Consider the following 210,784-nt stretch of genomic DNA (forward strand, 5'->3'; position numbering starts at 1 on the left):
TCAACGGCTTATTGAGCAGACTGAAAGATACGCATTTTATTAGTGGCATTGATCTGAAGGACGCGTTCTTCCAGATCAAATTGACAGAGTCCTCTAGGGAAAAAACAGCATTCGCAGTTCCGGGGAGGCCTCTGTACCACTTCAAGGTGATGCCATTTGGTCTGTGCAATGGACCGCAGACTATGAGTAGGCTGATGGACAAGGCAATCCCTTCGCGTCTGCGAGATAATGTCTTCGTCTACCTAGATGATCTAATGGTGTGTAGTTCAAATTTTGAAGACCACCTGGAATTGCTGGCGGAAGTGGCTAACTGTTTGAGGGACGCAGGTCTGACAATAAACGTCGAGAAAAGTAAATTTTGCCAGAAAGAAATACGCTATTTAGGGTACCTGATAGGCAGCGGGTGTTTGAAGGTGGATCCGGGAAAAATAGAAGCAATGCAAAACTTACCGATCCCTAAATCCCCTCGGCAAGTGCGTAGGTTTGTGGGCATGGCGAATTGGTACCGAGCGTTTATTACCAATTTTGCTGACTTGGCAGGTCCCTTGACCGATTGTCTCCGCAAGTCAGCAGGCCCGTTTAAGCTTACCCCTGAAGCTATAGAGGCATTCGAAAAACTAAAAGTAGCCTTGAGTTGGCCCAACCAGACTTTTTCAAAGAATTCGTAATACAATGCGACGCTTCTAAAATAGGTGTTGGCGGAGTGTTGTTCCATGTCGATGATGAGGGCGCTGAGCATCCAATCGCGTTCGTGTCGAAAAAGCTGAATAATGCTCAACGCAATTATACAGTAACCAAGCTGGAATGTCTTGCAGCCATAATCAGCGTGAAGCGTTTCCGACCCTATGTCGAAGGATTACCTTTTCGGATTATTACGGACCACTCCAGTCTCAAGTGGTTGATGACACAAAAAGACTTGAGCGGGAGGTTGGCGAGATGGTCACTCTTACTGCAAAGATACGACTTTAGAATGGAACATCGTAAGGGCACCCTAAATGTAGTACCAGACGCGCTGTCGCGTTTTGATGCTGACGAGTTAACTTTCACTACCACACCCGGAGAAATAGATTTAGTCTCTTCCGAATTTAGCAGCAACGAGTATTTAGACTTGATTCGGACCGTCGCCGAAAACGAGGAATCACTGCCGGATTTACGAGTTGTGGACGGGGTAATTTTCAAGCGAGTTAAATTTCGTAAGGGAATGGAAGGGGAAGAAGACTCGCTGTGGCGTTTGTGGTTGCCAAAAGGGTTGACTGAGGAAGCAGTGAGATTAGCACATGACGCTAACCGGAGTTACCATGGCGGATGGCAGAAAACCTTAGAACGTGTTAGGCAGAAGTACTTCTGGCCGCAGCAGGCTAAGGACGTCAGGGACTACGTCCAGCGTTGTGACACCTGCAAAACGGTAAAACCCACCAATCAGCAGTCGAGACCACCTATAGGGAGTACCTTTGAATCCGAAAGGCCATTTCAGCGGTTGTATTGCGACTTTCTAGGGCCGTATCCAAGATCTAAGCGGCGTAATCAATTTCTTTTTATAGTATTAGACCATCTTTCAAAATACGTTTGGCTAAAGCCTATGCAAAGAGCCACCACTGTTAACGTTATAAATTACTTCGCCTCCAAAATTTTTCCGACTGTAGGGGTTCCTGAATTTATCCATAGTGACAATGGTAAACAGTTTATCTCGAAGGAAATGAACCAATTTTTAGTAAATTACGGGGTGACGCACGTGAGGACGGGGCTATATTCTCCCCAAGCGAACGCATCCGAACGCGTCAATAGAGAAATTGTTTCTAAGATTAGGATTTTCCTGAAGGATAAGCCTGACCACACCGATTAGGATAAGCATATACCCGAAATTTTATCAGTTTTGAGAAGTGATTTTCATACGGCGATTCAGTGTTATCAATACTTTGCATCATATGGCCAAAATATGGTCCAACATGCCGCAACGTACAAAATTTTAGCGAAGCTCGGCAGCCTTCGGGAAGACCAAGTTACAATAGTAAGCAGAACTGACAAGTTGACTAATATTCGTGAGCAAATCCGTAAAAATTTAGATCAGGCTAAGGATAGGGGAGTAACCACCTATAACAAGCGCTCTAGGCAAGTCAACTACAAGGAAGGTCAGGAAGTTTTCCGAAGAAACTTTGCCTTAAGTAACTTTAAACAGGGTATTAACGCCAAATTCCTACCGAAATACCTTAAGTGTCGTGTGCTCCGAAAAATAGGCAATGCATTGTATGATCTCGAGGACCTAAACGGGAAATTGATAGGTCGCTTTCTCGCTTCGGACATTCGTCCGCAATGAACCAGAAAACGTTTCCTTGCCAAATTACAATTTGACTTTTTTTTATATACCTACCAATTGGACTTTTTTTGTCTGGGCGTTTTGGCGGTCGGGGACATCGCGCCCAGTATTCTCCCCGAGCACTGAGCTAATAGGATGTTCACGCGCGTACTCACCGAGTACCGTGAACTCCCTGGCAGTCCACACTTAGGTCGGACTAGCCTTTCGGAGTTTTGACGAGTTCTCCAGATCAAAATGTCTACACCTTTTTTTTGGTTTTGCATTCCTGTGGGAGCGATACCCACCATAAATCATCTTTCGGAGTTTTGACGAGTTCTCCATAACAAATGTCTAATTGCCGCAAAGCCCTTTTAACTAGGAAACAGAAATTATTCCCAACTTGACTTAATTTTTTTTTGATAGACCTATGTTGCCCGGCTAGCTTCGTAGTAGGACTTTGAGACTCTTATCTCGGGGGTGGGTCGTGCCCCACGTTGGGCGCCATCTGTTATGGAAATGCATTTACTATGGAAGCAGTAAGGAAGGCGGTCGGCATGATGTGTTGGTGCACATTGGCTAGTCATTGTCGGCTCGGGCGGATCCTTGCCAACCTTACTGTTCCTGCGCCATAAACAGAAAAAAGTTCCTATCATGCCTATCAAATTAGCAGCTGTCAAATTTAAAATAAACTGACAGAAGCGCAGAGACGACTCAAAACGCTTATAATTCAAAATAAAACAACATCCGGCCGAACCGGATGTCACGGACGGACCGTTAACATTCAAAAAAATTTTAACTTCAAAGAAAACTCAAAAAAAATCTACCGAACCGGACATGGCCGTTTACTAAAGCTGATACTCAAAAAAAACCTTGCAGTAAGAAAAGAAAAGCTATGTTAGTAATAATGAATATTGAATAAATCTGTTAACAATATGGGAATGCTGGCGTCACCATTCATTTAGAAGGCACGTAGGGTGAACAGGTAAGGGGCCACCGAAATTTAGGTGCGTCGGTGGCCATGGTTTTTTGAGGGTGTGTATAAGCACCGGGCTTCGCAACACCACCCGCGGCGCCCCCTATATATATTCGACCTTTTTCATGTTTCCTTTTAATTTTTCAGCGTTTTTTTTTTTATTTTAAATTTTAACCGTTAGTAACCGGTCATTTCCGGTTCGGTTAGCTTTGTCCTCTTTTGCGTTAGATTTTTTTTTTTGAGTTTCTTTTTTTGAATTTTGAATTTTAAATTTTGAAGGTTTAACGGTCTGTCCGTGACATCCGGTTCGGCCGGATGTTGTTTGATTTTGAATTATAAGCGTTTTGAGTCGGTCTCTGCGCTTTTTGACAGCTAGTTTTGATAGGCATGATAGGAACTTTTTTCTGTTTATGGCGCAGGAACAGTAAGGTTGGCAATGACCCGCCCCAGCCGACAATGACTAGCCAATGTGCACCAACACATCATGCCGACCGCCTTCCTTACTGCTTCCATAGTAAATTCGATTCCATAACATTTCATTGTAAATTGACTTGCCCCATTAAGTTAGGCCTTAGGAACCATTTATCCAATAGTATATTTGGTGCAGGTGTAAAGCAGTTATATCAATTTTTTTCACTAGTGTGGTTCAAATGCCGCTCGTTATTTTATTTTTTATCATATTAATCTATCTCATCATCCCATGAATCAGGAAAGGTGCCCATTTTTTCCCAAAACAGCCGATTTTACAAGGCCATCAGAAAAAAATGAACAACATATTTGCTGGAATAATATTACTTCACAAATTCTCCATTCTCAACTAACTTTCGAATATCGAATCTCCATATTGACAATTTCCTCATCTGCAGACAATTTATGTTTCCGTCTTCCTCATCTGCATACAATTTTACGTTTCCCTCTTCCTCCTAACGCATTCGTTCCTTAAGCAACCTTCGGTCAGAAGCATGTATGGTGCTGGTGTTAAGTCTGCGCGCACAACGTTTACAAATTCTCTGGTTCCCTTGTTGCCGGAACGTACCGGATATGCATCCGGTAAAGGTCCATCAACATCGATAACACTCCCCAAGGCCTTCGGGGAGAGTCCTTATCACTACAACAAAAAAAACAAAAATATTTCAGTTAATCGATGGAAATTTTCTTTTGACTTGACATTCTTCTGTTCGGCAAATTGGTTGAGTTCGCTTTGCCATCACCTGATGTAGATTTGCCTTGGCCTATTTGATCAACATTGCCGGTCATGGCCACACCACTCAGTGCTGTTACCGCTAAGTGTGAATTGCTCCATAAGAACACATTCAAAGAATGTATTGCCGCGCAGTGTCCTTAGCTTTAAGGAGCGAATTATGTATAACGCAACAAGTAATTTTTTCTCGTGTGAACCGAAATTCGTATGATATAAGAGGATTTATTCACTTCAACGGCCGTCAGCGTGCTCCGCCTACCACACCGACGATCCTGGGTTCACGCCCTGGGCAAAGCAAATTAAAAATTTTAGAAACAAGTTATTTCAATTAACACAAAATTTTTCTAAGCGGGGTCGCCCCTCGCCAGTGTTTGGCAAGCACTCCGAGTGTATTTCTGCCATGAAAAGCTCATCAGTGAAAACTCATCTGTCTCGTAGATGCCGTTCGGAGTCGGCATAAAACAAGTAGGTCCCGTCCGGTCAATTTGTAGGAAAAATTAAGAACACGACGCAAATTGGAGAGAAGCTCGGCCTAAAATCTCTTCGGAGGTTATCGCGCCTTACATTTATTTTTATTTATTCATTAACTTCAGTGAGTGACAGTTAACCTAAGTATTGTAGGGTTCTTATATTTAATTCGTTTATTCTTTATACTAAGTTATATTTATTCTACTTTAATATTCACCCCTATTCTGCATTTCGATTACGTTCCCTTTCTACGCTCCGCTTTAATCGAAGTTTGGTATTCTGCATTACGACGGAATCGTAAAGAGAAGAGGAAGAGCAAATGATTTTTCGAAATCAGCTGTTGGTACGGAATGTGTGAACATTGGAACAAAATAAATTAAAGAAAATTTGTAAAAAACACTGAAAAACGTTTATAATTTATTATCCACACCATTTTGTACAAAAAAGCAATAGAATATATTGCCGCAGTGTTATATTTTTGTGAGTGAAGTGCTTTCATAATTGTAAGTGTGTTTTTGTCGTTCTTTTGGCCAATTCCCTGCCGTGGCAAACGAGTTTTGTTAAAACGGATTCCTGCGCGAATATAGTTGACATTTTCTGCATTTTAAGGATGCTAATTTCATTGCACTGGCCTAAAGTACTTTATAAAGGTTTATTTATTCTTTCCGCAAGGATTGTTTACGTTTTCGCTTCACCTTCCTCTACGCCGGCAGCTTGCTTTGGCATATAACTGGACCCAACGAACAGACACAAATTATAGCTGTCTATTATAATGGAATCAATAGCCGCGGCATTATTTATGGAGTTGGAAAGCAACGCATACGAAAATTGCCAGGCGAGAATGGAAAGGCAAATATTGCGAGATTTGTGTAAGCCATTTGAGATGAGTGACGAATTGTAAGACATTGAACTTAAAAGTGGTAAAGTTTAATGACTTATTTTCTTATTTAGGTTCAAAAAAAACTTTCGACTTAATAAGGATGCTTTCAAGTATGTGTTAGATACTTTTGCGGGGCAAATACTTCCAAGGACTTCGACATCGACATGTTGTTTTTGACCTGGAAATATAGAAAAAACAATCACCATCAAGCCTTCTACGTTTCTTAACAAGTTTTACTTACATTTTTGTTAAAATTCTGTTATAAATTAATAAATAAATAAAAAGAATATATTTTTCCGCCAACTAATTTGCAACTTAGAAAAACGGAACTACGATCGAAATGCAGAATAAAAAAAATCGAACGATTCGAAGTTGGATCGAAAGAGATTGGAACACAGAATACCAAAATTGCCAAATCGAAAAAATTCTAATCCAAGTCGAAATGCAGAATAGGGCTGAATGTATTGGCGCAGTGTTATATTTTTTTGAGTGGAGTGCTTTCATAATTGTGTGTGTGTTTTTGTCGTTCTTTTGGCCAATTCCCTGCCGTGGCCGCCAAGTTTTGTTAAAATGGATTCCTGCACGAATATACTTGACATTTTCTGAATTTTGTGGATGCTAATTTCATTGCGCTGGCCTAAAATATTTTATGAAGATTTATTTATTCTTTCCACAGGATTGTTTACGTTTTCGTTTCACCTTCCTCTACTCCGGCAGCTCGCTTTGGCATATAACTGGACCCAACGAACAAACACAAATTATAGCTGTCTATTATACTGGAATCAATAGCCGCAGCATTATTTATGGAGTTGGAAAGCAACGCACACGAAAATGGCCAGGCGAGAATGGAAAGGCAAATATTGCGAGATTGTGTAATCCATTTGAGATGAGTCGTCACTCATTGTAAGAAATTGAACTTAAAAGTGGTAAAGTTTAATGACTTATTTTGTTATTTAGGTTCAAAAAAACTGTCGACTTAATAAGGATGCTTTCAAGTATGTTGTTATATTTTTGCGGGGCAAATAAATCCAAGGACTTCGACATCGACATGTTGTTTTTGACCTGGAGACATATAAAAACAATCATCATCAAGCCTTTTACGTTTCTTAACCAGTTTTACTTACATTTTTGTTAAAATTCTGTTATAAATTAATAAAAAAATAAAAAGAATATATTTTTCCGTCAACAAATTTGCAACTTAGAAAAACGGAACTACGATCGAAATGCAGAATACACAAAATCGAACGATTTGAAGTTGAATCGAAAGAGATTGGAACACAGAATACCAAAATTGCCAAATCGAAAAAATTCCAATCCAAGTCGAAATGCAGAATAGGGCTGATTATATATGCCCAATGTGAGTCGTGGTTTTTTCTTTCGATTTTGTTTATTAAATTGAACTTCGAATAGTTAAACCAATAAATGATTTAGTTTTGATAGTTTTCCGAAAAATTGGATGGAATGAAGCACTAATATTCCTCACTTTCCAATGGACAGTGATCCTGATCCCGTTAAAATTTAACGTGCAAATGTAACAACAAATTGATGCATATGGATCATATAGTTGTTGCATTTGCATGTTAAATTTCTATCGAGATCTGGATCACTGTCCATGGGACGCGAAGATTCTCTTCTTTGGGTGCGCGTTGGGAGACGTTTATTCATATCAGCTGTGAGCCGCGAAATCGTGTACAGGAACAGCAGTTGGGTATCACTTCCGAAAAAGTCTGGATTTCTATCCGGCCAAGTATTACCCTTTCGAAAGCATTCCCCGAACTTTAACAATTATACGAATTTATATTTGATATGTTGGGTGGTTGCGAACTATTTAAATGTCAGAAACGCGATTATGTATGTTACTAATCAAAGCGTCTGATAGGTATCTATCAAACGATTTTTAAATAATAATCCACGAAAAGGCGACAGTCCTTAAATGTATTTATCATAACAGAATGTAGTGTATTAAGGTAACTAGGGGGACTCATGTAACCGTATAAATGCCTTATAGTGTGTAAACGTATAAATTTATCTAGTGCGTAAACGAACTGTCAAATTTTGTATGAAAAATCATTTACATAATTTGTATAAATTTACGCGCCCATTTCATTGTGTAAACGCGGTAAACTCAAAGGAATGCAACCTTGCAGACATTACAGCAGGCAATTTCATCAGAAATCTCCAACATTAGCAAGTCATTTACAAGAATATCTTAGTACAGACGTTTTAGTTTTGATTTTTCACTTAATCTTGGCATTTTTTAATTTGTATAACAATCTAAAAATTTTTCTATGGCAATAATACATCTGATAAACAATCAAGTTTATCAAAAGTATTACTAGGTGCATTCATATAACAGCGTGTGTAAATGGATATAATTTTACACCTTATAAGTTTATATGCTTTCATGAGTCCCCTTACTGATACTAAATCGATGTTGTTTCTATCACTAATATTACAGAAACGGAAAACTTGATTCATTCCTGAACTCACTACCTTATCGACATAACCCGACCGCCGTGGGCAAACATTTTACTAATTTTAAGATAAACATTCTAACATTTTTAGATTTAAACACAGAAAATATTTATTAAATAAAGGCTTTTTTATTTTTTTATTTTTAACACGGTAATTCTAAAGGACAGCATGACACCCATAATACATGTGCAAAATATCGGGAGGAGTATCAAAGGACGCGTTTTGGACCCAGGAGCGCGAATCCGAAAACGGAAAACGGTGAAAACTAGAACAGTGGGCGACTGCTAATACGCGTCCACAACAACCAGATGAAAATTTTAAATTTCCTTTGCAAATATCTCTTCGCGGATAAAATTTTTAACTTCCGTTTTCGGATTTGCGTTCCGGAAACGCTTCCCGATATATTGGCACGTTTATTAAAATTGTCATGCTGTCGTATAGAATTACCTTAGAAAATTGTCCATGGCTGTACTTACCCGCATTCACAGCCGTTATCGCAATCCATCTTTAATAACTCCGAAAATGTTTATTGATCCAGATTTATGATAAGAGAATTCCAAATGTATTTGAATGAAATTAAAATGCTAATTGTAAGTTTTTTGTAATCAACTTGGGAACAAATGAGAATGCCACCTTTTTGGGCTTTCTTACAAAAAATTTCCCTTAAAACTGGGATGGCTACCTTATCCATTAATTGGCCCTCATTCGAATGAGTGATTTTGTCTGTTGTGTCAAAGACGATAAATATATAAGAGACCTCAATTTGGAGCGAAATGCTCGGTGCAAACCGACGAGATATGAAACGGTAATGTTTTTCGCCGGCGTATCGTTGATTCCTTTTTTCCCAAATTCTGACATTTTTCTACACATTTTTATGGTGGTCTTTAACCAATCCCGCCCAATTTTACTAGAAATATTTACTATAGGGAAAATTTGTGTACCAAGTTTTATTACGATCCGTTAATTGTTCTTCGAGTTATGGCTTCCGAAACATAGATAATTGCTTAATCATAAAACGGGCGGTGCCACACCCATTTTCAAAAATTTTAGTGTTTTCTAATTTAATGTTATAATTCAATTTAAAAGGTAGAATTCTATTTACACAAAGCTCTTTTCGCTAAGATATAGCTTATGATTTTCGTCTACGACCCTTTTAAAAATCTTGTATATAAAAGTGGGCGTGGTCTTTAACCGATCTCGTCCATTTTTTTCTAGAAATATTTCCTGCTATAGAGAAAATCTCTTTACCCAATTTTATTACGATCCGTTAATTTTTCTTCGAGTTATGGCTTCCGAAACATAGAAAATTGCTTAGTCATAAAAGGGGCGGTGTCACGCCCATTTTTTAAAATTTGAAGTTTTTCCTAATTATTGTTATAAATCTACTTTGGGAAATGAAATACCATTGATATAAAGCTCTTTTTTGTAAAGATATAGCTTATTTTATTCGTTCACGACCCTTTTAAAAATCTTTTATATAAAAATGGGCGTGGTCCGTAACCGATTTCGTCAATATTTCTTCAAAGCATTCCTTATAGTAAGGGCAACCTCTCTGACGAATTTTGTTACGATAGGTTTAAGGATTTTTGATTTATGATTAATAATATTTGTAAAATTGATTTTATGTTGTTGTTGTTGTAGCGATAAGGTTGCTTCCCGAAGGCTGTGGGGAGTGTCATGGATGTGATGGTCCTTTGCCGGATACAAATCCGGTACGCTCCGGTACCATAGCACCATTAAGGTGCTAGCCCGACCATCTCGGGAACGATTGATTTTATCACAAGTGGGAGGTGCCACGCCCATTTTAAAATTTTTTTTAAAATTTTTATCAAGAGTCTTAGTATCAGTCCACACGTCAAAGTTCAACATTCTAGGTGTATTATTTATTAAATAATCAGGTTTTTTGTGTTTTCCAAAATGTTATATATTGTTACGAATATTGACAAAACAAAGGGGTGCTGCTATCTCTAAGCGATGTTAAGCAGTGACGTGAATTCACATCAATAATTCAATCATTATGTATCTACATAAACGAATAAATAATTGCGTCTACACATATGTACGTATACGAGCAGCGGAGCGGCAATGCACAAACACATGCATATATCTTATCTCAGTTGTCACAAGAGAGGGCAATAATTTTTGCACGTAGTTGTGGCTGGCTATTTTGTAGCCGAAATAACTAGTAAGTTCTGGAAATCGAAGAAGAAGCTGCATACTTCTAGGCAGCGTAAACTATAAAAGCGAGGCAGGCGAGTAAGAAGTAATTCAGTTTGAGTTGAGCTATCAATCAGTTTGATTAAGTACGCGATCTGGCGGCCAATAGTAGAGTTTCATTTGAGTTATCAATCAGTTTGGTTATTAAGCCAGCGAGTAGCAAAGTATAAGTGTTATTGTGAGGTACTTTAATAAAGGCCATTTTTCCATTATTCAATATTGGAGTTATTTATTCAACAGTTTAGTGATTCGAACTTAGCAGAGGATTGCAAATAAGAGGATTTGCAAATAAATTCGTTACAATATATAAAAAGTGGGAGTGGTTATCATCCGATTTCGCTCATTTTCAATACCAATCTATTCTGGGTCCAGATAAGTTCGTTTACAAAATTTGGTGAAGGTATCTCAAAATTTACTCAAGTTATCGTGTTAACGGACAGAAGGACGGACATGGCTTAATCAAATTTTTTTTCGACACTGATTTTGATATATGGAAGTCTATATCTATCTCGATTCCCCTATACCTGTACAACCAACCGTTATTCAATCAAAGTTAGTATACTTTGTGTGCAAAGTACGCTGCGTATAAAAATGTTTCTATAATGGGCATATATTTATTTCCTTTTTTCAATCTGGCAGCGTAAAAAAAATCCTATTACTAAATGTCAAGTGACGTTTACAAAATTCCAATTAGAAATACACCCTCTTTCATCCGTTTGTGCAAAAATAAATATAAAAATTTGTTCAAAGAATCGCAAAGTTTCTGGGATCTGTAGAAAATTAACAAAAAAACATAAAAATACGCCAGAACGTACTAATTAAAAAATGCTAAATGTGAAATGTGCAATGAATGTGTTGAGCGGCGTTGGGAAATTGCAGTGAGAACTGCCAGAAAATAAAAATAATTGTGGACATAAGAACCAGTCGATCACCAGCAGTTTTTCCTTATAGAGTAGAGAAAGATATAAAAAATCCAAAGTAGCAGTAAAATTTAAAAAGAAATAAAGAAAAAAGAGTAATTGTGTATACTGCTGATTAAGTAAAAGTGCCACTAAAAAGCACAAAAAAAAAAAAAAAATGCAGTGATAATTATTGGGGGTCGTTGTCATCATTTCATCGCCATTTGAAAGAGGCTTAAACGTGTAGGACAGCACAATAATGGTGTCGCTGATAAAGAACCAACTTTTAAAGCATCTCTCAATGTGAGTACCTGATGTGCATGGTTTGAGTTACAAATTCGTTATAATTTTAGTATGGAAATTGCGAAAATGTGTATTTTCCAACAAGTATGCTTCAACATGCGTATGCACATTAATGAATTCACTGCTCCTACAACAACAACAACATAAATGAATTGATTTTTCTATACCCAAGGTCACCCACTATCAGCAGGCTTGAATGGGTTTAATGAGTTTTCAACACTTTCGGTCGTCGGTTTACCTTTGTTCGCGTTATGGCTTATCTGCTTGTCAACACTAATTTTACAATGAATATGTACCTTTGTTGTTGGCCTTCAGTGGCATCTATGTTGTTGTAGTTGTTCTTGTAGCCAAAAGGTTGCTCCCCGAAGGCTTTGGGGAGTGTTATCGATGTGATGGTCCTTTGCCGGATACAAATCCGATACGCTCCGGTAACACAGCACCATTAAGGTGCTAGCCCGACCATCTCGGGAACGATTTATGTGGCCACATTAAACCTTCAGGCAATCCCCTTCCTCCCCACCCCAAGGTCCTCATGTAACTTGGGGTCGCCAGAGCCTCGTCTGTTAGTGAAACAGGATTCGCCGCGGATAGGTGAGGTTGACAATTGGGTTTGCAGAAGCTATATATTGCGCTGGCAACCTGAAGGGTTACGCTACACACCCCTTAAATCTGGTATTTTAGTCGCCTCTTACGACAGGCATACCTACCGCGGGTATATTCTGACCCCCTAACCCGATGGGGGATCTATGATCTCCTTGTGTTTGTATGGCTGGCAGTTCTGCTGCTTTGCTGACCTTGTAATACAGCGCTCGGGAACATTCCTTTATCATTTAAACTCTAACATTAAGTTGTATTTCGTCAAGAAATACTAAAGCAGTGATATTCGACTTTTCTAAAATACTAATTAGTTTATATCAGGCTTTGATTGTCTTCTAAAAACCAAAGCTCATGAGCTTTTTTTGATTTATGTGGATGTAGAAAATGGGTGTTGCACTAAATACTGTTATTCTTTGGAGAAGAAAAGAAAATGCCCTAAGTTTTGAAGCCCCACCAAGTAAGATTAGCAAAGATGACATACGAAAGCACTATTCTTTTGGGGAGTGTTATCGCTATTGATGGTCCTTTGCTGGATGCCTATCCGGTACGTTCCGATAACAAGCACAATTAAGGTACTAGCCCAACCATCTCGGGAATGATTTGGTATGAACACATGAAACCATTCTAGGCCATACCATTACCTTAATTCATTTGCATTAAGCAGCGACTAGATCGGCTTAGCCTATGGAAAAAATTAAACAATAAATACATATATATGCAGGTATATATTTAAACGATCCGATCGTATTACAAAACACAAATATTACCTTAATTCAAATTTCAATCAGTTTCTTAAACCCTTCTGTAATTTCAGACTTGTATTGCCACAATCAGCGGATGCGGCCAACCTTTTCAACTGGGTGGTGCCACACCGCGGGTTAGTGGGTTAGATTATACCCGCGGTAGGTATGCGTAAGAGGCGACTAAGATACCAAATAGATTCAAGGGGTAATGTAGTGCAACCCTTTCAAGGTTGCCAGCGCAATATATATCTTCTCCGAACCCAATTGTCAACCTCACCTACCCGTGGCGAATCCTGTTTCATTAACAGCCGAGGCTCTGGAGGACCCGAACTCCTCATGAATGTAGGGGGTGGGAGGGCGACATGATCTAGAAGGTCGCATGTGGTCATAACAAATCGTTTCCGAGATGGTCTGACTTGGGACCGGATCTGCATCCGGCATAGGATCATCAACATCGATAATACTCCCCAAGACCTTCGGGGAGTGTCCTTATCGCTACAACAACAACAACAACATTGCCTTAATTCCTTTGTATATGATACATTCATATTTGTAACAGGATTTCCCTCGCGAAGGTGAGGTCGACAATTGGGTTGTGAAAACTTTGAAGCTGCAAAGCTTTGTATTGCGCTTATCAACCCTTTGAATCCCTGAGCTTCTTCGTCTATGTGAGAAATCTAAGTTTTAACGTTATGCTAGAATTATCCGCGCTGGATATCTGGGAGCCATTATTTCAATGAAACATTCCTTCTTCTGTTTTCGGCAGACTAAGCGCAGCATTTGGTGATTAATGAACCTTCGCGAGTGGAAAATTAAACTGAAATGAGCATAGCAGAGGCTTTGTGGTTTCGTATACGAGTAACTTTTGTTGTATTAAAAATAATTTGCTCTGTTCATTCATGTCCCACCAATTAGAATGCTTGAATAACCTTACCAATCATCACTTAGATAATCTCTGCGGAGGTGGTTAAAAAATAATAGTAATTTAATCGTATTAAATACACAATGTATGCGCCAAAAAGTATGCTTCATAATTAAATTTAAGTTCACATAACCCCATTAACCTTCTTACGTTATTTCAAAAAATACTATTATCATATTGTAACGAATTTACTTGCAAATCCTCCTATTTGCCCTTTTGCTATGTTCGGATCGCTAAACTGTTGAATAAATAACTCCAATATTGAATAATGGAAAAATGGCCCTTATTAAAATACTTCACAATAACACTCAAACTGTGCAACGAATAGCTTGCTTAATAACCACACTGATTGATAGCTCAATGAAACTCTACTATTCAAAATAATACTGCTATTGCTCGCTAGATATCGTCTTAATCGCAACTGCTTGACAACTCAAATCAAACTGAATTACTTGTTACTCGCCTGCCCCACTTTTATAGTTTACGCTGCATACATCTAGGCTCTTCGATTTCCAGAACTTACTAGTTAGTTTCGGCTACAAAATCGCCAGTCACATCTACGTGCACAAATTATTGCTCTCTTTTGTGACAACTCAGATAAGATGTATGCATGTGTTTGTGCATTGCCGCTCCGCTGCTCGTATACGTACATATGTGTAGACGCAATTATTTATTCGTTTACGTAGATACATGATTGAATTATTGATGTGAATGTTTGTAGTTTACTGTCTCTCGCGCATACATAGGCGTATAAGTAAATGCATCTGTGTGTGACATCTTTCGGCTGCCTTATATATGTGTATACATGATTTGATTATTGACGTAAATACTGCTTATCGTGGCCTTAGCATCGCCTTAGTAATGGTATAACTTAGTGATGTTAATATCCGTGACACTGCCCTCCACCTAAGTCTGATCGTCCCGGTCAGACAAATCTCTCGATCTAAACGCTGCTAATCTCTCCAACTTTCATTTTGGTTCGTGGTTTGGTAGTGGTTTGTATGCGGTACACTACATCGTTGATCCGTTTTACAACTTTGTATGGGCCTTCCCAGTTACACTGCAATTTCGGGTACAAACCTTTTTTTCGTTGTGGGTTGTATAGCAGCACCAAATCTCCTTCCTGAAACCCTTCCGAATTAATTGCTTTATCGTACCTCGCTTTCATCGTATCACTCATAATCTTTGCTCGTTGCCTTACCAGATCGTGTATCTCTCTCAGCTCTTCTTCCAAGACACCAGTGGATTTCTTGACATTCCTCTCCGCATCGGCATCTATCCCATACTTCAAATCAGCTGGCAGTCGAAGGTCATTGCCAAAAATTACCTTTGCGGGAGTTTGGCCCGTTGTGTCATGTACTGCCGATCGGTAGGCCATCAAGAATAATGATATGTGTGTATCCCAGTCCTTATGGTACTTGTCTGCTACTTTCCTTAAATGCTCCTTCAATGTTCTATTGAAACGTTCCACCATACCATCGGACTGAGGATGCAATGCAGTTGTCCGTGTCTTTCGAATGCCCAACTTCTTGCACATTTCTTGGAATACAGCTGATTCAAAATTCCTGCCTTGGTCAGAATGTAACTCCATTGGTAAACCATACCTTGCAACCCATTCGTTTTTAACCACTTCTGCTACCGTTTCTGCTTCTTGGTTTGGGATTGGGTATACCTCTGGCCATTTACTGAAATAATCCATAACCACCAGTACATATTTGTTTTCGCGGTTGCTAGTAGGAAATGGACCTGCGACATCCATGGCGATCCTTTCAAATGGTGCACTTGAAATATACTGCTTCATCTGGCCATGACTGCGGGTTTTGGGCCCTTTCGCTCTGTTGCATACCTCGCAGTTGGCAATCCACTCGGTGACCGACTGACGGCAACCAATCCAATAGAATCTCTGCTTAATTTTCTCGAGTGTCTTCGTGATTCCAAGATGACCTCCACTTGGACCATTGTGCAGCTCGCTGAGCACGTCAGGAATCCTCTTTCTGGGAACAACTATCAGTTTCTTCTTGCATTGACCATCCTCACTCTCCCATACTCGATGCAAGCAACCGGATATCAATTCTAAACTATTCCACTGTGCCCAATATGACTTCGCAATGGGACTCTCTGCTGACATCTCCTCTCTGCTTGGTCTTTCGTTTCGTTCGAGCCCTTGCATAACATGTGACAGATCTGTATCTTCTAGCTGACACTTTCTTAGTTGTTCCTTGTCCCATTCATCCGTACACGTTATAGTCATTAGCCGGACATCTATAATGTCTTCTTTAGCCTCGGCCTTTGAACAGTGCTTGCATTCCAAACTACATGGCCTCCGTGACATTGCATCGGTATTTCCATGGGTACTACCTTTTCGATGTTCAATGGAAAAGTCATAGCTTTGTAGTCGCTCGATCCACCGTGCCAATTGTCCTTCCGGATTACGGAACTGCAGAAGCCATTTCAACGCTGCGTGATCTGTCCTGACACGGAATCGCTGGCCGTAGAGGTATTTGTGAAAATGTTTAATGCACTCTACCAATGCCAACAGCTCTCTCCGCGTAACACAGTAGTTCCTCTCTGGTTTTCCAATCGAACGGCTGTAATATGCAACTACCTTCTCCTGTCCATCGACCAGTTGTGATAAAACGCCTCCTATAGCATATCCACTCGCATCTGTATCTAGAATAAATGTTGCTCCTGGAATCGGATATGCTAACATTGGGGCAGTGCACAAACGCTCCTTCAATGTTTGGAAAGCCACTTCTTGCTCCTTCTTCCATTCAAAAGCTTTGTTTTTTCTTGTAAGCTCATGGAGGCTATGGGCTACGCTGGAAAAATTTGGTACAAATCGGCGGTAATATGTGCACAGCCCAAGGAAACTTCTCAATTCATGTAGGTTTTGTGGTCTTGGCCAATCTTCTACAGCCTCTATTTTTTCGTTCGCAGTGCAGATGCCCTCTGTCGTTACCTTGTGACATAAATAATTGACTTCCTTTTTAAACAGCGCACACTTTTTGGGACTTAACTTCAGACCGGCGCCAGCTATTCTCTGGAAAACTTCCTCCAAGTTTTTAAGATGTTCATCAAAGTTCTTGCCCAATACGATGATGTCGTCCAGGTACACCAAGCATGTTTTCCAATGTAGTCCTTTCAGTACCTGGTCCATGAGTATCTCAAAAGTAGCTGGTGCATTACAAAGTCCAAAAGGCATCACTGTAAATTGCCACAGACCATCACCGACACTGAAGGCTGTTTTCTCTATATCTTCCTCCTTCACCTCAACTTGTCAATAGCCGCTTTTCAAGTCCAGTGTGGAAAACCATTTCGTACCAGATAGCGAGTCCAGAGTGTCGTCAATTCTTGGCAATGGGTAGCTATCCTTTTTCGTAACGTCATTCAACTTCCGGTAGTCCACGCAAAACCTCATTTTTCCATCCTTGTTGTTGTTGTTGTTGTAGCGATAAGGTGGCTCCCCGAAGGCTTTGGGGAGTGTTATCGATGTGATGGTCCTTTTCCGGATACAGATCCGGTACGCTCCGGTACCATAGCACCATTAAGGTGCTAGCCCGACCATCTCGGGAACGATTTATGTGGCCACATTAAACCTTCATGCCATTCCCTCCCTCCCCACCCCCAAGTTCCATGAGGAGCTTGGGGTCGCCAGAGCCTCGTCTGTTAGTGAAACAGGATTCGCTGCGGATAGGTGAGGTTGACAATTGGGTTTGGAGAAGCTATATATTGCGCTGGCAACCTGAAGGGTTGCGCTACACAGCCCCTTCAATCTGGTATTTTAGTCGCCTCTTACGACAGGCATACCTACCGCGGGTATATTCTGATCCCCTAACCCGCTGGGGGGTTTCCATCCTTCTTCTTTACAAGTACTACCGGTGAGCTCCATGGACTAGCTGATGGTTCGATGACGCCGCTGTCGCTCATTTCTTGTATGATTTGACTCACCACTTCCCGCTTCACCAGTGGAACACTACGTGGAGCTTGACGTATCGGCCTCGCGTCTCCAGTGTCAATTTGATGTTTCACAACATTGGTGCGGCCTGGTTTGGAACAATCCTGGTCAAATATGTTTCCGTACTTTAGGAGCAGTTGCTTTGCCTTACTCTGATAATCTTCCTCTAGCCCCTCCGTCCATTACGTGATGTCATTTGAAAGATCAGTGTTACTAGATGAAACGTGTTCCTGGAGCTGTTCACAGTTAATAATTACTTCAGCCTCTTGGCATCTTCCCAAAATAGTTCCTTTGGTCAGTTTGAGTGGTGACTTGAACTCATTGAGTACTCTTACCGGAATACGTCCATCTTGTTTTGTCATAGCCAGGGTTTTTCCTACAAGTACGTTCGTTGCTGATTTGTTTGCTGCTTCGACAGCCCACAATTTGTTTGTCCCACAATCTCCATCAACCTTTGCCCAGATGACTGCTTCGGATTTTGGTGGTATTTGCGGACTCTCCACCAGTACTCGTTTACTGATATAGGCTCTCTCGTAGCCGAAATTAAGTGGTACATCCATGTACTTATATCGCATCGTCTTGCTTTGCATATCGATCTTGATGCCTTGGTTGATTAAGAAGTACACTCCAATTATGATTTCACCAACAATTTCTGCCACTATAAAATTGTGTACTACCGTGACGTTCCCAATTGCGACTTCACATTGTACTTCTCCAATTACCTGGGTGTCCTCTCCCGTGGCTGTACGTAATCTTGCTCCAAGCAATGGTCTAATCTTTTTGTTGACTAAATCCGCTCTAATGATGGAATGAGATGCACTCGTATCTACAGTCAGTAAACGTTCCTTTCCGTCCACATGTCCTCCAACAGTAAGATTGCTCGATCTTCTTCCAATCTGCGAGATAGAGATTATGGGGCATTCAATTGCGGGAGCCAGCTGTCGCCCCTTGCGGCTGACTCGATTTAGTTTAACGATTGAGTGGTCTTGGAGATTTGCTCATCACCTTCTGCTCTGCGGTTACGACCACCCACATTGTTGGAGCTATTGGGACCGCTGCTGCAATGTCGTGCAATATGACCTGGGTTGCCGCACTTGAAACATTTAATAACTCCGGCATTTTTCTGTTGTGATCCCTTCAGTGCTTCCAAAATTGTGTCTACCCAATCTGGTCTTTCCACTTCCACGATGAGCTTTGTATGCTGGTTTACTCAATAGTGAGGCCGTTTCCTGAGTCAATGCATGTGATACCGTTTCAGCAAATGTCAGCTTTGGGTTTGCATATGTAGCTCGCTTCGTTTCCACGTCCCGTATGCCATTTATGAAACTCTGGATTTTTACCCTTTCAGTGTATTCCACGGGTGCGTCCGCATTTGCAAGATGAGCCAATCTTTCAATATCTGAAGCAAACTCCTGCAATGTCTCATTTGCTTTTTGGTAGCGGTTTTGCAACTCAATTTGGAATATCTGTTTTCTATGCTCGCTTCCATAACGTCGTTCTACAGCAGCCATCAATGCTTCATAATTGTTCCGCTCTCCTTCGGGAATCGTCTGTAGGATTTCCGCTGCTGGCTCCTTCAATGCCACGAACAGTGCAGCAACTTTATCTTCCGCATTCCAGTTGTTCACTGCTGCGGTCTTCTCAAACTGTAGCTTGAAGACCTGGAAAGGAACAGAACCGTCAAATGATGGTGTTTTTATCTTTGGATTGCTTGCTGAAACAGCTGGGCGGTTTAGTTGTAACTGCTCCATACGGCCTTTTAACGCTTCTATTTCGGCATCAATTTTGTCCTCGAGTTGTAAAATTTTTGCATCCTGCTCTTCCAGTTTCACAAAGAGCTGCGATGATACCTGTTCCGAAATTTGTGGCGACATTTCAGATATACGTGCCTCTTGCGCTTCCAGTTGAGATGCCAAATATGTCTTCTGTTCTTCCAATTGTGATGTTATACGGGTTTCCTGCGATTCCAGTTGGGATACCATATACGTCTTCTGTTCTTCAAGTTGTGAAGAAATTTATGTTTCCTGTGCTTCAATCTTCGATGTTATTCGTGTCTCTTGGGATTCCATCTGTGATGACATACACGTTTTCTGTTCTTCTAGTTGAGATGACATATACGTTTTATGTTCTTCTAGTTGAGATGCCAGTTGAGATGTTATATCTGCCTTTTGCGATTCCAGTTGAGAAGCCACTGTCGATGTTTGAGCAGATATTGCAGCCAAAATCATGTTCAAGTCTGTGTTCGCCATTGTCTGCGGTGTTTCTTCCATTTTTGTTATTTCCTCGCCATCAAGATGGAAGTCATACTCTTCCACATCAATTCCTTCTGCTTCCATTGCCTCTCGTAGCCGTGCCTGAAGTTCAAGTTTAACGCCGCTTGTATTCAATCCACGGCTCCCCAACTCCTTCTTTAGTTGCTGGATCTTCAATTCACTGAACTTTGCCATGTCCTTGTTGTCCTCTGGAATTTATTCAACAATTCCTCTTCTGACACCAATTGTAACGAATTTACTTGCAAATCCTCCTATTTGCCCTTTTGCTAGGTTCGGATCGCTAAACTGTTGAATAAATAACTCCAATATTGAATAATGGAAAAATGGCATTTATTAAAATACTTCACAATAACACTGAAACTGTGCAACGAATACCTTGCTTAATAACCACACTGATTGATAGCTCAATGAAACTCTACTATTCAAAATAATACTGCTATTGCTCGCTAGATATCGTCTTAATCGCAACTGCTTGAACTCAAATCAAACTGAATTACTTCTTATTCGCCTGCCCCGCTTTTATAGTTTACGCTGCATACTTCTAGGCTCTTCGATTTCCAGAACTTACTAGTTAGTTTCGGCTACAAAATCGCCAGCCACAACTACGTGTACAAATTATTGCTCTCTTTTGTGACAACTCAGATAAGATATATGCATGTGTTTGTGCATTGCCGCTCCGCTGCTCGTATACGTACATATGTGTAGACGCAATTATTTATTCGTTTATGTAGATACATAATGATTGAATTATTGATGTGAATGTTTGTAGTTTACAGTCTCTCGCGCATACATAGGCGTATAAGTAAATGCATCTGTGTGTGACATCTTTCGGCTACCTTATATATGTGTATACATGATTTGATTATTGACGTAAATACTGCTTATCGTGGCCTTAGCATCGCCTTAGTAATGGTATAACTTAGTGATGTTAATATCCGTGACAATATTACATATTACTCAAAAAGCACTTTTTTGAACCAACTGCTGAAGTGGAAGCTGCTAATTCATACAGGAGTGGATAAAATTATTTAAAAAATCTAGGTTTGAACAACTAATAATTAAATTGTCTTTATTAAAGAAAATAGAGTAGATATAAGTGAATAAAACACAACAAGAAAGAAAAGAAAATCGTTTTAAATAAATAAAGCTTTGCCAAAAAAATTTCTTTATAACACAAGGCGGTAAGTTACAATTAAAGCTTAGTGCGTTCAAAAATAGAAACAAAATGGCGGACGCTTCGGCGTCTACACACGCCGATAGTGAAGATGTAGGGACACATAGCGGTTCTAAGAAAAAGAAAAAAAATAATGCTGCGGCCCATGAAATGCATCCATATAAAGAGAACAATCCGAAAAATCAAAAAAATGTACAAAAAGATACCCCAAACATGGCTGCGCTGCAGATTCCCATGCAGGGTATGCTTGTACCTAGAGGTACGTATAAAAATTTTTTAGAAAACATTGAAATAAAAGACATGCGCCCCTCTAAAAGTGATGTGCAAAAAGAGACACAACACAATCAGTTATCTGACAAAAATAAACCTGATCAAACTGTACCTGAAAGGATGAGTACTGGTATCAGCAACAAAACGTTAATGATACAGCCTGCAAAGGACATTACCAATGAATCTTCAGAAATACTACCCAAATGTGACGAAAAAACTAACAACTTAACTGACATTGAAGTAATAAAATATGACAAAAACCACAACGGCGAATTTTGTGTATTTTTTGATACGAGTCAAAGTGAAAATTTCAACAACACGTCCATAAAGAATGGCCTTTTCCTAATAGACAAAATAAGAAAATTTAACATACCAGGAATTAAGACAGTAAGGGCAATTGGACGTTCCTTATACAAAGTCTTCTTTAATACACGTATAGATGCCAATAACAAAATTGACAATAAACACCTAAAAGACAATAATATCAGAGTTTTCATACCAAAAAGCATGGTGGAAACCTATGGTGTTATAAAACAAGTTTTTCAAGACTTCTCCGACAAAGAAATTATGGAAAACATAATTTCAGAAATAAAAGTTACGTCTGTAACACGAATTCTTAGAAGAGACATAGACAACAAAGACAATTTCATACCAACATTCACAGTTAAAATAAGTTTTGCAGGAGTAAAAATACCTGAGTCAGTAAATATTTTCTTTGTAGACATGAAAGTCCACCACTTCATACCCAAAGTAAGACAATGCTACAACTGTGGAAGACTTGGACACACCAAAAAAACATGCAAATCAAAAAACAGATGTATACTTTGTGGAAATGAAACAGGTTGTGAATCAAAATATGTAACAGGGAACAACAAATGTATTCTGTGTGGTCAAAATGGACATGTTTCACCGAATCAAGACAAATGCCAAAAGTGGACTCAGGAAAAAAACATTACAGAAATTATGGCTATAAAAAACTCTCCAGAAGGGAGGCCTATGACACGTACAAGCAACTGAATAACTATACAAATCGTTTCGAACCTATTGTAAAATTGTTAAATAATCTGTACAAAAAAAAAATGCAAATGAGAGACTAGCGTCAATCAGCACAGAAAATTACATACTAAATGATGATGCGTATTCTGCAATATAACTGTCAAAGCTTGAAATCCAATAAAAATTACATTGACTTTTTCATCCAAAAATATAACATTGATATAGTAGCACTACAAGAAATATTTTCACATGACATTAACACTAATAATCACAAACTAATTGATTTTAATCTTATTAAAAAAACTCGGCCTGATGGTTACGGAGGGGTAGCCATAGGCTGCAGGAAAAATATTCTTTTTAAAAAAATTAAATATTCTACATTGTATGACATCCTTATGATGAAAACCACCAGTCTACAAAGCAATTTAACTGTATGCACAGCATATTTCCCACCAAATTTAAACTGTAACATTTTTCAACAGGAAGTAACCAAGCTTTTTGACAAATTATCCACACACTCTAATGTAGTTATCCTGGGTGATTTTAATGCTAGATGTCTGACATGGGGTGATACAATAACAACGATGAAAGGAAAAATGTTGGAAAGCACGGTTCAATTATACAATTTTATGTGTCATAATGATGGCACTATAACACACAATATTGACTCAAACACTGGCTCAGTCTTGGACTTGAGTTTCTCTAATCTCAGACAAAATGTTCTTTGGACTTGCAGCCAATCCTTCATAGGAGGAAGTCGCCATCACCCTATTATAGTTGAAGTTCAAGACATAAGAAAACAGCCTATTCACTTTATTGCCAAAAACAAACTTAGTGCTGAAATAACAAAAATATCTAACGCCAACTGTTCTTCAAATATAGAAAACTATTAAAAACGCAATCAAAAAGGCTACAATCCATCTGAACAATTTCAAACACACACCAAAGGCATGGTGGGATGAACAGATGGAAAAAAATTATCGAGTTCTTATTGCAAAAACCAAAAAAGCAAGACTAACAGGAAGAATTGAAGATATAAATGATGCAGTAGAGGAAAAAGTAAAATGGAAAAAGGCTGTAAAAAAGGCAAAAAGCCAAAGATATTGTAACGAATTTGCTTGCAAATCCTCTTATTTGCAATCCTCTGCTAAGTTCGAATCACTAAACTGTTGAATAAATAACTCCAATTTGTAATAATGCAAAATGGCCTTTATTAAAGTACTTCACAATAACAAACTGTGCAACGAATAGCTTGCTTAATAACCACACTGATTGATAGCTCAATGAAACTCTACTATTCAAAATAACACTGCTATTGCTCGCTAGATATCGTCTTAATCAAACTACTTGACAACTCAAATCAAACTGAATTTCTTCTTGCTCGCCTGCCCGCTTTTATAGTTTACGCTGCATACTTCTAGGCTCTTCCATTTCCAGAACTTACCAACTATATTCGTGTGTGTATAGTTCTCATATAGTTCCTACTTGTTTACAATTGTCTACTTTTTAGCGCTTCTCACATGTACATATGTGAGTTTGTAGTTTACAGTCTCCCGCACACACATAAGCGTATAAGTAAATTCATCTGTGTGTGACATCTCATCTCTCGCTGCCTTGTATGTAAATGTTGCTCGTCGGAATGTGTACATATGTGTAGACACAATTATTGATTCGTTTATGTAGATACATAATGATCGAATTATTGATGTGAATTCACGTCACTGCTTAGCATCGGCCTGGAGATGGCAGCACTCCTTAGTTTGCTAATATTCGTAACAATATAAACACAGAATTTAAGAACTCAATCGAGATCCTCATAGTAAAAATGCATGAAAATTTGTACGCAATGTGAAAGGAAATGCCAGCTTTGCAAAATGTAGCTGGCCGGAAGAAAACAATACTCCCTACCTAAATTTCCTAAAAGAACAAGTCACGGATCTTACAGACAACAACTTAGCCATTAGACAAATTGAAATTGATGACTATATTAATTTCACACAAGAAAAATTCGATGATATACTTATCAACAAAAGATCGACGGCTGGAGGACTCGACCGGATAACATATGAGATGCTGAAAAAATTGCCAGTGGAAGCTAAAAAAGCACTAGCTCAAATGCTAGAGAATCATCTAAACAGTAATAATGTCAAAGACAGTTGGAGGAGAATAAAAATAGTACCTATTCTAAAACCAAACAAAAATCCCGACGATATTACAAGCTATAGACCAATAGCCCTAATCTCTGTCATTGCAAAAACTGTGAACATGTTAGTGAAAGAAATCCTGGTACAACATTTGGACACAAATAAAGTGATACCAACCAAAAGCTATGCATACAGAAAAAATAGATCTTCAGTCATGTGCATAAATGAAATAACACACTATATTGCTGATCAGAAAAGAAAGAAAAGGCATGTATTTGTATGCGTATTAGATCTTAATAATGCGTACAACTTTGTAGACCTAACAGCTCTAAAATCTATGTTAATTGAAATACACACCAATCCTACTATAACAACGTGGATTCATAACTTCTTTTCAAGAAGGTACTATATCTTAGGAAAAGAGTCGATAGAAATAAATAATGGACTGCCTCAAGGCAGCTGTCTGTCACCAATTTTATTTAACTTATACACTAGATATCTACATACTATCAGTGATGAGTCTACGCAACTATATCAATATGCAGATGATTTTGTAATAATATGTCATGACAATATCAAAGAAAGAGCACTTAATACACTACAAAACAAAATCATTAATTTTCAGGACATATGTAATTCACTTAAACTATCATTTAATTTCTCAAAAACAAAATTCATGTACATGACATCTGGTAAAAAACAATCTTTCAATCTTAATATACAGAATACTCCAATTGTACAGGCAGATGAAATAAAAATATTAGGTAGAGTTATGAATTTTAGATCCACAAAAAAGATCATGTTAACAAAATCAAAAAAGAAGTGCAGAAAGCAGTAAACCTAATATCAAAGCTAACTACAATTAAGGCAGGACTAAGTCCAAAATATAGTTTAAACTTCTACAAACCCTTTGTAAGAACAAAGACTGAGTATGGTTGTACTACCTTCGCAAATGCGCCTAAAGGTTACAATTCAAAACTTCAAACAATCTCTAATGAAACTATAAGGAGATGCTTAGGAGTACCTCCCAGTACTCCAATTCATAGTAGATATGCATTGGCAGGAGAACTACCGCCATTAACAAGAGCTAAATGGTTGACAGCGAAGGAGCTAACCAAACAATGGTTTATTAATGACTCACTTATATCTCAACTCCAAAACAACCCGGAAATAAACTCTAGTTACAGCTACATATACAATAAGTTTGAAGATATCTTTGACAAAATAGACACAAACATCACATTCCGTAGACACTGTAACCTACACCTATTAGGCACGAACCTTGACAGCTAAAAAAATCAGTATTCTAAAGAACAACTTAAAGCTATGTACAATGAAATAAAGGCAGACTTACATAACAAAGGCTTTTTTATTCTAGCAACGGATGCTTCGGTAACAGAAAGCAGCACAGGCTGCAGCACACATGATATATACAAAAATTTATCATACTTATACAGGATTGATGATAAATACTCATCTACCTTTGGGGAACTGACAGCTATCAAACAAGCGATAAAAATTGCAGCAATGGAAAAATTTAAGAAATTGGCCATCTTCACAGACAGCCTATCCTCAATAAATGCTCTAAAAAAGAAAACAACAAATAATTTCATAGTTGCAGAGATTCATAATAAATTGAATAGCTCCAACCTGGATGAAATCCAAATTATTTGGACGCCCAGCCATGTTGGAATTTTGTTTAATGAAAAGGCGGATATTGCTGCCAAAGAAGCTGCTACAAGAGGGGCAGCAATAGATACTGCTCTCACATCTCAAGAAGCTCTAATAAAAATAAAACAGATTTTAACAAATGAATGGAACAACGAATTTCAAACAATAAGTATCTCCAGAGGTACTTATTTTGCAACAATATGTTCAGACACGTATCAGAAGCCCTGGTACATTAATAAGCAAATTCATATGGATCCATATGAAATTAAGCTCATTAACAGACTCATTACAGGACACACGTACTCCAAACAATATTTAAGCAGCTTCAGGCATGATGTGTCTGAAGTATGTTCATTTTGCACCTCCATAGAAACGCCAGAGCATCTTATATTTGAATGTACTAAGTTTCACACGCTGCGAAACAACTACAATATTTTTAAAAATTCCACATCCTTATTAGAACTACTTAAATCAAAAAGTATAAAAATATATGAAGAACTTGTTAAATTTATATGTGAGGCACAGCTTTCTAAAAAGTTATAAGGTGTGTTTAATAACCAACACATAAAAATTTTGAATTATTAGATTTAGAATAAAATCACAGATTTTCTTTTCTCGCTTTACATACATAAAAATATAAAATACAAATACACAATGTAAATTTATATAAACAAACATCTAAATGTATGTAATCATAGAATATAAGTTATAATTAATAACGAAATGAAGAAATTAGAGTAGATATAAAAATACTATTAAAAAGAAAATTTCTATGTAAATCCACTCCAGGTTAAAGGTTACAATTCAAAACTTCAAACAATCTCTAATGAAACTATAAGGAGATGCTTAGGAGTACCTCCCAGTACTCCAATTCATAGTAGATATGCATTGGCAGGAGAACTACCGCCATTAACAAGAGCTAAATGGTTGACAGCGAAGGAGCTAACCAAACAATGGTTTATTAATGACTCACTTATATCTCAACTCCAAAACAACCCGGAAATAAACTCTAGTTACAGCTACATATACAATAAGTTTGAAGATATCTTTGACAAAATAGACACAAACATCACATTCCGTAGACACTGTAACCTACACCTATTAGGCACGAACCTTGACAGCTAAAAAAATCAGTATTCTAAAGAACAACTTAAAGCTATGTACAATGAAATAAAGGCAGACTTACATAACAAAGGCTTTTTTATTCTAGCAACGGATGCTTCGGTAACAGAAAGCAGCACAGGCTGCAGCACACATGATATATACAAAAATTTATCATACTTATACAGGATTGATGATAAATACTCATCTACCTTTGGGGAACTGACAGCTATCAAACAAGCGATAAAAATTGCAGCAATGGAAAAATTTAAGAAATTGGCCATCTTCACAGACAGCCTATCCTCAATAAATGCTCTAAAAAAGAAAACAACAAATAATTTCATAGTTGCAGAGATTCATAATAAATTGAATAGCTCCAACCTGGATGAAATCCAAATTATTTGGACGCCCAGCCATGTTGGAATTTTGTTTAATGAAAAGGCGGATATTGCTGCCAAAGAAGCTGCTACAAGAGGGGCAGCAATAGATACTGCTCTCACATCTCAAGAAGCTCTAATAAAAATAAAACAGATTTTAACAAATGAATGGAACAACGAATTTCAAACAATAAGTATCTCCAGAGGTACTTATTTTGCAACAATATGTTCAGACACGTATCAGAAGCCCTGGTACATTAATAAGCAAATTCATATGGATCCATATGAAATTAAGCTCATTAACAGACTCATTACAGGACACACGTACTCCAAACAATATTTAAGCAGCTTCAGGCATGATGTGTCTGAAGTATGTTCATTTTGCACCTCCATAGAAACGCCAGAGCATCTTATATTTGAATGTACTAAGTTTCACACGCTGCGAAACAACTACAATATTTTTAAAAATTCCACATCCTTATTAGAACTACTTAAATCAAAAAGTATAAAAATATATGAAGAACTTGTTAAATTTATATGTGAGGCACAGCTTTCTAAAAAGTTATAAGGTGTGTTTAATAACCAACACATAAAAATTTTGAATTATTAGATTTAGAATAAAATCACAGATTTTCTTTTCTCGCTTTACATACATAAAAATATAAAATACAAATACACAATGTAAATTTATATAAACAAACATCTAAATGTATGTAATCATAGAATATAAGTTATAATTAATAACGAAATGAAGAAATTAGAGTAGATATAAAAATACTATTAAAAAGAAAATTTCTATGTAAATCCACTCCAAAACATCCACTGTTGGTTTTTTTTGGCAACATAAACAACCCAGCCAGCATTTTTTGAAAATTTTGATCAAAAAATATTTAAATATCATACCCCAAGATGATTAAAAACGTTCAAATTTAAAAGAATTTTCTGTTCGAAAATTAACGTATCGTCGGGAGAAAAATGTACCATAAATTTGATTATTCTTGAATAATCATTTATGATTCCTATTTCGAAACTCCTTTTATTCATATTTGATATTATTGTAGAATTGAGCTTTAATAGTTTTCGAGTAATATTTGACTGCTTTTCACAGTCATTTTTTGGTCATATTCGTGAATATATTTCAATCGTTTTGGTTGAGTTTTTTGAATCATTTTTGAATGCCATTATAATGCATTTATTCATTCAAAATAGGATACTACATAATAATCTTATTTCATCAGGGGAATAAAGCAATCGAAAGTGAGCTATTCGAACCACAACTAACTCGCAAACAAACTTGACCGATATACATACCGATATACCGATATACACCTGCGACTACAACATCCAATATCAGCATTGTCGTCTGCATCTTAAAATACGGATACGATACGGGATGTTGAAGCCGTATCCAGGTATGTCAAGATAGTTTCACTTACCTGGGGTTCAACTAGCTCACAACCTATGTATTGTCCAATCATTATGTATTTTCTGGGAAGCTGAAGGGGTGAAATGGTTGGGGAAATCTTCGTTCACGAGCAGCATTACATTACTTTTGTCTTGAAGAATATACATATTTTGCATAAATAATAAAATTTTTATATATTTTTTCTTAGCTTCATGATTGAATAAATATGTGTATGTAAAAAAAAAAAAGATTTTTAATGAAAATTAAAAAATATAAACAAGTGAAAGTTCATTATTCAGTAAACAAATATATTCACAAAAGATTCAGAAAGCTGACTGAAAAATTATTATAAATTTTTGATCACCTAAAGTAAACACATTTGATTCAAATATGATTCCAAAATGTGATTGAAAAAATATATTCAGTTTTTGATCATCAAAGGTAAGCATATTTTATTATTATTTTTGTTGGTTTTTATGAAATATTAAAATTTAGTCATTAAAAGACTTCAAAAATGATTCCAAAAAGTGATCGAAAAATGCTTTTTAGTTTTTCATCATCAAAAGTACTCATATTTGATTATTTCTTTTGTTCAATTGTATGATAACTCATTATTTAGTCAGAAAGAGGAATCAAATTGTATTAATATGTAGGGAAATTCAAAATTGAATCACCTAAATGCTGAGTGGGAACTCTACAAAAATCTTGTTACATGGTGTATAAGGTGATATCACAAACATCTTAACCAACCAGCTGTATTCAGATGAATACAGACAAATCCAAAAAAAAAAAAAAAATATTACTCAAAAAGTTATTTGCCAACAATTTCTAATCAAAATTCAATTAGGTCACAAAGTTAGAATGTAATAAAATAAATGCTATGAAATAACCAGATAAGTAAAAGTAATTGCAAACAACACAAAAGCGAAAGAGACGCTAAGAGATACTAAATTTGTTTTATTTTTATTTATTTATGCGGCACGATGTCTAGATTCAACTAGTTGCATCTAGCAAGGAGATACAGACACCGGGAAAAAAATTACAACACGCGTTGTACCACCGAGAAGGTTTAGGCCGAGCTTCTTTTCTGATTTGCCTCGTTCTTTTAATTTTTCCCACAAATAGGCAAGACGGGACCTACATGTTTTACGCCGACATCGAACGGTATCTGCAAGCAGATGAATTATCGGTGAAAAATGAATAAACATATGTACATATATGTTGTATTTTATGTTGCTTCAAAGGGATCTTCGTTGTGGTAGGCGAGCACCGTTGTTGTTGTTGTAGCCGTGCTTCGCCCCATCCAATAGGCGCGACCGATCACAAATTGTCATCAATATCCTCTAACGGGAGTCCAAGGCAAATTGCTTTTTCAACCGGGGTCGACCATATTGAGAGGGGTGTAAGAAGCGCTGGTTCCACATTGCGATTGAAGAGAGGGCTGGTGTCATGTGCGGACGCATTGCAAGCAGGGCATACATTTTGTATGTCGGGTTTGATTCTGGATAGGTAAAAGTTTAACCTGTTACAGTACCAAATCGAAGTTGAGCTAGAGTGATAATCGTTTCCCTAGGAGGAGTGCGTTCCTCTTCTGCGAGTTCTGAGTATTTCTCTTTAAGAACTTGATCCGCCGGGCAATTCGTGGCATAGAGGTCCAACGCCTGTTTATGGATATCACCGAAGACCTGCTTGTGCTTTCTTGCTTCATACGGCTGTGTTCTATTTCCTCATAATGCTAACGGAGTTGACCTCTTAATATGGTGGTGAGGTATGGCCTCTTCAATCAGATGAATGGTGGGATGCCAACAGGGTAGTCAACAGAAACTTTTTGTTCAGCATTTAGATTATCTCCCAAATGGGGAATACTCTCACAGCATTGTGTAGGTGGTGTTCTGGGGACATAAAAAGGTAGCCCGTAGCGGTTTTGACGGCAGTGTTTTGGCAGGCCTGTATTTTCTTCCAGGCAGTAACCTTAAGGCTTGGCGACCATATCGAGGACGCGTAGCATTCAATCTGCCGGCCAATTGCTTTGTAAGTGGTAATAAGCGCTTCTTTGTCTTTAGCCCAAGTTGTTGTTGTTGTAGCGATAAGGACACTCTCCGAAGGCCTTGTGGAGTGTTATCGAGTTAATGGTCCTTTGCCGGATGCAGATCCAGTACGTTCCGGTACCAAGCCCGACCATCTCCGGAACGACGCTTCCCAAGGTAGTCGGTTCTATGTACCGGAGCGATTCGGGATTTTTCCCGACCAAGGACTGTCATTTCAGGGTAACCCCATTTAATTTGTTGCGTCCCTCCCATAAATTGCCATCCTCCTAGCAGCCCCTTAATGCGGGACTGCTCCATATTCTCTTGCTCCGGGAAGGTATCGAAACCAATCCGGGTCCGTCTCCTGACCCCGGTTGTGAGAAATGGTTTTGCTGCATCTGCCGGAAAAGAATCTTTTTAGGACGGTCATACTCTTGTCAGTGTGTCTCGTGTAAAGGATGCATCGGACAGGTTATTCTGGGCTAGATCCCAAAACCAGACGTCCACGTAACTTCTATAAATCTGTTATGAACCCCTTGACGTTAACACCTTCCTCATTCGGGAGTGCCCTTCTACTACCCACAACTATGGCGTGTGCACTGGCTTAATCCCGGAGCTTCAGCAGCGTGAGCTACCAAACACAGACATTTCCTAAGGAATCAGACTATCATTTTCAAATTTAAACTTCCATAGTTAATTTTATTCAATACAATTCACATTTGTACTTATTGTGTTAGTTGCTTACACTTAGGTATTTAAGAATACGTTAAAACGTGTTTATCTTTCGATATCTATGATTAAATATTCACTTATAACCTCCATTAACTTATATAGTAAGCGTTAAATTTATGTGAAGTATTAGAAACTATTTTTTGGGGGTAAGCGAAATGGAACTACTGACCTATCTCAATATATGTACATACATACATAGTTATTACATGGTTTCTTCATTCAGTTGCATTTGCCCAAATAAGAAAACCTAGGCATTAATGTATAGTGAAACGCATGTATATTCTTACAATGATGTAGAACTAAAAGAAGATGTATTTAATTTCTAATTCTGCCACAAAATATATGGCAGGATGATCTTCTCAAAAGACGGAACAATAGAAACCGATGTGCAACAAATGAAAGCTGAGTAGTGGGTTGTATACTCGTAAATATGCATATATATATGTAAATACCCAACAGGCATTTCTGTAAATGCTTTTGGAAATAACTTTAACTAAGTTTATAAAAGAGAAGTCTAAGCGCTTTCGATATTAAATACATTTTGATTTTCTTCAATCATCTTTTTGTAAACGTTGAAACCGAATGTTAGTTAATGGTTTAGTTTTATAAACAGGAATCACACGCCTTGCTTTCTTTTGACATTTTATGTAAGCTTACACTTAAGCTTCTAACCAACGTTCCATTACTCGATCGATTATGTTACGTTTTCTGTCAAACGTTTTGTAAACAAAAAAATCAGCGTTTTGTTAGCTTAATATCTATTTTTGTAAATCTTTTAAAAACTTACCTTTACTTTACTTTGCCTGTTAGGTATGTACATACATATATATTGTTCATGCATATATTTTAAAAGAAAAAGACCAAACCTAAGCCTTAGTAAATCTTTCAACAACACTTAAATATGTAAAAAAAAAAACAGAAAGTAAAGTATTATTCAAATGGAACTTACATTTTATGTTTTTAAAGTATTTTGGAAATCGTTCAATAACTTCATACGGTCCTGAGTATTTAAAATCTAAAGATGATCGACCAGCATCAACACGAATCCAAACATGTGTACATGTATATAAATCTTTGCTAATAAAATTGGTTCTCTGGAATGTGCCGAAGTTGAAATAGGTTGTAAATTTTTCATAATTCTTTTTAAAGTTAAAACGAAATCTGGCGGATCTCCAATTATTTAGTTGTGGTTGAAAGAAATGTTCTGGAAGTTGAATTTGTTCTCCATATATAAGTTCAGCAGAAGTAGTTTTCAAATTATCTTTAAAAGAAGTACGAATTCCTAAAAGCACGGAATTTAGCGTTGATGTCCATTGTAAATTTTCATTACATCTTAATCCTGCCTTTAAAGTACGGTGAAAACGCTCAACTAAACCATTCGATTGTGGATGATAAGCTGACATGTTGTTGTTGTAGCGATAAGGTTGCTCCCTGAAGGCTTTCGGGAGTGTTATCGATGTGATGGTTCTTTGCCGGATACAGATCCGGTACGCTCCGGTACCACAGCACCATTAAGGTGCTAACCCGACCATCTCGGGAACGATTTTTGTAGCCACATTAAACCTTCAGGCCATTCCCTCCCTCCCAAGCTCCTCATGGAACTTGGGGTTGCCAGAGCCTCGTCTGTTAGTGAAACAGGATTCGCCGGGATAGGAGAGGTTGACAATTGGGTTTGGAGAAGCTATATATTGCGCTGGCAACCTGAAGGGTTGCGCTACACAGCCCCTTGAATCTGGTATTTTAGTCGCACCTTACGACAGGCATACCTACCGCGGCGACATGATGTGTTGCTCCAAGAAACTTTGCAAGATCACGAACAAGTGATGGTACAAATTGACGACCTCTATCAGAAATAATAATATTTGGACATCCAAACCGGCATACCCAAAAATGGTAAAACGTTCTGCAAACTGTTTCAGCTTTAATATTTACAATAGGGAAAGCTTCCGGCCATTATGTGGTAACCCACTTGCTATGTAATATTCCACTTGTTTTGATGACTTGCATGGGAAAACAGAAAGTTCAACCCCTAAATCTATTAAAAACATTACTTTTGCCTTACGCTCAGTGATGAATAGTCGACCAGATACATTACCATCATCATGAGCGGTCGCAACTTCTGACGACGGCGGAATTAGTTTTTTGGATTTTTAAATACACATGGCTGTATACACTTGATTGCTCTCTCAGCAAAACGCCAATGATACCAGCATAACCCTGAATCTTTGCGGTTTCGTGACTTTTCACCAGATTGAGATAAGCTACGTCTAGATGAACTACCACGATTTGAATTGCGAGATCGGTTCTCGATAGCTTCTATTCTCGATATGATCGATTCCAATTTTAATGAAAAAGTAGAAAATTCGGAATGTAACGATATGTCATTACGAGGCATAGCAGTTCGAAATTTTTTTTATTCTCATTCAGCAAAGGATAATGCCGAAGTAGAAGAAAATCGCTCAAAAATTTTATCAGCTAATATTGCCAGCTTATCTAATTGATTGCATTCTGTTACCCCAAGGATGCACTTGACTTTTTTCGGAAGTCTTTCAAAAAATAACATTTTTAACACATTATCACTGACCTTAAATCCAGCTAAGGCTTTCATGCGGTGCATGAGATGTGAAGGCTTTTGATCACCTAACTACATTGTTCAGCAGCTGCTTCAGTTAACTCTCTTCGTATTCAGTAAATAGTTTAATAATTCGGGTCTTCATAGCTTCATAACGTCCTTGTGCTGGAGGATTCTTGATGATGTCTTTCACCACGTAAAGAATCGATGGGTCCAGATGGCTTAGAAGATAGTCAAATTTTGTTGAGTTTTGACTTACGCCAGCAATGTTGAAACTTGATTCAATTTGCAGAAACCAGATTTCAGGTTCTTCACGCCAGAAAGTTGGTAGTTTAGGGATACGTGCCGAAAAACTCTCACCAGCCGATACGGTGCCCGGCACTGAAGTTGCAGAAAATGAAGACGGTCTCACGCCGGATGTTGTTGATGCTGATGCTGACGGATTGTTGCCAGAATTTTCCTCTCTCATAACCAACGGCATGTTCAAATCACGTCGGGGTCACCAAATGTTGAAATAAACAATTACTTTCTAAAAAATGTCTTTTATTACAGAAGAAAAAATTATGAAGTGAAAAAGTTTTGTTTTAATGAGAATTTCTACTTTTCACTTATGATGATATATTCTTTGTTCATTGTATATTCAGGATAGACGACTCATATTTTCAGAATCCTCCTGAGACTTCTACTTTATACTTATAATGGCCGATCTTTACGAATTACATACGATTATTTGGATTCGGCGCCTCGTATTTTACAATATAATGGTTTATAAATTTTGTATTGGATGTTTATGGAATGTAATACATACTTTTTTTCTTGTTTTACTTTCAAGTGTAATACATTAGATTCATTCGCATTAGCTACTACTAGGGTTTATGGAATCTTAGTAGTAATACCCAAAAGCAGTGCTCGGGCAAGAATTTCCGTTACAATTTAATACATTTTTTTGTTGCAGCAGCTTTAGAATTCGTTAATACATACCAACTTGCGCAATGCGATTGTATATGGATGATTAAATGATGATTCGATTTATATACTTTCTCGGGTAAGTTCAACTTACAGCACCAGAAGAAAAGGAAATAGTTGAGTGAAAATTGTTTCCGCCCCCCAGCCCGCCAACCCCGCTATCTTCTATCAGATACCAAAAACATCTATCGTTATCTGTCTATCGCTAATCAGCTGGTTGACTGTCATGGTGAGTTTGTGATGGTGAGTCTCCTAAATGTGTGCAAAAAACATTGAACCAAACAGGGGTAGGGAAGTAAGCAAAAAAAAATATTTATTTTCCTTGTGAGTATGTAAGGAGATTGGACAGTGTGTAAAACGCACAAAAAGTCTGAAATAGGTGCACTAGTAAATTTCTTGATAGGGTTTAGTAGTACAAATTTTGTCAAATGGTCCAGCACTATTAAGATTCCAATGTGCCCTTTCTTCGATCGTGGATAGGGTCCTAACAAATCGATTTATAGTTTTTGAAATGGCCGCTCAGTACTGATCTGCGTAGTCATGGGCGGACGAAGTGTTATGTTTGGAGCCTTACTTTGTTTACATATGTCGCATTTCTATACAAAGTTGTTAACGTCGGTAGTGATATTTGGCCAATAAAAATTAATACGCAAACGTTGTAAGGTTTTTGCAACCCCACCATGGCATTTGTTGGGAGGGCAATGAGCATTTTCAATAATTTGCCTAACTAAGCTCTTTGGAACCCATAGCTTCAAATTATAAGTTTCCAACTCTGGATTGCCATCTGGGAAGTCAATACGCTTATAAACATGTCTGTCGACAACTTTCAAGTCGGGTAGGCGAAACTCATTACTTCTAATATATTGCTTCAACTTCTTGTAATCATTGGATTCAAATTCGGAGGACTCCAAATCAATCAGAGGACCGACCTCGAGCTCATTCAGTTCATTCTTTTCTAATATATCTCAAAGTTTTGACGAGAGAGGCAGTCTGGAACGACATTTTGAGCTCCTTTCCTATGTTCAATTCTGAATCGGAAGCCTTGGAGCTTTAAGGACCACCGAGCCAATCGGCCAGACAAATCCGATTGTCGCATCAGCCATTGAAGACTAGCGTGATCCGTTACAATTGTGAATTCTTGTTCTTCGACATAGGCTCTAAATTTTTTTAAACTTAGTATGGCTGCTAAACATTCAAGCTCTGTAACGCTGTAGTTTGTTTGTGCTTTGTTCAATTTTTGGGGAAGTATGCTATTGGTACCTCGATTCCATCTTCGTTTTTCTGGGACAGAACCGCACCAACACCAAGTCTACTAGCATCACACTGTGTGATAAAGGGGTTTTGTAATTTGGGTTAGCTAAGCTAAAACGGGAGCTGAACAGAGCTTCTCTTTCAAGGGCAATTTTTGCACTTTCGTTCCATTCGAATCTTCTACTCTTCTTCAGCAAGTTCGTGAGTGGTGTAGTTAATGCCGCGAAATTGCCAACGAATCTTCTATACCACCCAGCCATACCTAGAAATATCCTCAGTTGCTTTACGTTCGAGGGTGCTGGGAAATTTATGACGGACGTGATTTTGTCGGGGTCGGTACGTAAGATTCCTTCACCTACGATGTAGCCTAGATACCTAACTTCGCATATACAGAATTTGCTCTTCTGCACATTTATTGTTAGACCAGCTTTTCGTGGGTGGTGTGCAATATCGGACAAAACTTTAAGATGGGCTTCAAAATCTTCGGAAATAATCAACAAATCGTCCAGGTATACAAATACTTGGTCATTGAGGTAAGGTGGTACGACTCGATCCATTAATCTACACAGCGCTTGCGGCGCGTTACATAACCCGAAAGGCACAACACAGTATCTATACAGTGGGCGATTTGAAACGATGAAACACGTAAAATGCCTACGGTTTTTGGCTAGCGGGATTTGCCAGAAAGCTCTACGTAAATCTAGCGAGCTAATAAACTTAGCTTTAGGCAATCTGCTGAGAATGCCATCGATATGTGGGAGCGGGTAGGCGTCCTTAATAGTCAACGCGTTAACTTTCCTTGAATCAAGGCAAAGTCGAACTTTGTTGGGCTTCTTGACTAGTACTACGGGACTAGACCAGGCGCTATTTGGCGATTCTTCAATTACTCCTAACCGAAGCATTTCATCGACCTCCTCGTGAACTAGTTTCTCTATGGCTGGTGATATGGGAAAATACCGTTGTTTGATTGGGCGTGCGTTAGCATCGAGCTCAATAATATGTTCCATTAGATGGGTTTTTCCTAATCCCTCTTTCTCAAAACTAGGAAAACGATTAACGACAGACCAAAGTAGCCGCTTTTGCTCCTCAGACAGGGGAATAGTATTTTCTTCGGTGCAGTTGACATCGAAGGCGCTTTTAATTTCCGAGACTATATGTGGCGCAACTTGGAATTTTACCCAAAAATCGACACCTAGTATTACTTTTTGAGAAATGCTCGGAATAACAAAAAAATTAATTTCACATTTAGTTTAATGTGAAAATGTGCTAAGTCACTTTTTACGAATTTTACAGGAGATGAAAAATACTGAATAATTTTTGAAATAACCTTTTTTTTTCAAAACTGTGAATGTGGATACCTTAGTTGCAATGCTTTTGAGTGTAGAAGCTTTGAAAAGGATAAATAAAAATCATGTATGCTAACCCAGCAGCTATTTGATGACTTAGCACAATTTCCTCACTCAAAACAAATTTTTTCTCCTGACTTAGCACTTTTTACTCAATGTGTTTCCCCATCACTCCTCCCCCTCTAATGATTGGAATATGACACTAAAACTATATATGTATTTCACAAAAAATACTATTTATTTGTCAAACTATTTCTAACTATTGGCGGCCACCATGGTGTGATGGTAGCGTGCTCCGCCTACCACACCAAATGCCCTGGGTTCACACCCCGGGCAAAGCAACATCAAAATTTTAGAAATACGGTTTTTGAATTAGAAGAAAATTTTTCTAAGCGGGGTCGCCCCTCTGCAGTGTTTGGCAAGCACTCTGAGTTTATTTCTGCCAAGAAAAGCACTCAGTGAAAACTCATCTGCCTCGCAGATGCCGTTCGGAGTCGGCATAGAACAAGTAGGTCCGGTCCCGCAAATTTGTAGGAAAAATTGGAAGAGAAGCTCGGCCTAAAATCTCTTCGGGGGATATCGCGCCTTACATTTATTTATTTATTTTATTTCTAACGGTTCTGATCTGGACTCTTTTGCCGGATGGTGCGCGGACAATAACTTATTTTTAAATTCAAACAAATGCTGTGATGTGTCTTATTCCATAAAGACAACTGCCACATACTTTATCTACAAACTAAATGCTAAATCTCTTAATCGTTGTCAAGAGGGTAAAGACTTGGGTGTAAATTTTGACTCCAAACTCTATTTTTCTAGTCACATTGATTTCGTTGATTCAAAATTTGTTGCAATGGTTGGGTTCAGTAGACGTAACACCAGTGACTTTAAGGACCCTATGAAGTTGAAGGCACTTTAGATATTGTTCAAGCAACCTTGAACATTTTTTCTTATTTACAGGATAATAGTAGTTAACCGATTTGTAAATACAGTCCACTCTTAGAAACTATATTTTAGCGATTGAGCGACCTATTTAAACAAAGATAAGACAATCACGCACAAACACATGTATATAGATATGTAGCAAATGAACCTCTGTAAATATGAACTATTTACACAAACAAAGATAAGATAATGCATACGAGGTCGCTCATATCAACAAAACAAATATATGTAAATAAATATAGTTAAAGATAAGACATTCACACACACACACATGTAAATGAACCTTTGTAAATATTTATGTATACAACAACAAATTATAAGAAAGCTAGGATAAGACAAGTGTATATAAAGTAAGATAATTTTGTAAATAAATCAGAATTCTTTGAACTCTCAAACCAAGCACTTCTTATTTTAATACAAACTGCTTCCCCCCACCAGAGGTAAGGGGCATTTGTTTAAGATTTGAGAACGCATTAGCTTCTCATTAAAAACATTGTTTTGCTTCTTTAAAGTATTCTTTGGTTCCCCCCACCAGCGGTAAGGGCCAAAAAATTACTTTTGGTATATGGCAATTTACGACTGCCTTATATTTGATACCTTTACAAAATCTCAAGGAAGCTGCTCAATATTCATACATATATGCTTGGTCAGAAGTGGTATTGAATATTGCTCAATAATATGGAATCCTTTCTATGAATCTAACTCCTATAAAATTGAGAAAGTTCCAAAAAATTTTACAAAATTGCTTTACGTGTGCTTCACTGTCCAGACGGCCTCCAATCATATACCAGCAGTCACAAATTGCTTGGTCTTCAGGCTTTGCATGGCAGAAGAAATTTTATCTCACTCATGCTTGCCTATAATGTAATAAACTTTAGCACGAATTGCTCTGATTTATCTACTTTGTTCATTCCATATTTTCCACTGCGTGATCTTCGGCATAAAAGACTATTTATCGAAATAACTCATAACACGAATTATGCTATGAATGAACCTATAATTAGGGCTATACATCTAGCAAATCGATTCAGTAGTGTTATTAATTTTAATAACAGCTTATATAAGTTTAAGCTTGAATTGTTTTCTATTTTTAACTAGTCTGTAAGAAAGCATTTAGTTATCGACATGTAGGAATTGGAGTAGATTATAGTCAGCGCAAAGCATTTATCATAGACCAAAGGCATGTCTCAATTGGGTAAATCCAATTTCAAGGGGTTGTGTTCGCAACTCTCTAAAGGGGTTGTGTTCGCAACTCTCTAAAGGGGTTGTCAGCACAATATATAGCTTCTCCAACCCAATTTTCAACTCACCTAACTGTGGCGAATTCTGTTTCATTGACAGCCGATGCTCTGGCAACCCCAAGTTCCTCATGGAACTAGGGGGTGGGGAGGGCGGTATGGCCTAGAAGGTTTAATGTGGTCATATAAATCGTTCCCGAGATGGTCGAGCTAGTAGTACCTTAATAGTGCTTTCTACCGGATCTAAATCCGGCAAAGGGCCATCAACATCGGTAACACTCCCCAAAGCCTTCGGGGAGTGTCTTTACCGTTAATACAACAACAACAACAACAACAAAGCATCTACTTTTAGACTTACTTACTTACTTATTTGGCGCTTAACCGTCTAAACGGTTATGGCCGTCCAAGAAGGCGTGCCAGTCGCTCCTTCGCTCCGCCAACCGGCGCCAATTGGTCACACCAAGGGAGTTTAAATCGTTTTCCACCTGGTCCTTCCAACGGAGTGGGGCGGTCCCCTCTTCCATAGCCGGGTTCCGATAGAAACACTTTCTTGGCCGGAGCATCATCTTTCATTCTCATAACATGGCCTAGCCAGCGCAGCCGCTGCGTTTTAATTCGCTAGTAATTCAGATTGATATTATTGACTGGTTGACTTAGCACATTTTTTTTAACAGCTGACGACTTAGCACATTTACACATCATTGCCCACAGCACGTAAAAATTAAAAATTTAAATATTTTTTTTTGTGATCGATGTATTTTGAATTCAGTTTTAAAACTGCATTAAAATACAATTTTTCAAAAAAAGTGACTTAGCACATTTTCACATTAAGCTAACGATATTGATTCTTGAATTTTACATCGACTTCTATATTTACAACCACAATTTGGTTGCGCCCATCCGCCGTACATACCGTAACTTTGTGTTGACCTAGATTCCTAGTTCTATATAATTCTTTAGCTAACGAACTACTTGGGCTCCGCTGTCGAGTAAGCCCATGTATTTTTCGTTGAAAATTTCGATTTCAGCGTATGGCCTTATATCGTTAGACTGTTGTTGAACTGAACAAATAATATTACTTAGTATTTTCCTCTGACTTTTTACGTTTTTTCAAAAATTCTTTAGGCGAGTGGACGATCGTCTATGACGTTTATCCGTATTACTCTTGTCGTCATTAAAAATTTGCGCACGTTTGGCATTATAGCTTTTTAATCGCACCTCATAGGGAATTATTTTAGTTAAATTCGTGTTGTTTTCTATAAGCTCGTTATAGCGTACAAGCAATTTCTTTACATCTTCCTCTTTTGGTCGTGGCGAGGATTCGGGACTGAAGCTAGTTTCCCGGTTTACATTTTACACAATTCGGTTTATATATTTCCGGCAAACCGCAACCGTAACAGAATATCGTCCTATCGGCCAGACAGACGAAATAGCGATGACCTTCCTTACGGCAGTTCCAGCACTCAAGCTTAGTGGTGTTAAGGTGTTTAACACATTAATTTTTGACATTTCGTTTGCTAGATTTTCTCCACAATCTCCGCAATTCTGTGAGTGATGTAACTGGTACATATAGCAGTTGTTGACGAATGCGCGGGCGTAAGTTCCTTTGTAAAATCTCAACAAGTTCCGATTCTGGGAACGGAGTTTGTAAAGGTTCAGCCATCTTTAGAATACAGTTCCTAAAATCATCGGAACTTCCGCTAAGGCCCTGTTTTCTAGCACGAATCAGTTCTTTTATTTCCGTGTCGCTTTTATGCTCTTGAAAGTTTGTCCGCAGTGCTTGACACAGTGTTGGCCATGTCATCCGTTCAACAGAACGTCTGTATCGCCAATACCAATCTTTGGAGTCTTTGCTGAACAGACTTTGTACATGCTCGCACAGCAAATTGAAGTTTCCACCTAGCGTGTCTACTACTTGTGACTCAATTCTATACAGAAGGTTGTCTACCGATAATTTAGAAGTTCCGTCAAATTTTATGTCCCAGCTTGCTATGAGCTGTCCTATTTTGCTTGAGTTCGGTACACTCGACATGTCACTAAATCTAAACTGTTCTAGCTGTCGATTAAAATTGTCTCTGGACCTGTTAGGATCTTGGACCCAGATTGGCGTCGAGTTCGTTGTATGCCGATTCGGTTGTGGCGTGTGACCCCGATGAGTTAAACTTTGATCATCTGGTGCTTGTGGTTCCGTGGGGATTTGAGCATCGTTGACTGGGGTGATTATATTCAGTCTGCTTAGAGCATTTGTTAATGCCGCTTCTAGTTTTTGTTCTATAACTTGGGATATGCGAGTGGATACTTTCAAACATAGTGGCCTGTCTTGCAGAAATAACGCCACCTACAATATTTCGCCTTCGAATATCTTCCCTTTCCTGACTATTATCAGCACTTGTAGCTGAATTAGTGTTTCCACCCTGAGACATACTTATGGCTGCTGCAGCCTCGAGATTTCTTCCCGCTCCTGCAGATTCAGGCGTGGCCTTCGGTGAGTTGTTGGTATTTCGGGAGTTGTCTTTGTTTGGCTGTGACATGTTTTACAATTCTCGACCAGATCGAGACAAATCTCGACTGTTACACCTAGCTCTACACTGTGGACAAGAGGGGTATTGCTTCAACCAATCATTAAGTTATATTTGTTCGCAAACTAATAATGTGATCTATTGTATACCGCCATAAAACCTGATTAAATACGGAAAAGCACACACACCCCACTTATTAAGTTATATTTGTTTGCAAACTAATTATGTGATCTATTGTATACTCCCATAAGACCAGATTAAATACGGAAAAGCACACATACCCCACTTATTAAGTAATATTTGTTCGCAAACTAATTATGTGATATATTGTATACCGCCATAAAACCTGATTAAATACGGAAAAGCACACATACCCCACTCATTAAGTTATATTTGTTCGCAAACTAATAATGTGATCTATTGTATACCGCCATAAAACCTGATTAAATACGGAAAAGCACACACACCCCACTTATTAAGTTATATTTGTTTGCAAAATAATTATGTGATCTATTGTATACTCCCATAAGACCAGATTAAATACGGAAAAGCACACATACCCCACTTATTAGGTGATATTTGTTCGCAAACTAATTATGCGATCGATTGTATACTGCCATAAAACCAGATTAAATACGGAAAAGCACACATACCCAACTAATTAAGTTATATTTGTTCGCAAACTAATTATGCGATCTAATGTATACTGCCATAAAACCAGATTAAATACGGAAGAGCACACATACCCCACTTATTAAGTTATATTTGTTGGCAAATTAATCATGTGATCTATTGTATACTGCCATTAAACCAGATTAAATACGGAAAAGCACACATACCCAACTTATTAAGTTATATTTGTTGCCAAATTAATCATGTGATCTATTGTATACTGCCATTAAACCAGATTAAATACGGAAAAGCGCACATACCCAACTTATTAAGTTATATTTGTTCGCAAACTAATTATGCGATCTATTGTATACTGCCATAAAACCAGATTAAATACGGAAGAGCGCACAAACCCAACTTATTAAGTTATATTTGTTCGCAAATTAATCATGTGATCTATTGCATACTGCCATAAAACCAGATTAAATACACAAAAGCACACATACCCAACTTATTAAGTTATATTTGTTCGCAAACTAATTATGCGATCTATTGTGTACTGCCATAAAACCAGATTAAATACGAAAGAGCACACAAACCCAATTTATTAAGTTATATTTGTTCGCAAAGTAATCATGTGATCTATTGTATACTGCCATAAAACCAGATTAAATACGGAAAAGCACACATACCCAACTTATTAAGTTATATTTGTTCGCAAACTAATTATGCGATCTATTGTATACTGCCATAAAACCAGATTTAATATGGAAGAGCACACATACCCCACTTATTAAGTTATATTTGTTCGCAAATTAATCATGTGGTCTATTATGTACTGCCATAAAACCAGATTAAATACGGAAAAGCACACATACCCAACTTATTAAGTTATATTTGTTCGCAAACTAATTATGCGATCTATTGTATGCTGCCATAGAACCAGATTAAATACGGAAAAGCACACATACCCCACTAATTCAGTTATCTTTGTTCGCAAACTAATTATGCGATCTATTGTATACTGCCATAAAACCAGATTAAATACGGAAAAGCACACATACCCCACTTATTAAGTTATATTTGTTCGCAAACTAATTATGCGATCTATTGTATACTGTCATAAAATCAGATTAAATACGGAAAAGCACACATACCCCACTCATTCAGTTATATTTGTTCGCAAACTAATTATGCGATCTATTGTATACTGCCATAAAACCAGATTAAATACGGAAAAGCACACATACCCCACTTATTAAGTTATATTTGTTCGCAAACTAATTATGTGATCTATTGTATACTGCCATAAAACCAGATTAAATACGGAAACGCACACATACCCCACTCATTAAGTTATATTTGTTCACAAACTAATTATGTGATCTATTGTATATTGCCATAAAACCAGATTAAATACGGAAAAGCACACATACCCCACTCATTAAGTTATATTTGTTGGCAAACTAATTATGTGATCTATTGTATACTGCCATAGAACCATATTAAATACGGAAAAGTACACATATTCCACTTAATAAGTTATATTTGTTTCAAAACTAATTATGTGATATATTGTATACTGTCATAGAACCAGATTAAATACGGAAAAGCACACATCTTCCACTTAAAAAAAAAATAAATGTAAGGCGCGATAACCTCCGAAGAGATCAAAGGCCGAGCTTCTCTTCCAATTTGCGTCGTGCTCCTCTTGATTTTCCCTACAAATTGGCCTGACGGGACCTACATGTTTTATGCCGACTCCGGACGGCAAGGCAGATGAGTTTTCACAGGGAGCTTTTCATGGCAGAAATACACCCGCAGCGCTAGCCAAACACTGCCGAGGGGCGACCACGCTTAGAAAAATTGTCTTCTAATTGAAAAACCTTATTTATAAAATTTTGATGTTGCTTTGTCCGGGGTGAGAACCCAGGGCATACGGTGTGGTAGTCGGAGCATGCTACCATCACACCACGGTGGCCAAAAGTTTAATTATTTTATTTTAAAGTTTTTAGTCTTTATTTAATTGCGTATTATTTCTCATTCTATTTAGTCCATTTAGTGACTCATTGTTACTAGGACTCTTTCCTGACAATTTGCTACAATCAAGGTCACATAATCCTTCCAAAGACTTTACTCGACTCTGCGCCACGTATGCTTGTCCCTCCTCCAAACTCCAAAATATTTTGATGTCACTTCTACCGGACTATAATTAATATTTATTGGTTCCAAATATGAGCCAAATCGGACCACAAACACGATTTTTTTTAATATCTTGATCCTTGCGCCACCTAGTGGCGATTTTTGTCATAGGTCGCTTTCTATTCATGTATGTATTATGTGTCCCAAATATGAGCCAAATTAGACCACAAATACGATTTTTTTGAATATCTCGATCCTTGCGCCACCTAGCGGCGATTTTTTATAGGTCGCTTTCTATTCATGTATGTATTATGTGTTCCAAATATGAGCCAAATTAGACCACATATACAATTTTTTTAATATCCCGATCCTGGCGCCACCTAGCGGCGATTTTTTCATAGGTACATCTCTTTCTACTCTTGTATGTATTATGTATTCCAAATATGAGCCATATCGGACCACAAATACGATTTGTTTGAATATCTACATCGTTGCGCCACTAGCGGCGATTTTCTTCGTAGATCTCTTTCTATTCTTGTATGTATGTATTACGTATTCCTAATGTGAGCTATATCGGACCACAAATACGATTTTCTCGAATATGTCGTTCGTTGCGCCACCTAGCGTCGATATTTTTTCACGGGTCGCTTTCTATTCATGTATGTATTATGTGTCCCAAATATGAATCAAATCTGACCACAAACACGATGTTTTGAAATATTGCGATCCATGCGCCACCTATGGGAGTTTTTTCTTATTATTGCATTGTCATCGGGTTCTGAACTATATTCCAAGTTTCAAGCTTGTAGCTTATCGGGAAGTTACTTAAATTTCAATTACAAAATTCTGCCAGCCAACCAGCCAGCCTGTAAAGTCAAGCTAAATAAAACCGTTTAAAAATACGATCACGGTGTTTATACCACAGTTCAACTGTTCAAATTTACTTACTTAATTGGTGCATTGCCGCTAAATAGTTCAAACATTTATTAACTATTTTGTTTTGTTGGAATATACATATTTATATTGGATTTGTTAATTTGGTAGAACAAAAGCTGTTTGTTTACTTGATTTTGAAATTTTAGCCCGTGCTTCCGGGACAAAAAATTTCCACAAGCTCTAATAGTTATATCTGAATTTATTTCGTTTAGGTATAAATATCACCCACAACAGCGTTCTTGCTATTAGTTCTTTATATTTCACAAGCAGCGTAAAGAGACACAATCTCCAATGAATTTCGGCAATCATTCCGAGCTCGTGCTTATAGTGCTCAGCTATCTTTTATCCTATGCGAGTGCGCAATTTCGCATATTTAAGGGCGAACCTTCGAAGATAGAGAATAGTCCATATGTAGTATCAATACGTCATAAAGGCAAACATAATTGCGTTGGGTCATTAGTTACTTTACAATTAGTTGTAACAGCGGCAAGTTGCCTGAGAAACAAAAGGATGCATTTATTAAAGGTTGTAGCGGGTATAACCGATGTACACGAAGCTGGAGAAAGTCGTGATGTGTTCCGTACAAATGTGGCATCTGAGTTTAATGAACTAACCAAAGATATGGATATAGGTAGTATTCTATTAAAAAAAGCCTTTACTAAGGGGCCTACAATTGACACAATAAATATTTGCTCTACTGATTTAAAACCGAAAACACCAATGCAAATTTATGGATGGGGTGTATCAAGTGCTAAAACTAAAATAGGTGAGAATATAATCCAAAAAGCTGTCGTGCCTATAGTATCAACGGAAATTTGTTCGGATCGTTATAAGGAGCGACATCAAATTATAACAGAATCTATGATTTGTGCTGCTGGACTTGATGGAAGTAATGCGTGTGCGGGAGATGGAGGAGCACCGGGCGTTGTCGAAGAAAAACTTTGTGCTGTCGTATCTGCCGGCGTAGATGGCGAGAGCTCTACATATCCGACTATATATACAAATTTAAATAATGCAGCTGTTCGAGATTGGATAGTTAAATGGATGAAATGCAAATACTGAAAATATTCTCTACAGTTTTTAGTATTTGCATTTCATCCATTTGTCTATCCAATCTCGAACAGCTGCATTATTTAAATTTGTATATATAGTCGGATATGTAGAGCTCTCGCCATCTACGCCGGCAGATACGCCAACGACGGACAGCAATAGAAATTGTCAAAATGGCGGTAGGCAATTCACTACATTACCTACTTGAAGATTAGCAATAAACGCGGTGTTTTTGTTAAAGTTTCACATTAAAGTGATTGAAAAAAATAGTTAAATTATGGTTATTATATCAAAATCATTTTTTTCTAGCGTTGGAATTGGCGAATTTCATGCCACATTTCCCAAATGGTGAATTACCTACCCGCGATTTGATAATTTACTGTTTCCGACTATTTGTTCTGTTGGCGGTTCTCTATTGTTATACGATCTCTTCTGAACTGTTAATTGGATGGTGTGATTGTAACTGTCGACTGCTGAGTGGAATATCACCGTATCTTGGCTCAACATCCCATTTCAAAATTTTTTTCCTTAAACAAATTCTCAAATAGGGCATTTATGAAACAAATTCCGAGAAAGGGCGTTTTCGGAATCACAGCTGAGATAGAGTGATATTTTACTCAGCAGTCGAAATTTTTTTTTGGATTATCTATAAATAAATGTTTATGATTACATTTTAATTTTTGGTTTATTTCAATTAAAGTATGACGCATGCAAATGCCTTAGGTTGAGAGGAGAAACTATAATCATAGCTTTAAAGGCTCCACCTGGCGTTTTATTTTCTTAAATTAATGTAACCTCGTTCGTTCTTCTCTGCTGTCTCGTAAGTTTGTATATTCATTTTACAAAATATATTTCTTTGAATGAGAAAATGGCTACAATTACCTACAAATTCATCCATTTTGCAGAACACAAGCTGATCTAGTTCAAAAACCCCCAGCGGGTCAGGTGGTTGGAATATACCCGCGGTAGGTATGCCTGTCGTAAGAGGCGTCTAAAATACCAGATTCAAGTGGTTGTGTAGCGCAACCTTTTCAGGTTGCCAGCGCAATATATAGCTTCTCCAAACCCTTGTCAACCTCACCCATCCGTGGCGAATCCTGTTTCATTAACAGCCGAGGCTCTGGCGACCCCAAGCTCCTCATGGAACTTGGGGGTGGGGAGGGAGGGATGACCTGAAGGTTTAATGTGGCCATCTAAATTGTTCCGAGATGGTCGGGCTAGTACCTTAATGATGATGTGTTGCCGGAGCGTACCGGATCTGTATCCGGCAAAGGACCATCGTATGGATAACACTCCCCAAAGCCTTCGGGGAGCAACCTTATCGCTACAACAACAACAACATCTAGTTTAAAAGATAGAATTTTTGACTGCAACATTAGGGTAACATTCACATATTCAGAAAAGAAAATGCCATTAAAAATAACCATACGGCGCTACGAGCAGGGGAGGGGAAAGCGGACCCCCAGAGCCTGAAATCAGCGGCAAACATCTAGTGCGTGTGCGCAGTGTCGGAGATTTTGGAGAGAGACGAATAGCTCAATAGCGCTGCGAGTCTTAAGGGCCCATTACTGATACTTAGCATAGACTTGATTTGGCTTGGCGTAAACTTGGCAACTTAGCCACGATTATACTCCACTTAGCGCATACAATGTGGCCTCATAATCAGCTGTTTTCCACCTGTCATATATTGTGAAATATTTGCTACAAAAAGTGGTGGTTTTTAAACAAAGTTAATTTTGAGTACTACAATTAATTTGTGAGTGTAAAAATTAATAAATAAAATTAAAATAAATGTCAATTTGTATGACAAAATGTCAAAATGAAATGGCAACAAATAAATGGCATCTCAAAATGTAAACGTCACCTAGAACTTACATAGAAAATCAAAATTCAACAGACTTATAAGTTAAGTGTTGCTAAGTTTTGAGTAATCAGTAACATGCAATGTTCATTAACAGAACTGTAAGTGACAGTTCTCAAGTCAAGTCAAGTCTATGCTAAGTAACAGTAATTGGCCCTTTACAGATAAATGTCTTATACAGTGAAGTGGCGTCGAGCGAGCTTCTCCTGACGTTGTGTTTTTTTTTTGCTTATTTTTAGCAGCACTGAGGCGGGTGCACAGATATAGTGATCGGAGTCGATGTTAGGTCCTCGAATCCTTGTCGATCTGGTTACATATATTTCAATCAGGGGACTGCCATGTAGGTTGATGTATATCTTTATTCTTAAACTTGGTGCTGGCTATGACCATATTTTGAGCATTTAGGAAAGGCTTTGTTGTGGAGGCTGAACTTTCGGACCGTGCTGCCAAAAACACCTTTGTCCACCTTGACGTTAATGTCGCCAAGCACGGCTGTTTTTTTTATCATAGAGGGGACAGTGCTCGTATGTGCGTCCTAGAATGCACCCTTTATCTCATCGTCTTCCCCTTTAACGGTGCATGGGGCAGATGAATGAAATATTAAAAAAGTTGATTCCTGCGGATAGCGGCTAGAGGTTCGTCCGTTCGGCGTGAACGTCACTACGTGGCAACAAGGCACTTATATCTATATTATGGCCACTATAGTAAATTTCAAAGTTAAATTTTTTTTTCTTTCATTGGTCTTGTATTCTTGGATTATGGTAAAGTCGGCTTTTGCCTTCACAAAGGCGACCAGGGTATCGGCACTAGTCCCATTAAGACAACGGACATATTAGGTGCATGCCCTTAAATTGTAAGCCTTGAAACGGTTGACGTGGTCTGAGTTTAAGTGGCGGGTCCCAAGTCCAGCGTACAACCCGCTCAGCGGAATGGGGTATTTATGATCTAGCGATCTACTTGATCCAAGACGGACACCAGCTTGCAGCTGGAACTTATAGTGATCAGACCCGGCTTATGAAGTATCTCAGCAAGGTCTTAAGCCGATTATAAAAGAGTGGCCTAGCTGGGTTGTAGCTTTCTCGCATAAGCTTATCAACAAACCCGATGTTCAGTGGCTACTCAGAGGATAAGTACTCGGCAGCAAGCGATAATAACTATGTAAGTAGCGAGCTGATTGAACCGCATGCAAAAGAATCACACTGGGAAATTCCCTGGTGAATGGCGATCAGAAGCCCTCCCCACATTTGTGGATTCCACTGATAGCTCCACCCTCCTGGGAAAATATATGCAGATGCCCAAAAATTCAAAATTGTTTTGTATATTACGCTATATCTGTAAGTGGGATATGTTTACTTCTTACACCCTAAAGTTTCTGGACAATTGCAATAAATAGGAAAAAAAGTGAAAAAAATCGTTTGCTCGAGATAAATTAAAAATTACTTAATGCAACAAACAGCCGATTTTCTGCATAAAACTGTTGGGATAAGTCTTGGTATGGTGGTAGCGTGCTTCGCCTACCACACCGAAGGTCCTGCGTTCAAGTCCCAGACAAAGCAACATGGAAAATTGTGAAAAAGTTTTATCAATTAGGAGAAAGTTTTTCTAAGCAGGGTCGTCCATTGGCAGTGGTTTGGCGAACACTGTGATTTTCTGCCATGTAAAGGTTCTTGGAGAAAAGTCCCATCCCTTCAAATTGTAAGAAAAAATTTATTCAAGGTATGTCTGAGCTCTAAAAAAAGGAGCGCGAGGCAAATTGTGCGAGAAGCTGGGCCTAGATCTATTCGAAGTTAAACGCGTTTAGTCGTGTAAATCTTGTACGTATTTCTTGTTGGGGACGATCGAGAACACTTTTTGTAACACGAGAAACTTCATATTCTGCGGAAAGACCAACATCTCTAGCCGATTCTCCGGATATTTTGCGGTGCTTTCTTACACGTTTTACTACATCAATATCCCATTTTTCACAAAGAGACTTCGCTTTTCCTATTGGTTCTTCACAGAGAGTGTCTCGAATTTCGCATACTTCAGTCGCTAATGATTGAAAGCAAAAAATGCTATTACTTAAGTTGAAAACATTTAATTAACAACTTGTGCTTCTCTAACTGGACTCAAATGTAGAATTGCATATTACAGTATTTTCACGAAATGAAATATATATAATTTAAAAAAGTAAGGAAGGCTAAGTTTGGGTGTAACCGAACATTACATTCTCAGCTGCCAAATTACAGCTTGCAAAACTTTTAAATTACCTTCTTTTAAAAGTGGGCGGTGCCACGCTCATTGTACAAAATTTTACTAATTTTCTATTCTGCGTCATAAGTTCAACCCACCTACTAAATTCCGTTGCTCTATCCGTCTTTGGTAATGAATTATCGCACTTTTTCGGTTTTTCGAAATTTTCGATATCAAAAAAGTGGGCGTCGTCCGATTTCGTTCATTTTAAATAGCGATCTGAGATGAATGCCCAGGAACTTAAATACCAAATTTCATTAAGATACCTCAAAATTTACTCAAGTTATCGTGTTTACGGACAGACGGACATGAATTTTTTTTCGCCCAGATCATTTTGATATATAGATATATATCTATCTCACTGCCGAGGGGTGACCCCGCTTAGAAAAATTGTCTACTAATTGGTTCTAGGCGCGAACCCAGGATATTCGGTGTGGTAGGCGGAGCACGCTACCATCACACCACGGCGGCCGCCTATATAATTTATTTTTGATTAATTACGCTTCATTACTGCTATCAACTAGGTGTTTTTTCTCACAATAAACAGCTGTTGGTACAACCTTGCAAATTTTTTCCACTCCACCTCAACTCGATATGCATTGTAGGATATCAACTGGAGAAATGTCATTTGAAAGCTCAAAAACTCTCGAAGTTAATATATTAATTGGAAAATATTAGTGATGTTGGAAATCAACTCAAAAACTCTAAATTTTAAAATATTGCTCAAAAGTTGGATAGTGATTGGAGAATGAAATTGGATATCAGCTCGAGAACTATCTGGTTTAAAAATAAATAATGATGTTGGATATGACTTCCGGAACTAGATATATATATTTCCCTGGAGAACTTTTTCCATGTTTGTTGGGTAAACAAAATCCAGCTGTTGCAATATCTACAAATTATCTAGATAATAAAAAACCAATGTTGCCCTACAAAAAAGCATACCGCAAAGGCGGCCTTGAACTGTGACTGAAAAACTGCTCAGTAGTTTAATTTGACTAGAGTTTAAGCAAACTTAGTTTAAGCTTCGCTTAACCAACTACTGAAAAACCAGGCCTAAAAGTGTTCTACTACATTCTTTCACCCATCAACGATAACGCTAACCCGCTTGTATTCTGGCGCTCCATCGTGTTTCAGATTCACGTTTGACAGTTTGTATTAAAGCATTTTTTAATAATTCCCATCGTAAAGTTGAACGTGAAAAAAAAGATATGTATATTAGACTGGGTTGAAAAAAAAGTTGCTAATGTCCAGGATAGACTATACATTATGGGACCAGGGGGAGGGGGTTGGGGCGGTGGGATGCGGTGGGGGCGACTCCCCTTTCTAAAAACACCACCCCCACCCGCCGGAGGCTTATAGTTTGATTACAATTTAATATTAAAGTTACCAAAAAAATGCAAGAAAACGCAGTGAATTGAGCAAAATTGGTGCTACCAGACTTCAAAATATGTATTAATAAAAAACGACTCAATCTATTTTAATCGCGCCTTTTTTAATCAGATTTTCTATTTTTTTTTATGAAGTAAATGCAATTTATTTTAAAAAATCGCACTTTTTAATAACAAATTTTCTATTTTTTTATGAAATACACATAATTTATTAAAAAAAAAAATAAAAAGCGCCGCAAGCGAAAATTTGGAATAAAAAATTCCGCGATTTTTTATTCGAAATTTTAAATTTTTTATAAAATGTACGTAAATTATTTAAAAAACAATAAAAAGCGCCGCCAGCGAATCGATCGATTTTTTATTCCAAATTTTATATTTTTTTGTAAAATAAATAAGAGGAGTTGAATGCAAATGGTCCATTTTCCTCGTTGGTACTATTTAAAAATTTTTCATTCGTTGGAACAATTTAAAGCATCTGGTAGCACCAAACAAGCAGTGTATTAGATAAAATGGCTGTATGCTTGTGTTCGCGGAAAGTAAACAAATAAATTATTAAATTTTACAATAATAAGTAAATTTAAACAAATAAAAATAGTTGTTTGTTGTTTTATAAACATTATAAAGTGTACTTATGTATAAAATTCGTGTGAAAGTGTTCGTATGTAGATAAAAAGTGATAGTTATACCATGGTAGTTTTAACAACTAATTACTAGTAAATTGGTAATAACAATTAAAAATTACCTCCTGATTCTCTTTAGGGAACTCCCTGAGAACCTATGTGCAAAATTTCAAAGTTCAAACCCCTTTGGTTTACGAATAAAACCAATTGGTCCCTTAATGTATAGCCGACCCAATGTCCACCCCTAAATTTAAAGATTATGTTGAGAGGGTTTCGGAAAAATTTTTTTTTATTGTTTTTGATCCTTCGAAATACAGCCGAAAAGGGGTTTCGTTGTAACTTGGTTATTTGACGTCCAATTTTTAAAACTGATATGTCATTATTTTGGCCTTGAGATGCTTCACATTTCCGTTTAATGTCCTTTTAAGCTATGAAGTCGTTTTCACATGATTAGGTCAGCTAACAAAGTTGTCGGAAACGATTAATATGACCACATTCAAACTTCTAGGCCATTGGGCCCTCCCCACGCCCTGGTTTCATGAAGAACTTGGGGTTGCCAGAGCCTCGCCTGTTTAATTTGTGTATGATACACTCATATTTGTAACAGGATTACCTACTATACCGAAGGACCTGGGTAAAAGTACTTAGAAAATCAACAACAACATCATCGCAGTGGGTTCGCAAATACTCAAAGTGTATTTCTGCTATGAAAACCTTTTCAGCGAAAATGCATCTTTCTCGCAGATGCCGTGTGGAATGGGTTGAAACAACGCAGATTGAAAGAGAAGCTCTTCCTAAATCTCCTCGAAGGTATGTCGTGCCTTATGTTAATTTGTTTAAGGGACATTGTGTCATGTTTGTCAGAATAAGTGCAATAGTATACATGGGCCAATAAGCCGTTGCCACACCAGTTTTTCAAAATTGTAAAATACGTAATTTAAGGCATCATTACAAGGATGTACCCCTTCATTTTTAAGATTGCAGCTCTTCGTAAGTTACATAGATATCTTATATGTAATTGTTGTATTTTTATAAAGAAAGTGGACGTAATTGTCTTCCGATTGTATTTTTTTTTAGCACTTCCTCCTTGAATAGGAATATCTGAAGATATTGCTCCCGACTTGAAGCCAATAGCTCAATTGGGTATTAAAGTATCGAAAAGTCAATTCACAGGATATATTTGCTATACATATAAAAACTCTGCGTGGCTATATACCGATTATGGCCACTTCTTGTAGGAACCTTATTCGTGTTCGAAAGTAGCGGCATGACAAATACAACAATTAACAACAAACGAGAATTTTGTATGACTATCAGACCAGCTTTGGTGCTAATAGATGCTGAAGGAACGGAGGTGCGTTTAAACAGGCCATATATGTTTTAAAGAAATCGCGTCGACAACAAGTATTAGGGGTTAGCCTAAAATATCGCGTTTTGCATGTGACATATGCATATGTACCCGGTCTATAAATATGTATTTCTTCGGTAGACGCGGCAGTGCTAGTCTCTAAGACCGAACGAAGGACAGTCTCTCCACAAGGAGCTATTCATTGTAAGACAAATTTTGAGCGGTCCGAGAGAAATTGAGCCATGCTACATTGAAATGCCATGCTTTGGTCCCGGAAAAAACTCCGAATGACTCCAGTACATATACCAAGCTATCGGTGGAGGTGCACCTGTACGTAGGTATATTTGTCTTTTTATACTCAGCGTGCTTTGCACACAGAGTATATTAACTTTGATTGGATAACGGTTGGGTGTACATGTATAAAGGAATCGAGATAGATATTAGACTTCCATATATCAAAATCATCAGTATCGAAACAAAATTTGATTGAGCCATATCGGTCCGTCCGTCCGTCCGTTAGCACGATAACTGGAGTAAATTTTAAGGTATCTTGATGAAATTTGGTATGTAGGTTCCTGGGAACTCATCTCAGATCGCTATTTAAAATGAACGATATCGGACTATAACCACGTCCACTTTTTTGATATCGAAAAACCGAAAAAGTGCGCTAATTCGTTACCAAAGACGGATAAAGCGATGAAACTTGGTATGTGGGTTGACCTTATGACGCAGAATAGAAGATTAGTAAAATTTTGCACAATGGGCGCGGCACCGCCCACTTTTAAAGGAAGGTAATTCAGAAGTTTTGCAAGCTGTAATTTGGCATTCGTTGACGATATCATGATGAAATTTGGCGGGAACGTTACTACTATTACTATATATGTGTTAAATAAAAATGAGCAAAATCGTATTAAGAACACGCCCACTTTTTAAAAGAAAATTTTTTTAAAACCAAATTTTAACAAAAAATTTAATATCTTTACAGTATATAAGTAAATTATGTCAACATTCAACTCCAGTAATGATATGTTGCAACAAAATACAAAAATAAAAGAAAATTTCAAAATGGGTGTGGCTCCGCCCATATTCATTTGTCTATAATACTTTTAATGCCATAAGTCGAACAAAGATTTACCAATCCTTGTGAAATTTGGTAGGGGCATAGATTCTATGACGGTAACTGTTTTCTGTGAAAATGGGCGAAATCGGTTAAAGTCACGCCCAGCTTTTATACACAGCCGATCGTCTGTCCTTCCGCTCGGCCGTTAACACGATAACTTGAGCAAAAACTGATATATCTTTACTTAGTCCACGTACTTATCTGAACCTACTTTATCTTGGCATAAAAAATGGCCGAAATCCGACTATAACCACGCCCATTTTTTCGATATCGAAAATTACGAAATATGGAAAAAAAAACCATAATTCTATACCAAATACGAAAAAAGGGATGAAACATCGTAATTCGATTGGTTTATTGACGCAAAATATATGTAACTTTAGAAAAAGCTTTGTAAAATATATTAAGTAGAAGAAAATGTAAAAGTTCTGCAGGGCGAAATCAAAAGCCCTTGGAATCGTGGCAAGAATATTGTTCGTGGTATTACATATATAAAAAAATTAGCGGTACGCGACAGATGATGTTCTGGGTCACCCTGATCCACATTTTGGTCGATATCTCGAAAACGCCTTCACATATACAACTATGGGCCACCCTACAAAAATCGCGAGTACTCCATGCATGCATGTATGGAGTACTCGCTATGGACCAACCGAGTGCTCCAAAATTAACCACAATCCATACAAAAAATCTGGTCCAATTAACATTGCGATGTCCTAGGACTGGACCATATACTCCAGTTCCGCATTACATCAGAGTAATCCATGGAGTACCCACTGTCCAATAAACATCGTGTAGTGATTACAATCGTTAAAAACGAGCAATGATCGGCTTACAATATGTTCGTGTAGAAACATGAGTTGGTCCATTGCTGCATTACAGTGGAGTATAATGGTAAGTACTCCAGTGGACCACATGGTCCAACGATTTTTGCAGGGCACTCCCTTTTAAAACCCTCCTTAATAATACCTTTAATTTGATACCCATGTCGTACAAACACATTATAGAGTCACCCCTCGTTCACCTTTATGGTGATATCTCGAAATGGGGTCCACCTATAGAACTATGGCTCACTCCCCTTTAAAATACTCTTTAATACCTTCCATTTGATACCCATGTCATACAAACACATTTCAGGGTTACCCTAGGTTCATTTTCCTACATGGGGATTTTCCCTTATATTGTCTCCAAAGCTCTCAGCTGAGTATGTAATGTTCGGTTACACCCGAACTTAGCCTTCCTTACTTGTTTTTCAATAGAAGCATGCGTATATATGTGTGTCGGGGTTTAAAACAACATAAAAACAAGTAAGGATGGGACTGTCTTCGGCTGTGCCGAAGACTTCTTACCTTTCATGAATGGGGCTGAACAATAATCTTATCCCATTCGTAATCTTCAAATAATGCGCTGTATAAGATAAGAAATATATAGTGAACAGATGTACTTACCTAAACGATTTTAAGATAAATATAAAAAATGGCAAAAAACCCCCTTATCTGAACGATCGGTTGTATGGGATATATATTATATGTAGCTCCGATCGAAATGATTTTTACTGGAAATCTTCTATGATATATTACATTAAATATCACCAAGTTTCACGTATTTATATTGGAAACTAAGGGAGAAATGGCCAGAAATCTTTCTATCTGAACGATCGGTTGTATGGGATAGGTATATACTATATACATATAGCTCCGATCAAAGTGATATTTTTAGGAAATCTTCTGATATATTAGAATAAATATCACCAAGTTTAACGTTTTTATATTGGAAATTAAGGGAGAAATGGCTAAAAATCTTCCTGCGATCGGTTGTTGGGATATATATTATATATAGTTCCGATCGAAATGATTTTTTCATGACAATTTCTATGATATATTGATTTTTTGCCGGCTCAATATCTAAAAACCCAATTGAAAAACAAAGTTTTTCGGTTTTTTTATGCCAATATATTTCGGCTACACTGCGGTAATCTTCCTCAGGGCCACTGAAGACAACATGAAAACAAACAATTAATATCACATATTTCACTAATAAAAATTACAAACTAACAAAATGTTTACAAACAAAAGTTTAAACAAAAATTCACAATTACATCATTTGACATTAACATACATTGCCTCGTGTTTACGTCTGCACCGTCTAATCAGGTGTTTGCTACTGTCCTATTGTTGTTTAGTAGATGACGATACGCATGAGCACATCCATCACAGTCCGTTTTATAGTTCATTCGTATTTTTGTAGGCGTGTTAATTATATGAACATTTCCAATGTGTATCGTTTGTTGTAGTTTTGTTCTTGTGCGAGAATCTCTGCTGCATCGAAGTTTGGTGAGTGCCCACTGGCCGCACAGTGTGTCATGAGTGCATTTTTTTGAAAATTAACGTGATGACATTGTTTATAATCTGATTTGTGCTGGGACAGTCTCGTTTTTAGTTTTGCTTTTGTTGTGCCTACGTATATACTTTCACAAGCTTCGTTCGAGTTTCCATTACAAGGTATTTTATATACTAAATTACTTTTTTCGGTTGTTGGTATTCTTGTTTTTGTTCTGTTGAATATTGTTTTTAATGTGTTAGTCGGTTTGTGTGCTATCTTTACTTTTTCTGTATTATAGCAATCCGACTTCGCTAAACGTTCCGAAAGCTGAGATACATATGTTACCGTCTTAAACATTGTTTTTTGTGTGTTTTCTGAATTTGGTATCTGGTATTGAATTAAAGGCCGTTTTAGTAAATTTTTGATAGTAGAATCCGGAAAATCGTTGTTTTTTAATAATAATGTAATTTCGTTTTTAATTTCTTGGTGGTACATTTCGTCAGAAATTTGCAGCATTCGTCGTATACAGCCCATTGCTGTATTAATTATCATCGATTTTGGATGCTTTGAGTTAAAGTTGATGATTCGTCCAGATGAAGTAGGTTTTCTATACCACTTTACTTTTAATTCGTTTTCCCTTCTGATTATGATCGAGTCAAGATATGCCAATTTTCCGTCCTCTTCGAGCTCCGTTGTAAATTTTATATGTATATCAAACGAGTTAAGCGCGTCCAATGTATTTTGTCCAATGAATTGGTACGCTTGGGAAGAGTGACACCACGTCAAAAGAAATGAGTTTTTCGTCGTCGCAAATGGGTGTATTATTAATTTTTTCCTCGAAATCGATAGTGTTTTTCACATTATATACTGAGTTGGCTGTTACGTTTTTTAGGATATTTACAATATACTTGCATAGACCGTGAGACGGGGACCCAACGGCGGAACATATGGGTCTGAGTGGCATTCCAGGTTTATGTATTTTTGGGAGCCCATAGATCCTTGGGGCTAGCGCAGTGGTTGTCACGAGTTTATTTCTTTCAGCTTTCGTAATTATATCCAATTTAAAAAGTTTGTCTACTAAATTATTGTTTTTGGTTTGTAGTCTAGAAGTAGGATCTTGCCTTTGGATTCTGTACGTGCTTAAGTCCTTTAAAATATGTTCCATTCTTTCGTTGTATTCCTTGGTCTCCATTGCCACAGTTTTACTTCCTTTATCCGATGTTAGAATTTTAATGTGGTAATTTTCTTTAAGGAACTTTCGAGTTTGCTTCACTGTATCAATTATGGCACAGTGAATGTCGTTTTTCGGTTTGTTGCTGTGTGATCTTTTATTAAGAGAGAGAATCTGGTACGTGCTTCTTCCTGCTTTTCTTCATTTTCCAGTGTCTGTATTAAGTCCTCACCATCGGCAATGTATTGAAACAGCGGAAATTTGGAATTTTCTACTGGCAAAGCGAACTTTGGACCCTTAGCCAGCAGAGCTTCAACATCTGGCGGGAATTCAACATTGGTTTTGTTTACAAACCAATCTTCGCGTTTGTTATTGTTCACAAAATTGTTGTTTCGTGCGTTCCTCAGTTTTTCATATTTTTCTTCTTGCCGCTTTTTTAGTATTCAACCCTATTCTTGAATCCATCGTATGTTCGATTTTCGTAGATTCTACGAAAGTCCGTTCACTGAATCCATCGTAAGTTCGAAATTCGTAGAAAGCCTTCACTGAACTCACTCGAACTGTCAAATCGTAGAGTTTCGTACAAATTTTCTACGACGCGTATCAGCTTGCGGAAAAAAGTGAAATTATCTCAAATTCAGAATAAAAAGGAATATTAAACAAATAAAATGTAAGTATATTATTAAAAGTGATATTGGTACTAATTATATTGCAATATATTGTTATAATAGGTCCAAAATTGTCACAACTCGCCACCACTGTTCCCGCTTACTTGACCTATTGCAGCAGCACCCTAAAATGGTGCTAGGCTTTACAAAGTGCCCAAAGGAGGAGGTTAACAAATTTTGGGAAAACATTGCAAATAGTATTGCGCCACCAACAAAATATGCAACTACCTGGAAAAAAGTAATGGTTTTGTAATATGTATGCATGTATGCATATCGGCAACAGAGCTTCACAGATTTGGAAGAAAGCTTAAAAGAATTAAATTAAAATTAAATTACTAAAATATTTATTTAAATTTTTAAGGGTCTTATAATAATGACAATTATTACAAAAACTATAAAACATGATTACATTTCGTAGAAATCCCTTTTTACGCTACGTTTCTCTTCGTTGGTCATATCTAAGTGTATCAGTTGTGGAATAGCCGCGTTTGGAAAATTAGTAAGGCATCTTTCAAAACTTTGGAAAATGTGGTCTTTTCCAAATCCGTGCTGATAGCTACCTTCCGCAAAAAAAACGTAATACCGATGCTAAGCGTATTATAGGAGTCATTGAAGATGACCCACCGAACGGTGTACTTCCTTCATTTATAACACCGAGCACGTAGGTAAACGCAGCCTTGTTTAGGTGGAAAGTTTTTATAAAACACAATTTTTTAAAACCTTCATAAGTTCATTAAAACACGGATCCTTTCACATACATAACCTCTTCCATTTTCAAGACTCCTCGCAATTTTTAAATCACGCCTTTCTTGCTCATTTTCTTCTAACAAAGCTGCAAATGATATGGAATCCATTTTAAGCACTAAACTTTTATTTTAAATGATATAATGCAATTTTAAACTAAAATTTTAGTTGACATTTTTTATTTACAATCGCTCAGCTGACTTCGAATAACCAAAATTTTACATTTTATGTTGGCAGCACTTTTTTCGGTTTCACATGAGTTCAGTGATAGCAAATTCTTCGTATTCGTAGCGGAGGGTTGTATTCGTAGATTTTCTACGATGGATTCAAGAATAGGGCTGATTGTCTTTAGATTATTTGAAATATTTTCTTCTCTCTTAGTAAATTCCAACAAGTCCTCCTTGTTCAGCTGATTTTTAAGTTGTATTGTTTTTTATTCTATTTGTTGTTGTTGTCTTTTTAATATGTTTTGCTTATGTTTGATAATTAAGTTTAATATTTTAGAGTGGTAGTAGTGTATGTGCCTGTCTAAAGCTTTGTATATATCTGGATGTGTGTCAGAGTCAAACAAAAATAATTGCTTACATCTAGTGGAATTTTTTATAAGGCTAGGGATTAATTTTGATTTTCTGCATTTTAAGAGATATTTTAAATTTGACTTTGCTTTTACCAATTTCTTAGATATATTTTGAAATTTATTTATTACTGCCTTAGAGTTGTCATAGTTTTTCCTTATTTTTGCATACCCCATCTTTTGTTGTTGCATGCTTACGGCGTGCCTTCCGTTCATTATACATTGATGATTTTCTATGATATTAGAATAAAATTGAAGAATAAGAAATTGCCAAAAATCTTTCTATCTGAACGATCGGTTGTATGGGATATATATGTTATAGTGGTCCGATCCTACCGTATCCGACAAATGCCTAATATAATACAAAAATACATCCTTGTGCCAAATTTCATTGAGATATCTCAAAATTTGAGGGACTAGTTTGCGTTCAAACAGATAGACGGACGGACAGACGGACATCAACTCAGTTCGTCGCCCTGATCAATTCGGTATACTTAATGGTGAGTCTATCTTCTATATTTCTCAACGTTACAAACATTGGACCAAAGTTAATATACCATTTCATGTTCATGAAAGGTATAACAAGAAATACCTACTCGTAGATGAAGGCTATTACGATCAATACATCGTACAATTGTTTGTATGTCCCTTTGAAAAGCAAATATTTCTGCTGAAATAGTAAAAAAAATTTACTTTTATTTATTCTCAGCAAGTAATTCCAAACCAGAATTTCGGCTGTTAAAAAACTGAAAAATGTTTACTTAAAAATAATTGATTATGAAATACTTATAGCTTCAAAGCACAGTAAAATATTCAAGTTTTTTTTCTGCTGACGACGACAGCTCGCAGCCATTCAAGTTACATCTGAAGTAAAATGAAAAAAAAAAAACAAATTTGTTTGCTTTGCTTTTTTCTGTTGCTGAAATATTTTTCAAATACAAATGTAAGCTGTATACAAAAATTCCAAACCGACAAAAAACTCATTGCTGGTAAAGCCAAAAATTTTTAAATTTTACTATTTTTCAGTAAGCAATTCAAACCCGAGGCTTGTTGTTATATTTCATTGGAGTGTGGTTTTACGTGGCCCAGCGCACAACCCGCTCAACGGGGGTGAAAATATTACTTGCACGTTTATATAGCGAGCCGCTTGCTCCAAGACAGACGCCCGCTTGCAGCCGCACCTCGATGTGTACAGACGCTAGCCCTTAAACCGATTATGTCAGAGTAGCCTAGCCAGGTTGTCGCCTTCTCACATTAGCGGCTACCCAGAGGATACTTGGCCGCAAGCGACCGGCAGTAGTGAGCTGCTTCAACCGCATGCAAAAGAATCGCTCTGGCCATTCCCAGGTGAATGGGGGTCAGAAGCTTTTCCCACTTTCGTGGCCTTCTACACACGGCTCCATCCTCCATCAGCATAGTCCATCGAATTAAAACGCAGCGGCTGCGCTGGCTAGGCCATGTTATGCGAGTGAAAGATGATGCTCCGGCCAAGAAAGTGTTTCTATCGGAACCCGCCTATGGAAGCAGAGTTCGGCCCCCACTCCGTTGGAAGGAACAAGTGGAAAACGATTTAAACTCCCTTGGTGTGACCAATTGGCGCCGGTTGGCGGAGCGAAGGAGCTACTGGCGCGCCTTGTTGGACGACCATAACCGTTTAGACGGTTAAGCGCCAATTAAGAAAGTAAGTAAGTAATTCAAACCCTGGTTACATTTTTTAGTATAGAACATTTTTTTCCAGAAATCAATATTTTCCAGAAATCAGTTATAATAAAAATTCAAACTATCCAGGAATTTCCGCTTTGCGGACCATTTGGCGCCATCATTGAAACAGCGTGCCGTATTATAAAATTAAGAAAAAAAGTGTTTCAATTAGATAAAAGTTCTTCTTATCGGGTTCACTCCGCGACAGTCGGGTGTAGATTGGGATATTGGGCTTCAACCTTTCGCACAATACGTTTGACATCATCTTATATGAGATACTAGAAAGGCTGATTCCGCGATAGTTGACGCAGTTTGGAGGATCCCCCTTCTTTTGGACTGGGCAGGAAAGATTTAGGCTCCAAACATCGGGTATAGGTTAATACATGCGCCTTACCAACTCCTTCATGCCGTATTTGAATAACTCCGCAGGCAATCCATCAGCGCTCGCGGCCTTGTTGTTTTTTTTAATATGGTTATGGCTATTCCTACTTCGGCGTAGGCAAGTGCGGGAACATTGTTTCCATCATTATGGATTGCGGGCTTGGGTTTATCATCATGCCCCGGGCATTGCATCACTTTCTCCATTTAGGAGCACAGTGTCCCCTCCATAATCCAAGCATCCTCTTGACATCGGTTACCAGGTCGCCGTTTTCATTTTTAGAGGAGTTTGCCCCGGGCTTAAAGCCTTCTGTCTGTCGCCGAACTTTTCGGTAAAATTTCCGTGCGTTATTCCTTGTGGCTAGCGTTTTCTTATTGCGTTAGCTTCTAACGAAGCTCTGTAGGCAGCGTCCTTTCTTTCGGTTAATATGCAACAGTCTTCATCGTACTAGTGGTTTTTTCGTGCTCCCCGGTTTCACCGGCGGTGGTACGAATTGCTTTAGAGATATGCGAGTTACTAAGTCATTGGAGGTCTACTGCGTTTGCAGCATTTCGACGACGAACTTTCCTTGTGTATTTTGTTCCATGCTTTTAGCGGCGCATTTGTAGTTGTTAAAAAAATAAAAAAAATAAATTTACGTTTTTGACTACGACAAGATGTTGGGTCCTCGAATCGTGCGTACGTCTAAAGCAAAGGAGGCCGATATTTTTACATGTAGTTCGATCAGGGAACAGCTCTTTATGCTTAAACCTGGTGTTGGCTGTGACCATGTTACCAACATCGGTGGATTCGACCAGTTTCAGTCCACTAGGGGAGGTTTCATTGTGGAAGCTGCACTTTTCGACCATGTACCCAAAAAGAGCTTTTTTGACTTGCATTTACGTCGCCAAGCGCGACTTTTATATCTTGGCGGGGCAAAGTTAGTGTGTGTTGTAGAGTGCGTCCTTCACCTCATCGAACTTTTTCTCCATCTGTGTTTGGGTGTAGATCAAAAAGATATTAAAAAGTTATGATTTTATGCGGATTGCGGCGAGAAGTTTGTCCAATTGCGTGAAAGATAGTATTTCGCGGCGAAGTGTATACACCATATAATATTGTAACGAATTTACTGCAAATCCTCTTATTTGCAACCTTCTGCTAAGTTCGAATCACTAAACTGTTGAATAAATAACTCCAATATTGAATAATGCAATAATGGTCTTTATTAGACTACTTGAAAATAACACTTATAATTCGCAACTGATAACTTGCTTAAACGAAACTGATTTTCAAAATAATACTCCTATTGCTCGCTAGATAGCGTCTTAAATCCAACTGATTCTCGCGCCTCTACTTTTGCTGCCTTTTATAGTGTTTGGTTTCCTCGTTGACAATTCTAGGCGGTTCTGTTCTAGAATCTACTAGTTGGTTATCTGCTATAATTATAACTACAGATGTACGTGTATAACTCTCATATGCGCGTGTATTTGTGAGCGACAATTCCACAATTATAATTGCATATCTCAGATAAGATATCTGCATGTGTTTGTGCGTTGCTTTTCCGCTGAGTGTACGTACATATGTGTAGACATAATGATTTAGTTATTGATGTGCATACAGTCACTGCTTAGCATCGGCTTAGAGATGGCAGTACCCCTTAGTGTTGCTAATATTCGTAACAATATGTATTTTTATGATATATCTTCACCATAAACCCAACACCGAATTTGCGCTTATTTGTATGGCCACTCCAGTAAATCTCATTATTTCTAATTGTCTTTTTTCCTCGCTTCGTTCGTCGTGTTTCTTGGAAGGCGGTGATGTCAGCTTTTGTTTTCAGGAGGATATCAACTAGCCGGGCATCGGCACCAAACTCACTAAGGTAACGGATGTCCAGGTGCATGCCCTTAAATCATAACCCCATATACGTTTGTCGAGGTCGTCATCAAAAAAGGAGTTTGTGTTTATCCGAGGCTTTGTTAGAATTGGAGTGTGATTTTGCGTGGCGAGTCCCAAGCCCACCGCTCAACCCGCCCAGAGTTTATATAGGGAGCCACTTGTTCCAAGACAGACACTCGCTTCAAGACGCAGATTATGGTGATCGGACGCTGCTGTTGAAATCCTCAAATCCCCCAGCAGCCCTTAAACCGATTATGACCGAGTGGCATAGCTAGGTTGTCACCTTCTCACATTAGCTCACCACCAAACGGATCTTCAGTGTAGAGCTGGATTCGATTTTTTCGATTCGATTCTCAAAAAAAAAATGGACTAAATCGAGCTGAAAATAGTTGGTTCCTGCTCAATTGTTTACTAAGGTTGTACTGCTAAAAATCTCGTCAGTTTCTTTCTCGTTTCGTTGACTGAGGCTCTTTGGCAACATCAAGGAGTACCACAGGGTTATTCACTTGTTCCTCCCATCGGAGTGAGATAGATAGTGTATTCGATACCTAAATATCATGCTTTCTCTGTTTTTTCCAGATATTCCAATTTTGTGCGCAGACATTTCTTCAGTTAGTTCTGCATTCTCAGCAAGGTTAGCTTAGAAATCACAAGGAGAACAACATTTTGCTATAACCCTCTATTAATCTCTCATCATAGCTGCGGTATCGAGAGTCGATGGCATGGCCCTTTTCAAGAGAAAAGTCATGTCGATGAATTATCGTCATCTCCGTCGAACCAGTCAATAGATATAGTTATGGGAATTCATGAAAAGATTTCGGCACAGCAGGTGTTCCTATCGGCATCCGCGTTTGGAAACAGCCGCCAAGAAGACTTGATCTCCCTTGGTGCCCGCAATCGGTATCAGTTATGTTGAAGCCGGGATAGCTAGGCTGACTTGCGCAACTGCAATGCCAAAAGCTCCCAGGCGGCTAAGCGCCAATTGTTGGTGATGTTAAATTTCTTCATATTTCTCCTTTTCTTCATAGCCACCATCATAATGGCATATAGTCATAGTTCATGGTTTTTAAAAAAGTCGAGCTTTTTGAAAATTTAAACTCTATTTTAGTTGGTCTGTAAATATGCCACAATTAAGCTAAATTTATAAAAAATACAACAAATATATTTTCTTCACGTTTTTATCAATAAATATGAAATAGGCACAGTTGCTGAAAGATGATCAAAACTTCGAAGGCTAAAAAAATCGAACGATTCTAAAAAGAAAATCGATTCTTCATTTCTTAAAAAAGGATCGATTAAATCTATTACAGATCTAACCGAAATCCAGCTCTAGTTCAGTGGCTATCCAGAAGATACTTGGCCGCAAGCGATCGGGAGTAGTGAGCTTCTCGACGAAATGAGACTAAAAACAAATAATATAGTTAATGATAAAACTTATAACTGTTGCGATCACTGTTTTTATAAAATTAATACTGCACGCAGAGTGAGCAGCAAAGCATAAAACAGATGTTGAAGTATAGCGTCACGTAGCAACGCGAAATTCGACCGCACTCAATGTGACCGTCTTTTGTTTTCTGTTGAATTAAAACTTGTGATTGCGAAAATTTTAAATTGAATCCAGAAAAAAGTTGACTATTTAACAGAGTATATTAACTTTGATTGGATAACGGTTGGTTGTACAGTAGGCCGGGTCGATTTGTGGGGAGGCAAAAAAATCACCCATTGCTCTGTGAAAATCATATGCTAGGGATCAAAATAAGAAACTTTGCCGAAGGAACCATACCTCTAAACGAATTCTGATGTCCCCCCCCCCCTTGGGTCGTAGGGGAAAATTTTGAAAAATCCCACTTTGAAATGGCTATGTTTTTTCTTTTTGGAGTTTATTTTTCTCTTTAGAAATTTATTTAGTCAGAACATATGTAAATGAAAAAATGAATTTAACTTAGTAATAGAAAAGAAATAAAAAAACTTATTAGAAATTAGCGTTTTTACAACCCCCTTTTAAAACCAAGGCATCGCTGTGATGCATTTGCATGTCGTAAACATAGTTGTGTGGGTTTTTTATTCAACCGTTTTAAAAAATGAAGGTATCACTGTGACAAAATTGCAGATCGTAAAATTGCTTGTGTTGTTTTCTTAAGCCACCACAAGACACAGCAGGTAGAATTGAAATTGCCCCTACCCAAAAGTTCGACCCAAAGGGGGGGACATCAGAATTCGTTTTAGAGGTATGGTTCCTTCGGCAAAGTTTCTTATTTTGATCCCTAGAATACGATTTTCACAGAGCAATGAGCGATTTTCAAATCGACCCGCCCTATTGTACATGTATAAAGGAATCGAGATAGATATAGACTTCCATATATCAAAATCATCAGTATCGAAAAAAAATTTGATTGAGCCATGTCCGTTCGTCCGTCCGTCTGTCCGTTAACGCGATAACTTGAGTAAATTTTGAGGTATCTTGATGAAATTTGGTATATAAGTTCCTGGGCACTCATCTTAGATCGCTATTTAAAATGGACGAGATCGGACGAAAACCACGCCCACTTTTTCGATATCGAAAATTTCGAAAAACCGAAAAAGTGGGATAATTCATTACCAAAGACGGATAAAGGGATGAAACATGGTAGGTGGGTTGAACTTATGACGCAGAATAGAAAATTAGTAAAATTTTGAACAGTGCGCGTGGCACCGCCCACTTTTAAAAGAAGGTAATTTAAAAGTTTTGCAAGCTGTAATTTGGCAGTCGTTGAAGATATCATGATAAAATTTTGCAGGAACGTTACTCCTATTACTATATGTGTGCTGAATAAAAATTAGCAAATTCGGTTGACGAACACGCCCACTTAAAAAAAATTTTTTTTTTAAAGTTAAATTTTAACAAAAAATTTAATATCTTTACAGTATATAAGTAAATTATGTCAACATTCAACTCCAGTAATGATATGGTGCAACAAAATAAAAAAAATAAAAGAATATTGCAAAATGGACGTGGCTCCGCCCTTTTTTATTTAATTTGTCTAGAATACTTTTAATGCTATAAGTCGTACAAAAATTTACCAATCCTTCTGAAATTTGGTAGGGGCATAGATTCTATGACGATAACTGTTTTCTGTGAAAATTGGCGAAATCGGTGGAAGCCACGCCCAGTTTTTATATACAGTCGACCGTCTGTCCTTCCGCTCGGCCGTTAACAAGATAACTTGAGCAAAAATCGGTATATCTTTACTAAAGTTAGTCCACGTATTTATTTGAACTCACTTTATCTTGGTGTAAAAAATGGCCGAAATCCGACTATGACCACGCCCACTTTTTCGATGTCGAAAATTACGAAAAATGAAAAAAATGCCATAGCTCTATACCAAATATGAAAAAAGGGATGAAACATGGTAATTGCATTGGTTTATTGACGCAAAATATAACTTTAGAAAAAACTTTGTAAAATGGATGTGACACCTACCATATTAAGTAGAAGAAAATGAAAAAAGTTCTGTAAGGCGAAATCAAAAGCCCTTGGAATCTTGGCAGGAATATTGTTCGTGGTATTACATATATAAATAAATTAGCGGTACCAGACATATGATGTTCTGGGTCACTCTGGTCCACATTTTGGTCGATATCTCGAAAACGCCGTCATATATACAACTACAACACTACCTTTTAAAATACTCATTAACACCTTTCATTTGATTCCCATATCGTACAAACACATTATAGAGTCACCCCTGGTCCACCTTTATGGCGATATCTCGAAAAGATGTCCACCTATAGAACTAAGGCTCACTCCCTTTTAAATAATCATTAACACCTTTCGTTTGATACCCATATCGTACAAACGCATTCTAGATTCACCCCTGGTCCACCTTTATGGCGATATCTCGAAAAGGCGTCCACCTATAGAACTAAGGCCCACTCCCCTTTTAAAATACTCATTAACACCTTTCATTTGATACCCATATCGTACAAACGCATTCTAGAGTCACCCCTGGTCCACCTTTACCGCGATATCTCGAAAAGACGTCCACCAATAGAACTAAGGCCCACTCCCTTTTAAAACCCTCATTAACACCTTTCATTTGATATCCATATCATACAAACAAATTCTAGAAAGACCCCTGGTCCACCTTTATGGCGATATCCCGAAATGGTGTCCACCTATAGAACTCCCTTTTAAAATACTCTTTAATACCTTCCATTTGATACCCATGTCATACAAACACATTCCAGGTTTACCCTAGCTGAGCCTCGGATGTTAATGAAACAGGAATCGCCACGGGTAGGTGAGGTTGACAATTGGGTTGGAGAAGCTATATATTGCGCTGGCAACCCCTTGAGAGGGTTGTGCTACACAACCGTTTGAATCAATTTGGTATTTTAGTCGCCTCTTACGACAGGCATACCTACAGTGGGTATATTCTAAACCCCTAACCCGCTGGGGCCATAGTTCAAGTAATGGACAGCAGAGCTTTTATTACGTTCATACTTTGTCGGGTCGAGTCACAACTGTATCTCTTCCCTCTGTTTCTAAAATGGGTTTCAATGGGGATGGAGATATGTAAATTCATGAACAGGCATGTAGTAGTATTAGCTGCGGTGCAAAGAACCAGCCTATGCAAAGCATACATCCCTGAGTATTACGCTATGCTTACCTAGGTAAGCAGGTAGTGTACCCGATCTTTTGAATCAGCACAGGGGCAATTGGATCATAGAAAACTGCAGCCAAGCGTGCTCTTAGGCTCTTTGCGCAATGGTAACTCTTAAATAAACACAAAAATGGCTTTAATCTGTTTAACAAAACTGTTTTCTATGCACTATAAGATTATCCTCATCACTAAGGGTTCCATAATTGCATGTGGGGAAGACCTGAAATATTTCTGTGTACACAAACTAGTTCGAATAGGGTAGCTCCTCCTTTGATAGTCAGATGGCTATCCGGTCAGTAACGGTAATATCTAATTAGTCGAATTGACCCAACGCCTGAATGATTTGGTTGCTGGAGAGTCGTTACCAACAAGGCGACGAGATGGCCAAAGATTTACCAAGGCATCGCACTGCCTTAGTAGGATGATATTTCTTTAAAAACCCTTTATCCTGCGGAACTCAGTGGGTGGACTTAGTGAAACGCAACGTCCATCATTTTTAATTTATGTTATAGAATTAGACTTACTTGATTCAGTATTTTAGTAATAGGAAATGAACATTTCAAAAAATGTAGTTCGTTGTATGAGGTGTCAAAGGCTGAAATAGCACTCAGTTAATCCAACGAACTCTATAGCGTGATGTTTAGTAATCGGCAAAAGTTCGGCAGACGATGGCAGACATATCCGAATAACTGAAGGTGGCCTGGCATCGTAGTAAGAAGTGGGAATTATTGGCGCGGCTACAGTTCGACAACAATGATGCGGCGACTTGAAAGCGACCATCAAGGGTTGTAATAACGGCGGTATAAAAGCGGGCGGCTCCTGATAAACTAAAAGCGGGCGGCTCCTGGCGATCGTAGTGCGGGCGGTATCTGATGGGTCACGGGTGTTTACCGTTGCCAGTTGATGCTTTTTTGGAAATGTTCTTCGGGAATAGACACCTCTCAGGGGTGTAGTCGCTTGTTACGATACTTAAGTATAAGACTGTTTTATAAATGAAGCAATTACTGCTATTTAAATAACGAATTTCATAAAACAGTAGAGAAGCATAGCATATTTCACGTGGATGAATAGCTGCTGAAAGTCAACCGAGGTTTGCTTGCTTGTTAGCCAGTTGGCCCGCGTATGTGATGCTGTCGTGTTATAGTGTAGTTTAGGCGCAAGTGATTTTGCAGTGGGATCGTAATATTGTAACGCTACGTCGCACCTATAATGGAGTTTAAAAACCGATAATTGCGATTAAAACTGCTTCAAGGAAATCTAAAGAGCAATAAGATTTGTTGAATAAGAGTAATCTAATTGAGTGGGCGTGGTCCTTAACCGATTTCGTAAATTTTTTTTTCAAAGCAATTCTTATAGTAAAGGCAACCTCTCCACCGATTTCTTTTACGATAGGTTTAACGATTTTTGATTTATGATTAATAATATTTGTAAAATTGATTTTATCACAAGTGGGCGGTGCCACTCCCATTTAAATTTCTTTGTTTTAAAATGTTCATCAAGATTCTCAATATCAGTCCACACGTCAAATTTGAACATTCTAGGTGTAGGAAGGTAGGTGGGTATAATGGCAGCGACCCTGATCGTCCAAGTAGCTAATGAAAAGGCGCTTGATGCCATAAAATTCGTCTGTACCTACTGAGTACTACATGGATATGTTTTACAACCATCCGGAGTTTTTTATAAAATCAAGAATGTTTGCCATTCCTATTTCCGCTAATCTTCCTAGATCTTCCAAAAAAGGGCTCCCGAATGATCTTAAACGGGTTCTAGCTAGAGCCGGGCATTTACACAGAAAGTGCTCAACAGTCTCTTTTTCATCTATGTCCGTACAACTTCATTGTGCGGAATACCCATATTTTCCGCATGCGTGCCTAAAGACCAGTGACCAGTGCAACCCGCTATAAGTCTATGGTTGTCGGCCCTGGATCTCCCTAGCAGATACCTTGTTTTCCTTTCGTTGCAGTCCGGCCAAATGGCTTTTGAAATCGCACAACCCGCGGTGCTCTTCCATTTTTGTTGAGATTTGTTCACATAAAAATCTCGAATATCTCCCTCGGTCACTCCCAGGGGTATACCTACTTCGACACTGGTTATTTACTCACCCCCCTCTGCTGAGTCCCTACATGCCAGTTCATCAGCCATCTCATTTCTCTCAATTCCCCTATGTCCAGGAACTAGAGATATACGCCGCCGATAAACGCCGCCGCCGATTTTGGTCGTTTTTCGCACGCCGCCGCCGAATGTTCAAAATATCGGCGCGGCGGCGGCGGCGGCGTCCGGCGCGTTACTATATTTTCTCGTTTAAGACTGTTTAGGCCACTTATTGTTCATGTCGAAAATTGTTCGGATATGGTCGAAAGTGGTATCAACGGATGCGCATCACTGCCAGTTATAAGAAACTAATTGCGAAATTTAACTCTTTCTAACGGTTCAAAAGTTATTTAAAAAAACAGGTGTTTTCGATGTCAGCTTAACACGGACTTTGCATCGCCCAATTTACCAAGTTATTAAAACAAAACACTAAAAGAAAAGTTATAGAATAATTTATATGCTCACTTTGCATATTTTATTTTTATTTTTTTCAAAAAATTAATAATGAATAATGAATTCAAATAAAATGACCCACGGCGAACATGTTTTCAAATTGTCCTCACGTTGTTAAAAACAGCAAAATACCCAAAAAGGATGCCGATTTTTAAAAAAGTTTTATTGGGATTGGCTGAAAGAATAAGCGAAATCAGTGATGCAAAATCCATTAGTAGGTTCTAGGGGCATAAACACCCCTTTGAAATGATTCTTACCTCATACTTAATTTGAGGATATATGTATGTACGTATGAGAAGGGTTTGAAAAATCACTTGGGCTTACATTCAAACATCTGTTGTTTATTTGCGAAACTATACAATAGCGTCTGAAATGTTAATTTTGATTTTCACACTTCATCCTTCAACATAAAAGCCTCCCGGTTTGATATTTCCTAAAGTTGGCGGCAATATCCCAAACTAGTCCCTTGGAGTGAATCACATTGATTATAGCCTATCAACCAAGTTTAAATATCACCTACACGTTACGGCTCCTTTTACAAATGTGAATACGTGGGCACATATATTTACCAGGTGAGGCTTTGTCCTTCGCAAGAAAACTCTTAAAATGGTGAAGCAAAAGCTTTCCCAAGACAGTCCAACTAATGACCGTGTGTGCTACTAACCTAATGTAATGGACAGTTGAACTACTCTGAAGCTACGCGGTCATCCATAACGAGCTCTTATGTCATAAGACCGGAAAAGAACAGTTAACATCTTTCAACTTAAAAGCGGTCGAATTTCATTCTAAAATATCGTTTTGATTTACCGAAGACTATTTAAATCAATGTTGTCAACACAAACGTCTGCAAACTTTGGTCTACATTTTAAAAATTTTATCCAGGGTCCTTGTAAAATTTTAATTATGTAGATGCGCCGAGGATTATACGACTTTCACCCATTCCGCAATGACATTCACTTAGACGAGGGCGGCATCCTTGGCCGAATGGTCACATGGGGAATTGTAGCTCTTTAAAACAGCCGAAAAAATTGTAGGCACCCTGTGCCAAGAGCGTTGTTGTTGTTGTTGTTGTAGCAATGCTTCGCCGCACCTAATAGCTGCGACCGATCATAAATTGTCATCAATATCCTCTATCGGGAGTCCAAGGAAACTTGCTGTTTCAACAGGGGTGGACCATAATGAAAGGGGTGTTAGAGGCATTGGTTCCACATTACAATTAAAGAGATGGTTGGTGTCATGTGGGGACACATTGCAAGCGGGCATACATTTTGTATGTCGGGGTTGATTCTGGATATGTAAGAGTTTAACCTGTTACATTATCCAGAACGAAGTTGAGCCAGAGTGACTCGCTTTTCCCTGGGGTGTATGCGTTCCTCTTCCGCAAGTTTTGGGTACTGTTTTTTGAGTACTGGATTCACCGGGCAATTCCTTGCATAAAGGTCCGACGCCTGTTTGTGAGTTCACCAAGGACCTGCTTGTGTTTTTTTGCTTCATACGGCTGAGTTCTCAGGTGCCGTATTTCCTCAACGGAGCAGACTCGGTGTTGGCGCTTTAATCAGATGTCTGTTGGGATGCCCAGGTTTCTGGGTATTCAACAGGAACTGCTTGGTTAGCATCTCATTTCTCTCCCTGATGGGGAGTACCACGAGCGTCATGAGTATTAATAGGCCATTAATAGCAACCGTAAGCCGCCTTTGTGCATGGCCGCCAAGGAGCCACAAATAATTTAAAGAAATTGTGTTCGCGACGATTATTAAGAATTAACTCCAGGTGAAACTACGCTTTGCACGAGATATACAAACAAAAGTGTGACCATTTTATGTATCTCTATTTCTTTACAACAGACGCAGCAGTGCCAATTCCGGGGTTAGGTTCGAAGCTTCTCTGGAGTAAGTGAACGAGGGACAATCCCTCCGCAAGGAGCTACTCCTGAAAATTTTTGAACGATCTGCGAGATTTTGAGGCAATAACCCCGGATCTTTCCGAAATGGCCAAAACGTTGATTTCCTTAAATACATACAAACAAAATCTTTCCTAAATACTATTTTTTTAAATAGAAAAATTAAGCTTTTTGAAAGTAAGATCACGGGCGTATGCCGGCGCGCCGACCACGCCGCCGCCGCCGGTATATAATAGAGCCTACGCCGCCGCCGCCGATAAAGTGATCGGCGTAAACCTCTACCAGGAACCCAGATAATGGATATTTCCAGAGTGTCGGCCAGCACCGATAAGAGTTGTTTGCATGACCCACCAGCTTTGAGCTAGTATATGGTGCAGTTAACGCCTTAATTGCTGCCTGACTGTCAGAAAGGATAGACACATTGCCAGTTATGCTCAACTGCACGGCTGGTGAGGTTGTACTTCTTGCTAAGAGCTCCCCACCGCACTAAAGAGCCATACGTCAGCACTGGCCACACTACTGCCTCATACAGCCAAAGGACCATCTTCGGCCTGAGACCCCACTCCTTACCGAACATCGCTTTACAAGCATAGAAAGCGACGCAGGCCTTCCACACTCACTCCTCGATGCACGCTTTCCAGTTGAGTTTTGATTCTAGGTGTATTATTTACTGAATAATCAGGTTTTTTGTGTTTTCCAAAATTTTATATATATAAAAAGTGGGCGTGGTTATCATGCGGTTTCGCTCATTTTCAATACCAATATATTCTGGGTTCAGATAAGCTCGTGTAACAAATTTGGTGAAGATATCTCAATATTTACTCAAGTTATCGTGTTAACGGACAGACGGACTGACGGGCGGACATGACTCAATCAAATTTTTTTTTCGATACTGATGATTTTGATGGAAGTCTATATCTATCTCGATCCCTTTATACCTGTACAACGAACCGTTATCCAATCAAAGTACAGCTGGATATGAAAATAATGCAATTTTTCCAATTTTTAAGGAAAACTAATTTTTTTTCACACTTTCCTTTTAAATTTCTTTACAGTTACACCAAAAACTTGTCATCGGACAAAATAAATTTGAGCACATTTCGGGGCGAAGGAGATTTGTCGAATTTACAATTGGATGAGGCAGTGCTCACTGAACTGTTAGAGTTACCTTCATGGTTACGGCTCACATCTGCATGGTGCAATCATGTGTCCTTTCGTATTAGCTGGACGAAATTGAAAAGTGTGCCAATAACATTGGTAAGTAATGCATACTATAGCAATAAGTTTTTTTTTTGCAAAATTACTATGTATATTTTTACATTATGCTCTCTCTATTTGTTGTTCCATAACTCAACAATGAATGCCAAAAACGCACACACAACCACACCCATGACCTGCAGACTCTAGACGAAGTGAATATAAGCGTTGAAACGTGTGATCCCAGCAGTAGAAATCAGGATGCCTATACGCCAAGTGGTGGGAGTGCCGGTGGGGGTGGTGGTAGTGGTGGTACAGCACCTGCACAATCACTACCTCAAGTACCACAAGGCAAATATAGTTTTATCCACAAGGTGGTGGATGGTATAACAATCATTGTAAATACGGTTAATGTGAAATTTTTAAGTGCAGCTTTTACGGCTTCAGTGCAGGTAAGTGGTTTATTTCTGCTTAATAGTTACATCTAAGTTTGGTTTTACCGTTAAGAAGCCCCAAGTGTGATTAATGTACGATGAATAATATTATTTAAGTAATTATGCTCATTAATTATGCTCACTGCAACCATACTGAAATCATTGACAGATTTCTGCAAACTACATATCAACTTTAACAAGCGATACGAGATATTAATCCCTGAGAGGGAACAGTGGGTGAATGACCCAGATTGGCCCACTAACAGCATTCAGATCTACACAGATGGATCTAAACTGGATAAGAGGGTCGGAGGGGGTGTCTATTCGGAACGATTGGATATACAAAGATCGCTGTAGCGTATTTCAGCCCGAGCTTGAGGTCATACAAGACGCTGTGGACTGCCTTAGGCAGAAGGCATTCTCTCCGAAGCACATTTATATTTTCTCAGACAGTGAAGCAGCACTGAAACCCCATGACTGTGTCACAGCTTATTCTGAAATTGTAGTAGGCTGTCGCAGATCACCTAACGTGATAACTGAACAGTTTACTCTGCATCTGGTAATGATATGGCGGATGAGCTTGCAAGAAAGGGTACCTCCCTTCCGCTTTCGCCATTCTGGAAGAAGTTGGGCATGCCGCTCTCCACCTGCAAGCTCAAGATAAAGGAGGCTCTACTGATGGAAGCCGGAGCCAGGTGGAAGCATCATGATAGATGCCACACGGCAAAACTCACATGGCCGGAATGAAATGAGAAGAGATCGCGAGAGCTTCTCACCCTCGGTCAGAGGAATATTTCATTAGTTGTAGGTCTTCTAACTGGTCACGTTTGTATTGGACCGCATGCGGAAAGGATTGGCGCTCCATATAATGATTATTGTATAAGCTGCGGCAACGAAGAAGAGCCTGCAACTATTAGGCATCTACTTTGCGAATGTCCAGCGCTCGGTAGAAAAAGGCAGCGTTTCATGGACACGATGTTTCTTGTAGATCTGACCGATATAGCTGAGGTCAATACACAACGCTTAGTTAGCTTCACAAGCTCAACGAAGTGGTTTGATTAGGTTAGGTTAGGTTAGAGTGGCTGCCTCCGCTGTCCGAGCGGAGACTCACGTAGGCCGTTGTGGCCCGTTGTGCTACCACGCGGGGGGCCCCTATTTCCTATTACCCTACTTTCGAAGAAGAGGAGAGTTTAGACCCCAGTGAGGCTAAACCAGCACGTTTGCCTAATGAAACGCAAGATATCGTTTGGGTTTATAGATTCAAGCTCCGCAAGGCACCCAAAAGAGTGTCTGTGGAGGCATTGGTACCTGGTTTTTGACAGTGCGGGACAGTGGCACAGATAGTGCTCAACGCTTTCTATCTCCTCCTCGTCCCTACAGCTGCGGCAGAAGTCATTTGTCTGCAGGCCCATATAGGCACCGTGAGTGCCCATGAGACAGTGACCTGTAAGAAGGCCCACTAGTGGGCTTATAGAGATACGGTTTAATAATATCACCGATCGCGATCTCTTTTCATCCAGCTTAGGCCAGATTTGCTTGGATATACTACATGTAGGTTCCCTCGCCCATCTGGCGTTTGCCTGATCCGTGAAAAGAGATCGCAGGTGGCATTTGCAAGTGTTTAGAGGAGGGCTGGCCCAATCAGCGGAGGTTGTTGTTTGCAAGTTGGTGCCTTCCCTAGCTAGCTCATCCGCAGCGCAGTTTCTTGAGATGTCAAAGTGGCCAGGAACCCATATTATGCTTAGGTTGCAATTTTCAGCTAGTTTGTTGAGGGTTTCTCTGCACTTCAATGCCACTAGTGACGAGGTGTTACTGCATTGCAGGGATTTTATTGCAGCTTGGCTGTCAGAGAAAATTGAAATAGAATTGGTTACCTGCAGGTTAGCCAGATAGCGGGCTGCTTCCCAGATAGCTATGAGTTCAGCCTGAAAAACACTGCAGTGATCAGGTAGGCGAAAGCTCTCGCTTAGATTGAGCTTCTCCGAGAATATCCCGCTGCCGACTCTGTTGTTTAGTTTAGAGCCATCTGTAAAAACGGAGATTTCGTGTGATCCCGGCTCTACGCCGTTTGCCCACTCGTTCCTCTCTGGGATTCTTGTGGAAAATTTGTTGTCCCAGCAAGGGGGCGATGTTGTATGATCCAATTTCAAGAAGGTTTCAGGGACTTGCTTCAGGATCCGGGTGTGACCAAACCTGCAATCCCTCCAGGGTTCGATAGCGTTGAGCCTCGCCGCGTTGCAGGAGGCACGTTATCTGCTATATAGATCAGTTGGGAGAAGGAATAATATGGTTTCAAGAGCTTTGGTGGGAGTGGAGGGAAGGGCACCGCTGGTGAGCATTGCCGCCATCCTCTGCACTCTCGTTACTTTACTCCTGTTACATTCGATATCGAGTGACGTCCACCATACGGTGACGGCGTAGAAGAGTATGGGTCTCACCACTGCCGTATAGATCCAATGGACTATGCGTGGCTGGAGACCCCACCTTTTTCCGATTGCCGACTTACACGCGTAGAGAGCCATTGTGGCTTTCCTGGATCGTTCCTCCACATTTCGCTTCCAGTCAAGCTTCCTGTCTAGAATAACTCCGAGATATTTAACCTCGGTAGAGAGTTTGATTTCCTTCCCGTTTAGGGATGGGAGGGTAAATTCCGGTGTACTGCGTTTGCGGGTAAAAAGCACCATCTCAGTTTTTTCACTGCTGATGCTGAGTCCGCATTTCATAGACCATGTGTTTGTTAGATTAAGAGCATTTTTCAGGAGTTCGCCCAGCACCGGAAGGTGTTTGCCGGTAACTGTCAAGGCTATGTCGTCGGCATATGCAATGACTTGGCATCCGGTGGGCCGTAGTAAAGATAACAGAGCGTTCACCGTCAGGTTCCATAGTAGAGGAGAAAGAACGCCCCCCTGGGGGGTTCCTCTGTTGGTATACCTTATTAACGATGAGCTGCCCAGCTCAGAGATAATGATTCTCTTGTTTAGAAGGAGCTCGACGAAGACATAAGAGGCTCTTCCACCCCTAAAGAACGTAGAGATTTTGTGACCGCTGCTGGGAGAACGTTGTTGTAGGCTCCTTCTATGTCGAGAAAGATACCCAGCGTAAATTCTTTAAAGGCAAGACCCTTCTCTATCTTAGTAGTGATAGCATGTAGAGCTGTCTCTACGGATTTGCCCTTAGAGTAGGCGTGTTGGTTGTTGGAGATGAGTGCCTTATTTGCCGATCGTCTAATGTAGGCGTCCAGCAATCGTTCTAGAACTTTTAGGAGGAAGGAGGTCAGACTTATTGGTCTGAAATCCTTTGGACTGTTGCCCGATATCCTGCCTCCTTTGGGTATGAAGACTACCTTTGCCTTGGTTCATTCCGTGGGGATATAGACCAGGTTGAGGCAAGCCTTGCAGATTTTAGCTAGCAGCGGGCTTATAACATCGCTTGCAGCTTGCAATTCAGCGGGAAATATTCCATCCGTTCCCGGAGATTTGAAGGGTTTAAAGGACTTGATTGCCCAGATAACTCCTTTTTCACTTACAATGGGGTCCAGGGGTTGAAATGGCCCTGGGTTAGATTGCGTGTTTAAGATGTATGGTTGAGATCTGCAGCCCGGAAAGTGAGTGCTGATCAGGGTTTCGAGAATTTCCGTACTAGAAATGGCCCATTCTCCGCTCGTTGTGCGAATGCAGCTTGGAGGTATGGGGTTTTTGGAGAGGACCTTTCGTAGGCGATTGGCCTCTGAGACTTCTTCGATGTCATTAGTGAAGTTCTTCCAGGAGTCCCTTTTGGCCTTCTGGATTAACTTCTTAAAAGATTTTAAGGCGTCCCTATAATGGGACCAGATTCCCGTGCGCTTAGCCTCGTTAAAGAGTTTTCTGCTGTTTTTCCTCTGCTCGGAGATTTCTTGGTTCCACCAATAGGGTTTCTTCTTTCCCCTCACCTTAATCTCCGGGCAGGCTACTGTGAAGGCAGCGTTACAAGATTTGGTGATAAGATCTACTGCTTCTTCTATTTTTGACGATGAGTCTAGCTCACCGAGAGAAGCAAATGTTGTGTCTAAAGGAGGCGCTTCATCAGTTGTTAGCGGTAGGCTCGGCCTACCGTGAGAAGCGTTCTTTAGGAGAGTAGAGGATAGGACTTTTTTTATAAAGGTTCCAGTCCGTACGTCTCCTATTCCTGTAAGCCACCCTAGGCGGTGTACGCAAGAGCAGAGTGAAAATGATATACATATGATCAGAGTAGGAGTTTTCGTTGGAAACTCTCCAATTTTTGACAAGGTCAGAGAATGCCCCAGAAACTAGAGTAACATCTAGAACCTCCTTCCTATTTGAGGTGATGAAAGTTGGTTTGTCTCCAGAGTTGCATATACTTAGATTGTTACTTATAATAGAATCAAAAAGAGACTCACCCCTACTGTTAATGTCGGTAGAGCCCCAAGCAGTGTGATGTGCATTGGCATCGGCCCCAATTAATATCGGGAACCCTTTACTGTGGGCCTCCCGTACCGCTTTGCAGAGCCGGTCCTGCACAGAAGTTGGGCGATCGTGCGATAGATATGCGGACATCAGCCAGATTGTTTGCCCCTGTAGCTCGAGGCTAATACAGGTAAAGTCCTCGTCGCTAAAAAGAGATAGTAAAATAAATACTAGATTTTTCTTTACTAGAATACAAGATCTGATTCTACCTGTCACGGGCGGTGTCACCAGCCGGTAGTCCTTAGAAAAGAGTCCACAGACCTTGCTGCCAACGACCCAAGGTTCCTGGACTAGAACGACGTGCTCATACGTAGTGCTGAGGCGTAATATTGGGGCAGCCGAGGCTGCCTTAGAATGGTGCAGGTTTATCTGTAGTACCTGCGCGCCCGTTACGATTCGTTTGTGGCATCGACGGGTCGGATTCGAGCAAAAGCTGCTCGTCCATGCCCGTAAAGAACTGGCCCGCAAACTCAGATACCGAGAGTGTATCGCTCTCGGCATCCGGAGTGCTGCGTGCCAGTTCGATATCGGCCCCATGTCCACTCAAGGTGTTGCATGGGTCCGTGAGATTCAATGTAGCGATTGCGGGTTCGCTCGAGGCGGTATCCCCGATCACCAGATCCTCCGGAGCGGTGGCGGTCCCTTCCGCAGTGCCATGGGCAGCAGATCCACTCGGGGTGTTTCTGTCTGACCCCTCGCCTTGCGGTACAGGCTCACCCTCGTCCGGTGTTTCCTCCTTCGCACCATCCCGTCGAATTTTCAACGTGATGGAGTAGAAGCCGTAGCTTAATACTCCACCACATTCGTCAAGCCAAGGGAGAGAAGCCTCGTTTATGATGAAACCAACATAACGCTGCTTCGCCCTTGTCTCGCCGACCCGGACTATCCTCCAATCGCTCGAAGGTAGCCCCGGATTCGACTCCGCGATGGTATCAAGGATCTCGCCAGGATCCGCTATGCCGTCTGGGACCCAGGCCCAGGCTCTCGGTCTGTTCGGAATTTCTTCCACACCGACCGCATCCAACCTGGCCCCAGGCCACAGCTGTCCCAGCGAAGCTAAGGCGAGTTTGTAGAGCTTGCACGAGCGCTCATCGGCGCAGGAAACAAGCTTGACCCTACCCTGGTACCAGCCGGCATCACGGATAGTGGTAGCCGGCCCGGATGCTTGGTCATGATGTCCTTAAAGATCTTGAGAAGGCCGTTAAGGACATCCTTCCAGTTATCCGGGGTCATGTTCCCGTCCGGGTGACCGCGGTTCAAAACCGCCAGCGTAAAGTTGGCCTTAGCCGCCTCGCTGAAGGTTTTGGTCAGGGCAGGGGGAGTAGAGGCCGAAGGCCGGTGCCTTTTGGGATCGCTCGAGGCATTTCCCATAGACCTTTGCCTCTTAAGGGCCGGCATCTTCGGGTCAGAAGTTTGTTTGGTGGCAGAAGAGGAAGGGGTGGGGTTGTTGTTGCTGCTCTTCTTGGCAGCACTAATCTTCCTGGCCCAGGCCAGAGAACTTTTTTGCTCTGCCGTCAACTTGTCGCTGGGAGAGTTGCCAAGTTTCTCAACGATTTTGACGGCATTGCGAATGTTCCGCTGGTTGCGGACCGAAGTCGGGATTCGCTTATTTGCCTTGGAACCCTCAAGGGGTTCAGCCGGCTTGCGAGGTAACTTTGCAGCGGTGGAGGCAGTACTTTTGTACGTGGAGGATTTAGTGCTGTTACCAGCCACCTGCTGACAAGAGGTGCCCGGTACGGGCGTGGGACGGGCCTCCTGTGCTTGCTCAGTCGGACGTTGCTTTCCCTCTTTGGGGCTAGCTTTGCCGGCTGCTGCGAAATTGGACTTGCCCTCAAGGGGTTTAGTTCTTCCGCTAGCTTGCACAGTTTGCCGAAGATTTTTTTGTTGCCGTGAAGGCCTGGTCGGCGCCGTCGGTGCGGTTCCCGACAAATTGTGGACTTTTTTAATGCCTAGTCCAAGGGCGGCATCTTTACCCGTGCAGGGATCCGAGGCCAGGTTTTTGTTATTCATTAATATATCTTGTTCTTTAGCTGCCTACTAAGGTGAGACCGTTCGGCAGCCTGAAGTTAAAGGGATAGGGGAAACAATGCGGTCGACTGCGGTAGAGCCCCATACCGCAGCAGGTCGCCGTTACTCCCGGAGGTGGACCGGTATCTGGGAGGCTCCGTAAGAATACAGTCGGATGCCCCTGACTGCAAACCATCCAATGGGCACGGAATCGCATAACACCCTGGATTAGGGGTGGACCACCTTTTCAACTGGGCGTGGTCCAGTTCCCACCTTGAGGCCACGTTTAAAAACCATTTCCATATGCCTAAGCTATTAAGGAGCTGGGGCACAAATGGAGATGATTCCTAAACTTAGCTAGCACTCCCCTGGAAGGGGAAACTGTTGTGCATATTACCAGCCGGCACCCTCTGGGAGGGTTCAGCCCAAGGATTTGCGCCAGCCTATACGCCAAGGAGAGTAGGAACAAATTCGTGTGGTTTCACAATGGGCCTATAAAGGCCTAAGTGCGCCGGTCCGATGTGGACGGCAGCCACTTGAACCTAACCATACCTATCCTAAGTAATTATGCTTAAAGTTTCTAAGTCCCTCACCGTGCTCACTAAGAGCCATTAGCTCTTTCGAGTCAACACAGTGATACAACATTACTTCAGCGGGCGAAGGCGCTTTATTTGCGCGGTAATGCATGCCTAATATAAGAGGCATTAAAGTTAGTGGAACCGAAGGTTCAAGAGGCAAAAATATCACTACCTTAACAGCACCAACAACAGCAAGAACCATATAAATGCTTATAGTTGGCTGAAGAATTTATGTTACCGACAACTAATTTTTAATTTCTACCTAAACAACTGCCAGAAACTTACTTGAGGTTTTATTGTGGGTCCTCGCAGCCCCTATGAGATATGGACAGGAGAGAATATCATGAAAGGTAACACCCAAAACAAATAGTTGTTTGGCGGGCAGTCCGCAACAGAATGTCGTATGTAAATACCATATGGTAGTATGCTCATTGTTGCTGTGGTTTTTGTAACGCTCCGGAAATATCACCTTCGAATTAGTCCGACCATTTGAGGAACGATTTGATGTGACCACGTCGACGCATACTTGAGTCCGAGAAGCTAAGTAACAGCGTCATTATGAAACGGAAATTATGCTAGCTTATGCTGGTGATGCATGGCGGTTTGATATATAGAAAATAGACCAAAGTAGGGATAGGACATAGTCCATGAGCCTACTCTTCTTTAAAACACTTTGGCTTTGCTGTTTTCTGTTGACACTGCCCAACACTCAATTAGTTCGCGTACCACCGCTTCGACTTACGTGAAATCCCTAGAATTCTGAAAGTTATAAAAAAGCGTGACATGGTTCACTGCAGCTGTCGAAAGGCTGAGTGCCACAAGGATATTTCTCTTGTTATGAGTATTGTGCACATTATCGACCAAGCGGGAAAGGCGTGTGTTCAAGCGCGGGGCTGTAAAGTATATTATTATTATTATGTGTAGGTCTTACAACCTTAGACTAACAAAGTTGCTTCTATCATTAAAAAGAGGACTGTAGACTCATGACGGGTATTCTGACTGGACACTGCCTTCTGGCATCACATGCCATTAAATTAGGCTTGGTCAGTGATAGCAGATGTAGGAAGTGCGGGTTGGAGGAGGAAGCGATGGAGCACGTTCTGTGCTGTTGTTGTTGTAACGATAAGGCTTCTCCCCGACGACTTTGGGTAGTGTTACCGGTGTGATGGTCGCTGGATACAGATCCGGTACGGTGCGGTAACACAGCACCATTAAGGTGCTAGCCCGACCATGTCGGGAACGATTTATATGGCCACATTAAACCTTCACGCCATCCCTCCCTCCCCACCCCCAAGTTCCATGCGGAGCTTGGGGTCGCCAGAGCCTCGTCTTTCAGTGAAACAGGATTCGCCGCGGATAGGTGAGGTTGACAATTTGGTTTGGAGAAGCTATGTATTGTGCTGACAACCTGAAAGGGTTGCGCTACACAGCCCCTTGAATCTGGTATTTTAGTCGCGTCTTACGACAGGAATATACCGCGGGTATATTCTGACCCCCTAACCCGCTGGGGGACACGTTCTGTGCCCGTGCCCTTCGCTTGCCAGGTTAAGACTCTAGCTATTAGGAGTGATACAGCTGTCACATCTAGAAGCAGCAAGTGGGTTAAGTCCAAGGAAGCTTCTAGTATTTGCCAAGAGGACGGAGTTATTTTATAACATAGGTCCTGGTTTTTGATAGGTTTTTTAAGTTTTTTAAACTTTTCGTTTATATATCGCGCCCAGTTACTGTTAATGTTTATATTAAGACTATAGAATCTGAATTTAAGAATCGTTTGTTTTTAATTTTTAAAGTTATCGCATTCCTCTCTATCTTTACAGATGTCGCGCATACGTGTTGAATCGAAAACACCAAAATGGGCAACGTCCGATTTACGCTTCACACGCCTCAAAGACCCGCAAAAAGGCATTATATTAATTTTTAAAGAACTCTCTTGGCAAACGGTACGCATTGAGGCCAGTTCAACGCAAGATAAATCGCTCACACCACTACGTTTGCTCACCAATCAGGCACGATGTCGTATCACATTGAGAAAACGACTTTCTGATTGTACATTATTGGCTTCACGTTTGGTGCTCATATTAGATGATCTCCTGTGGGTGTTAACTGATTCACAGCTAAAGGCGGCCTTACATTTTTTTGACTCTTTATCGGGTTTAATTAAAGCAGCAACACATGCAACACAAAAAAAGAATGCAGCTAGAAAATTGCAGGTTTGTTGTTGGTGTGATTAAATTGGAATTTTTTCCCAACAATTAGTAAGTTTATATGTACATATATCGACTTATCTTAGAGTGGTCGTGACCTAAAGGTTTTATTTACAACTCAGCTAAATCATTATTAAAGTCCTCAGATAGGAAGTCGATTAAGCAGATTTTAACTGAAAAAAAAATTTTTTTTTTGATAGGCGACTAAATTTTAAATCATACGAGAGTGTAGCGGATTCATATCAGACAGAGGACCGCCCGCAGCCGTAACACTCACCCAACCGTCGGGGAGTGTTTTTGCGGCTACAATAATAACAAGAATAACGGAGACAAAACAAAAGACGAAGGCAAAATAGAAAGATGAAGACAGACAGGGAGATGGAAACCTTATATAAAAATTAAAATAACGACAAAGGTTTACAGTGAGTCGAAGACATACATATATACGATCGAGCTAGGTGTCCTGACTTTTACCGCGATGGTGGATAATCGGTGGTTGGCAGAAGTTGAGCAAAATATCTGAGCAAAAACCGAATAACCCAGCTGACTCAAGGCTATAGTAAGCAGCGAGGAGATGTTAGTATTACAGCGCCGGCTAATGGTGGTAGTATCGGCGAGGAGTATGGTCGTGTCAATATAACAATTTAGAAATAGGGCGACCAACAGCAGCGGTTTTGGTGTTAATGCTGGGGTAATGTAAGTGTGTGTTCTACACTTTGTAGTGGTAGGAAAAGGACACTCCCCCAAGGCCTTGGGGAGTGTTATTGATGTTGATGGTTCTTTGCCGGATGCAGATCCGGTATGCTACGGTAACAAGCACCATTAAGGTACTAGCCCGACCATCTCGGGAGCGATTTGGTATGACCACATGAAACCTTCTAGGACATCCCGCCCTTCCACCCCCTAGATCCATGAGGAACTTGGGATCGCCAGAGCCTCGGCTGTTAAAGAAACAGGATTCACCACGGGTAGGTGAGGTTGACAATTGGGTGGGATAAGCTATATATTGCGCTGGGAACCTCTTGAAAGGGTCGCGCTACACAACCCATTGAATCAATTTGGTATTTTAGTCGCCTTTTACGACAGGCATACGTGCCGGGGGTATATTCTAAGCTCCCTAACCCACTGGGGTTGGTGTGAGGTGCTCGCTCGGCGTTGTGATTACCTAACAGCCGAACTGCTCGAAAGGCACCGACCTTACGAAGACGCCAGATCTAAAGGGCTGATCAGGTAATAGGGCAGCGAACCATTTCTAAATTGCCTAAAAGGCATCCATCATCATTATCCTAGTGAATGGTGACCCGCGCCTTTAGAGCGCTACTTCCATTCAGCTAGCTAGCAGGAGTAGCTATTTGTGCCTCAAAGGCATCTATCTACACCCGCTGCCGCATCTTTGGGGATTGAAGTGCCAACATCAAATTTGCTCCTTTTAAATGTTGAATTGCCATTGGCTGTTCGACGTCGTTTGTTTGTTGTTGTTTAGCCGTCCTGCAGTGGAATTCACTAACTTGTTTAACCACATTTGCCATCGCTTTATTTGCGATTCGATAACTATAACGATTTCGTTATTCAGTAACCATTTTGTTTCGATATTTGGTTATCGACGATCAGCTATGTTATTAAACAAACGGCAAGTGAATTGGCCGCGTTAAAAATCACGAAATTAATATTTCTGCCAATTTTAGTTAATAAAGGAAATCGGAACAGTAATTAAATACTTTCAAATACGAAAAGCTGCTTTATTTATAAATCAAATGGTATTTGAGTACTTGGCGTATGTTTTATCACAAGATGGACATTTCGCTCCACTTTTTGTCTCATTCGGCTTTTCCATGCAGCTTTAAAAACCTAGATCCAGCTAATCCTGGCGTTTCCATCAAATAGTCCACCATCTGAATTAGCTGCTCTGCTGTGGTATGGCTTCTTCTTTGAGTGCTATTTCTTGTTGACGCCATTCTATTTTAATGTGAGAAATTGGTTATGTCGAGAAATATGAAATTAATACCGCATTTAATTACCTTTTGTTAAAATAGGTAAAAACTTGCACAATAATGACTTTTAAAAGCAGTTAGTATACGGAATTTATTTATTTTTGGCATTCCGTTTGTGGTTTTCGAATTTTAAGGTTTTGTTAAGCCGGGCTGCATCCTTTCTACTATTAAAAGTGAAATTTAAATGTCACCTATTTCGAGTCGTTAAAACTAAGATAGTGAATAGTACAATCGATAAGGCAAGCGACAAAATCGTTAATTAAAATCTCGAAAAATCGCATCGTTATATGTTAGTGAATTCCACTACTGTGCTTCTTGCCATGTAAAACTATAGTGCGATTTTAGGCGCAAGGAAAGTGACAGTGGGTTTTGTATTATAACCAAAGAGTATATATTTGTTAAGAGGCGTCACTCGATACTTTGTTGTTGCCAAAACAACCCTGTCATGTCGAATGTGATTCTCAAGGAAGTTTTGTTTAGTTTTTTTTTAATTGAATCCTATATAGTTATGCGGTAAAGTGACTTTGCATAATTACGATTTTTGGAAAGAGAATTAATTAATTAATTTAATACAATCAGTAAAATAAACACAAATACCCCACGAAAATGTATAGAAGGCGTTTTTATAAATACATCTGATACAAAAAAAAACCAACGACTACCTTGAGAAAACATCGAGTAATTTGCTTTGGCAACAACAAAAGTATCGAGTGACGCTTCTTGACAAATATATACTCTTTGTTATAACAATGCTCTGTTACAATCAATATGCCTTTTCAGCTAAGATAATGCATTTTTGAAAAAAATTCTGAGAAAATGCTTTTTGAAAATAATTAAAGACAGGACGTTCTTCAAAGGAATTCCATGGCAGCCACATAAAAAAGTTCGTGCGCTGAACCTGATTCCGCTATTAGATTCGGTGTAATGAGTCATAGTTCGATCCTAGCTTCGAAAAAACGAAAAGAAAAAAGAATTATTGTAAATTGAATGGTTTTATAGGTAAGGACTGAAGTGGCACCCATTAGGCGTAATTTAGTAGTAAAAAATATATATATAGGACAGTGGGTCCAATTTCTAACTTTGAAAGTCAAATGTTTGGGAAGTTAATTTTGAAAATGGAGAAATCACTTTTTCTCTTATGAATCTATCTCTTCTTTTGTCCAATACCCAGCCGAGTGTTATACAGCGTTATTTTTTTTGTATAATTACAGACCTTACCAGAGTATCAGGCGTTAATAGCACAACAACAAAATCGTCAATCCGACACAGCTCATACTACAACAGCACAAAAAATGTTCAACGCATTCGATGTACGCGAAACTTCTTATCATTTTTTCAGTCAACGTATCGATTTGCATTTATGCGATGATGAAGGAGGTGACAGTTTAAATGTTTAGCTTGAATTTTAAATTAATTTTTATTTCAATAAATTTATTTGTTATATGCTTTATAGATGGACGTTCAAGCTATCCTGAATTGGATAAAGGCGGTGCGTTACAAATATCAGTACAAGCATTCCAAATAGATTACTATCCTTATCATTTGGCGAAATCTGATCGTGCACACTGGGCAAAGTGAGTTATTTATATACAAAGATAGATTTTCTACGAGTAATTAAATACAAATTTAATTTTTTTGATTTTCCTTTTATAGATACCGTGAAGCATCTGTATCACCAGCGTTATGGCTCAAAGAATCACTTAATACATTCCGTGAGGCTGTGCTCAATTTGAGTCAACCAAATCGTCCTTCAACACATGCACCACTTGAACGCACTGCACCACCCTCACCAATATCGTTGAATGTTAATGCCTTACAAACACAAAATGTGGCATACATGGCAAACACGACTGGTGGTGGTACATCGCCAACTGCTTCTGGCGCAAATACGCTCAATCGTCCAGGCAGTAGCAGTAGTGGTGGCGGTGGTTCAGGCAATACTTCAGCATTCGCTAGTCAAGTGACGCAAGCGCAGCAACAGAAGGCAACTTTAGATAATTTAGCAAAGTTAATGAGTGCTTGTGTTGTATTACGTATTGAAGATTTTACGTTATATCGCGTTACTACGTCCGGAAGAAAACAAATGCCAGCGGAGTTTGTATCTGGTGAGTGCTCAAAGAAAGTTGTATACTTAAAAAAAAAATTTTTTTTTAATGTGACGAGACTATATAGAAACATTTTAATCACACTATTAGCTTAAATTACTGTACAATTTGCATATTTACATATATACATATTTATATATTGTTTCACTTCTCATATTTGCTTTTTTCGTTGCTCAACTCTTCCATGATGATGATCATAAATATGTATAAACACATATACTTTCACAACAATGATATATATAAAAAAATAAAACTCGCACGAATTAAGCACAAAATAAGCGGAAAATACGTTCAGGTACCGAAAGTGTTAATTTTTTTGTTCTGTTAAGAGAAACTGTTTTGTACTAAAATTGTTCAATGTTTTTGTGTCTCCTTTTTGCGTTCATAGTTCATGTATCTATTGACTTTTCTTTTTTAAAAATAATCACGTCATAATCTGAATTCATATATGTTTGCATGTAGTAGCTTAGTTCACTGACGAATGAGCATTAGCTGCACGCCCCAGCAGGTTAGGGGGCTTAGAATATACCCGCGGTAGGTATGCCTGCCGTAAGAGGCGACTAAAATACCAAATCGATTCAAGTGGTTTTGCAGCGCAACCTTTTCAAGAGGTTCCCAGCGCAATATATAGCTTATCCAACACAATTGTCAACCTCACGTAGCCGTGGCGAATCCTGTTTCTTTAACAGCCGAGGCTCTGGCAACCCCAAGTTCCTCATGGATGCAGGGGGTGGAAGGGTGGGATGGCCTAGAAGGTTTCATGTGGTCATACCAAATCGTTCCCGAGATGGTCGGGATAGTACCGTAATGGCACTTGTTACCGGAACGTGCTGGATCTGCATCCGGCAAAGGACCATCAACATCGATGGCACTCCCCAAGGCCTTCGGGCAGTGTCCTCATCTCTACAATAACAAAAACATTAGCTTCAATGAGGCACTCCAACATATTTCGCATAAGGCCCCACGGACTTCGCCACACATGCGAAAGGTGCTTGCTATTGTTGTTGTTGTTATGGGGGGACTTTGCTCCGTTAAGTCGGCACCTAGTCCTTTAAACATCCCATCCAGGCCAAAGTGGGGCAGCCAAAGTGACTTTCTACGTAGGTGATAGCTTTAAAGATGTTCTAATATTCCACTGCCTGATCCTTAAGCTATGCAGTAGATTAATTGCGATGAGTGCCATTCGCAGTTCAGGCGTCAAATCTACGCCCTTGTAACCGCAAAAACACGCCTCAGAAGTTTAGGGAATGTTTAACGTATATGAGCAGTCCTTTGTTGGACCCCCGAATCTTGGGGTCTGTGGATTTTAGTCCGTCCCTTACGACAGCTGTAGTGAGGGTATATTGAAAGCTCTTTTAACCCGCTAAATATAAAACGTTCAGGTCGCTAGCTTTTGTGGCGCTATTCCCGTCAGTTCAAGTTGCTTCCCTGTTATGCAAAAGATGTTTGAAATTAATAGGCGTACACGAGTCGTGGATTTGCGTTTTTATACGATGGGTACCGATTAAAGCCTGACCTCCAACGGATCGGTAACATTTCTTTGCCGAAACCGAGTTAAGCTTCACTTCGCAAGTGCGCTGCCTGAGCTCTTTGGCTAATCTGCATATATATACGCTGGGTTTGACCTGGTTTAGTTTAAGCTGTGCCAGCTCACAGTTACGCCTAGTATCTTTTTTCTTTGCCCGCTAATCGTTTCCTATGTTAGAAATTACGTTTTATATCATGGATTTTTTGATGTCCACCATTACTTGTAAGACTATCAGTCTAGCTTGATGTCACGATGCCTCTGTGCTATTTTCCGGAAAGTACCGGATAAATATCCGGCCAAGGACTAACAACATCGATAAAACTCTACAAAACTTTCGGCGCGTCTGCTAATCGCTACAAGATGAAGATTAAGGGCAGTTTTCTACATCTGACATTGGGCCTCTTATGGAAGTTGCCCGCTTGCTCTTACTAATAGCGAGTTGCCCTAACACGCTGGCTGTCGGCATGCGTTATTGCGCTGTTGACTGCGTTGATTCAAGTAGTTCACCATAAGCCGTATATTTTTAGTTGGCAGGCTACTGTCATCACCAGCCCGTAGCACCCTCTTCAAAATCGTGGTACATGTTGCTTGGGATGCTTCTTAAGGTAGGTTGGGATGCTTGTTAAGGTAGGTTAGGTTTCCTATTTCCCTTCTACCGGAACTATTGGAGTGTTTTGCTTTTGGAGTCAGTTTTTCACTGGATATGCTTGGTTCGCCCTGAGTACTTTATTTTCTCAGTACTTACTATCTTCTGGGAAGCATTCCTCTATTCTATTCACCACCTGAGGACGTGGGATATCTAACACTCTCAGGCTACTGCATTACGTGTGCTGAAATTTGTTAACATAGCGAACATTTTGCCTTAAAATCAGCTCAAAAATTTCAAGTATTGAAGTCTCCATTTGCATGCCATTAAAATAATTATTGTGCAAAAAGCAGTGCCCCTACTCGGTAGTACGAATCGAAATTTAATTGAAGTCCGAATTCGATTCCTTTCAATTCGTAGTACATATTACGGCCCATATTTGAATGTGTTTTTCATAAAATTTGTTTAATTATTTTTTTATACTCAGCTGAGCAGAGCTGACCGAGTATATTAACTTTGTTCGCATAACCGTACCCCGTAACAGCACAAACTAATCGAGATAGATATAGACTTCTATATATCAGAATGATCTGGGCGAAAAAAAAAATTCATTTAGCCATATCCGTCCGTCGGTTCGTAAACACGATAACTTGAGATATCTTAATGAAATTTGGTATGTAAGTTCTCGGTCACTCATCTCAGATCGCTATTTAAAATGAACGAAATCGGACTAAAACCACGCCCATTTTTTCGATATCGAAAATTTCGAAAAACGAAAAAGTGCGATAATTCATTGCCAAAGACGGATACAGGGATGGAACTTGGTAGTTGGGTTCACCTTATGACGCAGAATAGATAATTAGTAAAATTTTGGGCAATGACGTGGCACCGCCCACTTTTAAAAGAAGGTAATTTAAAAGTTTTGCAAGCAATCCTTGTGAAATTTGGTAAGAGCATAGCTTCTATGACTATAACTGTTTTCTGGGAAAATGGGCGAAATCGTTTGAAGCCACGTCCAGTTTTTATACACAGTCGACCGCCTGTCCTTCCGCTCGGCCGTTAACACGATAACTTGAGCAAAAATCGATATATCTTTACTAAACTTAGTTCACGTACTTATGTGAACTCAGTTTATCTTGGTAATAAAAATGGGCGAAATCTGACTATGACCACGCCCATTTTTTCGATATCGAAAATTTCGAAAAATGAAAAAAATGCAATACTTCTATACCAAATACGAAAAAAGGGATAAAAAAGGGTGATTGGATTGGTTTTTTAACGCAAAATATTACTTTAGAAAAAACTTTGTAAAATGGGTGTGACACCTAACATATTAAGTAGAGGAAAGTGAAAAAGTTCTGCAGGGCGAAATAAAAAGCCCTTGAAATCATGGTAGGAATACTGTTCGTGTTATTACATATATAAATAAATTAGCGGTACCCGACAGATGATGTTCTGGGTCACCCTGGTTCACATTTTGGCAATATCTCGAAAACGCCTTCACATATACAACTTAGTGCTACTCTCTTTTAAAATACTCATTAGCACCTTTCATTTGCTACCCATATCGTACAAACATATTACAGAGTCACCCCTGGTCCACCTTTATGGCGATATCTCGAAAAGGCGTCCACCTACAGAACTAAGGCCCACTCCCTTTTAAAATACTCTTTAATACCTTCCATTTGATATCCATGTCATACAAACGCAATCCAGGGTTACCCTAGGTTCATTTTCCTACATGGTTATTTTCCCTTATTTTGTCTACAAAGCTCTCAGCTGAGTATGTAATGTTCGGTTACACCCGAACTTAGCCTTCCTTACTTGTTTATTATGAAGTTCCTATTGAATCTCTAATTATAATATTTTTTATATTAATTGCAGGTGATAAGGGGCGTTATTCGTTTCCCTCCGATATGTCCATCGTACATGCCGAGTTTACTTATTTTTATTATGCTGGTGATTTTATATTTCCGTGTAAGTTATACAAAAATTTTTTATAACATTTCAGTTATTAATTTTAATTTTTATTTTTCTTTTCACTTCTAGTACCGCCGTCCAAAGTATTCATTCACATTAACCCTTTGCAAGTGCACTTCGATTTAAGTTCTGTTCTGTGGTTCAATTCATTTGCACTCAATTTACATGAAAGTTTATTACGCACCAGCGTCGTTGGCACTGCGAGTGGTGCTTCTTCCAATGCACGTGGCTCAATATCATCGAATGGCTCACAACGTGAAATGGGATCACAAGGGTCGCAAGCGGCAGTATCGCAAGGCTCCCAAACGGCAATATCACAACCAGCGGGGGAGCTTGAGCCGAATTTGATGTATATGGATGTAAAAATTGAAGCTATAATGCCACGTATTATAATCGAATCAACCGTAGATGTGCCCAATCAAAAAGATCGACCCAAAATCATGCAAATACAAATTTCGCGGTTTGCTATAACCAATATACGTGAAATGGGTTCGTCCCGTGCTGATCTAGCGCAAGCTTTGCATTCATTACAAGAGGGCTCATTAGTATTTGGCACAGAATTTCCATCAACGCGCGATGATCTTTGCATAGTTACCGATCGTATACTTTCGCATGTGGCGGCTGCTGATGTGAGTGCCACAGTAATGACACCAATACAATTACAAATGCAACAACAAGCAGCAGCAGCTGGTGAACCACATCAGCTGCCGCCGCGTTCAGTATCTATGCAAAATTTGACACGTTATGCAATGTGGTCTGAGCCCCGCGATGTGTGGTGTATTAAGTTGGATCCTGTGTGGATAGATTTTTTGGGTGCACGCTCATTGGGACCCAACAAATCAATACCATTCGTTGATGCAGTTCCTGTAACGTTATGGTTGCACTCCGGTGCCGGTGCAATAGCCAAAGAAGCTGTAGGCAACACAACAAACTCGTATGCATCCAGTACAAAAGCTTCATCTGTTGAAAAAAATATCAATTATATGGATTATGTACATAATAGAAATTTGCCACGTAATCCATTTCTCAGTGAAGAGGATGTGCGTGGTATGGGTGATTGGAAGCAACAAAGTTCCTTAAACGGTGTAAATGGCAAAACTAATGATGGTGCAAACGCTGAACGTACCGCTGATATGCATGCGATAGCGCACATTTCCAATTTAGTGAGTGTGCAAATCGATCATTACCAATATTTGTTCCTATTGCGTTTGGCTGAAGAGATGACAGAAATGTCATTGTTCCTGTCAATGGATGCTGAACGTATTTTACAAAAGGTTGGTTAGATTTGTATCATTACCTCAAGCTCAATAAAGTGAAATGTTTTTGCGTTTTTTTCCCCTTTCAGCAAAATACCAAAAAATCGTTGATATTCGGTTGTGTTGTACCACAAATTGAAGTAACACTGGTGATGCCATCGCCAACACCCGGTAAGGAATCGAGTGGTGGTGATGCTGAAAGTGTCTTACCCGATTCAGCTAGTTTGGGTGATGATTTACACATGAATAGTAAGATTAATTTTGTTTGTTTTATTTTATTTTTTTGTACCTCAAGTTTCTAGAAATGCCTAAATTAATAACATCTAGCTAACAATTTTTTAAGTCACTAACTTTTTGCTTTTGTAGTTTGTTTTTTATTAGTACAACTATTTACACAATCATATACCTACTTAAAAAATATATATTAATATTAAATTAGTAAAAAATTAGTTGACGCAAGTACTACTCCAAAGTTTATAGGAATTATTGGACGATGATCTCGTTTCATTTTGAAATGGTAAAACGGATGAAGACAGCATTTTTCAACAGGATAATGGAAAAAAAGTCCAAGGAAAACGCTACAGGACCTTATTAGAGTCGAAGTTGGCTATTAAAGAAGATTGGGAAGATTTAAGCAGTATGGTGGTGCAAAATTTAGAGAAGTCGATACCCAATCGAATATATTCTAACGAATTTAGAGAAGTTCCGCTTATTTGATATCTTCTGCTAACGTTCGAATCGCTAAACTGTTGAATAAATCACTCCAATATTCAGTATTGCCAACTGGTCTTTATTTAGATTACTTTGGGTAGTACTTCACAATTATACTTCGCAACCAATAGCGTGTTTAAATCAAAGCTGATTAGTGATGACTCGACTTGCGCTGCTTTTATACACTCGGTTTCCTCGTTCAGCCATTTCTCCTAAGGTCTAGTAATTTCGCGAACAGTTGTAGCTCATGCTTGGTTAGTTACCAGCTATATACACGTATATCTGTAGTCCGCGCGTCTTCCATAGCCATATGCGTGTGTATGTGTGCGTAACTACTTCGGCTGATGACTACATATTTGAGTGTGTGAGATAGCTCTTCGTCGCCTCCACATAAGAGTGACTGATCTATTGTTGTTTTGCATTTACTTAGTAACAGCTTAGTGATGCTAATATTCCTCACAATATGAAGCCATTAATAAAAGTTAATCTGTAAAAATTTAATAAATGAATTAATATCTAAAAATAAAGGTGCTGCGTTTAAACGAATGTGCACCTGTTCGTATTAGTATTATTGAATATGTGATGATAAGAGTATAACAACAACAATGAAAACAGGTTTTTAGACAATTAAAATTTTTGTTAGAACAACAAAGAATATGGGTTAGAATATGTTGTTAGTAATGCATAGACGAACGAAAGCGAAAGTGGAAAATTTAAAATTTCGAGTGCGTTTAAACGAATATATATCTGTATATACACTGTATAAAAGATTTTGTAAATATTATACTCTGTTATGCTGGAGACTTTTTTTTTGAAATTTGATATAAATTGGAAACTTTTGTTATAATAATTTTTCATAACCCTGATACAACACATGCATATATCATATTCTGGAAGGATCTGGTTATGAAGAGAGTGGGGGGGGGGGGGGTGGGTTGTGAACCGTTAATTATGTTTTATTTATTACAACTCCAAGAATATTGACCTAGATCAGAGGTGCCTTCAACATAATGAGTACATGGGGGTCATACTAGTTGTAGTAAAAGTAATTTTGAAAAATATAATTTTGGAATAGTTTGGGTAAGATTGGAATTATTTTAGAGACTCGTTCGTTGCTATATCGGAATTGTTTCGGGAATATCTCTCAGTAATTTCGAGATTGTTTCAAAGATCATATCGCAACAATTTCAACATCGATTTCGTGACTATTTCGGTTGAGCGCCAATTAAGCAATCTTAAGAGTATGTCACGACTATCTCCAGATCATTCAGGAATCATTTCCAGATCCCTTCGGGATCGTTTTCGGGTTAATTTCGGGACTACCTCCAGATATTTTATTTTATATTTTATTCATTTCATGATCGATTCGGAACTATGTCGAGATTGCTTGAAGAATCATATCGCTACTATTTTGATATAGATAATTTCGGTCTATTTGGAGTGTATGTTTAGCTGTTTCCGAAATCACTTCTCGATTGCTTTAGGGGTAACTTAGGCTCTATTTCGGGGCAGTAAAATCCCTGGATTATTTCGGGATTTTTTGCGTTATAATTTTGCGATTATTGTTTTATAATTGTTTCGCGATTGTTTTCGGAACTGTTTCGATGTTGTTTCAAGGTTTTTATTGACACTTTTTCAAAATCATAATTATCGATAATAATCACTGCCAATTATCGAATTGATATATATGAAGTCATGCATCAATGCGTCGATTTACAAATTGATGATATTGGAAAGGCTCACGACAATCGATATCATTATCTATATGTATCGAAAAGTCCATTACGATCAACAAATTTCGATAGAAACTGTTGAAAGTGGATGAACGAATCGAATTTTATCGATTAGAAAATAATCAATTGTCAATCATCGGCTAGTTGTTTGCATTCGAATGGTGACTCATTCCATTGTTCGAATAGTATTTTTGTTGTAATTTTTAATGAGTTATGCGATAAGCCATCTGCAGCTCAAATATTTTGCATTTTGATTCGTTGTCATCCTTAGGATCTAGAAAATAGATTCCGAAACTATTTTTATACTCAGCTGAGCAGAGCTCACAGAGTATATTAACTTTGTTCGCATAACGGTAATCCGTAACGGCATAAACTAATCGAGATAGATATAGACTTCTATATATCAAAATGATCTGGGCGAAAAAAGAAATTCATTTAGCCATGTCCGTCCATCCGTCCGTCTGTGAACACGATAACTTGAGTAAATTTTGAGGCATCTTGATGAAATTTGGTATGTAGGTTCCTGGGCACTCATCTCAGATCGCTATTTAAAATGAACGAAATCGGACTACAACCACGCCCAATTTTTCGATATCGAAAATTTCGAAAAACCGTAAAAGTGCGATAATTCATTACCAAAGACGGATAAAGCTATAAAATTTGGTAGGTGCGTTGACCTTATGACGCAAAATAGAAAATTAGTAAACTTTTGGACAATGGGCGTGGCACCGCCCACTTTTAAAAGAAGGTAATTTAAAAGTTTTGCAAGCTGTAATTTCGCAGTGGTTGAAGATATCATGATGAAGTTTGGCAGGCACGTTACTCCTGTTACTATATGTATGCTAAATAAAAAATTAGCAAAATCGGATGGGGAACACGCCCACTTTAAAAAAATTTTTTTTAAAGCCAAATTTTAACAAAAAATTTAAAATCTTTACAGTATATAAGTAAATTATGTCAACATTCAACTCCAGTAATGATATGGTGCAGCAAAATACAAAAATAAAACAAAATTTCAAAATGGGCGTGGCTCCGCCCCTTTTCATTTAATTCGTCTAGAATACTTTTAAGGCCATAAGTCAAACAAAAATTTACCAATCCTTGTGAAATTTGGTAGGTGCATAGATTCTATGACGATAACTGTTTTCTGTGAAAATGGGCGAAATCGGTTGAAGCCACGCCCAGTTTTTTTACACAGTCGACCGTCTGTTCTTCCGCTCGGCCGTTAACACGATAACTTGACCAAAAATCGATATATCTTTACTAAACTTAGTTCACGTACTTATCTGAAGTCACTTTATCTTGGTATAAAATATGGCCGTAATCCGACTATGACCACGCCCACTTTTCCCATATCGAAAATTACGAAAAATGAAAACAATGCCATAATTCTGTACCAAATATGAAAAAAGAGATGAAAGATGGTAATTGGATTGGTTTATTGACGCAAAATATAACTTTAGAAAAACTTTGTAAAATGGGTGTGACACCTACCATATTAAGTAGAAGAAATGAAAAAGTTCTGCAGGGCGAAATCAAAAGCCCTTGGAATCTTGGCAGGAATACTGTTCGTGGTATGACATATATGAATAAACTAGCGGTACCCGACAGATGAAGTTCTGGGTCAACCTGGTTCACATTTTGGTCGATATCTCGAAAACGCCTTCACATATACAACTAAGGGCTACTCCCTTTTAAAACCCTCATTAATACTTTTAATTTGATACCCATATCGTACAAACACATTCTAGAGTCACCCCTGGTCCACCCTCATTGCGATATCTCGAAAAGAACTAAGAACTATAGAACTAAGGCCCACTACGTTTTAAATAATCATTAACACCTTTTATTTGATACACATGTCATACAAACACATTCCAGGGTTACCCTAGGAGATATCTCAATCGTGAGCGCAGAACTCGTAAACTGCGTCAACTGGCAGCCGATGGTAACATTGGCATCCGACCACCTGCCCATACTTATTTCGTTCGAGCGTACCGCCGACTTCATCGTCACCGAAAAACGCACTTTCATAAACTTCAAAAAAGGAAAGTGGGAAGAATATAAATCTGCAACAGACAGCAGCTTTGCTGCCCTCCCTATCCCGACTGATGCCCGCCAAGGGGAGCGTGCCTTCCGTAAGGTCATTGAATCCGCCTCGGCACATTTCATTCCCGCCGGGAGAATTCCCGAAATCCGGCCCCACTTCCCGGCGGAGGCCGCGAGCTTAGCGAGGGAACGCGACCTTATAAGACAGCTTGATCCAGGCGACCCCCAAATAAGGGATATAAACCAACGCATCAGATTGCTTGTGGACGAACACAAGCGGGCGAAATGGGAAGAGCACCTAAGAGGTTGTAACCTCTCTACCGGTGTAGGTAAACTTTGGTCCACCGTAAAGTCCCTATCGAATCCGACTAAGCACAAAGACAAAGTTTCCATCGCCTTTGGCGACAAAGTGCTGTCGGACGCAAAAAAATGCGCGAGCGCTTTCTGCCGACAATATATAATGCATCCTACGGTCGACAAAGATAGACGGAGAGCCAATAGGCACGCACATAAACACAAATTCAGCTCGTCACCAATCACCATCACCGCTAAAGAGGTTGAGGACAGCATTGGTCGTGCTAAACCATCCAAAGCAGTGGGCCCAGACGGCATAGCCATGCCGATGCTTAAAAACCTAGGGAAAGAGGGTTTCAAATATTTAGCGCATGTCTTCAACCTGTCTCTTTCCACCTTTGTCATACCCGAGAAATGGAAAATGGCCAAGGTGGTCCCGCTACTAAAGCCTGGGAAACCAGCTAACGTAGGTGAGTCATATCGTCCGATATCTCTCCTATCGCCAGTGGCAAAGACGCTTGAAGCCATTTTGCTCCCTCATTTCCAAGCACATTTGCAGCTAGCCCCTCATCAGCATGGCTTCAGAAAACTCCATAGCACTACCTCCGCGCTAAATGTCATTAGCACCCAGATAAATTGCAGTTTGAATCAATATCCCCACTATAGAACAGTACTCGTAGCGTTAGACCTATCAAAAGCTTTTGATACGGTCAACCATGGCTCGTTACTGGAAGACCTGGAAGGGTCTACCCTTCCCCCATGTCTTAAAAGGTGGACCGCAAATTATCTGGGTGGTCGGCAGGCATCGGTGCCATTCAGAAACGAAACATCAAAACAAAGGAGAATTAAACAAGGGGTGCCACAGGGTGGTGTCCTATACCCGCTTTTGTTTAATTTCTACATATCTAAGCTACCTTCACCACCGGAAGGAGTCACAATCGTTTCCTACGCCGATGACTGCACAATAATGGCCACAGGCCCAGGCCCAAAGATCGATGAGCTATGCAATAAAATAAACGGCTATCTCCCTGATCTCTCCAGTTTTTTCGCCTCGCGAAACCTGTCATTGTCACCGACTAAATCTTCCGCGACCTTATTTACAACATGGACGCCCCAAATGTCGACCATATTGAACATCCACGTCGATGGCACTACGCTACCGACTGTCCTACACCCCAAAATCTTGGGTGTGACGTTTGATCAGGATCTACATTTTGGTGCGCACGCAACCGCAATTGTTCCAAGAATTCAGAGCCGTAATAAAATCCTCAAATCCCTTGCTGGCAGTACCTGGGGAAAAGATAAAGAAACGCTCTTGACCACATACAAAGCAATTAGCCGATTACGTGCTACGCGTCACCCATATGGTCGCCAAGCCTAAAAACCACCCACTGGAAGAAACTACAGGCCTGCTAAAATACTGCTCTCAGAATCGCCACGGGCTGTCTTCTTATGTCCCCAGAACACCAGAAACCTGGGCATCCCAACAGACATCTGATTGACGAACCAGCACCGCCTAGGGGCCTAAGGAGTCATCTCCGTAAGCATTTTGAGGAAATACGGCACCTGAGAACCCAGCCGTATGAAGCGGAAAAACACAAGCAGGTCCTTGGTGAACTCCATAGACAGGCGTCGGACCTTTATGTCGGGAATTGCCCGGTGAATCCAGTACTTGAAGAAAAATATCCAGAACTCGCAGAAGAGGAACGCATACTCCCCAGGGAAACGCGTGTCACTCTTGCTCAACTTCGTTCTGGATACTGTAACAGGTTAAACTCTTATCTATCCAGAATCAACCCCGACATACAAAATGTATGCCCTGCTTGCAATGTGTCCCCACATGACACCAACCATCTCTTTAATTGTAATGTGGAACCAACGCCTCTAACACCCCTTTCCTTATGGTCCACCCCTGTTGAAACGGCAAGTTTCCTTGGACTCCCGTTAGAGGATATTGATGACAATTTGTGATCGGTCGCGGCTATTAGGTGGGGCGAGCATTGCTACAACAACAACAACAGGGTTACCCTAGGTTCATTTTGCAAAATGGTGATTTTCCCTTATTTTATCTCCAAAGCTCTTAGCTGAGTATGTAATGTTCGGTTACACCTGAACTTAGCCTTCATTACTTGTTTTATAAATTTGATCACCACGGCACTAAATAACTGTCAATGTGGTGGTTACATTTTGCGTTTGCCATCTCCTTTTGACAATCCCTATACCAGTGTAATGAAAAAAATAAAATCAGCTGATGAGATGAGCTAACAATATAATTGAGCCATGTTTTGCAGCAAACTATTAATTTTTTTTTTATTTATATGGCAAAAAAATGAGTTTAGGAAATTTCAGATTTTATTTTTTTAATGACAAACAAATTTATTTAGGAAATCGCCAGTTCTCGAATAATGAAAGTTAATCGATTGCCATGTTGAAATCATGAATTCAGCTGTTATGTCAATGTAAAAGTTGTAATTCGACTAATTCACTTGTCGATTAGCTGAATAATCGATTGTAAACAAGAGATCTAGTACGAATACACCGCTAGGCAAGTGATAAAACTCATAGAAAGAAAATCTCTAAACAGATCCCCGAAGAGTTTGGTGAGTGTTATCGATGTTAATGGCCCTTTGCCTTGCCTTCCGGTAACAAGCACCATAAAGGTACAGGCCCGACCATCTCGATTTAGTATGACCACATAGAACCTTCTTAGTCAACCCACCCACCACTTGCTAGTCCCCTGAGGAGCTTGGCGTCGCCAAAGCCTTGCCTACTAAAGAAACAGGATTCGCCACGGATAGGTGAGGTTAACTATCTAAACTCATCGTTAATAGTAAATAAATGTCGTTTGCAAACCGATAAAAATCACAAATCATCAATATTTACTGCTATTGATAAATATCGATACCAATCGATAGCAATAGAATCGAAAAATAGGGCGGGCAGAGAAAGCGATACAATTGTTATACCCAGCTGTACTTGTACACATAGTATTATAACAGTGATTGGATAACAGTTGTTTGTACTGGTATAAAGGAATCGAGATAGATATAGACCTCCATATATCAAAATCATCAATATCGAAAAAATTCGATAAAGCCATGTCCTTCCGTCCGTCCGTCTGTCCGTCCGCTAACACGATTACTTGAGCAATTATTTAGATATCTTCATGAAATTCGCTATACTGGCATGTCTGGACCCAGAATAGATTGGTATTGAAAATGAGCGAAATCGGACGCCCACTTTTTCGATATGGGAAATTTAGAAAAATAAGATAACTCAAAAGCGAATACCGCTAAGCTAATGAAATTTGACAGGTGGATTCGTTTTATGACGCAAAATATGAATTCCAAATATTTTGGAATTGGGCGTGGCACCACCCACATTTAGAAAAAGAAAATTTGGAAGTTTACCAAGCCGTAAATCAAAAGCCGTTAAAGATAGTACATTGAAATTTGGCAGAGACACTATCCTTGCCATATTATTTAGACTGAGCGAAGATAATCAAAATCGGTTAAAGACCACGCCCACTTTTCCTAAAGGTCTAACCGTAATAAACTCTCCAATAACTCAGTAGTCAATAACGCTTTTAAGTACAATGGAACTTGTGTTTTTATGTTTATTGCTCTGTTATATCTTTATTTTAAAATAAACAGTTTTGTATGGAAATCCCCATATCTGAAGGAAACCTGCATTTTTAGCCGCTCAAGTTCATAAGTGGTAGATTCTGTATCCGTTTTGCTTCTTTTGAACGAAAATGAGTTTAGAATAGAACCATATATGTAGTATTGCGCAAGTGCCGTAACTATTAACCAGACACAGCAAACAACAACAGCGTTGTTCAGATGGGTATGTAAAGTTCGCTTTCACACGAACTTAGACTTTTTCTTACTTGTTCGATTTTAATTCAAGTACCCTTAAACAAGTGAATTGATGTAAATAAGAAAAATTTCAATTAGCCTGCTAAAACAGCAAAAAGCGGCGTACGAATAAAAAAAACAAGTAAGGACGGGGCCGTCTTCGGCTGTGTCGAAGGCATGATAAGTTGCATGATGAACTATAAACCGATTAAATTTGTTCTGAGGTGTGCAGGTAGTGTGCTGGCCTAAATAATAGTGGAGCTCCGAATCCAATGGCGGGACAGCTCACACCAAATTACTTTAGACAATTATTCTAAAACATGGTCGCTCGTTGTAAGTAGTTCGGCATGCTCTTCCAGTCCCGAGAAAAGCAACATCAACATACCTGAGTGAAAGTATTCTAAGCGGTTTCGCCCTCGAAATTGGGTTGGCCACTACTTCGAGTGTATTTCTTCCTTCTAAGGCCTCTGAAGGAAAACACAATCCCGCCAATTTGTTAAAAATAAAAAAAAAAAATAAAAATAGTTTGGGTTCAGAGAGACAGGTGAAATTTGAAGCTTCTAGCTGCTAAAATGAGAGAGAAATTACGAAAAGTGTCTTATCTGAACATCCAGTTGTATGGGATATATACTATATATACGACCCATCTCTAGAATTTTTTCAGACAACAATAGGTGGTATATACCTAAGCATTTAGTGAAATTTTAAACTTCTAGCTGCTAAAATGAGGCAGAAATTATGAAAAGTTTCTTATCTGAACAGCCGGTTGTATGGGATATATACTATACTAGAAGACCCGGCAGACGGTGTCCTGCCCTAAATTTGGCCTATCTACATATATTTTAATAAGCTTTTTCCGTCTGACTCTGCCCTCCCCCCTCTTTACTTTTTCCTAATCCTTTTATTCACTTCTCCCTCCGTCTTTTTCGCTTCATCTATCTCCATCTTCGTCTCATTCTATCTCTTTCTCAATCTCCTTCTCTCTTTTCTTTTCTCTGAATTTCTTCTCATTCTTCTGCATCCCTTCTTGCCTGTCCCAGAGGGTGGTATGTATTTTTTTCCAGTCCCAGTCCCAGTCCCACTCCGAGTCTCAGTCCCAGTCCTAGTCCTAATCCTAGTCCCAGTCCGTCTCTGGATAATATATTACTCTGTACTAAAGCACTCATCAACAGCTTTCATTTGATATCCATATTGTATAAACACTGTCTAGGCCCACTGGCCCACGTTTTGGCCTATATCTCGAGACCCTAGTCACCCAGGCGTATGAAAATTACCCTCTACACAACTAAAGACTCTCCTGAATTAAAAAAAAAAAATGTCATAGTACCCCTAATCGCGGGCCCCCTCAGAAACTCCACCCCCTCGGCGGGCCTGGTGATGTGCTATACTTGATATCATTCGCTAAAATATTTTTTATTGATAAGCAGGTTGTTTAATTAAACACCAAGCAATTACACGGAAGTATATCGGAATTCAAGGGGTTGTGTAGCGCAATATATAGCTTCTCCAACCCAATTGTCAACCTCACCTTCGAGCGGCGAATCCCGTTTCACTAACAGACGAGGCTCTGGCGACCCCAAGCTCCTCATGGAACTTGGGGGTGGGGAGGGAGGGATGGCCTGAAGGTTTAATGTGGCCATATAAATCGTTCCCGAGATGGTCGGGCCAGCCCCTTAATGGTGCTGTGTTACCGGAGCGTATCGGATCTGTATCCGACAAAGGACCATTACATCGATAACACTCCCCAATGCCTTCGGGGAGTAACCTAATCGCTACAACAACAACAACAACAACGGAAGTATATCCGCACCACCTGAAAATATGAGTGCCACTGCGTATACGTAACATTTTATTATTACGTATAAACAAATAAAAAAATTTGCAATAAAATAATATTGCGACTATAAACTGAGATATCATATCTCTTAAGTTAGATCAAACTACACACGGCGTGCATAACAAACTCAGAATCGGTTTAGTAGATTAGGAGTCCATCGCGGCCAAAAATGTTGTGACATGTGTTTTTTATATGTTAAGATATACGACCGATTTCAATAATTTTTTCAGACAACAATAGGTGGTATATACGTAAGCATTTAGTGAAATTGGAAGCTTCTAGCTGTTAAACCCGGGGGGAAATTACAAAAAGTTTCTTATATGAACAATCGGTTATATCAGACATATACTATATATGCGACCGATCTACAAAGTTTTTTCATACAATAATTATTGCACTATAAGTAAGCATTTGGTGAAATTTGAAGCATCTAGCTGTAGGAATCGGCCAGAAATTGCGAAAAGCTTTTTGTCTGGAGAATCGGTTGTGGGGGATATATGCTATATATACGACCGATCTCAACCATTTTTTCAGACAAACAATGGGCGGGTGGCTTGGAATCACGTCCTTTCCAACCTCCCACACATCACAGCCCTACTCATTGTGTGTTAAATATACATCAGCTGCTGGAAATCACGTCCATTCCGACAGCACTAATAATCAATAATTACTTTGGGTGGGTGGCTTGGAATCACGTCCTTTCCAAGCTCCCACACATCGCAGCCCTACTAATTGTGTGTTAAATATACATCAGCTGCTCGAAATCACGTCCATTCCGACAGCACTGATAATCAATTCCGTTGCTCGGCATCACAGTCCATCCCGACAACGGATTCAATAATATATGTATATACATATTTTATAATATAATTTTGCTCACTATGTATGCTTGTTAATTTTACACTGTAATCCGCATTTATATTCATTCATTCATTCATATTTAGTCTGATTAATTGTAAAATTTGTAGACTAACAAATAAATAAATAAATAAATATACAAAAGCATATGGTGAAGTTTGAAGCTTCTAGCTGCTAAAATGGGGTAGAAATTACGAAAAGTTTCTGATATGAACAGTCGGTTGTATGGGATATATACTATATATACGATCGATTTCTATAATTTTTCAGACAACAATAGGTGGTATATACGTAAGAATTTAGTGAAATTTGAAGATTCTAGCTGTTAAAACCGGGGCGAAATTACAAAAAGTTTCTTGTATGAACAATCGGTTATATTGGACATATACTATATATGTATACGACCGATCTACAAAATTTTTTCAGACAATAATGAATGCCCTATACGTAAGCATTTGGTGAAATTCTAAGCCTCTAGCAGTTAGAATCAGGCAGAAATTGCGAAAAGCTTCTTATATGAAGAATCGGTTGTGGGGGATATATGCTATATATACGACCGATCTCATCCATTTTTTCCAGACAACAATGTGTGCAATATACAAAAGCGTATGGTGAATTTTGAAGCTTCCAGCTGCTAAAATGGGGCAGAAATTACTAAAAGTTTCTGATCTGGGCAGTCGGTTGTATGGGATATATACTATATATACGACCGATCTCTATAATTTTTGCAGACAACAATAGGTGATATATACGTAAGCATTTAGTGAAATTTGAAGCTTCTAGGTGTTAAAACAGGGGAGAAATTACAAAAAGTTTCTTATATGAACAATCGGTTGTATGGGACTTATACTATATATACGACCGATCTACAAAATTTTTTCATACAATAATGATTGCACTATGCGTAAGCATTTGATGAAATTTGAAGCCTCTAGCTGTTAGGATCTGCCAGAAATTGTGAAAACCTTCTTATCTGAAGAATCGGTTGTGGGGAATATGTGCTATATATACGACCGATCTCATTCATTTTTTCAGACAACAATTTTTGCAATATACAAAAGCATATGGTGAAGTTTGAAGCTTCAATCTGATAAATTTAGGAAGATATGACAAAAATTCTTTTTTTTGAAAAATCGTTTGTATATATATATCCCCCATATGCTATAGTGGTCCACTTCATTTTCATGAAAGGTATATAAATAAAGTATATTGGATTTTTTGTGAAAACTGGGACAGACCTGAAAGCTTTAATCTATGATGATCTTATGTTTCATTTCTAGCCCGATACATATAATCTTTCCCAAGATTCAGGCAATATATTCGCTTAAATATATTTATTATGCTTAGTCCTACATATAAGAAATCTCACAGCAAATCAAAGGTTTATGTTAATTTTTAATTTAGTCTCACTTTATTATAATTTCAAATCATCTGTATGTTTCTATGTGCGTAGTTGAATGATATCCTACTTAATTTAATACTAATTGAATTTTAATTTCATATAAATCCCATTTTATTTAATCATGCATGTTTCACACTCACCACTTCTTACTATAACTGAAATAACTAGTCAACGTTTGTAGTCGTTTTCTAATCTTTAAATAAATTTGCAACCCAAAAATTGCCCACAATTCACTCAAACTTGAAAAAGCAAAAATACTTGTATATTAACTTTCAAGCAATCACTGCTCGTCTTACTAAAACTAATATTTTTTCCTTTAATATCTTATTATACCATTTTACACTTACGATTTTAATTGTTCACTTCCTCAACTTGCAGGTACAAATACAATATGGCCTACACCACTTTTGGATCAAGTAAAAACTAATATTTATGGTAGTGTAGAAACACCATCACCAGTTACTAATGATCCACTATCTGATGTTGGAATGCATATTTCGAATCCAAACACAAATGGGTGAGTTCTTGTTATTGTATTTGGTTGAATATTGCATATAATTTATATTATGCTTATCTCTATTTTACAGCTATAATGTACAAATACAAAATACACCAACAGTTGCGTCCTCTACACCCAGTCAGGGTTCACGTCCCGATACTGGCGTTTATTCTCAATCCATTACTGCATCTACGAAAAGCGTACGCTCAGCGCATACTCCGAATGTGGGCGATGGGACGAGTATAACAAAAGAAATCAATTCTAGTATGTGTACTTTTCTTATTTAAAAAAATCTTGCATAAGGTTAGAGGTTTTTGATTTCAAAAGCAATACGTTTTGAAAGCTATCCTTCCACTAATCTACCTATCGCCAGCTAAATAGTTCGCACTACAAATGATCTAAAGCTGACCTAAAAAAACCTGAGTAGAGAAGAGTTATCTCGAAAATCTTGTCAGTTAGTCCTGAAATAATCGCGGTGGGCTTCCGAAATATTCCTGAAATAGGTCTCGAAATTGTTCAAAAAAGGTCCTGATAATAATCACGAGTTATTCCCAAATTGATCCCGAACAAAACCCCAAAACATAGTTATTCCCTAATGATCCCATACATACATACATACATACATACATAGTCCTAACATACATAGTCCCAACATACATCTGATTGAAGAGGCTTCACCTCCCATAACTTAAGGAGTGATCTCCGTAAGCACTACGCAGAAATTTGACACTGAAGAAGTCTGCCGTTTGAAGGAAATAAGCCCCAAAAAACTCTAAAGACAAATACCTTAAACTCACAGGGGGACGCGTAGGCCCAAATAGCTCCGAAAACAAAAAAGAGATACTCCCAAATCCGATGCGATATGATTCTTAAAACAATCCCGTAATGGTCCAAGGTGAACTCGAGATAACCCTAAGTTAGGTTAGATTAGGTTCAAGTGGCTACCGTTCACATCGGAGCGGCACTCTTAGGCCTTTATAGGCCCATTGTGAAACCACACGGATTTGTTCGTACTCTCCAAATCAAACCACTTCGTTGAGTTTGTGAAGCTAACTAAGCGTTGTGTATTGACCTCAGCCATATCAGTCGGATCTACGAGAAACATCTTGCCCATAAAACGTTGCCTTCTTCTACGGAGCGCTGGACATTCACAGAGTAGAAGCCTAACAGTTTCAGGCTCTTCTTCGTTGCCGCAGCTGCTAGAATAACCATTAAATGGAGCGCCAATCCTTTCCGCATGCGGTCCAATACAAACATGACCAGTGAGAAGACCTACAACTAGGAAAGATCCTCTTACGGAGGGTGAGAAGCTCTCGCGATATCTTCTCATTCCTTTCCGGCCATGTGACTTTTGCCGTGTGGCATCTATCATGATGCTTCCACCTGGCTCCCGCTTCCATCAGTAGAGCCTTCTTTATCTTGAGATTGCAGGTGGAGAGCGGCATGCCCAACCTCTTCCAGGATGGCGAAAGTGGAAGGGAGGTACCCTGAAGTAGTTCCGGTTATATCTCGAAAATCTTGTCAGTTAGTCCCGAAATAGTTCCGGTGGGCTCCCGAAATATTCCTGAAATAGGTCTCGAAATTGTGCAAAAAAGCTTCCGATAATAATCACGAATTATTCCCCAATTGATCCCGAACAAAACCCCAAAACATAGTATCGTAAAACTACCGAAATGTTCCGAAACTATTCCGTAATGATCCCATACATACATAGTCTCAACATGCATCTGATTGAAGAGGCTTCACCTCGCATAACTTAAGGAGTGATCTCCGTAAGCACTACGCAGAAATTCGACACTCAAGAAGTCAGCCGTTTGAAGAAAAGAAGCCCAAAATAATTCAAAGACAAATACCTTAAACTCACAGGGGGACACGTAGGCCCAAATAGCTCCCGAAACAAAAAAGAGCTACTCCCAAAACCGATCCGATATGATTCTTAAAGCAATCCCGCGATGATCCAAGGTAAACTCGAGCTGACCATAACAGGCTGCGGAAATAGCCCCGGATGTTGTTTCTTCTTCTTGTAGCAAAGAGTCGCTCTGCTCACTTTTTGGTATTGCTTAAACCTCGATCTATAATCTATTGAAAATCACATACTTGCAGATCTGCAAGTGGGTTTCAGGGTGTTGGCTATCTGTGTGTCAAATTTTATTTATTATTATTATTATTATTATTTAAGTCCGTCCAGTAAATCTAGCGTGACTGAGCAATAGTGACAAAGTCTGAATATATGAAATATTTATTGATCGCTTATTTTTTTTCCTCAGGTCTTATGTCTATGAAAAAAGGCTTCTCCAGTTTTATGACGTCCATTGATTCAGCGATTAAGTCTGGCCCTGTAAATGATGACACAAGTGATACATTCTCTATACAAAGCGATATTAGTTCGGATTCGGAAAATTTTGCCATTGTTATGGGTGATGATAAAACAATGGATTGCATGGATGTTATGTTCAGGTGAGATGCATAAGAAAATGTGTTGACAGAACACAACATTTTTATACTCAGCTGAGCAGAGCTCACATAGTATATTAATTTTGTTCGCATAACGGTACTCTGTAACGGCATAAACTAATAGAGATAGATATAGACTTCTATATATCAAAATGATCTGGGCGAAAAAAGAAATTCATTTAGCCATGTCCGTCCGTCCGTCCGTAAACACGATAACTTGAGTAAATTTTGAGGTATCTTGATGAAATTTGGTATGTACGTTCCTGGGCAATCATCCCAGATCGCCAATTAAAATGAACGAAATCGGACTATAACCACGCCCACTTTTTCGATATCGAAAATGTCGAAAAACCGAAAAACTGCAGTAATTTATTACCAAGGACGGATAAAGCGATGAAACTTGGTAGGTGGGTTGACTTTATGACGCAGAATAGAAAATTATTAAAATCTTGGACAATGGGCGTGGCATCGCCCACTTTAAAAAGAAGGTAATTTAAGAGTTTGCAAGCTGTAATTTGGCAGTCGTTGAAGATATCATGATGAAATTTGGCAGGAACGTTACTCCTATTACTATACGTGTGCTAAATAAAAATTAGCAAAATCGGTTAATGAACATGCCCACTTAAAAAAATAATAATAATTTTAAAAGTCAAATTTTAACAAAAAATTTAATATCTTTACAGTATATAAGTAAATTATGTCAACATTCAACTCCAGTAATGATATGGTGCAACAAAATAAAAAAATAAAAGAAAATTTCAAAATTGGCGTGGCTCCGCCCTTTTTCATTTAATTTGTCTAGAATACTTTTAATGCCAAGTCGAACAAAAATTTACCAATCCTTGTGAAATTTGGTAAGGGCATAGCTTCTATGACGATAACTGTTTTCTGCGAAAATGGGCGAAATAGGTTAAAGCCACGCCCAGGTTTTATACACAGTCGACCGTCTGTCTTTCCGCTGGCCGTTAATACGTTAACTTGACCAAAAATCGATATATCTTTACTAAACTTAGTTCACGTACTTATCTGAACTTACTTTATCTGGGCGAAATCCGAATATGGTCACGTCCACTTTTTCGATATCGAAAATTTCGAAAAATGAAAAACATGCCATACTTCTATACCAAATACGAAAAAAGGGATAAAAAATGGTGATTGGATTGGTTTTTTGACGCAAAATATAACTTTAGAAAAAACTTTGTAAAATGGGTGTGACATCTACCATATTAAGTAGAAGAAAATGAAAAATTTCTGCAGGGCGAAATCCAAAGCCCCTGAAATCACGTCAGGAATACTGTTCGTGGTATTACATATATAAATAAATCAGCGGTACCCGACAGATGATGTTCTGGGTCACTCTGGTCCGATATCTCGAAAACGCCTTCACATATACAACTAAGGTTCACTCCCCTTTAAAACCCTCATTAATATAATTATAATAATAATAATAATTTTTCTTTTACTATTTATAGATTAAATCCCTTTACAAGTGACACAAATTTGAAAGCGTCACCCGTGGAAGTGGCTAGTGAAGTTTTAGAAGAGCCTTCGAGTTATAATAAAACTAATTTATCGTCACCTTCAGATCCGTCAGAGGCGAGTACGTGGCGTCGTCGTGATTTAGTATCAATGGCAACTTTTAGGTATGTCTTTTTAACGTTTCTTAAGAAAGTAACTTTATATCTCAATTTTCCTTCTATATATTAGATTAACAACGGTTGAATTAATACGCCAAAATGAGGGTAACTCTTCATCCTTACGCTTACAAGTGGCAGCTGTTTCGTGTGATGAATGTGGTGCTATACCCTGGGATGAGTTGCAGGTAGGTCTTTTTGTTGTTAATTGCTATTTTGCTTATATTTTCTTCCAATACTTTTGTTATATATAACTATACTCTATGAATAAGTCAATACTTTTTTAAGATATCTTTTCTCATACTATATATATTCTGTGTACTTATGTATGTTTTCTTATTGTTGTTTTACTCATGTGTGTTCAACATTTTTGTTTTAAGTTATAATTATATAATTTGGAAACGACAACATTTATCCTGATCTAATCTGCAAACTCTACAAGATTGTATTTCGATTTAATTAGGCCCAAAGGCTTTGTGACATTCTTTTGCCGGTATGAATCCAGTACTGTTCATTATTCAAGTTTACATTTTAGGTTTAAGGGAAGCACCCCTTAAAACAACCAAATTAATCACAGATTTTCAAGTTCCTCTCTTGATCTGTATAGGTTCTTTCATGGTCGTCGCGATCAACTCCTTCACATCGAAACTCGTTGGCAGACTGCTTCATCAACAAGTTATCCGTAACACGCGTGCTCGATACATCAATTCAGTCATCCAATTTAAACACTAACATTTAAAGATTATTGTGTAGATGTACCTTACTCTTAAAAGGGATTATCTTCCTTACCTGTGTAAAACCATAGCGACAGTGACCTAGACACATAAATAAAATAAAAATTCGCTTAAAAAATCTTAAAAATATCACAGCAGTCAAACTTATGTATTGCTCCTTCAAAATTTTGTTTCGGCAACCTTACCGATGCCTAATGATTCGAAGAAAAATCGCTGCCTTAATACATGCTGATTTACAAAATATAGCTATCCATCCCAATACGGCCAATCCATGAAGATTCTGCAATCGTGATTGCTTCTTTATTTATTATTTGTTTTCTGGATTGCACCAGCTGCATGGTGCTTTGAAGTTTCAATTGATGTAGATCACTTATTTATCTGCTAGCCCCAATTTCGTGCAAAATAACGGTAAGGCGTTTTGCGTTGGTAAACTGCCTGATGTAACAATGGAGATAGCTTCATTGGCATTGTACTCCCCATCTGTCTATGGCAATGGAATTTGTTTGGATATTTGCTAATGGATGCGCTTCCTAGGAATGTAAGTCCAAAGATGCTTCTCACTTTAGAAAAGATTCCAAATTTAATTATTTTTTTAAATTAATTTTTGTTTTTTTTTTTTAAATAATATATATTATATATTTAAAAAAAAATAATTTTTTATGTATTTCTCAAAATTTTTATACTTTTTGTTATTTTCATAATCTTTTTAATTTTTTTAATTAATTATTATGGCCTCATTCCATTTCAAGACACCCGGTCACAATTGGTTAATTTTTGACAAAGTTATTGACAGTTGAAAAACAAGGTGAATAAAATATCAATTGCGTTTTATCGAATTCAATTGCCGATAAATCCGAAAAAAAAATTTTTTTAGTAAAAAAAAAAACCTGTCATTATTTTTACCAAAGAATAACATATTAAAATTTCACCGAAATCAAAAATCATGTCCTGCGCGGACCGGGTGTCTTGAAATGGAATAAGCCTATGTTAATTTGTCGTCGTGAAGACCGCGTTTGTTATTTTTGTAAATATATATTTCAAAAGTTATTAATTTTAAATTAAATCATTATAAATAGAAAATGAGTAAATTAGAAAAAAGAAAAAAATATTTTTTATAATAATAAAAATAACTTCTAAAATATATATTTTACAAAAATAACAAACCCGGTCTTGAAGGCGACAAATTAATACAATAATAAATTATTCGCCGGTCAATAATACCAAACATAACCATTAATTTTTTTTTTTAATTTCTATACATTTCGTTTAATTTTTATCCTTTTTTGTCAGTTTAATAAATTTTGTAATTTCTTGTTTATATATATTTCTTAATTTTTATAAGTTTTTGTTTGGTTTTTTTACTTTTCTCTTAATTTTCAAACAATTTATTTGGTATTTTCATAAATTTTTTAATTGTTGTATATTTTGTTTTTAGTTTTTATAATATTTTTTTGGTTTTTATAAATTTTGTTTAACTTACATCCGTTTTTATAAATTTAAATACTTATAATTTTTCCTTAATTTTTATATATCTTTGTTTAGTTTTTGTACTTCTTTTAATTCTTATACAATTTCCTTCTAAATTTTTATAGACTTATTTTAAAATTTGTAAAATTTTTTTTTAAATTTTTATAAACTTTTTAATCCGTATAAATTTTCTTAGTTTGAATTGTTTGAATTTTTTACATTTTTTCATATTATAAATTTTTTAACTTTGTTTACATTTCTTGTTTAAACATTAGGGCGGGTCGATTTAAAATTCGCTCATTGCTCTGTGAAAATCGTATTCTAGGGATCAAAATAAGAAACTTTGCCGAAGGAACCATACCTCTAAAACGAATTCTGATGGGCGATTTTTTTGCCTCCCCACAAATCGACCCGGCCTATTAAACATTATAACTTTTTTAGTTTTTATGCATATATTTTTTATAATTTATTTTTAATTTTTATAAATTTTTCTTAATTTTTATACTTTTTTTTAAATTTGTATAATTTTTTTTTCAATTCTGGTTGTTATTTACTTTTATACATTTTATTTGTTAGTTCATTACGCTTTTGTAACTTCTTATAAATTTTTTTAATGTAGAATTTTTTTTTATTTCTAAATATTTGTATAAAGTATTCTAAATTAATTTTTTTTTAATTTTTCTAAATGTTTGTCTTAATTTTCATATTTTTTTTTAGTTTTTATACATTGCTTTTAATTTTTAAAAAATATGTTAAAATTTATAAACTTTTTTTCTCAATGTTAAATATTTTTTTTTTTTTAATTTTTATACAACAGATTTTATAGATTTTTGCGTTAGTTAATAAAAATGTATGACTTCTAGTTTTCATTTGTATTTCCAAATATTTTTTTTACTTATGGTTAAAATAGCCAATACCGTCCCGTTTAAACTTTTTGCATGCCAACGATTTGAATTCTCAAAAAATTTGTTTCTTCACTAATGATATCGTTTACGATTTTTATTATTGCCAGATAAAAATTTAAACTATGGTTTAACTTCGATAGCTTGTAGTATATGGAAAGTGCAGCATGAGTCCTTTAAAAAGTTAAAAAAATAAGCACTCAAGAAGTTTTAAAGTATTCGAAGACTATCTAGTTGGATCTTTTTTCATATATATTTTTTAGAAGTGGCTATACGCTCGAAAGTTTTTCGTTTTCCATCTTCTTTTACTTTCCATTCTCTCTTTCTTTTTCTGCTCTCCATCACCGATCTAACAATTTAGCACTCTGCCGTCCTCTTTCCATCTATCTCCCTCCCCCACCTTATCACTCTCTTATCAGCTCTACTTCCTCTCTTGTATTTACTTATACTACTACCAATTGCCTTTTTACATCTTCTTTTCTATTTGCTTATCTTTCTTTCTCCTCCCTCACAGTATCTTTTTCTTCTTCCCTCTTTCTTTTTCTCGATCTTCTTTGCCGTCGGCTCTTCTGACCTCGGTTTTATTCCATTACTTTCAGATGACAATAATAATTTAAAATATCCATCCAAATTCCAAGTTTTTGATTCCTATAGAATGACCATTACAGTAGACTTCCATCTAGCCATCTTGTTTGAATTTTGAAAGCATGCAATCACTTTCCATATATCAAACTGTCAAATCATAATCGTGTTTCATGCCAAGTTTTTATTCCTTTGTAATACATCCTTATATCGGCGGTTGGGTAGAAGATCGCGTTATATCGGCAGTCGGTTCGAAAGAGTGTTTTAACAACAATAACATTTTCAAAAACGCGCTCTCTCATATTTTTATTGAAGGACGTTCTCTCTAAGAATTCGAAAGGAGAGCGTTTTAACTCAGAAGTTATTTAAATAGCGCCGTAACTTAGAATACATTGAATAAAATTTAGACATTGTGTGTTTTATACACAAACAAATTTTGGTGTCAAAACCGCACTTTGTTGTGTTGGTCTATATAAAACCCAAAATAGTGTGAATTTCCTTAAGAAGTGCTGAGAGAACTATAGAATTTAAATTATAATAATATTAAAAAAATGTATTTTATGTCGGCCGGGACTTGAACCCAGGACGTTCGGTGTGAAAGATGGATCACGCTACCACCACACCACAGCTGCGAATACAAACGCAACATATTTTGTAATAAGTTGTGTGTATAAGGATAACTGTGAAACAAATTTTAGCACAGAAATTCATGCTTATTGCTTGAAGAACACCCGAAAACTGATTCAGCTTGCTCCGTTGAATCTCAGTTGCTGTGCTCACATGACATGTAGGTAAACGCCGCACAAAATTTCCGATGCTCTACGAAGCTCTTGAGGGCATCTCTGATCTAAATAAAAATAAAAAAATTTTGATGTTGCCTCTGCCGGGACTTGAACCCATGGCGTTCGGTGTGGGCGAATCGCGCCAGCACCACACAACTACAGCTTGCTGTTCGCATCTGGCATTACGTAGTACAACGGGAAACAGCGCTGACTCCAAAATAAGCTTTGATATCACTCCAAAAAGTGTAATACTGTATAATTACTCCAAACTTTTTCAGATTGCACTATTTTGGTGCTAAATTTTCAGTACATCAAAATTAGTTTTGATATAACTTCGAAAATGTTAACACTGCACAAAAACAACTAATCACGGACACGCGACGATTCTGGACGATATGACGAAGGGGCAATTCAACGGAATAATAACCGACCTAACATCCAAAACAGACCACCTCACAGGGGTTCTGGGCTTCCAAGTTTCGAACATACGATATCCTTCAAGGGAGGAATGGAAAGTAGGCCTAGACAACGGCAGCGGCATCACAATATACACCGACGGCTCGAAAATGGAAAAGGGAACTGGAGCTGTGATGTACTCGACACATCTACAGCTAAGCCAATCATTCCGACTTCCTGATGCATGCAGTGTATTCCAAGCCGAGGTCTATGCCATATACAGAGCGGCAAAGCTGCTCCAAGATAGTGCGGTCTCCAACACCGACGTAACAATCTTTGTTGACAGCCAAGCCACCTTAGGGGCATTAGAGTCCAACATGATAAAATCGGACATCGTGCGGAGGTGTAGAACCTCTCTGGCTTCTATAAGTCATCTCAATGTCTCCCTTTGCTGGGTCCTTGCGCACAGCAGCATTGAAGGGAATGAACTCGCGGATGAGATGGCTACGAAAGGTTCCGACTTAGACATAATTGAGGTGGACAGCTCCGTCCGACCGGCGCTGAGTTGTCTACTAAGGAGAATCGGCGAATATGAGAACAAGGCAACGGACTTGCTAGGGACCAATAGGGTTTACTGCGAAGTCTCAAGGTCCTTATGGCCATGCTTGGTTAGGAAGGGTACCAGCTTCCTTCTCAAACTGAACAAATCTTCGGTGAGGGCACTTACGGGTGTCATCACAGGTCATTGTGCTATCGCACCAATGCTCCGACGGTCGAATACCAACAAGCTCCCTTTGCAGAAGCTGTCAGGATGAGGAGGAAGAGGAGTCGATCTACCACTTCCTCTTCCGATGCCCGGCGCTTCAAAGAAGAAGGCTCAGATTTCTGGGCCCATGCATACCAACAAGCTCCCTTTGCAGAAGCTGTCAGGATGAGGAGGAAGAGGAGTCGATCTACCACTTCCTCTGCCGATGCCCGGCGCTTCAAAGAAGAAGGCTCAGATTTCTGGGCTCACGCTTCTTCGACAGGCTGGAAGAGGTTGGGAAGGTGGACGTCTCGCTTCTTCTGGGGTTCCTCAGGGAAAGCAAGTGTTTCGTTGAGGACCGCTAGGAAGTAATGGGGCTAAACGAATTTGCCGCCACCTTGTACTTACTGAGGGCACTCACAATGGACAAAAATGTCTCAGAGTAGAAGTGTGCGTATCACCCACTACGACCAGAAAATAAATTTTGTAATAAAGTATTTCGAACCTGTCGTCGAGTTAGAGTGAGCTTCAACTCAGTCGAAGATATGTAAATAAAAATTAAAAAAAATTATACTGTATAAATTTATATTTTAAAAGTTTTTGATTATTATTTTTCTCTTTTCTCTCTCTTTTCAACATAAATTCTCGATGTGTGCTAAATTGTCAACATACATATATCATCATACGTAAACAAAACATTTGTTTTTCACACAAACTTTTATCTGTAAAATATTTTCGAACACCTAAACGTAAAATAAAAACTTACTTAATTCAAACACTTAACGATTTTCTTATGCACTTAACAAAAAAAAAAAAAAAAACAAAAATCAAAAAACCACTTTAAAACACAACTTACAACACAAAAAAAATCGTATAAAAAAACAACATTCGCCTAAAATTCATTAAAAAACAGAAAGCTCAGCAAGCAAACAAGGTATATGAATAAATTACATAAACACAGAATTTTTCTAATATTTTAAATGAAAATCTTTATTATTAAAAAGCATTAAATTTCTCTATTACTGTCCGTTCAGTTGCTCAACTCTAATTGCATTTTTTGGGTTCGCTGTGGTTTTTTCTAAGTCTTTTATTTTTCCAACAAAAATTGTTGGATTTTTTTTTTGTATTGATTTGCTTGATTGATTTTATTTGTATTATTTTTGTTTTATAATTTTTAATTTGAGTAGTGTTGTAGTTTGTTATGCATTTCTATTCTTAAGCCAAGTCCTTTGCTTAAGCCCCTTAACCTTTACATTATCTTGCTAAGAGTTTTGAAATTGTTTGCGTTTGTTTGCATTATGTTTGATGGACTGAACAGTTTTTGTTCCTATGAATGATTGAGGGGTAGTTCCTCTTTTTATGGTAGTAATATTGATGTAATTATTAATAATAATTAAAAGTATAAATATAATGAATGAGTCGTAATAAAGCGCTCCTTGTTCTCTCATTATGTTAAGTGTCAAGGTAGTTATTATATAATGAAGTTACTACACTGGTCGCATAATTTTTGGTTTATGTAAATTTTTGGACTTAACTCCGTCACTTAAGCGAACTGATTATGAATCTTATATACAGTAGCGAATAGAAAAATAGAAGTGGCAGTATTTATCAAATAACAATTGAATTCATTAGAAAAAACTTCTATGTATGCAAACGAATCTCAAAAAGGTTTTTGAAAAACGAGGCGAACCCGTGAAATCAGCTGTTCTATCAATCAACTAAAACTTACAGCTTGCGCTGCCATCTGGCGTATGGCAGCAACTGCCGGTAACGCAGTGCAAATATTCACAATAGTGCCATAGTACAAATAGAATTCTTTGTGAGCTCACAATCGTTTATTTTTAACAAATTATTTTAATAAAATATAGCTAAACAAAAGCACTAGGACCAAAAATTGCTCAAAGCTCGCTATTCGCTATTCGCTCGCCCATAACATTCGGGGAGTGTCTTTATCGCTACAACAACAACAACAGCACCGAAAGGAGCCGCCTAAATGACGCTATGTTTGAATTTGGTTTCCCCAGAACTTATACGACTGTGCAAAATGACGTTCAGCAACACCATCAGCTCAGTTATAATTGGGAAGCGCCTCTCCGAGCCGTACGAAATTAATGAAGCTGCAAACAAGATTTCTTTAATTTGATGCTGAAGAGAAGATAAACTGCAATTACTGGCGTATGCTAACAACATCGATATTATCGGCCTGAACACCCACGCCATAAGTTCTGCTTACTTCAAAAAAGAAGCGAAAAAGATGGGTTTGATGGTAAATGAGGACCTTACGTAGTACCTACTGTCATCAAGAAAAGATTCAGCGGACTTGCACCTTGGCAACCACGCCACTGTTGGCAGCCATAATTTCGAAACAATAAAAGTGATTTGAAAAGTTATTTGTGAATGCGGGCATAAACCGACGCCATTCTTTACGATGGGAACCGTCATCGCAGAAATTTACGTGAAAGAGTGTCATCAAAAACGTCTTGTGTCAGCCATAAGTGGTTTGTGGATAGTAATGTATATATTGGAACGATTTTCCGTCATCCCTTTCCAGAAAAGTTCGGTCCTTTGGACAGCGACGGATAAATGAATCAATTTTTTTTTACCTGTCATTGATATAAATATATGTACATATATATTTCCAAGCACTTTCGATTGTTTTTTTTTTTTTTTGCAACAACGGCTTATGAGAAAATAAACAAAATATTAGGGGCTCGCTTTGTCTGGCCAGGTGCACGGATTGCACAGATTGTTTTTATTCTACGACGAAATATGCAAGACAGCGAAGCTATAGCATACAAACTGCGCCAAAAAATGTGAAAAGCAATTGCTTAATCTTTTTCGTGAGTGAAATGAGATTGAGAGGAATACCGTTGTACCAGGGTTGATTTTCATTTCCTACAATTCGTTGCACGAAAATATACATAGCTTTGAGCATACTAAAAATTGCACAAATTGCATATAATTCTTTTTGCGTTTTTTTGGTTGTTGTGACTTTACAACTCGTGCAATCCATGCATTCCGTGCATCGTTTGCAAGACAACGTGAATCTCCCTATTATATTTTGATTAATTCTTTAGAAACCATTTGTGATCCAGTTTAGTCGTAGTATCGTTTCTTGTGTCCAATTTTTTGTCAACCTTATATTAAATTGCCTGTGATTTTACTAGGATTTATAAAAAACAATCGTGGATGATTTCAAAACATTATATAGTTTAATAAGTTAATTATTTTAGGGGCTTCATTCTGTATTGAGAACGATAGCTAAGATGAACAAATCGTTTTTAACCGATTTCTTTTAGCAATATAATAATTTCGTTAGGGCTTTATGTTTCTTATATTGAGGACCGGGTTTCCAGTTCAAATGCAACTCTGTTTGTCAGTTAAAATACACTTAAACTTATTCTGTAGTTTTAAAGTCTGCTTTAAGTGAAGTTTAAGCTGAACCTAAGCGGCCGATCTGGCAGGATTAAACTCTAGTTAACTAGTCAGCTGTTTGCGTTCGTTGGTAATGGCATCGAACATACCCAACAAGCATTTGGGCTTGAATACCATTAGAGCTTATGTTGATATCTAGCATACTTCTAAAATCTCTAGAGTTGTTACGAAGCAGTGCCTCAACTTGAGAATCAAACAACTTGAGAATAAACAAGAGTTCTCAGCAAAAAAGAGAATTTGTATATTCATTTGGGAACTATACATTTCTCAAAGTCTCTCAAAGGTTGGATAATGATTTGAGAATGCCGTTGGATATCAAGTCGAGAGCTATGAATTATACAAAGTTTCTCAAAGGTTTGATAGTGATTGGGGGAATGGTTTTGAATATAAACTTGAGAATTATCAGGTTTAAAAATAATGAGAGAATGACACTGGATATCAACTTGAGAACTAGATATATATTTCTCAAAGGGTGGAGAAATATATTTTTTCCATGTTTGTTTGGAAAAGAAAATCCAGCTGTTGCCGTATATACAAATAATCTATATAATAGAAAACCAATGTTTCCGTACAAAAAATCCCACACCAAAGGTGGCCTTTAACTGGAGTTTAAGCAAACTTAGTTTAAATTCAGCTTAACCAAATGTTGAAACCCCGGACCTAGGTCAAACAATAAGGCGGCAGCTATTTCCAAATGATATTGTAACGAATTTAGGGAAAGTCCGGTTATTTGCAACCTTCTGCTAACGTTCGAGTCGCTAAACTGTTGAATAAATAACTCCAATATTCAATAATGCAAAATGGTCTTTATTATACTACTTTGATAGTACTTCACAATAACACTTCTGCTTCACAACCAATAGCGTGCTTAAATCAAAAAGGGATTACTGATTACTCAGCTTGCGCTGCTTTTATACTCTCCGTTGCTTCATTCGTATATTTCTACTAAAGTTTAGATGTTTCGTATTCTAGAACTGCTGTATATCCTGCTTGGTAATTTCTATATACATGTTTATTTGTAGTTGATGTCTTTCTTATAGCCATATGCGGGTGTATGCGTGAGCACTACTTCGGCTGATGATTACATCTGTTTATGATATATCTTTGTTGCCTTGTATGTATGTGTGTAGCTGATGATTGATTTCTTTTACGTACACAAAAGTGGCAGCTTGCTTTATTGTTGTTGTGCTTTTATTTATTTAGTATCAGCTTAGTGATGCTAATATTCGTCACAATATGTTGCCATCGTTTAACAGAATGAAATCACATGAAAGATTCGTATCTGAGGCGAAACGAAGGTACGTTTCGTAAGACAGAGTGAGGCCCTAAATCCTACTTAAAAAATTGTAATTACGAATATCTTAAAATATACTTTTAAACTGAATGCTGTTAATTATATTTGGTTGCTTCTTTGCTAATTTGTTAAATTTTGGCTTAATTTTTTATTTTCGTATTTTCTCATGTAATATTCTCGTACTATCAATTGGCATTTATTCGCACACAATAATTGTAAACAGATAAATAATTTTTGAGATTAAGACCGTGCTTCTATTCTGATAAGCCAGATGAGTATTTGCTGAAAGGATATTTCATTAGCTGTGTTGTATATGCATATGCACTTAAACTTTAAATGGACTGCTAAATGCCCAACTTTATCTACACTTATGAAATTGTTGCGCATAAAATTATTACTAAATCTACTTTCTAGTTTGGTATGCCCTATACACTATGGCGGAAAAGGTTTGTGCCGCCACTATCTCTCCATACACTACTACTATGTGTATTTCTCCACGGGCGTTTCTTTTAGTTGCAAATAAAGATGCATATACAAAAGGAATGTCGGGTGTCCCTACTTTCAAGTTTGGTATGCCTTATACACTATGACCGGCTATTATTTTTTGATGGGACGCCATTTGGCGAAAATAATTTGCCAACATCTTAGCTAATAAAATTTGAAGGTCAAATTTCATTGCCATAACGTTAGGCAATTGTTGTTTTCACTTATTGGTCAATTCACTTTGTAGTCAAAATGTACGGCAAACACAGTTGACGTTGTATGACAAACCGTTTTTATTGATACGCCCAAGTTTTTAGTCAAATTTGACCACGTGAAAACCAAGTATTAAATTCACCCCCAGTCATTTGATGTCAAAGGTGTTTTCATTGTGCCACATAACTGACTCAGAGTCGATAAGGCAGTACGTGGTCAAAACCTAAGCTAAAATTGTGTGCTTATTTATTACGCAATTTCATTCATTTTTTCCGTGGCATTATAAATTGATTGCTCGCCAGTTGGCAAACTTATTTGTCACTTTGTAGTCAAAATGTAGCCGTGCATTTCATTCAATTGACCACCAATGATACGCCGTTTTCATTGATTTGAGCTAGCGAAATCCAAGCATAGCTGACCAGCAATGTTTATTTATACAGAAAATACAAAATTGTTGCATACTTCTAGGCGAAAAATTCGCCCTTAGTTCTTTTTGTGGCCTTCCGCATGCTTTGCACAAAGAATTTTTCTAGATCATCTATAGTGAACTTTGCCCCCTCGCGCTACATCTCCAACGCTATTTTATGCGAACCTAATATAATGTTTCATCATTAACAGCCATCCCGTAGCGAAAACTTATACCAATTGCAAACACCAAGAAAGGAAAATAGTGATTTACCACCTATTCTGTTCAACTCAATGGGTGCCTCGCCTACCTCTGCTGCCACAGCTTGGTCTCGATAAGAATATATTCTGGGCCAGAGTGACTCGAGCCTTTCGGTTGGGACACCATAGAGTCCGTACGTTCTGGACAATGTATCCCGTTTCCCGTTTTTTTTCTTATCAGGAGACAGTCTGGTAGGCTGACCCTTTTTTTTTTTGTATCCTAAAATAATACTACAAATTACTATATTTCCTGAAATTTCCGACTGTATAGTTACTCAAATATGATTTGTGACGGGGGCTACGAGCGTGTGTCTATTTTCTGCATAATCATACAATTAGTTCTAATCTGTGACTTCGGTATCCTCCGTCGACTCGTTGGTGCAGAAAACGGATAGGCGAATCTTAACTAACCTCGAGCTTTCGGGTTTTATTTCTTAGCATGGGCACTGCGAAAGAGGGTCGCATGCGCCGATTGTTTTCATTACTTACTCCAACCTGGAACATTTCTCGTAAGTCCATGATATGAGCCTTTGAATTCCCGAATATCTTTGCGCCGTAATCTGCTCTTAAAAAAATCCGAATATTCGAGATAACAAACTTTTGTAAACTTCGTAGAAAGTTTGCAACCGCCCTAGTTTGCTTTAAAAAGATACCCTTTTTTTGATACATCGAAAAAAAATGTATTACTATAATTAGTTTGACTCTGAAAGGCTGTGACATAAAAAATAAAATATCTATCTTTTTCGCTTAAAAAAGTTTTTTAAATATTTTAACGCGTCCGGTAAAACTTTATATCTAAACCGTATACATCACTAATTGGCTAATTCATGATCATATTTCTATAACTCATTAAAAATACAAACTAGCACTTGATATACAACTACACATACAGCTCATGAGCTATACATACACACATACATGCATAATGCTAAAAGCTTCTTTGCACTGCATGCAATTTCTGAATGCACCGATGAAAGTAGAAATGAATTGTAAAAAACAAATATCTATTTTAATTTTTTTTTTTTTTTTTCTAATCATTAACGCAGTTCAGATTTTTGTGCATTTTATATTGTAAACGTAACGCTGTAGCAAATGTAAGCCACGTATCATGAACACCTTTTTTATTTGGAAATGTTTCTCTTCACATTTTCCTTTGTATTGACAGTTGTTCAATTGCTATTCCGAGTTGAAAAAACAATACTACGGTTTTCGATGTTGCATATTTGCAATAGCGTTGCAAATGGATAATCGTGTATTTTGTTAGTGTATTGTGCATATATAATAAACCAGTTTGCAAATGTAATGATGCACAAAATCCTGAACTCCCCTAATAGGGGGAATACTCCAAACAAATGAATACTCCAAAACAAACTACTCGTATCTACTATTAGTTTAATTTTGTTAATATTGTATTAAGCTCTCGCTTTGGCTATATTTCCTATAGCTTTGCCTTCATGTTGTTGTATTTTATAGAAAACGCTATGCTATATACATATTTTTTAAATTATACTTTAAACATAATATGTGGTGCTCTATTTTTTTACATGCAATCTCTACTACCTCACTAAATATCCAAAAAATATTTAGAACAAATTTGGTGCACGTTGTAAAGCTTGGAATTTGGCGCCGTACAATCCAGAGTTACCACCATGTATACGTTTGCGTTTAGAGGAAACGTTAAATCCACCAAAAGTCCATATAAATGTTACTGACAAGAAGACTATACAAAGGTGAGTTAAAAATGTGTTAATTTCGTAAATGTCTCTAAAAAAATTCTATATACATATAGCTCAATTTTTATTTCATCAAGGGAACTTAACGTAAGGTTAAAGGGCCAATCCATAACCAGATAAAACAGCTGATCGAACCAACCTTATCGAAATCAATGTAATTGATTAATGGTGCCATACCATAGCGCTAACGCCATAACCATACCATAGCCAACTATTTGAGTTTTGGTTTTTCGCCATATCCATAACCTAAAAATGTTTGAGTTGGCGAATTTATTAAGTTTTGTAGATTTTATATATTGTTTTGGGTACGTTTTGACTAAGAGGCTAATTTTTTATGGTATATGTTAATTTTTGCGTTTTCTTCATTTTTATGAAATTTTCACGATTTTTAGGTTAAGGCACCAATAATTGATGCCAATTTGATATGGATAAGTAAAAATATGGTTACGACTATGGCGTTAGGGTTAAGGAAGTTTAACTGGCCCTTAAACTTGACACTTGCAAATTTTTCGAAATAGGTTTTGGAATAAATAGAAGTGGAGAAAATGCTTTGTATAGCGATGGTTGGAATTGCTTGTTTCGAAGCTGTCAAATCTAGTTAGATAACTTTTCGTTCATGTGTGTCTGTACCTTGTGATGTTGGTACGTACAGCAGCGAACAGAAAAATATCAGTGGGATTTTTCTCAAACTTCGTCAATTAAACTTTTTTATTTTCGGTATTTTAAGAAAAAAACTTTTCGTAAAAAACAAATTTCGCAACTGAAATTATGCAAACCAAATCTATAAAATGGCGGCCGCCGTGGTGTTATGGTAGCATGCTCCGCCTACGACACCGTATGCCCTGGGTTCACACCCCGGGCAAAGCAACATCAAAATTTTAGAAATAAGGTTTTTCAATTAGAAGAAAATTTTTCTAAGCGGGGTCGCCCCTCGGCAGTGTTTTGCAAGCGCTCCGAGTGTATTTCTGCCATGAAAAGCACTCAGTGAAAACTCATCTGCCTTGCAGATGCCGTTCGGAGTCGGCGTCAAAGGAGTAGGTCCCGTCCCGCCAATTTGTAGGAGAAATTAAAAAGGAGCACGACGCAAATTGGAAGAGAAGCTCGGCCTAAAATCTCTTTGGAGGTTATCGCGCCTTACATATATTTATTTTTAATAGCTTCTACTTTGTTAGACTAAAATTGATTAGGGTACAAAATTGCATAGTCAAAAAAGTTCAGAGAGCTTCGAATAAAAAACTTGAATTTTAAAATTTATTGGAATTTTTTCGAAAACGAATTGCCATCCCTATTTATTCCGATTTTTTTGGTCGAGCTTGCGGCATTCGCGGGTTAACGTTGGGTGTTGACGCTAAAACAATGAAACTGCCGCCATGACCGGTATTAAGATATTCTGTTAGGGAAATCGCGCGGTGCTAATCTGCTATGAAAAAAGCTCAAAAAATAATAATTTCCAATAAAATAAATAAAAATATTCCCAAGTGGCGCTACCTGTACCATTGAGTATTTGCCGATTCATGGTAATTTAGCTTTTAAACCAGATAAATTGATTTCCATGTAGCTTTAGCTATTTCGCTGAACCTCGCGCTCGCTTCATTTGCAAGTGAAATCCTTGTGGCATTGAGTTCAAGTGCAGCCAGCTAAGTTTAGTTTGTACTACTCTAGTGGTTGGCACTACTCGCGCTATTGCACCATCCTCGGCCTCCACGCAGTAAGTCAACACCACTCTGAGTTACACGGCATAATCGCAGGTACGTTTACCATTGCATTCATCTGCAACCATGTCGAGTCTTCCACCTTGTCCATTCTATCCAAAGAGAATTTGGGTAACGCAGTACTAAACCTCGAAAGCGTACTTTACTTTAGCATCACTATGCAAGAGTTCTAGAAGGTGAAACGTCTAGACCTTTGGAGAAATATCGGAGGAGGCAATAGAGAGTATAAAAGCAGCGCAAACTGAGTAATAACGAATCAGTTTTGATTTAAGCACGCTATTGGTTGTGAAGTTTAATTGTGAAGTACTACTCCCAAAGTAATCTAAATAAAGCCCAGTTTGCAACACTTAATATTGGAGTGATTCGTTACAATATCTTTTTTTTCACATTCTCCTTTTTCACATTCGCCTCTCTCTAAACGTTTTTTCCCGCTTTTTTTTCTAACGACTTTCATGTTCTCTTGATCCTTATGGTCTTTCACTCTAATATCTCTCTAATATCGTTAGTCTGGTCTTAATAAAGTGTATCACGCACCGAAGGGATGTTGTGAGTTTTTAATGGCTCTTCATCTTAAGTGTGCCTGCCGACAGTGGAGTTATTCGGTAGTATGTATATGGTAATGTCCTTCAGCAGTTTCCGTTTACTGTCTATTGATCCTCCGTTGTTCGCAACAGGCAGATTTTTGTGTCCTCGCTGAGTTTTCAACTAATATGGTAGTCGGCAGCGTAATCTTACGACAAACTAAGTCACTGCATTCTTTGTGGCTTTAGTTCCGGAGAAGGTTAAAACTAATTTTTGCGGTATATATTTTTGTTATGAGTATCAACCCGGTTTTCTCCTGCCAGCTAGATTACGAATAAGGATCAATATGGCTGAACGCTGAGATTTGATCCATGTGCTGCTTAGCATGTGACTTTGGCGGCCCTTTTAGGTCTGATATATGAGGCTACGAACTCATAGATAATCTGCTGTGCTGCTTCTACGCTCGTGCGGTTGGCTGGTGAAGGCAGTAGAAGTTTTTAGGAAAATTGCAATCAGTTTTTATACTGAAATTTTATTGTTCTTTAAGTTTCTTGTTGAGAACTGCTTTGGTAAATGGCAGAAGTTGTTCGAGCATGCTGCTCTCGTCTCCATTGTCTGATGAAAAAATTTGAGATACATAATTTTAGAAAAACACATAAATCAAAAAGCAAGCCTAGCCAATACCCCTTAACTTTTACTTTTCTTGTATTCTTCTTCCAGTTGGATCACACATCACGCCGAGGTACGTGTGAGAGATGTTAATTTGGATTTGTCTATGAGCACCGTAATAGGATTGGGTGATTTGGCTGAGGATGAAATAATCACTACACCCTTACCTGTCACCGTAAGTTTAAAACGAGAAAAAATCCAAAATTTTAAGAAAGATACCAATAAATTTTTTATTTGCCTTACAGGTGCACGTGGAGAATGTAAAATTAAATTTAATAGAAGATCGTCCACCTGTTAATATTACCTCACCGGGTCCAGTGCCAATACGTTTGGCCATCGGCCGTATGCGTATACATCGTGATAAGAATGGTATTGTCAACATTCAACCGATAGGTGAGTGAGAAAATAGTTTGAAGAGAATAATGTAAGCGCCTCAAAACGTTCAAACCATCAAAGAGGTCTTACCTAGCGAAAGTGGAAGTTTTAGTGGGGTGACATAAGGTCAACAGCCGTAAGGACCCCTTCAAATATCTGTAAAATCCACTGAGACATTTTTTAATTTGACTGTATGGCCGTTTAGGGTATTTTCGTATGGCCTTATGACCATTTCTAGAAAAAGACCATAACCATATACAGAAATTTAAGATCAACACAAAACAAAACAAGTAACGAAGGCTAAGTTCGGGTGTAACCGAACTTTACATACTCAGTTGAGAGCTGTGGAGACAAAGTAAGGGAAAATCACCATGTTGTAAAAAGAACCTAGGGTAACCCTGGAATGTGTTTGTATGACATATGTATCAAATGGAAGGTATTGTATGTATGTATGTATGTATTTATTTAATGATCAAAATTATTAGTACAATAAGATTTGAGGTCTTTTATAGTACAACATGAAAGGAAAGATAGTTATAAGTAGTAGTACAAAAAGAAAATAAACAGTTACATGATGCTGATATAAACAGATATATATATATATATATATATATATATATATATATTGTAAGCCTATCCATAAAACCTAATTTGGAATTTGTAATTTATTCTAGTATCGTGATCAAATACACGGCCAGTCTACATACTATTATCAGAAAAATAGTCATAGATAACATTCTTATAGTTGCTCCTACTTATACTATTTCTTATAGCATTGGGAATAGAATTCCAGGTACGTATAGTGTTCACGAAGAATAGTCAGTCGACGCAACAGATTTAAATGTGGGTACTATAAGGTCGTTTGAACGAGCGGATCTTGTGAAAGAAAGCTTATAATAAAGATATAGGGGCGTCTTAGTGAGCACGAGTCGGAAAAGGAAAATGCAGCTCCTGGCTTTGAGATAGTCGGATATTTGACATCCCAGAAGGCTAGATTTCCAACGGGATATGTGGTCGAACTTCGAAAGCCCATACACATAGCGTATTATATGGTTAAAGGCCACGTCTAACCGATAAGCCGAGTGCCAGTCTAGCTGATTCTATATCAACTCGGAAGATGTCAAATAAGGTAAAATAAATTGGATAGCCAATTTATGGCGGATGTTACGAGGAGTAAACATCGCCGATAGCCTCAGATTTCGCAGTGCGCCATACACCCTTCCTATAGCCTGGTTAATGTGGTCAACACAAGTCAAACTGGAGTTGACTACAAAGCCAAGGTTTGTAATTTTACTCACCAGTTTAATTTGGTCGGTACCAATACATCGGTGGAATACCCGTCTCAGCCAACTGTTTCTTTGATATAGGTAAGACGTAAGTTTTATTTGCGTTAAGACGAAGCCCGTTGTGATTAGCCCAATGGAAAATTTCTGAGATGTCAGCGTTAAGTTTAGAACAGAGATCATCGACGTCATCAATACGACTAGAAAGGTAAAGCTGAACATGGTCTGCATAAGCGTGCATAGTAAAAAATTTACAGACTGTAAAAATGTCGTTGATAAATAAGCTAAACAGCAACGGCCCAAAAATTGACCCCTGAGGCACACCGCAGACTACTGCACTAAGTCGTGACATTTGGTACCCCATAATTACCCGTTTGTATCGGTTGGCTAAATAACTTTTAATTAACGCTAATGAATTGTAACTAAAACCAAAGTAGGACTTCAGCTTAGCGCAGAGCAAATCGTGGTCAACTGAGTCAAATGCCTTGGAAAAGTCAAGCAGACACAGCAACGTTAGTAAGTTTTCATCGAAGTGACTACGAATATCGTCGAGGATCTTAAGCATAGCTGTTGCACATCCATGATTAGCCCTAAATCCAGACTGCAAAGGTGACAGAAGTTGATATCTCTGCACGTGGTTTGAGATTTGTTCGGCTATTAATGCCTCAAATGCTTTGGACAGGGCAGGTAGTATACTAATAGGACGGAACTCAGAAGGAATGTCGGCATACTTCTTCTTTGCAATGGGTCGAACTGATGCAATCTTCCATTGATTAGGGAAGCAAGACGAAGTAATGCAATGATTCACAATATGAGTTACGGCTCCAATGATGAATGGTAACACCATTTTTATAAATCTCATGGGAATCCCATCCACACCAGTAGCATTCGATTTAATTTTTGATATACACTTTATGACGTCCAAGTCCGATACAGCTTCAAATTCAAACGTATTACTGGAATAACAGGCGTTATCGGGGGGATAAACGCACGGTGAGCGCCGGGTGTAGGGCAGATAACAAAGGCTTCATTAAGCAGGTCAGGATCTAGTGTGTAAGCTTCATCATTGTCCCTACCACATACACGAAGGCGTTTAAGGTTACGCCATAAAACATTTGGAGGCAGGGAGGGGTCAAGCTTGGCAACATAAAAATTACGCTTTTCACATCTGATAACGGAAGTTGCTCTGTTCCTGGCGGCTTTGAACGAATTCCAGTTAGACTGGTAAGGGTTTGCTTTCCATTTAGATAAAGCCTTGTTACGTGCCTTGATTGCTGCCAACACTCTAGGCGTGAACCAGGGCGATACCGATGATTTTTTCTTACCAAATCGCTCGGGGACATGCTTGTTAAAAATACTTAGCAGATTCTCATTTAGGAACTCAAGCTTATCATTAACACTACTAAAATACCAACAATTGGATCAGTTCACAGATCTAACATCGATAGCCAAAAAGTTCATGTCAATGTTTCGAAAGTCCCTAAATGAGAACGTGACTTCAGACTCACGTTGTCCAAGATTTATGTCAAGTGTACAGAATATTAAGTCATGATCGGATATAAATGCAAACTGGTCAAACGCAGAGACAGAGGAAAGTTCAGAGACAATAAAATATTCCAATAAGCTTCGGTTATTTATGTTGGAATACCTTGTGGGAATGGATGAATTTACTACAGAGAGACCAAACACAGACAAATTGCTCAACAAGCTAGAAGTATTGGATTCACGAACAAGAAGATTAACGTTAAAATCACCGCATAAGATTATACTTTGGTAATCAACAACAAGCGGAGATAGGGAGGCAAAGAACGGCTCAAGACTTATTCCCTTTTTGGATTGTATACGCAAGACAGGAGGGCTTTGGAGAATCTGTCAGACAGCTCAACAAACACATATTCTACGGCACAGGGCGCAGATCGGGATAATACTTTCATATTAATATTATTTTTACAGTAAATAGCTATTCCGCCTCCTTTTTTACTACATCTATCATGACGAACCATTGTATAATTTTCAAGGGAAAAGTGCATGTCATTAATGCGACTTGAGAACCAAGTTTCAGTTACACAAATTACGTCGACCGCAGAACACTCAAATGCATATCTAACAATATCAATTTTTTCTGGATTAAGACTCCTAGCATTAAAGTGCACAATATTGAAGCCTTTATGACGATTGCAAAGAATGTTTATCATGGCTAAGCTATTCTCCCGAACACCTTATCCGTCGTTGTTAACAGACATATCAATGCACAATTCAAAACTGAAGGAAAAAAGAGAATAGAAGGACCGTGTTTACAGTTATCTGAATAAGGCACAATGGAAACAAATAAGCGAACTATTAAAAATACAATTGAAATATACTTAAAATATGATATTAAAGAGTATTTTAAGAGGAAGTTGGCGAAGACGTTGGTGAAGACGTTTTCGAGATATCGACCAAAATGTGGACTAGGGTGATCCAGAACATCATCTGTCGGGTACCGCTAATTTATTTATATATGTAATACCACGAACAGTATTCCTTCCAAGATTCCAAGGGCTTTTGATTTCGCCCTGCAAAACTTTTTCATTTTCTTCTACTTAATATGGTAGGTGTCACACCCATTTTACCAAGTTTTTTTTCTAAAGTTATATTTTGCGTCAATAGACCAATACAATTACCATGTTTCATCCCTTTTTTCGAATTTGGTATATAATTATGGCATTTTTTTCATTTTTCGTAATTTTCGATATCGAAGAAGTGGGCGTGGTCATAGTCGGATTACGGCCATTTTTTACACCAACACAAAGTGAGTTCAGATAAGTACGTGAACTGAGTTTAGTAAAGATATATCGATTTTTGCTCAAGTTATCGTGTTAAAGGCCGAGTGGAAGGACAGACGGTCGACTGTGTATAAAAACTGGGCGTGGCTTCAACCGATTTCGCCCTTTTTCACAGAAAACAGTTATCGTCCTAGAATCTAAGCCTCTACCAAATTTCACAAGGATTGGTAAATTTTTGTTCGACTTATGGCATTAAAAGTATCCTAGACAAATTAAATGAAAAATGCGAAGCCACGCCCATTTTGAAATTTTCTTTTATTTTTATATTTTGTTGCAACATATCATTAGTGGAGTTGAATGTTGACATAATTTACTTATATACTGTAAAGATATTAACTTTTCTTTTAAAATTTGAATTTAAAAAAATTTTTTTTTAAAAAGTGGGCGTGGTCGTTCTCCGATTTTGCTAATTTTTATTAAGCAGCCATATAGTAATAAGAGTAACGTTCCTGCCAAATTTCATCATGATATCTTCAACGACTGCCAAATTACAGCTTGCAAAACTTCTAAATTACCTTCTTTTAAAAGTGGGCGGTGCCACGCCCATTGTCCAAAATTTTACTAGTTTTCTATTCTGCGTCATGAGTTCAACTCACCTACCAAGTTTCATCGCTTAATCCGTATTTGGTAATGAATTATCGCACTTTTTCGATTTTTCGAAATTTTCGATATCGAAAAAGTGGGCGTGGTTATTGTCCGTTCATTTTAAATAGCGATCTGAGATGAGTGCCCAGGAACCTACATACCAAATTTCATCAAGATACCTCAAAATTTACTCAAGTTATCGTGTTAACGGACAGACGGACGGACGGACGGACAGACGGACATGGCTCAATCGAATTTTTTTTCGATACTGATGATTTTGATATATGGAAGTCTATATCTATCTCGATTCCTTTATACCTGTACAACCAACCGTTATCCATTCAAAGTTAATATACTCTGTGAGCTCTGCTCAACTGAGTATAAAAAGGAACGTCTGCAGGATTGGTTATACGTTAAATTTAATGAGTTCTTATTTCAAAGTAATCCTCACCAGCTCAGGCTGGGTACGTTGAACTGGCCGGTCAATAAAGACCTCAGACTGAATGTATTCATAGTGTACCAATTATATACCAGGAGTTATGTTACAGAGCAACTTCCTTCCTTTTGGTAAATACTTTAAGTTTTCTCGGCAGAGTCTAGGCCCAGTTATTATGACCATTGTGTCGACGCCTTTCATGCTTGATAAATCATATGCAAAGCCTGTCTCCTGGACACTGCTACTGCATGCGCAAAAGTGGAATACAAAATCGCTCGATTTTTTATTAAAAATTTGCTTTACATTTTTAGTTGCATTAGTTCTTCTCAGCTTTCTTCTACCCTCTGAGAAGACTTAGGTCCACAATGTGCCGCTTTCTTTTTGAATTCTACCTATAAATTGGCGGGAGGGAACCTATGAGTTTTTAGCCGGCTCTGAACGGCAGCTACAACACAGATGTAAATTGTTTTAAACAGGATACTTTCACTCGTAAAAGTACCTCTCTCCGTCTCTTTCACCCAATCCCTCTCGATTTGTCCTTTCCTCTCGTACTCCCTCTCGATCTGTCTTGATCTATCTTTTCCTCTCCGCATTTTTCCTTTCTGTGTGTCTCTTCCTGTTCTTTCACTCTGTCTCTCTTTTCATCTCTCCTTATTTCTCTCCCTCTCCTCATATTTTTCCTGTCACTCTCTCCGTCAAACTTCCCCTCTTCGTCTTATACCTTTTTCTCCAACTCTCCTTCTTCAGCTCCTAATCTCTCTTCCTTCTCTTCTAACTGTTTTCCCATCTCTCTCTCCTTCTCCTATATATTTTCCCTCTCTCTCATTTCCAGCATTCCTTCCTGTTTACTTCTTTATTTTTATACTCAGCGTGCTGTACAGGGATAAAGGAATCGAGACAGATATAGACTTTCAGATATCAAAATCATCAGTATCGAAAAAAAAATTTTATTGAGCCATGTCCGTCCGTCCGTTAACATGATAACTTGAGTAAATATTGAGATATTTTCACCAAATTTGGTACACGAGCTTATCTGTACCCAGAATAGATTGGTATTGAAAATGAGGGCAATCGGATGATAACCACGCCCACGTTTTATATATATAACATTTGGAAAACACAAAAAACCTGATAATTTAGTAAATAATACACCTAGAATGTTGAAATTTGACATGTCGACTGATATTGAGACTCTTCATAAAAATTTGAAATAAAATTTTAAAATGGTCGTGGCACCGCCCACTTGTGATAAAATCAATTTTACAAATATTATTAATCATAAATCAAAAACCGTTAAACGTATCGTAACTAAATACGGCAGAGAGATTGCCTTTACTATAAGGAATGCTTTGGAGAAAAATTAACGAAATCGGTTAAGGACCACACCCACTTTTATATAAACGATTTTTAAAAGGGTGGACGAATAAAATAAGCTATATCTGTCCAAAAATTGCTTTATATCAATGGTATTATTTCCCAAGTGGATTTATAACAATAAATAGGAAAAACTTTAAATTAAAAAAAAAAAAAATGGGCATGGCACTGCCCCTTTTATGACTAAGCAATTTTCTATGTTTCAGGAGCCATAACTCGAAGAAAAATTAACGGATCGTAATAATATTGGGTACACAAATTTTCCCTATAGCAGGAGACATTTCTAGAAAAAATGGCCGAGATCGGCTAAAGACCACGCCCACTTTTATAAAAGGTTCGTAGAAGAAAATAATAAGCTATATCTTAGAGAAAAAGAGCTTTGTATCAATAGAATTTTACTTTCTAAATTGAATTATAACATTAAATTGGAAGCACTAAAATTTTTGAAAATGGGTGTGGCACCGCCCCTTTTATGACTAAGAAATTTTCTATGTTTCGGCAACCATAACTCGAAGAAAAATTAACGGATCTTAATAAAATTGGGTACACAAATTTTCCCTATAGTAGAAAATATTTTTGGTAAAAATGAATAGGATCGGTTAAAGACCACGGCAACTTAGATATAAAACAAGTTTAAAAGGGTAGTAAACTAGAATAATAAGCTATAACTTAGCAAACAATAGTTTTGAATCAATGATATTTCACTTATCAAGTTTTATTGTAAGAGGAAATGTTTTTTTTAAACGGGCGGTACCACGTGTTATGTAGAAAAGTAATTTATCTGAAATGAAATGTCCAAGCTCACGCTGAGTATATATTGTTCGTTTACACCCGAACTTAGACACCTTTACTTGTTTTTTATTTAATAAATTAAACACTTCCATTTTCCTCTCTGTAGAAACTAGTCTAAACAACGCAGCATCCGCTAACTATCCATTTACGACTGCTACTTTAACAACGCGTGAACGAGATCGTGATCGTGAAGTACTATCAATGCAGCTTGTGATGCAACAACTCAAAATGGATAATGACAATTTGCGCAGGCAATTAGTAAATGCAAAAGAAAATACCGAGTGCTTTAGGTAAAAACTTGATTTTGTAACCAAGTAAATAATAAATTTTAATATGATTTTTATGCTTGCAGACAAAAAAGTAAACAAGAGAATGATGTGCTACGTTCATATCTCAAAGCTGCTCAAGATGATATATCCATACTTTTGGAAGAGAAAAAGGCATTATTAGACACGATACGCTCATTGCAAGTAAGTCTCAACTAAAGAATTTCTGCAAGAATTGATATTACTGAAAATTTGAATTAAAAAAGTTTTTAAGAGTTTGCTGTTTTTTAAATGTGTTCCAAAATCACAAAAGCTCTACTCGAATGCACACAAAACACCTACAACAAATAAAACAAAATTACACATTCCATTTTGGTATGGAAAAATGAAAACTTCACACACTGAAAGAAATGGTGCTAGTAAAATCAACAAACCGGTTCTGTTGTTCTAGACTTAACGGAGATTCGGACAAATTGATCGAATTATGGTTAATTCGACCGAGTTCTTTGTCAAGCGAACAAATTAGTTTAGTCATTTCAACAGATGATAAATTGTCGCTCTTAAGTAAAATTTTTGTAAAATTGACAGATTCCTAATCAATCTAACTAATTTTTCTGTTAACATAACTGATCTCACTGGTCATTTCAACAGCGATCAACAGTCAATACATGAGCAAATTTCATAGAGAATTTTACGCTTCCTGCGCTCTCTACTTTGTACTCATGACGATGGTGCCACCTGGTAAAAAAAAAACACCAAAATAAGAAAACCACCAAATCGAAAAAACACACAAAATGGGAATACAATAAGAAACTAGTTTTTCAATACAAAACGGAAACCCCTTTTTTGAATTTACTGCTCAAAAATTTATGATATACCGGTACACCTATTTATCGGGTAGAATTTTGCAACTTCTCCTCCAAGCGAAATGCAATATTGCTCCCTCTTGTTGCAAAAGTTTTGTTTGAATGAACAGGATTTTTCCAAAGTTAGTACCATTTGGTCCAAGTTTTTACGAATCTAATAAGATAATAAATCCTTTTTTAATGTTGATGTTTCCGACAACATAAAAGTTTGAGTTGTTTTGGAATCGTTTCAACTTAAAGTATTACGTAAATTAAACTTGCCGAATTACATGTAAAGTTACTCCAGTGGTGAATCACCTTCCTGCGATTTGACTCTTTACTTTTCTATAACTTACAAGTTCTCTATTTAAAATGTTATGTCAAACATTTATACTACAAGTTTTGTTCGAAACAATCAAGTGTGGCAACTACATGCGAGAGAAGAAATTGAGAATGAGCTAAGCTGCAACGGAAAGAATTGAGAATCAGTTTCGTGACTACTATTTTCATTTCTATTTGAAAAGCGAAGTGCAAAACTATAAATTAAATAAATTATAAAAAATTAAATTTGGTGAAAGAAAGTGCGTTTAATAAAACAAAATAATAAAGTGTATAATGTGTAATGTGTGCCAGCATGTGCGTACATACATATGTATTTATGTATTCACATATGTATTCACATATTTACGTATGTATGTTTATGGCAACATAGGTACTTTCGTACAAAGCTGTCGCAACAAATTTTTTTGTTCATTTGACTACTAAAACGGTCAATTACGAATCAACGATTTGTGCGCAGTTGATTCAACAACTTGTTGCGATGGATAAAAATTGACAGACATTTCGGCTGAATTAACTCGTGTTTCGGTTGATTTTACCATTCTTTTTCTTTCAGTGCATAACAGCATTGTGAGATGTTTGTGCATTTTCATGTTATCTATTTTGAAAGTTCGAAGGCCCAGCGGCAATGACTTACACTTTTTAAATTGGTTTAATTTGTTAGCAAGCCTAGCGTATAAATCTCTTTTTATCAGCTTATAAATTCTTTGTTTTTTCCTCCTACTTACTCTATGTACTTTTCCTCTCTTTTCATCACCACCCTATTTCACTGTTTCTATTTACAATATTTTATTTTTTTTTAATAAATAAAAATACTGAAATTTGGCATTTGCAAACTTAAAAAATAAAACCAGTTGAATTTAAATTCTCACAAGATTTCTGAAGCACGGATTAAAGGTCAGTTATGGTCTAAAACCTTAGCCCATTAAAAATAAAAAAACAAAGTAGACGATATGCACTTGCTTTTCATTTGTAGTTTATATATCTAAATTCACTCTTAAATCTTTTCGTATTCTTAAGCGCACATCACTTGCTAAGTATGAAAAATAGTGAATAGCATGCAGCTAATAATGCTAATAGCGATAAATTTTCTTTGATGTTAAGTAGCGCACAAAAGTATATAAAAATGTTTTGTTTCTTTTATAAAATGCTTATATTCAAAGAGAGATTAGTAGAAGCACTGCCAAATATCACTTACGGGCGTATTCTGTGCTGACTGATATGTAAAAATATGTTTTAACTTCAGTTAAAGTAATGTTGCCTACATTTAGGCGAATTGCTTATTATATAAGGGCTTGACCACACTGCGGCATTATTCGCCTTCTTAATACCGCGTATAAGCTTTTATCTAGCGTATTGTGCGAAACACTGCAGCCGAAAGTCAAGGAACTGATTTTACCTTATCAGTTCCCCCTGCGGGTTAGGGTTAGGTAAGCCAGTCCATTAATGGTGTATTACTCGAAAAAAAGCAATGTGAACGCGGCTATATCACGGTTGTTATTAAAAACTGTACCCGTGGGTAGCTGGAAAGGCAGTTGTTATCTGTATATATTGATGAAGCGGATCTGGGAGTGGATCTGAGATTTATGCACCTTTACACGTTGGCGATGGCGAGTACCGAAGAAGATTTAATTATGAGATGTACGAGCTTCACGCAGACATCAACATAGTCCAACTAATTAAAACGCAGTGGCTACGCTGGCTAGAAGGGACCTGGTGGGAAACGATTTAAACTCCATTGGTGTGGCCAATCGGCGCCAGTTGGCAGAGCGAAGAAGCGTACTTGTTGAACGGCCATAATCGTTTAAACGGTTAAGCGCTAATTAATAAGTAATCAGTATATATTGTATCATTGATACTTGTATACAGCTAGCATCTCCTGACCTTGGATTGGGCCTCTAGTTGGCGACTCACGGGGGCTGTGGTTTCACCGCGCATGCGAGGCAATTAATTTTTGGGGTAGTTGACAATAAAGTATACTCAAAGGAGTTATGAAGTCTCCTCTCCATATTCTCTTTGGAATATTGTGGTCTGTTCAGCTGTCAATGTTGACAATAAAGTTTTATTTTCAGGGTATGCGACATCTTGCCTAGAAAAGTTGACAATAAAGTATTGTCTTCAGAGTAATGCGGTCTCTTGCTTAAAAAAGTTGGCAATAAAAATTTCCTTTGGAGGCTCTCTCAACAAAGGCTAAGCAACCTCTTTACCTATTATAAGCTTTGCATAGATTTTTCAATTGATTCTTCTGCGGAAGGTCAATGAGACCCCGGAGCATGCCTGTTAAGTAAATGAAGACCGAGGAGATGCCTATCATTTGTGGATAATAATTGGTAACAATTGTAGTATTTACTCACTTTTCTTTTTGCTGAACGGTGGCATCAGATTTTGTAAATGTGATTAGTAGCTGAAACATTAGCTGCGTTTTTTTCTCATCTATATACGTTTACGCTTAAACTTTATATGGACTGCTAAGCGACAAACTTTAAATACCCCTCTGAAATTGCTACGTATAAAATTAGTACTATTAAATTTCAATACGCATTATACTCAGATGTAACTGAAATATGTGTCTATGATCCACCCTCTGCACTAATTCTGTGTATTCTATGCGCGTCCACTATTTATCACAACTGATTCAGCTATATGTTATACACAGAAATACAACAGAGGGTTGTGTCTCCGCTTTTCGCTACACCCTGTTGTTGTAGCTAGTTGTTTAACAACAGCCGCTAGAAGGGTCTCCTAAGCATTATCTAAGCGCGGATAGGCGTTTTTTTCCCGCGCAAACGAAACGTATACGCGTGTAAAAAACACGGCTATTATTTCGAAGACGCGAATGGACATATTTATTCGATGTGATGGAAAGTTTGTAATCACAACCCTTAATTGTAATGCGGTAGTATATAATTTCGATTGTTACTCCGGGTACTCAGAAAAGGTTGTTCACATCCCTTAATAATTGTATTTAAATTTAGAATGGTAACTTGTATCTGATTTCGTTCCAAGGGCAAGAACATGATGCTGCGAATAATTCATGCTTCGCTTTGAATGGTATTGGAAGTCACGGTAGAGTTTCCGTGCTAGCTGTTGCCATTATCCATAAAATGGAAAGTGTTTTAGATAACCCTCATACCTTGACCTTAAGTATTTGGAATGGAATATTGAGCCTTCTTTGGGCCGCTGATGCATGTAATTAGATCCGCTTTGTGTTTGATACCTTCAGGTTGAGTCATACGATGGCAGGTACTCACGTTAAGCAGTTACATAGCCTTTTTTGCACATATACATATGTACCTAAACTTAAAATGGACTGATAAGTGCATAACTTTATCTGCACTTATACAATTGTTGCGCATAAAATAAGTACTAATAATCATGTGTTTAAACTTTCGATTTAAGTAAGCTTTATACACCATGACCACGGAAAAGTGCGTGTCCACTATTTTTCCATACACTACATCTAAGTGTAAAAGTAAAGAAAAAACGGCCCATATTAATGTACCTTACCAGTACGGCGTCAGACATGGTAAATCTGCTATCGACCTATTCACCATACAACGAAACCTGGAAAAGACTCACGAAAGGAGAACCGAGTTGTAGACTTCAGTGCAGTTTTTTTTTTTAAATATGAATTGCAACTTTCTAAATAGAAACTGCAAAATTTTGTGTTTGTTTTCAAAATCTTATACAAGAATACGCTTTCAAGTTGTAAATTCTTACTCGACTATTATTTAATATATTTATTTTTTGTAAATTTTTATACTCAGCTGAGCAGCGCTCACAGAGTATATTAATTTTGTTCGCATAACGGTACCCCGTAACGGAATAAACTAATCGAGATAGATATAGAATTCTATATGTCAAAATTATCTGGGCGAAAAAAGAAATTCATTTAGCCATGTCCGTCCGTCAGTCCGTCCGTCCGTATGTCCGTAAACACGATAACTTGAGTAAATTTTGAGGAATCTAAATTTGGTATGTAAGTTCCTGTGCACTCATCTCAGATCGCTATTTAAAACAAGTAAGGACGGGACTGTCTTCGGCTATGCCGAAGACTTCATACCTTTCATGAATGGGGCTGAACAATAATCTTATCCAGTTCGTAATCTCCAAATAATCGGATGTATAAGATAAGAAATATCTAGTGAACAGATCTACATACCTAAACAATTTTTAAGATAAATATAAAATAAACAAGTAAGAACGGGACTGTCTTCGGCTGTGCCGAAGACTTCATACCTTTCATGAATGGGGCTGAACAATAATCTTATCCCGTTCGTAATCTCCGAATAATCGGATGTATAAGATAAGAAATATATAGTGAACAGATCTACATACCTTAACGATTTTTAAGATAAATATAAAATAAAAAACGGGTAGGTACTTTGTGTGAGGATGCAAAGTTTCAGGTTTTTTGTGGTCTGCGTGTAAAAACTATGGCTACGAATCAGGTATTTCAAAAATATATGACGAAAACGTAACTATTTGATGAAATTTGATGAATTTTGAAGATTCTAGCCGTAAAAAAGGGGTCAAAATGACAGTTTATATGAAGTATATAATATATATACGACCGATCTCTATGATTTTTTCAGACAACAATATATGCTATATACGTAAGCATTTTGTGAAATTTGAAGCTTCTAACTGTTAAAACGGGGCAGAAATTGCGCAAAGTTTCTTATCTGAACAATCGGTTGTATGAGATATATACTATGTGTACCACCGATCTCAATGATTTTTTCAGACATCAATATATGCTATACACGTAAACAGTTGGTGAAATTTGAAGCTTCTAGCTGTTAAAATGGGGCCGAAATCGTAAAAAAATATATATATACTATATATATATATACTATATATACCATCATATATATATTATATATATCACCGATCTCTATGATTTTTTGACACAACAATACATACTATATACGTAAGCAATCGGTGAAATTTGAAGCTTATAACTGTTAAAATGGGGAAGAAATTGCGCAAAGTTTCTTATCTGAACAATCGGTTGTATGGGATATATACTATATATACCACCGGTATCTATGATTTTCTCAGACAACAATATATGCTATACACGTAAGCATTTGGTGAAATTTGAACATATCTAAACGATTTTTAAGATAAATATAAAATAAAAAATAGGTAGGTAATCTGTGTGAGGATGCAAAGCTTCACGTTTTTTGTGGTCTGCATGTAAAAACTATGGCTACGAATCAGGTATTTCAAAAATATATGACGTAAACGTAACTATTTGATGAAATTTGATGAATCTTGAAGCTTCTAGCCGTAAAAAAGGGGTCAATATGACAGTTTATATGAAGTATATAATATATATACCACCGATCTCTATGATTTTTTCAGACAACAATATATGCTATATACGAAAGCATTTTGTGAAATTTGAAGCTTCTAACTGTTAAAACGGGGCAGAAATTGCGCAAAGTTTCTTATCTGAACAATCGGTTGTATGAGATATATACTATATATATCACCGATCTCAATGATTTTTTCAGACATCAATATATGCTATACACGTAAGCAGTTGGTGAAATTTGAAGCTTCTAGCTGTTAAAATGGGGTAGAAATTGCGAAAAGTTTCTTATCTGAACAATCGGTTGTATGAGATATATACTATATATACAACCGATCTCTATGATTTTTTCGGACAACAATATATGCTATATACGTAAGCAATCGGTGAAATTTGAAGCTTATAGCTGTTAAAATGGGGTAGAAATTGCGAAAAGTTTCTTATCTGAACAATCGGTTGTATGAGATATATACTATATATACAACCGATCTCTATGATTTTTTCAGACAACAATATATGCTATATAAGTAAATATTCGGTGAAATTTGAAGCTTCTATCTGTTAAAATGGGGCTAAAATTTGCGAAAATATATATACTATATATATATATACTATATATATATACTATATATACCACCATATATATACTATATATACCACCGATCTTTATGATTTTTTCAGACAACAATATATGCTATATACGTAAGCATTCGCTGAAATTTGAAGCCTCTAGCTCTTAAAATAGGGCAGTAATTACGAAAAGTTCCTTATCTGAACAATCGGTTGTGGGGGATATATACTATGTATACGACCGATCTCATACATTTTTTCAGGCAACAATATGTTCAATATACGAAAGTATATGGTGAAGTTTGAAGCTTCAATCTGTTAAATTGGGTAAGATATTACAAAAATCCTCTTTTTCTGAAAAATCGGTTGTATGGAGGATATATGCTATAGTGGTCCGATCCGGTCGGTTCCGACAAATGTCTAATCGGACACCCAAATACACCTGCTCACCAACTTTTATCAAGATATCTCAAAAATTGAGGGACTAGTTTGCATACAAACAGACAGACGGACAGACGGACAGACGGACAGACGGACATGGCTAAAACAACTCAGCTCTTCAACCTGATTATTTCGGTATACTTAATGGTGGGTCTATCTATTTTCCTTTAAGGACTTACAATTTTCGGTTTCGTGACGAAATTAATATACCATTTCATTTTCATGAAAGGTATAAAAATAGGTAGGTAATCTGTGTGAGGATGCAAAGCTTCACGTTTTTTGTGGTCTGCATGTAAAAACTATGGCTACGAATCACGTATTTCAAAAATATATGACGTAAACGTAACTATTTGATGAAATTTGATGAATCTTGAAGCTTCTAGCCGTAAAAAAGGGGTCAATATGACAGTTTATATGAAGTATATAATATATATACCACCGATCTCTATGATTTTTTCAGACAACAATATATGCTATATACGAAAGCATTTTGTGAAATTTGAAGCTTCTAACTGTTAAAACGGGGCAGAAATTGCGCAAAGTTTCTTATCTGAACAATCGGTTGTATGAGATATATACTATATATATCACCGATCTCAATGATTTTTTCAGACATCAATATATGCTATACACGTAAGCAGTTGGTGAAATTTGAAGCTTCTAGCTGTTAAAATGGGGTAGAAATTGCGAAAAGTTTCTTATCTGAACAATCGGTTGTATGAGATATATACTATATATACAACCGATCTCTATGATTTTTTCGGACAACAATATATGCTATATACGTAAGCAATCGGTGAAATTTGAAGCTTATAGCTGTTAAAATGGGGTAGAAATTGCGAAAAGTTTCTTATCTGAACAATCGGTTGTATGAGATATATACTATATATACAACCGATCTCTATGATTTTTTCAGACAACAATATATGCTATATAAGTAAATATTCCGTGAAATTTGAAGCTTCTATCTGTTAAAATGGGGCTAAAATTTGCGAAAATATATATACTATATATATATATACTATATATATATACTATATATACCACCATATATATACTATATATACCACCGATCTTTATGATTTTTTCAGACAACAATATATGCTATATACGTAAGCATTCGCTGAAATTTGAAGCCTCTAGCTCTTAAAATAGGGCAGTAATTACGAAAAGTTCCTTATCTGAACAATCGGTTGTGGGGGATATATACTATATATACGACCGATCTCATACATTTTTTCAGGCAACAATATGTTCAATATACGAAAGTATATGGTGAAGTTTGAAGCTTCAATCTGTTAAATTGGGTAAGATATTACAAAAATCCTCTTTTTCTGAAAAATCGGTTGTATGGAGGATATATGCTATAGTGGTCCGATCCGGTCGGTTCCGACAAATGTCTAATCGGACACCCAAATACACCTGCTCACCAACTTTTATCAAGATATCTCAAAAATTGAGGGACTAGTTTGCATACAAACAGACAGACGGACAGACGGACAGACGGACAGACGGACAGACGGACATGGCTAAAACAACTCAGCTCTTCAACCTGATTATTTCGGTATACTTAATGGTGGGTCTATCTATTTTCCTTTAAGGACTTACAATTTTCGGTTTCGTGACGAAATTAATATACCATTTCATTTTCATGAAAGGTATAAAAATAGGTAGGTAATCTGTGTGAGGATGCAAAGCTTCACGTTTTTTGTGGTCTGCATGTAAAAACTATGGCTACGAATCACGTATTTCAAAAATATATGACGTAAACGTAACTATTTGATGAAATTTGATGAATCTTGAAGCTTCTAGCCGTAAAAAAGGGGTCAATATGACAGTTTATATGAAGTATATAATATATATACCACCGATCTCTATGATTTTTTCAGACAACAATATATGCTATATACGAAAGCATTTTGTGAAATTTGAAGCTTCTAACTGTTAAAACGGGGCAGAAATTGCGCAAAGTTTCTTATCTGAACAATCGGTTGTATGAGATATATACTATATATATCACCGATCTCAATGATTTTTTCAGACATCAATATATGCTATACACGTAAGCAGTTGGTGAAATTTGAAGCTTCTAGCTGTTAAAATGGGGTAGAAATTGCGAAAAGTTTCTTATCTGAACAATCGGTTGTATGAGATATATACTATATATACAACCGATCTCTATGATTTTTTCGGACAACAATATATGCTATATACGTAAGCAATCGGTGAAATTTGAAGCTTATAGCTGTTAAAATGGGGTAGAAATTGCGAAAAGTTTCTTATCTGAACAATCGGTTGTATGAGATATATACTATATATACAACCGATCTCTATGATTTTTTCAGACAACAATATATGCTATATAAGTAAATATTCGGTGAAATTTGAAGCTTCTATCTGTTAAAATGGGGCTAAAATTTGCGAAAATATATATACTATATATATATATACTATATATATGTATATACTATATATACCACCATATATATACTATATATACCACCGATCTTTATGATTTTTTCAGACAACAATATATGCTATATACGTAAGCATTCGCTGAAATTTGAAGCCTCTAGCTCTTAAAATAGGGCAGTAATTACGAAAAGTTCCTTATCTGAACAATCGGTTGTGGGGGATATATACTATATATACGACCGATCTCATACATTTTTTCAGGCAACAATATGTTCAATATACGAAAGTATATGGTGAAGTTTGAAGCTTCAATCTGTTAAATTGGGGAAGATATTACAAAAATCCTCTTTTTCTGAAAAATCGGTTGTATGGAGGATATATGCTATAGTGGTCCGATCCGGTCGGTTCCGACAAATGTCTAATCGGACACCCAAATACACCTGCTCACCAACTTTTATCAAGATATCTCAAAAATTGAGGGACTAGTTTGCATACAAACAGACAGACGGACAGACGGACAGACGGACAGACGGACAGACGGACAGACGGACATGGCTAAAACAACTCAGCTCTTCAACCTGATTATTTCGGTATACTTAATGGTGGGTCTATCTATTTTCCTTTAAGGACTTACAATTTTCGGTTTCGTGACGAAATTAATATACCATTTCATTTTCATGAAAGGTATAAAAATAGGTAGGTAATCTGTGTGAGGATGCAAAGCTTCACGTTTTTTGTGGTCTGCATGTAAAAACTATGGCTACGAATCACGTATTTCAAAAATATATGACGTTACCGTAACTATTTGATGAAATTTGATGAATCTTGAAGCTTCTAGCCGTAAAAAAGGGGTCAATATGACAGTTTATATGAAGTATATAATATATATACCACCGATCTCTATGATTTTTTCAGACAACAATATATGCTATATACGAAAGCATTTTGTGAAATTTGAAGCTTCTAACTGTTAAAACGGGGCAGAAATTGCGCAAAGTTTCTTATCTGAACAATCGGTTGTATGAGATATATACTATATATATCACCGATCTCAATGATTTTTTCAGACATCAATATATGCTATACACGTAAGCAGTTGGTGAAATTTGAAGCTTCTAGCTGTTAAAATGGGGTAGAAATTGCGAAAAGTTTCTTATCTGAACAATCGGTTGTATGAGATATATACTATATATACAACCGATCTCTATGATTTTTTCGGACAACAATATATGCTATATACGTAAGCAATCGGTGAAATTTGAAGCTTATAGCTGTTAAAATGGGGTAGAAATTGCGAAAAGTTTCTTATCTGAACAATCGGTTGTATGAGATATATACTATATATACAACCGATCTCTATGATTTTTTCAGACAACAATATATGCTATATAAGTAAATATTCGGTGAAATTTGAAGCTTCTATCTGTTAAAATGGGGCTAAAATTTGCGAAAATATATATACTATATATATATATACTATATATATATACTATATATACCACCATATATATACTATATATACCACCGATCTTTGTGATTTTTTCAGACAACAATATATGCTATATACGTAAGCATTCGCTGAAATTTGAAGCCTCTAGCTCTTAAAATAGGGCAGTAATTACGAAAAGTTCCTTATCTGAACAATCGGTTGTGGGGGATATATACTATATATACGACCGATCTCATACATTTTTTCAGGCAACAATATGTTCAATATACGAAAGTATATGGTGAAGTTTGAAGCTTCAATCTGTTAAATTGGGTAAGATATTACAAAAATCCTCTTTTTCTGAAAAATCGGTTGTATGGAGGATATATGCTATAGTGGTCCGATCCGGTCGGTTCCGACAAATGTCTAATCGGACACCCAAATACACCTGCTCACCAACTTTTATCAAGATATCTCAAAAATTGAGGGACTAGTTTGCATACAAACAGACAGACGGACAGACGGACAGACGGACAGACGGACAGACGGACATGGCTAAAACAACTCAGCTCTTCAACCTGATTATTTCGGTATACTTAATGGTGGGTCTATCTATTTTCCTTTAAGGACTTACAATTTTCGGTTTCGTGACGAAATTAATATACCATTTCATTTTCATGAAAGGTATAAAAATAGGTAGGTACTTTGTGTGAGGATGCAAAGCTTCACGTTTTCTGTGGTCTGCATGTAAAAACTATGACTACGAATCACGTATTTCAAAAATATATGAAGTAAACGTAACTATTTGATGAAATTTGATGAATTTTGAAGCTTCTATCAGTAAAAAAGGGACAAAATTACAGTTTATATGAAGTATATAATACATGTATATACCACCGATCTCTATGATTTTTTCAGACAACAATATATGCTATATACGTAAGCAATCGGTGAAATTTGAAGCTTATAGCTGTTAAAATGGGGTAGAAATTGCGAAAAGTTTCTTATCTGAACAATCGGTTGTATGAGATATATACTATATATACAACCGATCTCTATGATTTTTTCAGACAACAATATATGCCATATACGTAAGCGTGCGGTGAAATTTGAAGCTTCTAGCTGTTAAAATGGGGCTAAAATTGCGAAAATATATATATACTATATATATAAACTATATATACCACCATATATATACTATATATACCACCGATCTGTATGATTTTTTCAGACAACAATATATGCTATATACGTAAGCATTCGTTGAAATTTGAAGCCTCTAGCTCTTAAAATAGGGCAGTAATTACGAAAAGTTTCTTATCTGAACAATCGGTTATCCCCACAACCGATACTATATATACGACCGATCTCATCAATTTTATCAGGCAACAATACGTGCAATATACGAAAGTATATGGTGAAGTTTGAAGCTTCAATCTGTTAAATTGAGTAAGATATTACAAAAATCCTCTTTTTCTGAAAAATCGGTTGTATGGAGGATATATGCTATAGTGATCCGATCCGGCCGGTTCCGACAAAGGTCTAATCGGACACCCAAATACACCCGCTCACCTAATTTTATCAAGATATCTCAAAAATTGAGGGACTAGTTTGCATACAGACAGACAGACGGACAGACGGACATGGCTAAATCAACTCAGCTCTTCAACCTGATTATTTCGGTATACTTAATGGTGGGTCTATCTATTTTCCTTTAAGGACTTACAATTTTGGGTTTCGTGACGAAATTAATATACCATTTCATTTTCATGAAAGGTATAATGAACCAAATCGGACTATAACCACGCCCACTTTTTCGATATCGAAAAATCGAAAAAGTGCGATAATTCATTACCAAAGATGGATAAAGCGATGAAACTTGGTAGGTGGGTTGACCTTATGACGCAGATTAGAAAATTAGTAAAATTTTGGACAATGGACGTGGCACCGCCCACTTTTAAAATAAGTTAATTTAAAAGTTTTGCAAGCTGTAATTTTGCAGTGGTTGAAGATATCATGATGAAATTTGGCTGGAATGTTACTCCTATTATTATATGTGTTCTAAATAAAAATTAGCAAAATCGGTTGACGAACACGCCCACCAATGATATGTTGCAACTAAATACAAAAATAAAAGAAAATTTCAAAATGGGTGTGGCTCCGCCCTTTTTCATTTATCCTTGTGAAATTTGGTAAGGGCATAGCTTCTATGACGATAACTGTTTTCTGTGAAAAGGGGCGAAATAGGTTGAAGCCACGCCCAGTTATTATACACAGTCGACCGTCTGTCCTTCCGCTCGGCCGTTAACACGATAACTTGAGCACAAATCGATATATCTTTACTAAACTTAGTTCACGTACTTATCTGAACTAAATGGGCGAAATCCGACTATGACCCCGCCCACTTTTTCGATATCGAAAATTTCAAAAAATGAAAAAATGCCATAATTCTATACCATATACGAAAAAAGGGATGAAAGGGATGGTGATTGGATTGGTTTTTTTACGCAAAATATAACTTAAGAAAATACTTTGTAAAATGGGTGTGACACCTACCATATCAAGTAGAAGAAAATGAAAAAGTTCTGCAGGGCGAAATCAAAAGCCCTTGGAATCATGGTGGTATTATATATATAAACAAATTAGCGGCACCCGACAGATGATGTTCTGGTTCACCCTGGTCCACATTGTGGTCGATATATCGAAAACACCTTCACATATACAACTAAGGGCCACTCCCTTTTAAAACCCTCTTTAATACCTTTAATTTGATACCCATATCGTACAGACACATTCTAGAGTCACCCCTGGTCCAGCTTTATGACGATATCTCGAAAAGGCGTCCACCTATAGAACTATGGCCCACTCCCTTTTAAAATAATCTTTAATACCTTCCATTTGATACCCATGTTATACAAACACATTCCAGGGTTATCCTAGTTTAATTTTCCTACATGGTGATTTTCCCTTATTTTGTCTCCAAAGCTCTCAGCTGAGTATGTATTGTTCGGTTACACCCGAACTTAGCCTTCCTCACTTGTTTTTTATTCTTATTATTCACTTATTTATAATGAAACACTTCTAAGCTAACGCAACTATCTTTTCTAGTAAACTTAACCCTTTGACTACCAGCTTTCACTTGCACTATTTACTATGCTAAGTTGCTAGAGATTATTAAATTTATTAAGAACTACTACATTTTGTTTTTGTAAATACAAAACTATTTAGCTAATATATACTAGGTTATATTTATGTTATGTGTGTAAATATATAACTGTCGTTTCTTTTTTTGTTTCCCCATTTAAAATGCAGGTTCAACTGACATCATCGAATATAAATAGGAAAGGTGATGGCAATAGGTAGCAAAACTGCATGGATTGCATACAATGTTGCGGCGAAAATAATAATCCATGAAATAGAACACCAAGAGTAATAACAACAAGAACAGCGACGATAACCACAACAACACTAAAACGTACGCGCAGCGGTCTTAGTAATGCATTTGTTAATATTTAAATCATGCCGAAAATTGCCGGATGCCGGGGAAGAGCAATAGAATTTACCTATCTGTTACGCCTCTTATAGTTGAGCGATCTTTTTGTTTGTTTTTTTGAGTCGTATGAGAAAAATAATTAAGGGTGACTTTCAAAATGAGACGCTCATTTATTCGATTTTTGTATACGTTTAAAAAAAATGTTATTATACTACTTCGTTATTACTTCTCTCTTTTCTATTTTATTTTATTTTGTATTTACTTTTTAATATTTTGTTCTTTATTAAAAAACTTACTTAAGCTTTAAGAAGACTGAATATTGCATTGCGTTGATGTTCAAAGCTTTATATTTGTTATTTGTTTACATATTGTAATGTAATTTTATTTTTAAATTAATCTGTCGCAATTAATCTGTCGAGCCTTATTCTTCCTTAAATTGTTTGTTACACCGTATTCTATTTTCCGCTGTATCGCAAATTTGTGTCAGTGTATAGTAAAATAAAACTATATATTGACTGCTGAGTAGTAGCAGCCAGCTCAAAAACGCTCTATCACAAAATATTTTTCAAAAATGAGGAATGAGATTGGACGTTTTTAAGGCAATAGGGTGTTTTTGGAACTAGCTGCCGAGAGAGAATGGTACTCCACTCAGCTGGAAACTGAACTGCTTGGAATGCTTAACAAGATTTTCAGTTGTAAAGGCTACAAAATATCAAAAAAAGAATTATGATATCTTTTCGAATTTCGAAAATACATTTATTTTTAAATTAAATACACAAGTAATTCATTTTGCTTTGGCAACTCACTTTTCGATTAATTGTTTATGCTTAAAAGAAGAAAAAAAAAATCAGTTACCCTTTTTGCCCCTCGTTCGAAAATAAATTTGCTAACAACCGATTTCTAGCATTTTTTAAAGACATTTGCAAATCTAAAAGCTTTGCGGAAAAAGGGAAAATTTGTTTCGAAAATACATTTTCGAATTTGGAAAAAAAATTTCTTTTCAAACTAAATACACAAGTAGTTTTCATTTAAATCTATTGCGACTAATCTTCCTTTGTTACACTATTTTCTAACTTCCGTTGAAACCAAATTTTATGTTAGTATTTATCAAAATTAACAAGTAAGAACGGGACTGTCTTCGGCTGTGCCGAAGACTTCATACCTTTCATGAATGGGGCTGAACAATAATCTTATCCCGTTCGTAATCTCCGAATAATCGGATGTATAAGATAAGAAATATATAGTGAACAGATCTACATACCTTAACGATTTTTAAGATAAATATAAAATAAAAAACGGGTAGGTACTTTGTGTGAGGATGCAAAGTTTCAGGTTTTTTGTGGTCTGCGTGTAAAAACTATGACTACGAATCACGTATTTCAAAAATATATGACGAAAACGTAACTATTTGATGAAATTTGATGAATTTTGAAGATTCTAGCCGTAAAAAAGGGGTCAAAATGACAGTTTATATGAAGTATATAATATATATACGACCGATCTCTATGATTTTTTCAGACAACAATATATGCTATATACGTAAGCATTTTGTGAAATTTGAAGCTTCTAACTGTTAAAACGGGGCAGAAATTGCGCAAAGTTTCTTATCTGAACAATCGGTTGTATGAGATATATACTATGTGTACCACCGATCTCAATGATTTTTTCAGACATCAATATATGCTATACACGTAAACAGTTGGTGAAATTTGAAGCTTCTAGCTGTTAAAATGGGGCCGAAATCGTAAAAAAAATATATATATACTATATATATATATACTATATATACCATCATATATATATTATATATATCACCGATCTCTATGATTTTTTGACACAACAATACATACTATATACGTAAGCAATCGGTGAAATTTGAAGCTTATAACTGTTAAAATGGGGAAGAAATTGCGCAAAGTTTCTTATCTGAACAATCGGTTGTATGGGATATATACTATATATACCACCGGTATCTATGATTTTCTCAGACAACAATATATGCTATACACGTAAGCATTTGGTGAAATTTGAACATATCTAAACGATTTTTAAGATAAATATAAAATAAAAAATAGGTAGGTAATCTGTGTGAGGATGCAAAGCTTCACGTTTTTTGTGGTCTGCATGTAAAAACTATGGCTACGAATCAGGTATTTCAAAAATATATGACGTAAACGTAACTATTTGATGAAATTTGATGAATCTTGAAGCTTCTAGCCGTAAAAAAGGGGTCAATATGACAGTTTATATGAAGTATATAATATATATACCACCGATCTCTATGATTTTTTCAGACAACAATATATGCTATATACGAAAGCATTTTGTGAAATTTGAAGCTTCTAACTGTTAAAACGGGGCAGAAATTGCGCAAAGTTTCTTATCTGAACAATCGGTTGTATGAGATATATACTATATATATCACCGATCTCAATGATTTTTTCAGACATCAATATATGCTATACACGTAAGCAGTTGGTGAAATTTGAAGCTTCTAGCTGTTAAAATGGGGTAGAAATTGCGAAAAGTTTCTTATCTGAACAATCGGTTGTATGAGATATATACTATATATACAACCGATCTCTATGATTTTTTCGGACAACAATATATGCTATATACGTAAGCAATCGGTGAAATTTGAAGCTTATAGCTGTTAAAATGGGGTAGAAATTGCGAAAAGTTTCTTATCTGAACAATCGGTTGTATGAGATATATACTATATATACAACCGATCTCTATGATTTTTTCAGACAACAATATATGCTATATAAGTAAATATTCGGTGAAATTTGAAGCTTCTATCTGTTAAAATGGGGCTAAAATTTGCGAAAATATATATACTATATATATATATACTATATATATATACTATATATACCACCATATATATACTATATATACCACCGATCTTTATGATTTTTTCAGACAACAATATATGCTATATACGTAAGCATTCGCTGAAATTTGAAGCCTCTAGCTCTTAAAATAGGGCAGTAATTACGAAAAGTTCCTTATCTGAACAATCGGTTGTGGGGGATATATACTATATATACGACCGATCTCATACATTTTTTCAGGCAACAATATGTTCAATATACGAAAGTATATGGTGAAGTTTGAAGCTTCAATCTGTTAAATTGGGTAAGATATTACAAAAATCCTCTTTTTCTGAAAAATCGGTTGTATGGAGGATATATGCTATAGTGGTCCGATCCGGTCGGTTCCGACAAATGTCTAATCGGACACCCAAATACACCTGCTCACCAACTTTTATCAAGATATCTCAAAAATTGAGGGACTAGTTTGCATACAAACAGACAGACGGACAGACGGACAGACGGACATGGCTAAAACAACTCAGCTCTTCAACCTGATTATTTCGGTATACTTAATGGTGGGTCTATCTATTTTCCTTTAAGGACTTACAATTTTCGGTTTCGTGACGAAATTAATATACCATTTCATTTTCATGAAAGGTATAAAAATAGGTAGGTAATCTGTGTGAGGATGAAAAGCTTCACGTTTTTTGTGGTCTGCATGTAAAAACTATGGCTACGAATCACGTATTTCAAAAATATATGACGTAAACGTAACTATTTGATGAAATTTGATGAATCTTGAAGCTTCTAGCCGTAAAAAAGGGGTCAATATGACAGTTTATATGAAGTATATAATATATATACCACCGATCTCTATGATTTTTTCAGACAACAATATATGCTATATACGAAAGCATTTTGTGAAATTTGAAGCTTCTAACTGTTAAAACGGGGCAGAAATTGCGCAAAGTTTCTTATCTGAACAATCGGTTGTATGAGATATATACTATATATATCACCGATCTCAATGATTTTTTCAGACATCAATATATGCTATACACGTAAGCAGTTGGTGAAATTTGAAGCTTCTAGCTGTTAAAATGGGGTAGAAATTGCGAAAAGTTTCTTATCTGAACAATCGGTTGTATGAGATATATACTATATATACAACCGATCTCTATGATTTTTTCGGACAACAATATATGCTATATACGTAAGCAATCGGTGAAATTTGAAGCTTATAGCTGTTAAAATGGGGTAGAAATTGCGAAAAGTTTCTTATCTGAACAATCGGTTGTATGAGATATATACTATATATACAACCGATCTCTATGATTTTTTCAGACAACAATATATGCTATATAAGTAAATATTCCGTGAAATTTGAAGCTTCTATCTGTTAAAATGGGGCTAAAATTTGCGAAAATATATATACTATATATATATATACTATATATATATACTATATATACCACCATATATATACTATATATACCACCGATCTTTATGATTTTTTCAGACAACAATATATGCTATATACGTAAGCATTCGCTGAAATTTGAAGCCTCTAGCTCTTAAAATAGGGCAGTAATTACGAAAAGTTCTTTATCTGAACAATCGGTTGTGGGGGATATATACTATATATACGACCGATCTCATACATTTTTTCAGGCAACAATATGTTCAATATACGAAAGTATATGGTGAAGTTTGAAGCTTCAATCTGTTAAATTGGGTAAGATATTACAAAAATCCTCTTTTTCTGAAAAATCGGTTGTATGGAGGATATATGCTATAGTGGTCCGATCCGGTCGGTTCCGACAAATGTCTAATCGGACACCCAAATACACCTGCTCACCAACTTTTATCAAGATATCTCAAAAATTGAGGGACTAGTTTGCATACAAACAGACAGACGGACAGACGGACAGACGGACAGACGGACATGGCTAAAACAACTCAGCTCTTCAACCTGATTATTTCGGTATACTTAATGGTGGGTCTATCTATTTTCCTTTAAGGACTTACAATTTTCGGTTTCGTGACGAAATTAATATACCATTTCATTTTCATGAAAGGTATAAAAATTACACTGTGCAACAGCCGGTTGGGTATTGGACCAAACCCACTTTTTTGTAGAGATTGAGGCTTAAGTGGACAAAGTACTATCTCCGTTTTTCGAAGTTAGCCTCCAAAAAATAGATATAGGCTTTCGAAGTTCGAAGTTCTACATTTCGAATTCTGTTTTTGAAAAATTTTGTATAACTGTTATACGAGGTGAAAAGACAGAGCTTCGAAAATATGAAAAAAATTAAATTCTGATTTTCACCTCGCATAACAGCTGTTATACTAAATTTCTCAAAAAAAGAATTCAGCCCTTCAAATAAGGGAAAAGAGCGGACCACGACCACATTTTTACATTTTTAATTTGCTGAACGCGTTAAAAAAAAATTTAATTTCGAAATGTAGAATTTCGAACTTCGAAAGCCGATATCTATTTTTTGGAGGTTTACTCAGGAAAACGGAGATAAAACTGTTTATACTTAAGCCTCAATCTCCTCAAAAAAGTTGGTTTGGTCCAATACCCAGAAAAAAGTCGATTTTGCCGCATAATAGATATACTGTAATAATATCTTTCATTACTCGATTCGAAACTTAATTTTCACGAAACGGAATTGGCTGAGCTTTTAAAATAGGAAAAGAACTGTATGCAAATATTTACATTTCGAATTTCAGTAAACTATTGAAGAAGGGCCAATCTCAGCGCTTGTTTGTGGAAACCCGAAGCTCAGAATTCGGACGAATAATGCTCAACCTCAGAACTTTGTTAAAAATTGATTACCTCAGTTCTTTTTCTATACTTTTGCATGTTGTGTATCAATATCTGAAAATCTGAAATTTCGAAAGCTGTTCTATTCTATGAATTCTACCTTCATTATCGAATGTTAGAACAAAAGAAAGTTAGGTTCTTGAACAATAGTTTTTTGATATTTATGGACAATTTTTTGTTGTAAATTTTATTCCTTTTTTGTCTGTCTGATATAAATATGAAGCGATTCGATCACTATAAAATGACATGATTTATTACTTATGTTTATTGTATTTGATGGACATTGTAGTTTATTGTTAACTAACATGATTCGCTTACTCTGTTATTCGAAAATATCTGAAAGGATAGACAGTCGGCAACTTTAATACCCATGTAGTGACAGTGGAACTCATCTCAATTTAATAAAGCTTGGCCTTTTTAAAGAGGACTAAAGCCAGAACTTTTTTTCCTTTTAACATTGTGTTCCGTCCGGCTGTTTGTTCAGCTTTAAGCAAAAAAGTTTCTTACGTACTTCAATCATTCATTTTACGAATTAGTGTTCAAGATATATTTTCTTCCTTTATAGTTAGTTTAGCTTTTTTTGGCGTTTTAGTATATTTTTAGTTATTTGTATAAATGTCGCTATTTGTATGAGTTGTACACTACTACAAAACCAAAAGTAATTAACAAATTGTTGTTATTTATGACAAATACATAAATCATATCAGCAAAAGTACATAATAAACTATATATATAATTATAAGAAAACGTTGAAATCTAAAATAAATTATGTGAGGTTTAAAACTTAAAAAAAAAACAACCCCACTCCATATTTGTTAAGAAAATGCATAGAGCCATATTAGAAATATCTAATATTTAGTTGTTAATAGGTGTTTTTTTGCAAGCGAGTTTGAAAAAAAACGCTTCAACTAGCTAAGCGGTTTCATTATGGCAAAACCATACAGATGGTTATTTTTTTTTAGCTGCTTTGACATTTCTACTTCTAGCGCAGTATGTTTTTGGCACTCAACCAGAGAATTACAAAAACAAAATACATGAAATGCGTGTGTTTGTTTGTATGTATGTCACCCTGCCGCCACGCTGTTATTTTGTTATTTCTGTCTATCTGCACATTCGTATGTTCATTTCATTCGCTCGTTCACAATAGTGCCCTATTTTTGAATATGTAACACTATACAACACTATCAATCAGGTCGACAATTCAACTGAAACCGCTTAGCCAACTCAACTCGATTAGTTTTTATTGTTGCTTTCCATGCAATTCGGTAAGCTAGCTAGTGTTTTAATTGTAATAGTTTGCAACGAAATACAGCTAATGTAAACATGCCTATTATTTTCGAGCATTTTCTTGTAAAAAAGAAATATGACTGTGCTATGTTTTCCTTATAACGAACTTTTTGTAATTCGATGAGAACAAATATTTAATTTCTAAAGTTAATTCATATAAAGTTCATAAACTTATACTATGTTCAAACAGAAAAACAAATTGAGGCAATTTCGATTTAAATTGAGTGGTGTTCATACAACTCAATTTAGCTTACACATAAGTAATTTGATAGCTGGTTGGCACATCTCTACAGCAACAATATACCTTCGTTCAGACTGTTAAAATGGGCATGTTGGTATTAGACGAATGGAATGGAATGAAAACATAAAATTTTGAAATTTTTGTGTGTTGTAAGAAAATGTGTTCAACATTTCATTTTCATTTTGAGTTTGCCATTCTCTTTTGACAATCCCTACTCCAGTGATATGAACAAAATAACATCAGCTGATGAGATGAGCCAACCATACACTTTATAAGGTTGCATTTGCATTTGAAACCATTTATTACACAATTTTTTTTAAATTGGCAATTTATTAAGCGCTGTCATGGAATCCAAGTCGGTTTTGCGTTTTTTCGGAATTTCAAACCAATATTGATTTAAATTGGTGTCATAAAACCGTATTGGGGTTGCTCTTTTCGAATGTTAATAAAAGCGATGTTCGAATCAGCTGTTTTGCAGTGTTATCAGTGCACCGGCAATTTTGAAGTTAATTTTTTTTTGGAAAAATTTTATAAAATAATGGTTTTGTGCATCTAAACAGAAATAAAAAAATTTATTGACTTCAAAATTGCATCAGCAGTTGTAGCATTTATGTTATTGGAAGAAGAAAGTTGCGAGAAGGTCAAAAGGAAAATTTTGAGAGATCGCAGCAATCCATTTGAGTTGCCAGAGACGGCGTAATTAAAAATATTTCTTAATGTAGGTTTCTAAATATTTATAGTGTATTTGCAGTCACATTGCATACTATTGCATAAACAAAGAGGCTTACCGAATGGTATTGGACACCATTGGAGGACGCTTAACTCACTCAAAAGTTCTGCCAGTGCTGCAACTAGCAGCTACGTTACGATTTTTAGCTGAAGGACCCTATCAAAGATCAGTTAGCAACGATTCTAGCATGAGTGTAGGTAGCAGCACGGTGTCAACGATTTTAGATGATGTGCTTCGTGAAGCCCTTCGCAATATCTGGATGTTTCTCCATAAATTCAGTCAAAATACTGTTTTGCATTGAATTTTTATGCTTTCCCCTATTAAGAATGAAAATATATGTAAATTTACATTAATTTTTATAAAATAAACCTTTATTTACTTACATTTTTAGAAAATACTCAACTGCAAGAGAAATACAACTATGAAAAACTGAAATTCAATAGCATTTAACTGACTGGATTGTTTCCGATAGCAAAATCGATATTATCGGATTCTGTGACACCTAAAACCGACACTAATTCCAATTCGAACATTAAACCGATAACATTGGATTTCATGACACCAAAGTAATTTTTTTCGTTTTTAAATCCGCTTCCGACAACAATTGTATTCCATGACAGCCCTGATTATTACAATTTGTTATATGATAAATTGCTTAATAAATTGCCCAAATGGTATAAATTGCCAATTTGGTGTGTGTTTGTACATAGTATCTTACGAACAATCTTATTATTGCCCCTGTTACTGTTTACATCTTAACTCTGGTTGGGTTGAAATTTCGCAATTTGGTATTGCAGATTACAACTCAACCTGTGAAAAAAAATGTCGGTTGAGTTATGTAGTCTAACAACTTTTTGTGGCATTACCGTTTACAACCTTGTGTTGGTGTAGTTGTCAAAGACGTCAAAATCTTACAACTGATTAATAGCAGTTGTCTCATACAATTTTGCAGTTTTTTGAAAAAAGGTTACGTTTCACAAGACTGTTCATCACCTAATCGTTAACAAAAACTTACAAAGTTGGTATCAAAGGACATGCTTCGACCTCCGATTTTAGAATCCGAAAACAAAAATTAAAAATTTAATTTCTGTCATATCATTTCGGTTAAAATTTTCATGTGGTTGTTGTATTTTGCCAGATTTTTTGTACACACTAATGCAGAAAGGCTTTGGATCCACCCAGGGTTATTTTTACAAAGAAGATGTTCTGTGCAAAAATACTATGGATCAGGCCTCATATTTCGGACCCTCTAGAGGCCATTTTGTGGGTTTTTGTAAATATTTTTCGACAGAAATAAAATCTTTAATTTCCGCTTTCGAATCCTAAAAACGGAGATCGAAGCGCGTCTTTTGATACCACCTTTGATAAGAGTTAGATGGTGCATGGGCTAATAAAACGTTACCGAAAAATAAAATAAAAAATTTAAAGCCGGTAGTTAAACCTTTTTTAATCAAACAATAATCAACAATTTTGTATACATTTATAGAAAAAACAACGTTTAAACGAAGGATTACATTGAATAACTTATTGACTTTATGGAGCGACATTCCGAAGTTGGACGAGGCTGGCCACAGTTCGGATGCAGCCAAAATAGTTGAAATTATACGAACGTGAGTCCCATTGATACTACCCACTACTCCTGGGAAACCTGTTTTAGAGTAAAATACAATTTTTGCTGTTTTGGTTTTAATCCACTTCGCACAAATATGCTCTTCAATATTATCTAAAACCAGTCCAACACCAAAATCATTTCCACAGCATTTTTGATAGCTGCCATCAGCAAGGAATCTGAGTGTGGCGCATAATTTTAAAATAGGGGTAAAGCTTTCCCTCGAACGGGTTTACGGAAATGGTCCTTAATTGTATTTAGTAATGAGCAAAATGCTTCCTTTCAAATCTGCAAAATAACTTCATTTGAAGCTCATCATTTTTCACTTACACATTTCCTTAGATAGATAATAGATAGATAATTAATTGAGGATCGCACTGCGACCATTGGTCTATTGTGCCCCTTACTCGGTGCTTGGTAGTCAATCGCCAACATTTTCGCCATTATAAAATAGATTTTATGTAATATCCGTTTTGCTTTTAATAACAAAATCACTTTTGCAAATTCTTAAATTTCCGCCACAAATTTATCAACTGTTCATTTATCTGTCAAATCATCACTTTCTTAGGTTGGCAACATCAATTCAACTTCAACTGAAATAAGTTGTAATTCGTAATACCAAACAGTTATTTTGATTACAACCCAACTAAGTTGAGTTGTTAACCGTAATAGGGGCATATTTATAAAGTATTTAACAGTTTGTACGAATACCGTATTGAAAAACGGTGAAATATGCTTGAGAAAAGTCAAGTTCGTCGTTATGCAAAAAGTGAAAAGGTACAAGTTTTAATTGTGAAAACATTTATAAATTTATGTTTAGAGAAGAATCTTTTCAATTTTTATTTGGTATACATGTATTGTTTTATACAAGCATACTTAGTTAATTTTAAGAACCCTGTAAAACAATTCCGAAATATGTTTTTAAAACTAACACGTTTAAAAAGTGGTTCTGATATGTTTCAGCCCCCTGTTACGTGGTCAAGCCAAAACATGCATTATTTTCGTTGATTAAAAAAAAAGAATTAATTGCATAACGTAAACTATATAAGCCTACTTCAAAAACGTTTTCGAAAAGGGTTGACAGTTCAAGAAGTTCTTAAAAATTTGCATAAACGCTTCCTTACTTGTATATACAATTTAAGTAAAATGTTTTGTAGTTCAGTTCAAAGTTTGTGTAGGGTGCTTGTATTGCTTAATTTAAGTTCATAGCTTCCTCTGGTTTACAAAGTTTTCGGTAGTTCATAATTGTTATTTTTTAATTAACAAATAATGGCAAAAATAAGTTACAACTAATAGAACCTAAAAAAAATGTTTTTTAAAATAAATAAAAATAAATGTAAGGCGCGATGATAACCATCGAAATTCTTAAAATTTCAAATAATAATTTCATGAGGATTTTTAAAAACTTCTCGAACTTTCGAATTTAGGAATTTTTTGCAAAACATTTTCTTCCAAATAGCAAAAAAAAGTTCGTTGTACGGTAGAGAACATAATATACCTTTCTACAAACTTGTACTTTCTCTTATTGAAATAGTTTGGATTACAATGCGCTTACTCAAAAGCTTCCTAAAATTTTAAATACACATTTCGAGATTTTTATTTAACGATTTTTTTGGAATCATTTTCGAAGTTGGTTTACAAAGTTTTCAGTATGCAGTACATTATTATTATTTTTTAATTAAAAAATGACAAAAATAAGTAAACAACTTATAGAACTTAAAAAAAGATTCTTGAAATTACCAATATTAATTTCGAAATTTTCGTGAGGATTTTTAAAAGCTTCTCGATCTTTCGAATTTTTTCAAAATCATTTTCGAAGTTAGTTACATAGTTTTTATTAACAAGAATTGCTTAAAGAATTATATAACTGATAAAACTTGAAATCATGTTTGCTGTAATTTTTTTGCTCGCAGGTGTATATTTAAATTTTTAGATAATCTTTAAATAACAATCTATCTTATGATACTGGACTCATTGAATAACTATAAAAAAGTGCTTTTGCTTGATGCAGAATTTTATTTTATTGAACATTCCTTTTTTCTAAACAAATGGTTTAAAGCAAAATGGAAAACAAGAACCTTCTATCTCTCACTTCCCTTAATTTTCTTTTCCCTCTTACCCTAGCTCGATTTCTTCCTCTCCCTATCCATTGTTGTCTAGCGCCCTACCCCCTTCCCTAATCGCGTCATACTCTCTTTGCTTTCTCTTTCCATTCCTATCTACCTCTATTAAATACGTTTTTTTACAAATATTTTGACTTTAGCGCAATCTATCGAGTAAATATTTAGGGAAATAATTTATTTGCAAGTAACCCAGATGCCATAAAAGATAAGTTTGGCGTAATATAAAACGGTAAATGCCTACTCACGTTGGTCAGGATACTAAAATGCACTTTTACAACAACAACAGCAGGAAACCAAAAGACATCAGAAATATGATTCAAACTTTTTGAGTTTTTCGCCAATATTAAGCTTGAATAAAAAAAAATATATAAAAAAATATTTCAAAAAAAAAAAAAGCTTAACCAGTTATCACTTTTTGTATTATAATGACGTGCTGTGTGTGTGTGTCAATTGGTCTCTATAGTTAAGTCGTTTTGGCTTTTTAATACAATTTTATATCTTGTAAATTTCGAAAATTTTAAAATTTTGTATTTTTTTTTTTTTTTTTTGATAAATTGGAATATTTTTTTTTATCTCCTTTTGATATAACAGGTTTGTTAATTAGAATAAGTGTTTTTTATATTATTCTGAAAGACTTACAAAATTTATACCTCTAAAATTATTCACTCACAGAGCTTATTCGATTTTGTGTTTAAATTTTGTAAATATTTCGAGAATTTTAATTTAAATTAGTAATGAGGTTTTGTATTAACTGTTACATATGTGCATTCCTGTGAACGTTTCTTAAAAAATGTAATATAAAATAAAAAGTGTGCTGAAATTTTTTTTCGTATTTTTGTGTTTCCTTAGGAAAATTTATTTAGAACATAACATTAGTGTGCCAAAAATATCAGCAAAAATTGAAAATTGAAAGTTTCAAAATTTACATCTAGAATTTTCATAAACTTTTTCAATCTGCCCTTTTGTAGGGCAATCAATCTCATAGAGTATAAGTTTGGTGGCTCTCAAAATTCGAATTGATTTTTAAAATTTTAATTTCAAATTAAACAAATTTTTCTGAAGTGTGTTTCTGTATTCAACTACATGATTCAATTACTACAGGTTTGTTCTACAATGATGACAGAGCTTTGACACGCCCATGTTTAAAAATCTGGACGGGTTGATTTTACGAAGTAGCTTAGGTTACGTTAGGTGGTAGCTGCCCTGATAAGAATAGCTCACTTGGACAACACGAAGGTCCGTTGTGATACCACATACACCAAAAATAACGGTGACTTAGATCTAGCAACGATAAAGCACCGAATGATACCGATCTCAACTTTGGATAAATCCTCGGGAGATCCAAGTGAGTTGCGACCGAAGTACTTTCGCCTAGTTCTGGCAAAAGCTGGGCAATCAAGCATAAAGTGATTTGGTTATTCCATCGTCCTCCATAAAGCTGCAGCAGGACGGAGTCACCGTTTTGTACCGATCTTGACCTTAACAGGGTCCTGCCTCCCCTGAGCTCGGCACAATGACTCAGGGGTGCCTGTTTTATCGAGTTGCCCTCTCTAGATCCGCCATTATCAGTAGAAGCAGGGACACCTCGTGCAGGACGTGATAACTAATCACGTGTGACAATTCGTCACTATGGCCGGTCTAAGATTGATACCAGTCCCTGATCCAGAGACTGGAACCACGTATGATATCCAAGCCAATTATCTTAACCCCCATTTTACGAAGTAAGGAAAAAGGGGAATAATTCAATCCCCCTCAGCGAAAATTTTAGTAGAAAAGTACCTTTAGTAGTATATTAGTAGTGATAATAAATTGGTAAATGCCAACAAGTTTTGGAGGAAATTCATTTTCTACTTAATATTTCGTGAAATTATATAGAGTTATGTTGGCTTGGTCATTCTTTCAGAATTTTATTTGAAGGTTGCCGTATGTCAGAATTTATACACTATCAAAATTTGTTTCAAAAAATCCCTAACTGAGCATAAGTTCAATGCATTTTGACATAAGAGGGAGCTAAGGAAATTCATTCTGAGGTAAGGTATTCCTCAACCTAATTCTGATATGGGGCGTTTTTGTGACAAATTCTGAAAGGGGACATTTTTGAAAATTATTTTGAGATATTGCGACTTCGAATTGGCAAGCCGAAATGGGGTGGTACTCTACCCAGAAGCCGCAATGAACTGACAAAAACAAAAAAACTTAAGGAAACGGCTTATTGTCTTAGCACTTTTTATTCCGGCCTTGACTTTGGCAGAAGAGTTAAGCTTTTGTGCGGTCCTGCTACACAGGGGGTATTTACCTTTTCATTCTGAAATTTCGGAAAGCTCTTTTCCGTTTAAGTATTCAGTACCTGGGCGACGGAGCTTTGCTTGGCAACGTGTCGTTGTGCTGGCAACGTTTCTCGAGTATCTTCATGCGCCGAATTATTAATTTCAAACATTTTTTAGTTATACACTATGAAAGTCTCACAATTTTATTACATTCCAAAAACGAATGACAACTATCAGTTAGTTTAATTAAATGTCAACTTACTTCCTTAAGCGCCATCCGTTGGTAAGTAGTTAAATGGTAAGATGTCGTTTTCAAATTGAACATATGCCTCTAGTGTTCAACGGTAGCAAATTACCATGGTGAGATATCTTCTTGCTATGGTGAGAAATCTTTCTAATAGTAATCTGTGAGAAATTGCAATTATTCATTTCATATTTGCCAAAAATATGCATTTAAATATATTTTGCTAGAATTTGCCACGTTGCCTTGATATTGTATTTCAATTTTATTAGCGTGTGTGAAATTAAGAAAATTAAGTCGAATCATGTGTAAGATTTTTTTACGAAGATTTTTAACTTTAATGTTCTCCTTTAAAGCTTTAATAGAATATAAGTAGAGTACTATTTCGTCTAACTACCCCAACCCTAAATGGCAACCCTACTCAAAAATGCCGTTTTGTTTGATACCCATATCGGCATATCTCATGCATTTTTTTTTAATTTCGAATAGGTGGCAAACTTGTGAAACATTCTTTGTAGCAACACCTAGGTAGAAAGTCTTAGAAGGTGATACATTATCTCTGTGCCAAATTTCATTTAAATCGGTTGAGCCGTTTCCGAGATCGTTCGGCTATACAAATATACAAGAATTGCTCGTTAAAAGTTATAAGATTTAAGTGTTCCAGATAAACCGTTAATTTAGAAGTATATACATAATATTCCAAATACAAAACTACGCCACAAATTCGTAAATGCATACGAATGTTCCGAATATACGGAATGAATAAGTTAACACGCTCAATGCAGTTCAGTACTTATCGGGTATTTGTAAACTAATTGCTTCCTATTTCTACTACTAATATTTTTCGAAAAATCGCAAAGAAACAACACAGTTAATGGATGTCAAAATGGATGGGAGCAAAATGGCTGCAATGGTCAAAAATTTTGTCAGCCGAGCAAACCTCTTGTGATTGAATCATGAATGCACCATACATGTTTTCATTTAAAAAAAATTACTTTGAAAATTTTTAGATTAAAATTGGTTGTATGTACTACAAAGCTACTTACTCTTTAAAGTGCTGAAAGTTCTTATATAAGTATTAAATTTTTCATGAGGATTTTTAAAAAATGTTTTCGAAATTGGTTTATATAGCTTTTTATAATATATTTCAACAAAGTTTTATTAATTAAAATTAACGAAAATAAATAAAAGAAAAAAATTATTAATTGTTTGCTGCCATTTTTAGGTGCACAGGTGTACCTACATATACAGCAGCGTACAGAAAAATAGCAGTGCCGACATTCGTTAATTAAATTCATTTTTTTATTTTCCATATTTTAAGAAAAAACTTCTACGAATTACGTAACTGAAACTGTGGAAACTCATCTCAAAAACGTTTTAAAAAAAAAATGGAAAATTGCGAAATTTTTAAGAAAATTAGGAGCTTTTCATTTACCAGTCTCTGAACTTCTTTGAGTATTCACTTTTGTAGCACAAAAAATTTTAGTCTAACAAAGTACAAGTTATAAGTCTCTCAAAGTTCGCATTGAAATTTTAACTTTTATTTTATTTTTTGGATTTTCCTCCATAAAAAGTCCGATTTATTTTTTTTTTTTTGGAAATACCCTTCCGAAAAAAGTTTTGGAAAATCAATGCGAATTTTGAGAGACGTACAACTTGTACTTTCTTAGACTAAAATTGATTGAGCTACACAAAAATATGCAGAAAGCTGCTAGTGTAAAGTTCAAAATTTTCGTGAAATTTATTTGAATATTCCAGATTTTATGGAAACGTTTTTGAAATTGGTTTGCATTGCTTCATTACAAAATTCATGGTAGGATTTACCTTAATTTTGGAAAGTAAAAAATAGATGAGTTTAATTGACGAAACATGAAAAAAAAATTGCCACTGCTATTTTGCTGTGCGCTGCTGTAGGTACTGTGAACATATAATAAGATTTAAAAAACACGTTTTTTAACAATTACTTCTCTCTCCCAACGCGCTTGTTGCGGCTACCGAACATAATAAAAATACAATTTAAATAAGATATAACAAAAAAAAAAAAACAAAAAACAAAAAAAAAATGATAAAAAAAATGTATAATTAAGAAAATAAAAATATTCATATAGTTAAACTTATACATATTTTATTGCTTAACATACGTATGTACATTTAAACCATATTTATGTATGCACGTTAAATTTAGTGCATTTTAAATTAAAAAAAAAAAACATTTTTTGTAGTTAGGAAATTCTATTAAAAAAATATATACAAAGAAAGCTGCAAATTGTTAAATACTTGCATATGTATTTTAACATTTATCACATATATAAAAATTAAATATTCAAATTTAACAAACCAAAAAATGAAAAAAAATATTCATTTAAAATCAAATAAAATTAAAATATAAAAACGAGAGCAACGTTAAACCTCATATACTAAATCGAAACAGAGCAGCGTTGTTTGATTGTATTTACATTTGAAAATATTTTTTAGCGTTAAACTTGATGAAAATCAAATAATATTAATGTAAACTAAATAAATTTGCTCTAAGCTATAGACAAAAAAATTAAATCAAAAATTAAAATAAAAACAAACCATGTTGATATCGGAAATAGAAATTTAAAAAAATTTAATTGTTGAAATTGAAAGAACAAGTGAAATAAGGCAATTGTGCTGTTTTTTTTTTGTTTTGTACTCAATTGAGTACCATAGATGTGCTTAATTAAATGATATAATTATAAATAAATCATTCAAATAAAATAATCAAAATTACTCGTGCTCATTATAAACGCTAAACTAATTATATATCAATAGCTTGATAGTTTTTCGAAACTATCATAAAACAATTATATAATTTATATAATTATAAGGATCATTCCATGTCAAATCTACTACTGCTTTGTATCAACATTTTGCGATTGGCATTAGATATGTTCCATAGTTTTTTTTTCATATTATAAGGTTCTATGAAAATTAAAGGAAGAAAAAATAAATTCTTCCCTCATTTTTACAAGCATATTTTAAATAGTTTGCAAACAAATATAGCCCATAGGTAACTCAGTTTCTTGGTGACTACACTCAGAGAAAAAATCGTTCTAAGACGAACGAAACGAGTTCAAAATTAAGAACATTCGTTGACAAAAGTCTGTTAAGTACGTTTTTTCTTAACTCGTGACCGATGGGCTTGTTTTAAGAACAGTTTTTCCAAACACACCGTTCGCATTTTATGACCAGTTTGGTATTGATGTGCGAAATTTCTGTGCTCAATTCAAGCACTACGTGAGCTTGATCATGGCGAAACGATACAAGGAGGCAGCATGGTGACATACCTACAAACATAGATACAAATTCCATGTACTTTGTTTTTGTAAATTCGATGGGCAAATGTCAAAATCGTACTGCGCCGGATGTTGTTGTATCAAATCAAATATAAAAAGTTTATAATCAGCTGTCACATGCTACCACCTTGTATCGTTCCGCCATGCGATTGATTTAAGATTTTTCGCTTTCACGCTTCGAGAACGATTTGGGTCCGATTTAACATTTTTCGGTCTTAATTCAAGAACGGTTCGTGCGTGATCTCTGGTGTCAGTGGAAAGTATTTTTTTTCAATAGGTTGAAACTGCTTAGGTAATTGTCGACCTGATTGATAGTGTTGTATAGTGTTGCATATTCAAAAATAGGGCACTATTGTGAACGAGCGAATGAAATGAACATACGAATGTGCAGATAAACAAATTAACAAAATAACAGCGTGGCGGCAGGGTGACATACATACAAACAAACACACCCATTTCATGTATTTTGTTTTTGTAATTCTCTGGTTGAGTGTCAAAAAGATACTGCGCTGGAAGTAGAAATGTCATAGCAGCGAAAAAAAGTAACAATTAGCTGATAAACCTCCACCATCTGTATGGTTTTAGCATAATGAAACTGTTTAGCTAGTTGAAGCGTTTTCTTCAAGCTCGCTTGAAAAAAAATACACCTATTGTAGTGCACACGAATTGTACCGTTTCTTGTTTTTTTTGAACTTAATTTAAGAATATCGTTCTCATTAATATAACATTTGTTCATATTTTAAGACCAGCCGTTCTCTTTTCAAGAAAATGGTGTCAGTTCAAGAACATGGTTGTTTTAAGAACAGGTCGTTCGTTTTTCAAAAACAAAAAAGTAAGAAAATGAAGAGCTTGAATAGAGTCCGGTGGCGCTGGATTTTAGAACGGCGTTTTTCTCTGAGTGTACGCGTATCTAAAATTTACAATATTTGTAGCAATTTTATTAGCTTCACGCGTTTCATTTCCTAAATTTGTTCATTTGATATGAAATGCTCCATTTACAAAAAGTTAAATATATAAATAAGTAAATTATAATTTTTTATTTTTTTTTTTTTTTAAATTATAATTTTATTATTGTTGTTAGCCCATATAGGGAGAAATAAATTGTGTATATTTGAATTTATAAAATTGACTAAATGAAAATTTAAATAACACGCTGGTTTTATTAAAAAACAATTACACGCAAATATAACCGCACCATATGCAAAGATGGGTACCGGTGCGTGTATGTAACATTTATTATTATTTGTTATTTGGTATAAAAGAGTTACATACATACAAACTCATAAGTGAAGGTAATATATGTCATAAGAATTTTGGTTCAAGGTTCTTGGTCAATATATCGTCCATGGTAGAATGTTCTGCTCTACATCATAGGCTGTTCCGACAATACTTCACAAAGATTTTCTTAGTCACAACTTGCCTTCGCCTTTAAAGATAAATAGGACGCTGATAGATAAATAAGCTACGTCAAATGCGAATGCGTGAGAAAAGAGACGGGAAGAAAACAGCAGAAGCTGAAAAACGTGAATGCAAGGAGCTTGAACTGCTAGACACCAGAAATAACGCCTGAAAATTTTACCAAAATATTAGGCGACAGGCAGGTTATAAGTCCGTGGCAAAATTCTGTAAGCACGAAAACATCGACCTGGTAACCGATGCCCAGAGGTTGCTTAGATTTTGTAGGCAATACTTCTCTGTACTTCTAATGGACAGATGATGATGGAATTAATGTTCCCCATACGACTATGACGAAGTCAGAATAGCAATAACCAGATTAAAAAACAAAATGGCCGCATGCGTTGATTTTGTGTCCGCAGTGCTATTTAAATACGCCGACGACGACGGCAAATGCATGCAAAATATGGTCGAACGAGTGCATGCCTGACGATTGTAATCGAAGTGTTTTTTTGCCCAGTCCAGAAGAAAGAGGATTCTGCAGACTGCACCAACTATCGCGGGATCTGCCTTCTTAATGTCGTATATACAATTCTGTTAAGCGTATTGTGCGAAAGATTGAAGGCGACCGTGAATTGGCTGAGTGTACCTTATCAGTTCGCTTCCTGACTTGGTAAATCTACCATCGACTATATTTTCACTATGCGCCAAATCTTGGAAATAAAACTCTTAAAAAAGAGTTGACATATATCACTTCCTTGTCGATTTTAAAGCCCCCTTCGACAGTACGAAAAAGAGTTCCTCATATGCCACTATGTCTGAATGTTTTTCCCCCGCAAAACTTATACGGCTGTGCACAATCACGTTGCGCAACACCATTAGCAAAGTCAGAATTTAAAAGGACCTTTCCGTGCCTTTCGAAACTAAACAAGGTTTCAGACAGGGTGACCCCCTATCGTGCGAGTTCTTTAATTTGATCGTACCTGTCCAGATATATGGTACAGAAGCATGGACCATGATAACACCAGACGAACCGCGTTCGAGAGAAAAGTTCTTCTAAAGATTTATAGGCCTTTACGCGTTGCCGATGGCGAGTACCGAAGAATATTTATTGAAGGGCTGTTCGAACTTTATGCAGAGCCCCTACTCGTCTGAAAGGAGCAGGTGGAAAACGATCTAAATTCCCTTGGTGTTACCAATTGACGCAAGTTAGCCCAACTAAGAAGCAACTGGCGCGTCTTGCTGGACGGCCAGTTTAAACAGTTAAGCGCCAATTAAGTAAGTAAGGGTGGTGAACTCTATACAGCCCGTAAGTGCGTGTTCCGTAACGTGTTCATGTCATGAATGGCGCAACGTGACTTAAGACGGGTACCTCCAGATACAAGGTTGTAATTAGTCTGCTATCCTATTGGTATTCATAAATAATAATTAAAACAAAAAAATGTTAAATCAACTTACAAGCTGTAGCTGTAAAGCTCATAAAATATCAGGTGTCGAGGCCCAACCCGAATCGATTGTGTGTGACAGAAGGTAGTCTGGGGTGCGGTGCTGGGAGCATCCTTGTGGAGCACTTCAAAGAGGTGACAAGCCCTTCCAACGGGAAAGTCTCAGCTGAGTTCAGACTCAAAACGTTACAGTTGCCCATCTTACCAGTGCAGGCTTTCTACCTTTAATAGGGATGCTACTGCCGACTAAAGGATGTCGTCCCAGAGCCAGCTAAATATTAGGGGAAGGGGGGGCTTAAGGTCGTTTCGACTGCGGATATGGCACGCCCTATCATGCATTCAGGGTACTTTAAATATGAGAAAAGCTCCTCCGAAGACATACATAGATTAACTCAGGCTCAAAACGTAGACTTGGACACCCAGGAGAATTCTTAAGGTGACATGAAAGTCTATCGTGGCGGAAGGCACAAACCATATTTTCAATTGTAACTTGATGTTCCTAGCTGTCCATTCGTAGTCTGTTGAAACAATCTGACCTCGCAATAATAGCATCTTTTCTGCTGTACGAATTTCTTGAAGCCTACAGAGTAGAGGTAGCTGCTCGCAGCAGCAAGAAATGCTTCTTCTTCTCTTAGAGTATAAACATTCCTCCAAGAGTGTCTTTCAGGGACTTCTATGAAGAACTTTTTGCCGAAATAGAAAGTGGAAGCATTGCAATGCCGTTCACGCAAGTTTTCGAGTGTGGCCTACAAAATGGGAGAGGAATGTGGGGATAGTGAAAGAGGAAAATGAAGATAAGGGGAATAAAGGGAAAGATGGAGAAAGAGAAAAGGAGGAGGCGAAAGGCATACTGATGGACTGATCGGACAATTGAAATCCATGGCGCGAAAAAAGTGGAAGAGGTAGGGCGAGAAGAAGTGAAAGAGGTATTCTTTTAAAATTATGTGGCAGGACTCTGCGCGTCTGCTAGTTCCTCTTATAATGTCATTTCTGTCTCAATTACACGATATTTTTTGGAAGCCTTTTTTATTCATATAAACCTATTTTCAACTGGGTCAATCATTAATGTGTATATTTGCATAAAAATATAAACAATTTTAAAAAAGACATATCACATATAAATTATGTCTGTGTATGTAGCATCCTCAGCAACTTGCGCTCACATATGTAAGTGACACATCACTCACGACTCAGCGCCAATTGTATTAACGGCAACACTTTGATCGATGATAAATCTGCCAATATTGCCTCTATATTGTCCAATGTGTTTACTTGCATAAGGCTCTCTTTGCGAAAACTTAAAATTATGATGGCAAAAAGTGACAAAATTTCCAAGCTATCGTAACCGAGAATCTAAGAAATAAATTAGAGTAAATAGAATTCGATGTACAGCAATATACGAGCATGTGATGTAAGCTAAATTGATATTACCAAATCCCATAAGATAAGCAGCTGATCTGGTGGTAGATGGCCACTGAAGGCACGCATGAGCCATTTGAAAACTACACGGATGCTGCATGAAACGAACAAAAGAAAAAAAGCAAAGATATCAGAAAGTGCTGCGTAAAAAGTGCAGGATGTTAATATGATGTGCTAATGTGATTGTAATAAGTATGATGTGATATATAAAATGTGATGTGATTTAAGAATAGCATTTTAACAAAGAGCATATATGATAACGGGATCATCACGGGATATTTTTTTGCTGGACCAATCTGGTGTTCGTTCTAAGCTACTGCCGTATGTATGTGTGGTAAGTGGCATTGGTATGCTGTAAGGGCGATTCCAGAATGTACATACGTTTAATTATAGTCACTCCACTGTAGCGTAATATAGTGTGACGACTATTAGAATCACTAAGCGATGCTATCATCACTAAGCCGATACTAAGCAGCCACTCGTATGTACGTAAACAAATCAATCATCATTTACACACATGCATACAAGGTAGCCGAGAGATACTCACAAACGCATGTCATCATCAGCCGACGTAGTACTCACATATACACATGCATATAGTTACAAACTACAAATATACATGTATATGGTTGGTAACCAAGCATGAAGTTCACGAAATGACTAGACCTTAGGAGGAAACCGAGAGTATAAAAGCAGCGCAATCTGAGTAGTCAGTAATCAGTTTTGATTTAAGCACGCTATTGGTTGTGAAGTATAAGTGTTATTGTGAAGTACTTTCAAAGTAGTCTAATAAAGACCATTTAGCAGTATTGAATATTGGAGTTATTTATTCAACAGTTTAGCGATTCGAACGTTTGCAGAAGGTTTGGAATAAGCTGAGTTTCACTAAATTCGTCACAATAGAAACAATGTAAGTGGTAGAGTTGATATGAGTGAAATCAGACCGCAAGTTAGTTAAAGGAAATTAACGAGGGCATAAAACCATACCGATAATATATAAAGAAGAAAGTGAAATGACAAACGAAAATAAGTAAATGTAAAGAAGATGGAATAGAAAAAGAGGAGGAAGAAAAAAAGCAGTATAATGACTATGTCGATAAAAATGTGGATAATTGTAACGGTGCTTATGATTATCGTTATGGCTGCGAAGCCAATGCAAGGCCAAAAAGGCGAGGAAAGGAAATTTACGGAAGGGAAAGGCAAGGAAAAAAGAAGAAGATGGGAAGATGGAAAGGAAGATTTGAAGTACCTTATAGACGAGCTAAGTTTGTTATCGACGGAATATGAGCGCTAAGTTAAGTAAGATTGAGTGGTAGGCACCCCGGCAAGGGAAACTCACTTGAACAACAACAAGGTTCGTTATGATACCATATAACATAGCGGCGACGTAAGTTGAAGCTATTTGGAGAGCGGAGTAGTTTCGAATAAGACCGATCTCAGCCCTATATAAGTTGCTCGAATATCCTAGTGAGCCCATACCAAAACACTTCGCCTTGTGCTGGCAAAAGCTAGACATTCAGGCATGAAGTACCTCGATGATGCCATCTCGTAATCCTCCAAGCATCTCCGATGAGAAGGCTTTTCCAGTTTGTTGAGACGTATGGCATGGACACCCAATAGACGGTAACCCGTCAAAATTCCATTTGGTAGCTGAGCAATGGTGAACCCAATAATTTCAACGGACCGTTGCTATCCACTTTCGGCCAAAGGGATCTGTGGATGAGCATATCAAACCACATATCTTTAGATAAAACACGCGATGCTGTATATTTTTTAGATCTTCAATAAAATATGAAGTGTTTTATTGTAATTTGTGCGCAATACGCAATAGTGATTTGCAAAATACATGTATGATATATCTGATATATGTATGTATACAAGGAGGTCAGATATCGGAGATATGCTGTGAATGAAAATGTATGACATGATGTGAGGATAAGATTTAATTCAGTATGAAGTGATGCTGTAGAGATACGATTCCAACAGCTTGGATTTAATCTGCAAATGAAATGGTTGGAATATTATTTGATATTTGCCATGTGATATTAACAATTGTGATATGAAAATAAAAAATGTCATATACATTAACATCGCTTAAGATAAATCATGTGATGCAATTATCACAACATAGAAATATAAAATGTCATATCAATTCACGTCACCTGAGATAAAAAACCTCTTGGTGCTTGATATATTTTGAAAACGAGTATTTGGGATAACTGCTGTAAGAAAATTTGCAGTGTTTTCCTGTAATCTATGTGAAAAATGCTTCTCAGACTATATGGAAATAAAAAGATATCATATCTATTCACATCATAGAGATAAATCACGTGATTTATCAGGTCATGTGGTTTAAAAACGAGTATTTCGGCTAAGTGCTTCAAGGAGATTTGCAATGTTTTGCTATGATGTGTCTAAAATATATCGGATTATGATTCATAAAATATATGTGCAATCTAAACAAGCTAGTTAAATAAATATTGAAATTTCAAAACAAAATTACGGTTGTATTTGCAGTTCACGAAAATGTGACCATAGCGACGGTTCGTGCGCTTGCAACAGTTTCTCAAACAGTAAACATAAGCTCACAATGCCCTATAAAAAATAATGGATTAACAATTTCAAATTAGAAAGCATACTTTTCACAAATTTTACAACTTACCTGCGGATGTGTATTTATTGTGGTCAATCGATGACAATAGCGTATGTAGAAGGCACGAAATGTGAAGTACAAATTTATCGATGAATCAAAGAGATAACAAAATGGCGCCGCTTAAAACATAAAACTATAAATTTTGACTTATTCAATGAAATCAAATGACATACCAAACATACAAATGCCATGAAAGGGCACCACACCCGACGGTGGTCCATCATAGTTTCTACCTTTCACCGGGTATGTTTCAAATTGTATTTGGCTGGCGATTTCGGTGTCGCGTGAAAAGCAAAGCATTATCTGATAGAGTACATCTTCGAACACAAAATATTGATCGTCATTGGAAGCTGTGAGTTGTATATCTTTAAAGATTAGTTTGTCTACAATGTGGTCCGTAGTTAAGACTTTGTTACGTAAGCGTGCCCAGTGATCGCATTCCTGTGAGGGTAGAGAAAAGAAAAAATCAATTATATAGAATAACATAGAATAACGAAAAGGTTGTTGGGTTGATGATGGAGATAGCAATGATGATGCCGATGGTGGTGATAATGAAGCAGAGTAGAGGAAGATGAAGACGAAAGGGAGGAAATCTGCGAAGTATACTAAGTCGATTTGCAGCTATGATTACGCTCACTCCTTCCGTTGTGATTACTGTTGCTGCTATAGATCAGTAACAGTTATAGTTACGGGTACGGCTATGTTATGGCCGGCCTATTTTTACGGTTACGGTGGGATTCAAGGGGTTGATAAACCTAATACAAAGCTTTATAGCTTCAGAGCTTCCGCAACCCAATTGCGAAGGGAATCCTGTTACAAATATGAGTGTATCATACACATATTTAGCAGCCGAGGCTTTGGCTACGCCAAGTTCCTGGGGCCGGGATGGCCTTCAAGGTTTAATGTGGCCATATTAATCTTTCCCGAGATGGTCGGGCTAGTACATCAATGGTGCTCGTTACCGGGACGTACCGGATCTTAATCCCGCAAAGGATCATCATTTCATTTCATTCATCGATAACACTCACCAAAACCTTCGGAGAGTGTCTTAATCGTTAATACAAATACAACAGAATGGTGTTGGGTTCACTAACTGATATGATCACAGCTTAATACCAACCAACCTGTCCGTCCATAAAATTCCCATGCGACAACACATAAGACCAAAGTTCACCGCGAAAGGGCGCTGGCGTCTCTCCCTTTTTTAGAAAATGTTGACACAATGGCGCTTGTTTGGTATCCAAGATGCGTTTACATTGCGATGGCAAATCCAAGTTAGTTGTTGATCTTTCCTTTCGAAAGAGTTCGCCAAACAGAACTCGCTTGTTGAGGATTATAAAAAAAAAAATTTATAAAAAAAAATTAGAAAATATAATAAAAAAATTATTTTCCTTACCAACTTAAATAAATTTTTTACAGGCATTTCTATGTGAGAAAACTCCCAGTTCGGTACCTGTCTGTGGAAGAGAAGAGTTCTTTTGGTAATTCGCATTGAAATTGAGAAGTAAAAAAAAATTTTTTTTATGTACACAAACTCGGTGTCTTGTTTCGGCTTTTGTGGTCCTTTGAGCGACAGCAAAACATCTAAGAGATCCTTTGGTGCATAAACGGGACGATAATTTGATAGATCTAAAATGGGGGGAAAGTGTAAAAAAATGTATATGTATATTTGTGCTTGAACTCGAACTAAACTGAAATCTGAAAGCAGAAGTCCATTGAAGCGATAAAAGTTTCTAAAACATATTCCAGGGGGACTATTTTGCATTCGTTTCAAAAGAGCTGATGATTTCGGGAAGCTTGTATCGCATTGTCCTATGGGTAGGAACCGAGCCACTTTTGATGAGGAGCAAAAAAAGAAAGGCAAAGCCGTTTTTTAGGTCTACGTTTGAAAGCAACCACCCGAAACAGGGGAGATGCTAATACGCGACTTGTTGGTGTCTCTATCAATTTAAGGTTATCATATGGCCCTTGCGGCATCCACTACCAGATGCCGCCAATTAAATCGAACTCCGTATCACTCATCAGAGCATTTCCCGACAAAGGAAAGAGACGATGTGAACAAAAATGCTTTTTTTGAGAGCCTAAAACATACATGTGTGCACTACCCCCACCAAAAAGAGATACTTGCAGAGGTCGGCTCGACCTTCGTACGTTTAATAGCGTAGTCAAGTAAAAAATAAAACACATCGGATTTGTGATGGTAGGTTGCCTGCCGATAAGTATAGTTGTGAGAATAGTGATAAAAGCTCCGGTCTTGTACCGTTGCTTGTGGTCCTTGCAAGTGAAACACGAGGTTTGTTTGTCATAGGCAAATTCATTTCTGCAGAGCCAATTAAACTGGAAAATTGATTAAAGAGTCAATGGCGAAGATGGAAAGCGCTGACAAAAAAGTGTTGGAACTGGCCATCTCATCTTCATTCCGCAGATGCTGTCGAAGTTGATTGTGTCGTGCTGCAAACATTTCCTATATATCCTCATCATATAGTCACTGTATTATTAGTTCAACTAGCAGGCTAAGAGACAGCCGGTCTGTTCGAACTGGATACACAGTTTTTCCAGACCTGCCTAGTCACGCTTCAAGTTGGTTAATGTGCGCGTATGAAATTTTCGAGCTCAATGACAGTGAGCAGACTTGGATGAGGTTTCCGCTGTCACGAGCATGACAGCTGATCACTGTACTATCTTTAGAGGAGGACAGCAGAAGCAGAACTTTACCTAACCTCCTACGAGCTTGTTTGCTGTATAATACCGATGTATCACTTCACTGGGGAGGTTAAGCTCAAATTGGTACAAAGCTCCTCATGGAACTTGGGGTGGGGAGGGAGGGATGACCTGACGGTTTAATGTGGCCACATAAATCGTTCCCGAGATAGTCGGGCTAGCACCTTAATGGTGCTGTGGTCATCAGCCGCAGTAGTTGCTCACACATACACATGCATATGACTATGAGAAACGCATAAAATACAAATATACATGTATATATGTAGCTGGTAACCAAGCAGAAGATTCTAGAGGGTGAAACGTTTAGACAATTGGAGAAATATGCGGACAAGGCAACAGAGAGTTTAAAAGCACCGCCAGCTGAGGAATGACTAATCAGTTTGACTTAAACACGCAATTAGTTGTGAAGTATAAGTGTTATTGTGAAGTACTCTCAAAGTAGTCTAATAAAGACCATTTTGCATTACTGAATATTGGAGTTATTTATTCAACAATTTAGCGATTCGAACGTTTGCAGATGGTGTATAATAACAAGGATATCCCCAAATTCGTTACAATATGAGGAAAGCAAGATATACTGTCCTGAAGTTTCTTGTTTTCAAATGGTGAGCCCTCTCTTTTTTATATACCGCTTTAGCGTCTATTCATCCTGTTGAAATATGATTGATGGTAAATCATGCTGTACCTTCTTAGGTATCAGAGCGAACTTGAAAACTATTACCTCTCCGATAATGATTTTTTACGCAAGAAATTTGTTACCTGACCCCACCATCAATAGCCAATATTTGGTAAATAATAAGGAATTAAAACGAGTAAATGTAAAAGTAGCCTTCAAAAGTCTCGGTTTAATCCTTACGCAGAATTCAGCCTTAGAAAACTAGGAAAAGCTTCGCTGTGGTATTATTTCAAATCAGCAGGAACCCTTATGAATACATATACATACATATCTCTATCCTCAACACTTACCAATTGTATAGTTGCTCAGCTCATCCCATTTACTAATCATTTCATCGCGATCCATTACGGCGCGTGGTTGTCCCTGTAAGGGCATACTCAATTCAGCGCACATCGCATTCAAACTCTTACGCACACGACGATCCCATTGCACAGCGGAACGTCGCAAATAACCCAAAGGATCATTACTATACGAGCTCGATGCTTTTGTTTCTAGAGATTTCGCCTCCGTATTCAAAGTGTTACGCACCAAATGGAAGACCACATTACGAATCTCTGTTTCCAGACCAGTCGATTTGATGGCATCCTCGAGCGTATTGCGCAAATCATGTTTATCAACGCCTGGACTGCAGGCGAGTATCTGCACTTTTTTCAAAATATCATCATAGTTTTTCAGCGACTTTATCGCAACGGCAAGCTTTTGTGCCGTGTGATGTATGCTTGCATCGCGTAATTCTTCCATTCACTTAAGATTTGAAAATTTTTTACAATTTTTGAAAGTTTCGAAATCATAAAAAAATTGTATTACATTGAATTATAATTGCAATATTTCTTATGTAATTTTTATAGAAAAGTGCCAAATGAGTTGTAATTTCTTATTTTTCATTAATTTATTAGCCTGTTATGCAATTTATAAAATTAGATATTTCTTTTTATTTTTCTCTGATGTTCATACGTTGTCAGGTGTTTATTGATCCAACTGACAGTAGGAAATATTTTAATTTCCATAGCAACCGCTGGTGTTGAAAACTGTTGCGGAATATTTTATTGAAACAAAAACACAGAGTTCAATAGGAAAGATAACTTAGAACTTAGCGTTGGGCGGCTAATCAGTATGGGCTCTCTATCACAGCGGAAGGAGAGGTTCAGTGGACTTGTTGAGTCTAAAGCCCCTCTGAAGTAGATACGTCTGTTTTTTACCAGAAGGGCAACTGGAATTATGTAGCTTATGACTGTGTCCCCATTTCTTTCCCCTTGGCGCACTTTGAGGATAATAAGACGACTGAAAGTTGTTTGGCAACGGAGCCGCTATCGTTAGAGTCTGATATGACGCTCTTGGGACAGACGAGTTTTCCAAACGAGCAGATGAGCCACCCAGAAATTGCAAATCAGTACCATGGACAGTTTGTAGGATAAGTTCCGTTTGGTTCCTGGTGTTTTTTTTTTGCGGGAGGCCTGAAAAATGCCTAATGCGTCCCTTTTTTCCCAGGCAGCTCCATATTCCTTATCGTATAGCAGGAAAACCTTTCTTGTGTCACTGCGGACAAAATCTTGGTTGTTGCATGTTAGTACTTCAAGTCTATATTTGCACCTTGTATCGTGCACATATTTTTGGCCCTGGTGCTAAGCTTCTGTCGATCACGACGTGATCGGTTTTGTTCCGCATTCTTCGATCAGAAGACAGTCAATTAGCTTGGTGTAACTTTTTATTCTTGAACCTTTACTTTTTGAGAGATAGCATATCGTGGAAGCAAAATTTTCCCACTGTAGGATCAGAGCTCGCTTCGTTGTAAGCCCTGGTGGCAAAGCCAATGTCGACATATTGTTTTTTATCATAAAAGTAGAACTTATCCATATTGATTGCATTGATGCGTAGGCGCATATATTTTATATTGAAAAATTTCGCTTTGATGCTGATCTCGGAGAGAAGATTGTTCGCTGCAATGAACTATAGTACTTGACGACGAAGTCTGTCTCGTACCAGAAAACCAACGCTTTGACTCCGAATTTCGCTTGCATTCTCATAGCTCATCTGGTAGCATAGCCCAAATATATAATCTCCTTGATGAAGATGGAAAAAATCCTCGAAAAGCGTAGAACAAAAAAAAACACATTTTGTCAAAAACAACTAAAAATTTCGAGAACATCAACCAACCGAGCTGTAGCTTCTCTTGCTAGAAAGTGGACATACAGGTATATGCCCCGTAATCCTTAAAACGTTTGCCGCGGTCGTCTCATCCTAGACATTTTACTTATTTTTTCATTGTGATGGGTTTTTTAGATGGCGGGTCCCAGTCCCAGCGCACAACCCGGTGCAGGATTTGGATTTTAGTGGCTATTTACGAAAGGCGTGCCTTACCGCGGCCCTATCTACGGGGTGATAGTCCGACCACCACATTATAAAATGTTCCTTTAGAAATCTTCCCGTCCTGCCTATGTCCAAAATTCGTCTGTCCATCTACATATATATACTCTAAATATGCTCAATATAAACTTACATAAATTTTCATTATTTGTCTTTTTGAATATTTGAATGAGTGCGTGTCGAAGCGAACTTGGCGTATGAGCATAGCATAAGTTAAAAATCATCTTTAAATATACAAATAAACCCGTGCACAGTGGTCGGTTCCATAGGCCAAAAATAAAAAAATCTAAGTGAAAAGTTTGTCACCAAATGTGTCATTAATATCTCTTATTATAACAGCCTTTTAAAAGGTATATTTGTTTTTGTTGTATTCGAACTGTACTCTTTAAGAATAGCTTCAAAAGTGAGGTTATGGTATTAGTTGGTTTTTGCAGTGTGAGCAAGTTAAAAATAAAGTGCAAGTTTAAGCTATTTAAAAATACATAAATTATCATTGCATCGAAATAAATAAAAATGAATAAAGAAGAATAATTTTAGTGTCTTTAGCTTGTTGTGTTTTTTTTGTTATTTAAAATTTCACCAGTGCCTTTATTAGTGTTTATTTGCACAAATATTTAAATTTCAATTAAAGTTTTAGTTGGGTTCCTCACCGATCCTCACGTTGGGACTCATATCTTATTATTAGTCAAAGTTTTAAGATTCTAAAGTGTTAATATCAGCTGCCACTTTCTGCCACTAACTATGTTTTGCGACAGTTTTCTGATAGCGTCACCCTGATAAATTATTGTCGTATGTTATATGTACTCACATGTAACATACGACGCTATTTTATCCAGTCGACAATATGCAAATGTAAACTTTTGTGTTTGTTGTTTTGTTATTGTTATGTATGCAAGACCTTTTAATAACTTTAATTTGTTTATTTAATCCTATTGAACATTGTATTTGCGATAGACACATCTTACCACTTTTCCCCCCACATCTACTTACTTTTTGTATGCATGCGGTGAAAGTGGTGGTTTTGGTACGGTATGAAGGTATCACCCGCACCAATTTTATGAAAAAATAATTCTGACATATTTGTAAAGCCGTGACCAAAGTTTCACGTTGATATCTCTACTGGAAGTATTTTTGGCTACCAACTCCATATAAGACCGACCACTGTGCCGTGAAGACACCAATATGAGTATCTCATATAAATCTAATATAGTATCTAGTTAAGTCATTCCACAGACTATATATATTAAAAATATATTCTCGTGACCAATTGATGAGTTATTAGTTAAGACATACATGAACACATACATACACACGTTTATGGTATTTAAAAGAGCTTTGCATTTAGCTATTCACCAACTGTAAGAATCTAAATTTATGTGAGATGTGTTTTTTTTCTCAAAAGTAAGATCTGTGCGAGTAAATATGTGTGCATTAGTGTGGCTATTTGTTGTTCCTATAAACTGTTTATTTTGGCCAAACTATTTAGATATTTTTAGAATTGAGTGTTTGGAAATACCTTCAAGTATTGAGTACATTAAGGTGGTACTTATGATGCAATAAAACGAGGCAGGTTATCTCAGTTGTACAACAACAAAAATTTGACGGCCCTCATACTGCGGTCGTTAATTTTAAAGTAGTAGGAAGGGAAAATATTTGGTACTATTTTGCCATGCAACGTAATGTGCGGAAAATAATCAAACTCGATGTATCTCACACGTTGGAAACGGAAACATGACAGGAAAGTGATGAGAAAACAGAGGCAATAGGAAGAAAAAGTAGGGGAAGTTGGAGGCATGTGGAAAAAGTAAAAAGGCCAAGAGGAAGATGAAGAGTGAGCGTAAAAGTAGGAAATTGGTAATTATTTGAAAGAAACTAGTAAAACGAGGTTTACATGATGAGTGATAGTTAGATAGTTAGAGCAAGAGCAGGAAGAATATGAGGAAACATGTGACGATTAATGGAAGAATAAACGGATCAGAACGAAAATCGACACTGATGATGACACAACGCCGAGACTGGTTTGTCTCAAAACCAAATTTGACAAGGGATAACGGAAAATAGTTCCAATATACATCGTTTCCATATTCCTTAGTTGTGGACAATCGGATGCTCTGAAGATCCGGCTTTCCGTTATGTTGACTAAAACTTTTCCATTTCCACCCAGGAAAAGAAAATAAGCTCTCCCATAAAGGAAATACAAACCGCAGGCATTGTTTTCCTGCACGTTACTTCATATTTCAGAAAGACACTAATGTAGTATATTTTTATGATATTGGAAAAATCATTGCTGCAGATAAGTCAAGAATCAACACTTAGAATTATGAGGGCGACTCCGTTTTGTAATAATGGCTTCACCTGTCTGGTTTGATTGAATCATGGGTGGTATTTATAAATCAAATTATTGATTTTTTCAAGTCTCAGTACTTCAAGGGATTTATATATAAAATTTAGTCTTAATTGGAACAGGTTAAGAGGGATCTTACATTGGTGACAGTTCATCCTTAGGTTAGGTTACGTTGAACTGGCCAATCAGAAGTTTATTTAACCAACAAACTGAAAACCCCAAACTAAAACCAGGACCTATGTCATAAAATAACTATGTCCTCTTACCAAATACCAGAAGCCTTCAAGGACCTATGCCACTTGCTGCTTCTAGATCTGACAGCTGTATCACTCCGTTTAGCTGGAGTCTTAGCCTGGCAAGCGCAGGGCACGGGCATAAAACGTGCTCCAGCCTTTCCTCCTCCAACCACACTTCCTACATCTGCTGACCAAGCCTTATTATATAGAAGCAACTTTGTTATTCTAAGGTTGTAAGGCCTACACATAATCTTCGACACTTTACAGCCCCGCGCTTGGACCCACGCCTTTCATCCTTACATATAAAATAAAGTCGTTAAATGACTATTAAATGTAATAATTCTGCACAGAAAGCTCCGATTGCAAAGCAGTTTTTATGCATTTTAAAACCGTAAAATGGTTAATTTCGATAGATGTGAAGAAGTTTATAACAAAGTCATGGCAAATTACTAAAATATTATGATACTTTGAACTATTTACTTTTGTTCTGTTTAAAACAAAAATTGTGCATTCCTTTCTAACATAACCAAAATTGTTTATACAAAATTAACATTTTTCAAAAAATAACAGTTTGTGTGTGTGTTTGCTGTCAATCATCCGTTCAAACATACATTCAGAGCATGGCTCAACTATATGGTTGGCTCATCTCATCAGCTGATTTAATTTTTTTTCATTTCACTGGAGTAGGGATTGTCAAAAGGAGATGGCAAACTCATAATGAAACCCACACATTGACAACTTTTTCTTACAACACACAAAAACTGCTAAGTTTTATGTTTTCATTCCATTCCATTCGACTAACACGAACACGCAGATTTTGGCAATCTGAACAAAGGTATGTTGTTGCAGTAGAGATAAGTCAACCATATAGTTGAGCCATGATTCAGAGAGAGCAGTCCACCACATCAGGTGATGAATTATCAAATTGTGAAAAAGACCAAAAGCGAAAGAAAGCCTGAAAACCTATGTAAGTATATAGGCATGTTCCTTTCATATCGTTTTGAGTTCGGCGTCACATACACATTCTTCGAACAAAACCGATTAAAGCCGCATACATCTTTTAAACACACTCAACTGTTAAACTTTGATAAATGACTAGTAGAGACAAAATATGTCCGCACACTACACTTAGACGATTTGTTTTTTTTTTTCAAATTTCCAAGGTAATTGCATAGACAGGGAGAGTTCCTGTTAAGTTTTTTCCGAAAACTGGGCCAGAGACCTATTAATTTTAAAAAATCATATTAAGGATGGGACAGTTAGTGGGATAGTAGTGTAGTAGTATAATCTCTAATTCTATCGATATTGATTTTTCGGTCTCGAAATCATATTTTATGTATACTATAAACTTAATATAATCTATTACAGGTTTACATGATGAGTTATGTTGACTAAAACTTTTCCATTTCCACCCAGGAAAAGAAAATAAGCTCTCCCATAAAGGAAATACAAACCGCAGGCATTGTTTTCCTGCACGTTACTTCATATTTCAGAAAGACACTAATGTAGTATATTTTTATGATATTGGAAAAATCATTGCTGCAGATAAGTCAAGAATCAACACTTAGAATTATGAGGGCGACTCCGTTTTGTAATAATGGCTTCACCTGTCTGGTTTGATTGAATCATGGGTGGTATTTATAAATCAAATTATTGATTTTTTCAAGTCTCAGTACTTCAAGGGATTTATATATAAAATTTAGTCTTAATTGGAACAGGTTAAGAGGGATCTTAGATTGGTGACAGTTCATCCTTAGGTTAGGTTACGTTGAACTGGCCAATCAGAAGTTTATTTAACCAACAAACTGAAAACCCCAAACTAAAACCAGGACCTATGTCATAAAATAACTATGTCCTCTTACCAAATACCAGAAGCCTTCAAGGACCTATGCCACTTGCTGCTTCTAGATCTGACAGCTGTATCACTCCGTTTAGCTGGAGTCTTAGCCTGGCAAGCGCAGGGCACGGGCATAAAACGTGCTCCAGCCTTTCCTCCTCCAACCACACTTCCTACATCTGCTGACCAAGCCTTATTATATAGAAGCAACTTTGTTATTCTAAGGTTGTAAGGCCTACACATAATCTTCGACACTTTACAGCCCCGCGCTTGGACCCACGCCTTTCATCCTTACATATAAAATAAAGTCGTTAAATGACTATTAAATGTAATAATTCTGCACAGAAAGCTCCGATTGCAAAGCAGTTTTTATGCATTTTAAAACCGTAAAATGGTTAATTTCGATAGATGTGAAGAAGTTTATAACAAAGTCATGGCAAATTACTAAAATATTATGATACTTTGAACTATTTACTTTTGTTCTGTTTAAAACAAAAATTGTGCATTCCTTTCTAACATAACCAAAATTTTATATACAAAATTAACATTTTTCAAAAAATAACAGTTTGTGTGTGTGTTTGCTGTCAATCATCCGTTCAAACATACATTCAGAGCATGGCTCAACTATATGGTTGGCTCATCTCATCAGCTGATTTAATTTTTTTTCATTTCACTGGAGTAGGGATTGTCAAAAGGAGATGGCAAACTCATAATGAAACCCACACATTGACAACTTTTTCTTACAACACACAAAAACTGCTAAGTTTTATGTTTTCATTCCATTCCATTCGACTAACACGAACACGCAGATTTTGGCAATCTGAACAAAGGTATGTTGTTGCAGTAGAGATAAGTCAACCATATAGTTGAGCCATGATTCAGAGAGAGCAGTCCACCACATCAGGTGATGAATTATCAAATTGTGAAAAAGACCAAAAGCGAAAGAAAGCCTGAAAACCTATGTAAGTATATAGGCATGTTCCTTTCATATCGTTTTGACTTCGGCGTCACATACACATTCTTCGAACAAAACCGATTAAAGCCGCATACATCTTTTAAACACACTCAACTGTTAAACTTTGATAAATGACTAGTAGAGACAAAATATGTCCGCACACTACACTCAGACGATTTGTTTTTTTTTTTTTTTTTCAAATTTCCAAGGTAATTGCATAGACAGGGAGAGTTCCTGTTAAGTTTTTTCCGAAAACTGGGCCAGAGACCTATTAATTTTAAAAAATCATATTAAGGATGGGACAGTTAGTGGGATAGTAGTGTAGTAGTATAATGTCTAATTCTATCGATATTGATTTTTCGGTCTCGAAATCATATTTTATGTATACTATAAACTTAATATAATCTATTAATTTGCTAATTTTAATTTACTCATAATCTGTAAGAATATGTTTCATGTTCGTATACTAATTCAAATAAATAAATAAATATATTTTCTTAGGAAGCGTATTTGCTAGAAATTTGCATAGGAAACGCGATGTAGGGAAAGCGGGGGAAGTAGAAAGCGACTGAGAAAGAGATAAAGTTAGACGAAGATAGAGAAATAAAAGGGGAGGGAGAGGGTTCGATACAGAGAGAGAGAGAGAGAGCAGAAAGGAGATAAAAGGATGGAGAAGAAAAGAGAGATAGCGAGAGAAAAGCGCGAGTACAACCATTCCTGGGTAAAATATACAAATTTCTTGAAAGTCATGCAGACAAACTAAGGTTAGGTCAGAAAAACGTCTGCCGCGTTTGCCAGTATTTTAATATATTTAGTCTTCAGGGCGTAACCTGAACTTAAACCTCTGTGCAACACGCCTTATCCCTTTCCAATCTGCACCAAAACCTATATATGCTATCGCCAACTGTAGTATCATCGAATTTGGTTTTTAGAAACCAAAAAATTCAATTTAAATTTTTTGAATATCCATAAAGAAATCTTAATGCTGACCCATCTGCGACACCCCTCAACCGTCTCCAATAATGACCAAATCTAATTGTGATATTTTTGACCTTCATTTTACTATTTGTAGGGAAAATACTGTAAAAAAAAAACGATTGCTTCATTAATAAGGACCACCCTTGGGTACATACATAGTTATTTGAAATGCATTCATTTTGATATCTTGACATCGACATGTGTTGAAATCATTCATGTTTCATTATTAGAAAACCGTCGCAAATATATTTATGTATTTTTAAATGATGTATCTTTTTACTGTACACACATTTTTAAAATATTCTTGGAGGCCACCACAAAAAGATTGATACACGACTTGCCATTGCGAAATCAACCACTTCTCATGGAAAATAGAGCTTTGGATGAGTTGATGTCCACGTGCATTAAAGGTTGAATAACACAGTACGCATTTGGGCGCGGTAAAGGACTTTCTATGAAATACCAGAAAACACATATGAGCTCTGTCCCCGCCAAGCGGCAGCCAGACGATGAGCTAATGTACGAGACTTATATCGTCTGATATATCTCCTAACGCTATTAGCTAAGTCATTCAAGCTGTCCTGCTCCCTTATTTCACAGCGAACTTGCGACTTTCCAAACACCAACAAGGCTTTCGAAAATTACAAGGAACCGCCACCGCGCTAAACGCCATCAACACACAAATGAATTGCGGACTGAACCAAACATCCACCATAGAACACTACTCGTAGCGCTAGACTTATCAAAATAATTTGACACAGTCAGTTACAGCCCGTTGTTGTAAGACTTGTAGGGATCTCCCATTCATCATAGTCGCTCCGGTTCAGGAACGTAGCATCAAAACCAAGAAGAATAAAACAAGGGATTTCACAGGGTGGTGCCCTACTACCAGTTTTTTTTTAGTTTTACATGCTGACTGTCCGATAATGGTACCAGGTCTGGTTGTTGTTGTTGTAGCAATGCTCGCCCCACCCAATAGGCGCGACCGATCACAAATTGTCATCAATATCCTCTAACGGGTGTCCAAGGAAACTTGCCTTTCAACAGGGGTGGACCATAAGGAAAGGGGTGTTAGAGGCGTTGGTTCCACATTACAATTAAAGAGATGGTTGGTGTCATGTGGGGACACATTGCAAGCAGGGCATACATTTTGTATGTCGGGGTTGATTCTGGATAGGTAAGAGTTTAACCTGTTACAGTATCCAGAACGAAGTTGAGCAAGAGTGACACGCGTTTCCCTGGGGAGTATGCGTTCCTCTTCTGCGAGTTCTGGATATTTTTCTTCAAGTACTGGATTCACCGGGCAATTCCCGACATAAAGGTCCGACGCCTGTCTATGGAGTTCACCAAGGACCTGCTTGTGTTTTTCCGCTTCATACGGCTGGGTTCTCAGGTGCCGTATTTCCTCAAAATGCTTACGGAGGTCTGGTCCATACGTTGACTGTATTTTCTGTGAAATTAAAAACTTTTATCTCTCTAGTCTTTCCAGTTTTTAAACCTTGCGAAATTTGGTACTATCGCCGACCTCATGACCTGCGTTTTGGCGAGCACGTGGGCGTAACTGTACTTAAAGTTCAGAGTCGTAGCAAAATCCTCAAGTCTGTCACTGGCAGCACTGGTGCAAAGACAAAGAAACGTCAAAGCTACCCATGGTGGCCGAGCTTAAAGAAAACACACGTGAAGAAGCTCTAGGTCTGTCAAAACATCGGGCTCAGAACTGCCACGGACAACATTTACATAGTGAGGAAATAATACTCTCTATCAACGGCGGCCACCGTGGTGTGATGGTAGCGTGCTCCGCCTATCACACCGTATGCCGTGGGTTCAACTCCCGGGCAAAGCAACATCAAAATTTTAGAAATAAGATTTTTCAATTAGAAGAAAATTTTTCTAAGCGGGGTCGCCCCTCGGCAGTGTCTGGCAAGCGCTCCGATTGTATTTCTGCCATGAAAAGCTCTCAGTGAAAACTCATCTGCCTTGCAGATGCCGTTCGGAGTCGGCATAAAATATGTAGGTCCCGTCCGGCCAATTTGTAGGGAAAAATCAAGAGGAGCACGACGCAAATTGGAAGAGAAGCTCGGCCTTAGATCTCTTCGGAGGTTATCGCGCCTTACATTTATTTATTTATTTTTTATAAACGTGAGATACGAAATGCTGAACAATCAGTCTCTGTTGAATACTCAAAAACTTGGACATATCAACAGACATCTTATTGAAGAAACCCCGCCTCCCAGAGATGTAAGGGGGCATCTCCACAAGCACTACGAAGAAATCTGGCACAAAAAAATTCAGACGTTTGAACGAAAAGATCAAATAGTTAGCAAAGTCATGTGCCGAAAAATGCCCAGTGAGCTCCGTTTTTAGTTAAAATCTCTGAAACTCGTAGTGCAGGAAAGCAGTCGCCGGGGACCAGGGAGACGCCTTACTCCATCAAAACTTCGATGGTTAAACTCGTATTTATACAAAACTAAGCCTGATACACATAATGTATGTTCCGCATGTAATGTGTATCCACATGACATCAGCCATCTTCTCAATTGCAATGTGGAGCCAACGCCTCTAAAACCCATATATCTTTGGCCCAACCCTGTCGAAACTACACGATTTCTTGGACCACCGTAACAGAATATTGATGACAATTCGTCAGTGATCGCATTTATTGGATATGTAAATCAACAACAACAACATCTCTGGCAACATCACGACATCAAAATCATGCTTGCCGATTTAAACGTGATGTGGGTAAGGAATTTTTGGTTCTAAGTGGGAAAACTCTGCCTGAACGATTTAGTATTGCCGAAAGAGTGGGATTGATCGACTTCGCCACTGCTCGAAATATGGTGATTTGCTCGTACCAGGTTTCAGTAGTCAGGCTGTCTCGTGACCGAAGAACACGAAACCAAATTGATGATGTCGTGTCTGACGGCAGGCGTAGCATCAGTGAATGAAAGGGAAGCACGAAGAAGCTAGAAAGCAGACGAAAAGGTAGTGGGAGACCAGAAAGGGTAGAATAGAAAGAAATTCGAAATGCCAGAGGAAGTGGGATAAATAAGAACGAAAAAAAGGAAGGAAAAGGGAAACTAAGGGCGTAAAAGCTTTTTTGCATTTATACTTAAAAGTCAAGGTTCAAGCAGAACGAAATTTGCGGAGTCCGCTAGTTTTTAAAAAATTTTTTTCCTATGAAATGCAACCCCGCACTGTATACTATTCTGTATATTCTACCTGTGACTTGGTGGCGGAGAACATAGCGTTAGCAATTGTAACGAGACTCAATGCCTCGGGGCAGCTTGAGCGCAGACCATACGGCTATAGTTGTATAGCTTAAAGAAGTATAGGACAAACATAGTGCCTAGTTCCCTGCCTAAGTTTCGATGGATTTCTTGGAGCCACTATAGAGTTGGAAGGTGGCGTAAGTGCAGCAAACGGCAGAGTAGGCGATGCACGTGTTCACCCATGGTTCCACAGTAATGGATGGAGCCCTACTCTTCCATATACCACCCCGGAAATAAACAGAGCTTACAAGCTACCAGATCACTGTAGATTTTTTCAGGCAGAAGTAGTAGCCGTGACTAAAGCAGGAGAAACACTGGAGGAAAAAAGTTTAAGTAAACTACAGCCGCATCAATGCATACATTTACAGTAAAGCAGAAATTAAAGCAATAATATAGAATGTAAAAGTGTGTTAGAGTGTACGCAATCCCTGGAAATAATCGGTATATGGAGAAACATGGATCTATATTGGGTGCCAGGGCATATGGGAAGAGATGGAAATGAAAAAGTGGATGAACTAGTTAAACAGCGCGCATCTCTCGAAGCTGGTAACGTAAGCGTCCCAGTCAGGAGCTAAATCGTAACATCGAATGCCGTTTTTTAAAACACAATAGCAAAAAAGCGTACTTCCTAGATCCATAATGTATTGTAACTAATTTTTGGAAATTCTGATTATTGTGATAATTTTTCACCTTTTGCTATCGTTCGAATCACTGAACTGTCGAATGAATAACTCAAATATTCAGTATAGCAATATCTCCTTAATTTACAACTCTACTGTAGTAGTATTTCACAATTACAATACTCGCGTACTTTGCAAAAAGCATGCTAAAATCAAACTGAATCAATACTCCTCAGCTTGCAATGCTTTTATACTCTCTGTTGCCTCGTTCGCATATTTCTCCTAAGGTCTAGACTTTTCACGAATATGCCTTCTGGAAAAGTTGTATCTCATACTTGGTTATTTAACTATATATCCGTGTATGTGTGAGTAACAACTTCTGCTCTTAGCTCACCGCAACGTGATGTGTAATTGTGTGCTCGTATGTGAAATAATCTCTCTGCTTCAAGCTGCTGGTTATGTGTATGGAATATTCTTCTTTGCGTTGTACATATGTAAGTATGGCTGCTTGCTTTAATGCGTACATGTACATAAGTTTGGCTGCTTGCTTTTTGTTGTTGTTGTGATTATTTACTAACAGCATAGTGATGTTAGAAATGCTAATATTCGCCACAGTATTATTTTTTTTTTAAATAGTTGGATGGCCTAACTTTTATCGCTTGTGTGTAAATGGTTTTAGAACCGTGATCGTATGTTAGGATTCCATAGCAGATTAAGCGAGATTAAAAGGGGGCGAGAGTTACATATGATCAATCAATCAAGAAAGTTCGTGGCTGCAAAGCGTCGAACAGGTCATGTGCAAGTCTTGCAACCTTAGACTAATCATGTAACTCTAATCATTGAAAAGAGGGGCGGTAGGCTTATGGCGGTTATTTTGACTGGACACTGCCTTGTAGCGTCAAATCTTGCTTTCAAATTAGGCATTGTCGGTGATATCCGCTAGGGGAAGAACGGGTTGGAGGAGGAAACGATCGAGCTCGTTTTGTGCTCGTGCCCTGCGCTCGCCAGGATAATAATCCAGCTATTAGGAGTGGCACAGCTATAAGATATAGAATCAGCAGAGTTATTTTATAACATAGTTCCTGGTGTTCGATAGAGGTTTTCAGCTTGGTCGTTGAATTAACGTCGGGTAATACTATGGACTCATCAGTCTGTGTGCGGTCTTTACGGACTATCCAGTTCAACACAGAATTGCTCATGAAATAGATATTTATCCCAGCCATCTATAGATTTAGCATGGAATTACCCATGTAATAATAAATACTAATTATCTAGGAACCAGCTTTAAAACTATAAAATTTAGTAAATTTACTTATAGTAGTTTATTATTATTTCTTTTCTATTTAGATATAAAACGAAAGATAATTTAAGTTTGCCAAAAGTAAATCCATAAAATGTTAAATTCAGGAAATATTTTATTTATGAAATATGGAATATGGCATAGGAATGACGATTATTCCTTTGATCTATTCAATTACTGTTAGTTGATTTTTGTAAAATACAAAATAAAAATAAAACATATACATAACAACAACAACAAACATGTTAATGAGGAGCACACATCGTTAAATGTAATTTTAAATTATTTAAGTAAACGGAAGAAGAAAAATCCAAAATTTTCACAGTTCAATGCCAAACAACATAAAACTTTATTTTTCTATGCATAGTAGAATATTATGAGGGCAGTCAGAAAAGAAATTAAAAAAATTAAAATAAGAAAAAGAAAATTGAGGTAAATGCCGCTAAGAGTGACGAATGGAAAAACTTATTTAGCAGCAACAAAAATAAAAAATTGTTAGCAATTTTTAGTTTCATATTTATTTATGTATATCTGTTTGTATGAGCTATAGTGAAACCTATCTTGGGCGGACACTCACCGTCAGCAAACTATTGTTCGCCCAAGAGATGTGTCCGCTCAACGGAGTGGGCAGCTATTTCACACATTTTTTAATTAGTTAATAGTGTAACGAATCTTTGGGAAATTCCTGTTTATTTTGCACCTTTAGCTATCGTTCAGGAAGAAAAAAGCAGAAGCAGAAAGGCGTGAGTGCGAGGAGCTTGAGCGCTAGCCACCAGGAATAACGCCTGAAAATTCTACCAAAAAATACGGCGACAGACGGAAGGTTTTAAGACCGGGGCAAACTCCTGTAGGAATGAAAACGGCGACCTTGTAACTGATGTCCAGAGAGTGCTTAGATTATGGAGGGATCACTTCTCTGCTCTTCTAAATGGAGGCAGCAATTCACCGCGCAGAGATGAAGAACCCGAACCCGCAATCGATGATGATGGAATATATGTCCCCCGCCCGATTATGATGAAGTTAGAATAGCAATAACCATATTGAAAAACAATAAAGCTGTGGGCGCTGATGGATTGCCTGCGGAGCTATTCAAGTTCGGCGGCGAGGAGTTGGTAAGGCGCATGCAGCAGCTTCTTAGCAAAATATGGGCGGACGAAAGCATGCCCGACGGTTGGAATCTAAGTGTTCTTTGCCCAGTCCACAAGAAGGGAGATACTGCAAAATGTACCAACTATCGTGGAATCAGCCTTCTTAATATCGAATATAAGGTCCTTTCAAGTGTATTGTGCGAAAGATTGAAACCCACCGTGAACCGGCTGATTGGACCTTATCAGTGCGGCTTCAGACCTGGTAAATCTACCATCGACCAGATTTTCGCAATGCGCCAAATCTTGGAAAAAACCCGTGAAAAGAGAATCGACACACATCACCTCTTCGTCGACTTTAAAGCCGCCTTCGACAACACGAAAAGGAGCTGCCTATATGCCGCTATGTCTGAATTTGGTTTCCCCGCAAAACTTATACGGCTGTGCAAAATGACGTTGAGCAACACCATCAGCTCAGTCAGAATTGGTAAGGACCTCTCCGAGCTGTTCGAAACTAAACGAGGTTTCAGACAGGGTGACCCCCCATCGTGCGATTTCTTTAATTTGATGCTGGAGAAAATTATACTAGCTGCAGAACTTAACCGCACTGGAACAATATACTATAAAACCGTGCAATTACTGGCATATGCTGATGACATTGATATCATCGGCCTAAACACCCGCGCTGTTAGTTCTGCTTACTCCAAACTGGAAAAAGAAGCGGTAAAGGTGGGTTTGATGGTGAATGAGGACAAGACGAAGTACCTGCTGTCATCGAGCAAAGAGTCAGCGCATATGCACCTTGGCAACCACGCTACTGTTGGCAGCCATAATTTCGAAATAGTAAAAGACTTCGTTTATTTGGGAACCAGCATCCACACTAGCAACAACATCAGCACTGAAATCCAGCGAAGAATCAATCTTGCCAATAAATGCTACTTTGGACTAGGTAGGCAATTGAAAAGTAAAGTCCTCTCTCGGCGAACGAAAATCATACTCTACAAGTCACTTATCGTACCCGTCCTGCTATATGGGGCAGAAGCATGGCCATGACAACAGCAGATGAAGCGGTTTTGGGAGTGTTCGAGAGAAAAGTTCTTCGAAAGATTTATGGACTTCTACGCGTTGGCGATGGCGAGTACCGAAGAAGATTTAATGATGAGCTGTACGAGCTATACGCAGACATCAACATAGTCCAGCGAATTAAAACGCAGCGGCTGCGCTGGCTAGGCCATTTTATGCGAATGAAAGATGATGCTCCGGCCAAGAAAGTGTTTCTATCGGAACTCGCCTATGGAAGCAGAGGTAGAGGGCGGCCCCCACTCCGTTGGAAGGACCAGGTGGAAAACGATTTAAACTCCCTTGCTGTGACCAATTGGCGCCGGTTGGCGGAGCGAAGGAGCGACCAAGCGCCAATTAAGTAAGTAAGTAAGCTATCGTTCGAATCTCTGAACTGTCGAATAAATAACTCCAATATTCAGTATGGCAAAATGGTCGTTATTAAGACTTCTTTGGGAGTAGTACAATAATCACGTACTTCGCTAAAGCGTCTTAAAATCAAACTGATTCGTTATTCCTCAGCTTGCGCTGCTTTTATATCCTCTGTTGCCTCGTTCGCATATTTCTCATAAAGTCTAGACTTTTCACGAACATGCCTTCTGGAACAGTTGTATCTCATACTTGGTTATTAAGCTATATGCGTGTGTGTGTGCGTGTACGAACTTCTGCTCTTAGATCAGACGTCGGCAAGTGGTGAAACAATTGTTCGCTCTCTACTCATACGTATTCTTATTCTCTTTAGTTTGGTAGTCGCTGAGCATTTGGTGAAGTAATAACGATTGTGTGCGCCTCTCGCACTGTTGACGAATGTTGCCCATATGTATGTATATTAGGAATACATATTTTGTAAATATAAATATGTGTTACGGGGTGTATATTCTGAAAAAAAAAAGTATCTTAGGATAAACTATTATTTTACTTAGTAGAATTAGCAAAATTGAAAATTGCAAAAAAAAAAAAAAAAACCATGCACTAAACGATGTGCACGATCATCGCGCTCCCACTAACACATCTGCATTTTAATTTTGCCGACGTCTGTCTTAGATGATGATAACGTGATGTTTCTTTCTTCAACCTCTGGTTATGTGTATATGTGGCTGCTTGCTATGATGGGTTCATGTAAATAAGTGTGACTGCTTGCTTTAATGTATACATGTACATAAGTGTGGCTGCTTGCTTTATTGTTGTTGTGCTAATATTCGCAACAATAGATTGAGTACTAACAACTTTCTATTTTAAAGACAAATTGTTATATTATTCCGTTATAAAAATTATGTAAACCCGGTTAAGATCTTAGATCCTCAATAGAGTTGAAAGGGTGGGCAAGGGCGCTCAAATGTCGAAAGATACGAAAATGCAACCGGGGTTTTCTAGTTGTCGATCCGGTTCTAATAAGATCGTACAAACTGGCAGAAAACTTTGTTGTATTGACAATCAAGCGGTCATTGGGAGAAAAACTTGCAAAGCACAATAACTAGAAGTGTGTAAGGTTGCTAATAAGCACTTGGAAGAAGAAGGAACAGAGAAAAGCTTACAAAAATCATAGGGCCGCGGTCATATTGGAATAGGTGGTAACGAAAAAGCGGATAAAATGGAAAAGAAATCTATAGTTGCATATGATTGACCAAGTAGCAAAGTTGTGAGCCCAAGCGTAAGGCTGCAAAGAGTCAAAGATCATGTTAGATCAAATTCTCAGGTGTATAAGCCGCTAGTTGGGTAGGACCTAGGTAACTTCTGGTGCTTTTTTTTCAAGAAGGCGTGGCTATTTCATAACCATTTCGTATGTTTCTTGAGGGTTTTTTTCAGTTTGATCCTCCGCCGAATAAACTTCTGGTAACTCTTTGGACACAATCAGTTTATGTTAAGTCTTCAAGGACTGACTAGTTTAACTTAACTTAAGGCAATCTGGAAGCCTTACTTTTTATTTACATAAAATCATACAAAGTAGTGGCATAGTATGACAGTTTTTAGATTGAGTACATATACATATATCTAACGGAAAATTGGTTTTATTCGGGAACCTCCTTTTTCATTTGGCAAATACTTATATCCGCAACCAGTAGGACGTTTTTCAAACGTATATATTGATATTCATTCTCCTACTTTGACCGTTTAAGAAGAGTTCGCGTCCGCCCCGAACGGTTTTTGAGTCATTTGTTATAAAAACAGGGTGCAGTGACCGCCGATAAAAGGTTTGTGTTCGCTCAGTAGAGGTTTCGCAGTATATAACTGCCCGCGTGCGTCCAAGAGAGTGTCCACCTAACAGAGCGCAATTTGTTTTTAAACCTAAAATTTCGTGCCTGAAACTATGTCCGGCTAAGGGAGGTGCCCTTTTAATAGGTGTGTCCATTAGGAGGGATTTCTCTGTATATGTATTTCAGTATACGTATGTGTATGCATGTATGTATGTATGTTAGACTGGGTCGATTTATTAACCGATATCGCGCCCTCGATTTTTCGATAGGATTTGGGGTCAGGAAAAAAAAGTTCCACGACGCATACCCAAAAAAATAATTTTCGAGCCTGCGAAATTTCATTTTTTTTTTACTTTTTTCGACTTTGAGTTTTAAGGTTTTTTTCATGACCTACTAAAAAAAATTTCATTAGATTGTAAAATTTTCACATATACCCTGTCCGACCCAAAAATGTACGCTAAAAACGTTGGCGATAACAGTTTTTTGAAACAAAAAAATATATGAAATTTTTTTTAGTAGGTCATGAAAAAAATCTTAAAAATCAAAGTCGAAAAAAGTCTAAAAAATGAAATTTCGCAGGCTCGAAAATTATTTTTTTGGGTATGCGTAGTGGAAATTTTTTTCTCCTGAGCCCAAATCCTATCGACAAGTTGATGGCGCGATATTGGTTAACTTTCGTCCATACAAATCGACCCACCCTAATGTACGTGCTTGTATGTTGTCTTGCGTAATATGGAAAACGCTAAATTATTGTTATTTCTCTTTTTCATTAAGCCTTGCTGATTTGTTTCCCCCTTATGTTGTTTTTGTTTTTATAGTACTTGATGTTTTCCGAATGTATTTAGTTACTTTTATTTTGTGTTATTGTAGCATTTATTTAGAAGACATTCCAAAGTGGGCGGTGGTACGCGTCATATTAGGAAAAGTTTAACTTCGTTATATCTCCGAAATTGTTTGAAGCGGCTATACAATGTATGATACATACATATATTTTACATATGAGAAAATTGGTAAGGTAAAGGGAGTGGCAGTAAACGGTAGGGGGAGTGATATCTTTTTTAAACGGTTTTATTTAGCCGGCACGAACCTTGTAATTAAAATTTAAGTAGCTTCCCGATAAGCTACAAGCTTGAAACTTGGAATATAGTTCAGAACCCGATGACAATGCAATAATCGCCGCTAGGTGGCGCAAGGATCGAGATATTCAAAAAAGTCGTATTTGTGGTCCGAGTTCGCTCATATTTGGAACACATAATACATACAAGAATAGAAAGAGACCTATAAAAAAATCGCCGCTAGGTGGCGCAAGGATCGAGATATTAAAAAAATCGTATTTGTTGTCCGATTTGGCTCATATTTGGAACAAATACATATTACATATAGTCCGGTAGAAGGGACATCAAAATATTTTGGAGTTCGAGGAGGGAGAAGCATACGTGGCGCAGAGTCGAGTAAAGCATTTGGAATGTATTGAGGACTTAGATTTTAGCAAATTATCTGGAAAGAGTCCTTGTAATAATGAGTGACTAAATGAACTAAGTAGAATAAGAAATAATAGGCGATTAAATAAAGACTAAAAACTTGAAAATAAAATAATAAAAAAAATTTTTTTAGTTAAACGGTTTTATTGAAAACAATACTTACATGAAGTAATAATAACACTAAAAGCTAAAAAATAATTAGGTAGGTCCTAGGTAATAGTCATCACACTCCCCATCAATCTAGGTCGTAGATCAGACAAGCAAATAAAAGCTTAAGTGCAGAAAATTGCACAGGCTATGGAAGGTTATGTTCTCGTAAGTAGTCATTCAAAGGAAGCAGGCAGTCCTACATGAAGAGAGGAGTTAATGAAGGCTTAAGCCTTTCCCTTTCTCCAATTTAACCTCCATTAATGGGTGCTTATCCGCTTAGGCTGTTTTGGCTGTTACAAGTAAGGCTAGCTATCTTGACCTCCTCCATCTGCCCACCGTTTTGGTAGTTGGCTCCTTCTTCTTCTTATTGTAGCGATACGTCCTCGACGGGATGGTCCTTTGCCGAATATTAATCCGGCACTCTTCGGAAAATAGAACCAATAAAGTACTACCCCGACCATCGCGGTAACAATTTGATATAATCACGTTTAACCTATTGGTGATTCAACCCGCTCTCTCCGTAAGCAGCTTGGGATAGCCAGAGCCGCGCCTGCTAAATTAACAGTATTTGCGGTTAGATGAGGTTGGGAATTTGGATAGAGAAGCTATAAATTGCGTTGACAACTGCTTAAAGGGTTGAGCCACACAACTCCTAAAATTTGAGCATAAGTGTCTTGTTTCATTTGCATAGTATCATCTAGCCAGAGAAGACTTTCAGTGCACTGGGTTAATATCTGCTTAAAGCTCACACAGCTTATCGTTCATCCTCCATTCATAACAGCCTTTGGCATCACGGGAAGGACCACACAAACAGGGGCAACTGTATTAGAAGCAGTCTGTGTCTGATGGGATGAGCTTAATCTGTGCACATAAGAATAAAACAGGGGCAGTACCTCCTCACATCAGTGGTTTGTTCCGGACAAAAAGTGCCTTCTACAAAACGAAGAGATAACTAACCACTTAACCTAGCCTAACCAACTATATGGGGAAAATTTCTATGGATCGTTCAGTGAAGAAAGAACACAGAGCTACAAAAACAGTGTATTCGAATCTTCTAAGAATTTTTGTTCATGGGTCATACATATATTTATACAAGACGAAGTCATTCAAAATTTATTTGTACATATGTCGTGGAATTACTTGGTCATTGTGGGCTGGTGACAGCTAATCGGTAAATATAGGGCATATGCGGTAGATACGTATGTATGTGCATTCTTATACATATTCGTCCATAACCATGTATACGTGTGTGTTCTTGTATGCCTTTATGTAAGTATGAGTATTACACGGAAACCCACTAAACTTGGAAAATTGACGTGCTGGGCCGCAGGGCGCCAAAACACCGATGATAGGTGGTTTGTGCTGGTGTTTTCGTTGTTTTTTTTTTTTGTCATTGTCATGAACGACGGCCTCTTGACAAATAATGCAAATAAATACTTTTTCTAACTTACTATAAACAACTAAAAATATTAATGTTTGCGCGCTAGAAAAATATAGTGGTTTTTAAAAAGTTAAAAATAAAAAGAGACAAAGTAAAAAAAAAAATAAAATAAAAAGATGATAAAACAAGTAAGGAAAGTTAAGTTCGGGTGTAACCGAACATTACATACTCAGTTGAGAGCTATGGTGACAACATACGGGAAAATAACCATGTAGGAAAATGAACCGAGGGAAACCGTGGAATGTGTTTGTATGACATGTGTATCAAATGAAAGACATTAAAGAGTATTTTATGAGGGAGTGAGCCATAGTTCTATAGGTGGACGCCATTTAGGGATATCGCCATAAAGGTGGATCAGGGTTGACTCTAGAATATGTTTGTACAATATGGGTATCAAAAGAAAGGTGTTAATGAGTGTTTTAAAAGGGAGTAATCCTTAGTTCCATAGGTGGACGCCGTTTCGAGATATCGCCATAAAGGTGGACCAGGGGTGACCCTAGAATTTGTTTGTACAATATGGGTATCAAAAGAAAGGTGTTAATGAGTATTTTAAAAGGGAGTAATCCTTAGTTCCATAGGTGGACGCCGTTTCGAGATATCGCCATAAAGGTGGACCAGGGGTGACTCTAGAATGTGTTTGTACAATATGGGTATCAAATTAAAGGTATTAATGAGGGTTTTAAAAGGGAGTGGTGGTTGTTGTATAGGTGGTCGCCTTTTCGAGATATCGCCATAAAGGTGGACCAGGGGTGACCCTAGAATTTGTTTGTACAATATGGGTATCGAAAGAAAGGTGTTAATGAGTATTTTAAAACGGAGTAATCCTTAGTTCCATAGGTGGACGCCGTTTCGAGATATCGCCATAAAGGTGGACCAGGGGTGACCCTAGAATTTGTTTGTACAATATGGGTATCAAAAGAAAGGTGTTAATGAGTATTTTAAAAGGGAGTGGGCCTTAGTTCTATAGGTGGACGCCGTTTCGAAATATCGCCATAAAGGTGGACCAGGGGTGACTCTAGAATGTGTTTGTACAATATGGGTATCAAATTAAAGGTATTAATGAGGGTTTTAAAAGGGAGTGGTGGTTGTTGTATAGGTGGTCGCCTTTTCGAGATATCGCCATAAAGGTGGACCAGGGGTGACCCTAGAATTTGTTTGTACAATATGGGTATCAAAAGAAAGGTGTTAATGAGTATTTTAAAAGGGAGTAATCCTTAGTTCCATAGGTGGACGCCGTTTCGAGATATCGCCATAAAGGTGGACCAGGGGTGACCCTAGAATTTGTTTGTACAATATGGGTATCAAAAGAAAGGTGTTAATGAGTGTTTTAAAAGGGAGTAATCCTTAGTTCCATAGGTGGACGCCGTTTCGAGATATCGCCATAAAGGTGGACCAGGGGTGACCATAGAATTTGTTTGTACAATATGGGTATCAAAAGAAAGGTGTTAATGAGTATTTTAAAAGGGAGTAATCCTTAGTTCCATAGGTGGACGCCGTTTCGAGATATCGCCATAAAGGTGGACCAGGGGTGACCCTAGAATTTGTTTGTACAATATGGACATCAAACGAAAGGTGTTAATGAGTATTTTAAAAGGGAGTGGGCCTTAATTCTATAGGTGGACGCCGTTTCGAAATATCGCCACAAAGGTGTACCAGGGGTGACTCTAGGATGTGATTGTATGATATGGGTATCAAATTAACGGTATTAATTAGGGTTTTAAAAGGGAGTGGTGGTTGTTGTATAGGTGGTCGCATTTTCAAGATATCGCCATAAAGGTGGACCAGGGGTGACCCTAGACTTTGTACGATATGGGTATCAAATGAAAGATGTTAATGAGTATTTTAAAAGGGAGTAAACCTTAGTTCCATTGGTGGACGCCGTTTCGAGATATCGCCATAAAGGTGGAGCAGGGGTGACCCTAGAATTTGTTTGTACAATATGGGTATCAAAAGAAAGGTGTTAATGAGTAGTTTAAAAGGGAGTAATCCTTAGTTCCATAGGTGGACGTCGTTTCGAGATATCGCCATAAAGGTGAACCAGGGGTGACCCTAGAATTTGTTTGTACAATATGGGTATCAAAAGAAAGGTGTTAATGAGTATTTTAAAAGGGAGTAATCCTTAGTTCCATAGGTGGACGCCGTGTCGAGATATCGCCATAAAGGTGGAGCAGGGGTGACCCTAGAATTTGTTTGTACAATATGGGTATCAAAAGAAAGGTGTTAATGAGTATTTTAAAAAGGAGTGGGCCTTAATTCTATAGGTGGACGCCGTTTCGAAATATCGCCATAAAGGTGGACCAGGGGTGACTTTAGAATAAATTTGTACGATATGGGTGTCAAATGAAAGGTGTTAATGAGTATTTTAAAAGGGCGTGGGGCTTAGTTCTATAGGTGGACGCCTTTTCGAGATATCGCCATAAAGGTGTACCAGGGGTGACTCTAGAATGAGTTTGTACGATATGGGTATCAAATTAAAGGCATTAATGAGAGTTTTAAAAGGGAGTGGTGGTAGTTGTATATGTGAAGGCGTTTTCCAGATATCGACCAAAATGTGGACCAGGGTGACCCAGAATATCATCTGTTGGATACCGCTAATTTATTTATATATGTAATACCTGCCACGATTTTAAGTGTTTTTTCTTTCGCCCTGCAGAACTTTTTCATTTTCTTCTTCTTAATATGGTAGGTGTCACAACCATTTTATAAAGTTTTTTCTAAAGTTATATTTCGCGTCAATAAACCAATCCTATTACCTCACCATGTTTCATCCCTTTTTTCGTATTTGGTATAGAATTATGGCATTTTTTTAATTTTTCGTAATTTTCGATATCGAAAAACTGGGCGTGCTCATTGTCGGATTTCGTTCATTTTTCATACCAAGATAAAGTGAGTTCAAGTGAACTAAGTTCATTAAAGATATGTCGATTTTTGCTCAAGTTATCGTGTTAACGGCCATGCGGAAGGACAGACGAACGACTGTGTATAAAAACTGGGCATGGCATCAACCGATTTCGCCCGTTTTCACAGAAAACAGTTAACATCATAAAATCTATGCCCCTACCAAATTTCAAACGGATTGGTTTATTTTTGTTCGACTTATGGCGTTAAAAGTATCCTAGACAAATTAAATGAAAAATGGCGGATCCACGCCCATTTTGAAATTTTCTTTTATTTTTGTATTTTGTTGCACCATATCATTACTGGAGTTGAATGTTGACATAATTTACTTATATACTGTGAAGATATTAAATTTTTTGTTAAAATTTTACTTAAAAAAATTTTTTTTTTTTAAAGTGGGCGTGGTCCTTCTCCGATTTTGCTAATTTTTATTAGGCGTACATACAGTAATAGGGGTAACGTCCCTGCCAAATTTCATCATGATATCTTCAACGACTGACAAATTACAGCTTGCAAAACTTTTAAATTACCTTCTTTTAAAAGTAGGCGGTGCCACGCACATTGTCCAAAATTTTACTAGTTTTCTATTCTGTGTCATAAATTCAACTCATCTACCAAGTTTCGTCGCTTTATCTGTCTTTGGTAATGAATTATCGCACTTTTTCGGTTTTTCGAAAATTTCGATATCGAAAAAGTGGGCGTGGTTATAGTCCGGTATCGTTCATTTTAAATAGCGATCTGAGATGAGTGCTCAGAAACCTACATACCAAATTTCATCAAGATACCTCAAAATTTACTCAAGTTATCGTGTTAACGGACGGACGGACGGACGGACATGGCTCAATCAAATTTTTTTTCGATCCTGATTATTTTGATATATGGAAGTCTATATCTATTTCGATTCCTTTATATATGTACAACCAACCGTTATCCAATCAAACTTAATATACTCTGTGAGCTCTGCTCAACTGAGTATAAAAAGGTAGTCCACCTTTATATAAATGGACCAGAAAATATAAGGTATTTTTTCCTTTAATACAGACATAATCTTGTTGAATTTTGACTAAAAATCTTTAACATTAGCTCTTGTAAAAGAATTTTGGGATTTAAAATTATAAAGGTCGAGCGCAATCTTTCAATTTAAGGCAAACCGTATACTTGGGATTAACTAATTGATTATTTAAAATTTAAACACGCGCTCTACGTTTATAATTTTAAATCCCAAAATTCTTTTACAAGAGCTAATGTTAAAGATTTTTAGTCAAAATTCATCAAGATTATGTGTGTATTAAAGGAAAAATTGCCTTCTATTTTTTGGTCCATTTATATAAAGGTAGTCCTTAAAATTTTTTTATCATCTTTTTATTTTCACCTTTTTAATGCTGCCTACAAAAACGCATTTGGAATTTTGCGTTCTGACTCACGGCCCAAGTTTCAAGTCTCTAGCTCACCGGGAAGTTACTTAAAAATCGATTGCAAGACTCCCCTCGTTTTTCAAGGATTTGCAGTTATCTTGACTAGCGCGCCACCTAGCGGAAATTTGTTTTCTATAAGTTGTATTGTCACTAGGCGTCTAAGTAAGTGCCAAGTTTCCAGTCTCTAGGTAACCGGTTAGTTAAAAATGGATCTAAAGATTCCCAAATCAAAATTAATTTTCTTAATATCTAGATCAATGCGCTACCTAGCGAAATTTTTTTGATCAAATATTGCATTGTCACCGGGTTCTGACTCACGGCCAAGTTTCAGGTCTCTAGCTCACCACGAAGTTACTTAAAAATCGATCGCAAGATTCCCTTCGTTTTTTTAAGGGATTTTCAGGGATTTTCGTTTACCTCGATTCTTCTGCCTCCTGGCGGCATTTGTTTTTCCACGAATTGTAATGCCATCGACTCGCAAACTATGTGCTAAGTTCAATTTTCTAGGTAACTGGAAAGTTAGTCCAGAATGGATTGAAAGATTCCCAAATCAAAATTAATTTTCTTAATATCTCGATCCATGCGCCACTTAGCGAATTTGTTTTGATAAAATATTGTTCTGACTCACGGCTCAAGTTTCATATCTCCAGCTCACCGGGAAGTTACTAAAAAATCGATTGCAAGATTCCCCTCATTTTTCAAGGATTTGTAGTTATCTCACTTAGCGCACCACCTAGTAGATTGTATTGTCACCAAACCTCTAACTGTGTGCCAAGTTTCAAGTCTCTGGGTCACCGGGAAGTTAGTTAAAAATGGATTGAAAGATTCCCAAATCAAAATTATTTTTCTTAATATCTCGATCCATGCGCCACCTAGCGAATATTTTGGGATCAAAAATTGCTTTGTCACCGGGTTCTGACTCACGGCCCAAGTTTCATATCTCCGACTCACCGGGAAGTTACTCAAAAATCGACTGCAAGATTCCCTGCGTTTTTTCCGGGATTTTCGTTTATCTCGATGCGTCTGCCACCTGGAGGCATTTTGTTTTCCACGAATTGTAGTGCCATCGACTCGCAAACTATGTGCTACGTTTCAAGTCTCTGGATCACCGAGAAGTTAGGTAAAAGTCGATCGCAAAATTTCCATTTTAAAATAAATTTTCTGTATATCTCTCGATCCGTGCGCCACCTACCGGATATTTTTTTCATTTGCATTGTAATGTCTCCCAGATCTGAACTATGTTCTAAGTATCAAGTGTCTAGCTCAACGGGAAGTTACTGAAAAAGACTTTTCCGTGGGTCAAAAATTCGTATGGAAATGAAAGCGACTTAATATAAAGGTATAAAAATAATAAATATTTGAAGAAAATATAAGGAAGAAACCGAAATAACATATGAAGAACTATGTTGAAAAATTAAAAAAAAAAAAATAATAAGTTTGAAGGAAAAACGTAAATACAGACACAAACTCGTAGAGATCCAAATAAGTTTTATTTTGTGAATTTGAGCAGCATAATTACGTACGCTGACTGATGTATAGTTCAAAGATACCAAGTAGTCATACGAAACTGAGTAAATTTAACCCACTACACCAACCCAGCATTTTTATCACGAAAATTTCCTTGAAAATGCTTGCTGGATTTCGATTAGAAATTTTAAAATTGGAGAGTTTAAGAGAAATTAATTCAAGGTCGTGTGGCTAAATATGAGCTGGTGGTACATTTTGTTTGAGGTCATCATCTCATTAGATCAAGACATATAACTTACTGGGTGCGGTGACATAAGGTCAACGGCCAAAAAATCAATTGATGTTATGATCTCTTCAAGCAGCGATAAGACCACTTCATGCGGTCATAAGGCCAATAAACTTTGTGACTTTTTTAAATTTGACTTTATGGCCATTTAGGAAATTTCCGTTTGACGCAGAAAAGGATCATAACTATGTGCGGCATTTTAAAATCAGCACAAAAGTGAAAACCCGAAAGATTTGTTATAGGTTTAGTTGAATAAGTTCTTCTTATTTTAAAGAGACACTCATTGCGCCGGTTTTTTATCCGATTTTTCACAAAATAAAGTAAAAGGAGTGCCATATCCGTGTGGCTGCCGGCGTAAATCATGTAGATCCCGCCAATTTGTAGGAAAAATTACTAGGAGCAAGACGCAAATTGGAAGAGAAGCTTGGGATCGACTTTGTTTTTGCATGTGTACATTAACCTATAAATTGATTCAAGGTTCTATCATTGACGGTTCAGGCGCTACGAGGGTTAATCGGTTTATCGATAAACGACAAAACCGATTACTGTGCATGTCTCTTGAACCAAGCAACATGTGACATTTTTTTGTGCAATATGTAGCTATGCGCTTGTAGATTAATCGACAATTTTATTGAAAGTTCAATAAAAAAATCCGTGTGTATCGGTACAAAAATGACTCAGAACTTAATTCCGTCATGTCTCTTGAACCAAGCTAGATTTTCCAATTTTTTTTTTTGCTTTAGATAGGGATCCCCTTTTAGCACCATTCACAATTTAATTCAATGTTCTATCTATAACGGTTCAATTTCAATAATGGGTTAACCGATCAGTGCTGATTAAAAACTGATGAGTGTCCATTAATCCACGATTCAAGGTTCTATCAGTAACGGTTCAGGCGCTACGAGGGTTAATCGGTTTAACGATAGACGCCAAAAGAGATTATTGTGCATATCTCTTGAACCAAGCAATATGGGAAATTTTGTTTGTGCAATATGTAGGTATCCACTTGTAGATTAATCGACAATTTAATTGAAAGTTTCATCGTTAACCCTTCATTAAATAAAAATCGAGCTTATCGGTACAAAAATGACTCAGGACACAAATTGTCCAACATCTCTTGAACCAAGCCAGATTTTCCAAATTTTCTTGCATTTTAGTTTTTAGTGCCACATCTGATGATAGACGGGAATGAAAAAGTGGATAAACTAGCTAAAAAGGGTGCATTCCTCGATGCTTGATCCGTAGACATCCCAATTAGGTTGGGCGAGATTAAGAGAAGGCGAAAGTTGTACATGATCGTCCAAGCAGGATAGGCGTAGACTCAAGTTAAGTGTCGAAGATTAAGTGTAGGTCTTACAACCTTAGGCTAACAAAAGAAAAATGAGAGGACTGTAGACAGATGACTAGTATTCTGACTGGACACTGCGTTCTGGCGTCAACAGCCTTTGTCAGTGATAGCAGATGTGGAAAGTGCGGGATCGATCGACCACGCTTTGTACTCGCATCCTGCCCTTGCCAGGCTAAGACTCCAGCTAATAGGAATGATAAAACCATCAGAATTGAGTGAGTCCATAATGTTAACACAAGTTGGCTTAACGACCAGACTAAAAAAACCTATCAAAAACTATGACCTATGTTATAAAATAACTCCGTCGTCTTAGTAAGTACTAGAAGCTTTCTAGAGCCTATGTCACTTGCTGCTTCTAGTTTTCTTTTCATTCGACTAAACAAAGATATAGCCAAAGAAAAAAAAAGTAACTGTAAATTGTAGTTATGACCGTTAACCTTATGTCACCCACTGACATCCAGTAGGCGCGTTAACGATAAATTTCCCGGTGGTTTTAAAATAAAGGATATTCCATTCCATAACCGATAAACATATCCGAAGCCTCGTACAGCTTACCAACAATCTTCTACTGCTTTTCCTAAAAATAAGCTCGTTTTGCTAAATAACTCCAAACATAAATTTGAAAAAAAAAACAAGGTGAGACGACTTTCATATTTTAATCGGTCCTATGAAATAGTTCGACCTAAATACATCCTGTCTAGTCGACATATCCATTCCATTTGTAGAAGGCAGCTCTGCGTCAAGCCGTTGCCTGTAGGACATAACGAGACATCACATCACGTCACAGATCTGCGTGTATATTTCTGGCAATGGCTTATTTTTAGGTCGGAAACCATATCGACGATTTGCAATTGTAAAAAAACGGCACAGCGCAAAGGAGGATATAATAAATTTCTGTTCATTGTAAATGCCCTCAGTAAGACGTAATAAACTCTTACTCTTCGATATAAAAATTTGTAAGTAGGAAAAGAAGACCCATCTGCTTTGCCTTCCCCACACAATCGAAAAAATTAAACTCAGAAACACATAGGCAACGTTAAGGTAACCTATGAATGCAAGCAAAGCATGACCACTCCATATAATTTTCAAACTTTCGATTGTAATGTATTGAATGCATTATGGCTTCCAGCAAATATTGTTATGTTGATCGCGGCTGGAGCAAGAAGAGGAAGAAACTACAAGAAACCCTAAACCAGTTAAGTTACCTGGCCCGAAGTTGCTTCGAATACAGTCTCCTTAGTTGTCTTTGCCATTTTTGAACTGTCGGAGTAGATGGTAGTTTATCATCACTTTCTAAACTCTACTTTGACTCATTTCTTCAATGATCTCTATAGGTACTTTGTACATGGAAGTCAATAACTTACATTATATTGTACGATGTGTCACCATTAAAATCATCCCATGGCCATGTCATCTTATGTCGTTGCATGTACGTTGTTTACTCAGTTAATTTACGGCGCTGCAAGAGCAAATCCAGAACATCAGGTGAAAATTACTTTAGCCATTCCTTGGTGCGTCATCTTTTGTACCTTCTCACATTTACCTTTATTATGCATTACCGAATCTCATTTTTATAGCGTTGGTTGACCCTAGATAGTGTGGAGTCATCGATGCCATCGCAAAGCACCTTTTTGTAAATATTGTAACGAATATAGGAAAATTCCGCTTATTTGAAACCTTCTGCTAACGTTCGAATCGCTAATCTGTTGAATAAGTAACTCCAATATTCTGTATTGTAAAATGTTCTTTTTTAGACTACTTTGGGAGTAGTACACTATACTTACCAATTATACTTCAAGGCACAACTGATAGCGTGTTTAAATCAAACTGATCCTGATTCCTCAGCTTGCGCTGCTTTTATACTCTCTGTTGCCTCGTGTACATATTTCTCCAAACGTCTAGACGTTTCACCTTCTGGAATCTCCTGCTTGGTACATGTATATTTGTAGTTTATGCGTTTATCATAGTCATATGAGTGTGTATGTGTGAGCAACTACTTCGACTGATGACTACATGTGTGCGTGTAAGAGATCTCTTCGTTGCCTTGTAGATAAGTATTGCTAGCTTTAATGTGTACATGTATATACGAGTGGCTGTTTCATGTTTTTTATTGTTGCGTGATTATCTACTAACAGCCTAGTGATGTCAACACTCGCCAAAATATGATGATGACCGTGGATTTCACTAGTTGTAGTGTCAACTACCGCGAAGAAATGTAGCGATAGGGATAACTTGCTCTAGTCCGAAGGTTCCTCTTAGTAAAACGAGTACTCCTGTCTGTCGCCACATTTTGCGAATAATAAGTTTTGACTTAGGGATCGTTACATCATCATTGTCTTTTTGCTGGTAGGGCAGGTCTATCACGGTTGACTTTAAATTACTTTATTCGATCTCTCGTATTATAACTAGTATTATGTTTTCTACTTTTAAGATCCTGATTTAGAAGTCCTTCTTTAGCTGACTGCCTCATCTAGGACTCTCGCACAAACTTTTGACATTCTTCGGCCGGTGTAAGGCAAGTTGAAGTAAATGCGCTCTCCACCTCGTGGGTGTTATTCATCATACCAGCATGTTGCTTGGAATCAACATAAAAACCGGAGGCTCGGCCTATTTAGTAATATCACATGACAATTGTTTATTATTAAGGCGATTTGTTCCTGGTAAAAATCTAACTCTATTCGGACTAGTTGGATTTTAGTCACCCACACAAATATGCAGGTACATGTAAATA

At 37.4% G+C, this 210,784-nt stretch overlaps 2 protein-coding genes across 6 annotated transcripts; one reads left to right on the forward strand and one right to left on the reverse strand.

Moving 5' to 3' along the window:
* The first annotated feature begins 11,192 nt into the window (after positions 1-11,192).
* On the forward strand, positions 11,193-162,286 carry LOC137240725 (bridge-like lipid transfer protein family member 3B). 2 transcript variants are annotated; one of them, XM_067767349.1, is made up of 23 exons: positions 11,193-11,709; positions 75,822-76,023; positions 76,167-76,415; positions 85,263-85,655; positions 88,852-89,017; positions 89,094-89,214; positions 89,294-89,745; positions 90,014-90,040; positions 93,744-93,836; positions 93,909-95,113; positions 95,185-95,344; positions 108,215-108,353; positions 108,424-108,599; positions 110,603-110,792; positions 112,262-112,432; positions 112,497-112,611; positions 118,945-118,965; positions 125,710-125,852; positions 128,810-128,933; positions 129,004-129,151; positions 136,535-136,718; positions 136,781-136,898; positions 160,940-162,286. In XM_067767349.1, exons 1-23 carry the CDS (start codon positions 11,666-11,668, stop codon positions 160,970-160,972), a joined length of 4,674 nt encoding a protein of 1,557 aa, XP_067623450.1. In that variant the 5' UTR covers positions 11,193-11,665; the 3' UTR covers positions 160,973-162,286. The 2 variants fall into 2 exon arrangements, with proteins under 2 accessions (XP_067623450.1, XP_067623449.1); XM_067767348.1 differs by lacking the exon at positions 160,940-162,286 and adding an exon at positions 151,366-152,325.
* A 10,613-nt stretch (positions 162,287-172,899) lies between these two features.
* Positions 172,900-181,875, reverse strand: LOC137242674 (TBC1 domain family member 19). 4 transcript variants are annotated; one of them, XM_067769933.1, is made up of 9 exons: positions 181,820-181,875; positions 179,613-180,066; positions 177,322-177,554; positions 177,050-177,247; positions 176,099-176,366; positions 175,935-176,044; positions 175,776-175,867; positions 173,285-173,366; positions 172,900-173,206 (listed from the first exon to the last, which is right to left on the reverse strand). In XM_067769933.1, exons 2-9 carry the CDS (start codon positions 180,061-180,063, stop codon positions 173,033-173,035), a joined length of 1,608 nt encoding a protein of 535 aa, XP_067626034.1. In that variant the 5' UTR covers positions 180,064-180,066; positions 181,820-181,875; the 3' UTR covers positions 172,900-173,032. The 4 variants fall into 4 exon arrangements, with proteins under 4 accessions (XP_067626034.1, XP_067626035.1, XP_067626036.1 ...); XM_067769934.1 differs by lacking the exon at positions 181,820-181,875 and adding an exon at positions 180,130-180,341; XM_067769935.1 differs by lacking the exon at positions 181,820-181,875 and having other exon boundaries at positions 177,322-177,382; positions 177,455-177,554; positions 179,613-180,341.
* Positions 181,876-210,784: the final 28,909 nt, after the last annotated feature.

This window comes from Eurosta solidaginis, chromosome 2 (genome assembly GCF_040869045.1).
Source record: "Eurosta solidaginis isolate ZX-2024a chromosome 2, ASM4086904v1, whole genome shotgun sequence".
Classification (NCBI taxonomy): domain Eukaryota; kingdom Metazoa; phylum Arthropoda; class Insecta; order Diptera; family Tephritidae; genus Eurosta; species Eurosta solidaginis.

Coding starts and splice junctions, on each gene's coding strand:
- LOC137240725 (XM_067767348.1), top strand. CDS start 11,666: ATGGTGTCGCTGATAAAGAACCAACTTTTAAAGCATCTCTCAAT. Junction 108,600..110,602: donor AACAAAAGAAATCAATTCTA/GTATGTGTACTT, acceptor TTTTTTCCTCAG/GTCTTATGTCTATGAAAAAA. Junction 118,966..125,709: donor AAGCTCAGCAAGCAAACAAG/GTATATGAATAA, acceptor AAAAATATTTAG/AACAAATTTGGTGCACGTTG.
- LOC137242674 (XM_067769933.1), bottom strand. CDS start 180,063: ATGGAAGAATTACGCGATGCAAGCATACATCACACGGCACAAAAGCTT. Junction 177,555..179,612: donor GCTGAGCAACTATACAATTG/GTAAGTGTTGAG, acceptor CCCCCATTTTAG/ATCTATCAAATTATCGTCCC. Junction 176,367..177,049: donor GGAATTTTATGGACGGACAG/GTTGGTTGGTAT, acceptor CTACCCTCACAG/GAATGCGATCACTGGGCACG.